This window comes from Nilaparvata lugens, chromosome 2, assembly GCF_014356525.2.
Source record: "Nilaparvata lugens isolate BPH chromosome 2, ASM1435652v1, whole genome shotgun sequence".
Taxonomy (NCBI): Eukaryota; Metazoa; Arthropoda; class Insecta; order Hemiptera; family Delphacidae; genus Nilaparvata; species Nilaparvata lugens.
Window position 1 is genome coordinate 77,784,816 of NC_052505.1, and position 288,358 is coordinate 78,073,173.

A 288,358-nucleotide genomic window follows, 5' to 3' on the forward strand; every position below is an offset into this window, starting at 1 on the left:
ATATGCTACAGTATATGTGAAGTAAGGAAGATCAACATGAACGATAGAGGAAAAATCCAGTCTTCGATCTTCTTATTTCAGACGACAACATATATATTGGATGTGACGGGAAAAGCCAGCCACTGGCAAAGCTGTCGGTAGAATAGGCAGTAAACCCAGTTATTGGTTTGCTGTCATGTTCTGCATGAACGCTGCAGTTAACTTGGTGACAATATAGGCTCTTGTGCTGAATACGTTTCAATTCATCGCTCATATATGTGGTGACGAAGAGCCTCAACCATTAGATTGACATTAGCTACGGAGCAGCAATAGAGGAGACCAGAGTATCAAGGTCTCCTTGATGCTAGTCACTCAACTTAGCTTATCAGTTTACTCTACCAGCCAATAACGGGCATGTAGCAGTTAACCCATCGCAGACTCCCGTCCCTGATCCGAGGCGGTGAAGGGGACAGGCAGACATTCCAAAATCAATAGGTAAATGGTTGAGTATGGCCATGCTCCATTATTTACTCATCATCATTATTATTGGCTCAAGCGAAAATGCCGCCGTGTAATGGAGAGAGACAGAGCACTCAAACCCAGTGTGGTCGAGCACCCAAGTTCTATTGTAGATGACGCCTGATTGAACAGGAATCTGACAATAAACATTGATATCGAAGGCCACGAGCTTGTGAGTAAAAATGAAGTCACCTTCCGTTTCTCAGATGAAACGCCAGACCTGCGCCAGTGAGTTTACAGATGTAATCAGATTATTATTGAACAGAAATGGACTGAGGGCTTCAAACTGATACCTTGAATCGGAAGGCTCTATCAACTACCACTGTGTCCTTTCTGAGAGACTAGCAGGGAGAACCCTTCCTAAAAATTTAACTTATCAACCTTTAACATTTATGTAATAATAAAATAATACAGAGTATTGGATATGAGTAAGGAGCAGATAGGCAACCCGCCACACAAGGCACAGAATTTTCCTAAATATTAAAGCTGTATTTAAAATCTTAAAGCGAACATTAATTTGAACATTGAAGTGATTGCGTTCGTGAAGCACTAATTTTTCTTCAAAATATAAAGAAGAAGAAGAAGAAGAAGAAGAAGAAGAAGAAGAAGAAGAAGAAGAAGAAGAAGAAGAAGAAGAACGTATTTCATACAACAGTGAATATTGACAGGAATGTGAGGTATATGAACGCCTTGTCTTGTGTGGTATTAAAATAAGATATCAAAACACAAAGTCAAAATGTACTGTCAATTGGATATTATTAAGTCGCATTATAGTTATAGCTGGTAAAGAGGAACCACATCCATTAAAAATTAATTGATATTGAAAACAAACATAGTATTCATTGAAATCGCTGTCGTATGGGTTTTGAAAAAAAATGTTTGTTAAGAGAACGATTTTCTAAAAAAAAAAATATTGAAATAATTTATAAATTATTGATAATCAGTATTAAGGAAACCCTATTACTAATTATTCGGTATTCTCATCTAATCGAATGAATTCAGGAAAAATTCAATCAAACACAATCGAACACAATGAATGTTTAGAAATTCATTATTAAATAAAAGGATTACCACTTCACAAAATTCCATATACATGACAATATCCTTATTCTAAATTGATGATGAGCCCATCTATTTGTTCAAGTATTTCATGAATCTCAATGCCGGAAAATATAATTTGATCGTCACATTACCTCAGTACCGAGTTACGTCACAGAGTATTTGGTAAAGATGTTCCATAATTTCTTAAAAGACTACACAGTTTGGCAATTATTTCCTATCCTCCATATCCGTTTTAACCTGTTCCTCGTATGATGCACTTGGAGTCCCTTGTCTCCTATTCATAATTGTGGATAGATTTGGCATAACAAGGATCGTTCTTTCTTAGTCAGTAGTAAATTAGTTTGCCACAAACATGGACCGCTGTGAAATAAAACAGCCAAGAATAATTTCTGAATCTTAAACATAATACTTATCTTTCTTAAAGGAACAATTCAATTATTACATTAGTGTGAATGATTATCTCTAGTACATTCGGACTTTGACCCTTTGAATTGTAACGTAGTCTAATTATACACTCTACTTTTACATTAAGTTAATAATCCAGTTATAACGTTTAAGAAAACTATTAATAATTACTTTTCCCAATGAACTATACGACATAATATTTATGAAAACAGGTTAATAATAACATTTCAATTCTACTTGAGTGAATTACTTTTGAAGTTAGTCAACTCTCAGAATGAACAACCTTAAATATAGTAAAAAGGTATAACAAATAGTTCACCTTCAATAGAGGGTTTGAGTATAGCTTATATACAAATATCTTCATAAGTCGAAAAATTAATAATCACTTAACAAAGTAGAAAGAAAGAAACTTGAAGTGAATAATCACATCGTGGAGTAGTTGTTAAACCTAGGGCTGCTTGCTGGCAACTGAATAAGGAGAAAATGATTTCTGCCCTCTACCAATGCCTCGCACTGGCTGGGTGCTCACCCACAGCTGGCTGAGTAAGCACAAATAAATAAATGCTCTCTTTGTTCTTATTCTTCTTCATAAATGTTAATACTTATTTGCCATATTATAAATGAAAAGGGAAATGAAATTTGATTCATAATCAAAATTCGATTCATCATGAATACAATAAACTCTCCGAAATATAACTGTATCGAAGGTCATATCCATAGGTACTGTCCATTGCTGAAGTAAGTTCCCTAAGTTGGATAAGTTACGATTCATGGTGAAATTCATTGATAAAAAAGACGAGAGACACCTCCACATGTGCGGAGAATAATGGAATGGTCACTCGTGATGGAATGGAATATTTATTGTAATGCGAAGCCGTAAGAGCGTTTAGACTTTTATGGCGATTTACTAGGTCGGTGGAACCTGACCGTGGACCCTTTGTCCCGTGCTCGGTATCCGGCAGCCTATGCTATGACTCGGGTCGACGCACAATACAGAATAGGATTTCAGATTAAACGGTCCAGTCATTCTTATGCAAGACATCCTAATTGGACGCCGTTCCCTTTCCGTTCCCGTCCGTTCCCTTTTCAACAATAATCATCTCAAATAGTTGTCAAAGTCCATTCTCTAAACCTTTGCCGGTCCCGGTGAAATATTCACTTCTCGTCATTCATTGAAATGGAATCTCAACAACTAATGGGGAAGTTGATTTCCATGAACATCAAATATTGTATGTCCATTTTTGAAGTTTTTGTTTGAATGAACAAACTTGGATTCCATGTTGGCATAGAGAAGTTCTACCCTCATCAAAAAAATATTTTTCAATTATTTTCCACCATTTCTTCAACAGAGTTCAATTTATTAAGGTGCGTACAGATATACGCGCCGCGAACATGAGCAATTCACTTTTAATCAGCTGATGCCAAGCTTTTCATATCTGTATCTTACCTTTTCTATAAAAATACAGATATAATCAGCTGATTAGAAGTGAATTGCTCATGTTCGCGGCGCGTATATCTGTACGCACCTTTAAAAATACCAAGACAGAGAGACACTTCTCTTCACTAATACGAAGTAAATTCTTGATTAACCTGGGTAGATCATCATCAGACCAATAGTTTAGCGAGTACTAATAGAATTTTGGTGCACACTAGATCGCTTGTTCAAGAGATTGTGAACATTTGAATTGGAGTGATTTGATATATTTTCATCATTATTTGTTATCAGTTCAATTGAAATGGATTTGAGTATTGGGTGGAATTATTAAGTGTTATCATTGTGATTTGGTATGTTTCCCTAGTGAGGATTCTGAATGGTTGTTATGAACTATTTCAAAATTTGAGGTTTTGATTTCGGAATGTTGGATTGTGAATTACAATAAATTTTTAAACGATAATTTCGTTTATCTCCAAGCCAAGCGATATTTCGTTTAATAACTTTAAAAAAGTTATGCTCGATAATTTCGCTCATAACTCGGTAGATCAAATCAAAAAAAGATTCGGGTAAAAGCAAACTGTAACGTACTAAGTTTTGATATCGATATTGTAAATTTACAAATGGAAATAGTACAGATCTTGTGCAACAAATATATTATCATTTTCATTGGAAAATTTTGTTCAACTATAATTCATTCGTAGCAGTTTAGAAATTACACCAATTTCAATCAGTTTCACGATCAGCTATGAAACCAAGCAGTAGAGATCGAGCCGATAAAAGTTTTTCTAAATCTTCGGGGTACGTTCAAAGTTTCAAAGCTCACAATATCCTAGTGTCTCAGTACTTTGATCTATAGATGAAAAATGGGAGTAATATTACTACGAACGTTTTTAGTACACCCCTTTCACAAATATGATGCCTATGTTGTAGCTGAATTTCAGCCGTTTCGCAGATAGAAACAATCAACCGCACAAAGGTGATGAGAATATTGTGTTAAGATGCAAAAGCAGTAGATTTTTAGAGTATGAATATGAGCTTGTGGGAGGATTACCGCGAGTATAACATAATAATATACAGCTCTACGGACTCAGGGCGTTTTTAGCTTTAGGAAACAATGAGCCAGCTCTGCTTTTCGCTTAGCTTGGGACGTACGCTTTCCAACTCCGAGGCCGCTCTGGAAATTTAAACCATTTTTCAAACTTTCATATGCATTTTTTATCCTGAACACTCTTTCCTTTCAGCACTGCTCGTTTTGAATGTGTTCATTTTTTCTGTTTTTGTCACAGGGGGAGTGTTCGTTGTACTTCTGTGCGGTTTAGCCCTGGCTATAGTTGTCGCCATACTCGAGTTCTGCTGGAACTCGAAAAAGAATGCGCAGACAGATCGGGTGAGTTCGAACACAATAATCTTCAAACTGAATTTTATACTGTATCATTGAAATCCCTGAATTTTACTGAAATATATTGGAAAACTACTTGAATATCCACCATTAATTCCGTGAAATCCAATATAGTAAAGGATAGTAGTAACTGAACTAAAATTTCATTTTTATTGATGAATAAGTTATCTATGAATATTGACTCGAGTTTAATTGTAGTTTTTCTCTGCAAACTTAATTTATACTGTATTCACAAAATCCTTGAATTTTTCTTATGCATATATTGGAGAAAAAATCGAATGTCCACTGGAGGATCCATGGAATCCAATACAGTACAGAATACTAGTAACTTTAGACTGAAATTTCATTTTGCCTTTGTTATAAGAAAGTTATTTCCATTATTGTTGGATTATTTTTGTCATGTGACCATTTCATCTCACCATCACTATTCATCAGTATCACATTTTATAACAATGAATTTTCCTATCAGAAGAAACTCAAGTGAATTCTCTCTAACAAATGATAGCTGTTTTCATCATTGTGTTTGTTTTGTTTGCTGATGTTTATAATATAATGTTGATGTTAATACTGATATTATGCTTCGCTTTTCCGTTGTATTAATTAATGGATGAAGCTTTAATTATAACTACTTACTACTCAGCGATCATCTGACATAACCTCTCCTATTATACTGGATAATATATTTATAGGCTATAGTTTCGATATTTTGCTATAGTGGTCATTTTTCTATTTTTATAAGGAAATGATTAGAACTGAAATAAATTAGGTACTTAAACAATTAATCTATCAGCACACTCTGATTTTACTCTATTCGGCTCACTGTCACTCCATTTCTGCATTTTGCATTAAAAAAAATCTTCCCTCTGAGAAGCTATAAATAGAAAATTGTTGCTTGTTGCAGCAATCACTCTGCTCTGAGATGGCAGAGGAGTTGCGGTTTGCAGTGAGATGCCATGGCTCAAGGCAACGGCCCGCTCTGAAGAGATCATGCACTAGGTGCTCGCCGGGTACAACGTACGTACCAGCTGCTCTCGAACTGCCACATCTCAACGGGGTGAGTTCGACAAATATTTAATTCTGGAAAAAATATAACAGATATATCGAAGTAGATTATCATTAACTTTCAACAATACAAGATTAGTGGATCAGATTCAACTTCTGAATGGAAGAGTGAGCTATAAATTATGTCCTAACTGAAATAATACCACAACCGCATACCCACATCAATTTATCGGTCAAATAGATTTCATCTCTAACATTTAATCCACATTGAATGTCTTTCATTCTCCTAATGCTTTTTCAATTTACTATAAATTTATGACATGAGAAATTCTACATGCATTCACATTCCATTGAATTTCATTAGTTTATTAACACCTGAATACATTTCAATTTGATGCATTCCATTAAATACTAGTGAATTTGGTTTGTTCTATTCAAAACGATATTATTTGAAAGAATAAGACTTCGATATTGTCAATACCACTTTAATTGACAATATCCAAGTCTTATTCTTTCAATTATGGAGAAATACCACAACATCTCATACCATACAATCAAATTATTACGATATTATTTGATTGGAATTATTATCACTCTTCATTTTCAAATGATAAGCATCAACGTTTTGAGGATTCATAATTTAGTGAGTGACTCAATCTCGGAAAAAACATGGAAAAAGTTTCTCTAGCATTAGCATTCTTGAATCTATATTGTGTCTATATTATGTATATTGCTTTCTTGATGAACTATAGAATAGAATAAATCAATATTATTGTGATTCATTCATGATGGTTCAAACTTTAACCCATGTTTTTAAGAGCTTGATTAACTCAACAAATATCAACTGATGTCAAGATTTAGATTTTAGATCAAGATACAAGATTGACAAGATTCAGGATCAAGAATACCAAGATATCAAGATTTTTACAACCTTTGGTGTGAAAAATGCAGGATAGTATTATTACTATCGTTTTCACCCTTGAAAATCATTATTATTATTATTTTTGGATGAGTATCAAGCAATAAATTCATATAATGGTCGGTTGAAAACTTCATAACTATAAAGCATCACCCACTGGTAGATCAGTGCCTACTAGTGTAGGCAAAAGTGAAAGTTTGGTGTGAAAGGTCGGATCACATTCAATGCAGGACTGCACAAATTATTAACCACAGACTGTTTAGTGTGCACTACAACATATACAGTATACACCCAGATCGGGTCATGTTTGTTTTGTTCGTTAGTGTGCTTCCGAATAAATGAAGGGGTTGCGTCAGAGTTGAGAGTTGAATGCACGGCTAAACGGCACATTTGCTCATCCCCTCACCCCCTCACTCCTTCAATGTCTCCTCATCCCTTCCCCTCCACACTCCTCTACCACAAACACTCTCTCATTCACATTCTCTTTCTGCCCTCATTCACTGCCACGAAAACTCTCTTATGGAAAGATTACAGTAATTTGGCGGCGAACTCTGCTCTCCCTCCTCCTCCTCCCCCCTACCTTCCCCTCCATCCCCCCGACCCGATCTTCCTGTCACCTTTCATCGAGCTCGCCTTTATAATTACGCTCCCAGCAACCAACAAACCGCTATTACTTTCGACAAACATGTGTGTATAATGGAGAAACATTAGTTTGGTCAGTCGCTGAAATTCAACTATGCTGCCAACAACGCTGCAGACCGGCAAAATCGATGTGTTGCAAAACTACTCTCGAATAAGAGAAGTCATGTGCGTAGCGCAAACTTTCACCACGCAAACCCTCATCAATTTCTGTGTTTTGGAGTTGATCAAATGAGTTTCATTTGTAGAAGTTCATTTGCTCGTGATTTTAATTTTTATGTTGCTATACTTTAATCATGTTATCTCCACAAAATGAGTCAAATAAATTGTTAATCAAATCAAATAAATTTTTAGATTAACCTTCCGGGACGCGCGCCTATTTTTGTAACACGAGGACGCGCGCGTTGTACTTTATACAACACTTGGTTCCTTCATTAAAATAGCTACTATGTCAATTTATATGTGCAACTTTTACCATTATTTTCATAACAAGACTATTTTTGAATGTTAGTATGATATTTTTAGTATGTTTTGGATTTTTAATAATTATTAGAGGAAACTAAAAAAATAATGGTTACGTTAGAAAACGTTTAATACACATAGTAAAAACTCCGTACAGGAACATACCTTCCATTCAATGTTTGAAGTTCTTTTTTATTTTTCAATTTTTGTTTGTTCAGGCCACTTCAGTTCTATTCGATTGTAAACAATCTCGCTCTTTTTTGAATTGAGGTGCTAAAGATACAATAATGCTGGTTAGTGCAATATAAAATCTCATCAATCATATCAAGGCTGATAACTGATAAAAATGCTTCAACTTCATCTTTTGCATTCTTAGCCACCTTCTTTGTACCAGGGAGAATTTTTTTATATTTTTATTCTTGGTCTTGCTGGTTGTTGCTACTTCAGACGGACACCAGATTGTTTCACCATCCTTCCCAAGAATAAACTCAATATCATCATGTTTGCGAGAATTTTCATCAACGAAATTACTGGTTTCTCATTCACTTCCATTGTCACCTTCTACTTCACTATCATCCGAAAATTTGTTGTATTCTATCACTTCCTCACTGTCATCAGAAGAGTCAATGTTTTGCCATCTTCTGAACTACTTTCATTGAGGAGTCGGTCTATTTCACTTGTTCTTAGAACATCTGACATCACGAAAATTGTCAAAACTGTTTATAATTAACAAAATTAATGATAACTCATCTGAAACCAACGGTAAAATCACACTCACTTTCGAAAAATGGCCCACTAGACTTCAAACTTTACACTAAGGTAGGACGCGCGCGATGTAAAAAGTACAACATTCCTGACACCGGTCTCTTCAACACTGAATAGGGTATGACTTAGTATTAATAGTGATTGATATTAATGCAACATTTTGTCTATGGGCGGAGCAAGATGTCGCGGAGGAATACTTAAAGGTTACCAACCTCACGGATGTGAATTTCTCAATTGAAACGAAAGACTTTCTGACTGTTGTACTTTTTACAACGGCGCGCGCCCCGGAAGGTTAAGGGCTAAAATTGGTTTTATCAATTCAAATAAGTAGGCCTAGTCATTGTTTTTATAATCTTTTTAGCATTATTACATGCCACACATCTCAAAGAATTCAACTGTTGCTGATACAAACATTGCCATACCCAGTTACTTGAGTAATTTCCTACAATTCGAAATCGAATTTGTATTATTCATTCATTCCTCGACTCAATGAATTTTCTAAATGAGGACTGCGTTGTATTTGGATCACTCTGTATTAAGAAAGCTTTAATTCCAATTTTCAATTTGTATGTCTCTTGAAGTATTTCATTCCCACATTAATGACTTTCTGAAGTCATATAAGATTTATATGAAACGCACTTTAGATATTTCATCAGATATACTCCACTATACGTAACAAACTGCTCTCAATCTCAATCAAGTTATATCATGGAAAATATTTCTCTCTTATAAGTTCTTGAGCTCCATAGAGGAAAATACTCTTCTTTACTGAGATTGATCTCGTAGAAAATGAACTAGAGCGTATCTAGCTCTTTTCCCGTAACAAGATCTTACTTCCTTTTTTCAATTACTTATTTTCTACTGGATTGAATGTTCTCAGTTGTATCACTGGATTCAATCTACACTTATTCAATCTATCCTTATCACTTATGACATACTATAATATGATCTAATGTGATTTCATTCATTGTTAGCTATCACGCTGTTACAGGTGCCCAATTACATCCACAAGAACTCAATTATCTGCACAGTATAATACAGTTAATTTATTCTATCTCACCTCTTTTATTCCAATAAAATTTGAACTTGAAAAAAATTCTTCATTGTAGTCCAAGTCACTACTGGATCAATAAAAGAAAATTATCATCAAATATCACTGAATACCTTTATGAGCGGAATTGAGGCATACCTCACCCTCTCTTACACTAAATCCTGCTATGCAATACTAACTTACAACCTTCAACTCTTGTTAGATAAGAGAAAATGAGAGTAATACCATGCTTCAAGTGAAAGGGATATATTATCAAATAGAAAATAATTGATTGATTATTGGTACTCATTAGTTAAAACTGGAAATCGAACAAACCGGTCTGAACAATAGACAGGGGTATCCCCAGGGAAGGGTTCAAACCCTTGAAATTATTAGGGGGGGGGGTCAAAATCTAATCTTGAAGGGGTTTCAAAAAAAGGTCAGCAGTATTCAGAGACAAATTTCTCATTTGTTGGGTTTCCGATTAGGGGTGCCATTTAGGGGGGGCAGGGGGGTCCTAGGCCCCCCCAAGGATCAGATAAGTAATGAAAATGCGGGTCTATCTACACGAATCCTCAGAATCTGATAACGATTTAATACTCTTTTTCAACACCAGTAGTATAGTAATTCCTTCAACAGTATCTACAATGTAGGAAAATTGCCTTGAAAATATGGATACGGGTACGGAGTAATAAAGAATACTGTATATTTTTCTCTGTGGTATGGTTGAAGCTTGAATATAGAATGGGTACAATTATTGATCAGGGCACAATAAGTGGGTTATTGCATAAATTTCAACGTGAGAATTAACAAGTTGCAAGATGTCACAGTGAAAGCAAAAGAAAGGGCACAATCAGACAATCAAAAATGTTTGTACAGAGTTGGTGAGAATTATGGCAACAGCTTAATGTTCCTTTAGCTTTCTAACTGAAAGTTATTTTCCAATTAGAATATGATCCCCAATGAAATTGTTGAAATTGTCATTGTAAAAGAAAAATTTATCTTTTTCCATGATTTTTAAGAAATCTATTTCAGTGTATTCCTATTTTAGGGCCTCTCTGTAGACCTATATTTCTAATAAATAATTCATGATTATAACTAATAATGTATTGATGTTTCAACCACATTTGTATAAAACTGGAAAAAATGAAGCATATTATAATATCTTCGAATGAAACATTTATGGGGAAAAACCCAGGACCTTCAATCTTTCGGTGGTATTCCTCCCCCCCCCCACCTCTTGGTTTTTGCTTTTGCTCCCCCTAGCAGTTTGGTGAAATGGCGCCACTGTTTCCAATACAAGGGGGAATACTTATTCATTTGTGAATACAATTACAATTAATAGCAGCTGAATTTGTTATAATTTTAGAGGGGTGATAGAGGCTTGGGGTGCACTGCAATAGGATGGGGATGTGCACTGCACTTCATGATTTGCATGCTTGAATTATAAACATGATAGTGAGACTATGTTGGAAGATTTTTGATTGATGTGAGATGAGAAGGTTACTCGGATTGAATAACGGATATGTAATATCCAGATAAACGGATTAAATCCCTGTGTATGTAATATCTAGCATTAGTAATTTGCTAGACATTATTTTTTTGTTGACAGGAGCGAGGAATTCTACCAATGCTGGAAATGAAGAAGCCGTCCATCAGCTACGAAACAGATACCTAGTATCGTGTTGGGGCGGCTCACGCTAGTACTGAGTTCAACGCCCCATCAGCCTCCAGCTAATATCGACTTCAACGCAGGGAATTGCAATTTTGAAATGCACCTCTGCAATAACAAATTGAAAAGACATTAGTGTAGTGATACAATTATAAAACCGATCAAACAGAACAAAATTGTCCATAGAAGCGGCCTACAACGATAATTTACAAAATATTTTAATAGTTTATTGATCAAGGTGTAGGAGACTAGTCGCTAGAAAACTAAGATGCAACTAATGGAGGTCAGCCACTCCATGATGCTTTTGACGTCTTAACATAATGTCAATTGTTGATCACAATGTGATAAATAGTTATTCCATGATTTGAAAATGTACCATTCCGGTCATATTATTCAATTTTTGCAACGAAACAAAACAGCTATTGAGTTTGAAAAATCAGTAATTATTGAAGACTTGCAGGAATTGAGTGTGTCTTGCTTGTGCAAATTAATTCCACGCAATGTAGAAGTTCTCAGTTTCAACAGCAAGTCACTACTGAAACTTACAAAGGAAGTTCTTAGTGACGTCGGAATGATTATCTCTCATCCTCTCTTCCTCTTGACTCCTCCTGATTAATTCATCTTCCAATCGAATTCAACCATTTTAATTCATGATAAAGCACTAGAGTATTGTCTAGAAATATCACGAATTTATTGAAAACATGGATAAATATCACTATTTTTCATCAATATTTCAAAGAAATCATTTTTCCCACGATTTCAAATGAGTTTTGAAGGTGAAATGATTCTCTATCTGTATAGCTGATGTAAGATTCAATTCAGAAATTAATCTTCTCAGAGGTCAAAACTTGATGAATCTCCATTTTAAAATCCATAAATATAGATACAATCTTAATTCTAGTCTGTATTCATTGATCACAAGAAAATTACCTCCGCAAAAACAGAGATAAATCGACCTGTTATGGTGTTTTGTATATTTTATAATCCACTCACTTCAACTGATGAAGTATACTCATTCCCTTCAACAGCTTTCACAGAATATTGTTTGGAATTGAAATTGAAATTGATTGTTTAGATTCTCAGATATCATTCAATCTCCTGTATACAACCTCTACACAAGCTCAATTTATGATAATTCCTGTGGGAATTTCTTACAGGCTCAGATGCATTGTCCCACTGTCCTGAATTGAATTAGGGGACAACACCAGGAATGCGTGCTTTGACTCAGAAATTAACTACCGCCGGCTATACGGAGCCGGCCTGAATCAAGTCACTGCAAAAGCGTGGGCAAATACCAGCGGTTAGGCCTTCCATCACTAATCTCACAGGACTAACTTCACTGTATTGAAATCGCCATGCCAAAGATGACAGGGATCTTGTGAAGTAGTGTCCGAATACAATGCTCAAAGCTGTGTGATGATCCTGTTCAACGTCATGTTCACATGGATAGCCAGCATGCTTCGTGAATAATCGACGCGTCCAGCTCACTGCAAACCTTGTTGGTCACTACTTGGGGTCCACTCATCCCAATCAATAAAACTACCCACGAATAAACATCTTCATATCCTGAAAAGATTATTTGTTGCAATTTCCATAACAACTTTTTTCAAACAATCATGGGAAAACATTGTTTCCTAGTCATATCTCTCCTTGTATAAATGATTTATCGTTTCTATGATTTGGTTTTTACTTATTGATATTTTTCTCTTTTTTTCGCTTAGACATAATATTTCGTTTGAATTTTCAACTTTCTTTTTTTACGGTTAAGTGCTGAAGGGGAGGGTATCCTTGATACCCTCTCTGAGAATGGACTTCTTAAGGTCCAAACTTCACCGTTTCATGTAAAAACATTACAGTAGTACCTCAACTTTTGCATTTTTCATCATTATTCTTGCTCAATATTATTGTAGAACTCATCAGTTTAATATGATTCACCATGTCATTTTACCGCTACTGGTATTTATTTTTAACGCTAGAACGTAAGTTGAATTATGTTTTGTTAAACACATGAATAAAGGAATCTGAATCTGAATCCTTGGGAAACCTTCCTTGGATAACCTCCCACTAGAAATGAGAGTTCGAAAATACCACATAGATCATGTTTGTGAATACATTGTTTGATTTATATCTACTGTAGATCTGATTTAAGAACGATCTGTAGGTTTGTAGTTTTAAAACGTGCCATTTATACTGCAGGAGCGTTGCTTCCCTGGTGCAGTTCCATATGACGAATAAGTGAAGTAAAATACATTAAAGTGAGTACGATTGAACCCAGAAAAGAATTTCCCTCTGCTAGCCTATAAGGGATATTCTTACAATGTATGAATCAATAAACAGAAATATTTTAAGAACCATATTGTTCCTGATTCTTCTGCTACGTTGATAGAGCCATTCTTGGACAGAGCTATTCTTATAGCATATCAGCATAGAGAAACAATTGCGTAAGTTTATAAGTTTTCGCCACACTGCACAGAAAGCAGCTGTTTTCTAGTCCCTACGTAGATATGAAAGACCTTGTTTGCAGACGACGTCAGAAAAGGGTTTCTTTTCCGGTCTAGGCCAGAAAGTTGTCTCTTTCCAGCCGCTCATGGAAGTAGTTAATAAGTCATCCGCTAGATCGGGCGAGTGTCCACTTTCATCATCAGCTGAAGTCGCCATGATTTCAGTTCCAGTTCGAATCAAACTAATTCGCTTCGCAACCAGTTTTATTCAATTATTTATTGTTGATTAGTGCATTCCGAATTTTCAAAAATGCTTGAAGATGACTGTGGTATTCCAAGTGAAATTTTAAAAGAATCTGAAATCCTGACTGCAAATCTTCTACCACTAAAATCAAGAGATAGGTACGATAGCTTAACGAGTATTCTTTATTTTGTATTCTTTATTTATTTTGTCAGCAATACCTGTAGTGTGGCGAAAAATATCGTTCGCACCACGGGCAAAAATGTTTTTCCAGCTCTCAATCTTTTCTAGTCCTCGGCCTACGGCCTCGGACTTGAAAACCGATTTCGAGCTGGAAAAATCTCATTTTCTGCTCTAGGTGCGAAATATACTATTATCTTATGCTATTGTTTCTCTATGGTATCAGGCTATCAGATAATATGTATACAGGTTACTCCTAACCTTTTCTTAACCAGGAAGAAAATTGCATGGAACTGTACTTGATTTGAATCGATTTCACTTTTCTCAAGCTATTTAATTGGGTGAATAGATGGTATCAATTCCTCAAATACTGTATTGAGTCCCAATTTTTTTGCACTATGATAGAACTAAATGAAAATAGTTGATAATTTATTGTTATTGAGAATGTGAAGTTCCCCAGTCTGAACATCACTAGTACTGTGTTTATAAAGTGCCTGAAAGAACTTTGTGATTTGTAAAGTTAAAATAGTATCATTTTAACAAATTATATGCTAGTGTTATCCAAATGACGAGTGTAGCTACTGAATAATATTAGAAACATCGTAAATGATGCTCAGTTTCATTTAATCGATTGGATTATTGTAAATTTGAATTGAAATCTTCAACAGATTTTTCGTTACAATGATTAAAATACTCAAAATACGAATTGAACTATTAATGAATTGTTCAAGATCCATGGTTCAATTCAATGTTTGATTTTTTAAACATCCTTTGGAAATTTAAATTAAATTATGTCTCATGATTTTAATAAATCGTGAATGTTTTGAAAATTTTAAAACAGTCATGATACTTATTTCAACTATTACTTTATCAAGTTAGAAAGGGCAATCATTGAATAAAAATTTGTTTTTCAATAAGACATCACCGATATATTTATTATGATGCGGTAGAATAATATGTAAATTATAGTGTAAGTGAATAGACAAGAAGTACTGTAGTTCAAAGTATAATGCACTTTGACAAAATTGCTTGCTAATTGGATAAGGATATGTTTCAGTTATGATCTCATGATCTATTCAATTCATATGGTGATAAAAACATTATTGGAATTTTTATACTTCAATTAGGTATTGTAATAATTAATGAATGTTACTGATTGATAGATATTGCACCACTATGTTGGCAAAAGCCATCATATTCGAGCACCAATGGATTTTGTTTAGTAACAGTTCTGTAAAGCCTAATAATTTGTGAGCAAGTCTTTTGTACAGTAATTTACTTTTGGAACGTGATATTCCACAAATACACCCACGAAGATAGTAATGGAAAGTGTGTATTTAACAAATTTCTAAATCGAATATTGTGAAACATTGGAGAATGCTTATATTTGGCGTATTTTTCTTGTTCTTTTTATATGGAATGTTATAAAAGCATGGAATAAATACGATGTGAGGAAGAAACAGAATTCATTTTTTGATCTCTCAAATTACCATACTCATTTTGTAAGGGTTTGAAATGTGTCATAATGAAGATAAAGAGAATGGTGATTGTTGGATAGCAGTCCGATAACATGAAAAAACTATGAAGTTTATTTTATAATATGAATATTCTATTAGTACGATGTGAGGAAGTAACAGAATTCATTTTTTTATCTCTCAAATTACCATACTCATTTTGTAAGGGTTTGAAATGTGTCAAATGTGTCATAATGAAGGTGAAAGAGAATAGTGATTGTTGGATAGTATCATGAAAAAACTATGAAGCTTATTTTAAAATTGTAAAATTCATTATGAATTTTTTTTGAAGATTTGGATTGGAGAAAAGCTCCAACTACGAAGAATAACGTCTACATGGAATTTTTCATCCGCAATCTCTCGTAAACATACAGAGTATGTGTAAAATATAGACTACTTGGGAGCCACAAACAACCTTTCCGAGTGCTGATAGACAAACATAATACATTGACAGAGCTGAAACAACATGAGGTGAGAGTATAGTGTGTGGGGTGAGGCGGTGGTCAGGAATAGCCACTAGCTATGAGTGTTGGTGCGCGTGCGGGTGTGTGTGTTGACCTGCGTGTGTGACAGTCGTTTTCATGGCTATTTCGCTCTCCATTTTCATTTTGTCGAGTGTGGAGGTGAAATGAATCGGCACAGAAATCAGAAAGTGGTTGGTGGTTTGGTGGCTCCGGGATTTGTGGAGGGTTTTCCGGTGGTGGGGGTTGGCAATAGCTGAATCCGTCGCTTTGAAACGCTGAAAGCACACGAATGCTGCCGCCGCCGCTGCATATGACATCACATTGTGATGATGCCATCCATTGAGTGATATAGACCACCTCCCTCCCGCCCTTCATCCATCCGGTAGCCGGTAAATGACAATGTATTCTTGTAGCTCGCATGTTGCTATTTAAAAAGCAAACTTATCCTGAAAGTAGTCTCCGTTATGATTCAATGAAGTTACACAGGTAGTAAAGCTTAGCGAAATGTAATGCAGTCTTACAAATCTGATTTCAATTTTTTTCTCATAAATGGGGAAGAGCTAAATATGTGCAATCTCTAGTAATACAGCAAGTTGTAATATAGTCTTGAAATTCTCATTCCAATATTTTGTCTCGTATGGATAAGAGGTTGAGAGCTGATTATCTTGTAACCCAGACCTGACCAGACCAATCCTCTATGAACAAGTCAAAGTACGTATTAGACGAGGAAAATCCAAAAGTCTAAACAATCACTGAACGTTGTCAATGCAACCATATTATCACAATTCGTGCTACTCTACTATGGTTTGTGTTCATATGAAAAACATATTCGGCAGACTGAAATATATATTCGGCAGGATGCCTGAAGCCTTAACTTGATTTTAGCTCTTCTATTCTGTCAGTGTTATTATTCAACATAAGGCGCATGATCATCAGATTAGCCTGATTCTATCTTTTTCATAGATCATAGGATACGCTCCAAAGATTTTTTGAAGTACTTACAGTATGTTCTTCTACTTTTTTGAGTTAAGGTTCTTTTACTTGTTGATCATTCACGTATTCAACCAACAAGTATACATTAAAAAGTAAATTCGTATGACTTTTGTTGATGGGGAGTCCCTTGCGGGAAGGTCCCACCGCCTAAATATATAATTTAAGCCGTCAATGGGCCTTATAACTGTCATACTTCAGCCGGGATCGACAACACGATAACACGGGAATTATCTGGTTATTTAGTATACATTATTTGAGTTCGTTAAATTATCTCTGTGTTCAAAATAATGATTTTCCAATATGAAAATACATGAGTACTATTCAAAATATCAACTTAATTGATTCACTCTTGCTAGGACATTGGAAAAATGAGCGCAAATTCAATGGCTCAAGTACACCGGATTTAGATTAAGACTTTTATCCCACGATTATGTGTATTCAACAGTACAATATTTGTTGAATCACCGTTATCAACCGAAGTAGGCCTATTCCACTTACTTGCAGACGATGTTTAAAGCTCATGGATTAGAGTCCCATTTTCACAGCTATTATGAGGCTATATACGTCTAAATTACTTTAGAAGTACCGTTACAGCCTATCCCCCATTTAAAGTTTGTTCTAGCTCATTATCATCATGTTGGTAGATTATAGTTATGAACCTGATCGTAGAGACTACTTAGAGGAATCCTCTTGTGTGTCATTTACTTTGTGATTTTTACGTCATTCAACCAACAAAAGTAATCGTTCAAATTACTTTTTACTTTCCTTGCCCTACTACCATAGGTAAGAAAAGTATTGGTAAAAGGTACCATAATTTCAAGTTTTCTATACGTTTCAAGGTCCCCTGAGTACAAAAACATGATTTTTGGGTGTTGGTCTGTGTGTGTGTGTGTGTGTGTGTGTGTGTGTGTGTGTGTGTGTGTGTGTGTGTGTGTGTGTGTGTGTGTGTGTGTGTGTGTGTATGTCTGTGAACACGATAACTCCATTCCTAATCAACCGATTGACTTGAAATTCTAAACTTAAGGTCCTTATACCATGAGGATCCGACAATGAGAAATTCAATAAAATTGAACTCAAAATGGCGGAAAAAATGGCGGATAATTACTAAAAAAACATGTTTTTCACGGTTTTCTCGAAAACGGCTCTAACGATTTCCTTCAAATTTATACCATGGATAGCTATTTATAAGCCCTATCAACTGACTCATTTTTGGGAAAATTGCAGGAGCTCCGTAATATTCTTGAGAAAAATGGCGGATAATCACTAAAAAACCATGTTTTTCACGATTTTCTCAAAAAAACTTGACCGATTTTTTTCAAATTCATACCCTGTATAGTTATTTATCAGCTCTATCAACTAGTATGAGTCTCCGTTCTGGGAAACTGATGGGGGGTCCACCCCATCCTTGAGAAATGGACTTAGTAACCTCCTTTTCGTGCATGAGGTAGGTAGGTAGCGCAGTTCATAAAAAGAACACATAGTCGAGATATTTCATCTGTAGAACAGCTTTTTTGACGATTTTAAAAAAAATACGACTAAAAAAATAATCGAATTTCACAATTTACACAAAAGTACTCTGAAAACAATATTATAAATACACATATACAGAAGTCTGATCGCAGTTTCAAATATGAGCAAGGAAAGTTGTGTGAGTGTACCACACCAGATTTTTTGTCAATAAGTATCAATGTTATTATCAGCAGTATCAACATCATCTTCGTCATCATCATCATCATGAATGATTAATACGCATATTGTCAGAATGTGACAGCTCTCACCCAAAATATTCAAGTTGATAGTTTGAAGGACTATTCTCAAAATTGGAATTAATTCCTGAATTTCCCATATGAATTAATTAGGTTAGGGTTCCAATCAAACATCCTCTACAATTATCCGTTCAAAATTGAATACAAAAAGGAGGAGCTTCCTCCACTGCAATAAATTGCTCTGGACTATTATTGGAAGGGGATCTCATGTGATTGAAAAATAATGAAAATTGAAATGCTCCAGAGACAACCGATGTTGTAATTTATGCATGAATTAATCAACCCGAATTCATTTTCACATGTATTCTCGTGTGGAGAGATTGTGATTACCACACAAATAGAGATTAATGCAATCTGGAAAGAGATTATTTGTTGGTGGATAGACGCGGTAATAAATTTTAAATTGCCGGATGTTTGTTTATGGAGCAGCTCAAAGAAGTTGGTCGGTCCCCAGTGGAATTGGTTGGAGCGTGTGTGTTTCACGAGAGTAAATAGCTATGTCCGCTGTTGATCCTCTCTTCACTTGCAAATAACAATCTTCATCACGGCGCAAGCAGGATGTTTGAGTGCTGGCTTGTGTCTCAGTGTTCGACATTCAATCAAGATGCTTTCTCTCGAGAGAGGTATCATACCCTTTTCCATGTAGCTGATTCCCATTTCTCGTTCATTTCTAATCTCCAATTGAAACTCCGGACGGAAGAACATCTTTCATTCCATTTTCCAATAAATGTGATGATAACTCCTGGCCGCTCTTCACCATTTGTTTCTTGCTGTAATTTCTCTCAACCCGATTCCTTCAACTCCGAATTACTTTTTCACCCCTCTCCTTCTCCGCTCCTCTCACTCTTCTCCACTCTCAATCATACTCCAACAAATCTCTTTTTCGAGCATCTCTCTCTAATCTTAATTCCATTCCTCTTTCCCTTCACTTTCAAGCCGCAGGAAGTTTGCAAATGTTCTTCGTGGAATATTCTTCTATCCCACCTCAACTTGCTTCTTATACTACACTGATTGAAATTTTCCTCTGACTAAGTCGATCTTTGCAATGGCAAATATCATTCTATCTGACTATTTTGATTTTTGAAGAACATTTTGTGAGAAACTTCAACATTGTCAAGAATCGTTGAAATAATCTTACAAATTTACGTAAACTTAGTAGGCTCAAATTGGATTAGTTTGGTGCACCAATCGTATTACTATTATAACTACCCTATATGTATGAAATGAATTACAATTTAGTTACACTATCGAAACGGAATTACTTCTTTCAAGTGTGAATGCAATTTTTGAAACTATAATTTTCCATAAAAGACAACCTCACACAAATAAAAGTGAATATTAAATGAAAACTTGATTTTTTGAGATTGATTCAACCCTGGCATCTAATAAATTTCAATTGAATTGGATTCCCTAGAGGAGAATTAAACCTTGACTTGGAATTTATTATTTTTTCATGTAAATAAAAACGTCATAGACCTCAAAGTTGAAGCCGAGAGAATTTAATTTCCTTTTTTTCATCAATAATAATTACATTCTGCTCCCCTCTCTTCGTTTCTCATTTATGTGTCGAAAACTCACTGTCAACCTCCTTCTTGAACTTAATCTCTTTCTCTCTCACACCCTGAGCTGTGGGTCACGAATAATCTAATAGACCTGCTCTCTGATTTGCCAATTAGAGAGACTCGAGTTTACTGATTTCCCGACCCTCAATTAGTGATTTCATCCTGACTTTAGTTCTCGTCTCCACTTCTCTAGGAGCAGCTTTGTAAACTCATCCAGGGTCATGGTTGAGGCTGCTAGTTATTCACACTCTAAAACTGCACAACAAACTCCTGTTCAACGAAACAAACTTTAAACAACCACAGACCATCACACGAGGTTCAACTAGGTTCATATGAACTATACTGTGCTTGGTTAATTATTTCATCAGATGAAAATAGTTTCAAACATCATCTTTATTATAGATTGGACTTTTCTATGCCTTGTCCTTTTCTATCCCTATCACTTTTTGGTAGAGAGTTAGTGGGGAGGATATTTTTAATATTCTCTCCGAAGAATGGACATTGATATGTCCAAAGCTCCGCCAATTTATGTAGATGCATAACAATATAATTATCTATAGTTATTATATTACAAATTGCTTTTTCATATCATATACAGTTCAATAATTATTTTCTTAGTCTATATTATGTAAATTCATCTATAATCTTGCTGTATTGTAAGCTATAAGTGTATAAGCCAGTATATATTGTAATCTACATAAATAAAGTACTCAATCAATCAATCAATTGTCCGGCGTCCATTTTTCTCTTTTACTTCCACCACTAGACAAAATAGACAAAGGTAAAGAAGGCTGCATTCTCTATTCATTGGTTTGATGTGGAACATTAAGAAGTGGGCGGTCTTGTAAAAGTACATATAACCTCACGAGTTATTTATGTGTTTTCTGATTATGCTCTCACCACAATGAATAGTCACCACATCAAAATTATGTTTTCATGTTGATATTGACATGTCACCACACTATGTTCATGTTGATATTGTTCAAATACGAATAATCTTTGAACATTCAGAACATGATTATTAGATTAATTTCAGAGTTGATTGATCGCTATGAAACTATAAACAGAACTGGACGAATTTCGAAAAAAATGATAATAATTTAAAATTATATAAAATACATGAATTTGAATGATATAATACAACTTCAATAATTTCTCACGTTTATTCTACGTGAATCTGTGAACGACAGGATTGGAACAGATCTTGTTACCGTACAAAATTAATAAGTTATTGTTACTATCGAGGATATGAACATGGAAAACATATATTTTTCTCATTGTGAGAAGGGAATCACAATATTGTTTGATTCATAATCATAATTTTAATTAATTATTGAAATCGAGCCAGAAAAGGAATGAGCATTCTGTTAAGTAATTAATCTAATTAACATCAACGTTCAGTAACGGCATAAATAGTTCATCAAGGTATTATCATAGAGAAACGATAGCATAAGTAGATATCCCATGGTATAGGGCGTTTATGTCCCAACTTTTACTGTTATCCCAAGCCGATAGTTCACGTAGTTCTTTCCTATGCAGCTGTGTGACGCTGGTAGATCTTTCAAATTGTGCCGTTCATACACTATCACCCCAACAAAAGAGTAAAGATTGACAATAATCGACAGTAATCAGCTCGAGATAACAGTAAAAGTTGCGACATAAATTCCCTATGGGATATCTACTTACACTATTGTTTCTCTATGGTATTATCCAGGTACATCCATAGTTCATCCAGGCATATTCATCCAGACTTTAATCTCTTTGCTGGAAGAAAGTGATTGTACGTGCATAATGAGGATTGAGAGACATGGAAAAAATGGCGTATGAATATAGACAGTGCACTTTGAGGAGAATTCAATGAAAAATTATGTTAAACATGAGACTTGGGCATACGCTGAGCTTGTTTGGTAACATGAGAATCTCGTATTTCTTGTGAACAAGAATTTAAGATAAATGCCGTTCTTTGTGGCTGCGCTAACAACTTCAGCCAGGAGGTTCAACAATGGAAGTGGTCTGCAGGCTGGTATTGATGAAACCTCTCTCTCATCTTTCCGCCTGCTCCTCTTCAGACGTGTTCCCTCTTGGTCGAGATAAGAGATTTTCTTTACGGGCTGGAAAGATGAGAGTAATCTTTATTCCAAAAAGGAAACGCATTTTCAGTCCACCCCACTTGCTCCTATTTACAGAAAGTAATGGGTAAGGGGAGAGTTATTGAACAACTTTCATACTAAGCACAATTGACGGTGGGCGAACCTCTTCAGTGGACAAACCTGGAAACTGCAGTACTCAATGTTATTTGGATGAATATTTTCCTATTTCCTATCTTTTCAAAATAGATCAGAAAAGAATCAAGTGACTATTACTAACACTCTCGAGATCTATGAAATACTTTTATACGTACTGCATTATACCATTTATATAGAAAAGATAGTATGACAAGATGTTCCGTGGTGCAGGTCGTTTATTTTCCGAATTTCAAGCCGAGTTTTCCTTCACTCAAACCAATTACTGTCGACTACAGTCTATTATGACTGTTTTGGGAGTAAGAATGGCAAATTATGAGAGACTATCAGCGATATAGCTTCATAGCTTTACATAGCTTCACGAAAAACAGCTACTAGAACTATCGGCTTGAGTTAACAGTGGAATTTAGAACATAAATGCCCTATACCATAGGATATCTTATTTTCTCTATGGCTATACTTGTTGTTGAGTTGTTGGAAAATGGAGTGAGTCGGATAATATGAGCAAGATCAACCTTACTAATTTCAATCCATATGATTTTTTATTTTTTTATAAATAAGGATTTGAAGTGGAAATAAAATACTATATAAATATTAAAATACTAATCTATTTAAATGTAAAACTTAGTGGGTTTATGATTGAAAATACTTCATTCCGACCAATGCAATCAGAAAATAGACCACGTTTCAAATTACCATACAGTGAATTAGTTATTTTCCATTTATTGTGAGTTGCATTACATTAGTTACATACATCAATTCCATCATTCGAGGGTTATTCGATTTATTTGTACAGCTCATGGCGCTACAAAATTTATTAGCAATCCCTCCCCCTCTCCCTCACAACCTCATCATGTTGACTGATCACTCGGCTCGCGGCTCGGTTGTTTGTAGTGCAGCTGTGAGAGCAGATGAGTTTGCCACCTGTTGATTGTGATCAAAGCAAATCCTTTGTAATGGCTGCTGCCTACACAGCCAATAATTCATCGATAAACTTCAATTGAGTTGGAAAAGCCTCATGTGGGAATAGGATACATACAATCATCTCCAAGCTTTGTATGTGTGTGATGAAAATGATTGAAATTCAATATTGGAGGTAGATAATAATTTTGAAAAGAACTGAGAAATTGAGTAGAGAGCTTAGTTTTTCGTGATTTGTATTTGCTACAACATACGAAATCCCGTAGGAATCCACTATGATATCCGATCAAATAATACACAAATAGGTATTGTGTATAATAATGAATCAGTTTCTCTCGTTGTTTTGAGATAACAATGAATACAATAGGAGGTTAAGCTCTTCTCTTTAAACGATTCAAAAAACTCACAGTCTATAAATATTGAAAAATCTATACTGAAGAATTTGAATCTATAGGACTGAATTTCAAAAATACTTCAACAGTATTTTTATTATCAGTTCAAATTACTGCGAATAGAGATCATAATATTTGTTTTTTTTTGTAAAATACTCATCCCGTCTTATTATTTCAAATTCCTTATATATTAACATCAGTTAGAAGTTGTGGTTGTACTTTACTCAAACTATAGTTCAGTGAACAGTTATTTTTTCTGATAGTCATCGTTTCGTCATGACCAAAAAATCTTATTGTAAGATATTAAATACTCTGAAAAGTATACTTCAATGATGGCGTCAAAATGTCTACTCACCGTGGAGTGGACTGGAACATATATCATTGAAATCTATAGCTCGTAAACTTAGTTTAAGTTCAATCCTTGCCAAACCCAGACCAGCAAATTACAAGAAAAGTGTGTATACATAAAGAACGTCACAGAAGAAGAAAACACTACACAAAAAGTATTTTTTGCACGGAACCAAGATTTTTGGCCGAAATTAATGGAGAATAGCAGTTGACAAAACTTAATGGGCCTTGAAACCTGAATGCCTCCAACTTCGTCACTGCTACAAAGACCAAGAAGACACACTCACTCTCTCTTTCTTTGAAACACTCTCTCCATTCTCTTTCTCTCTCGTTTTCTTCTTGAAAAGCCTTGCAGCCTATTGATTCCCTCAACTTGCTCGAGTCTGTAGCGAGACCGTCTTCTTCCTATCTTAGGATCTAGGATGCTTTGCTTTCTCCAAAGTTGGCTTCATCCAGACTTTTTTCGCAAATATTTTTTCCCACTAACCGGAATTACATTGAGAACACCAAATGGTTTGAAACGAGTCCAATTCACCTCCCCAAACAAAAAGCATTCCTGAGTAGGCCTACAATATAAAATAGTACATGAGTAAACAGAAGGTGGGTTTTCTAGAGAGCAGTGTATTCATGAGTCAGAAATAATTTAATGTCCCGCTTTTTGTACCAAGTATAAGTTTTAGGCCTTCTAAACATTTGATTTAGAAATGGAGTAGGATACGTATTTCCTAACAATCATGCGTGGTATAGTAAACTGTACAATGATTCATAAATATTGCTACACAAAAATTAACAAAGCGAGATCTTGGAGGCCTTTCAGTTAATATTTATTCTTTTCATCATGAAATATATGTGAAATACGCATAGAAGTTAATGATTATAAGTAACCACAAGAACAATTCATAACTTTTGGATTGTGTTTATTTGCTGGTGAATGAAGGGATAGAATAATAATATTTTGAGATATTTTGTGAAGAGGATTGATTTACTGTCTAAAAATTAAGTATCAAAATTGACTTTTCATTATCGAATAGTATATTCATTCATCATACTGTATTTTGAGTAAGCACAATGACTTGAATGTGCACCTTGGACATGTTATTATTAATTCTTCTTACTAATTTCTACTTCTTAAGTTTCGTTCACTGTTTTTATTCATTTTAATGTTCCTATATTGAAGCATATAATCATGTCACTATTACTCATGAACTTCTCCATAGTAGACACTTCTCTTTTACCTTTTTACCTTGGAACTGAACTGAATGTAAGCAATAACCTGAGTCAGGAAATTAAAAAGAGAATTGATCAGGGTAACAGAGCTTACTTTGCAAATAGAAGTTTGATGAAGTCTAGACTAATATCAAGATGCACGAAAGTAAAACTATATCAAACACTTATAAGACCGGTAGTGACATACGGCTGTGAAACTTGGGTTCTCAACTCCCAAAATATGAACGCATTGAGGATTTTCGAAAGAGAAGTAATGAGAAGAATTCATGGCCCCATATGCGAGAATGGAGAGTGGAGAATCAGAAGCAATGCGGGGATAAAAAACATTCTGCGTGTAAATGACATAGTACGATTTATGGAGTCTAGAAGAATCAGCTGGCTGGGACATGTCCAAAGAATGGAGAATAATAGGATGCAGAGGCAGATGCTTGTTGGAAGAATGGAGGGAACGAGGAAAAGAGGTCACCCGAGAACACGTTGGCTGCAGGATGTGGAAAAAGATCTAGCGGACATACTGTACGCAAACTAGCGCCCTTCCACGGCGTGAAATCGAATCGCAAATACATAACAATATACATCAATGGATTTGCAATGAGAGTGGCTACATTAATTATTTGGCTCATTTTTCTTTAAAACCACTTGCTTTGAAGTTAATCGAAGAAAACAAAAAAATCAAATCGCAAACCCCCTAAATTTTTACATATATATTTTTTTATCAAGAAAACTGTTAATTTTATTGAAAAAATGAATATGACTAATATTGTAGTCTATAATGTAATGAATCGAATGACATATAATAGAACTGTTTCCGATTAATGGGTACAGAGATAATTGATTTTCCGTGATCACCTGCATTTTTCAACTTTGAGGGTGGCTAGGGGGGAAAGCTCCAAGGGGATTTCTTGGGACTTTTGGGAGAATGACCCTTTGGGAGGGTTCTATCGATGGTAAAAGATTCAGCTTTTATTTAATTTTCGGATCGAAAAAACCTTCATTGACTGGGCTACATGGTTCTAGCCCAATCTTTCAATATCAATTGGGATGGAATTATAGGATAGAAATATTGTCACATTATTTTTTATATTTAAATAACGATTAGCCTCCTGCTTGGCATCAGTCGGTAGAGCATGAAACATTTGATATAATTATAAAAATTAGGTCGTGGTTTTTTAATAGGATACAGTCTCATAAAAATCTAAAGAGCGATAAAAATATATAATATAAAAATAGAACAATAATCGAAATCAGTAAACTATCACAGGCTAAATACTATTCTATAAATTTATAGCACGAAACGTTACCATGTGCTTTTATTTTATAATCATATGCATCCTTTTGTATGTAGCTGCGATATAAGCTTGCTAATACTTGTCGACTTGGACAATTCCATAAAAAATAGATTCCTTAAAATCAACTTGATAAATTGGCAACCAATAATCCAAATATATCTATTAAATTCTCTAGTATCTAATAGATTTCTTTGTAATGAATATATATTTTATCTCAGGGCGCAAGATTCGGCACCTGATGGAATAAGTAGAGCAATTCATCTAGTGAATCAGAGCTACAACAAACTATCGCAAATTATATTGCAAAAATTAAAGATCATATGAACATGTATTAATAGCCTAGATTTTATACTTCTTTGATTTATTAGAATTTTCTGAAATGTACTGACTCATTATTCCTCTAATAAAATACCTTTAATACTATCTTTACTTGCGCAAGTATTTTTTATTAAATTCTTAATTTATAAGAAAACCCTTTCGACGAGCTAGCTTTGATTATTAGGTAATTTCGAAGCACTGAGGGCGCCCATCACTAATTCAATATTTCTCACTCACGTGTCGAAATCTTCTTATGAGCCGCTGATGTCGATCCAACTCCTGGTGGTCCTGGACTATGGTAGCCGGAGTCGTCTCTTCCAAGGGGTTACAAAAATTATTTAAAAATGAAAATGACTTCTGCTTTATAAGAGCATCACAAAGTCTTATAAGAAATTTAATAATTCAATCTAACTTTAGCTTTTTACAAGTTATAGCAAGGTATTACGCTCTATAATATTTAGGGACCTCTCATGGTGGCATTTGGCAGGCGAGTGTTGATTCTCCTTTCTCAATTTTACAATTCTCATTTCCGACTTCCAAATTTACATAAAATTTGAATATCCTAGTCCTCTGCCATTTAAGGTTCAAATAGACCGTACTAAAATATTAAATTATTACTTATGTTGTATGTTTAATAATTTCTTTGCCTTCGGGCCATATCCATAACATAGACTATATAACAATTTTATACAAATTCTAATCATTTGTAGAAATATATATAAATATTTTTGAATTGGCATACTATTGCCGCCTATCAACTGCCATTATGTGATTGGTGCATGCAAATTGTTTCAGTATTCATGCGCTTGGTAACCTCCTATTTCCTGGATACATTTAATTATTTTTATTAGGTTTTTTAAATATGCCCTCTACATGCTAGTTAATTTTCTATATATTACTATTTGTTTCATGCATCATAATAGTTAGCCACGTGACCTTTTGTTCTTCCAAATTGCATACCGTTTTGCCGCAATAGATCTCTGCCAAGGGGTTTGGTCAGATTCTACGTTGCATGGCTCGGTCGATCGTTAGGTCGCCGATCACTAAATGTTTATGCCTAACCTCAATCTTCAATATTTTATATAATATTATATATTAGCAAAAAATTATTTCAATTCCTTTTAGGCTATTGTACCGTTTAGCCAGGACAAGCTGATGTTATCCAATCTTTATGTTATCTCTTTGGCGATATTAGCCAGTTACTTTACTCAGACCTATTAGTATTTCAGCTAGGGATTTTTATATCTACCCAAATTTCAATATGTTACAATATGTATCTCATTAACTTGGCTAATACGTATGTTGTCATAATACAGTAGTGTTTTGCTTGAAGCTTCCTTAGGATATTGTAGTGAATTTGAATCTCACTCCTTCAGTCGGAACGTAATGTCGGCTGCTAGTGAGAGCGAAATGGCATCACTGGTAATGACGTCACGGACGTTCACTTTGTTACGTTCAATCTGTGAGTGCCCAAACACATTCTGAGTGCTGGGCGCAAGTTGCAGATTCCCGATCTAGCATGCCTAGGAGTGAGGAACTAAAGGAGACTGGCTAATCAGAGAGATGAATGGAGGCCAATTGTTGAGGAGGTCAAGGTCCACGTAGCGCTTCGTAAGTTAAGTAAGACCCTTCTCTTTGATCATCCTGGAAGCGTTAGAAGAAATGATTTGAGGTATTATTTATTCATCTAATTATCATCTTTTGTCCATTAAATGTAATTTGCATTATTTCTATTATCAACTTATTATTCTAAATCAGTTTTCAAACACTATCCCTATTACGTAAAAGTATCTCATTTCGGTTACCCATGGCAAAAACACTCATTCACAGCAAATTTATTATTCAAACGTTAATATAAGAGGTTGGATCATTCTATATTCATGAAAATTATCATTTATGCATTGGATCATCAGTTCCCCCATTATTTGAACATTGCAGAGTTTGTTATTGCTTTGCCTTCAAATCGGAGTCTGAATGGAAGCCAGGGTTGGATCCAGCTGGAGCTCGTTTACTGGTAATGGGATGAGGCATGAGCTGGAGACAACGATAGACTCAACTACCGGGAAGGCAGTTATAACTTGGTTAAGGGCGGGAGGTGGGAGGCGGGCGGAGAGGCATTCAGTAGGTTGTCTTACAGTGAAGGTAATTTCAGTCTGTCATAGGAAAGTCCACGAATGTTACGTGACCAGTTTGCCAAACGGAAGTAGCAGGCTAGAAAGCACGGCAAGATGGAATTGTGGAAGAAAGCCGAGACTAGTTGAGGGGATTACAAAGGTAACAACGTTTGGCCAATCTCGTCTGCCAGCCAGCCACATGCACAACCTCCTGCTCTGCCTCTGCTCGCAAATGCCATGATTGAATGACGAGATCACGGCTTGCAAAACAATGCACAAAGAAGCTGTTCCCAACTTCAACACTGTTCATTCTAACTTTCTCAAGATGCCTTGTTCACACCACAAGGTACAACGTACATATTACACGTGACAACAAGAAAATCTTATTCAACTTCACATTGAATAAACAGGTGAGCTAGTATCATGAGTGTGTAAACATAATTAGAAGATCTTGGAGGGTGTTGACTTTGGTTGTGGTTTGTGAAATCTAGACGTGAATCCTTAGTTCTGTCATTGAGATTTATTAATTGATATGAATTTACAAACTGACTCGTCCACATTATTCGTGTGAAACTATTCATTCAATCATTAAACTCGACTATTCGTCACAAGAGAACAGCATTTCTCAAATAAAACAGTTCACCATAGGATAAAAGGATAAGACTTATAAGGATAAACGTGGACTATTACTTGAAATGTATTGCTTCATTCTGCGTTAAACATTTTATTTGCTGCTTCACAGCTCAAGATCAAATTCAATTACAATTTTGATAATTTATTTCAAATGCAATTCAAGTAAAAAACCATGATCGTACATCTTACATGAAATATTATTGAATCTCATTAATAAACATATTTTAAATTGTTTCTATATTATTAACATAATTCCTATCAGAGAGATCATTTTTATGAAGGTTACCTTGAAGCATTTTCTATTCACAGTATACTGTAGTTCTATTGTTTTTTTTTAATAACAGTTTCCGAAATTTTAATGGTATCTGTCATGAATTGGACTATGAATATGATTCTATGTTTAGCAATATTCACGACAAAAACATGAACTTGGTTGATCTTCCGTTGAGTGTGCATTTCCTTTATCACTCCTCACTTCTCACCCAAATAATAAAAAACAAGCTCATCTCCTTGAAAAGAATTCAATTTAAAAAATTCATTGCACTGGAATCTAATAAATTGTCAAATTTATTCATTCTCTGTTTCTTACTGGGATACTTAAGAAGAAGGAGGATGAATATTGATTCTCTTATTATTTTTCCTAGAGGCAGGAAAAGAGAACAGTATGAAATTCAGAATTAAGATTGGCCAAAGATATTCCATTTTTTATAGTAGAAACCAGGGAATCTTCTGCCAGTGTTGTGAATGGTGAGGAGGGAGGGTGTTGGGTGGGAAAGCCCTGATTGAATAAAGCGAGGGCGGTCGGTCGACCAAGGTTGCAAATACCTCTTATAATTGCAAATGAAGAGATCTGCCAGCATCCCTCTCCTCTGTGCTCTTGCCACAACCAAATCCGAGGCTTCACTTCGATTGCTTGCAGGCTGGAGTGGCCAACAAACTCAGTGCAACGCTGCACAACTGCTCCAATTTCATCTCAGCTGGTAATTTGCTTTCACCTCGCAGCTTTCCTTCACTCTTTCGATGATAAATAATACATGACACGATCCAAAAATACGTGCATGAAACGTGAAGTTGCAAACGCGACAATATCATGCTTCTTCAGTTCTTTCATATTACAATTGTTCGAGTTAGTATTGATCCTGGATTGAGAAATCCGCATCTAGGAATTTAGCGAATCACAGTCCAAATAATCACTCTTTCACAAATTCCATGGTTGAATAACGATAAATCACGGTTATAGAACAATGCACGGAGAATGTTTTCAACTTCTTGACTGTTCATACCTACTTTTTCGGGACTTACTTTGGAGGATCTGAATAATATTCACTGCATAGTTTTTTATAGTAGATGGTTGTAAGTGTAATAACCATATTTATCACCCACTTCATTTCGTTCATCCTTTTCATTTTTATTCACAAAATAAAATCAATCAATCAAACAATCTAGTTATTTGGAACTACTATAGGCTCATAATATTCACCTGTCCTGCTATACTTGATTCGCTTGACCCAGTTCAAGCTATTGAGAGGTAAAGCATCAATTTTCAACATGAAGATAATAAGCTTGATAAATGAAGAGTAAACATTTCAAGGACTGAAAAGATAATTTATGTGCCTGCCACAGACTTATTTCTTGAGAGAGATTCCTGGAATGAAATTATGCCCAATAATGTATTCTGTATGGATGGTTAGAATTAGCCTAATACCCTTAGAGAATGGAGACTCATCACAAATGAAAGTCGGACACAATTATTATTTTTGACACAAAAACTGAGAACTCGTCAGAACCAAAACCGAAATCTTTCTATTTCATATCAAAAACAACACACTATTATCCAATATCAGTTATAATAATTGACAACTTATTATTTATTCAGGACTACTCTTGGAGATTGAATCACTTTTGAGGTACTCTGTGTCTCTGTGGAGATCTTTCTCCCTTGATTGTGTTCAGAAACCATGACAAAGATTAAGTTTTTCAATTCCAAAAAATTAATTAATAATACAGAAATGAAATTCATTTCCTACATGTTAAAAAGTTCTCCCTAAATGCTTCTCCTATCACCACGCTACAAAAGGACAATGAAGTGCTTGCGGTGTATTTTTAAGCCTCTGAGACTCGACAATGATTCGGTTAAACTAGAAACATTTGAGGCATAGCTTACGAAAAGGGTAGAGGAAATTAAAGAGTCTGCCTTATTACGAGGAATGATATTAATGTAAGACAATGGAGACTCCCCACACGCTAAGAACCTTATTCGCATGGAACTTTATCACAATAGACGAGGAGGCTTACATAATCCACTCGCTGCTTTTGGCAACCCCTCCACCTTCTCCTCCAGCCCTCAGGCGCGTGGTTCTTCCTCCATGGTTTGGGTTTGTAGCGAGCGTGAAGCACAGACTGCCGGAGTGTTCACGGCCTCTAAAACGGGATTATCCGAGAGCGCCTGTGTCCCTACGTGTTTTATGTAACAGTAATTAACTGGGACACAAATGCACTTAGCACAAAGGGCTTGAAGGGGAAGTGGATTGTGACATCCAATTCATTATGCAGGCAACATTAAGTGATGTTTCTTCACAGACAGATTTATTGCCTCACATTGTCAAATGAGCCAATGAATTTTCGGCCCAAACTGAGATGAGTGACTGCTGGCACGACCACTAGGCTATGTTCTATCTCTCTCAGCATGTCGCTGACATTTTCAACTCCATGCAATCACTACTAGATAAAATCAAGGATAATGAGCCTTTTCTGGAACATTTGAATTCGACAATGTAGCTGGTGATTCCATTTTCTATGTTAAAGGAAGAGCTTAGTGACAATTATTGTGGAATTCCTCTAGTGAGGTCCACGTTATAATGGCAGTGAAGGAAGATAGGAGAACAGCGTTGCTGATTCTATGCCTTGTTACTGCCTTCCATAGAGGATATCAGATGTAATTAAAAACTGTTCATTCTTGTTCAAAATAATATTATTTTTCTCACCAAAATAATATTTTTTCAATGATTGAATAATAGATTTTCATAATTGAGGTTGAACATTTTGTTAAAATATTATATTTCTCCATTTTTGAAAAACTATCTGGCAACATTGCAGAGATAGAAAAGGATAGCCCTATTCTCTTTGTCAAATTAATGATAGACAAGGATAACAACAACAATGCTAATACTGCCATTATAACGAGGATATCACTATTGAAGAAACACCACTGAAATGGGAAAACTTCTTTCTCGCAACAATTCACCGGTTATAATATTATTATTATTCAACGATTATTCACCGGTATACGATGTACCTAGTTTTGCGAAATTTTATTTCTCAATATGATAGTTGATAATCTCAAGACAACCATCACAAGTTAAAATGTCACTTAGTCACATGTAGAAGGACTTTTCCAGTATCCAAATTTCAAGTACTTATCTTTCTTCAGAGATCGTTTTTTGTCAATGATTTACTACACAAATATCTCGAACAATCAGAAAAATGTGTTTTCTAAACAATCACTTCGAGTTTTTAATTGGATTTGGATTGGAGGTTTTACTGATGTACTCAACAATATACTGAACAAATATACTAGGATTCATTATTAATTCAATTTCCAATATTCGCTGATAGCTCCCTTATTCAATTCACTTAACTAGAACACGTCTCTTCTCTGGATGAAATTTTCGCCTTGAAAGGTTCCATGTGCGACACATTCCCAAACGAACTTGCCGTGGTGGAGATCATTCATTACTGCTTGAGACACGCATTTCAAAATTTATAAGTAGCGAACGTGAGAGTGTTGTTGTCGGGTGGTGGGGAGATGGGGTTGAGGAGAGAGAAGAACTGGGAGAGTAGACCTGATGAGGAGTCACTCCCGATGGAGCAGATTGGTGGCTGGGGGTAGATATACACACGTATGCGTGTCTGCAGCGCACCAGTGATACATTAGGCCAGTGAGGCAGTGAGGATGGTGCTATCGATTGTGATGGCGGCGGACGTAGGTGAGGAGCAGAGAGCCATTAGTCACTCGACGAACAGGTCGTGTACCGATAACAGCCACGGGCGCACGCAGGTTTACTCTGCACTCGCAAGATACCACCACCGCGCTACTTACGCCACCATCACCCTCCACTCCACTCCAACCCATCAACTCTGCTGATCAACATCTCCATGACTTTTGACGCGAGATTGCGAACGGCTGCAGATTCCTCGCTACACTTTCATAACATATATGAGACATTTTCAACCGATTGTCTCGGGTAGCCGGAAGTTTGAGTTTCCAGTTTGAATAGAATCAGTCCAGACCGCATTATTTATCCAAGTGCATTTGAAACTATCATGATAGGAAATTATTTGCTTCACATTACGTATTTCCATAATCATTCTCAATCTTCCGAGTAACTTTGTTGACGATGTATCAAAATATGTGGTTGGCTAGGTACCTATCCACAGCACAAAATACTGTTTTATAATATTGTCAAGCTTCCTAGTAAATTAGTTGACGATGTATCAATATTATGTCGTTTGCTACCTATCCAAAGCAAAGAATAGAGTTTTAAAATTGTCTCAAGTTTCCAAGTAAATTTGTTGACAATGCATCAAGATATGTCGTTTGCTATCCATCCAAAGCACAGAATACAGCCCAAAATCGCTGGGGGTTAGCTTTTTGTTACCACGGAGAGAGTCATAAAGATTCTCTCCAACAATGATTTCTTCCCAATGTATGAAGATTCTTCCCGTTATGTTTCTCATCTTTCTCGAAAATGTTATTCATTATCAAGATTTGGGATTAGAATAGTTCTGGGCCAAGCCTTCTGTTCTTTCCCAGTCATATACATATGATTAAATTTGTAATTGTATCCACGAATGAATAAAATGAAATATCGTTGGTTGTTCTCACTGATAAAAAACATCCCTGATAATGTATAATAATAATTGTTTATTATGTTTAATTTATATTTAGAAAACAATTCATGTATGATAACTATGTTCGAACGATATGCAATTTACTAGTGATCACACCCTTGAACTTGTACCTGTTTATTGTTGTGTTATTTGTAAACTTTCAATCCCCTTCAAAAATGAGCATAATCAATCAAATCAACTGGGTTTTCTCGTGTATGAATTATGATGACTGCATTATTTGTTACAGAATTTAACAAGTTGAATCTACTCATCAACTCTTGTATTCATGTTTGCAATCAGAAACATGTTAAAGTTTCCATTCTAAAATACTCTTCATCATTACTATCTAATATTATATGAGAGGAAAAACGTACGTGGGGTTCTGAGCATCCACTAATCCTGAATGTGACAAAAAATTGTATTGAGACGGCACTGTATTCGAGTATGCTTGACTGAAATACCTGTATATACCTGTACCACCTGAAATGATAAAGAGTACTACCTTTGATTATTATGGATACAAGAGGAAATGTATCCATATTTCTTTGATTATCCAAGATCTTCGATTATGATCACCAGATATATACAATCTTATATAAAATCAATATATACAATCTTATATATTTTCTCTATGATTGTATCCTGTATCAAATACAGTATAAAATATGTAGTATACAGTATAATACAGTATAAAATATCAAATATGTATAAATATAACCTGCATCTTGTATCCATAATCTTCTATCTTTCCTCTATGGTACTACTCCTCCACTAGTACCAGAAACGAGTGATAAATGCCTTAATATAAACAGCAAGTTAAATTCTCAAGCTTCAGACATAATGAATCCCGATAATGCACCCTTCTCCAAACAAAATAGTATTTGCAACAACTCATGATTCAGATAGCGGAAGCCGTTTTTGAGCGTGAGAGAGCTATAGAAACAAGTTTATTCACTTAAGTGATCCGGAATTGTGTGTGTTTGTGATGTGTGGTCTTGTCTGTGAGCGAGGAAGCAGACAAGATAAATCGTCTTCTACTCCATCGCAGAACGCTTTTCACAAACCAACGACCTTGGAATACTTCAATGGGTACTAATTCAGCTGATTTATAGGACTGGAAGCAGGGCGAGGGACAAACAGCCCAATTCTCATTAACTGGTTGACTGATCATTGCGAACTTATTGTTAACAACCATCAGTACGCAACCTCCCAATTAAGAGAGAAAGACTAGTGCTTTCCCATTCCAGCGCCATTTCATTTCTTCCTGAACATTTTCCAAGTTCATTTTGTCTTTCCTTCTATAATCAACCTTCATTACTTCTATACCGAACTCATGAAGTTTCTCTCGTTTGAGGAGATTCAACTTCAATTTTATTTATATTATACAACTGCTGAATCATAATTAAAATAGCCTGTCTCATTTGAGAACTACGAATAACTAGACTTTTTGTAGACCCAAGATCTACTGTTCATCTTTCATAGGAATCATTCTCATGAAAATCACATTCCCGATTATTATCTATAAAATCTAAAGATTTTTATAAATCTAGAATATACGTGGAATGTTATAAGTCTCATTTCAAGCCTTCTCTATGACTTATTTGAATAAAACAGATTCATTCAGAACAAATTTTATGAGTGAAACAGAAATAGAACTTTCATAAGATAATACTATCGTTCAAACAGAAGCGAGAACTCAAATGTTACTTAGTTGTCGGCCGTCGGCATGCCACAAGAATGTACCTGGATTTCCCTGGATAGCATGCAATACAAGGACCTTCTCATGATATGCCGGCTATAACTTCAACTGTAGGTTATAGTCCTGCAACCGGTCTGACTTTTCATATGAAAAATAACACAAGGATTGCCTTCTTATTTACCTATCAATGTATTCACATCAGTGTTGTTTGTTACATGAAAATGAATAAATAAATATACATTGAAGAATTCAAGTTGGAGTATGGAGGGAAATATGTATATGAAACATCTCGTTATCTGATCATAATTTTTCTGGATTTCACTGTTTTTCATTATCTTTTTGAACTCTTCATATTTTCCTACTGATTACAATAATATTGTGGAGGAAAGTGGGAGGAGTCATGAAAAAATTATATTAAAAATCGATGATACCTTGAAAGTTTTCTGGATTCCATTTTTCTCATTATCTTTTTGAACTCTCCATATTTTCCTACTGATTACTCACTCTCTACAATAATATTGTGGAGGAAAGTGGGAGTAGTCATGAAAAAATGATATTAAAAAATTGATGATACCTTGAAAGTTTTAATGAAATTTTTCGAAACGTTCAAACGAATTTCGATCTAGGAATATGAAATCATGAGAACTTGATTACAAGACACAGTGATGTTGAGCAGTTCAGCGCGGATCTTCACTAGGTTCCAGGGAGTCTTGGCCTCTGTTATAATCAACGGCATTTAGGACCAAAGATAGACAGATAGTCTATTTGCATATAAAGTGCTCCACAAGGTGCTCTTATAAACTTTCCATTTGCCGCATCTCCAAGAAGGCTCACTTTTTTTGTTATCATCTTCTTCTCTATTTCTTCCTTGTCTCATCTCTTACTGTTTAGTATTCACGGAGAGTTACGACAGATTCTGCAATTGGAATGATTGTGATTTCACATTGAAATCATCAACTTTCTAGTGTGAAATGACAATTGAAGTTTGAAATCAAGTGTTGTTTTTGCGGAAACATTGTTTTAGAACATATTATGAATCGCTTCTGAAGGTTCTAGTAGCATCACAATAATTGAAATTGAGATTTTCCATCTCTCTCCTAACCCGTTCAAGTGATGAAAAAGATTATCGCATTTCCTTTCCCAAGAATTCGCATTGCTATTATTTCAAACTTCGTAAAGTAAAAAGTTATATTCATTCTATTGTCATTGTCTTGAACTGGGATCTAAGGCGGCGCACATGTATTTTATATTAAAAATAATTTGAGAATAATAATAATCCAACCCAACCTGATCTTCTCTAATCACATTTTATGTTTTCTATTGTTCCAACTGATAATTTATTCAACTGTCAATCTGTTTAATCAACTAAAATTAGTTCAATCGAGGAACTTAGAATACATTGTATTCTAAGTACATTGAGTTCAATGAACTTGTTTATCGAAGGAATTTCTTTGTTCAAGAGAGAGTAATCAATTGTTCAATAACAAAGTTGGAGGAAATACTCGTAATATAGTACAAATTTGATGCTGAAAACTTTTGCGTCTTCAAATCACTAAGCTATTTCTTGAGCAGAGCAATGTTTTCCAGTTATACAGATTATTCATCCAATTTATTCACTGATCCATTGATACATGTGTGATACAATTCCATTGATGCTTATTCATCAACAACTCATTTTTCGATTTCCTTACAAATGAGAGAGTTTCAATTTTCATTTGCTCCAAATCCTATGAACTTTTTCCATAATCTCACTCTGAACTGAATATTAGACCGTATGTATCAAAGCTCTTGAACAAGACAACCCTCTGTTCTCACACCAGCATCATTTTTAACGTTTATGAATAATGATAATAATTATAGAGTCACATCAAGTAATAGGGGAGCCTGTTCGCCGGCAAGTAAATGGGGTGAGAAATTATTTTCTTGTTGCCTTTCACGGGTGACAATAATCTGCAGACAAGTCGGCGAGCGGCGAGGCGATATTTCACTCGGTGGGCCTTTATCCCCGGATCTTGGTCCGGCAGAGACAGTGCTAACGATGGCTCCTAATTGACTTCGTTGTTTTCATATTGTCACTTCTCTAATGACATTAACGAAGAAAGAGAACACGAACAACCGTCTCTGGTGGCTGTCTAGTCGGAGCGGACAATCACCAGAACCAGGTGAGTATTTTCTTCTTTTTCAACCCAACGCACTCCTTGCGCCATTTTCCACTAATTAAAACCAAGTTCTTTGTCAGCGATGACATCTTGATCGTCACTTGCATTATCAATAATGGAGTGACAAAACGTCATCTAGTCAATTCGATGTATTCCCAATCTTCTGTATGTATAATTCTAATGTCAATCAGTTTGAGAGTCTATTATGAAACTTGAAAAGCCTGTTCTGATGATGATCAATACTTGTATTTTGTTCTTATTGAAATGAAGTTATACAAGAATAATCAAAACGTATTCTGATAAACTGTGCTAAATTGTGCTTATATACCTGAGATTAAAAATCGATCTGTTATCGCTTTGAAAGCTTGATTACATCGAGAGGATGATATCAGGCATCTTCAATCAAGGAATCAACACCAAACAGTGAATACTAAAGGTTATCATGAGGTTGTGAAATAAGAGTGCTATGTTTAGCACTCAATTTATCCAATCCAAATATGATGTTGATATGATTTGAATTCAATCTTCTCCAACTTATAGAAACTTCTTGCAATCCAGTACTAATGCATGCTTTGAACAATGATTGACCGTTTTTAGGTATTATATTTCTGTTTTAATCCCTAGACACTGTACTGTTCCCAAAAACTGATGTAGTCTAGTATGACAACTTTGCAAGGGGCAAAACGAAAACCCTTGATTTATTGAAAATTGTCGGAATTCCTACAAGCAAGTTTCTATTTTTTTCATTAAGAAATGTGTAGGTTCCAGTTATTGAGTGACGAAATAAGTTATTTCAATGAACACAATGAGATTTTGCTTATGGAGAGAAAAATATCTTCAAAAAACTGTTCTGTGTTCTGGAGAAAATGTATAATAGACAAAATGTTGGACATAAATAATTGTTCAAAGTGGATGAATTATCTCCTAATTGTGAAGTGGAAACGCAAAGAAATCCCAGCGACAAAATTCCACGAGAACCAAACGGCAAAGTAGTAGACACAATCAGGAAAAGAGAGTGCAGGAAATATCGCAAAATTTCCATTAAACACCATACAATTTCATCCACGTTTTTCTGAACTCTGGCTAAATTTATTACTTCCTCTTGAAAGTTTTTCTTCATCAAGTTGTCCCATGTAAATTATTCGACTTGAGAAAGTTTTTAAAGTTAATTAAGACTCGAGCATTCGAATTTCATAATAATAAGCAGCTTTAGCACTCAAGTATTTCAACCAGCTTACAAGTAGGTAGTGTATAAATGATTGCCATTCAAACATAGATCTGAAATTTTTTTGATTTCAAGAACTGGAAATTGAAAATAACGTCAAAAACCGTGACATAATGTGTGATGTATACAACACATTATTCAATAAGGGTGTCGACCAACGACAGGACAAGTGGGAAAAGCAAATACAAGTGAAGATCACAGGCAGATGAAAATAACCTCATAATCTGAGGTCCGTCTGATCCTAAATTCATTGGATATGTCCTATAGATGATACCAGTAGCAATATTATTCGTTGGTAGTGAGTGAAGGTTAATCATGGAAAATTTCTAATGCAATTCCAACAAATATAATTTTTGAGTACCACTTACTTTATGCAGTTGAATTTCACATAAATATAAATTGAAAGAAGCTAAGCTATGGGTTATTGGTGAATTGCGAGTGGTTAGCATTGACAATAAATTTTTCATTTGTGATTCAAAAGAGCGTATATTCTTTCTGTTTACCAGTATCACAGACGAATAACATCGATATAAACAGTGGTATCTTTTCTCTATGCTATTATTCACTTGACTTGATACCAGCCATTTATCATTCGTTGTCACTTTAGGGTCTAAAAACTGATATAAATCATTTTTCAAACACTTATAATTATTATCTTGAATAATATGATCTTTTAACCCAATTGTCTTGGAAATAATATTATTACCTCACTCACAAAACATGCAAAATCAAGTCCTGTTAGATAATACATGTATATTATGTGTGATCCGATAGAAATAAGTGGGTTTCAAAAAAAGTTTGAACAATGTAGGATGAGTGGAAGAATACAGCTCAAAGCCCTGGTTTAGAACGTGTCCAAATTCATGGCATATGACAAGTTTTCCCTGTTGGGAAAAAGTTTAATGAAGAGACAAAGTTCTGATAGGAAAACCACGCTCTGCTAGGGGTTTGTTCAAAAGACCTCTTTTCTTGGAAAAACTTATGTTTGGAGGAGGATAGGCTATAACATTACCGCAATTCCATTGACACCTCAACTCAGTATATTGTCTCATGGCAAAAAAAATCGCATGCTATAGAAAAGAGCTATGTTTCCTCTATGGTTATGTTTACTCCAGAGATTAATGGATTCATTATTATCTGAAAAATTAAATACCGATTGAAAGATTATCCCAAAGATCAAAAGCCGTCCTTTTTTGTGCAGTCGCAATAAGAAGATTTCTCTATAATGTAAATTGAATTTTTAATCATCCCATTTTACTATTTGCGTGTATTTTTCTTGTTTCCTTAGTAATTAATTTTAGGATTAACAATTTTATATCCAAATGGAGCTTAACAATAGGTGGCCACTGATTTTTCAAGATGTTCCATACATAGTTAAATAGAAGTTACTTTTCATAGTTTATGTTTCAAACTAAGAAATTTCAACCCATGGAAATACAGAAACTATCTCAAGAAGGTAGAATCTTTAAATTCAAATTTACCTTTAAATTTACCTTTACCTTTAAATTTGATTTTGGTTTCTCAAAATTTCTTCCTTTTTGGCTTTTTATATCAACTTTCTACCTTTTTGTTGAAGTTTTTGTATTTTCGTGTTTACTGGATTTCAAATTGTATATTCTCCCATTCTTTCCCATATTATCCGTTTCGTTCTGTCAGTTACTAAGTTTTTCTTGATTGGTTGTTGTTTAACGGTTAACGTGACCATATTTGGAATACTGTAGCGTGCTCCGTCCACTGGCAGTAGAGCTAAACCCTCATTGGTCAACAGCTTATGGCCAATCGTGAAGCTTCATCCATACTGCTGTTCAATGTCTAAGTTTCCAGTTTATTAGAAATTGATGATAATGTAACAATCGTAACTAGTATTTCAAATAAACATTGTTCTATACAATTGGTGGTTTTGACAATATCGGCGTTTTCATTCAATATCGATATCTACCACAACATCACCTTTACAACAATACAGAAATGTATAATCAATTTTCAATAAATAAATAGTGGCTGGAACTTTTTCAAGGTACAAAATTTATTGAGTTAAGGTCATTAAGTTCGGAATCATCATCTTAGACAAGGTACAATCTAATGGGAATTGCATTTTATAAGTTCAACTGAGACAATACAAGACAGGCGAATGTGATAATAAAATTTACGATTTTCTCTTGTTTTTTTTTCAGTTAGTATTGATCTACTCGTTATAATCCATTCTCTCCACTCCAGCCTCTTCAAACACACTTGATATGGTTATTCCATATAAATACTATATAAATACTATATAAAACTATGTAGTATACTAATAGTACAGTGTAACTGTATACTATAGTGGGAAAATTTATCAGATAACACAGTATACAGGTGAAATTTTCCAAATCTCTAAAGCTTTTACAATTCGAAATGGAACGGAGGAATATAAGATTTTCAGAAGCAAGACTAATGGAAGATTCATGATAGTTAATGGGAAATAATATTCTCGTAATCTCGAACTTCATCATTTTTGATGCAGTCTCAACAACATCAGAAGGGTAATGTCGTGGAAACAAAACATAAATTCCTATTGGGAAGGCTCCTTCCTGCAATCTGTGGGATTTTTCCTGAAGGAACGTTGTGATCTAGTTTTGGTTGAGAATCTTTTAATCTTATCTTGATGCTACCACAGATTTAGAGGAATGCTCACGTTTCTCCAGTGTTGCATGCTCTACAGATTTACGAGTCGCCCTTGTGGAAAATGCAGCTGAATTACACGTATCGCATCACTGCAAAGTGCATTTTATATGGAACATTGAATCTGCTAAAGAGAAGAATGAATGTCATGTGAACGTGACACACATTTCCGGAGAGTCATCTCTCTTTCGTGCCGAGCTCTTAAGTCTGTATGAAATTCTCACTACAAACAGCTCCTTTGCAACTCAAAACTCAGAGAGAGAAAACTCTGAGCACAATAAATCGTCGTTGACACTCGAATTTATGAGCCGAGATAAGCAAGCACCAAGATTGTATTTCCCGCTCAAGTCAGTCTCACAGAGGTGTCAGCAATCTCTAAAGCCCAAATAACAACATTTTAATAATCGTTCATTTGTCATTCATGTTGAATGGCGTACGCTGAACGATCCTCAATGAAGTTGTACAGTAATTATTACGAATATCTAAAAAACTTTATAAATACATTCAAATTTTCCAAATATACTATAAACTATAGTATAACCTAACTCCGCCTAATTAAGAATTTTTTCATTTCATTTCAATCATAACTATATTTACTGTAATGGACCATATTTCATATACTGTTCTATTTCTCACATTATTTCTCTGGAAGGTGATGTAAACTTCAGTAATAAATTGTGTGTATTTTTGGCTTCAAAATTGTATTAAATAACATGATTAATTCAATGTGCAGTGATAATTGAGTGTAATATTTAACTATAGTTTGGTCTTTTAATTTTTCTAAATTCGAAATTTATAACTTATATTCCTATAAAACTTGAACGTTTTACTAATTTTTATATTATCAAAATTTGGGAATGAAATAGTTTCTAGCCAAGCCTGTTGTTCCTTCTTCTTAATCATATTCATAAATGATTTGTGATTGTATCTAAGAATAAATAAATAAATTATATACATCATAATATAATGAGAGTGAAATGGTGTATTATGTAAATACTGTACATGTAGTGTTTACCAATACTTCTCTCATGGTTTATTTCTGATTTGAGATGTTTGCTTTTCATATTTGATCTATATATTAGTCTATACCGCCAAATACTTCTACTTAATATAATATAATTTCCTACTCCACTGAATACAGAAGTGTCTTCTAGTTTAGTCTTAAGTTGCTGGAATAGAGTTTTCGCAAACCATGTGTTGAAGATTAGAAAATTGTATTGAACTTTCACATGGAATTTGAAAGTATACAATTAGTTACAAACCGCAGGTAATCCTAGCAAAACTCAGTGTCAAAGTTAGTCATTGCTCACCATAATGTGTGTGGAATAGATAGGAAGGAGAACAGATCTTTCTCTATACACTATCAGAGAACAACAGAGGTTGGGCCTCTCAAACAACATTCTAAGACGAACTCAGTTACCCTATTTAAAGAACACAATTTTAAAAAAGCATTCAAACAGCATTCCAAAGAACGTTTTTCTTCTATTAGTTCACACAGATAGACAAGTAGAGTGGAGAATACTGTTCAAACTTTGTCACATCAAGAATTGGAAATTCATTTTTAGTTTAGTCTTGTATTTCCGAAATACAATGTGATTTACAACATAAAATATGGAAATAACGAACAATGGTGAAGAGATTATCAGTAATCTCACTATAATCGTGTTGAGTTGAGGCACTATAGAGTTGAAATTGGTTCACATGAACATGAGGAGGAACTTGTATGTCTAATGCTGTAGTAAGATACGAGTGATTGGTATTAGTAATACATCGGTATTATCGTCTCATCACGTCTCATGTCATTCTCCACGTGATACTATTCACGAGTGATGAGTGATACATCAGTCACAGAATATTCAGGTCTATCCCCGTCTCTATGCGTCGATTGATGAGACATAAAATCTAAAAATCCATCAGATAACATTCACCAAGATGTTGAAAATGGCGAGTGGATCGGAATCAATCGTCACGGCAGCACGTCCACCAACATAGGCACTCTGCACGCTGTAAATAGAAAATAGGAATCGAAAGAAAATAAAAAAGACTTCCATCGGATGTGTAATGGAAGAGCTGGAAAGAAATGGGGAATATGTGCGCGAATGGGAGAGAAAGCGAGAGCCGAATAAATGAGAAGGTCGGTTTCACAGTGGCTCATAAATATCAGAGAAGCAGTGTCAGAGCCGGAGAAAAAGGAGGTCGATGAAGAGAAAGTGGAGGATCGAGAGGAGCAGAAAGAGGTTTCCTCAGAGCAAAATGTTCTTATTACTCCCTTGGAACCTTCATCACCCCTCACCCCTCCCCCCGCCACCAGGAACACCCTTAACACGATCCTTTAGGCGCCAGGATGGCCTCGACTCCACCAGAGGGAATGCTGCCAAAATAGCCATCCCACTACCTCTCAACACCCTCTCTCTCTTTCTCTCCCTTTTTCTCTGTTTCCTGTCTCTCTCATGATTTCGAATTTTGAATAAACAAACTTGCACAATTTTTGCAAAGTGCGAAGATTTATAAATAACTCAAACAGCCATAACTTAAAACGGAATACCCAACTAAAACATATAAATTGTTCCTAGACTCTCACCGAGTCATGTATTATTAGTGAAGCGTGTTTGCTTCTAGAAGAAAAAATGTAAGCTGAAAGCCAAGGGTCATGATTTCCATTTTTAAAGATATTTCATCAGCTACTAAGTTTTATGATAGCCTACCAAAAAAACTGAAGTGTTGGATAACACTAAGAACTTGATATGGATACTGATTTACAGCTGTGGAATTTCATAGAAGTGATTCAAGAAATAGGAAAATGAGAAATATTAGATGAGAATTTTGTAATTTCTTCCACTCAATTATCTCCAATGATATGGAGAATAATTATTGTAATTGATAAGGAATAATTGAGTTATCAGTAAGAGCAAGATACTTAAAATTGAGATACTCTTCAATAGAGTGATGCTTACTAGAAGAGGTAGAACATTTCATGAGAACTTTTGCAAATCATCAGAGTAACACAATTTCAAGAACATTTTACTCAAAATGTTTCCTCATCCAGATACTTCAGTTTATTCAGATTATAAATCTCGGATACAACAGTGTGATCAATTCGTAGGCTGGATCATACTCATATGATGGGAATCATTATCAGAAGAAAGTATGAAAGAAATTAGTTAAAATAATTCATATGTGTCATTTCAACTCAGCTCATTAAGAATTCACCTGGAATTGAATACGGTGGGATCAATAGCAGTTTCATATTACTTTCCTTGCCCTATTACCATAGGTAAGGAAAGTATTGCTTCCCGAAAAAAAAATTAAGGTACCCCAATTTCTAAATTTCAATACGTTTCAAGGTCCACTGAGTCCAAAAAAGTCGTAAAGTGGGTATTGGTCTGTATGTGTGTGTGTGTGGTGTGTGTGTGTGTGTGTGTGTGTGTGTGTGTGTGTGTGTGTGTGTGTGTGTGTGTGTATGAGTGTATGTGCGTCTGTGTACACGATATCTCATCTCTCAATAAACGGTATGACTTGAAATTTGGAACTTAAGGTCCTTCCCCTATAAGGATCCGACACGGACATTTTCGAACAAATCCAATTCAAGATGGCGGCTAAAATGGCGAAAATGTTGTCAAAAATAGGGCTTTTCGCGATTTTCTCAAAAACAGCTCCAATCATTTTGATCAAATTTATACCTAGAATAGTCATTGATAAGCTCTATCAACTGCCACAAGTCCCATATCTGTAAAAATTTCAGGAGCTCCGCCCCATCAATGCAAAGTGTGATTTTAGATTCCCAATTATCAGGCTTCAGATACAATTTAAAAAAAAAATTCAAATGGATGAGATTGAGCATAAAAATCTCTACAATTAATGTTCAGTGACATTTTCACCTAAAATTGAAAATAAGCTCGAAATTCGAGAAAATGTGTTTATTCAATAATGCAAACTGTTGGCAACTGTTGATTCTATTAAATCATTCACTAAGAAGAGATAGCAGACTTCGTGTGTCTCCAGCGTTATTGCCCTGTCACCAGCGGGCAGATCTTTGAATAGTAGACTTGAGATGCGCGGGAACACTTGCGTCAGGTGATAAATTTTCAAAACGGCAAGGAAAGTTGTGTGAGTGCGGCACACCAGATTTTGTGTCATTTCAACTCAGCTCATTATGAATTCACCTAGACTTGACTTCGGAGGGATCAATAGCAGTTTCAGGATTTACATCTTTATACTCAATTCAGTTTATTGCTTAATTTTTCACAGCTCATTGTAGTTTATATCTGACTCAGATGAATATTGTGATGCTTCAAACTAGACTGAACACTTGAAGGCCTACTGCAGTTGAACTGTTGATTTCCTGGCATCAAAATTTATGATGGAACGTAAAATTATATGAACAGAAAATGATTTTTCATCTTCCAACTTGTTTTGTAGGATTTGGAATGTATCCAAGACCAGAACAGAAAAACATCATCTTATCAATACGAACTCACTCAATGAGTCAAATATGGAAGGTTCTTTCTGCATTGTCGAGGAAGGCCAACATCGTAGAGTGCAAACGTCAACTTGTTACCAACAGCCAACACACCATTTGGAAAGTTGTGGGGGTTGTGGTACGAGAGAGTGCGTGGGGAACATGTAGCCGTAAATGGTGGGTGACTTCTCCTTTGCCTTGCATTGAGGCGACCTCTCCGGCCCTTTGGGAACCTTTCCGAGGCACGTTAGAACCAGACTCTACGTTATGAATATTTGAACAGAACAAATTGAGGTTCAGAGGTGATTCCAGCCATTACGAATTCGGGAAGCCATTCAAATAGATCCTACCATTCATCTTTGATTCAACAAAAGTTTAGCTGTACTTTCTCTCCACAGATGCTCTTCTAGAGAATTAATTTCGCCCAGGAACAACGTTGTTGGAATATTGCAGATCAAGCACTTGACACTTGAGAAATAATGATAAAATTAGAAAAAGATACTATTTATTTGGAGTTGGTAATTAAACCAAATGATGATATGGAGATGAAAATTTAACTTAGAGATGACATTATATAACATTATATTAACTCGAATCCTGGAATTGCTTGATCCTAATAATACAGTGGTAGATTCATTATTAAACTAACATAGAGTTCTATATGATTTATGATTTACTGTTCAGTTCTCATTATCAAATCTTCCAATCACCTCATAATTTAAATTAATTTGAATATTTTATTATTATTACGATGGCCAGTGAATAATTTTGACAATGGTATTAATTTGTTCATCAATCAAAGAATATTTAGTACACTATGCTTGTCCATGATTCTCAAACGCTCTGGATACTGAAAAATTAGTTTTCAAATTTCTTATTTCAACATAAACTTTATTATCCTTGAATCCTGTTATCAGAGAAAACTTCTATACAAGATTCTATCTATTCTACATTGTTTATCCTATGCCTGTTATGAAATGCTTTAAACCTCATTCTACCATAAAGTTGTTGAAAAACATTTCTACGCAACAAAAATTTTATAATTCGTAAAATAACTGCAGTATTTCAGAAGCGAATTTTTCCTTATAGCTCTTCGGTAGAGGTACAATTATACCTCTAGAGCAAAAAATCATTACATTTAGAACACATCATATTTGCACTCATTGACATTGAAATTTTTCCATTCTCTGTGACAGAGCAATCCTATCTCTCTAGAGGTATTCTATCTCTGTGAGAGGCTTTCTATCTCTATCATACAAAAACAATTGGGTGGTGATAATTAATTTCCAAAACACAGTGGACTAGCAAATAATTGAATAATTCATGCCCGGGAACATTGGGGTCTCCATCGATAAATATTAATAATTCAACAACTTTTTTCACCACCAACAGATGCATATGGTGGTTGATCTTTGTCTTGAATAAATTATTACTAACAAACGGGAAATTCAATTTCCCATGCTGAAGATATCAAATTGAATAATTTGGCTCCGAAAAACGTTTAGACCCTTGCAAAAACGATGTTTCATCAATCAGTTATTCATGATTCAATGAATCCGTAAGAAACTAATTATTATTCTGACAATGCCCCATTCTGGCGTAACAAGAGTTTGTCACAGGCTAACTGGCTAGTGAAACAACAAAACTCGTAATTCGTTGAGAAATTCAACATATATTTCAGCTGTTTGCTTCCATTCATCATCTTCCCCATCATTAGCATTATTCCCTTTTCAATTCTTTGCCTCCTCATTGTTGGTCACACCTCCTACCCATTCGTGCTAATCTTTCTTTTTTCTTCATCTTCAGTTTTATTTGTATTATCTGACTTATGAAGTTTCATTAAAAGTTGCATCAGCAGTATAATTATACAAAACAGCACTTATCAAACAGCACTAAACCGACAATAATATAAATAATTAGAACCAAGTGAATCATCATGAGTAACAGCAATGAAGTAAGTCATCAGTTAATTTAAATCTAAGTACCAATTGGTACTAAAGTGCTTTAAAGCACTTACGTCGGCCAAAATCCTAATCAGGGAGATTTTCGCATATTTCAAATGAATCGAATATCACAAGAAATCTTTTTGAGATTCATTTTGAAACAATTTTACATTTAGGATTCTCACTTGGGCTACCAAATTTCAATATCATCTTCATTGCAGGAGTAGTTACTATTATTTGATATCGGTAATCGAGTAAATTAACATTTAATTCATATTTTGATTCAACTGAATATTAAAAAAATCCTTTTGAGATATATTTGGAACCAATTTGGCATTAGGAATTCTTACTTGAGCTACCAACTTGCAATATCATTAAAAGGTAATCAAGTAAAATTCACAATACAAGTTGATTCATTCTCGAATATTTGATGGACAGTGATAGAAATTGTTAATATTTGTACTTTTAAATTAAACTAATTCCAATAGTTATAGTTTCATGTAGTAACATATTCCGTGGAAAATAATACAGATCAGTCGGATTCCACAGCATTTGAGAAATAATAAGCTTAATCACTTTCCATGATCATTGACGTGAGAATTATCTATTAATGCTAAGGGAGGAACTAGTAATTTGTGCGGTGAAATTTATTATTCTAGGGGTTATTGAGAGTTCGATATTGGGTTGAATGCCTGGAAGCACTTTTCGGCACTCAGCAGATAAAGAAGGAAGCTGAGCTGGTTCTCTGGAATGCATCCTCATGATCTTTCAGCACGCAGAGACCAAAAAGCAAGCGAGACCACAAATACCAACCACTCAATCTGTCTCCCTCTCCACTCACAATCTCTTTCTCACTCCCTCACCCGTGGTCGCTCACTCTCTCTCTATTTATTTTTCTCTTTCTCTAGCTAGCTTTTAAGACTCCATCCCCTTTTTCTCCTCCATTCTGTCTCTCTCTACACCATCCCTTGATGACTGGTATAGGTCAGTCCGGGGAATTCAGGCGACTTAATCATTCGTCTCCTCGTGAACATTTCCTGGTTATTAAAATTTTATGTGACCGACAAACCATTTGATGAAACTACACCGATAAATCCAATTCGTCTCACAATAGAAATTCTCCTGTGTAGAATGAATAGAGGATACCACGATATCCTGTTTTCAATCATGGAATATAGAGAGCATGGCTTGTGAATAAATTGATGTCAATCTCATTGTTATTGTCCGAAATCTCTATAATCCGATGAATGTGCAGAATGCAGTGCATTCACAACCATTGATCGATAACTATCCCTAATTTCATCTCCCATCGATAGTTGGTACGTTGGTCATAAACACTTTTTCCAATTCATTCACAACTCAAGAAAGAAACACATGGAAAAACAAATTATTATAATGAAAAAGTTGAATACAATACAAACACAAGAGAGCAATTCGCTACATGTTTTGCTGTACTGGAATAAAAAAGGAGAATGCATACATGTCTATGGATTTATATGTAAATAAGCAAGTACAGTAATACGAAACATGACATAATCGTAGAAAACGGACTCCATAGTGAGGTGTGTCCTTCAGAGAAAAAGGATGCTTCAGTCAATCATATGGATTCCCATTTAATGACCATTCATGCACAAATAAGGATATCTTTCTCAGATCAAGAAAAAGAGTTGAAAAGGAAGCCAGAAATATACCCTTTTTCAATAAGCCCTAGAAGTGCAATCAATTTATCATCTTCATTACTCGTTGAAAGAGGATATCAAGATTATCTGAATCCTCATTTCTTCAGATTACTTCTACTTTGCAGAAATACCAGATAGCAAACTTATCATGAGAATTCATTATTCGGATGAATTCAATTTAGCTACATGAATTCCATCATTGGGTTTCACGATCAAGCTTGAAATTCAATCAAGGAATTACTTCGAATTATTGTTTTCACTCGTCCTTACCAGCAGAAATAGCAGAGACGGCAGATATAAAAAAGTTCTCCTCAAAATCCATTATTAAGAAAAGATATTGCAAGAGTGGAAAGCGTCCTTTACAATGCAACGACATTTTTACCCTAACACAAGTTCTCTTCCTTTTTTCAATCAGGCAGTCAAGAGCTCCACCCGGGCCGCCATAACGACAGTTTCTATGAAAAATGAATTAAATATTAATGAAAAGAAGAAAGTGGATGACGTTTGGTTTCTACTGGAGAACAAAGATAACAAGAAGTGGGACGCGATTGCAGGATTGCTGCTGCTGCTGCCTTTGCCTTGTCGTTATAAATTGATTCACTTTTGTTTCCCTTTTTGGATCACCCAAGTAATCTGAAGCACCTGATGAATCACTTATATTCTCAATCCATGGTGCGTTTAATCGGTTACAAAATTGAATTGATCCGTGATATTTTCTTAGTGCTTTAAAATATACTTGAATCAAGTTAAGGATTTTTGAGTTCCAAAATATTCGTATGTGATTCAAATAACTTGTAATATACTCCGCAATTACAATATGCATTTAATTATTTTGGTGTTCTAATTTCTCTAAATTCAAAATGTTCAGCTTATATTCATTTTTGGACGAAAATTGAACTAGAATCTTTTACAGTAGAAACATAACCTATTTTTTGGGCATTTTATTAATTTATCAAAATTTGGGAATGGAATAGATTTGGGCCAAGCCTGTTGTTCCTTCCTAATCATATTTATATGATTTGTGACTATGTCCACGAATAAATGATAAATGATCAATAAATATCTCTCAGAACCTCACAGCTTTCGATAACAGAGAAAATGTTGTGAGACTGGAAGAGTATCACACGAGAGATGAAACTGAGAGAGATAATCTATTGTAGAAAATTTGAAACTGAATTCCCACTCCCAGTACCACTGAATAATTCTCCATATCAGTTTGTGTAATTTATACCATAGAATAAACAATCTAGTATAGAAGTTTTCTCTGTTTATACATTATGTAACTGAGGATATCATTCGTGTTACATTCATGGGCATATCTAGCTTTAGTGTACATAAACGCAAAAGAACAAAGACCTAAGTTAAGGTTCCATAAAAACGTGCCCACGTATACAATAAACGTTTTCACCCAATACAGGGTATCAATAAATTTCTCGGTTATAAGAACCACGCATTTAAATCCGCGGTTGGAAGCTTTTTATAGTTTCGTACACTGAAATGCCAAAATAAAATTATTTCATAAGCTTCCTGCTTTCAACCTGTCTTAGCAACTAGATTAACTGATACCGAGCTAGGAACATTGAATGGAAGAATTTGATTAATTTAACTGAACTTTCGTTCGTGATTGCCCACATAAGCTGATCACAGAAGCAGCTAACAGAACCAGATAATATCTACAGATAAGAAACTGATATCACTTGTGATAGTTTCTCCTATTATTCTAAATTGGAGTGGTGATACGCAAATGAATGATTGATTATGAACTCGTATTTGAACTATTTTCCTCTTCATCATGATAAGACTTTACTGTAAAATCACCTCTATCTTTGTTATGAGTGTAGGCGAGGTCAGTTTAATTTGATATTATCAAAGTATCAAATCCTTCCATGGTGGAGGTTCAATAGATTCTCACCATTCTTCGTTTTTCCAACAATTCGTTCATCAGCCTGATTCACAAATTAGCTAAATTTCCTTGAAAATAATCACTCTTACAAAATCTGAATGCACAAAGATATAGCAACTAATCTAGATCTAATTTTGAAGGGGAGCTGAAGCTGAACTGCCAAGGAAAGGATGAATGAAATCAGATTGCTTCTTTCAGCAGCAAAGGACATAAGCCGGCTGCCTCTCAGCCCAACATCGTTTATCCAATGCCAGTCTTTTCCACTTCAAATTTTAATTTGATAATCGTTGCGAACTTTTAACTGCTCGCAGCACTTTCAGCCGGCGCAGCAGGAGCATCCTGACCGTTAATTTGCTTTTGAGTTCAGACTCCCTTTGCTCGAGCATTAATTCAGGACGCCGGGCTCCGTCCGACGATTACACGGGTTTGGTGCACCAATGTGCCAGTCACTACCCCAAACATCCCTTCCCTCCACAAAGTAGAGCAGCAACGTTGATCATAGAGTTCGGTTCCAGCTGCAAAATTATAGCAACTAATGAAACTAATGGTCTTGCCTGTTACTCTACGAAAGGCAATAAGTTTCACTCTTCTGAACCTCCAAATTGACATTGGACAACTGGGTGATTTTTGTTGAACGGTATAGTTGTTTATCACAGAAAATGCTTGCTTTTGTTGGAATTATTACGTTGGAGTTTTTTGAAAATCAAAGTAACGAGATTGATTGATCAATTACCTGTTTTTATTGAGAGATGAATAAGATTTCTTCAGTCATACTATCGTGAAATGCCAAAAATATGCTCTAAATTATATAAATAATCCAAAAATTATAACAATGATTGCAGTGGAAATTATTATCTCTCGTGAACAATCATACAAACCTATCAGCTATAAAGTTAGTTATGAAAACAATATCAAATTCATGCTGAAACTCAAAAAAAAATGCTACAAATGCTGCTAAAGAATCCAATTATAACGATCAAAAATCCAAATAATTAATTCAGTGGAAATTATTATATTTACTGGTGAAAAAAAATGCTATCCGCCTATGAAGTGGCTATTTTCAAATACCAGCTACCAGCTATATTATTTCACCAGACTATAGAAAGTTTTCAGATATAAGGGTAATTTTAGATGAAGCTTGATCATTACTCTCATCTCGTAAAGGTTCATAGCCTGCATCTAACAGAAAAGACGTTTTGGTCCTTGATGAACAATGGTACAGTAGAATATCATGTAGCAACTACTATTGTAACACTGTATGTGGCTTAGTCATTATTATTTCTATTTCTGTGGAAATTATGCTCTACTCATCTAAATCATGCTCTAAATCATCTCTACTCATGTGTTCTATCATGGATCATAGAGTCGCACTCTTCTATAGAGGAATCTTCATTAGTTTTTCTATTAAATCATAAAGTGTTTTTTCTAATGTAAAATTGATCTAATTATTCATTTTGAATCATCCACTTTTTTCTATTTTTGCTATCTCGATTTTTCAACAGGCTTATAGTAAATAATATAGTCGTACTTGGATAATTTTTCCTTGAGTTTACTTGAGACCACACATCCCTAGGGTGAATTCGAACAAACCAGGAATAAATCATCATATTCTCTAATTCAAATTCCAAAACAATATATGGATAAGTGAAATCAATTAAACATTCTTCGTTGGTAATGTGAAGACTTCCCTCTGAAACTTGTTCAACTAACTCGAGGAAAATCTATGAGAACTGTCAACTATGAAAGTTTGTTATCACTTCTCAATTGTGTGGATAATACTATTCATAATGGAGAGTTTATCGGATCAAATAGAGTGAGTGATTAATTCAGATGACAAACACGGAAGTTGTTTGGAAGCTAGTGCACCTCCACCTTCAAGGTTGAACCAGAGGTTGTGTGAACCTCTCCAGTCAAAGTTGCACCATTAAAAGTTATCCGCTCTGTAAATAAGACCTAATTGTAATCCACGCTCGACTCCTGACTTCGACTCTCCTTTAGACAATTAAGACAGATTTTATGAATTGTTTAAAGCATGCAGACGTCAGCAATTTATTTATGACGCACAACTCCTCAACTCCATCAGCCGACCGCCATTCAAGGCATCGCATCTTCTTCTTCGTCCTCTTTTTCTTCTTCTTCACCCTGTCTCTTTCCTTTCTCCTTCATTCCATACTTCCTAACAGCCGACAAAGCAATCCTTCATTAACAGAGCACTCTTCTTCCTTTCTAACAGACGACTCAGAACTAAAGTATTCAAAGACGACCAGACGACTTGCCTAATCCAATTTACTTTGAATGACATTGAATTCTAGAAAATGTGTTGGAAGATCAATTTTCTTGAGCCATTCATGTCCCATGAAGGTCAACAGTTGCTACAATGAAACTGTACATCATTATTTTCAGGAGCAGTCAATATAAATAGAGTGATTTGGTGTTACAGCATGCAATACTTTCTATCTATTCCTAAACTCATGAAATAAATACCTCTTATCTATTCCTGAATTCATGGGATAAAAGGGATGACCAGAAATAGTGAAAACGAAGGCATTGATTTCACATATGAAAAAAGTATGGTAAATCTGAAAATTTTATTTGATTCAGCCTCTGCGGTATAACACCCTTCATAGTTTGGAAATGAGTTTGTTCGATGCTGGTGATAATGAGGTGGAACAACAAGTATTTGAAAGTATCTGTATGACTCCATTCAACATCAAAAAGTTCGATTGAACTGTACAATCCAATTATTCATGATTTGTCAGAGTGTTCGTTTGGTGCTGTGTTATGAGTTCCCAGTTAATTTGACGGGCGTAGCCAAAGCTGGCTTGTAACAAGTTGGTCACTCTTTGAAATAATATGGGTCTATTGAAGAATTCTCTGGATTTCCTGGAAAGAGCAAATAGGAAGTATTGAGGTTCACGACAGGCCAAGTACACTGAATAAGATTTCTCAGAAGATCAAAATCCGCAAACTTAGATAGTATACATAATAAGGAATAAGAAGCTAGTATTCCCCAGCTTGTTATGCAGGATAAAATTGAGGGGAGAAGATCAAAGGCCGCAGAAGATCGTTGTGGCTGAAGAACCTGAACGATCAACATCGAAAAAATAAGATGATTTCAACTCTCTATAAAGAATAGAGCGAACTATTTCAAGCGTTTGGCTATACGTTCAGCTTCTCGTTTCTTCGATTGTCACTCAATGTGCACTTTTTCTATAGCAGATGATGCCTACGTGAGCTTCTAGCTTGTGTGTGGGTAATGGGAAGATCGTTCATAAGATTACGAGATGACCAAACGTTCATGACATTGGCGAGATTCGAAACAACGAACCAGGTGGTGCTAGCAGACCCAAGTTTGTAACATTCCTTACCACTAGACCAACCCCACCAACGATCATTCGGTTGATGTTAGTTTTTTTATAAAGTTTTTTTTTTATCAAAAATAATGATATCAAACTTTTATAATAATCACTTTTATAATGATAATTAACCCATAATCTTCAATCAAAATCAAATTCTGTGATATTATTTACAAGGATCTATAGCTCCAGGAAATTGAGTCTCACCAATGTGGTATTGTAAATAGTGCCATAAAAAGTGTTTTCATAACCTCATTTTAGGTTTTAGGTTTATCCTGTTGATTCTCTCCCAATCATCAATTTGATATTGTGATTGTTGTATGTAATAAATGAGTAGATAGATTAAAAAATTCATGTTCTCCGAATAACGATCCATAAAAACATCCACCCATGAAAAACGAGAATGATTCAAGCGAATAATGAGTGTTCTTTGCAAAATTGAATTACTCTCGAGCAGGCTTGGCTTTCAAGATGCGTTAGTTTGAAAAAGCAAACGCGATTCTCAAAGGAATGCTTGCTTATTGTTGGAGAAACGTATACGTTGAGCGGATTGAGAGGGGGTTGGTAGGAGTAAGTGGAAGAGAGTGAGAGAGAGGAGTGGCGATGGTTTTTAATCAGCTGGCCGCCGGAAGCAGCGCAACCAGAAGCGTAAACAGGTGGAGCGGACGTAAGGATAGTATACAGTTATAGCTATATACCATCCTTGAAGCGGACGTGCAGTTAGCATCAGCAGGAGATAGGAGCAGGTAGAACCGGAGTTCGGAAGTAGAGGCTGCATCAAGTGAACTGCCCCCTTCAACTTCAAAACGAGCTCTGCCTTGCCGCTGGCGGAATTAAATCTCAACTTAGCGGCTGCTTATTTCATTAAAATCATCATACCAATATCTGCACTTCATAAGAGCCACAAACAAAGGCCTCACAATACACTGTAGAGGGATAATACATGAATAATTATTGTAATACTGGAGAAACGGTTGTGGTTGTTTGAACCTTCAACGCAAGTTGAAGACCTTCCGATTAAAATTGCTTCCTGATTGTGGAAATGAATTCAACAAACTAAGCCAAGTTCATAAGTAATAAGCTCATGAGTAAGTTAAGTTCATAGCTAAGCATAAGCTATGTAACTGAGTTCATGGTTTAAGCTACTAATTACTCATATGTGGTATATTTCACGGTATTTAGATGAAAACGGTAGTGGTCATGAAATGTGTGCGCAGTGGCCAGCCAGCTAGATTGCGTCATCGCCACCAACCGAGGTTTTTAACACCTATTGGCAATAATTTATAAATCTTATTTATAAAAACAGATGATTGGATATAAAATGACGTCAGCTACACCGGAAATTTAGCACAAACATGCGCGTGACACCTACCGTCTTCATCTATATACCGTGGTATATTTAAGGGTCGATTTGATCGTTAATCGAATTGAATTGAAAAAAAATTGAATTCAATTGATTTGAGGCGAAATTATTGAATTGCGGCATCTATTTCTTCAAACAATTAAAATTAAAATAATAAATAAATAATTGAATAAATAATTCAAATAATTTAATTGAAAAAATATAATCGAATTGAATTGAGGCGAAATTATTGAATTGCGGTACCTATTTCTTCAAACAATGAAAATGAGAGTGATAAGGTTGTGATGACAGGTGTAATGTTGTACCTTGCAATGGCAACCCATACAATATCATTGAGTAAAAATGGAAAGAAATAATTTTATGAGGCCTCTTTATATTTGAAAAAGCAAGAGGTATAGTTCTACCACGGTTAATATACTCGTAGCTGATGAGCTGAGATTCGATCGAAGTTTTAGGAATTAAGTATTTATCCATAAAGTGAAGGAGATAACTATCTCCTGTTTGTCGTCTGTCATACACCACATGTTTGCGTACGCAAACTTTATATCTTTGTGGATAGCATGGTAATAGCATCATAGAGAAAAGATAGCAATATAAGCTTATGCTATTCCACTCGTATGCTTATGGTTATACTAGTACATGATATTTTTCTATGGATAATCTTGTAGTCTACCGTCTTTTCTGTAGGTGAATAGCTGATCAATGCAACCAATGAACCAATGAGATGATAAGTAAAGATGAGAAACTATAGCTCTCCTCAAAATTAATCAGATTGATTTCTAATTAGTTTTGTTCAAAAGGCAATAAATTATCTAAAAATGAAAATAATTTATTATTATAATTTTGGTAAAGAGATGAATTGTGATTGTCCATGAAAAGATGAAGGCGTCACTACGTTTAAGTCTTCTTTTCTCAACTATTCACCATGGGATTATACTGGTTTAAGCCTTCTGTGGAATTGAACAATCGAAATCATGCCTGTAGCTTCCATGGGCCACATGGCCTCATGGATTCATGATCCACAACTCGACATACTACAACATACATTTAGGAGAAATTAAATTTCAATTTATTTGGGAAGAGATATTATATAAGAATAGAATAGAATAGAATGACTGCCTTTATTTTATACCTTTATTTTTGAGAGGATGAGTCGAAAAGTGAAGAATATTTTTCATCTTCTGAAAGGAGAGTCACGAACTTCTAAGGGCATGATATTTTTATTTGCAACATTTTATACTGAACTTGCTTACACACTGATCAAAGCGAGTAATCGGGTTACATGCACGCTTTGAAAATCTACTCCTCTCGAAATTGAGTTCAACAGAATGTGAATAATAATTTGAAATCACAACAATTCGATTGAAAAAGTGCTGCCATGGGACACGACACGGCATGGCATGGGCTGACGTGATTCAATTGGAGCGCAGCGTCAGAGTCAGCAAATTGTGTTTTCACGTCTGGAATGGTCTTATTATTTTTGACAGTCAACAGCAATGTGTTTTCGAATCATGGGCCAGTCGATTTCTAGCAATCTCATACATTACCGTCAACATTTAAAAAAGGTAAAGATAACATTATTCAGACTTGAGAGTATTGTCGAGTAACAAAATGGATAATCACTGTAATCTCTTATGATATCATGAGAAAATCTGAAAAATGTTGGTTACTTCCCACATATTAAGGTCCGTTTGCATTGTATATATTGCTGAACTACTCTTAGATTGAGTTAATCTGAAAGTTTAAACTTGAATCGGTTTTCTCAGTGATTTATGTGGAATAAGTCACCAAAATTATTTTCAAGACCTCATAATATAATCAGGAAAGGCTAGAATCAAAGATATTTCAGCAAAAACAAAACATTATCATTTCATACTGAGAAGCAATTATTTTCTTTATAAACTTTTCTGCAGTTTGAACCAATTTACCTAGAATACAATGTATTCTAGGTACCTTGGTTTGAACTATAAATTTGACACTTTCTAAAGATAGGCTAATTATTTTCTCTCAAAAGTATAATTATTCATAATATTCATGATCATGACAAATTTGACAAAATATTTTATCAGATTTGAGAAGGAAAGTTTCTCAATGATGACAAACTTAATACAACAAGGAGAAAGTTGATGCATTTATACTGGTATAAACTGGAACTATATATTTTTTCTTATCATATATTTCCTGATGTACACGATTTCATCCGTCTGCATACGAAGTATTAATTGCTCCTCAAATAATCCCTTTCCATCGAATAGGCAATGCATTGCACAATGTGTGTGAGTTTACCATCCATATTCATAAATACTGCATCTGACAGCTACACGAGGAAAAGAGTGAGAATATATTGAATTGGGAGCGATTACTTCCCTATCGAACTGGTCAGAATTGAATTGAAAAAGAAGTAATGCGAGCAAATGGAACGTTAAAACGAGTTGGTTTCGAATCAGTAACAATAAATGTCCAGCATAAAATACGAATGAGCTGTTGAATATACTTTTCTCGCATGGCAAACTTTTAATAGCACAACTTCATTTCTATATAACGAGTTGAAAGCTTCGAAAAGGATTCGGTTATAGAAATTTCTCGGCAGAATTCCACAAACTACACTTCGCCTACAAATTCAATATAGGTCCTTCATTGATTTCCTAGTCCACGCTAGCTAGGCTTTCTAGAGAATTCATTCCAGCTCCAGAAAATAGACTGAATTTCAAAACATTTGAACTAGTACGTTACAATACAAGCTAGCATAGCTTATAGAACACACTATTCAAATAACACAGTTGACGATGTTGATCACTTTCCTGAGAAAGTTGCTTTTTCAAGTTTGGAAAGATTAGAGCTTAGGATGATTAGAACTGCTCATCACGATTCTACTCATTTTATCTGAAAAATGACTACATTATTGATATCATCCAATGAAATAGTTATGTGAGTGATCTTTCTGAAATGTGTGATTGAATGAACAATAATAAATTACAATTTTGAATTGTACATTTTAACAAACATGCTATTTAGAATTAATTTCTCACAAACTGTTCTTCCTCAAGATGAAAGTACCTTCTGAATGAACGGGTTATAATGCTTAATTATGATTAATCCTCCTGGAAGAAAATTCTTTGATTGTCAGGAATACACGAATCCTTATCACTGGAGTCTATAAGTGAATGAAACGCTAACATCGTGGAGCATGACGTGATTCGTAATTCGCTTAGGTCTTGAAGAAATTTGCCGGGATTGTGTGAGTGGAAGTGAAGAGTACATCTACCACCAAGTACGGCGAGAAGAGTGGAGTCGAAAACATGACGGGCCAAGAGTAAAAGAGGCCGGAAATTCAATTTATAATTGTGTTCAGAGCGGGATTACAATTAGGCCTTATGAAGTGAACAGACAACTTTTAATGATGCAGCTCGCTGACGGTGATGAGGAGGTGGCTGTGGGGGGGAGAGGGAGGGGCTGAAGAGCGAATTTTGCGCTTGTATCTAGACGCGAGCGAGTGAGCGAACGTTTGCGTGTTTGTCAACGAATTACTCGTGACGAGTGAGAGGACCAGACTTCTGCGCCAATCTCACTTTTCATATTAACCATTAACTTTTCACTTTCTGACTTCTTTGCCACTTTTCGACTTTTCCAAGTCACCAAACAAAATTTAGAAGCTACTTTTGAATTCGCTTTGCATGAGCGTAGGCCTACCTTCATTAATACCATTCGTACAGGATCGATGTTTGCCTAATGCTGTTCCACTTCCTGTAACATTGACAAACGCAAAACTCATATCGTATGATTCCAACAACTTTCGGGACAAACTTGTTCTTCCAGGTTCATTTGATAACGTTGCACAATATATGATGAAATTCTGTACTTTCCTTCGATAGCTTCAAATTGAACCTGTTCATTTTCACTGAACAAATTGAGTGATTCCAAATGAAATATTTGGCTAAGAAAATATGGAGAGGAAATAAGAACTTCCCATCAATATCGTCACCCTAGAATATGTTTTCCTTTTTCAAAGTTGTACATATCTCCAATCATTCTAGTCTCTTATCAGAATTATGTCTCTCTCAATTAACGGCTTCAAATTCCTATCCAACAATAATTTTTAAATTATTAAACCTACATAAACTGTGTATGCTGTGGAATTTTATTCCAGCTCCTGGAATACTCATTGCCACAAAAATTGTATTAAGATATGAAGTAACCTATTTAATGTGTTTCTTCTTAGTGTGGGTATTCCTTGATAGACCCCAACTCCAGCTTCAGCAAGACAATCAACAATCATTAATTTATGAACCCCATAATAATTAAAATGATAATCTATAATATTAAGATAATGAATCTACGCAATCTCTCACATTCCGGTAGAAGTTGAGAATATAAGAATGCATAAAAGATGAGATGGAGTGGCTGAATGATTCTAACCCAGCTCCTAAAAGTCGAAAACGCTATTCGAGGACCGAATTTTGTGAGCTTTTTCGCAACCAGACCAATTAGTTCTAACTGTTCTCGAAAGCCATTCAGAATAGGACAGTTTGGAAGTTCATCTTTTTTCTTGTCGCCGGCCCACCAATCGTGCATGCATCGCGCTGCCAACACGCGTAAGGATGTGTTTGCTTTTCGCCGACATCATTTTTTGCGACGCTGACGACAAGCCAGTAGTAGAGGAAAGGAAAGTGGCTTATTTTTTGCATAGGGGACGACGTGGTTTTTTCGCGGCAAAGTTTTCCATCACTTTTTACGCGAGCATTTCGTTTTTGAGTGTGCACAAAGTTGCGCGTTCCACTAACATAGAAAAAAGAGCAAAAGCGCGAGGGAAGAAAAGCTACGGGGAGGGGGTATTTTCTGCAGGAAGGGCGACTTCCGGTTCCGGTTTCCTCCTCCTCCTCCTCTTCTTGTTCTCTTGCCACAATTTTACTCATTCCTTCGTCACAGGGCAGTAAAAACCATTGATCTACGTTCATACGCTTGAAGCTCTTCAGACTATGCACTGCTTATCTAGTTCATTCTTCATTCTCACAAAGATAATTCAGAGCTGGCGCTCACTGCTTCCTGCATCTGAGCATGATAATAACCAAGCATAGCATGACTCATATGACAATGTAAACTGGCTTTCTGGGAGCGTTATGAAATAAATAACAATCATATATTTCCCACCTACCCTACACGAGCAAGGGAAATACATACGTATATTTTATGTGCTGTTCTAAAGATGTGAAGATTCCTCAAGTTGTTTAAAATAAATAACAGAACGTAGAATATTTGGCCAGATATGAATCTTTTCCAAGTATTATTTGAGAGGGGGCTTTTTCAAAGGTAAGAATAAAATTATAGAGGAAACGTAGGTACTAATACATTAGGCTATACATAGCTCTCATGTTTTCATTTCAGGCTATACATAGGTTTCTCTATTCTTATTGTATGATAATATTCAGTGAACAATTTTATTATAGGCTACTCATTCATACTCAAATGATTATACTCATTTGGAGTTTCAAAGAAATACTTATAGTTTTTATTGTAAAATAACTGACGGCTTGAATGAGTGATGCCGTTGACAATACCAGCATCCTTATTTTCGAGGATAACTATCTAAACTCCAAAGACATTCAATCGATCCATTACTAATCAGTGATAAAGTGACTCAAGGTGTAGTTCAGCTGAATGTTCAGATTCCTAGAATATTTGACAAGAAGATCCCAGAATAAACAAGGAAACTATAATTTTATTCAATTGAAAATCCAGTTACAAATCGTGGAACTTTGAATTCATATTCGTCCTTAAGACATCAATCAAATTTTTTGGATTATTTTTCATGAAAGATAATATTATTATAACCACTTTGATTGTAATATTATTTACTGCCATACTCGTAATTATACCTCTATTATTTTGTTATCTTCATTATCTACCTGTATAATAGGTACATATACAAAAATTCATTCGATTCAATTTATTATAATCTGTTATAGTGTATTACGCTACAAGCACAGAAAGTTAGTGTTTACGGTATGAGTATAGTTTCCCGGGCGAGGCTTGCCGAGCCCGGGAATATGTTATCCGAATACCGTAAACACCTTTCTGAGAGAGTCCTGTACGATATTTTTCGCCACACTACAGGTATAGCTGACGCCAAAGAGTTCGGCGGTTTCGTGGGTCTCTTGTCTGTTCCAACAGCTGATGTTGTCATGTAGAGTTGTCATCTAGCTTGGCCTAGGTGATGATTTTTAAATCAAAAGAGACAATAAATAGATGCATTGCACCAGCTGTGAGTAGGTTACACCATGTGACCCACGAAGCCGCCTAACTTTTTGGCATCAGCTATTAATATAAGAATAATAAATTGAATAAGAATGTTTTATGAGGGGGGGGGGGGAAACTGAGCGGTCGGAAAGAAACCTGTTTCTTACGTGAGACGAGAGTCGTCTGCAAACAATGTCTTTCAGATCTACGTAGGGACTGGAAAACAGCTGCTTTCTGTGCAGTGTGGCGAAAATAATATTACAGTTGATTCTACAAACTTCCCTACCACACTATATATTCGTTCCATAGTCCATAAAGATTCGTATGACTTTTTTCATGTAAGACATCAATCTGAAATCTGTAATAATTCAAAAATCTGTAATAATTCAAAAATCACTTGTTTGAAGTGACATTTTTGGAGCATCGGTATTTCTGAGCAGATCCAGTGTAAATCAGTTTGTCACAAGCCGAGCGGCGCAGAGAAGGGCTCAGGAAGCGTTTACAAATTGGATTAAGAGATTTAACTTCTATATCAGCATAATTATTTTGAGCGTAGGAAGAACTGCTGCTGCTGCTAAAGTGATTAAATTACGGTCTCGTTCCTGCAGTGCACGGCACAGCACAGGTTGCTCCTTAGTTTTGAAAAATACAGGTTAGCAATGCTCGACCTTTCGTCTGGAGAGAATTATTGGCGGCGAAGATGAGGAAGGAAATTGGAGCGAAGGAAGAGTGAGGCAGTGAGGAATGGGGCACCGTTAGTTAGGATTAGGGCCAGAATAGGCCAGATCAACGGCCGTTCGCCGCCCGCCACCAAGCAACAAACGTCGCCTCGCCTCACCTTTGTCTCCCTTCTATTTCTTTGCGGCGACGGCGTCCTTTTTTGCGCGAATCCCGAAGTCATTTCGCCCACGGAAGGACGACACCATCTCTATCTCCACCTCTCTCTATCTCTACCTCCTCCATTTGTCTCCTTGTCTCTCCTAAATTCGGTCCGAGTCGTCGCATTTTTTATTTCGGCCGTCAGCTCATGAAAATAATGCTCACCCTGCCGACGGAATTATGATTTGTCTGGCCCCGTTTAAATGCCGCCGCACTACAACTGCCTCGTTATTGTTGCTATATGTTTCTCTGTGCCTCCTTATCGCACCAGTATCTCCATTATACAATACTCTTCCATCTACTGCAGCATACCAACTAGACTAGTATTAGCTTGAAGAAATTGAATACAGTAAACTATAGTGAGGTCCACCTTATAATGACAGTGAATAAAGATAGAAGAATAGCGATGCCGATTCTCTGCATTAATTAATCATATTTCTACACTGTCAAAAACATAATTGGCACCGTTGTGGACCTAGAAAAGGATAGTACCACCGGCTTTGTCAAATGATAGACAAGGATAGCAAAACCAAAGTTGATCAAATACTGTCATTATAACGTGGACCTCACTATAGTTTTATAATTACAACTATTCTATAAATTTTTTGCTGTTCCAATGTAATTTCTATGATGAGTAATTTTGTACTAATAAATAGGTATATAAAGAAATAAATGGATAATACTGAATTAGTATCTCTAAGACATCAGCATGTAATCTTTCTCTGAGATCAATATTGGTTTAAATTGTTATATCTAACTCTAATATGTTATATTGATATTGTATTTCGTTGCTTTCACATAAATTTTATAATATGTATAAATATCGATTTTGGTATTTGATTAGTTTGTAGATTTATAATGTGTATTAGTATTATATTTTAGTGACGATATACAACTGCATGTTATGTTTTGCTGTGTTGTATAAAGAAAATATTCTATTCTATTATGGCAGTGAAGTTAACTGATATTGGTGATCAGTTGAAATTGATCATTGTGATAATATAATATCTGGAATTACTGATGATCAGGATCATGATGGATGAAACACCTTGAACAATAAATAATAGTGATACATTGGAATATGCAGGCCTCCATGATATTTTTAGCCTAATTATAAAAGTAGAAAAAATCTCGTTAAAATTGTCTCTGAGAGACAATTTCATGATAGACATTCTCATGAAATTCAAGGAAGAAGTTTATAAAGAGAAAAAAGTTCTTATCGGTATTATAAGTAACCGTGTAACTCATGACTCCTTGAAGTCATTATGGGATGTTCCAAAACGTGAGTCGGACCGAATTTTTTGTATTTTTGAACTACCGTATCTAGAACAAAATAGCTCATATTATCCTCAATTATTAGAAACTTTTTCTACTAGAGAGACTATAAGTTGATGTTTTTTTTACATTTTTAAAGCTAATTGCTAGACATCATGGTAAAAATTTAACGCTTGAAAAATGTAACACCTAATTTTTTGAAGTAACGTTATAAAAAAATGTATAATAACTAGAACATCATACACTAGGGTACTCTCTATCATACTATTACAGAAAGTATCAACGAATATTGTACGAAGTTTTACTAATAGGTAACTGATACTTCTAATTGCTACAGAGTATTAATAATTTATAAATATACAAATATTTCATTATAAATAATGTAATATGCAATTTTTTATAGGAACATTGGTCTAATGGAATGGAAGTGAGAAATAGTGTCAGTGTAATTTTGATCATGCGCTTTATGTATAGTATTAATCTTCTGCATGCATTTCAATAAATTTCCTGATAGTGAATTCTCAGAATATCGGTGTGAAAAGTATTTCCACTTCAATTTGGAATAGGCCAGAATTGATATCTCGAAGATTATTAAATTTTCATTGATATTCAAATCGATTCGTGATCACTCATTCTACTCAAAATGAGGATCATTCTCATTATTCCATTCTTGTTCACTAGGTTTGGTGTTTGATTCATTTCAATATCGTCAACTTCTGAATGCTACTATTTTTCTTTTCAGAAGATTTTTTATAGTTTCTTGCTGAATGAATTTTCCTATTATTATAAATCAATAACCAAACCATTTATTGTTCCTTCTCTTATCATCCCTCGCTTTATGCTTTCATATAATTATATTTAAACTCAACTCTTAATTATATCTCTTTTATATATCTATCATAACTCATCAATTCACTTGAAGTGGTAATACATTATTTTTGTTCACTCCTATATTATTTATCTTATTCGAAATGAAAACGAAAAAACATGCATAGGATATCTCCCTCAAAAATGATTGTATGAAATAATAAATCAATAATTGCCTATTATTGTGATACTGTACTGTATTTATAATCAATACTTTTCATTTTCTAAAATTATATCATGATATTTTTGTATTTCCTATTCCAAGAGTAAAGCAATAAGCCTACTCGATTTTTTATTCCTAAGTTACAGAAACATTCCCTTCTCTAACTTGCATCTTATTCAAGGTAGAAGATAGAGACTGAAAGCTTAATCACGGGTTGAAAGACAAACTATGAGCTCGAGTTATATAAATATTAGAGCATCAAGTAGTAACTGATTTATTCCTGATATGAATTCGAAATTGAATCCTCTCCGAGCTTCCAGTGAGCCAACTACTACGGTACCGTAGTGGACAAGTTTGTCAATTTAATTAGAGGGAATTACATCAATCGGGGAATCTGTGTCGCTCAGTTTATGAAAGCTATCGATGAATTATTAATTCGCTCCAGCTTAGTTCCAACCAGTGTCCGATAGACCAACTGTAATTTTATTGATGGTTCAAATCGGTATGCGATAGAAATGCAATATGGTACACTGCCTGTTAGTCCACGAATTGTAATACACTGTAAACGAAGAAGATACTGTTTGATTGAAATATACCATATAGTCATATTTAGCATCCACTACTTATAGCATCATCCATTATCACTAGGTACTCAAACACAAATTTTATTATTTTTCAAAACTTTTCAATATAACTTTCACATGTTTTCTCACAAGGTCACAAGTGAATACTAGCTAAGAGAAAAGATAGCATAAACTTGACATAGCTTAATATGCTATCTCTCCTCTATCATAAAGGTATTAGTGAACATAATAGGGCGGCAATATACATACAGAGTTAGCCAGTGGAACGTAAAGTTTTAAATAAGAAAGTAATTTTAATCTTACAGCTGTGTTTACTTTTCCATGCCGTAATGAAAACACAAATTGAAATTATAAAAATGAATGCTCACCGTAGATTTGTAGAGCTTTGTTGTCTCTTCAATTTCATGTATTATTTCAGTACTTAATGTTTTCCTTCTATTGTTATAGCAGATTCAATGTGGGGGGTGAACCTTTTATTTTGTAACAATTGATCACTTGACAATGAAATTTGAGTCTGGAACATCTGGTACACGATTTTTGACTTTGTAGCTTAATGAAGACTAGTTGGAAGGTAAACATAGCCAAAATACGCATCTCTTGCCCGTCTATTGAAGTCGTGGAACTGCTAAGTTGACACTTGTTGCAGAGTTGAAAATTTCACCCCCCACATTGAGTCACCTATAACAATAGAAGGAAGACATAAAGTAGTGAAATAATACATGAAATTGAAGAGAAAACGAAGCTCTACAAATCTGCGGTGAGCATACATTTTTATGATGCATTGTTGGAGAGTTGTAGGTCCTGAAACATCAAAAAATAGGATTAAAAGCTGTTATTTTAACAATCTTACACTTTTAAGACTATTACGATTGTATGAAATAACTAGCAGGAACCCGTGCTTCGCAAGGATCTATTTTCAAACTCGATAAAATGAAAACTTGACGTAATGAAATTTTGAAGAATTGAAAATAGGCCTATAACCATCCTTGGTTAATTAAGAATCTAGCCTATATACAAAATTTCAAGTTAATAATTAGTCCAAAAGTTTGTTTCTGACCAGAAATTTCAATAGGGTGGCTAATCATGATTATTTATTAATCCATTTTACAGACCTATGTTTTCGAAATTGTTGGCCAAGCGGCTACCGAAGAACGGAAGATGATCATGATTCAAGATCATATTGAGATAATATGATTTAGCATCTAAAGTGACCAGCTGTAATAAACATGACACCCTATGATAAATTGTGTAGGCTACTGGTATTACAACTGTAGTTTTGGAGTTGAAGTGTTGTTGATTTGTACCAGCTGTAGATAATGGTTCCTTAGAAGACCTATACAAATAATTATCACTCCCCTATCATTGAGTAACCGGAAAATGTTGGAAAAAATTATTCACCTCATGGAAGAAAGTTGTTCATATTGCATTCATTAATGGCAGAATAATTTACATGTTTTTTCAATTTAGCTTAGCTTATATTCATCCTGAAATGGAAGATGGAAAAATATATGTAATTCCTGGTGATTCATCATACATTGTATATTTCCTGAACCATCTATTGACAATCAACAACTATGAAAACATTGAATTCATCTTTGAAATACTGATTTATACTATCTATTTTTTTTAATTCAACACTTTACTGTTAGATATTACTATCAATTGATTGAGAAGAATATGTTTTGGGAATAATGAATGCTGCATGACTAAGCACATAGGTGTCCGTATTCAGATGTAAATGAAAATATTGATTGTCAGATAAATTTCATGATTCATCAAATAAAGTAAAGTGTGACATGAGATACATTGACTTTTTGGCGGTACGAAGTTTGCCAGGTAAGCTAGTTGTAAATAAAGCTTTATTATTAATAGTCAATGCTGAAAAAAGACAGGCTCAATCACCAGGAATACTATAAATTCTATGAAGGACCAGTAAGCCATCAATTTTGAGTAGTTCAATCACTTCCTTCATGGACACTGGATACATTATGGACAATCAATACCTATGAAATTTATTAGGTACAAGATAAAAAAATTTGGTTGGAGTGACCCCGAATACTACAATATGAATAATCATTTAGATCAAATATAAAAAATTACTCATATCTCTCTTCAACTCGTACTTTTTGTTCACAAAATATTAACACAAAAATATAAGTTATATTGAATGAATTCACGGCTAGTACTCAAGTTTGTATTTTTCTGGCCGTGCTACAAATAAATGTAGGTTTATGTTTGACATCTTGTTTTTGTAATCTTGTTGTCTATTAAGAAATTTTTCAATGTGATTTTTGTTTGCAATAAAATTTGAATTTGAAAAAAGAATTATCAACAAACTCATAACCAAAGAAAATCTCTGTGCTCTGTTCTAATCGGAATGTATGAGACTCCATATACAGCTGATAGAAGGTGCAAACCGAACTGGCCAAGCATACAACAATGGAACAAACACGTGCAAGCTCGCGCTTTCAATACATGGAAAATTAAATTCGATCAGATGATTGATAAAATTATTTTTAGCTTTCCAATGATTATTACAACATATGTTAGAATATCATGTGTCAATAATCTCAGTTCCATATGGCATTCACCTTACCATGTCCATACTCTTACTAAATAGGATCTTTTTTCATCCTTTGAAACCCTTAGAGGCAAAATATCTCAAAATACGTTCTTAGAGCGCATCTAGCATGTTTGAATAATATTTGTGCAGAGTTTTAAGTCTGTAGGCCAATTAGTTTGAGCTGTAGTGTGATTTTACATAAAAATTTTCAAAAAATGCCCTCTCCTGGACCCCTCTCTGCTCCTGGTCAGAATTTTTCTGCATAGATCTAATTCTTTTTCGTAGCTGAACAAAAAAGTTCCTCATGACTTTGCTGTGCAATGAGCGGTTAAAAAGTTCAAAATTTTTGTGGGCCCCAGCTCCCTCAGGGAGGCAAATTTCTGAAAATCCTTTCTTATTGGATGTTTTAAGGCTATCATAAACAATTGTGCAGAATTTCAAGTTTGTAGGCTCAGTAGACTGGGCTGTGGTGTGATTTCAGTCTGTCGGGGCTTAGCCTTTCATAGATATAGATAGATAAATCAATAATATTGCATATATTATTGTAATACTGTACTGTATTTATAATCAATACTTTTTATTTTCTAAAATTATATCTTGATATTTTTGTATTTCCTATTCCAAGAGTAAAACAATAAGCCTACTCGATTTTTTATTCCTAAGTTACAGAAACATTCCCTTCTCTAACTTGCATCTTATTCAAAGTAGAAGATAAAGACTGAAAGCTTAATCACGGGTTGAAAGACAAACTATGAGCTCGAGTTATATAAATATTAGAGCATCAAGTAGTAACTGATTTATTCCTGATATGAATTCGAAATTGAATCCTCTCCGAGCTTCCAGTGAGCTAACTACTACCGTAGTGGACAAGTTTGTCAATTTAATTAGAGGGAATTACATCAATTGGGGAATCTGTGTTGCTCAGTTTATGAAAGCTATCGATGAATTATTAATTCGCTCCAGCTTAGTTCCAACCAGTGTCCGATAGACCAACTGTAATTTTATTGATGGTTCAAATCGGTATGCGATAGAAATGCAATATGGTACACTGCCTGTTAGTCCACGAATTGTAATACACTGAGAATGAAGAAGATACTGTTTGATTCAAATATACCATATAGTCATATTTAGCATCCACTATTTATAGCATCATCTATTATCACTAGGTACTCGAACCCAAATTTTATTATTTTTCAAAACTTTTCAATATAACTTTCACATGTTTTCTCACAAGGTCACAAGTGAATACTAGCTTAGAGAAAAGATAGCATAAACTTGACATAGCTTAATATGCTATCTCTCCTCTATCATAAAGGTATTAGTGAACATAATAGGGGAATACATACAGAGTTAGCCAGTGGAACGTAAAGTTTTAAATAAGAAAGTAATTTTAATCTTACAGTTGTGTTTACTTTTCCATGCCGTAATGAAAACACAAATTGAAATTATAATAATAATATAGTATTGTATGATAATAAAAGTGGTTGAAAATTTCAATTCGTGTTTTCATCACTCATCAAATGAGTAATTCTAAATACTGTTGATATTTAGTGATGTTGATATTTAATTGTTATAAATATGAGGAAAAAAGTAGCTTTTTACTGTACAATAAGTGAGAAAATTAATTTTTTAATGTAACACTTGGCAAATGAGGGAGATCTTCCTCGAACACTGTTCATTCAAGCAATATTCACTCAAAAATGCATGTTTATATAATTCATGTCGCAAGAAAGACTCGGGAAGAGAAGAGGAGTTGACACGTTGTTTTCAGCTGGCTGATAAGAAGTTTCAACAGAAGTTCTCAGCATCGCAGCCACCAATCTATCAACAGATCTTGAGTGTTTGCTACTGGGTTGCAGCGACTTTCTAAGACATTGTCGGCACTGGTGGGTTATTCACTATCGTTGCCTTGGATTCAGACACAATAATATTATGTTAAAGAGCTATAACACTACAATGAATCAATTATTAATGATCTGTACAAAACCATAATATGATACTGGGATAAGACCCTATATGAGGGTGTTCATAAATAGATATCGGGGTTTAACAATAATTATAAATATGGCTCTTGATGAATATTATACCAGGAAATACATCTGATCTCGAGGGTTTAACAATTATTATAAATATAATTCTTGAATATCCTATAATTAATCTACATTACGGTATGTCAAATGAAAAAGTTACTGAAACATTTTTATTTTTGGCAGATAAGTGCTCAAAAGCATGCACTATTTCAGCCAGAATCAACTTTAGATTGTATTTCCTGATATATATTCATTAATAGCCTGTCAATGTTTCTGAGTGCTGGATAGAACACTGGATAGGTCTGGATGACAGGGGCTTGCTATGCATGGCCCCCACGTTTTCTTGAACAACTACGATGCGATTTTCACCTTTTGGGATTCATAAAAATAACAATTTTACAAAAAAAAACCTATGAATTTCTGTGACCAAGGGTCACAATAATTATCCTCACGGCCACCAAACAGTCAAAATCACTGAATTAGAACTAGCAAAAAAATTATCAAATGCGTTTTTCTACAGTGTGTATTTTACCAGTTTATCAAGTCTCGATGCAGTAATGCAGATACAAGCATCTCATCCAAGAATGTAATGCAATCCACGTTGCAATGAGCGGTTCATTACAAATGAACCACGAGTGGCTCATCTACAATCAATGGTGGGGAGCCACTCATCTTTGTTTGTCTTATCTGACCTCATCTCGGCTTCACAAAAGTGAGCAAAAATATTGTTGGGATCAAATTTCTGCAGAACGAAGTGAAGCATATTATAATGAGGTCAACGTTATAATGACATTATTTGATGAACATTTGTTTTGCTATCCTTGTCTATCATTCGACAAAGCCGGTGGTGCTACCCTTTTTTAGGTCCACAACGGTGCCAATATTATGTTTTTGACAGTGTAGAAATATGATTGATTAATGCAGAGAATCGGCATCGCTATTCTTCTATCTTTATCCACTGCCATTATAACGTGGACCTCACTATAGCAATACACACTCGCACTCGTCGCTATTCGTACGCACTTGGCAAGAGTGTGGCGCCGGCATTACACTCTACTGCTTTCTGGCGACACACTGCTGGTGGCTTTTGTCATGTGAAGCTTTAGAAAAAGTAAAAAGTTTTACTTTGTCAGATGCGTGTAATGACAAACTGTAACATTTCCTGGAAAGATCAGAAATCATCTAATTTTTGTTGCACAATAAATTCCTGACTACGAAAGAATGCAAAAAATAGTGACTAACTTTGTTAGGTGCGGGCAATGACAAACTGAGAAAATTATATTAATGTATATCCAATAACTCTCCGAAAAATTGGATTCAGCACAGATTATTTTTATTCCTCTGTAAACTCAGACAGAGGATATAAAAGTGACCTCACTTCATAATCTGGAGCATGCAACGACAAACTGAAACGAAAAATCCTCCCAGCTTTTCGGTGTCATAGATTGTCATTGTTCCACTATACAAGATACCGATCTTTAGGTATGACATATTTTTACAAATCCAGTGACTGATTTTAATTTTTTTAATATTCATTTTAATCATTTTTTTTCTCAGTTTTATAGTTTATAGTTTTCTATCATTCGAAAACTCAAATCACAGCTGATCTTATTTTTCTTTACAGTCAACTTTTGGTCATTTTGGCATCAAGTTCCAGAAAGCTAAATTTAAAAATGGCGACCACCCCACAATCACGAGGGTGTGAATCTCCGGGTTGCGATAAAAGTGCTAGTTTACAGTGTCCAACTTGTATGAAACTAGGAATACAAGGCTCATACTTTTGCTCTCAAGTAAGATAATTCATACTTATTGTTGGTTTTTTATATGTTTATTACAGTTTTATAAACTACAACCCTAACCTAAAATTCTATTAACCTTGAGTACTTTCTCACTATTTTATTTGTTATAGTTTAGACTGTAAATCTTATTGGTGTACTCAATTAAATTATTAATAATAGTGCCATAAAATTATCAATGAAGAATTTGATCCATGGTTCTTATTCAACTTGAGCATCCAATATTTTCTTGATTCGGTAGGCTACCAAGGCCTACCTCAATGATTTGGTACATTCATAATAATCCATTACAAACATTGTGTAATTTAATACGATTGAATACCATAAAATACTTGAGTCATACTTTATTCATAAATCCTAAAAATCAATAGCTTAGTTTAGTCTATTTGATTGAAGATTTCACACGTTTCAGTCAGTTAAATAGAAGTTTGGTTTTTCACATATTATTACTTACTACTATTCAATGATGAAATGCGGGTCGTGCAGTTAATTTAATAATAAAGTAAATTTAAATTTATATTGCAACTGTAAGTAGCCTATGACGATATTGATAAACATGTAGGCTAATGGTTCTAATAAGATTTCTCAAAGAACCCAAGGGATTCATAGAATTAGAAGGGATCTTTAAAATAATCTGGTCGAAAATCTTTTAGGCTAATGACTGTTTAATAGATTAAGGCCTTGAAGATAGATAAGGGCCTCAAAGGGCCTTACGGTTTACCTTTATCTTTGCTAATTGACATTTTTGGTTATATTGGGGATTATTTTGAAATTGATTTTTGTTAATTATTTTTCATTCAAAATCAAACCCAATTTATAGCTAGATCTTTTTAGCATATTAACTGAAATTATTGTATCGTTATCCTCATCTATTCAGTTTTGCTTCTTCTTATTCAATTCTTTACATTTCAGAGCTGCTTCAAAGAAAACTGGAAATCTCATAAGGTTCTGCACAAGATAGCACGTATGTATTATTGTTATTCTGCAAATGCTTTTATTTGTAGCTCTTATAGTAATAGCTATGAGATCTATGATTCTGATTCTGAGAAATTACGTATGTTTTACAGGTTTATATAATTAAATTATAGGTTTAGGCTATAGTTAAATTAATTACTGTTTTTAAATAAAAACTAGTATAAGATGTCAAGTGAAGAAACTAATTAATATGTAATAAATGTGTAGCCTATCCACATCAATTTTATTATACCAATATTTATCAGCCTAAACTCAAGTAGGCTACAGACTTTTGTAATTCTACGAATATTGTAAATCTTATCATTTGCTACCACATTTAATATGGTATATTAATATAATGAATTGTTTACCAAGTATTATAAATAATAAATTATTCATTTATTGATAATGAGTAGGCCTATAGTTCTGGAAGAATCAACATTCTTGTGAAGAATCCCAAAACTGATTCAATCCTGCTCAATTAAAATAAACAATCCAAGTCCTTTACTGAGCATAATCTATTGATGTAGCTTATTATTTTATTCCATCCAATAATGATAATAAAGATGAAGTAAAGAAGGTAATTTTATTCCAGAGGGTGAACCAATCGATGGATCAGAAAGTAAGGATAAAGAGTACAATCCTTGGCCTCATTTTAGGTACACAGGTAAGTTAACTTTCAAATACTCTCTGATCTGGAGTTTCATTTTTTAAATCAACATAAATCTCTACATTTGGATGAGTTTGGCATGTTGAATTACATTAGTATTAACATAAAATAAGAATATACAAAAAGTTAGTAGGCTACCTACGTTTTCACTATGAGTATCCTTCAACACTCGATATGAACTTCTATCCTTATTTTACACCATGAAACACTATTATGCTGTTTAGAAACAACTATGTTCTTTATTGTCCCACCACATAATATGAAGCATTTACAAAATAATTGTATTATCCTTCAGAAACAATAAAGCCCAATGGTATATTACCTGCTTGGGAAACTCAATAAATGAATTCAATACCAAAAAATAGCTCAAAAAACTTCAAATTTCAATCGTGATTAAATGCCACGAGAACCAGATGCCTTCTCTGATTGTTTCTCTTGAAATTTGATCATGAGTTTCAAACCCAATTCAACAGTGTTTTGTGCATCCGAGCCCTAGTATTATTGGTCAAAACCATAGATGAACAAGAGCGTAAGTAGATATCCCATGGTATAGGGAGTTCATGTCGTAACTTTTACTGTTATCTCAAGCCAATAGTCCACGTAGCTCTTTCCCTTGAAGCTGTGTGACACTGGTAGTCTCTCATATTGTACCGTTCATACACTCTCACCCCAACAAAACAGTAAAAATCGACAGTAATCAGCTTGAGATAACAGTAAAAGTTGCGACATAAACTCATTATACCATGGGATATCTACATAGCTATTGCTTCTCTATGTCAAAACTAATAGCTTACCGAATTCAAAACTCTAACAAAACATTTATTTATCCTACAAGTAACTCATTATAAAGTATCTGAAACCAATACGAATTACTTGCTTTCAACTTATAAATTTTACAAATGTTTTGTGTGAACAGGTAAACTTCGTCCGTTTCCACAGAGTAAAAAGCGTGTGGTGCCAGCAAGCATACCGCGGCCTGACTATGCCGACCACCCTGGAGGTGTGCCTCGCTCAGAACTCGAAATGAAGATGCAGGCAACTCACATCAAGACGCTCTCTGATGAGGAGATCGAGGGAATGCGAGTCGCCTGCAAGGTAAGGCAATACGCCACCGACAACGGGGGACTTGGAGTAATCACATAGTGAGCAGGTAGATGTAGAGATTGAGGTCGAGATAGAGACACCTCAATGTATATGTATTATGTGTTATGGGTGGTGAGGTGGCGGGAGAGGTTTACCGCGCGTCTCACCTTGACCTCCTCACCTTGCGGGCGCTCATAATACAAAAATATCGGGGGACCGAGCTTTGCTCTGGATTGTAAAAGCATAGAAAATTTGTAACGAAAGATTGAATTTATATTTATTTATTCATTTTCTCAGTCGTACAATTATTTTTACAGTTATATGAGGAGGCACAACAGGTTTATATCCAAAACTGCCCCTTTTCAAATTTATACTAGTAGTTCTGTGAACAGTAGACCTCACGCAGTATTCTCATCCACAAGTACCTGATTGAAACTATAGACCTTATGGAAATACAGCAATAGACTGGCTTCTACACACATCTGTGTAACCACTTGTCAGCTGATTTATGATAAATAATTCTATAGTCTGATTTTTACTCTAATATAATTGGCGTATGAAGGAGGCTCCTTTTTCCTTTCATATTATCCTTGAAATGTAAAATTCCCAAAACCTTGTATATACGTCGACGCGCAATTAGAAAAGTAACATAACTGTCAAATTTCATGAAAATCTATTACCGCGTTCCGCCATAAATGCGCAACATTTACACATTTAAACGTTAAGAGAAATGCCAAACCGTCGACTTGAATCTTAGACCTCACTTCGCTCAACTACAGTCCAAATCAAAATCTAGGTTTAAGATACTATCACTCATCAAAATAACAATTTATTCACACTTCAAAAAACAAACAAACATCAATTACAACGCCAGAGCTCGTAGAGCGTTCATCGCTTATAACCATGTATTAGATGTATTAGTATGTTGAAATAAATAATTCTTTTTAAAAAGCCGGTTGGTTATTCCAGTTCCTTAACTGTGTTGGCAGTAGACTATTCATAGATATACTATGAATTCTATTTAGGATGATGTACTATGTTAGCTACAATATTAAATATAAATATTATTATCAAATTTTGTTATTATACTATGTACTATTCTACAGTAACAGCACCTAGTTACTATTTTGGACTTTCTGAAGTAAACATGTTTTCTAAAAAAAGAGAAAATAAACGAAAATAAGTTTCTCTTGCTGAATTTTTCTTCTCGTGAGATCAGCTGGATCCCACACATGCACTCGTTCACTCTCTTCCATTACGGTATCGACAGACGACAAAATTTCCATCTGTTTTTCCAAGGACGTATTTATCCTTTTAATGTCCTTCAGCGAGTTATCCCAGGGTTGAGACCTAGTGCAATCGAATTTTCATATCATAAATCTACTTTGTTTCAAATTTCGTGCGAATCGTTAAAGCCGGTTTCGAGATCCGGTCACATACAGGTATATAAACATATAAACAGAAATTGCTCGTTTAATAGTATAGGATGTGTGTGTTGCATCATGAGGTGCATGTATTTTCTCAGTAAGCGCACATTACGCAAAATGTGTTTGTTTCACATTGAGTTACCTCTGTCTCGACGTCTTCCTCTGTCTCTTCACTATGCGTTTATCCTAAGGCCTCTGACACACCAGTGATATTGCCCAGGATTAGTTTTAGTTGACAAAATTTTCACCTGCAGCTACTTTATGACCTTTTTACTTGTCTCACTAGATCGTGAAACATGTTATTTTATTTTTCACGATAAAATTTTAATTTCACAACGTATGGTATTTCACTGTTTTTCAGAAGGTAATTTTAATTTCACAACGTATGGTATTTCAATGTTTTTCAGAAGGTACCTATATACAACGGGCAAAGAATCAGTTATCTTGTCTGTTAAGGTGCAATTCCCTATCGGCGACGCGTCTCGAACGGTGCGTGTCGACAAGCCTCTAAGGAGTTGTACCTGTACTGAAACAAGTTGTTATATTGTGCGGAGTTAGTCGATTGCTCCTGCTGCTCACTAACTAAGCATCGTTTGTGTGCTAGAGGCTTTAGTCACCCATTAACAGAGTTTGGGTCTGTCGCATCCTATAATGTTTTACACCAAGTGTGGATTTCATCAAGCAATGTCAATTTGAACCAGCGATCAATTATTTCAACTAGGTATGTTATGTGGCTCAATATTAGTTGATAACTAAAACCGTTGAAACTGGTATTGTTTTGGTGAAACCCGGTATTGTATCTCTAGTTCATATCTCTGGTGTGTCAGAGGCCTTACGATAACCTTAGTGAAGAGATAGAGGAAGACGTCGAGATAGAGGTACCTCAATGTAAAACAAACACATTTTGCTCTATGTGCCCTTGGTGAGAAAATACAGGGTGTTTCAGAGAAACGGGAAATTTTGAAAGTTGAATAATTTCAAGTAAAACAAATATTTAAATAAAGTTTTTCATATTCAATAGTAAAAATAATGCCATTTTAGATTAAATAATACCTTAACATTTATTTTTTGAAGATGACATCATGCAGGTATGTTCCTTTTCTACGCAAACATTCCTGTAGTCTCTTCATCACATTGTCCATGCATAGTTTGACGTAACATTACTACTGGAATTTGAAATCGCTTCTCGAATCTTGGCTTTCAATTCTGCAACGGAAGAAGCGATTTCAAATTGTAATGTTACGTCAAACCATGCATGGACAATGTGATGAAGAAGAGACTACAGGAATGTTTGCGTAGAAAAGAAACATACCTGCAAGATGCCATCTTCAAAAAATAAATGTTACGGTGTTACATTGTAATTGAAAACACAGAATTCTACGAAATATATCGGTTTTAAGTTTAGTTTTGGAGAATCTTGGAACATTTCCATCTCTCACACAACTCATGTCCTGAACTAAACCTGTGTATCGAATGTTGAGTGTGTTTGCCAAGTTTCTCTCAAAATACCACGAAAGACGCTTTATAAACTAAATCCATTAAAGGCCTATTAATAGATAATGGCAAACCTTTCTGTAAGAGCCTCCCGTTGTTTGTAAGAATGTCTCACCTCTTTCTCTCATGCAATACTATTTTATAGTGATTTTTTTACGTTAAATAATGACAGTTCGCATTTTTTACTTTTTATCATGACTGTTGTATTTTAGTTCAAGTATGAAATATACTTTATAGACCTTCTATGACTAGATATTATAGGCCTAATTAACAAGTCACCAGGCTAACACTCAAATGTGATTCAATTTATAAATAATTTTGGAATAGAATAGAAGCTTCGGACCAATGTCAGTGAAAATAACCCCATTTGAAATTTTTAATGACTAAATTCTGGAGAGAGAAGTTTTAGGCAATACCTGGTTTTTCTTATTTATTCAACCAATCAACATGCATTGTACAAATTTTGAAGAAAACAACATAATTGGTGAAGTTGACACCTTCGCATGCATAATACATTGTGTATTATAGTCTAAATGAAACCCTTGAGGTAATGCTGTGTGGAATCCTTCTTCATATCCTTATTCACAATAGAAAAATAAAAATATGAACAAAAGAATTAAATGGAATATATAGAGTTGTCTACTATTATGATAGTCTACTTTATATTCATAACCCGTAAAATTGCGAAACATAATCACCATAGTCCATGCAAACATTAGTTTTCAGAACGGAGCTTTATGGTCAGTGCAATTTCAATAGGAGCACACAGTTGCCATTTTTATGCTGAGTCTTATCAAAAGGGCGCTCTCTTTTTCGCTGTTTCACTCATACAATTATTATTTCACAGCCCCTCTGGATTCTGTAAAATCTGGCAGCGCTGTAGTCATAAGACCAATGCTGAAAACTAAGGTTTTCACAGACTATAGAGAAAAAATTACAAGAGACTAAAAAGTTGCAAATTTTATCAAGATTTCAAGGATACCTCATTTATTAAGATTGGTCGGAGAATAACAGAGAAATTAGCTCTTTTCGTATTGCATGCATGACCACTTTTCACAATTTAAACATCAATATTTAATGTTTTATTCCAATTGTATTATTTAAGATGAAGCTTTGAGACTCGGTATGGCTCCATCCAGATAATTTTACAATGTTTTTCAGATGATCTTGTTTGTTCATGATCATGCATGCAGTACGATAGTAATTAATTTCTCTGTTATTCTCTGATCAATCTTGATAAATAAAGTATCCTTGAAATCTTGATAGAATTTGCTAACTTTTTTGTCTCTTGTAAATTTCCTGTAAAGTGAACGGTTTTCGTGAAATTTGCAATCAAAAATTGAAAATGGCCGTCATTTTGAAAATTTACATAGAAAATGTTTCATTTTATTTTTTAAAGGTAAGTTTTTATAGCATTAATATTCATGCCAAATTTCAGACCAATACAACATTTTGTTCTTGAGATAGAAATTCCTAAGTGAAAAAACAAAATGGCACCTATAAGGATAACCGCTGAGTTTTGTACACTTCAAATACGACATTGTAGTCTCCTATCATCCAGGAACAATACCCTAAAATGTTCGACACTACTTCTGAAACACCCTGTATAATATTTTATTCATTGCTGCTACTTTTGATTTGTTACTCATACCACTGAGCTATACTTGATTATGAAGTGTTTCTGTGATATAGTAAATTGTATTGTATTGTTTCAGCTGGGTAGAGAGGTGCTGGACGAGGCAGCGAAGGCGATAGGCGTGGGCGTCACGACGGACGAGATCGACAGGATAGTGCATGAGGCGTGCATCGAGCGAGAGTGCTACCCCTCGCCTCTCAACTACTATCAGTTCCCGCGCTCCTGCTGCACCAGCGTCAACGAGGTCATCTGCCACGGCATTCCCGATCTCAGGCCGCTCCAGAACGGCGACATTTGCAATGGTACAATCAACCACTATTAATTTCAACTTTTAACTAATGGTTTCATTGTATTAATTATTGTGCTTTTCAATATAAATTCTATTTTTCATTTATTGAATTTTATTTGCATAATTAAACAGAATATTAACAGTTGACTGGGTGGCCTGGAAAACCTGGAAGAGTCAGAAAATTTATTTGAAAGTCAGGAAACAGTTGGCATGTTTAAACTTTTATGAAATTTCTAAAATTTATTTCAAATTGAAAGATTCCAAAGAAGTATAATGTTTTGAAGTGGAGAGTTATTGTTCCTCATGGATCGTGGGTCAGTATTTTTCTTTAGAACATAGAAATTGTTGGAATGGGCTGAAAGATATACCAGTTCTTGTACCCTTGAAAGTGCCCATGGTCACAGGGTACCTCTAAGTGGTAGGGGTGTAACGTTACACCTTCAAGTGGTAGGGGTGTAACATTACACCTCCAAGTGGTAGGGGTGTAACGTTACACCTCTCGTGAGGTGTGACACGCGAGCTACTATCCATCGGCACTGCTAAGTCGGTTGGCGAGTATCATAGAGGAGTTTAGCCTGCATTGCAGTGGTACCAACCCAATTGACGGGGCACTGCGCAGTTCCGGCGGTACGTGAGCCTGGTCGGGGCCATGACGTATCCTCTAACTCGACTACAGGCCAGGAAAACTACTCGTTGCTCCCAATTGTATACGTCTCCAAGGTGGGCGCTTGCTCCTCCACCCCATAGGTGTCTTATGGTTCCCCTGGTTGGAGGTTTTCCCTTCACCATAAGAACCAGCACTCGCAGCTGGGGGATCCAATACTTCCTGAGACGGGGCGAGGAACGAACTCCAAAGTAGCTCTGAAAAGAGCTCCCTAGGAGCTCAAGTTCCAGTCTGATCCTCACGGACCCATGGTCATAGTCAACAATTATTTTGCAGCTCTAGATTCATTGCGATGTGTATGGGACACAAGGTCTCTGAACTTGTTGATTATCGCTAATATAGCCCCTCCCACCACAACGCCCACATCTAAGTCTAGCACTGACAGACAGTGTTGCTAGTTCAGGTGATTTTTCCGCAAAGTGGGTGATTTGGCTGGGAGCTAAGGGGTGAAATGTGGGCGACTCTTATTTTTGGGGAAAAAGTACTCAATTTGAGTTCTACAGTAAAAGCTCTGTACACAAAAGAATAGGTTAGACGCTAGAGAATATTTGTTTTAGTGTGAGAAGAAATATTGATTGTAATTTTCATTTGTGTTTGTTTACAGTTGATGTTACTGTGTATCACAGGAACTTCCATGGCGATCTTAATGAGACATTTTTGATAGGAGAAGTCAGTGAAACGGCCAGGAAGCTCACTCAAGTGACTTGGGAATGTCTGGAAAAAGCTATTAGTATAGGTAAGTTCAAGCTGAGTTTGCTGTTTCTGCAACTTGTGTGCAAAACCGGTCGAGTTTGAAAAAACGTTTGCACATCAGTTGCACACAATATTTTTCCCAACACTCAAGCTATTATCATTTTTATACTAGTAGTTCTGTAAACAGTAGACCTCACGCAGTATTCTCATCCACAAGTCCCTGATTGAAACTATAGACCTTTTGGAAATACAGCAATAGACTGGCTTCTCCACACATCTGTGTAATCACTTGTCAGCTGATTTATGATAAATAATTCTATAGTCTGATTTTTACTCTAATATTGGCGTATGAAGGAGGCTCCTTTTTCCTTTTTTCCCTTGAAATGCAAAATTTCTAAAAACCTAGTATATACGTCGACGCGAAATTGAAAAGTCTGGTGTGGCGCACTCACACAACTTTCCTTGCCGTTATGAAAAATGATCACCTGACGCTAGTGTACTCGCGCATCTCAAGTCTACTATTCAAAGTTATGAGACAGCTGGTGATAGGTCAATAACGCTGGAAACACAGGAGGTCTGCTATCTCTTCATAGTGAATGATTTAATAGAACCAACAGTTTGCAATTTAATAATCACATTTTCTCGGATTTCAAGCTTATTTTCAATTCTAGGTGGAAATGTTACAGGACATTAATTGCCGAGATTTTCATGCTCAATCTTTTCCACTTGAAATTTTTTGTTTAAATTGTATATGAAGGCTGATAATTGAGAATCTAAAGTCAAACTTTGCATAGATGGGGCAAAGCTCCTGAAATTTTTACAGATATAGGACTTGTTGCAGTTGATAGAGCTTATCAATGACGACTATTCCAGGTATAAATTTGATCAAAATCGTTGGAGCCGTTTTCGAGAAAATCGCGAAAAACCCTGTTTTTGACAACATTTTCGCCATTTTAGCCGCCATCTTGGATTGCATTTGATCGAAATTGTTCGTGTTGGATCCTTATAGTGTAGGGACCTTACGTTCCAAATTTCAAGTCATTCCGTTAACTGGGAGATGAGATATCGTGTACACAGACGCACATACACACACACACATACAGACCAATACCCAAAAACTACTTTTTCGGACTCAGGGGACCTTGAAACGTATAGAAATTTAGAAATTGGGGTACCTTAATTTTTTTCGGAAAGCAATACTTTCCTTACCTATGGTAATATGGCAAGGAAAGTAAAAAGTAACATACCTGTCAAATTTCATGAAAATCTTTTACCGCGCTTCGCCGTAAATGCGCAACATTTAAACATTAAGAGAAATGCCAAACCGTCACCTTGAATCTTAGACCTCACTTCGCTCGGTCAATAATTATTGGAAATGTTACTGACATCAATGTTATCGATTGGAACAAGCGTCCTTGTTAAGGATTAAACTACAGAGTTATACGAGCTCTGTAAAAACTAATAAAGTTAGATCGCTTTGAGATCTATTAACTTATGGTGAGGGCTACTCTTATTTATTTGGAATTTGAAATCTAAGTACCCTTTTTTCAAAAACTTTTATTCACTACATGTTTCAACATATTAATGCAATTTTCAAGTGAGTGAATCACTGAGATTCAGTATAGCTCACATAACTCGATCGTACTGGACATTGGTATGATTACAGTTTATTCAAAACCATTTTGCATATGATTATCTCTTGTGTGATTCTATCACAATTCTTCTTGATTTACCTATTGTTTGTGGTTATTGTTGCAGTTAAGCCGCATGAAAAATATAGGGACATAGGAAATGTGATTCAGAAGGTCAATTCATCGTATTAGGTATCATGTTTATGTTCTGGTGTCCTTGTAATTTGAATCACTAATATCCATTCACCTATGTATGGTTAATACTTTAATAGTATTTCTCCGTGTGCTGGATACAAATTGTTTTTCATAACAGAATTCCATGAAATCTTGTAACTTGGAATTGGTAGTCGTAACCAGTGGCGAAGCTACCTATAACTGAAAGGGAAGTCTAGGAACTCTAAAGCTTACCGCTTGTCTTTCAGAGCACATTCTTATTCAAAAAACAAGGAGAAAACGGAGTTTGAAGAAAATACTTCACCATACCATTACACTCATCCATAGCATAATTATTAAGAAATTATCCTGAAAGTTCAACAACAAATTAAAGATAAATCTGAAATTGAAAAAGGATGTAGTTTCATTATTGTTGAGTAAGACAAATCAAACCGCCAAAACCGAATTGTAGGTGAAGCAAACCAACTGATTTATTTGAAATCATCAAATTTTTAAAAGCATCGATAATCGATGTTTGAAGACGTTTGCTTCCATGTCGACCGTTCGATACATCGGAGATCAAGACATCGATACGGAACTCGAACTATGAACCCAGCTGTAGGAGCCTAGACTCCAAGTTCTACTACATGGCTATGGTACATAACGTTGTCATAGCAACCATACAATACGCCACGCCCATTATGAATGAATTGAGAGTCTCATGAGCTGAAGACTCACCATTTAGAATGAATAGATATAGCATATAGATAGCCAGTCTGCTCTCTGCTGTCGGCCAGACAGAGAGCCACAGAACAGTTTGGAAGGCGGTCTGGCTAGCTCTTACCCAAATTTGCAAAGGAATATATTATGCGTGCTAATAAAAAATAATATTCACATCTATCATAATCAATTTTGGGGAGTCCCAGACTCTTAGATTCGCCACTGGTCGTTACCCATCCAATTATGCTGATGATTTTAAAATACTGACATTTGCTGATACTGGTACTATTATTGATATTATGGACTAATAATAATAATATTCTTTAATAAAATTAGTAGAATTGATGGTGATGTTGTGAAATCTCTCCATAATTCTTATCATTCCTCAGTACAGCTGATGATGCGTTGGTTAACTACGTGAAACCATGGTTCTGTTTTAAAGTTTTTAATAAATGTTTAGTGAAATTTGAAAATATCTTTGTTTTCTTATTATAATATTCTTTGTTTAACATCTTTAGGAGGTTGAACTAAGTTATACTTATTTGATTATTTTTTTCAGAAAACAAAGTTATTGGAATTATGAAACCTGGACATTGTTTCACCATAGAACCAATGATTTCTCAAGGTAAGCTATTTCATCATTGAAATCATTAATTTTATCACATTAATAATTTAGCTACTATGCCACCGCTCGCCTTCGCTCCCAATGTATGTCGATCGGAGACGTTGGGCATTCTGCGAGCGACTCAGTGAGAGTGTAGCGAGGCATTATAGTTGCCCTACCACAACGAGCATGAATCTAGCGTATCAACCCACACTTGTTATAAGTGTCTCAACTTCTACCGAACTTATTGGCTGCAGTGACACCACAGATGGGCACAGTTTCACATGATGGACTGGTGTAACATCTCACTTGTCTTAAGTTGCGACTAGACTTATATGGGGTGCGTCTGAGAAACAATTGAAAAAAAAGTTAGGTTGTTCAATTGAAGTGATGAGAGTGGTCGCATCTGAAGGGTCTCCTAGGTTTTTGGATCGCAAACATGCATCCCTTCAGGGAATTTCTGTCACAATACCTACAAACTCTGTGTAAAGCCTCAAAGAAATTTGTACAAAACAGTACAAGGTTCAATGAATTTCCGACGACAGCATTTATTTCACAAGGTCGGCGTGCTCTCCATATATTGCTCCATTCAATTTTTTTCTAATCCCCGGTTTTTTATCTGCAATGGACATCGGCTCACTACTGGAACTGTAGTGATTGAACCAGGACTTCCTATATACCGGGCCTGCGCCTACAAAAAAAAATGGCCGCCGTATGTGGTGGCCGGCATTGATATTTTGAACAGGAACTAGACGAACTTAGATTTTGGCAAATTGTGACGCTCTCTAACAGCTGATTAGTGATTTTTTCCTGAGTATGAGTTTCTATAAGACCCCCACATACGGCGGCCATTTTTTAATACCGGCTCAGGTCCGGTAGTATGTGGGAGGTCCTGATTGAACTTTTGAACAAGATCAATATTTTAAAACTTGTTTTCACAGTATTGCCAGATGAAAAAGTAAGGCCCGGTTGCACAAAAGCCTGTTGAATTTTAATCATGGTTAAATGTCAAGAGAACCAGTCACTTATTTTGTTCAAGTGCTTATTATTTTGCTCAACTTCGTAATATGTATTATCATAGATAAGTAGATATCCCATATTATAGGGCGTTTATGTCGCACCTTTTACTGTTATCTCAAGCCGATAGTCCACGTATTTCTTTCCCAAAGAACTCTGTGACGCTGGTAGTCTCTCATTTGTGCCGTTCATATACTCCCATCCGGCCAAAACAGTAAAAATCTACAATAATCGATAGTAATCGACTTGAGATAACAGTAAAAGTTGCGACATAAACGCCCTATAGCATGGGATATCTACTTACGCTATTGTTTCTCTATGGTATTATTAATTTATTTTTGTTATGGCGAAATGAAATTTGGTTTGATTTGAGAAAGCTGTTTTGGATAGAAGACTTCTCTGATTGGTTCTTGTAGCATTTAATCACAGTTAAAATTTAACCGGCTTTTGTTCAACCGAGCCATTCTCTGACGCACCTTATATTTGCAGTTACACTGCAAGCATCAATATATTTATCTCGGGCCACTCCCGTGTTTCGGATGGACACGCTAAGCCGTTGGCTCCTTCTGCCTAAAAAGCAGTCGTTAGGTCATGTGAGAGGCCCTGAAATTGATCAGTTGCGACCTAAAAACTCTGACACCAGACCTGAGCCAAACAGGTCACTCGTTATTATTATTACTACAATCATCAATTTATAATATAGTACAGTAGCTAGTGTGGCGGCCTTTACACAGTGGTTTTGTGTGTTGGTAGGAGCGTGGCGCGACGACACGTGGCCGGACAAGTGGACAGCGGTGACCATTGATGGCCTGCTCTCGGCGCAGTTCGAGCACACGCTCCTTGTCACCGACACCGGAGTCGAAGTGCTCACAAAGCGCAACTCGAACAACGGCCAACCCTACTTCATGGACTAGTGCCTTCTTGCCTTCTTCGCCTCAGTGTCATCACGTTCCCAACAACTATATCAAACATTTTACAATCCTCTTCAAATTAATCAGTCGGACCTTATTTATATTGCTGTTCAGTTTTGTTGTTTTTTGACGATTGAAATAAAAAATTGGAACTTGATCTGTGGTTATTGATGGCTTGGAAAGGTAGGCTACAATCCTCATGTCTTTGAAATGTAGTACATGCTAGTACATTTCATTCAATGTTTGGATTAAAGCTAGTCCAAAGCATACAATAGTAACTTTTCTCCTCGATTATCATTAGAGTACTCAATCTTGCAGACTTTTTTCTCTCGATTTTTTAATTCTAACAAGGAACAAAGAAATCACATCGATTTACCGACTCTATTTTCCCCGACCAAGTTAATTTCCAAATTTAATTCAATTTAATGACTAGTAGCTTAGTACTGTATCCAGAAGTATTATACTTCCAAGCCTGTGCACTTGTGTGTACCATGAGTTACAGTGCAATATAATTATGTTGAACATATTACTATTAAGCCGGCTCCAGACATGCATCATTCGGCAAACACCGAGCAGCGACTCGCCGAATCGCTAGTAGTGTGGATGGATGTTTGTCTATTCAGCAAGCAGCGAAAATTCGTGCTCGTTGTTTCAGCCGGCTCCAGACATGCGGCATTCGGCAAACACCTAGCATACTCGCCGAATCATAAGTAGTGTGGATGGATGTTTGGTATTCGGCAAGCAGTGAACATTCGTGCTCGTTGTTTTCCCGGTCGGCGTGGGACTTTTGTGCACATCAAAGTGGACGAATGTTCATGTGAAATGTACATACCATATGTTAATCGGCAAATATCTAGACGAATAGTTCGCCGAACATTTGCTGCTTGCCGAATGACACAAGTCTGGAGCCGGCTTTAATGAGTATCATCATAGCCACCTCTAATACAAGGCCCCGGCCTACGATATTGCAACGTCGCAGTGTAGGCCTAGAATCTAATACATGATTGGTGAAAAAGATTTAAAAAAATACCAGCTGATCCTTATCACCAATCATGGATTAGATTCTAGGCCTACACTGCGGCGTTGCAATATCGTTGGCCGGGGCCTTGTATTAGAGGTGGCTATGGTATCATCCTCCAGATTAACTGGCTTTTTAGCTCCCCGACTATATTCTATTTTCGCAGGTAATGAGAGTATTTTAAAAAAGAACTATTTTTAACTAGAAAAATAGATTTCCATAATAGATTATTTACTATTTCTAGATTATATTCATGGGATTATACAAATTAGTATCTACCTTGACGATTGTACATGACGTCGCTACATTTTCGATATTATAATGAAGGAAAGAACTCCCGTACGGGAAAGGAAATACAGGAATGACGCATCATCAACTGATTAACTTGAAATTTTGCATATTCATAATTTAATGAGGATTGTTATATGCATATTTTCAGTTCATCAAGTTTCAAGTTTGTCTAAATTCAATATATTCTTCAAACAGACCCTTGTGGAGCACGGGTTACCTGCTAGTTATTAATAAAAGAAAAAACAATATGCCTATTTTACTGTTGTAGTGTTTGTGATTTTGTTGTAATCTTTCAAAATTCATGTTGAATCATACATCAACCATAATAGCAGAAACAATTAACTGTTTTCGGAGAGTCCTCATAAGACATATTTTGACTGTAATCTTCTTGGAAGCTGTTCCCATTTTGACTGTAGTTCAAGTAGTCTCCATTTTGACTGTAGTTTGATTGGCCTCCATTTTGACTGTAGTTTACTGCAGCCTCTGCCGCTGCACGTTGCTTCTGTAAAATAGTAACAAGAGCAATATAACCCGATTTTATAAAAAAAATCAACCTCACCTATCCGAAAATATATAAATCAATGTATTTACAATATCTATCTACCTTAAAACAACAAATTACTAGAATAGAATAGGCTAGAATGAGTTTTCTATTATTTGTTTGGCGTGGCGAAGTTGACAAACGCCCTGAAACTAATTTCCAGCATACTTCAGGTGTTTTACTTGATGAAGAACTACCACAAATGTTCTTTCCTTTGATTGTATCAACCTCTCCGTTAGTTGTTGAAGATGAAGGAGACTGCGTTTTGCTATTTTATACTTTTTGGTAACTCAATTTTTGTACTAAACGAAGTACAGTATTAGCAGAGAGATCTGGGGCATGCTATAAACTAGTAAAAGGCTTTTCATAAATGCAAGTATAATGTGAAGGATTTTCAGTATTTTAAACGTAATTTGTAGTGGATTCTGGAAATAATTATATTTCAGTCATTTTTTTAATGAAATTACTTCGACTTAGGTTGGAGTAATTGATTGGATTTCGTGATCATTGTCAATATCCTATCTGTTACTGTTCAAGACAAATCAGTTTATAGGCCTACCTATATTTATCCATTACCCTTTTCGGCATGCTACATTATAAACTAGTAAAAGGTTTTTCATAAATGCAAGTATAATGAGAAGGTATTTTTTAATATTTTAAACGGTAAAAGGTTTTTCATAAATGCAAGTAAAATGTGAAGGGATTTCAATATTTTAAACGGTAAAAGGTTTTTCATAAATGCAAGTAAAATGTGCAGGTATTTCAATATTTAAAGGCTGAAAATAAACTTTCTACTCGTGATATTTTTCAATTTTTTTCGATTTGTATATCATCAAGCTATCAAAATGAAAAAGTTTTCTCAGGAAATTTTTGTTTTACTGGATCAACAATATTCCTGATCATTACTTTTTGAGATATGAGCGCCTAAAGTTTCAATTTTTGGGACAGAACATTTCAGATTCGGTAAGAGATGATCCATGAGATTTAGGAGATTTAGAGGATAAATTATGAGATTTAGAGGATATTCTTATTAGTAAAACAACATTTTTTAAAAAGTTATTCAATTTACCAGAAATAACTCAACTAAAAGTTATTTTTGGTTATTTTTAGTAACTATCTTAAAAATTGATATTTTCAGAAAATTTTTGTTTCACTAGATCAACAATACCATGAAGAATCTATCCTCTAAATCTCATGGATCTATCTCTTACCGAATTTGAAATGTTCTGTCCCAAAAATTAAAACTTTGGGCGCTCATATCTCAAAAAGTAATGATCGGAAAAAAATGTTTTCCTGAGAAAACTTTTTCATTTTGATAGCTTGATTTGATAACAAATCGAAAAACTTTGAAAAATATCATGAGTAGAAAGTTTATTTTTAGGTTTTGTACAGCCTTAAACGTAATTTGTAGTGGTTTCTTGAAATAATTATATTTCAGTCATTTTTGATCAAATTACTCCAACTTAGGATTATAAAAAAATGACTTGTGAATAATACCTTCTGTTGTTGCATCTCACACAAACGAGAGAGTGCAGGCTTGCAGCATGGTCCAGGGTTCACAGCCACACACTCCTCCCTTCCTAGGCAGTCGAGAACAGGACATTGGTCCTGCAGTCCATTGGCTCGCAGACAGATACAGTCCTTGTAAACACTCTCTTCTCCTTTCTGCTCTTCTTGTCTAGGACGGAACTGTTCTTGCGCTGGACGCTGCAAACAATTTTATAAGATCTTCATTCATCACACGTGTTTGAATGAAAATGAACAAACTGTGTCATACCAATAATAATCAGAGCACAAGAGAACTTGAAAACAATGATCATAGAAGATTTATTAGATATTGCAGTTAACCAACTGCTGGAATATTATTACTGTATAATAATCATTTCTAATACCCAATAAGAGCTATATAAATAGAACTAAGGACTTCTTCCATATACTGCAAATATTGACTAACTGTTAACTAACTATTATTAACAAATATTGGCAAATATTGAAAAACTGAATAGCAGAAGGAAATTTTAAGAATGAAACTGTTCAAAAACTGTACCCACCCCGAGAATTGGAACGGTCTGGGCACAGTTTTTAGACAGTTTCATTCTTCAAATTTCCTTCTGATATTCAGTTCTTCGTTCAATATTTCAGCAGTAGCAGAAGTCCTTAGTTCTATTTATATAGCTTTAATTGTATATTTGAAATAATCATTATGCATTAGTTTTTTAGAAATAATTTTATTATTAGAAATCCCCATAGAATGATAGTTCTATTTCATGATGTGGTGAAGTAATTTATCTATTTACCTAACATCAGAATGATTGGGGAGAAATTCAGGCGAACTATTAAATGAATAATTTGATGAATATCAACATTGTTATAAATAGAACTAATGACTTCTTCCATATACTGCAAATATTGACTAACTGTTAAATAACTATTATTAACAAATATTGGCAAATATTGAAAAACTGAATAGCAGAAGGAAATTTTAAGAATGAAACTGTTCAAAAACTGTACCCACCCCGAGAATCGGAACGGTCTGGGCACAGTTTTTAGAACAGTTTCATTCTTCAAATTTCCTTCTGCTATTCAGTTCTTCGTTCAATATTTCGGCAGTAGCAGAAGTATTTAGTTCTTCTATTTATATAGCTTTCATTGGACATTTGAAACAATCATTATACAGTAACCATACTGATCGATATAAACTTAGTTTTTTAGGAATAATTTTATTATTAGAAATCCCAATAGAATGATAGTTCTATTTCATGATGTGGTGGAGTAATTTATCTATTTACCTAACATTAGAATGATTTGGGAGAAAATCAGGCGAACTATTAAATGAATACTTTGATGAATATCAACATTGTTAGAAATAGGAGTAATTTCGATTAGTTTAAAATGAATTATATTCCAATGTACTATGCCTATTTACTTGTTAGAAAGTGCTTTCATTGATAATATAAGAAACTGAAAAATAAATGGCAGTAGTTGATTTATTCTAAACTTGAAATTCAAACTCCTTGAAATTTCTGGAGTAAAAGAGTTTTTTATTGGTTTCAAAGTTTAGCTATTTTAAAATAAAGTATAACTTTTAAACATCATTGTAAGCTATGCTAGGATGAATGAATAAATATTAATAATTTTTGTTCCAATGAAATATTGATTGTTTACTCACTGCAATACATTAGTTTTATCCGGATTATACTTATTTCCTGTAAGAACCTTTAAAACTGCCGCCTCACAATAAACATGCAGTCATAGTAGAATAATAATTATAATGTTATTAGTATTACGTATTTTTCAATTTTCTATCAAAATTACTTACTTGTGTTTGATATCCTCCATTCTCCGGACATTTTTTCATCATAATTGGATTGCCTCTATCTATTGCTTTTCGCCTATTAAGAACATTCTGTCTTTCAAAAGGATCATAGCTTTTTGGTGGAGAATGTTCAACTTCTTTGTATTTAAAAATACATGGCCTGAAAAAGAAGACAAAAATAAGACTGGATAAATGGTTATATCTAATTTTTAGTCGCAGTAAATCTCAATTGGTATCAACTATAACTTATATAGATTTATCTAAAAAGCACTTTTGACAGACGCAATCCTTTATCAGTATTTTGAAATAGGTAAGTTTTATAAGTTACAAAGTTATTCTAATTAGGGTTCCAAAATTGGGGGGCGTGGCGAAAGTCTAGGGGGCGATGCGTGACACCCATATGAAATAAAAATATTACAAAAATAAAATGCTTTTCTCAGATCTTCTAGATAAAGTCGTTATAAATTTCAATAAAGAAGAAGACTTTAACCAAAGAAGGCTAGTTTCTAAAACTAAAAATCACACAAGAGTTTAAGGTTCTCAAACCGTCTCCCTCCAGAGAAGTTACTGTCAGAAACAAAGTTTTTTTGTAAATAGGTATGTCTAATTTGTTTCAACAATTCAATTCAACTTCTTTATTCAAAAAAATAATTATACAATCAAATGCATTCCAAAAATCAAATACAATATTGTTTCCTAATTTCTAATATGTGTTCCCTATAGGCTACCCTGTGTGGGGACACTTGAATATATATAATAAAATATTTATAAACAAATTTAAATATTATATCATGAAGAACATAATAATTGAATATGGTATTATATTGAAATAAATCAATATGTCAATATTTATAATCATTCTTGCACACATTCATACACACACACACACACACACAACACACACACACACACCACACACACACACACACCACACACACACACACACACACCACACACACACACACACACACACACACACACACACACACACACACACCACACACACACACACACCACACACACACACACACACACACACACACACACACACACACACACACACACACACACACACACACACACACACACACACACACACACACACACACACACACACTTACACAAAACTTAAAACTATGTACGGAGTGGTTGCTGTTTTTTTTTCATATTTAGTTCAATTTTATTCATAGTTAACGTTTCGTTTTTTTTCAAAGTGCTGATGTAATTATACCATAAATGAATGCGTTTTGAAGAAAGATACAGTGATTGAAATTTGATACTGTCTTACTGTTTACGCATACCGGACGGGATTTGTGAGTTCAATGATCTTTGATTGTTGCAGTGTTCATGTCGTGTGATGTGTAAATTATACTAAATTTAGACCTATATTAATTTAGTAAAAAAATCATTCGGGTTGTCTAGTTGTAAAATGAATTTCTTGATTTATTTTCTAAATAACTGACGTGACGCTATTTTCCTTGTTGTTACTGGAAGTGAATTGAATATTTTTATAGCTATGTATTTGAAGTGTCGTCTGGAATGTTCTAATCTTGGTTTTGGGAGGTTAATGTCCTGTGAATTCCTGAGGTTTATTCTTTCTCTCATCTGTTGAATATCGAAATTATTTTCAGCTAAATCCAGCAATGCTTTGAATAGAAAAGAATGTCTCACTGATAATATTGATAGTTCTCTGAAGAGCATCATTGAACTATATTGTTTAGGTTTATTACAATTATTTTTAATATATGTTTCTGACCAGTAATTACAGGTTTAATATGAACATTGTATGCACTCCCATAGCATATTATTCCATAATTTATTCTAGAACCAATAATTGCATGGTATAATTGTAACAATACTTCTTTTGGACATAACTGTCTGAGGTAATAGAACTTCCTTATGTATACAAATAACTCATTTTTTATCTTCTGTACATGATCTGACCAAGTGAGCCTACTATCCAATATGAGGCCCAGATATTTAACTGTACGTGCTTGTTTTATAGTTTCACAGTTACACAATATTATTCACCTGTTGCGCACAATCTAATTTATGGAAGTAAATACTAGTTAACTCCTGATCCGTGTTTTGAAGATTAAATTGTATTATATTAGATTTGTCTGTGTTGATAGTTAATTTATTTTCGCAAAACCACCACCTAAGGTGCTAAGATCCATTTCTAATTATTTTTAAGTTCTTGATTTGTTTTGGCCGAATATAATATAACTGTATCGTCTGCAAAAGATGTAATCTTTCCCTGTAAGTCACCATCCGTCAAATCGTTAATAAGACCAGGAATAAAGTACTTGATAACACTGATCCTTGAGGAATACCTATGGTAATGTCCCCGGGTTCACTCAACGTATCGTTAATTCTGACCCTTTGACTCCTATTAGATAGGTAGCATCTTAACCAATCATTGGCAATTCCTCTTACTCCTGATAAATATAAATCAAGTTTTTTTAGAAGCATGTTTTTATCAATTGCATCATATGCTTTAGATATATCAAGAAACAGAGCTGCACACTTATTATAACACTAAAACTGTCATTTATTTTTGAAATGAGATTTTTAATTGCCGCTTCTGTACTTCTTCCTTCACGGAAACCATATTGGTTATCACTAAAAAAGTTATTATTTTTATAAAAGTTTTCAAGTCTAATCTTGAATATTTTTTCTAAAATCTTGGAAAAAACCGGTAAAAGTGAAATTGGGCGGAACTGATCTATGTTTTTACAATTTGGCTTTTTAGGAATAGGTATAACTACGCTGTGTTTGAACATGCTTGGGAATTTTTCTTTGGCAATACTCAGGTTAATTAGATCGGTTAATTTGTTCAAATAATTCATGTAAGTTTTTTTAATCATGCTTGTGCTTATCCCATCTACACCTGGCGAAGATTTATTTTTCAATTTTCTTATTGTACTTGCTACTTCCTCCGGATTTGTAGGGTGGAGAAAAATTGAATTTGTTGGAGAATTGTATGGAAACCTTATTTTTGATATTCTAGCAGACTCTTCCCTGGTTTGCAATGTGGTTTGTTCTAATTCATCATTCATTTTATTCACAACATTTAGAAAATAAGAATTAAACGAATTAGAAATTTTATTACTATCATGTATGCTATTTCCCTGCTCATCAACAATCAGTTTTAGTGGTTCTTTATTTTTTTTCAATCCTATTAACGCGTCAATTGTTTTCCACGTCTTTCTAATGTTTCCCTGGCTTTCTCTAAACAGTTTTGAATAATAATATTGTTTTCTTTCTCTCAGTTCATTACGTAAGTTATTTTTGAATGTATTGTATATTTGTTTTAAGTCGTCATTATTAGGTTGTTTGATAGCATTCTTGTATAACTCATTTCTTAAGTTTATTTGCTTGATCAGATAACTATTTATCCATGGCGACCTATATTTCTGTGTCAAGTTATTTTTTAAAAGAAGATTTTCTTGTGAATCTTTGATAGCGCTTTTTAAAATGTCAATGAAATTTTCCCATCCCTCATCATCTGATACTGCTGGTATTTCTCTATCCCAATCAATCGATGATAAAATATTATTCAACTTCCGGTAATTGATTAGGCATATTTTTTTATAATTTGTATCTGCTTCTTCGTTGGATCTCTTCAATCCTTCAACTTTAAGTATGATTGTACTGTGATCAGTTATATCTAAATGTAGTATTTCTGGAATTAGATTAATTTTATTCAGTTTTGTTCTATTTTTGCCGGATTTTAAGTAAAGATGATCTATTAAAGAGTTGGAAAATCGGGACCTATGAGTGTAATCAGTAATGAGTGATTCAAATCCAAAACTATTCATTAAATATTTGTAATCGTCAATAATTCTGGTGTTCTGAAAAAGATCTATATTTATATCTCCCGTGAAAAAGAAAGGGACCTCATTGTTTTCGTTAATATTAAATATTCTTCTAAGTACAAGGTTAATTCGTTAAGAAATATTTTGGGTGAGTTTGATTGCAACCTGTAAGCAGCCAACAACTGAAATTCAAAATTATTATATAAACAAGATATATGTACACAGTCCGCTGAAATAAAAACTATTGTCTTTGTTTTGAACGTTATCTCACTGCTTATATAAACCAAAGTTCCTCCTGCTCTGTAGTTATGATTGAAATTACCATGTACGGAATAGCCCTCTATATGATATAAGTCTTTCATTCTCTAGTATCCATATTTCTGTCAAGACTATTATTAGCGGGTTGTTTTCTAATTTCCTCATTTGCACTAAGAATAAATCGAAATTACTTCGCAGACTGCGTATATTTTGATGAATAATTAGTGTTTCTCTGTTACTTATCTCTGATGACATTTTTATTTACGGTACTGACACTGTTATTTTCTTGGTTACCTGGCTGCTTAGATGCACTTATCACGCTCAACTTTTTCACTTGTTCACTGTTCTTGAGTTCAATAACTGGTGTTCCGTCTTCTTTCCTAGCTAGAATCTTCCCTTCCTTGATCCATAGGTATTCGATGTCGCCTCTTTTGAAGATCTCTCTCGCCATGGTGAAAATCCTTCTTCGCGTAGGTGCTAGACTTTCATTCACATAGACTGGATGGTCCGTTGTTTCTCCCATCTGCTTTGTAGAAAACTGCCTCGTAACTTTCCTTTTATTCAATATTACTTGTTTGTCTGTTCTACGAACGAACTTGACAACGATTGGTGGAGGTAGGTTTTCATTTCGTTGTTTAAGTCTGTGACAAATGTCGATTGCATCTGCTTTTATTTTGTGTCCTAATGCTTCGCTCATTCTACAAATGATTTCTGTTACATCTTCATCCTGTTTTTTGGGTATACCATTTATTTCCAGCATGTTCGATCTTGAGTATTGTTCCATATCCTCGACGCGTTCCTTCAGTTCTGCATTTTCTTTCCTGAGGCTAGCTACTTCTGTTGAAAGCTTATCGATGTTGATGAGGCATGTGCTAATTTGCTTGTTTTGTTCATCAAACTTCTTATTTATGTCGTTAATCGCCTGATGACATGATTCAATTGATTTCCCAAGCTCCAACTCCATTTTCTTAATATTCTCCTTCATCGACGTCTGATTTCCTGCAATTACCTCAAGAACTCCTGCGAGTTCTTGGAGAGTCACGTCCTTGTTTCCTGTTGTCGATTCACTCACCATACTTTTGCGACGTGTAGAGGAACAGCTGCTACATCTCCAAATTTCTTTGTTTCTCTTTATGTAGTCCGCATCGTCCTTGGTCATTTTCACACATCCTATATGAAAATTCGCTTCACAGTCGACACATGAAATCAGATCACCTGATTTCCGAACGGATTTAGAGCAAATAAAACAAGACATTTTTAAATCCTCAAATAAAATATTCACTACAGCACGGTTCACTAGCACGAAATATTTTGTTACGGAACGTTTAAACTTTGCACAGCTGACTCAGCAACCACTCCGATACGACCGCTCTCAAGTAGGAACACACTTGTAGGAGAACAAGTACTTGTACAAGTAGGAGTTGGTGCGTAAGACACAGTGTAAATAATAGGGTATTGGAAAACTGATATGTGTAAGGGGAGCGTGTGGTACACAGAGTTTTGGAACCCCTGTTCTAAATGATTAATAATTTTCAATAATTCATTACCAATAAAGTAATGAAAATTTCCAAAACTATTTTTTTCCAATAATAACATTGTGCCTTTGTTAGACTAGGCAACCAGCGGAGCAGTCACTCAGAAACCGGGCATTGTTTGTAGACTAGAGCAGCCACTAGCACACACTAGGATGCCGGGTTTAGCAGTTAAAATTTGGCTGTCCGATTGGTTCTCTTTCTGTGCAACAGTGCACAGTGACTTAGTCAGTGACCTGGCTGTCAAACTTGCTTTGCGTACTGGCTGTCCAGTCTAATGGACTCAATGTGATTATTGTAAAATTACTTTGGAAAACTCCCTTCTTCCATTGGTGTAAGTATTAAGTTTCAGCTACCGGTATATCTTAGTTCCCTACATTTCTCTACATTATTATGATAGAGGTTCTAGCAACGTTAAGCCGCGTTTACACCAAAGCTATTAACATTTTGTTAATAACTTAATCCTTATAGATTCTATTAGATTGAACGGAACTTGACAAACACATATGATCATCATGTGTATGATAAGTTATGTTAAATCTAATAGAATCTATAACAGTGCAGTCACTAACTGTTAAGTGTAACTTAATCCTTATAGATTCTATTAGATTTAACATAACTTATCATACACATGATGAACATATATGTGTTTGTCAAGTTCCATTCAATCTAATAGAATCTATAAGGATTAAGTTATTAACATTTTGTTAATAATTTTTGTCTAAACCCAACTTTACGGTATATAATTACCTTTCGTCGGCTTCATCAAGTAATTTTATCAGTTTGTCAATAATATTTTTGCGTTGCTGTCCTGTGGCATGGCATATTTCCTCATTGTGTGGTGTTGGAGCATGTTCATTGCAAATTGAATCACTCATCTCGACTTTCTTCTAGTATATTCAACATAAATTTAGATGGAAGTTTGTGTGTGTTGTTTAATGTTGGGTAGTTCAATGTGTAATGAATAATTATTGTTTTGTGGGAACAGATCAGAGAGAAATATTATTCATCTGTTTCACATGTGATGTCAGGAAAATTACAGTAGAAAAATTATTCTTCTCTTCTATAAAATTGACAAATCAACGACCGTTTTTACCATACCTTATATACCTTACATACCTTATATTTGGGCAATATAGTTACTGTAACTTTTTTAATATCATTTTTTATAATAATTATTTTTTTTAATCTAGATTTTTAATCAAAGTGTTGCATAACTAATTACTTAGTGACTAACTTAACTTATTAATTAATTCTTATAATATATTCCAGATATTCAATATTTAGCATAGTTTTATACAATACTATTAATAATTGTTTAGTACCTAGTTAAAAATTTATTGATTCTTTTAATAACTCAATATACTCTATTTAATAATTCAATATTTAGCATATAGTTATATACAGTACTCTTAATTAATTTTTAAAGCATATGAATAACAATGTCAGTCAAGTTTTAAATTTATTTTCAAGCATGCACATGAACCAAAGGATCATTTATTTAGTAGCATATGTTTTATGAGATTAAAATCAGTCTTATTGTTATTTCTTGTGAAGAAGGCTAATTTCATACTAGATTTTGTCTATTTCCAGTGTTAAGTTGAGTAAATGCTGTGGATGTATCGCAATGAGTTTTTCTTCAGTCGGTGATTTTGAAATTCAAGAAGATTGTAAGTAAAGCATATTAATTATATTGTAATGCCAGCGACACATTCTTACCAAGTTGCTTGCCAAGCGTGTTCCTGTATACTTATATACGGCGAAGTGAAGGCGAGTGGTGGCATAGTATTCTTAAGCTCGCCGTCATGTGTACGCACTTGGCAAGAGTGTGGAAGCAACATTACATGATTGGCTACTTAAACAATTCTCTTCAATGCTTGTATTGAATTTTTCAAAAACTGAGTCTTGGTTGCTCAACAGCCAGTTAAATTTTAACCGTGATTGGTTCTTGTGGAATTAATCACGGTTAAAATTTAAACGGCTGTTGTGCAACCGGCACTGAGATGTATTTCTCTTTTAATCTGACAATATTTTCAATATTATATTACAAATGCTCTTTTTGAATTTTTACAGATTAAACAAATATTTTTTTATTTTCTGTATAAAAATATAATTGACATATTCTTGTTCAGAGTTCTTATTCAATGACTGTGTTACTGTTATCCAAATAATTTTCTAACAGTCGGTTTAATTTAGCATTATGATGAATAAAAAAAATGACACACAAGGCTTATTTTGAAAGAGCTCATCATGTTAGCATCATCCTCGAAAAAATTAAATTTGATATTCTTAAAGAGTTTTTATGTATTCAATTGATCTGAAACTATTGCAAGCAATTAAGATTTAGTTTATGAAAATCTATCAATTCAGAGTAATCAAGTTAAGTGATAGGTTTACCAACCTAAATTATGTGAATATAATTTTTAACCCAGGTTATACCCACTTTATACAACCTACACTACAGTATATACCGGGTTTTCTTCGACCTGTATTAGCCTATTAGATCTCCACCGTTATTCTTCTTCTTCATTTGTAGGACCATTAACCAGCCAGATGAGCTGGGTTGGTCATCACGTCAAAAATACAATATCACACAGAAGTTTTTGACAACACTGTCACGTCAAAAAATTAAACATAATGGCATAGATGGCTAAACACTAGTAAACATTTAGTGATGGTCACTAAATGTCAACTGTAGACTCCTGAAAAAATTCACTCAAGGAGTAGTATGGTCTGGCACGCAGCCAGGACTTGAGTCTCCTCTTAAACTCACTATCACTCAAATGACGCACAGATGGAGGTAGCATATTAAACATTTTAATAGCGATATTGGGATAACAGTTCTGAGCCTTACTTAGCCTACATCGAGGAACATTGACTTCGAGAGCATTTCGAAGTGAGTAGGCACTCTGCAACCCCCTCAAATTCACTGTCAGATTGGTATTCCTAATACCAACCAGGGAAGCAAAGATAAAACTGGCTAAAAACTGTGAGAATCCCAAGTCTGGCGAAGAGTGGCCTACAGTGCTCCAGATGACCACTGGATGACAATATCCGAACTGCCTTCTTCTGCAGCATAAGAATACTCTCACAGTGTGAAGAGTGTCCCCACAGCAGTATTCCATAGATAATGTGACTATGGAACAGTGAATAATAGTCCATAATCAAATGTTCCTCTGTCAGCAAGCACCTCAGTCTTCTCAACAGGTAGATCACACGAGACAGTCTTCTGCATACAGCATCCACATGAGCACTCCATGTTAACTTTGGATCGATGTTAAATCCCAGAAGCTTCACCGGTTCATTCAATGAATGATTGAAGTGGTTTCTAAGAGTGCACATGATATTCTGTGTCTTGCCGACGTTGAGCAACAGCCTGTTCTCCTGAAACCAGCGTTCTGCACCAGCAAAGGACTCCTCCAACTCAAGGGTGGCAGCTGCAGGCGAGGATCCTCTCCCAACAAGGGTTGTGTCATCCGCAAACAGCAGCTCACTTCCGCCGACTCTCAAATCGTTCATATGCAGGATGAACAGGACTGGCCCCAGGACAGAGCCCTGCGGTACCCCATGTCGTACATGCAGTTCGCCAGATGATGCACCTCGAACATTCACTATCTGCCTTCTGTCAGAAAGATAGGACTTGAAAGTGTCAGCAACAATGTTCCTTATACCATACTAACTCAACTTTCCAAGGAGAAGCTCATGAGACACACAGTCAAAAGCACGTGACAGGTCACACAGCCTCACTGCCACAGAATCTCCACTCTCGAATGCATCAATGACTTCGTTGATTAGGGCCAGCAGGGCGGTTTGTGTGGACTTGGACTTTCTAAAGCCATGTTGTCTATCAGACAGCAAACTATTCCTCTCAAGATGGTCCATTAGCTGATCCTTCATGGCAACCTCTAAGATTTTTCCGAGTAAGGGGGTAACAGTAATTGGTCGGATGTTATTCTTGTCCTTCTCATCTCCCTTTTTGTATATAGGTACAGTTTTACCCAACTTCAAACAATTCGGAAAGTAGCCCAGTTTAAGACACTGACTAAAGACACTGGCAAGATGAGGTGCCATCTCATCAACCACTGATTTCAAGAAAGCCACAGTAAATCCATAGATGTCCTGAGAAGGTGAATTTTTAAAAGCAGTCACTATTTTCAATACATCATTCTTCGAGACTCTCCTCCATACAGAAAAACAGCGGGTTGCGATTCTACATCTCCAACACCATTTGGCTGAGTCACTGGAATCCGTTGAAGAATGGCCTCCACGGAGTTCAGATAGTGACTGTTCATAACATCTGGACTGAAATCACATTGAGGCTGTGTAGACGCTCTGCACTTGTTAATAAGCTTCCAGGCCGATTTACATGGGTTCTGAGAGTCAAGTATAGCATCAGCATTTTTCCTCTTAACAGCTTAAAGATACTCAAACTTTAATAAATAGTTTCTACTTCTTTCCACAGTTGTACAGTATTTATCAGCAAGATACTTCAATAATGATTACTGTACATGGCTGGATCTAGTACTTATTTCAATAAATCCTTTGAAAAAATTGCACGTTACTGAGAATATAAATAATGCTCTGAAGAAAGCACTCAAGGTTGGTGAAATTCCTTTAAATTTTCTATATTCATTCAATTAATAGTTTGCTTAAACAAAAACAGACTTTTATATTATTTATTTTATTTTGGTAGGCTATCATTTCCCAACAATGTAGGTGTTGAAATTTTTATTTTGATATACAGGGTGATTCATAATTATGGTAAAATATTTTAATACGTGATAGTAGAGGTAAAAATAAGAAAAAAAGTTCATATAAACATATATCCATAAACGCTCCATTAGCGAGCTATACAGGGTGAAAGATTTCGCCCGAAATTCAGTTCCTCTGGTGAAATACACCGATGCTGAATTGTTTGGGGACTAGTTTTTGAAAAACTTATGCTGGATTCATATGGAAAAATATCTGAAAAATTAAATAAAACTAGTCTGGAAGTTGTAGTGTGAGTAGTTTTTGAGAAAAAAGGTGAAATATGCAAAAAATTTAAGTAGAAAAACACAGACTTCTACGTTTGATGCCCAATAACTTTCTTTAATGACCAGTAAACAAATATTTTTTCGCAATAAAAATTGTAGAGAATTTAATTCTGAAAAGAATTATGTAAGCTGTGTAAACTAAATTCAAATAAAAGTTGAATAAAATGTATTCTTATGTAGTACATTACACCATAAAAAATTGCTGTTTTATGAGGAGAGAACTAATAACTCATAGGTTGTAGCTTATTGCAAATAATTCTTTTCAGAATTAAATTCTCTACAATTTTTATTGTGAAAAAATTATTGTTTACTGGTCATTAAAGAAAGTTATTGGGCATCAAACGTAGAAGTCTGTGTTTTTCTACTTAAATTTTTTGCATATTTCACCTTTTTTCTCAAAAACTACTCACACTACAGCTTTCAGACTAGTTTTATTCAATTTTTCAGATATTTTTCCATATGAATCCAGCATAGGTTTTTCAAAAACTAGTCCCCAAACAATTCAGCATCGGTGTATTTCACCAGAGGAACTGAATTACGGGCGAAATCTTTCACCCTGTATAGCTCGCTAATGAAGCGTTTATGGATATATGTTTATATGAACTTTTTTTCTTATTTTTACCTCTACTATCACGTATTAAAATATTTTACCATAATTATGAATCACTCTGTATACAGATATAGAAATATTTGTCCTTATGGGAATACTATTATATAATTGATAAGTATAGGCCTAGGCTACTGTATTACTCTACATTTCATTATTTATAAAGATCTTTCAACATATTTTCACTTTAATATCAAATATTAAATTCATTTCATTTAAAATGCTTGATGTACCTATTTTAGTAATTTACTTTCAATTTATTTCAAAGATTACTTGTTTATAACTTCTAAACAATGACAAATAATCTAAATTTACAAATGATAACTTGAAGTAATAAATAAATTGATGTTATAAGAAATATGTTAATAGGGTTACAAACAAGACTCAATCGAATTTACACTAGACTTAGAAATTTTGTGGAATTTCTCCAGAAGTTTACATGAAAATTAACAACATCCTCTCCATTTATCACAACTCTGTCTTCATTAACTGTTTTTGAAATGTTGTTTTTAGGGTGAATCATTGATTGGAACCAATGTGCCCCACATCTACAGTGTTGTTCACAGAGCATTGTGCTACCTTTCTGTCAACCGCCAAGACCAGATTATTGTATTCAGTGGAGATTCAGGCTCTGGAAAGGTGAGAAAAATCAAATTTTGTAAAAAATAAATATTAATTAACGAAAATCCTAAATAAATGCTGTGAAACACCCCGAAGACTTCTGCTACTGCAGACATTGACAACAGGGTTAACAGCCTGCATTCTCTATTTAATTCCATTTGTAAAATTTTGAAAAAAATTGATACTCTAGTTGGGTTTGAGATTATGTGTATTGTTTCATCTGTTATTTGGTTCTAAACATTTTTCTATGAAATTATAGAAATCTATAAATTGATACCGTACAGTATATAGATTGTTTTTTGAAGTTTGAAAACATCGGTAATGAAGGACGATTAAATGTTTCACTCAGTCTGTAACTTCTCCATGAACTTCAAAGTGTATGAACACATTCTTTCTATACAATTTGACGTCTTCAATTCTGATGATTTAGGCCTTTTAAATTAATCACATTAGTAAAATTTTTGACAGAAATAAGGAAAAGTTTAAATATTGTCAAAGCAACAATTAAAAAGTTGTACAATCCCAACACCTAGGCAACCAGAGTGAAGAATGCCTACACCGTACATCTAATCAGTAATCAATCACTTAAGACAATTCTTACAATTTTAAAATGTTTTTTCATGACTTATTTCTCTCTTATCTCATACGCGATAATAATTGAGCAAAGCCTATCAGTTTTGAAGATTTATAGCTTCTCAATCAAGTTTCAGTCGTCACCGTTCAAATAAGCTTTTTTGATCAGTATTTGTGAAAATAATCTTGAATGCCCAATTTGATTATTGATCAACTTGAACCAAATCCTCACCAATAGTAATTGGGTTTTAATCGAGCCAATGAGTATATCTTAGCTATTAAAGTTTTCAACATTCTCTATCAACTTTTATTCACCCCCTTAATTACACCCTTCAGTATTGACATTATTTCATTTCAAAGTGATTTTTTCTTCTCTATTCGTTCCCAATGTGAACTTCGCTCCTGTTTCTTTATTCCTTTTTCATATGTATTACCACTGAGGAGAGAACACAGAAAACCTCATTTCGATACAGCCAAAACATTCACTTGTTTCCTTCTTCTGTGGTATTACCATAGAGAAACAATAGCTTGAGTAGATATCCCATGGTATAGGGCGTTTATGTCGCAACTTTTACTGTTATCTCAAGCCGATAGTCCACGTATCACGTATTTCTTTCCCAGAAAGGTGTATGACGCTGGTAGTCTCTCATATTGTGCCGTTCATACACTCTCACCCCAACAAAACTGTAAAAAACTACAATAATCGATAGTAATCGACTTGAGATAACAGTAAAAGTTGCGACATAAACGCCCTATGCCATGGGATATCCACTCAAGCTATTGTTTCTCTATGGTATTACTTTGTCATTGAGAAATATTACCATAAGTCAAGTCTTAATATTTCATTACGGTGGACCAGTTGAATTGATGGAACCTCTATTTTCAAGCATATTCTATATTTGAATAGTAATGCCTAAATCATTTGGGATAGGCTACTGGTAATCCTAAACTTTAAACTTCTAATTATTATTTCATTTTTTGTATTTTTTCTATGTAGAAATAAAATTTGAATTTCAATCAATTTTTGTGTCGTTTCCAGTCGCACGCTGCTGAAGAGGCTCTCAACTTTATTGCTGACGTTGACACTCCGCTAAATCAAATTTGTCACGCACAGACATTGCTGTCCTGCTTCGGGAATGCAGCGACTGAATACCACGGCAACAGCTCACGATTTGGGAATCTACTACTGCTTAACTACAGCGAGCTCTCCAAGACAATTCTCAAAGCAAGATTAAGAACGTATCTTTTGGAGAAAACAAGAGTGTCTTCGCCTTCCGTTCGCAATTTTCACGTGTTCTATCAGGTGAATCCATTTTTTGTAGTTTTTCTACTAATTCTGGAGAAGTGATCTAGCCTAATACAGTTCTGTAAAAAAAATAAAGGAATATATGATAGTGTAATACAAGATACTGTACCCAATATTTTATCCATCTGGAAATAGAAATATTGAGATTTAATTTTATTGTACAAAGTAGAGAACCGCTATAGTCTTTCAAATTAATAAAATAAATATGATTAGTTACCATGTTACTTTTTATTAAAGTATTTACAGAGTTCAATGAAAATATTGTTTTTACATAATGATGATAAACTGGTATCATAAAATAAATTGTATTTTAATAACTTTATTCCTCTTAAGCCAGTTATACACACATCGATTTTGTACGTGTTTTTTGTCGTTCTTATGAATTCTACGAGATTAAACGGAACTTGACAAACATCATCTGTTTAATCTGATAGAATTTATAAAGACGGCAAAAAATTGTTCGTCCAAAAATTGATGTGTGTGTAACTAGTCATACGGTACCTACATCAGTCATTCATGATAAACTCGAATAATAATCATTTCACACTAAAAATGATCAATCTGGTAGACTATTTCTATAATGTTATTAATTTATGCATTATGCAATGTGATTATTCAAGTTGCATCTTCATCTCTTTGTTCTATAATGTAGAAGAATTTTTATTTCAATCTGCTTCTTGAGAATTTACGAATCTTATATCTATTCAATTCAATTTCAATTTATTAAAAACACACAAAATAAGACAAAAAAAAATTACAAAGATTTACGAAACAAATAAAACACAATAAAATGTTACAAATATAAAAAACCATAGGCTTAGTGTTTGGGTGTGTTGGAGAAGAGAAAAAAAGAGAGGAAGGTTCCTAGCCAACTATGGTTTCTCATGTAATAGGCAGGCAAAGAAGAGAAGTAATGAGGAAAAATAGGAAGGGAGAAATGGGGGGAAGGAAGAAAACAGAGGAATAGGTACTCAAAATAAAGGTAAGCGAGTCCACTGAAAAAAGAAAAAACTAATGAAAAAACAATGCTGGAGCAGAAATCTCGAGTCATATATTTAAATGGAAGAAGAAATTACTGTCCAGTTTTTTATATCCAGTTTAATTTTTCCGCTGATCTTATTGTCCATGAGAAAGTGATTTGGAATGAGGTTTATTATTTTAGTACCTATGTAAATTAATTGCCTCCTTATACATTCAATATTAGTGTTATAGGTTACATATTTGTTAGCAGTGGCCCTTAGATTATAATAATTAAGAGTAGAGTTTATTGTGAGAGGAAAACCGGATCTATATTTTATCAAGTACTCAATTACGGTTTTTATGTATGATTGACGTATAGTCATGACCTCAAAATCACTAAAAACCATATCCGTTGGATAGAGCCTGGGTTTGCTTAATATAGTTTTAATTATCAGTTTTTGTGCTACAAATAATTCAGCACAAGTATAATTGTGAATTATTGACAATAATTGACAAGTAGGCCTTCACAACATATACATTTGATTAATTAATGTAAATTGCTCATGCATTGCTTCATGGTTACTTTGAATAAAGTATCAATATCTCAAATAATAGACCTCATCGATGACGAGAAGTGGAAATATTTCGAGCTCATCATTCCAACAAATAAATAAGATAATATTCTTGTTCACAGTTAATCGTTGCTTGCAAATCGACTGGACAAGATGGCCTGTATTTGAATACTGATAGAAAGTTCAGAATCCTTCCCGGACAAATCACAGCCGATGATGAGAACGGCTACAAGAAAATGTTCAAAGCCTTTGCGGGTCTCGACTTCGATTGGCCGACCATCAAAAGCATTTTCGAAGTTATATCTGGTATCCTGCATCTTGGAAATATTGTGTTCAAATCTAGTGAGGAGTCTGGTTTCCATGCTGAGGTCAATTGGGAAGGTATCATACCTACTCACTTTTTTCAAATATGGACTCAACATTAGTGTTACAATAGTGCAATTTTTTTCCAAAATTAGGACTATTATAACACTAAATGTGAGAGGTGATAATAGACTAGAGAAAATAGAGTAAAAAGATCATAAAACATAGAGTAGCAGGATCCTAATATTAATGACTTCTTCATTCGATTTTGAGAGATCTACAATTTAAATTTGTTGAGAATCTTAAATTTTAGATTAATTGGGAATCTCCAATTCCATATTGAAACCTCCTTATTCATATTATTAACTAAATATATTTTTAATATGCGTTACTAAGAGTTAGTGGCTCTGGCCAATAAGCGGCCACCTGTCGTACAGGAGTATCGTAGGCGTATCAGGATAAACTACCGCTAATCCAATAACCAAAATTTTTCAAATGCTCTGTTGGAGTAATTTCAACATATAATCGAACGATTGTGCAACTTTAAACCTTTATACTTCACTTATCATGTACCGTAAATTAGACTAAATTTTTATAAACGTCATTATACAATGCTGATGATTAATTACTTGATAAAAAAACAAATGCAGTCAAAATAATCAATGTGCTTGTAAAAACTAAAAAGTAGATAGGCACCTAGTCATAATTAGGGAGAGGAACAGTTTTGTATGTTGTTCTCTCTCGATCATAGTATATTTGTATCTTACAAATAAATATTGGACAATGGCAACATAACCTACTACTTCGAAAATTGAAAATGTATAGTAAATATAGTAAAAACAAGCAAAACCTATCATGAACAAGTCCTTCAAATTTCAATAATATATTAAAAAAACTTCAAATAGCCTACTGTGAGGATCATTACACTTGAAAACATAACATTTTTCAATTATATTGTAATTTGTATAATCTATTCGAAATGATTCTAGATTATTTTCAAAAATTCATTATTCACAATAAATTTAACCATTCAACGATTCAATTATTGCAATTCAACTGTCCTCTATTATTGAAATTATATTTTTCAGAGTCATACGATGATTTGCAAAGAGCTTGTGAACTTCTCGGATTCGAGTCAGAAATGTTAGCACTGATCCTGACCAACAGTTTGATCTCATTCGACAAGCACGAGAGTCGAACCATCCAAATTCCGGTCACTTCGACCAGAGACGCCACCACCAGGAGAGATGCTCTCATGAAGCTGTTGTATTCGCTTCTCTTCAACTGGATTGTATCTTACATAAACAACAAATTCGACCGAGGGGATACCTTGACCACATTTAAACTAGGTATGTTTTATTTATTTCCCCATTGTGCTATTGAAGGCTATCTGTTTTAAAGGGTTATTCTAAACTAGCATGTAACCCATGCTTCGCAACGGTATTTCTTAAAACTTTACGTAATGAAATCTAGAAGAATTCAAAATAGGCCTATACGAATCCTCGGTTGATTAAGAATTTATATGCTGCATTTCAAGTAAATCAGTATGACCACCTTCCAATTAAAAAAGAAGTTGGATTCAAAATGGCGGAAAAAATTTGGGTGTGATGGAAAACCTGTTTTTATCATTCGAAAAGGATCCCCAATCATACCCTTTAAGAGGGTATTTTAATTTCCCTTTTAAGAGAAATCTTCTGCTGCTTCCATACAAACTGGAAGCATGACAAATATTTGAAATTTGACAAACTGAAAACTTGATGTAATCAAATCTTGAAGAATTTAAAATTGGTCTATAACCACCCTCGGTTAAGCAAGAATTTATATGCAAAATTTCAAGTTAATCAATTCAGTAGTTCTGACGTGATAATGCGTCAAACATATCATATCATATCATATCATAATTTCTTTATTCATAAGTTTGTACATTGTATACAATGAATAGTGTCAAAAATATATGTCTTTGATTAGATACAATTAAAAATAAAATACATAACAAATAAAACATCTACAGAATACAACAATACAAACATACAATACAATTCAACTCATAGGATCTGATCTCATTTATTCAAATATTCTTCGATATTATAAAGATCTCTTTCAGTTAAATATCTCTATAATTCCAATTTGAATTTATTGGGATTCAGCTCTTGTTGGATTCGCGTCGGTAGCTTGTTATAGAACTTGGCTCCTATGTATGTGGGCTTCTTCTTGTAGAACTCAAGTCTATGGCTTTGCAAATGTAAAAGTTTATCTCTGTTTCTAGTGCTGTACCTATGATTATGTCCTAACGTCAAAATATTTCCAAGATTTTCTTTCACACACATAATTGTCTCAAAGATGTAAAGACTGTAAACTGTCATTATATTCAAGTGAGCGAAATGTTCTTTAACTGATGCTATGGGGTCTAGGTGTAAAATTATTCTTATAGCTTGTTTTTGTGATTTGAGAATTGAATCCATGTTCTGATTTGAAGTAGATCCATAAAGACTTATACCAAAGGATATTATAGAGTGTATGTAGGCAAAATAAATCATTCTCCGCGTTTCTATTTTACAAAAGGGAGACATTTTTCTAAGAACATATAATCCACTCGATACCCGTGACAAAACCCTTGTGACATGTTCTGTCCAATTCAAGTTTTGATCTACTGTTAATCCCAAGAACTTGGTAGAGGTGGACATAATTTCCCTATATAACTTACTTTACATCTGTATAGGCTACGTTTATAATCCAGTTCTTTCCTTTATTATAGTATAGAAGATGGATGGATGATCATTGTTATTTTACTAATAGATAGAATAAGTTGAATAGTTTCCCTTTCAGAGGGAGTTTTGACAACCAACAAAACTCATTTTTCATTTGAAGATATAACGAAAAGGTGCATATGACCTTATTTTTTTGCTCAGCTTGCCAAAATACCCCTCATTCCAATATTAAAATTTTCGACTGACTGTAAAGTGAGTCAGTCATTCTATCAGTGCTCGAATAATTTTGAAATTTTAATTAAATAAAAATGGAATAGTATAATTATTTCTTTATGTAAATAACAACACCTTCATTCAAAGACATATTAACTGCATGCGTTTTCATATTGCCGATACAGCATTGATGAAACTGTAGACGTTTATTTAGCACTTTGTCTCAAAAATTTATTGTTCTAGCTGAAAAATTAATAATCCATGCAACGTGTATCAGGAAACGTTGCATCAGGAAAACGAAGTTTCAAAACTATGTTTTTCAGGTAGAAAGCAATATTGAAGCAGATGTTCCTTTCTTAATTTCGACCATATGATTTGGTGATTTTTTAATGAAATCGAATGTACCATTAATGAAATTTAAACATTAATTCTGAAAAATCTAGAAGGAAAATTAAAATTTGGGCTTCCAGGTGCACGAGATTGATATTTTTAGAATCTATGTGCAAAATTTGGAGATGTAAATCATTCCCGTTTTTCCGGTATGCAATCCACAAGTTGACATGTTTTGATGCGAACAAACGAACACACTACGAACACACGAACAAACACAACCCTACTCTCTCTTATTATATAGATGATGAACCAATTTTTTAATATTCATATATTACTAAATTACCAATCATAAAATAAACAATCTTTATACCAATGGAAAGGGAACGTTTCAAATTTTGTGGCGGTTAGTGATTGTTCCCTAACTGGCTAGTAGAGTTCTCGCAATAATAGGCTGCCATTCTGTGCCACTGTTTAGTTGTGAGTGAGATGGCAACTTTTGTCGCGTGTGGGACGAGTTTGGATTCTGCGTAGATGTTTGCCGTGCAGCAGCCGGAGGCCACATTTAACACTTGTAAGGTATTTAAAAAAATTGAAACTTTCTCTTTCCATTGGTATAAAGATTGTCCATTTTGAATTTTTACTTAAATAAATACAAAGTTTTGAAAATGGGTCCATCATTTAGAATAACTCTTTATATCTCTTGTACATGAAGGCTATCGGTTGTACAGAATTATGTACAATGTCGAATCAATTCAGAGAGTCAAGTTTCACAAGATGTCAAACTATCTATACCATAGATACTCTGAAAAAACGCCTATGTTTTCTGTAACTCTTGATTTGATTTGGATGACTTGATTTTGGTTCACGTGTTTTATACCAAGAACATTCAAATGTTACTTACTATAAGCCAAAACGCTTTCTATTGAGCGTTATTTCAATAAAACAAATTTGAATGAATTCAGACATAATGGGAGGTATAATAAACTTCACTTTGGTCAATGATACTCCTATACAAAGATAAGCTTGTCTTTTCATGGAGTGATAGTGACAGTAAGACTGTCTACAGCATTAATCAGTTTCTCATTCTGTAGAACGAAGCTTTTGGAAAGGAGCTATGTTTACTATTCATTATTACTATAATTGTCTGCTATTATTTATAAGTGAAACGTACTTTCTGCAAACATTATATTATTTCCATAATCATTTCACATACACCACTCATTAAATTATTCTAATTATGATTTCACATACACCACTCCTTTTTATATTTTAAGATAATAATAATATAAAATTATAATTTTAAATATAAAATATAAAATTACCCGAACTAAGTCATATAACTACATAATACCATGAATTCTCAGAAATATATCATAGTTCCAAACTATTTTGGTAGGAGAGAATCTTGAACTCTAGTAATAATGTACTTACAGTAATCACATATCATAGGCTATATTTTTTAATAATGTAAACGTTAATTGTTTTTCATGATTCTCATAATCTGATGCTTCTTTCAGGACTTCTAGATATTTATGGCTTTGAAATGTTGTCAAGAAACAGTTTGGAACAACTTTGTATAAATTATGCCAATGAACGTCTACATAACTACTTTGTACAAGATATTCTCGTTCAGAAGAAGAAGGTACTTCTAATAAATTATCTTTCTGGAATAGAAAATATCATAGCAAAAAAGGACTAATAATCAAAAACTTTTGATTCGTATCGCACTTTTTGATTTGATCTTTCTTTTTTCTGTTGAGCTAAGGAGAAATTCTCATGTCAAACCTGAAATAGCAGGTCTACTGTAGTTGTTAAATAATATGTTTAGAGTGAGGTGGAATTGAATTAGAAAATGAATTGATTAATAGCGAACTTTGATTAATAACAATCGAATTTGATCCTTTATCAAGCTACTTAAATAACAACTTGTAAATTTATTCTTTTAAGATTGAAAGTCTTACCAATCTCATTGAAATCCTGTTTATTTCTGCGACAGATATTGGAAGATGAAGGTATACTCTCTGAATTAAACACTGATATGGAAGAAGATTACAGCAAGAAGGCAATTGCAAGGATAAATTTGCTTGATGCACCAAACTCGGTTTTCAGTGTATTAAATGAAGTAGGTGGTCAATAATATTACTTCCTATATTTATGTTTTCCAATAATTGTTTCGTTATTATAATAGATGATGATGAAATCCTAAGGTTTAGAAAAATTCAATTGAATGTTATATCTCTATAATATAGAGATGTACATTCAGTATTATATTTAATTTACGTTTCTTAATCATTTCCTCATAGAACTCTTATAGGCCTATATGTTTATACTATATTTTAATCAAATTACATAGCTCGTATTATCTATACAACTTTCTTAAACGATTCAAAGGGTTGAACTCTGCAGTATAATGTTATACTTTATTGCAGTATTTTAGTACTCTTATGGTTGAAGTTGAAATCTGATATTATTCCATTAAACCTACAAAGATATTGGTTGATATGTATGATTTATTTATATTTCACATCTATATTCATAAAAACAGTAAGGCAACATTTCAAAAACTTTGCAAACATTGTCTGCGAAAAAAAATAATTCAGAAGGCACAAAAATAATCTTACAATCCAGTAAATCTCTTCAGCAATTCTTATTGCTCATTTAATAAATGATTTACCATTCAATATCCACAGCAAGTCTTGTTGATTTAATGAATATTCATTATTAACAAGAATAAATAATAATGAAACATCATTATTTAATAATAATAAATAATTTATTATAATAAATATTAATAAATAAATTATTTATTAATAGCCTGTTGTTCTATCCCGATCATATTCATAAGATTTGTAATTGTATCAAAAATAAACATGAACATGATATTATTCAATTATGAGCTTTCTACTTCAATTTACATTTTCTGGATGCTTACTAGACAGATCATTGTTCAAGTAATGATGTTAAATAGCTTATTCGGTGCCTAAATTTGCATCACTAGAATAGTCTATGCAGTGAGCAGATTGTAAAACTCTTTTTTAAATAATGTCGTACTTTTCTCTTACAGTATATTCTTTTGAAGTTTTTGACAAATGTGTTTTTATGCTTATTATGCGCTTTATTCTCTTAAAATCTCAACTGAATCCACAGGGTTCATTACTGATACACCATTGTGAAGGAGAAGAAGTTTGCCATAAGCTTGAGAATTTACCAGAGAATGACCTGATCAAAGTAGATAGGTACAATGAGAAGTTTGTCATAAAGCATTTTGCAGGAAACGTCACCTACAACTCGAATCACATGGTTGAGAAGAATAGCGATAAAGTGAGTCTAAAAGAGTATTCAAAATAAAATTATTCAAGAAATATTTCGAATCCCAAGAGATACAGTAGATGATTTCTGAAATTTTTATTTAAATTCTACAGTACTCAGTAGTATTGATGTTTGTAATATGTGTGAAATTTATCATTTCCGGATCAATCTAATTGACATGGGGCGCACATATTGATCACGTTTGTTCCAAGCTGAGCCGAGTGTTATATCTTTTACGCAGATTGAAAGAATATGTGCCTCAACATTACCTCAAAATGACCTATTTTGCCTTCTTTCAAGGTACATTTGCATATGGTATATCATTGTGGGGTTGTGCTACTGATGTACAAAAAATCTTGCTCCTTCAGAAGAAGGCTTTGAGAATTGTTGGTAATGCAGACTACTTAGAACCTTGTAGGCCAATTTTTGTTGAACAGAAAATAATGACAATTTATAGCTTATTTGTATTTCTACTAGCTATGGAAGTGAAAATGAATTTTGACTCTTTCCTACGTAGGGAGAATTTTCACCAGCATAATACAAGGTACAGACAGTGTATTGAAGTACCATATGCCAGGCTGAGGAGAACTCAGATCAGTTCAAGAGTAATTTCTATAAAAATATTCAATAAGCTTCCGTTTTTTGTAAAAGAAATATCTGTTGCTCAGTTTAAACGTCAAATGAGAACACTTTTGACAGAAAATCCGCTTTACTCATTGACTGAATTCCTCAACATGAGCAATGCAACTATTAGTAGCTACTTCTGATCAAATTTGAATTTAGAGTAAATCTTAAATAAGTGTGAACTATTATATATAAACTTTCATGACTTGTATATTTTGATTGCCTATTATGTGATTATTGTTGAATGTCTGTTAGATTTATTATCATTGTAAGATTATCATTGTAATGCTTATAAGATTATGACGTTTCCGATTGTATAGTTTTTTATACTTAAAGGAATAAAATCTATTCTATTCTATTCTATTCTATTCTATTCTAATTTCTGGTGGTTTTCAATTTTGTTCCAATTCTTTCATCTTTCAATAATCAACAATTTTCATTGTTGGATAGAGATGAAAAATAGACCCTTCTACGCCCACCATTCCTACATATTATGTAAGCTACTATGGATTACTGATAAATCATTGTAAAAGAAAAGATGTTTTACATAAACATGGAAATTCACCGGAGAATGATACAACTCAAACCACATGGTTGAGAAGAATAGCGAATGTATGGGTGTGTAATTATTGATAATTTCTGGATTTCTGGTGAATTTCCGTTTTGTTTCAACTCTCTCATCTTTGCTTGTTTGCATTATTTTGCTTGTTTTGCTGGAGTATTGGAGCGTTTGATTGACACCTACTAATACCTGTAAATAATAATATCCAATGGCATTTTATTTTCGTTTATTGTATGTATTATTATGCATCTTACATTTTTTTGTTAATTATTTTAGAGTTATATAGAACTATTATCTATGTATTATCATATCTCTTATTATTATGAGAATGTAATAAAATAATTTATTTTATGTAGCTGTGTTATCATTTAAGATGATTTGTAAAACTGTAATTTTGTAACCATGTTCCCATAGGCGACAAGCCTAGTAACGATTGTAAAATAAAATCTATCTATCTATCTTTCAATGTAGAATAAAGATGGAAAATAGACCCTTACTACTCCCATTATTCATATGTAGGCTACAATCGATTATAGATCTAATCTTGAAATTATACACGCTTTATTGTCAGAAATACTGTCGTTGTCAGCGTTCTTCATGTGATTCGTTATGATATTGAGTACTTTTTTATTGAATGACTTTGTAATTTCAGGTTCCCAATGAGCTCATCAACATTCTTCTCAACAGTTCTAAGGAGTTCGTGATAAAGCTTGTCGCTGAGGATAGCAGTCACACCTTAAAACATACTGTTCTGGGAAAGTTCAAGGTAATTATCCTCATAATTATTATAATTGACCGAGCGAAGTGAGGTCTAAGATTCAAGTCGACGGTTTGGCATTTCTCTTAATGTTTAAATGTTTATATGTTGCGCATTTATGGCGAAACTCGGTAATAGATTTTCATGAAATTTGACAGGTATGTTCCTTTTTTAATTGCGCGTCGATGTATATACAAGGTTTTTGGAAATTTTGCATTTCAAGGATAATATAAAAGGAAAAAGGAGCTTCCTTCATACGCCAATATAAGAGTAAAAAACAGGCTATAGAATTTTCATCATAAATCAGCTGACTAGTGATTACACAGATGTGTGGAGAAGCCAGTCTATTGCTGTATTTCCATAAAGCAGGGAACCCACTATGCCGTCACCGTCAGGCGCCGTCCAGCACCGACCGTCACCGTTGCGTACCGGCAACATTGCTTCCCATTGTTTTAAACGAACGGCAACCCACTATACCCGTCCGTCACCGGCCACGACCGTGTCCGTCAGTCACCATTGCTGTTTGGGGCATTCTTGCCGGATAGCCGGTCCGTTTTCTTATCATTCTTCCAGTCGACATTCAACTATCAGTGAAGTCACATCGCCAGTGTTTTGTTGTAGTGCGCCTTTGTTCTGTGAGCGATGAGTACGGACGAAATGTTGATAGAGGCTATTGGGGAGTATCCCTTCCTGTATAATACTAGTGATAATAGTTATCACGACAAACGTAAATGGAATCGCTAAAAAATCAAATGAAAAAGTAACATGACATTTATAAATTTTCAGTGTCAAGGCCAGCCGCTCCTCAGGACCAATGACCTCACGGAAGTTACTGTGTTTCACTGGGAATTTCAGTAACTCGAGCAATTCGTAGAACTTCTTTGGAGTCATGCGGAAATATAAAAAGAAATTAGCATCGTATTTTTTCAATTCGTCAAACAAATGATGAAATTCACCATATTCGTTTCTTCTTCTGAAGATTTCGTGCACCCAGTACCTATGCTTCCTCCGCTTCTGTATCTCTTCTTCTTCAGCACATGCTGCGGCTATTACTAGCAATTCCTCGTCTGATGAACTCTCCATCGCAACTGATGCATTTCTTCTGGTTAGCTCCGGTTTCTGACGGAGCTAACCAGACGGGCAAGTGGGTTATCGCCGGAAAAATGACGGTGAAGGCGGCGACTGACGGTGACGGTCGGTGCTGGACGGTGCCTGACAGTGACGGCATAGTGGGTTCCCTGCTTAAGGTCTATAGTTTCAATCAGGTACTTGTGGATGAGAATATTGCGTGAGGTCTACAATTCACAGAACTACTAGTATAATTATTTCATTAACAATAACTTTCAATAATGAATTTCCCAATGTTTTCTTGAAATTGGCTTATCAAATTGGGGAAGCGGTTGGCTCTATTCATGCGGTTGGCTTCATTCATGCGGTTGGCTTCATTCATGCGGTAGGTCGTGCTGATGAACGAAATGAATAGGCCTACAGGCTGATGAATAGGCCTATACGCTAGGATTCACGAGCTTGCTATTCCCGTTGGAAGGGTGACCACTTGAGGAGCCGACTCCTCTAAATATCTTTCATGAGTTTAAAAATCTCTTCCTGGTGTTTCGGAACCCATCTGAAGCTAAAGGTCCACTCATTTCTAATCACCATTCATCTTATTACCAGCAATGCCCAAGCCTGGAGCTCATGTGAGCATCACTCAAAAAATGAATAAATAAATAAACCAAACGGTATCGAATTATTATTGATACACATTGAAACATTATTCTATTTATTTTTTGCTCATGAGGACATAAACTCAATGAAATGTTATGTTACTAAGATCAGAACTTGTCTTGGAATGAATATTGTTGAAACAAACCATCTTAAACAACCAATCTCAATGGTTTATTTGATCCTAAAACATATGAAATCCAAAAACATATTATTCAATGATGATAAGTAAAAGATTATTCAATAGAGAAGTAGAGGATTCACACCCGTTCATCCTCATAAATTAATTTTTTTGTCATTTTACAATCATGATAAATTTTGATGAGAATAACTTTCTTAAATAAAATTCAATGCTAGAACCAACAAGTACCCATATTTGGTCCCATATCTACATTATTTCTCATTATTTGAATAGCAATCTAATGAATGCCAAGTGACCTAGCTGACTCAGGTCAGTAATATAATAATTTAATAGTTATAACTATTATTAATATAACAAATTTTGTGAATCACAGAGATCTCTTGACCTCCTGATGCTGGAATTGAAAAACGCGGAGGTGCATTATGTACGCTGTATCAAACCCAACGTACAAATGAAGCCAGGTTTAATTGATAAACAGTTTTTTGAAAAACAGTTACGATCAAGTGGAATCACAGAAGCCGTGAAGCTTTGTGGTCACTGCCTTCCTATCAGGTACCTAGGTTCTAATATTATAGAAATTTCAAGTTATTTTTTATTAGCAATGTATAGGTTTAATTAGTTGGTGAGATGACGTCACTTAATAGTCCCTTGATACTTGATTGACGTTTGACGATTATGATATATTTAACATTAAATGTAGAATGTGACTCTCAAATATGTAGTGTTTCGAAGCACTTGCCAATATAAGATAATAGTACTGTATTAATTATGAAAGCCTAAAATACTATTGTAACATTGAAAATTAATAATAATAATAAAATTAGTTCTGACGTATCAACGAGTAGCTTATTGAAAAAATATTTTTCCAGGTTGAATATTGGAAGATTCTGCTCTCATTTTGGGTGTTTGATGAATGGAGGAAAAATAATGAACGATGATATTAACAAGTTGAAGTATTTCAAGAAATGGGCAGATGATTTGGAACTGAATCATCAAATAGGTGATAGTGAGAATATATTCTTGGAAGAGATAGTTTTCAAAGACTTGGAAAATAAAGTTCAATTTCTTAAAAGGCATTCATCAAGAATCATACAAAAAGCATGGCTCAGATACAGACATAAGACTTGCAAAAGCGTTTCACCTTCATCCTCCGTCGTTCAAAAGTGTAAGTACGGTATGCAATTTTTCTCCAAACAAAGCAAAGTGTTATTCAATATGACAAATTAAGATCCAATTTTTCAAAATTATTTCCAAATAGAGATTAATTATTTCTGAGAATAATGTTTGCTATGATTCAACTATAATGAGTTATGTTATCTATTAGGCTATTATCATCTTCGTAATTTGGCCTACATCAAAAAAGCATTCTGAATTATTCTTTTTCAGATTCAAGTCCGAGGCAACTTGATATTGGAGAATTAGAAGAAACAAATAACTACAACGTGCGACTAGTTTTGAACAGCGATATTGGCAGGTTGCAGTGTTCAGAAGATTTAATAGATGAGATGAATCGATCATCAGAATTACAGAGATTATTATCCTTGCAGAGTTCTAACAATGAAAATATAGAATCTAGTACCATATTGGAATTAATTGAAGACGAATCGTTCCCCACAAATCAAAATCACTTGCCAGCACTCCCAGCACCACCAAACTCAGAGCAAGCTCAAATCCAAAATCCATTCGATTATAACGAAATCAATGCATTCTCATCGTCTGTTGTCTCTGAGTCATCTGATTCGCATAAACCACAAATACCACAGATGAATTGTGCCCAATTTGATTATGACGAAATTTATACATTCCCATCGTCTGTTGAACGTGAGCCATCTGATTCGCATAATCCACAAATGAACTCTTCAAGAAAAATTTCATCAGAGTTGAAAGAATATCGACTAACTGGAAAGTTAAAAAAGAAAGAAGTCTCATGCATCAGTTCAAATCAGTACAATTATAAACTGTTGAAAAAAATAGTCACCTCTGAAAAAAGAGTTGGAACTGAAGTGTTCTTCATGAGCAATACTGGTATTGTCAGCAGAAGAGCATTGGCTAAGGTGAATATTTACATTTTGACTATTTTTGGGGGGAATTTCACTCATTTGAAGTACATCATAATCATTCTATTATACTAGTAGTTCTGTGAACAGTAGACCTCACGCAGGTATTTAATAATACCATGACTGCAAAACAAAATATTGAAACCAAAGACCTTAAAGCTGCGATTAGACCAAATTTATTAACAAAATGTTAATAATTCAATCCTTATAGATTATATTAGATTGAACATAACTTATCATACACATGTTGAACATGTGTGTTTGTCAACTTGCGTTCAATCTAATAGAATGTATAAGGATTAAGTTATTAACATTTTGTTAATAACTTTGGTGTAAACCCAGCTTGAAGATGCATACCTTTTCAAGGTCTTTGATTGAAACTATAGACCTTATACAAATACAGTAATAGACTGGCTTCTCCACACATCTGTGTAATCACTTGTCAGCTGATTTATTATGAATAATTCTATAGTCTGATTTTTACTCTAATATTGGCGTATGAAGGAGGCTCCTTTTTCCTTTTATATTATCCTTGAAATGCAAAATTTCCAAAAACTTTGTATATACGTCGACGCGCAATTTAAAAAGGAACATACCTGTCAAATTTCATGAAAATCTATTACCGCGTTTCGCAGTAAATGCGCAACATATAAACATTTAAACTTTAAGAGAAATGCCTAACCGTCGACTTGAATCTTAGACCTCACTTCGTTCGGTCAACTAGTTACGGTATTGATTCACATATACAGAGTGAGTCATATGTATGGGAACCCTCCAATAAGTTGGAGACTGTTGTAGATATAATACTGTAACTTTCAGGATAAGTTATTTGTCAAATACTCTACCTTTTGACGTACAACTAAATGTCAAGCCCTCATAAGGGGTTGTAACTCAAATATTTCAAATGTAAACACCTAATTTTTGGTAAATCATTTTAAAGGTATTTGCAAAACAAGAAAGATGACATCAATAAAAATATTTCATGATACTTGGTATCCAAAATGGCGGCTGATTGAAGCTACAAGTGTCAACTAAAACTTCAATTAGCCGCCATTTTGGATACAAGTATCATGGAACATTTTTATTGATGCCATCTTTCTTGTTTTAAAAAGGACTTTAAAATGATGTACCACACAATGGGTGTTTACATTTGAAATATTCGAGTTACAACCCCTTATGAGGGGTTGAAATTCAGTTGTACGTCAAAAAGTGGAATATTCCAACAATAACTTATCCTGAAAGTTACAGTATTATATCTAAATCAGTCTTCAACTTATTGAAGGGTTCCCATACATATGACTCACTCTGTATGATATTCATTATACAGAGTATAGGATAGGGTGCACGACACAGTAGAAAATTTACAATACAGGTAGTAGGCCTACCAATATTAATTTGAAATTACATTTGCTCTAAAAGACTGGACACCCCTTATATAGGACAATATTATGATCAATCATCATATTGCGCAATGTGATCATAATAATTTATTATTCTGGTCATAATCAATCATCATACTGAACGATAATAATGATCATAATCACTTCAACAAAGATCGTTATACATTGAACGTGTATTTTCGCTCTTGTAACTATGAACATACAATTCATTATAGAAACAATACAATAGCTATTTGTGCAACTAGTGCGCAAAGTGACAGTTTGCTGCTCCGAAAGAAACGTTTATGCACGAGCCGTAGGCGAGGGCGGAATGGTTTCTTGAGTGCAGCAGAGGAACTTTGCTCACGTATTTCACATTAAATTTTTCCTACAGTTACCATTGAATATGAGAAGTGGTTGATTATGGGTAAAATGATGGCTGAAATCCATCAAAAGTTTGTCTCCATAATTTTGTTATTAATAACAACTTTAATTTATTTTAAACATGATAATCCAATTGAAAATTAATAATCGATACTTTATTCGAATTAAAAATTAAATTAATCCAATTAATTTGAAAATTGAATAATTTTGAGTAAATCTTAATTTCTAAATAATTTTTCAACCAATCAATTTATGAATGAAAAAATATTATTTGAAATAATCAATAATGATAATATTCAAAATGTATAGTTTAATAAGTTCTCAATTTTATTTATTTGAAAATCAAAAAAATAAATATAGAACAAATTCGCATTCAAAATTCACGCAATGTACGCAAAATACAACAATGTCAACAGCTGATTGGGATGGCTGCAAGATAATATGCAAAGTATTAAGAGTACTCAAAGTAATACTTTGCGCACTAGAGCGGGAAAGTGATTCTTTGCGTTCTGTAATCAGTGCAGGAATGGTCACTTTTCTAGGTAACTGTATGAAAAAATAATATATCAAGTACCCTTTTATTTTATAACAACAAGACTAGTTTCAACTCCTCAAGAGCCATTTTCAATTGTAAATAAAATAAATAAACAAAATATTCTCCATTGAATGAAATAAACAATTTTTATACGGTATTGTGTTTCAATAATCTCAGTAGCCCTAACAATAAAAGCATGATCAGAATAATGTATAATCAGTCTTCTTTTCACTTTACAGGTACCTATTTGGTTTCACACAAAGAAGACTTGTATCCCCTATTCACATATAGTTCATTTTCTTTAAAGGACTGGAAAAGTGAATACTGAAATACAATAAAAATACTCTGAGAATGACTGAAAATCACATAATATTATGAAACAATTACACTAAAATTACATTGGAATCTCTCTCAATGACTCTCTTCAAATTATTCACTCTCTTCAATGAATATAATAGGCTATTTATCACCAAAGCTCATCATTTTATGCAGGTGGAAATACAGGTGGTCCATAACAATGCTCTCATAGACCATGGCAATTACAGACTGTATTGTAATAGGTCTATAGTTTCTTACATCACCTCGATCTCCAGATTTGTATATAGGTACCAAGAAACTGTTTTTGAAATCTCTGGGGAAGACACCAAGCTCCAGCAAGGCAGAGCCAGTATGGCCAGGTGAATGGCCAGAACAGAAAAACCTAATTACAGGAAGGGATATTTCATCAGGCCCAGTTCCTCTGCCAACATTCAGAGCTTCCAATCTGCGTTGAATATTGATTGGAGTAATGCAGCAGGATGGAACTAACTGGTTTCAACGAAAATCAAATGTCGGGACATTAACCGTGTCCTGCACAAAAATAGATGAAAAATAATCAGCGAAGAGTTCACACTACTTATCAACAGGAGTTGCAGCACTTCTTGTGTCCAGTCTCATAAAAGTAGGTCTGGCTGAGCCTTTTCTCAAACCATCCACATGAGTCCAGAAAGATTTAGAATTTGTCTAAACAAATTCCTCTAATCCAAGTAAATAGTTATTGTATAACACCTTCTTGTCAAAACACGACATTGATCCCTCAAATTGCAAAAAACTTCATAGAGCTGAATACTACCAATTGCCTTATACTTTCTATGAGCAGTTTTCTTGGCTACAATCAATCTTCTTAATTCAATGGAACCACTTAGGGAAACAAGAGACATGAACCTTTCTCATGAGTGTGAACCTCTTGATGGTCAAGCTCATATACCTACAGAAATTACTGAAATGTTCCTCAGCTCTAATGTTATCATCAAAATTTGCAACTGGGTAATTCATATTCTGAAACTCCAAAAATATGGAAGCTAAATCGCACTTGTGAAAATCAGGTATTTGTTTTACATAGCAGGGTTGTGTCCACCTCCTGTTCCAGGAGTATGTGATGAGTGCCTTTGAGGATGCCTGCCAGGTCGATTGTCTTTATTTAGACCTCTCAAAGGCCTTCGACAGAGTTAACCACTCTCTCCTGGTTGCCAAACTGGAGGGTTATGAGGTGCATGTGTCATGCTCAAGTGGTTGAACAGCCATCTGAGGGACAGAACTCTGATTGTCAGAACTCTGAGGGTCATATGTCATCTCCTTTCCTGGCTCCCTCTGGAGTCCCTTAGGGATCCCATTTGGGCCCCCTCCTCTTCAATTTGTTTATGAACGACATTAAAAGCTTCATATCATCCATGTTTCTAATGTATGCTGATGATGTCAAGTTATTCGACAGGGTATTGCAAGACTTAGGACATGAATCTCTGCAGAATTCTCTCAACAACCTTGATTTGTGGTGCCTTGATAATGGTATGGCTCTGAATGTAACCAAGTGTGTTGTAATGTCTTTCAAGCGTGGAACAAGTATACTTGATTCTCAATACTCCTTGAGAGGCATTCCTTTGAAAAGAGTATGCAGTTTCAAGGACCTTGTAGTGACCATGACTCAGTCTCTCAGCCCACTGGATCACATAAGTGTGATCACTGGAGAGGCTAGATCTCTCCTTGGCTTTATATTTAGGTCCACCAGGGATTTCAGTTCTCCCGAGAGTGTCTTGGTTTTGTTTAGGGCTCTTGTTCTTCCAGTGTTGGAATATGGCTCTATTATCTGGGCACCATTCCATCTGTACCAGATTAACCTGCTGCAAAGTGTGGAGAGACGTTTCGTGAGGATGCTGAGCTGCAGGATGGGTTTCAAGTACTTTGAAGTTCATCTCCTCCCTTTTGGTTCTGAGGTGGGAACACAATGACCTGGTCCTTCTTTTCAAGACTGTCAATGGATATTTGGACTGCCCTGAACTTCTGGCTAGTATTAACATCTGTGTTCCAAGAGGAATGTGCTCAAGGTTCCATTTTCCGCAGATGCTCTCACACAACAGCCTATGCCTATAATAGTGGGCTTTCTAGAATACTTCGCTCTGGTTGTGAGGCTGCTGCAGCTGATGTTGATTTCTTTGGGGTGTCCTTGGGCTTTCTCAGGAGAACTATGAAGAGATACCTGCATGTGTGATTTTGGTGTTCCCTTCCTTGTTTATGCCCCTTGTGGTAAACTTCCATGGGCCTTTTCACTTATATGTAATATTGTATGTTAACTATGATTCATTCTGTATTCTAATTTTTGTCTTTCAAACTATCCACATAGATGTTTTTTTATTGTTGTATATTATTATTTATCTATATATTCTTCGCTTGTATCTCTTTTTCTATGTTATTTTCATGTGAAATTCGTGTTGTACCGTTGGAAGTTGAATGAATAAATAAGTGAATAAACTTTCTTCCAACTTACAATCATCAGCTTCCTTCAAGCATTCCTTTGCCAACTCACACGAAAAAACTCCTCTGTTTTTCGTGATCATTGATCAGAATAAAACACAAACAGGAAAAAATACAGAAGCTAGTCTGATTATCTTGTTAAATCAAGACTTATGGGCTATGAAAGTTATGTTAAAATCAAGACTTATGGGCTATGAAAGTTATGTTAGCATTGATTTTGTGAGCTTTTTCGCGCTCAAAGTTACTGTCACACTAGCGTAAGTTGACACATAAGCTATTATGTAGGTCACTAACTGAAGCGTGACTGAATATAAGTCGATTCAGATACGATTGTAGATACGATATCCACTTATCTTTCCAATGGCTAATGCAATGAGATAAGCGTGTGTGTCACAAAAAATTCAAGTGGAAAAGATTGATCATGAAAATCTCTACAATTAATGTTCAGTAACATTTTCACCTAAAATTGAAAATAAGCTCGATGTTCGTGAAAATAAGATTATTAAATTGCAAACTGTTGATTCTATTAAATCATTCACAATGAAGAGATACGGTAGCTGACTTTGTGTGTCTGCAGCGTTATTGTCCTGTCACCAGCTGGCTTAGATCTTTAAATAGTAGTCTTGAGTTGCGCGGGAACATTAGCGTCAGTAGATCAATTTTCATAACGGCAAGGAAAGTTGTGTGAGTGCGCCACACCAGATTTCTATTGCTAGGATTAGAAAGAGATTCCAAGAAAATAATTTTTTTTTTCAAAGTACCCAGATTGGTCTGTTATCAGGGTAATTATTATACATATAGTCTTAGTTTTTCTCTCTCCACTCATCAAATTTTGAAAATATATTTTAAACTATTTTATTTCAGACTCTTAAATTTTATGCATAGGATGCTCATGCATCCATGGTACAAGTGTCTTGTTTATACTCATTTTTTTATTCGTCATCATTTGAAAGTGATTCCTTATTGAATCAAGCATACCGTATCGAAAAAAACTCTTAAAGCTATTGTCGGCGACAATACTGTTTTACAGATTTGCATTACCAAAATTTATCAAGTTGAAAGGTGAAACTTGAAACAAGTTAGTGGTTGGTCGTCAGACAAAAACTATTGAGACATGAAACTCAAGTGCATGATGCAGAAACTTTCAAGTTTCATAAAACAGCTCTAGGTGTCAAAAGGATATTATATTCTATGAAAAAATGGAAGATACTTTCAACAGAAAATAAATATCTATTTATTTTACAAATTCACATGTGATGCAAAATAATTGAAAACATCTATAAATTATTATTTAGTCCTAATCTACAACCATAAAGAATACTGACAAGATTACATAAAAGTGAATAGTTAAGACATTTGGAGGATAAAATTTAAAAATAGACATTAATCTCAGTTGGTATTTGCAGACAAACTTCTATAAAGTTTTCAAGCATGGATGAAACTATTTCATTATTATAGCTAATGCTATGTTTGGTCCGTATTTTAGAGAAATTAGTACTATTTGATTGAAATTTCAAGGATCATTGTTGACTACATTTAGAATTAATAGTTGATGATCAATAATAGAATTGTAAAGGTAAATAATGTACTTAAAGATTGACGAAAACGAAATCTAGAATAACATCACATACAAATTAATAATAAAAATATCACATTACTGAATATCAAATACAATATACAGAACACAATGCGTAATAACAAATTTATCTGATAACAATAATCACTTTTACCATTTACATTTTTACGCAACACTATTCTTCCCTACAAAACTATCATTCTGTTCCAAAAATATTATTGGACGTTCACATTTTTATTAGTGCTGCCATTTGTTAAATAGGAGACGCCTACATTCACACCTCCACCGGCCGGCCTATAGCCTACTATTAACACACAACATATTCATTTCATACCATCAACCATTACCATCAAGTCACAATTTCATATTTAGAAAAATAAATACATTTCACTTTGGCATACAAGTATGATATAAACATTACTATAATTAATATCAAGAAACTGAAATTAGCAAGTTTATTATGAACTAACGTAGATTTGATAAATACTAGACATTCAAGAAGTATTAAATTTTTAAAAGAGTCACTCATGGGGTCCACAGAAAAAAATTGATAAATAATTTTGAAATCGATGAGGAGTTTCCAAAAGGATGGTAGACATTGTTAGCGGTCTAATTCACGATTTTCCATGTTGTAGATGGATCATAGATTTTATTCAAACCACGATATTATGTTCTTCCATCAAACATTAATACATACAGATAAGTTCTAAGGTGGTGACAAGAAGCACAATTTCACCTTTTTTATCAACAGAATGAAGAATTATTTTAAGTTAACAATAACTTTTCCTAAGTGAGCCGTAACAAGATAGTTCAATTTACCATATAATGCTACAAGAATGTTTAGTAATTTGTTGAAAACTAAGGACCAACACTTAGACTAGCGAATGAATTTACAATGTATAGAAAATTTTCAATTTATTTTGAGAGCCCTAAACTAGGTCTGGAAAGAGACGTGCAGCTGCCGTGAAAAAATACGATTTAACTAATAATGCTGTTGATTTTTATGATAGCAATATCTATTACATTGAAATATGGATAATATATTGAGCCTTTGAAAGGTACAATACGATTTCAGTTTTAATGATAGGCTCAGTTACCTATGAGATACAATACAAACCATTACTATCATATTTTCTTCATCTAATATACTAATTGACTATTTGTAATGCTGTTTTCTCAGAAAATATATCTCATATTGGAGCAAAGTGGAAAAAGTCTATTTCAATGGAGAACACAATGAGCAATTTAAAGATGAAATTGGAAATTTAGATCTCATTCTGATTATACCATTATTGAAATTGAGTAACTTCCTATGGACCCATTGATAGTTTCATTGTATCTAGTTTTGATTGAAAAGGTTTATTCAAAATTAAGAAAGTATTAATTATTCTAAAGAATTCTATTGGTTTTTTTTAATGTAATATAAAATCTTATTTATTGGTAAAAAGGAGTCAAGATAAGAAGCAAGTATTTTTCCATCCTTAATTATTCTAGGAGTTTTGTCAATTGATTTGCACTCAATTATTTTCTAGTTTCAGCTTTTGATCTATCAAGTTCAAAGTTAGCAAAGATTGCATTTATGCAAAAATGCATGCGTGTTATCTTTGAGTAGATAAAAATAGTTTTTAGAACTATAAAATGTTATTTATTCTTATATTCTTTTTAAAATCAGTTTTGAGTTTAACTAATAGTTAACAAATATACTTGATACTTGAATATGTGGATTGAAATCTATATTGTCTTGCTCTGCTTACGTCTTGTGTTGAGGTTTTACTAGTACAGTTCATTTGATATATTTATACTATCGATGATTGAAGCTTAAGGCTCTAACAAGGCAACCTTTTATGACAAACTACACAATCAAACTAAGATTTCAAGTGTCAGACTTTTCAATACCCTAATCTGGAAGAAGCACTAACACTTTGTTTCGAAATATATATTTACCAATATCAACAATTCCTAACTTCAGAAACCTAGAGCATGTTATCCCTTCCCCTAAACATACACTGCTTTATATTAAACAGGCTATATCATAAGTAGTGTCTTAATAGTTTCAGAATTATTACACTTCAATTACATAAATAAAAAAGAAAATATTGATTTTTTTAAATGTATCATCATACATTTTAAGTAAGAAAGTATGGAGCTACATAGACACTTAAACTAATACATTATTGTACACGATTATAGAATACAATATGAGTAACTGTTCATGTACATGGTAACAATACAATATGTGATGGAACTAAACAGATGAATACAATCAAAACATTTATGTTATTTAAGTCATGAATTTTACACCATGCTATCCTCAATATAGGTATTTTTTTCATATTCAGCGTTAGTGCAAGATTAGAGTCATATACATACACATCTTCGAAAAAGATGGATATACAAACAATCATAGAAAATTTTGTGAAATTCCAAAGATTATAATCAGAAAAGCATGATAAACTATTATGTAATTTGATAAGTATTGAAAAATACTCTAAATTTATTGCAATAATTTGTAGGATCTCATCAACAAGAGAAATAATTATTTGTATGTTAGATGGTCTATAAGAGCACCTTATTCACCCTATAATTTATAAGTGATTAATTAATTGCAATTGAGCACTAACTATGATCTTTTAACGGATAATGATCTCTTAATGTTGAACGACAATTTACACGTCCTACTCATTTTCATTCACTTGCTACTACCCATTGACTTGCAAGTTTACACGAAAATTAATAACTGATATTGTAATTGACCAGAGCTGCTTCAGCTCATTCTAACAAAAAATTGTATTCTATTATAATTTATTGAGAAACTTAGAAAAATGCAATTTACCAGAACATTATCAGCATTCACCCACGGATAAGCCTGGGATTTATGTGGGCATCATCTTCACCAGATAACCATTATCAGGAACAAGACAAACAATGAGATAATAATTGGAAAAATAATATTAAAAAATTATTTTATCAAGCCAGTGAACTTTTCCATATGAATAGATTTTATACTTCTATTATTGTTATTTTGAACCAATTATGTTCTTTCATAACACAAGTTTTATGCCAATGGAAGTTTTCCAATAATGTCCTGTTCTCTTATTAGAAGAATTCAGTTGATAATGGATGGAAATAAGGTTTTTTAAACGGAAATGAATGAGGAGGAATCATTTATCATTTTGTGGTTGGAAATAAAGAATTAACTCACTCACTAAATGCATTACGGGAAGAGTGACTTCAAAACATCACAGTGAATAGAGGAAATCATTTCATGTAATAGGTAATAAAATGTTATTGTTGAACACTATTTTTGAGAGTGGAAACTTGCAAGTGTTATTTTTGAATAAAAAATTAAATTTACAACAAATGAAAAAAAAAATAGAAAAGAGTGATACTGTACCTGGAAATGAAATATTTTAGAATGAATCTACACTGATAATAGACACTGATAACCTATGGGAATTATTATTTAGAATTGGGTACTATCGTACTATATTCTAAAATATAATCTACACTTTGACAACCCTTTATCGAGCCTATTGCTCAGGATTTTTAAAAATATAAAAATACAACCTACGTGGGAATGGAATGAAAATCAACACTTAGAAATACTGGTACAAGTTCCACACAGTAGTAGGCTACTTACTAGAGTTTGCTTCGATTTTTATGTAAGTAAAAATACTGATTTATATACGCTTATAAAATTAACGCATCTACAATAGTTATTACTTTACAATAGTTGTTTCAATAAATATTCTACAATTACTAAGAATTATAAACCTAACAACAAAAAGCAATAAATAGTAGTTAATAATGTATATACTTTGGACAACAAAAACAATTAATTTAAGCCTAATATATGGTGACTGATGATTGAATGTGTCGCGGAGTAACAGCCTTGAATGGGATACGTTCACACTTATATACACGCAAAACAAGTTTTTATAAGATACAAGTACGATCAAACAAAATATGCTGAAAAACTACCAAACTTAGTGCACCTGGATTTCCTTTTCTTCCAATTTGAACTGACAAGTTGACTAAATCTGCATGTGCGACGTTGCCATTCTCCCTTGTTTGACTTGAAAGAAAGGATTTCTGATACTTGACAATACGAGAAATATCAAATACAGACTAACACACTATGGCCCAGTTTCACGTACTACTGCATTAAACTGCCGTCAAGTGATGACATAACTAAGACAATGCCAGGATAGCCAATATGGATAGCTTGGAATAATTACATCACTTTATGGCGGTTCAATTTAATAGATCAAAGTACAACTGGACCTTACTGTATGCTGAAATGCATACAAAAATGTATAGAAATGTGACCTATTACTGTATATTAATTTTAATTTCTGAATGAGAAATTCGGAATAACTCATCTCTTCAATATGAGAAATATCGCATACTTGTATACAAGTGTGAACGTATCTTCACCTCGCCTTTCAGGCAACTAAAATAAATGCTACATTTAGTCAGCCTGCAGCGCACGATATATGCGGCGGCCACCATTTACTCAGGAAAAAGGATTGCTGCACCGTTTGAGAGAGCCGCCAAACCGCCACTCACCCGCCGACTCTGTCATTCCCACTGCCCCCGCCCCTCCCGCTGCCGCCGCTTTCTCGTCTCTCAGCACCTCGAACGGCACGAAACTGCTCGCATCCTGTCCGTTATCCGGGTCGCTCGGAAAGTCTTCGAAGCTCATATTACTGAAACCAGCTGTAGTCGTAACTTTGCCAGATTTTTTCGATGCCTTGCCAACCTTCTTAGCACTGGAGGACGTTTTCGCTGGCCGTGCCTTGCCCAGAACAACCGCCGGTCGCGAGTCACCTATCAATACGTACTTGTTCTTGTCGAGCGAGTTGTGTGTCTTGAGGAAGTGGTCCTTCTTCGGTTTGGGCGCCGCGTCGTCCGATTCGTTGGACAGAATCAACGCCTCTGGCGACGAGCAGTCGGGCTGAGCCATGTATTGTGACGCCGACGCATCCGTCAGGTGTTCGGCTGCTACATCTGCACTCAGCTCAACAGAACGATGCTTGGCAACACTCGACACCCGTTGGAAGAAGGCTGGTACAACCGGCTCAGCCTTACTCTGAGGTAGAACGTTGAAAGGCACTGCGCCAAACAAGTCTTGATTTGCAAAGTGGTTGTTATGAGTTACATTTTCGTAGTTATTCGATACAAATACGGTGTTGGTTGGTGGATCAGTAACAAAATCGGATTTTGTTTCTTTGGTAGGTTTGAAACTGGGTCCACCAATCGTAATCGTAGTCCTGTGCAGTACTTGGTCAGTGGCGTTCAAGTGATCGTCAGGACTTGTGAACGGATTCGATGCAGCAACTTTGTTGAAAGGCGACGAGCCAAACAAATCGATCGATTCATTTTTCTCTACAAAAGGCTGAAACATGTGTGCTTTATTGTCATCAAAAGGCGGGAAATCGTTGACTACATGATTCTCAAGTATGTCGGGCTGTTTAATTGGTTCTATTTGACTTAGATTGAGGAGAGAGCCTTCCTGCACAGGGGATATGGCGACTAGGAGGGGAGGTGAAGGTGTGGACATGGGCAGGAATGATTCAGAGAGCGGTCGGCTGAGTTCGGATGCCACCTGTTCGGTATTGGTGGCTCGCCTCGGTCGTTTCTTTTGATCTGTTCGGTTGAAAGGTGCCATCGCAAACACGTCTTTGGTGAGATTGGACTCGTCTTCTTCCATGTCGATGAGGAGTGGAGGGGAAGGAGGCGTTTCCTCCTCAATGTCCAACTCATCATCAGCCAGCAGCGGCTTCTCGCCATACGAGTGCCCAACGAATAGTAAGTCGTCCTTCTCGGGAAGCTCGGGTATCTTGGGCACTTTCATGAATGACTCCTCCCGGGCCATGCTTTCGGTTTCAGCGTGGTAGGCTGACGACCCGCAAGTCAGCACACTGTCATTGATTGTCTCTGTTTCTCCCTCTCTCCGTCTCTCACCGCCCTCTTCTTCTTCCTCCTCTTCTTCGTCGCGAGCTCGCAGGTCGCTTGCAGAGCCGATCGAGTCGTCCGACATCTCACCACTTACCTCCTCATTCTTGTTCTTCATCGACTTCTTCTTCGACTTCAACAGCTTGGGACGAGCAGTCTTCAAAACTTTTCGTGATCTCGACAACTTCTTGTTCTGATCGGTTTCCTTGATGTTGCTCCCTGAAACATCAATTTCAACTTCACAATACCAAACCAAAAAATAACTTTCATTACTTCAAATTCCACTCACTGCATAGAACATAATATATAGAAATTCATTTATTAATTTACATTAACCAATGCACAAATCAAATATATGATTAGAATAGGACCAACAGGCGTAGCCCAAAACTGTTCCCTTTCCGAATTTTGATAGTAGTAAGCCAATGTCTAAAAGGTAGGTTATGTTGCTTCACTTTGAATCAAATTCCGAGTCCAGGAATATACAAACCAAAATTTAGAATTCAATTAGATTGAAAACCGAAAAGAATAAAAATATTGCACCAAACTGTAAACTGTAAAGTTATTGTGAATACGATTACAATACAATAATCAACTTGTAGCACTTGAAAACACAATTTTACTACAGTGAAATCAATTCTATTCCGATTAGAAATGTATGAATGGTTTCATTGCTTGATTCAAATCTTTTTCGGTTGGTTTCAAGTAGCCTAAACTAAATTTACGTGATCAGGAAAAACATAATAGTACAAAATTATCTATTCAATTAGTTAAATTTGAATTTAACGAAAGACGTTTCAACATCCAAAAATTTGTCGACGTGATATAGTGTCATGAACCACAAGGTTTGTCATACCCCCAAACATCAGTTCCTTCTGAAGAGAAATAATTTTTTCCAACTTTAAAAACTAAAAGCTGATCAGACAGTTTTGGCTGACAGACTAAAAACGCTGAGGAGAGGTAGAAGTGGGGCTAGCATTCTAGTCTCCCCTCCAGCCAGCTAGTGGAAAAAGCTTTCCACTTTTCTTTCTGTGAAATTTCACACTTTTTGATCGCCTACCTCCTGAGACAGACCGAGCTACCCCGTGGCTGGACATCCCCATGGCAACTTAGGATGGACATCAATTACTGTATAACGGTATCGTTCCACATTCAATTTATTTTTTCTATATTGTTTTGATTTTAGAAATTCCAAATTAATTATAAATGAATAATGTTTTTTGAACTGTCAAATAACTTGTTTAAATAAAAAAACACAATAATCTGTCCAACACAATTCTGTCTAACGTTTTGAAAAATCATTGGCAACAAGTTTATTTTAATTTTTTTTTAAATTGATTAAATGCTCAAAATTTCATAACCCTCCTCAATTGTTCTATATTAGAATAGTTGTAGCATAACTAATTTTATAAAACCAAAATATGTTTAAATTCACATTTAAATCTCACAGAAATTTCTTCATTTCAATAAAATAAATCTGACTCCTAATAAAAATGTTTTCCTTTCAAATTTCAAAGAACATCTAGTTGATAATATTAAAAAAAAACCAACTGCTTTTGCTCTACCATCAAATGCTACGCAACAACAATTTACAGTGTTCCCGTCTGGGAACTGGTTGATCGCCCCTTTTATTACTCTTACCAACAGGTCACCAATCATTATTACAAATGATGGATACCATGTTCAATCAATTTAATGTTACAATAGAAATATTTCAAAAGTAAAAATGGTTCAATAAGATAAAAAATTTCGATCATGAATTGGCAATTAATTTTATGAACGGTCTAGAATACTGTAATTCAGGTGAAGTTGAAATACTTGACCCATATTATTTATGTTTTTTTTTTTAGTTTATTTGTAGATAGTTTGAAATCTTGTGATACCAGATTCCTCAATATTTCGGCTTCAAATAAAAATTGTGAGTTATATTTCGGCTTCAGGATAAATAATAGCGCCCACTTTGTTGGATAGTATTTCCACAGCAGTCAGGATGCCGTCGAATCGCTCAGATAAGATAAGCTATGCGCTCTCGAATACTCCGTTGAAGCTAGCTCTACTAACTGCAAGTTTTGAACTACAATATCATTTCCTAGTGGGTCTTTACCGACTGTAAAACTGTAAGTACATTCATTATTAATCATCATAATTTACTCATTTAAAAATTCATTGATAACTTATTCCATGGTTTTTATCCCAACTTGAACTATTGGTAGCTAATTACACTTTATGGTTCACTTCGTTCACTTTTACAATAGTACTTTAAATTTCATTGATAAAATGAAATCCCTACTATTACTCATGCACAAGCCTGTCGGTTATCACCTACGACAGTGAACGGATGATTTTGTTTTGAGCTGTTGCCTGATTTTTCTACTGTGAATTGAGTTGAATCATAATAAATAACTATTATCTGTAGTTACGATTTCTGGGCATTGGTCTCAGTAAAAAACTAGACACTGAAGAAAGTGTAGAATAAATTATTGATATTAATGTTCAAAGTGCTTACCGAAATTATTCGTATCGCTTTCATCGGAAGAAATATCTTCGAGGTTGTAGGTAAGCTTCTCGTACTTGGATCGATCTTCAAGAGGTGCCTTGACAAACGGAGGAGAGCCATTGCTGGTAGGTAACAGAGGAGCCTCAGTGGCACTCGTCTCAGACTCGTTCTCTCTCTCTCTTCTCAGTGTCCCGTTGTCGCTGCTCGAAATGTACTGTCTCCAGTCTTCGCCACGGAAGCTGTTCCTTTCAAGAGTACCTACAAAAATGAAAGTAGTAAATCAAGGTTTCAAAAATTGGAATAGGGAATAGTCCTAATAAAATGTTTATTCGTTTTTCAGTTTATTTATTTATCGCATTATAGCTTGAAATATTGTAGACCGTTTTCTATACATCAAAGTAAAATAATAATTTCATTTCCACTGAAATCAAGCTGCGATTATTCTTCCAGTAAAATATGATTTCTTCAGGTGTATTTGACACCAGTACTTGTTGCTATTCAATTTTACTATTAAACTAGTCTAGTCACGATGAAAACGCATCTTGGATCATAATATACTGTAAATAGTTTTAAAAAAATTTACTGTAGGCAGAACCTCCTATATACTGAGGCACAGACAAAAATATTCTTAAATCTGTGACTGAGGTATATAGGAGGTCCTGCTGTAGGCCTATCTACGATAAAAGAATAACCAAAACTAATGATATAAAAATTTAACGAAAATCCTAAATAAATGCTGCAAATCACCCCGAAGACTTCTGCTCCTGCATACATTGACAACAGGGTTAACAGCTGGATGGAAATTCGATGCCAACTAATTTTTGGATAGTAGCTCTCATCGAATTTCCATCCAGCTGTTAACCCTGTTGTCAATGTCTGCAGTAGCAGAAGTCTTCGGGGTGATTTGCAGCATTTATTTAGGATTTTCGTTAAATAATAATTATGTATTAATTAGCATTTGAATAAATGCATTCTCTATTTAATCCATCTGTAAAACTAATGGATAGTTGTTAATCAAGAGATACAAGGAAGTCTCATACAAAATTTATTCATATAATTTGTTAAAATTCTATGAAGCCTTACTTGATGAAATGTGAACATGTGAAAGAGCATCTTCACTTGAATGGGCTACTTTTATAAATTAATAAAACAATATTGAAACTTGAAATCCCCTTTATTATTTAAAATATTACAACTATGATATTGTAGTTGTAATATTTTAAATAATAAAGGGTTTCAATATTGTTTTATTAATATGAAACATTATATTAATATAAGGTGACCATCCGTCCCGCTTTTTAGGTAAGTGTCCCGCTGCCCCCAGATTCACTCAGAGGACGCTATTATGTCCCGCTTTGGCAGGATAAACAATTAAACGTCCCGCTTTGAATATTATTCAATATTATATGCTGAAATAAAATGTTCTTTACTGAAACTTTCACAATATAAATATAAAAGCAACAAGGACATAGCATAAACTTGAGACTTGAACTTATTGTTTATTTGGTTCCTTGTAAATTATACCTGCATCTGGGAATTTCGTACTGTACTCTTGTTTTTTTATACTGAAATGTGTTAGATTGCTTTGAGAATTAAAACTACCTATACCAATTTACCAATTAACCTTTTTACAAGTCTAGTAAAGGAAGATGTTTCACAAACTTGCCTACATAGTTCACCAATTATTTTTTCTCCTTCAAGTTGGACAGACAGTAATGAATTATCAATCTTCACAATACTACAAAATATTTAACCAGTAATGACCAACTTAAAAAAAGTTAAGAGCAACTTAAAAGAGCAAAAATCATCTTAAAATTAAAAAAATGAATGTTTCTGAACAATGTGTGAATAATAGGCCAACATGTTCACTTCAACTATCTTGAAGAGTTTAGAAAATTCTTTGAACAGTAACATGAAACAATTTATGACAGAGAAATGAAAAAATACGCACTTCAAGTATTACTAATATAAAAAAGGTTCAAGTGGTTCAAAGGTATAATTTATAAGATCTCATTTTCAACACAATTATAGATTGATGAGATGCAATAATTACAAGACACAAACAACTTTACTTAAATAATTTTGATGAAATTGTCTTGATTTGAGAGCTTTCTATCGGCACTAAGTATTTCTGTTTCTCAAAGCAAAAATGTTACATTCAAAAATTTGATTTTTAAAGAGAGCAAAAAATTAAAGATAGGAAATATACCAAAGCATTATATGTTTTGCATTACTCTTCTTTACAACTAATATTGTTTTCCTGATTCCTACGACATATATTATAAAGACTTCACTCGTAATTTTAGACTTTTTACCTTCGGCTTCTTGTCCATGTAGTAACAACAATGTGTTCACAGTTGCAACAACAACCTTTCACAGTTACGGGCTATATTATAGCCAAAGGATTATATTGACCCTAGTCAGTGCCATGTATATGGCTCTGAGCTCATACTTAAGGAGCCTAAGGCCCCAGCTATACGGGCGGAATAGACTCGACAGTTTCGGTCGTGTTTCCGTTGCGTCTTTTTCCTCGTTACATAACGCACAACCTCTTGTTCTCTAAGGGAACACTATACGAGCGGAATCCCGCTTAAAAACAATGCATCCAGTGAACGAGCGAAAAAATTATGTCACGTCTATTCCATCTGTAAAGTTCGGGCCTTAGTTTCCGTAAACTATGATTTCCCCAGAACACGCCAGCATAAACTAATACAAACCCCAGTTTCCAAGCAGTATTTGCAAATTTTTAATAAATAACAGAAGAATTTGTTATTTGAAATGAAAAAATTCATTGCTGAAATTGATGTTATTCAATTATTTCTATACGAGTATTCCATAATCTAAGGTCGATATTTACATGTTTGTATCGATTGTTATCATATGCTTGAAAACGTGAATTCCATATGTAATTTTGTGTAATTATTGTGTCATAGCACCTTTAATCACTACCTCCGTAAACGGAGGTAGTGCTTTAATTTACATGGCTTTTTCTGTTAACTGAATAATACTAAAGATCACTCAGAATGTGCTGCCCGCACAAAATCCTGTTTAATTGCTTTATGATTCTATATTTTTTATGTTCAATACTTTTTCACTAGTATTTTTTTTCAAAATTTTACAGTTTTTAAATTTATGTGTAATATCCAAGTATGACTATATTTTCATTTGATTTTCTACTTATTTCATTTCATTTTTTCTATTGTGAATAAAAGTATGAAGAAGGGCCCCACACAGGATTACCTTGGGGGTTTCATTTAGACTTTGATATACAATGTATTGTGCATGCGAGGGTGTTTGCTACACCAGTTAAGAGTGTTTTTTTCTGAAATATTTTGTACAATGTATGTTGATTGGTCAAATAAATGTTATCATTTATATTATCAAAACCTCAAAAAAAGTATTATTATTATTTTGTATTGTTCTTTCTCCATTCAAATTGACATGGTTTTTCTGGAAATGTATGCGCAAACGTGGATTTTAAATAGAGCCTCTACGCATATATGCATGCCTTGTTTAGATATTATTAAATACTGTATTCTAAATTTTCTTACATTATCATGCCTTGTTTAGATATTATTAAATACTGTATTCTAATTTTTTCGTATATTATCACATTTCCCCAAGATTTCTTTTTTGTTAATGGTGTTATAATATGTTACTCCCAACTAATACCTCAAGTGCATTTCATAAAGTTACCAATTTGAAGTTTTTTGTTAATGAGAAAGGGGAATTCGGTACTGCAGTAGCCACAAACCCGGTAAGTCAGAGATTCACTGAATTTCATTGCAAAGGGCCAGATGCATCATCTCCGTTTATCGCTAATCCACGATAGTATGTAAGCATGGTCGCATCTAGCATAATGTGTTTCATTCCGGGTTTAAACCAACAGCTGATCTATCTCCGTGTAAACCAAGATGGTGCTTACCAATACCTACAATTACCAAGTAATATTACTGTACTAAGTAATAGTAGGTATTGTGCATAAAGCCCTTAAAAGTGAAATTCACAGCGAATGATGACAGATCTATCAAACTTTATATTATACTATTTGAAAATCAAAAACAAAAACACTTCGACTATTTGGTAGAGTTTATAGACAATAATTTACTCAATAATGTTGAATAAAGTTGGAATGTCCTGGAAACATGAATGCTGCTCTATGCAATAATGTGTATACTTGTACATTATTAACATGAAATGTTAATAATAATGTATCGTTCTCCCATTCATAAAAGGTAGTCTTCACTGTATTAGGTTGCTTTATATTTCATAATTTAAAATTAGGTAGCTAAATTTCAGAAAGTGAAATCATAACAATCATCATATCTAAATTTGGGAGAGAAATTGAACAAGGAGTGTTCTTTGTTTTTCTCTCCCGGTCAGTGCTTACTTGTAAAAATAATAAATAAATCTCTTTTGAAATTACTCAACAAAAATGTTCTTTCTTTCAATCCCGAATTGTCGAATATGTTATAAATGGTTTGAAATATTCTTCAATTCTTAATATTTTGACAATTTTATTAGATAATATTCTCACTTATAACATTTTTTTGTGTAAAACAAAGAAAATGAGTAATAACCTAATAACAACCCGAGTAAGTTTTTATCCAGTTCAAAACCCATAATTTTAAAACCATGAAAGCATTCAAACGTCACAGAAAGTCTTAGTTTTGGAACTATCAAGTTTACGGAAGCAGCTTGATTATCAAAGCTATTGAAGTAATCAGAAATGAATATAATTTTCCTGCTTTTTGTTGTAAAAGAGTGAAACTTATACAGTTTTCTAGCATGTTATTTTTTAAGAATATATTTCGGTATAACTAAGTTTGAAGCATTTTTCAAATAACTATTTTCAACTATAATCTAAACTAATTTTATGTGAAAAATACAGGGTACGGTATGTATAAATGATTAATGGGGTTTCAACTCTATAAAAAGTATAAGGTTAAACTTACAGTTATAAATGATATGTCAAATGAAAGAGTAACTCAAATAGATTTGTTTGTTGGCACAAGTGCGCATGTACGTGAAAATTTTTCCGCCGCAATCCGCTGGACAGCAGTAGTAGCAAGCACTGGATAGGCTGCAAAGGCCCCAATGACAGGGCTTGCTATGCATGGCCACCTTGTTCTCCCAACCTAACGCCATTCGATTATTAGCTTTGGAGCTTCATCAAGGATCGTGTTTACGTGCCTCCACTACCAGCTAACCTCCCTGAATTAATAAGTCGGATTGAAGCTGCTGTTGCTACAATTCCTGAAGACACACTTATCAACGTTAGGGAAGAACTCGGCTATAGGCTGGATGTGTGCCATTTGACGAATGGTAGTCACATTGAACATTTATAAGGTTCTTAGAAGAATTGTTTAAGTTACTCTTCCATTTGACTTTATAACTGTAAGTTTAATGTAAGAAATTTTATAAAGAGTTGTAATCCCGATAATAATTCATGAAAAACCTATATTTTCGGTGCCATGCTTATAAAACAATTTGGTTCTACATAATCTGCTTTCAACTGTGGTAGATAGTCATGAATAAATCAGCAATGGTGAGACGAATATGGTGTCTAAAGAAGCGAAATTTGGCAATTATAAAATTAAAATATTAAATAAAAAACGAGTTACCAATCCTATGATTGACTATCCTTCACCACAACTATTAGGAGGCGTGCATGCATAGCCAAGGTGATCCCACGTTTAGGTATTAGTTGATTGAAATCTAAAAGGCAAACTAGAATTCAATTCACTTTCAAGATCTAGTTTGGATAAATTCCTTTCGTTGAGATTTCAATAAACATATATCTGATTGATGGCAGAAAATTACTGTAATGATCACCAATGTTTTCATTACAAGATTATGATAATGATTCTAATTTAATTAAGATTATGATAATGATATAAGTCTGGAACAACCAACAAGGACTCGACAAGGAGAGAGAGACAATGGAAAGTAATGATTAACTTCATTTTTCAAACTATAACAGTTCCTTTTATTACTGTATTGATTACAGAGAGCACATGTGTACCAATACATGAATAACGACAAATATCAACATAAGGTCATATATCTATCACCTATATACTTGGTAGGCTTTCATTTACATAATAGATTATTTATTCAATAGCCATATGAGGATAAATACATACAATCTGGTAGCACGGATACATAAAGCTTGAAAGAGTAATATAATTTATAGAAACATTACTTGAAAATAGTAGTATTGTCCTTAAATTACAGAACTGATGTGATTGTAGTACCCTACTGTTCTTCTATGTACTCAAAAAGTGTGAATTATGTTTTTTTAGATTCTCATCAAAAATAAAATGTTGAATCGATGGATAAGGGTAAAAATGTTCACTGCTGATTTTGGCTGAGAATTTTGATCGAACATCTTAATAATGAAAATCGGTCGGAACTGAGAACGTTAGATGTACTCTTCAAAACAATACAATCATAAAATAAATATTTGGGGCATATTTGTCTAATTCAAGTGTTAATAACGGCATGCTATAGCGTTAGGTTTCAGTCAAAGCATGATAACACGGCATAATCGGGAGATGGATAGTTTTTTAAGCAAGAGAAATGGTTAGTAGAAGGATTTCGAAATAAGCTCTCAAAATAGGGCTCATCAATGATCTCATATTAAAATAGGAATAAGGACTAAAGTGCAATACAGTGAAGAAGGTGGCTTTCAAGGGTTTCAATTGTATCAAAAACATGTTGTTATGTCACTGACGCTGACTATAATGTTCAAAACAAAGAATTATAAGCTTGATATGCCTTTTCAACAATATTTGGGAAAAAATATATATTTCTATTGAGGCTGGAGAGCTTTGTTCTTGTTTAAGCTCTTTTACTCAACTTTCGACAGTATACTACAAATCGAATTTCATAATGTCTCATTTACCAACCATTGACCAGTCTCATTACAGCACAGCAATTTGAAGAAGAAGCTTTGGACTAAAAAATGAATTGCAACAAAACAACAAAATACAGTATTCTCAACGAATGCCATCGGGAAGAGATTGAGACGTACTTGATTATTGACATCGGGGTAATTAAAAATACCATAGCAGGGATTATTCAAGAAAACTTTTTTTCAAGTGAAAAACAGAGGCAAATTGGAACTGTATAGGATGAGCAGTTTTGACCCGATACAAGCAACATATGCAGAGCAGGATACATTGAAATGATGACAAAATATCACCATCATATAAGTCAAGCTTGAAATTGGATCAGATTATTTAGATTTACTTTTATTCTTGTAATGCCTTCGCAATTTGGTGTTTCAATTGATACAATATTTGAGTAGGGCGTTTTAGCAACTCCTGAAGCGTTATCATGATTTGTAAACTAGAACTATTGAACTAGAACGGAATGATGTAAAAAAAACTCTGCTCTATTAATACTGATAACATTATGATTAGTTTCTATGTGTACAATACAATAAATGGTGACCAAGTAACACCCGTGGATATTGATAATATTCTATCATTCAACTGTAATACACGGCATCCTGAAAAATGTATGGTATTTTCGAATAGCCTTAAAGCTCCAGGATTTCCGACAATTACGTTTCGATAGAAAAATGTAAGACCTGAATCGGGGATCAAATCTGAGACGATGAACGAGGCAATGGGAATATGGTACAAATACGATGAAGCGAGAATCCAAATTATGCTGAGCTAGAAGAATGAACAGTAGCACTGCTTGAATGCCAATAACGCAGCAGACATCACAAAGCCATCATGCTTGGGAAAATTATTGACCCAGCGAGCGGTGAGTATGATATATAATTGTTCAGATTAGATATAAGAGATCCCGAGAGAACCGTTCCAAGAGTGTCTGGAGTCAGCTGTCTAAAGCTTCAGAATCACTATCCGGTGATTCGGAACTCACTCAAATATAATTTCAGGACTTACTCACGATTCTAGGACTGATTAGGACTCATTATACTCAGAGCAAAAGGCTGATCACCAAGTTTCATGACTGATTGCATTTACTTTCATAACAAGGGTGATTCTCTGTAGATATGCTGTACTAAAAAAATAATGATCTTGAAAAATCTGTAATCTTGGAAAATTAATTATTCATAGCAAAATTAAATTGAATAATTGGGAGTTAATTTGACATTAAGAGTCACTGTATAACTTTTTCATTAGATGAATGACCTCGAATATGAGTCATTGCAAGATACGGTTACTGTACATGATTAATAATTTACAACGTTTAAACGCTCACAGTGCTTTTGAATGGCAATAAGCAATATTTATACAGGCAAAATTCAAGATAGTACACAAGATTGAAGCTAAAAAGCAAAAGGTCTCTTCAAGTTTGAAGGTTGTTCCAGACTTTACAAGGGAATCATTTTGAAAGAATATTCCAATATAGTTCGGAATAACTTTTGAACAATGATTTCATAAATTGCATACAATAATAGTTGTTGCACCTTAGCCAAGCATGCCTGCAAAAAATAAATTATATACAAATAAAAACAATATTCACAAATTGTTACAAAAAGAGATTGCACTGTACAAGATTTACAAATACAAAGTTACAATTTGGAAAGATTGGATTCTTAGATTCAGGAAATACATTTTGACATAAATATTGTGAATTATTAAAAAAAAATTACAAATAATTAATGGAGTCAAATTTAGTTGGAATCTGAGACAAAGTAACAGTTCTTTGCTAAATTTGCAATACCAAGAAAACCTTCATCAGGCAAGATGCTCAGCCAAATGTTTGTAAAGAGGTACCGTTACTCGAGAATAAAAATTAATCCACATAATTATAATAACGAGTCATGAAATACAATCTCTAATGAATTGTTAACGTTCGATCAAGTCTTTTATATCAATTAACAATTTCAAGTGACAAAACATAATTCCCGTGTTTGTTGAACCGCTTTTAGGAACAAATTGGGCATTTTACTGTATTTTGATGAAAATTATAAGAATATATGATTCCCTTGAAATAATTTCAAGGTTATTGTGAGAGATTTTTAAAATTGTGATTGACATTTTCTAAAACATTTTTATCAATACTACTTTCAATTAATTTTTTGATCACAATAAAATATTAAATTACAAAGAATATGATAATTTGATAAATAATATGATAGTTTCACTTGGAAGGGTATACATACTAAAAAGACTCGAGTCATCTAAATTTCATCTGAAATGGATAATTAAAAAAATAATAATATTGTTGAATTTAAACGTCATTCCAGTAATGACCAACGAAATCATAAGCATACTTCGTTTGAAAATAAAATGTAACTAAATTTTTTTACTTTGGAAAAGGAAGATTTTAACAACGGGATTGACATAGACGTTTACATAGTTGACATACCCTATCGATGAGAATGATCTCTACCATTTTTTAAATTTGAAATGGATACTGTACGTCTGTACAAATTATTTTCCATTATGATACAGTTAAATCATCATTTATACAATTAATATAGCCTACACATACCACAATTTGCTAGTTACCGTACTACATTTATCACATCAGTAATGTTTACATTGGACACAATTTTAGTACCATACATTATAGTTTTAAATAATTTACAGAATAATTATTGTGTTGTTTTTTATGGTGACTAAGAATCTTATAAATCTACAATTTTTTCAGGTGATGTGATGTGATAAACTATCATCATAACAGAATATGAACAATGAATAAATGCAGAAATATCATGTATATTGTTGAATTGAATAAATAAAAACTTGTCAGCTTCTTCTCTATAAATTATAAAACTCATGTGATTTTATTTTATAATTTCACATCAAATGCAATTGAAAATATACATGTATTCTATAATAGAACACCTAGATTTATAGCATTACTATCATTGTTATGATAAAGAATATAAAAACTCGATTAAAAATAAGTATCACATATTGCAAGATTAAAAAAAAAATAATACATTAATTTGTGGTAACACTGACAAGAAGAAACTGAACTTTCGTGAGGTTTCAATTTATTTAAATTACTTTTTAAATGGAATTATAAAAAATTATCTTCAAAAGTTATACACAGAGTAAACTTTTCCAATCGTGATGCTGAAGCTGTCCTTCCTAATTCATGATTGTTGAATCAAGAATTTTCACTTCATTCTCTTGAATCATAAATTTTCACTTGAATTTTCTTGTCATTCAAAAGTCAAAATTCACATGTTTTTCAAATGAAAACTCGAATATTTGTTTTCAGGACTTGGTTTGTTGAATGATGAAATATAATTTGTGAGACTTCATTCTCTTGAATCATCAATTTTCACTTGAATTTTCTTGTCATTCAAAAGTCAAAATTTACATGTTTTTCAAATGAAAACTCGAATATTTGTTTTCAGGACATGGTTTGTTGAAAGATGAAAAATATAATTTGTGCCTTGAATTAACGTGACATGAAGTTTAAAAGACAGACACTCTATCACCACTTCTAGGGAGAGCGTGCAATGTATTTGTTGATTTATACACAATCCTCCTAACAATTAGAAAAATGTGAATCAACAACTTTTGTATTTAGCAAATATTCAGCAATAACTTTCGACAGTTTAAAATCTCAGAAATAGGTGATGACTTTTCTAGCAAGTGTTATATTGAATTTATTCAATCATTGAACATTATTCTAATCAATCAAATCAACAAGGAGAGAATATCAGTGAACTATAGTGTAGAAATATCAGATATGTACACAAGTCTTTCAAAAACGATACCCATGAAATTTGCATAAATAGAAAAATATTTGGTTCAAGCAAGAAAATCTGTTTTTTTTAATGACTTCTCATAATTGAAGTTAAAGATGAAATCAAGCAACAATTTCTTGCAATATCAAAACTATCTGCTCTTGCCAGTGCCATATTGTATAGACAAGATATAACATTTATGTATTATCATCATTATCATAGATTATAATAATATTGATCTCGAATACATGTTCTTCCTACAAGTTTCATCTACCTAAAACTAAGGCACTAAATTCTACGGATGTTGTCATTTCTCTCAATCACTTTGCAATTTGTCATTTTTTTAATTCTAAAATTATATAGTAACTATGATTTTGTAATTAAAATGGGGAAATTGAAGATGGCATCTATATCAAGTGAGAATTTCCAAGGATTATGGAAAACATGATTTTTTGAACTAGAATATGAACTGATAAAGAGCTAATACATATTTAAATTTTTAGTAAATAAGGAACTAAGGAAATAATGCTAAATTTATTAAAAGTTATTCATTTTATACGATGATACTTATTGCCTGATGATGCATAGAAATAGTGATTTTAGAAATGTGAATTAACAAATCAAAATTCAGAAAATTATCTTGATTGTAATCTTCCAAGTTTTATCAACTATGCATTTGAATAATAACGAACTCAAGTTCCAAAAAAGGAACATACAATTTTTTTATAACACAGAGCACAACGTTGAATTGAAAAATCAATGTTCTTTGGTCAAGGTTAGTCAAAATAAAAATTAGGCCTTATCACAATAAGCTATGAAAAATTCTAGTTAAAGATAAAATTGGGTAATAGACTGGCAAGATAAACTTCATGAAATCCAATTTTGACTAGAAATATCGTTCGCCCAATGTTTTGAATTTCCTATTCTACAGTACGAATTTTCCTCTAGGATGAAATGAACTACAATATTGTTCAGTGTCATGATGATTATTTTGGTTGGAGAGCAATTAAAACAAAAATTGATCAGCCCTTCTTTCATTAAATAATAACAGCCCAGACATGGATAAATGTTTAAAACTAACAGTGACCTTGTGTTTTCAAAAAAATTGTTGGGCTGTTTTCCCAAAAAATTTCATTGGGCTGTTTTTCACTGTTTTGAAGAGCTGTTTGGGGAAATCAGGCAGTTGATTCTCAATATAAAACTTAATCAAATATTAAAAAACGCTAAATCACAATAGAATCGTTGTAAAAAGATGGGACTGAAAATAATATATAAAATATTCTACACATAAAAATTATCAATGAGTATTTTTAAAGAAAGTATTAAATTAATTGAGTCAGAATAGGTTTTTGGCTATTTGAAAAAGAGCAATAGTTTAAATCAATTTTGAGGAGAAAACTAAAAACAAAACCAACAGAAATTAAAACAACAATCGGTGATTTATCGAGATCGAGTGAAGCTGAATTCCCACATATATCAGTATCGGTACAGTGGCAATATTATTCGCATGAGTTCTGATGGGAATATTCCCATTATAATAATATTCAAGCGAATATGAATTCTCAAACCCATAGAGATTATATTTCCACTGTACCGAAAACTGATAAATGTGGGAATCTAGACTTATAGTGGACAATTAACTATGAAATTTTTTAGCCACGTTGATTTTTTAACAATCTTTAGGTCTGAAATCTGTGATACCAACATTTTAATTGTGTGCGCATAAAATTATTATAATATTCAGTTATTCAAAGTAATGTGGAAAGTTTACGAAAGAATTAAAATTAGGTTCTGATAGAATAGTATTTTCATGAATGTTAATTATAGTAAACATCATAATATGTTGATTACTCATGATAATTAATAGTTGACCAGACTTTGAAACTTCGTTGATGATTTCTGTTCATTTGACATGCAAACAAATAATATTGAAGTTAGCTGAGAGTCAGGCTAGAATTTGGTTTACATCTATAATGATTTCTAAAATGATCAGTGGTATTTAAAATATTTTTTAGTAATGTTACTATTATCATGAACAACCACAAAATGCCAAGAATATCTTCAAAAGATCTGTACCTATTAAATGAAATGAAATAAAATGACAGTGCTGGAAAAACAATAACTATTAAATTATCACAGGTTGAGAAGTGATGGATAAAATTTGTGGCAGTAAGGATTTGATAGTTCTGTACTGAATTTACATCAACTTAAAATATAAGAACAATAGCTTGACGTGGAATTTACAAAATAACATAATTATAAATAAAAAGAGTACCTAAGCAACACTTTTCCAGTGTACTTACCAAAAGTACTGTATTATTCATAATAATTCTTTAGTAATTTTGAACGAGCAAAAATATATTTTATATTTTTAGTACATTTTTTATATTCATTAAATCACAAAGCACCATCGATTAGGACATACAAAACAAAGAATGACTGATAATCGAAATTCGAATAACTATCAAACTGTACAGTATGAAAGTTCAACGATAATGCATTTCATATGCTTTGCATGGGAAGCCCTCAAATACAAAAATATACAATAATGATACATTATTATACAAAGTATTGAAATTTACCATCGAAATTATTAGATTCGTACAGAAATATTTACAAATTATCTTACACAATGAATCTAAACAATTTCTCATCAACAATAAAAATAGGAACACTGATGACAATATGAAAGGTGATACAGATTGATAGATATATAGAATATTTTACAATAATATAAATTATATATTCATCTACAAAATCATATATAATAAAACATGTTGAACATATTTTTTAGGGCATTGATTCAATGGAAATAATACAATACAAAGGGGAGGATACAATAAGCTTATATCATCAAATTTATGATTAAGCATGGAAAACCCAAATGTAATTTGATGTAAGAAGTGATATTGATAACTATAAAATCCAAGGTACCTAGAATACATTGGTTAAATTCTAGGTACATTGATGAAATCTATAAAAGATTACAGTACAAATACTTTGTAATGCCCTTCGAATCAAATAATTTTACTACCATATGTCTTATTTATTTGATCCAATTCATGGTCGTTCTGATTAATAAATAGAACTTGTCTTGGACAAGATCTTTGGGCTGTATAGTAAATTATATAATTATAGTAATTATTATGATCTGAACGATAACAGCTCAAACATCTTTCTGTTTAGTAGCTTTTCATGGTTTTTCGAATTTTCCAAATAAATTCCGTTGACACTAGTTATGTATTATAAATTAAAAAATTACAGACGTAACACTAGTAATTTCATTGTTTGTAATAGAGGAAAGGCTTTAGAACAGGCAGATTTAAACTTTTAAGCTTTGTAACAGAGGAATATTAAATTCACATAATATAGCTTTGCTAATTGCCTTCAATTGACAAAAGAAAAATACTATCGTTGTTTTTGCTTTCTTCTTTATAACTGATTAAAATTATTTTCTCTGATTGATTTGAATTTTGTCTGTATTATTTTGAAGTACTTTCACAAAGAACGCATTGAAAGTATCATGAGAAAGATTTCGCTTATCAATTTTAACACAAAAGCATAAGTGAATTATTATAATTTTCTGAAAATAGATTTGTTTACTCCTTAAATATTTGATGAATGGATCAATCATAGACTCAATAGAATGAAGATTTTTCAAAATATCCATGTGAGATATAATTACAAATTAATGTAAAATGAGATCAAATCTTTTTGATGAAAATATAGCAGATATGGGAACAATAGCTTACTTATATAAACACATTGCTTATATTTCAAATCTTAAGTAAATCTCCTGATTTATTATTTACTATTGTTGCTTGTTACTATTATTGTTATTTAGACAATAGGTTGATTGTTTCTTTTACAATCAACAATATATAGTAAACATTAGAACTGATTGTAACAACTTAATTACATTAGTAATTATCACCATTCCCCCCACTCATGCCTTTGACAAATAAGTGTTAATTACGACCCATGGATTACAATATTTATATTTTTAATTAATACTTGATTGACAACTCTGGTTCAATAAGTTGAGATGAAATAGATGCGATTGAAAAACAATTACATTAATTATTTCGCTGGATGATACCCACAAAAGCTTCAGCTTGTACTTGGGTAATAAAGATGATCAAATAAGCATGGGCTTGGCGGAGTAGGTATCCACAACCACAAGCAGCGTTAGCAGACTGAATTTGGGTCACTGCAGACCAGCATGCTCAGCCGGGTTTCAACATTGATAATGAAGAACAAAACATGTCTTCTCATTGATTTAATATACTTTCAGTAGCCTTAATCAATGCGGCCGTCCATGTTCTCTATGACAAAGATTTGGCCCTTGAATAATATTTGGAGACCACTGGTGTAGACTATACTAATAAGAGAGCATAAAACGAGCTCAACTTATAAAGAAGGTGATTTTTCTTTCTTGGGTGTATTGAGTTAAAAAAGTACATCAAGATACTTTGAAAGAGTAAACTACAATAGCAGCATGTAAATTGAAGCCAGAGCTATCAATAGTAAGTTTCAAGATACACAGAATGTTGAGAAGGTTGAGTAAAATCACGATTTCATCAATTCTGACACAAGTGATGTTACTCTACTCAAACTGTAAACATTCTGTACAAACAGACATCAATTATAACAGTTTAGTTATGAGCTTATTAATAGAATATATTCGCATCAACTACTGCCATCTCTGAATCGAATTAAATTTTATTCTTTTCTAAATTCATGTCTTACCTCCATTTGATGACACAGTACTCTTCAAGAACGAATTTGGCTTCACACTCTTTGATTCTTGTTTTGAAGCTGAAAGGAAAATTATAATTATTATCATTCAACAAAAGACAGTAATTCAAGCTTTGTTTTTAGTACGGATGATGTTCACATAAGCTTTTTGCTTGGGCCTGGGTGAAGAAATAAGATGAGATGATTAATTGCTTTTGAAGTATTCCTTGACATTTATAAAATCCATAAATCTTGTTTAGACACATAAATTGAACAATTTATAACAATATGGTGGAGTGTCACCAAAATACAACATTACAGTGTGATGGTGGAGGAGTTATTGAGGTAGATACTCATGTTAGATGAAAGAGAAAGTCAAAGCCAATTACACACTAATAAAATGAGGAATAAGTTCCATTTGTTATACTGTTATCAACATAAAACAGCAACATTGTGCTTCAAAACGAATGCCTACTTGGTAAATGAGGTCATTATTTTTTCTAATGTCAGATTTACTCTTTAGTATGATTGTGAAATTTTCAAGTCTGCTTAATGAATTCTTGTTGAAGATTTATTGTTACCTGGATGAGTGAATGGAGCAGATATAAAAGGATCATCAGCTGCAGTTGTCATGTCCGAGAACGCCATAACAAGACTTTCCCTGCTTTTCACATTTGAAATGCCTGAAAACACAACAATTGCATAAGAAATACTACATCAAGATTTGTGTAGCATTATTTTCACAAAGTGAAAAGTGAATATAATATAAAAATCTAGAAGTTTTAGTAGATAATAATTTTCCTAAATATTGAACGGTAGGTTACCATTATTATCACAATGTGGAAAGTGAATATAATATAAGAATCTAGAAGTTTCAGAAGATAATAATTTTCCTAACTATTGTATGGTAGGTTACTGAGACTTTATTGTGGATTAAAACGATTAGAAGTGACAAAGTAATGTTCAGAATCGGACATTTTACATCTTCAACATCCCGTCAAATGATATAAATATTGCATTGAATACTGGCCAGATAAATTAACAGATAACAAATGCAGGATTTTAGGATTGAAATTTATGAATAACTATAGAGAATAAGTTTAGTAAAAGATGATATCAATCCCTTTTTACTGACAACTTGGTTCAAATGGAGAAGTAGGCTTATAAATTCTACTCAGTGTTGAGTTAGTACAGTACAAAAGATACAGCAGTCCATGTTTTCATCAAATCAAATCAGCAAAATAGGAAACAAGAAACAGACCAGTATAAGGTCTGTTAAAAATTTATAAACCTATAGACCTAGTTCAAAACTTTTCTTCTTTCTGATTTCAATAAATAGTCCGACATAAATGAATTTGAATTTAATTGGAGGTTTGGTAACAACCTCACATTTTTTTTATTATCTAACAAAAACTAAACAAATTATTAGTTTTCAATTTTTATGGCTAATATAAAGAAAAAAACATAGATCTACATGAAAGAAATAAAAAAAATAATGAAATGACTACAAACTGGCTAGAAGCTGAACTAGAAGGTGGCTGCCGAAGCTTCTTTTATCAAGAGTAGAGTGGATTACAAAAAAAAATCACTACAAACAGTGGGCGAAAAATAAAACATCTACAGTGAAATACTGTGAGAGAGTTGGCAAAACATATTTCGACATGAAGACGTACATAGCATATGAAATGGTCAATACTTACTGCTTTGACTACCACGTTGAATTTTATCGAATTCGGCGCCGAAAAAGTTGTCCTCGGTGATGTGAGTGAATGCGGTCGACGAAGGCTCTTCAAAGGGATTCCAGCCGGTCGGCCCTGCAGCCGAAATGCTCCGGCCTTCCCCCGCTGCCCCACCGCCACCGCTCACTGACAGCTCGTTCTGTCAACACAAACATTCCACTACTAAACTTCCACATCCAAATCTAATCCACTATGATAATCCATCAATTTCTCTACTAATAATAACTAACTTATAACCACGGAGATAATCCATAAATTCACAATGTCAACAAAACACAGCAAAGGGGTTTTTTAATTAACTTACTTATAAATACAAAGTGCGGCAGAAAGGATGAACGGTTTTCAAAAAAGTAATATGTCGTTACCTATGCATAAAAAAAACATTTATTTACAGAACAATATTCACATTATTTTACAATTTTAGAAAATTAATGTTTGAAACCAATATCTGACAGGTGACGGCCGTTTTCAACAATGCACTTTACAAGCCGCTCTCGGAAGTTGGATTGTACTCTTTCTAACATTGCCCTACCAATTTGTTCGACTTCCTCACAAATTGCTCCCTTTAGTTCTTGAAGTGTACGTGGTTTATGCTGGTAAACACGTGACTTCAGGAAACCCCACAAGAAGTAGTCGCACATGGACAGGTCTGGAGAACGAGGAGGCCAATCAATGTCACCAAACCGAGAAATGATGCGACCACGAAAAACAGCCCGAATTGCTTCCATTGAATTTCTTGCTGTGTGAGCTGTCGCCCCGTCCTGCTGAAACCATACTTGCCGGATAGGAATACGTTTCCTTCTTAATTCAGGAAGGAAGAATCCAGTGAACATCTGTCTATAACGTTCTGAGGTTACAGTTACAGTGTTCCCGTTGTCGTCTTCATAAAAGTATGGACCAATAACAAATATACTGCTCACAGCACACCAAACTGTCACCTTGGGACTGTGTAATGGTCTCTCATGCATTAATTTCGGATTTTCATCTGACCAATAACGATAATTCTGCTGATTAACGGTACCATTCAAATGAAAATGTGCTTCATCTGTCGTAAACAAAATGATGTTTTCATTTTGGTCAAATATGGCCTCCATTTCTCGAGCAAAATTCAGCCGCTTTACATAATCGCCAGGATTCAATTGTTGAACCATGGCCATTTTGTAGGGATGAAATCCTAGATCTTTATGTAAAATACGCCTTACTGACCGATCACTGATGTTCAGTTCAGAAGAATGTCTCCTAGCAGATCGATTAGGACTACGGAGTATGGCTTGCCAACTCTTTCCACATTTTGTGGAGTGCGTACAGTGCGATGAGCCCCTGGTGGTCGTTTATTCATTACTGTTCCTACTGAACGAAATGATTTTACCCAACGTAAAATGGTGTTACGAGTGGGTACATTTTCATTTCTCGCAAGATTGAAATGACGACGAAACTCGCGCTGAACTGTAATGATACTCTCATTATTACGCACAAAACTGTCGTAAGTAAACATACGATGTTGCACATTCCACGAATCCATGATGCCGATTAAACAATGACTAGAAAAAATGGTATGATCTACCGAACACATGTTCACTTCAGCTGGCCCAATCCGACTACCCAAATAAGAATACTATCTGTTCTAAAAGCATCCACCCTTCCTGCCGCACCCAGTACAAATCTCATTGGAAACTCATCAAAATTGAAGACTATAGGTTCGCTAAATATTATTATTGCTCAACAATCTTCAGTTTTCTATTAATTTGATATTTTTCATTTTTATTGGTCACTGAATATTGAAAATGGTCAATGCCATTTTTATTCATATTAACAACGAACTATTATTTAGCGTATAGCAGTTTTGTCAAAATTAAGAAAATTTCACACTAGAAGGGCACGTCAATGTACTGCAATACAGTACATTTCAACCCTTGACGTGCACGTATAGTGTGAAATTTTCTTAATTTTGACAAAACTGTCATACGCTAAATAATAGTTCGTTGTTGATATGAATAAAAAAATGGGCATTGACCATTTTCAATATTCAGTGACCAATAAACTAACTACGAGTGAACAAAGAACTAATCACTCGATTCAATCATCGACGCCCAATTAATTTTACATGGTTGAAAGTTAACATTATTTAAAGGATAGCATAGTCATCCGAGTTAAGTTTTTCTTATAGGTATGAAGAATAATCATACGACTAGCACTCTATTGAAAGAGCTTGTTGTACAGCACTATCAACTATCAACATGTGGTTTCAAAGCCAATTCTCATTGGTTCAGAACCACCTCAGACTTGTTCATTCATTTTTTATAACACACGATTAAGTCCATGATATTATGGACATAGTCATAAAAAATAGCTAGTATTTAAAAACAAAATGGAGTAGAAGTTCGAAGACCTTTTTACTATATTGAGATTCACGTGAAGTCAGCACCTGATTAACATTGGTTATACTATCCTTATCTGTCATTAGGCAAAGCAGATAGTTCTAATACTTTTCTAGCTCCACTTTTAATTTATTGTCAAGTAATTGGAAAATATATTTTTGTGACGAATAAAATACTAGTAGTTCTGTGAACAATAGGTCTCACGCAGTTTTCTGATCCACAAGTATCACCTGTTCTAATTCCAGCCGTGCCAGTCTTTCTCCAAAATATCTGTCATATGTTTTACAGTCTATCATAAAGTTTCTAAATTTTAAATATGGTAAAGATGATGAACGTTTTCTTCACATTATTCAGCTGTAGAAATAGACACGGCTTCTCCAGACATCTGTGTAATGCATGAATAATCCACTTGACTGCTGATTGATTATGAATAATTCTATAGTCTGATTAATCCTATCTTCAGAGTAGATTATATATATATATATATATATATATATATATATATATATATATATATATATATATATAATGATCTTACTTCGCACATATTACTTAAAATGAATAATTGACGAAAGATTTTCATTTACTTTAGAAAATCGATTTTAATGTCAATTATAATATAAATCTCAATAAATCTTAAACTGTACAAATATGAACATTCAATGATTCTCTCATCAGCTCTGCTGTTAGTTTGATAAACAACATTAGTAAATTATTAACAAGTCATATGGTTCATATGATTAGAAAGAAGAAGCGTGAATGTAGAGCAACCAGCTTCTTACATCTCCCCCCCTTGAACGAGAAACTTCCTTGAAGGTGTCAATTTGCTTGAGTGACAGATGATTGGTTCACTCCCATTGATTCCGCAGGCCACTTCATACATTGAGTTTGATATTCTTCTTATAATGGGGAACGGTCCACTTCTAACTTCATCTAATTTATTTCTATTCAACTTGTTCCCTTTTTCTATATACACTAGTTCTTTTTCCTTGAAACCATATATTCTTCTGTTCTTATCACATCTCAGTTTGTTCCGTTTGTGGTTTAAATTGGAATTTTTTATTGCTTCTTCTCTGTCTATTTGTAAGTTTCGTTTTTTCCTCAGTTGTGATGGTATTATTTCCAAATCCTCTCCCAATAGCAGATATCTTGGTGTAAATTTAGTAGTGCTATGGATTGTCTTGTTGTATTCTGATGTGCAACTTTCCGCTATTTTCGACCACGTCTGCGTTCTTCCTTCTGGACTATTCACTTTGCATCTAATACGATTCACCAATGTCTGGTTTAGCCGCTCATTAAGACCATTTGATTGTGGGCAATCTACCGATGTGAATACCATTGTAACACCTTTTTCGAGTAGGTAATCTCTAAACTTTTTTGATTTGATAGACGCATATTGATCAGCTAATAGGATCTTGACAGAATGGTTTTGTAAGATAGGATCTAGCAAACGATTCACTAGCTGGACCCAATTGTGAAAGTAATCCTATTGAGCGACCTCTTCTTGTTTTATTCTTCTTACATATATGACACAAATCACAATAGCGCTTGACCATTTCATCCATGTTGGAAAAGTAGTAATGTGGACGTATGTGTAATAGTGTGTGGTGAGTTCCGATATGTCCTAGTTGAAAATGAGTTTTCTCAATCAATTCTTTACCCTTTTCTTGAGAAAGGAAGATTCTTTTCTTTCCTTTCATACATTTGTAGAATATTTCCTCTTTATATTCAACATTCCTATTATTCAATCCTAATTTATATTTGTTGGAAGCATACCAATCTTCAGAACTCCCTTCTAAAAATAGTCTTAAACATGTTATTTTTTCTTCATCGTTGTGGATATTGTAACGGATACATTCTTTCTCAAAATCTTCCAGCCAGAATTTTGCATTTTGTCCAATTTTCCCCGAGAATTTTTCCAAAACAAATTTCCTATCAATATCAATTGAAAATTCACTCTTACCTTTTTTCGGCATGTTGAACAAAAAAATCGATTTATAATGATCTTACTTCGCACATATTACTTAAAATGAATAATTGACGAAAGATTTGCATTTACTTTAGAAAATCGATTTTAATGTCAATTATAATATAAATCTCAATAAATCTTAAACTGTACAAATATGAACATTCAATGATTCTCTCATCAGCTCTGCTGTTAGTTGATAAACAACATTAGTAAATTATTAACAAGTCATATGGTTCATATGATTAGAAAGAAGAAGCGTGAATGTAGAGCAACCAGCTTCTTACACATATATATATATATATTATATATATATATATATAATATATATATATATATATATATATATATATATATATATAGTGATATCAGAGTATAGAGGAAATTCCTTTTCCTTTCATATCCTTAGAATGCAAAATTTCAAATAACCTTGTGTATACATCGACACGCAGTTAAAAAAGGAATATTCCTGACAAATCTCATAGAATTCTATCAACGCGTTTGGCCGTAAATGCGTTAAATACATACAGACAAAAGAAGATCCGTGTTGAAACATAGACCTCACTGCGTTCGGTCAATGATTGATAATTTTTAACAATAATGATCGATTAATATCAGACAATATTTACTGGGATGACTCGAATCATGTTATCTACAATAGAAGTGCTATATTATTGAATCATGATATAGTACTACAGAACTTACGTGTGACGTGGAGACTCCTAACACCCGATCGGTTTGGTCGGCGGTGACTGCTTCCTCAACGCTGCACTCTGGTGGAGAACTCGATCCCGATCTCGACTTCACTGACGCTTCGTAAGGCGCCAGGAACTGACTAGTTTCATTGGCGAATACTCTGCAAACCCAAACATCATTTTCAAATTTCTTTCAAATGATTACAGCTATCTGGAACTAGTTACATATAATGATGAATTTCAATTAATAATACTAGTGGAATTGAATTGGAAATGGTTCTCAATAATCAATACACATGTTTCCTGACTAAATGTTTTTCAGCTTGAAAAACATTATTTTTCCAAAGAGACGGAAATACTGTATTCCTTTATTATTCTTATAAGGCGGCTTAAGCTGCTTTTGACTTACAGCAACCATTAAAAATCATTTAAAAGTAAAATAAACAATTGAATGATATAATGCATTCTCATTCTGTAATCAGTTTTCTAGTAATTTTTTCATCTTCCCCAAAGTTGGTTCACTTTTCGGTGAAAAGTGAAATCATAAGCTCATTTTTTCGAAACTTTTATTCATTAAAATTTGGGAGAAATACAGTTTTGGGCTATGTCTGTTGTCTTCTCCCAATCATATTATATTGTAATAATGATTTGTGATTGTAAATGGAATAAATAAATAAATATTCTAATTATAATACTATTAAACCCGTTTAATCAACGTATGGCTGCATTAATTGAAATGTGCATCAATTGAGTCATCTGAACGTTTTTCAATTCAATTTTCCAATTCAATTTATTTTTACACACACACCTACAAGTTTGATACAGATTAACAAAAAGAATACATGGAAACAACAACAACAATACACATTAAAACAAAATAAAAGAAAGAGGTACCAAAAAAGTGTGGTGGATTGAAGGGTTTTTCGAACTATGGATACCCATGTACTAGGAAAACCTTCAATCCTTGAGAAGGTGAAAAAGGTATCAGGAAAAATAAATAGACGGTAGATATGATGGGATGGGATGGGAAGAAAAATAAGGAAAAGGATGGAAAAAAAACCGATAGGACCAGGTGGTAAAAAAAAGATTTGAAGGACTAGATGAATTACAAAGGATTGCAGAATAAGCAAACACACAAGTCAGAAGAGTTTAAACTAGAATTTTAGTACAACTTTTTTGGGGAAAGTGACCATTATTTCTTCAGAAAGATTAAACTATGTAATTGTTAGGAATAGACTTTGATTGAATGAATGAACGCACTTGTTGAATGCAGAGGTATCGCTGACGTTGCGTCGATGATTGGCTTTGGGCGTGGCTAGCGACGAGGGAGAGGCGGGAGGGGACTCCCCTGCCGCCCCCGATGGCGGAATGTTGCAGTGTGACACTGACTGCGAAGGCGGCTTCGAACCGCCCCCCTCCACCGTCCCTGCCGCCTCTTCTCGGAACGGATCTGGGTAGCCTGCACCACCAAAAAAACAAATCAATCTAAATTGAAGAATGAATATTCCAGAGGTCGTCATTTACTCGAAATTATTTTGATTTGAAGAATGAATTATTTATAGGTGTTCGGATTTCAATATTTTTCAACAAAAAAAATCAATATTTTCTATAAAACTAGGCTAATTAATTTAAAAATTTTCAAAACTTTTGCCAGATCGGTGTTAATCAATTAAATTTTGCCATCAACCATCCAAATTTTTAAACCTTTAAAGAATTTCAAGTGAAAATTGGACTTTCAAGAGAAAAGTGAAATCATAAACTCATTCTTTTTTCGAAACTTTTATTCATCAAAATTTGGGAGAAAGACAGTTTTGGGCTATGCCTGTTGTCTTCTCCCAATCACATTATATTGTAATAATGACTTCTGATTGTTAATGGAATAAAAAATAAATTATTGGTTCAATCATTATAATGAATATATTGACCGTTGTAGTAAAATCTGCTAGATTTTTCGAATTTAAATAACAGCTTTTTCATCCAAAAATGAAAGCTGCGTTTTTATTTAATATTGTTTCAGTGGTTATAAAGTAGACTTCACTGAACTATTTGTAAGAGTCGGGAAGTCGGAAAGTTTTTAACTTGGTTGGTTTATTGTTTCCTTTAGTGGACTGATTAAAAAATGGATGAATAATAGATGGTATATAATTTCAGTTTCAATTTTGATATTAGATTAATATCAACACATTTTAATAACACACAGAATTCACTTAAATGATCTAATAATATCTACAAATAATTTGTATGATGCATGGAGAAATTCTTGGTCATTTAGAAGACTTGAAAATAACAAGCTATAGTCCATGCAAACCTTAGTTTGCAGCACGGATCTTCAAGGCCAATGGTATTAAATACAAGAATAGGAGAACACTATTGCCGTTTTCATGCTGATTCTATCAAAATGACCTACGCTCTCTTTTTGCTCTTTCTCTCACACAATTAGATCACAGGCGTTCTGCCTTCACAGATTTTCTGTGGAATCTGGCAGCACTATACTCCTTAATAATTGCAATGCAGCAATCTAAGGTTTGCAGACTATAGTTTTGTGTTTGTGTCACTGTGCACTATGACACAAAGGACCTCTCTCAACTCCCCGTAGATTTTTCATTAGATTACCAACAAATGCTTTGAGGCCGAGAAAAGAAACTTTGATATGCGTAAACTTTAGCACATACGGAGGCAGATAATGGGGACACGTGGCGAATGGGCCTGAGATTTCTATTAATAAAACTTGAGGTTAGAACGCAAATTTGTCTGATACCATTCAGATTACAACAATTTCCGAAATATCGATTTGCTTTTTTAACCCTCTGCACTTTTTTTAGTATCCAAAACATTTTCTGATGAATGTAGTTGAAAAATGATATTAAAATTCTATTTATTTAAACTTTCGGACGTCTGCTTCGAATTTATCACAAGAATTAATTTAGATTCATATGTAGGATGATATTAAGCTTTTTATTTTTGCTTTCGAATGAACCCAGCAAATATGGCCAGCGAGGCTACCAGATACTGGTGAATCCTGGATTAAATCTATATCCTAGATTGGTAATTCCAGTTCCATTGAGACATTTATAAGGACACATTTTTCCTCTTTTTTATAAATTTGATGAAATGAAGTGAAGTGAAGGGCGGGGTAGACTTCAACTGAGAAATGAAAAAGACACTCATTTTTCATCAGGAAGAGATTGACTTGTTTCTCTTAGCATTTTTGAGGGTTGGGCCGGGGTTTATTCAATCAATCATTCAGAATTATTGATTAATCATTAATTAATAATTAATTAAGCCGGGGTTGACTAATCGGCTTGGAGGATTCTTCTTACAGACTAGAAGAAGTTGTTCTCAACTTCTCAAAGAAATTCTGAATTTCTCAATTTAGGAATGAGAAAAGGCACTTTCCACCAGGAATATAGTGGATCAAGTTTTTCTCTCAACATTAATTTATTACGATTGGGATTTTACAAGCATGCATAAATCACCTCAAAGTTTTTTTAACTAGGTGCAAAAAAATGAATTTTAATAAAAATCTTGAAAAAAATACTAACCCGACGGAGGAAAGAGTGATTCCGAAGAATCGATGCTACTATTTTTAGTCACCTGCGGAGTGCGGGGAAACGGTTGGGGTGGAGGAAAGTGAGGGGTGTTGGGAGGGGGTGAGCTGGTGGCGGGAGGCGGAGGGGGTCGCTTCGGGGTGGGAGAGGCGCCGATGGGGGGCGGAATTCCCCCTGCCACCAGGGGCTTGGGTCGTTGGCGGGGAGTAACGCTCGTACCCTCCACTGCCACGGGGGGCGCTGCTACGGCTGGCTTCACCACCGCCTTCACCACTGCGTTGCGCTTCAGCGCTTCACTCTCCAACAGCGGCGCTGCCAACTGCTCCAGTGCTGGGGTTGGGCTTTTCTGCAACCCAATAGATTAAATCATTTACATTTATTCATTAAATTATTCAACAATTGCTCACATAATATTTTCTGATTGATAAGTATTTATATTTTCAATTTTTTAACAATTTTATTATTTTTAGTACCTATTTATATTTGACATAATATTTTTTGATGATGAGTATTTTAGTAATGCTACTTTATTGTCAACTATAGAAAATAACTAATTCATTTAAAAAAAATATTTCATCAGTACTAGCATAATAGAAAAGGTAGCATAACAACATATCTAGAGGTGGGCTTAATTACAGTAGCTATATTACCCACAGTATGGCCATTGGAATTTTTTTCCCCGCCGCCGCTATTATTTGCTGTCTCAGCGCCTAGTCCGATTCAGCCAAGCAACCAGCCTGCACTGCGGAGCTAGGTTAATAGCAATGCAGCAATCTAAGGTTTGCACAGACTATAGTTTTTTGTTTGAGTCACTGTGCACTATGACACAAAGCACCCCTCCCTCTCAACTCCCCTTAGATTTTTCATTAGATTGTCAAGAAATGCTTTGAGGCCGAGAACAGAAACTTCGATATGCGTAAACTTTAGCACATACGGAGGCAGATAATGGGGACACGTGGCGAATGGGCCTGAGATTTATTTTAATAAAACTTGAGGTTAAAACGCAAATTTGTCTGATACCATTCAGATTACAACAATTTCCGAAATATCGATTTGCTTTTTTAACCCTCTGCACTTTTTTTAGTATCCAAAACATTTTCTGATGAATGTAGTTGAAAAATGATATTAGAATTCTATTTATTTAAACTTTCGGACGTCTGCTTCGAATTTATCACAAGAATTAATTCAGATTCATATGTAGGATGATATTAAGCTTTTTATTTTTGCTTTCGAATGAACCCAGCAAATATGGCCAGGGAGGCTACCAGATACTGGTGAATCCTGGATTAAATCTAAATCCTAGATTGGTAATTCCAGTTCCATTGAGACATTTATAAGGACACATTTTTCCTCTTTTTTATAAATTTGATGAAATGAAGTGAAGTGAAGGGCCGGGGTAGACTTCAACTGAGAAATGAAAAAGACACTCATTTTTCATCAGGAAGAGATTGACTTGTTTCTCTTAGCATTTTTGAGGGTTGGGCCGGGGTTTATTCAATCAATCATTCAGAATTATTGATTAATCATTAATTAATAAGTAATTATTAATTAATAATTAATTAAGCCGGGGTTGACTAATCGGCTTGGAGGATTCTTCTTACAGACTAGAAGAAGTTGTTCTCAACTTCTCAAAGAAATTCTGAATTTCTCAATTTAGGAATGAGAAAAGGCACTTTCCACCAGGAATATAGTGGATCAAGTTTTTCTCTCAACATTAATTTATTACGATTGGGATTTTACAAGCATGCATAAATCACCTCAAAGTTTTTTTAACTAGGTGCAAAAAAATGAATTTTAATAAAAATCTTGAAAAAAATACTAACCCGACGGAGGAAAGAGTGATTCCGAAGAATCGATGCTACTATTTTAGTCACCTGCGGAGTGCGGGGAAACGGTTGGGGTGGAGGAAAGTGAGGGGTGTTGGGAGGGGGTGAGCTGGTGGCGGGAGGCGGAGGGGGTCGCTTGGGGGTGGGAGAGGCGCCGATGGGGGGCGGAATTCCCCCTGCCACCAGGGGCTTGGGTCGTTGGCGGGGAGTAACGCTCGTACCCTCCACTGCCACGGGGGGCGCTGCTACGGCTGGCTTCACCACCGCCTTCACCACTGCGTTGCGCTTCAGCGCTTCACTCTCCAACAGCGGCGCTGCCAACTGCTCCAGTGCTGGGGTTGGGCTTTTCTGCAACCCAATAGATTAAATCATTTACATTTATTCATTAAATTATTCAACAATTGCTCACATAATATTTTCTGATTGATAAGTATTTATATTTTCAATTTTTTAACAATTTTATTATTTTTAGTACCTATTTATATTTGACATAATATTTTTTGATGATGAGTATTTTAGTAATGCTACTTTATTGTCAACTATAGAAAATAACTAATTCATTTAAAAAAAATATTTCATCAGTACTAGCATAATAGAAAAGATAGCATAACAACATATCTAGAGGTGGGCTTAATTACAGTAGCTATATTACCCACAGTATGGCCATTGGAATTTTTTTCCCCGCCGCCGCCATGAAGATTCCAAATATTTGAATTTTACAATGGAGGTTATATGAGATTATAAGTAAAATCGCTTGCTTTTACTTATTAAAGTATATTTTTGTGATTATTAACTTCGATATAATTTCTTTCATGTTTTTTCTATATTCTCAATATAGTTTTGGAACTTGAAATAGTAAATCGTAGATAATAGCGAGTAAAAATGAAAGGTAGATAACGTAACCTGAAAGCTGAATTTCCAAAAAAATACCATAAAACTTTTGAAATGTGTCATGATATTGTAATAAATTTTGTTCCATTGACAAATAATAAAGTTCTCATATCTATTTCTAGAAGCATGATGGAATTCCCATCACAATAGATTCCGTAACATTTAAATTGTTTGTTTTATTCAGCCAATAAGTCTGACGAAAATATTGTAAAGCACAACATTGAATATAAACTCTGGAAGAGCCAATTATTCTAGCCATAGTACTACTTGATGAATTCAATAAACATGTAAGAAATTGAAAAATAGCACACATAACCATTATTGTTTATATTTAGTGATATTTCTAATCTTAACCACTGCTCGTGGTAATGCAACTCGAAAATCATATCAATAGCTATTGTACCAACATGTTATGGGTAGTGTACTCAGTACTGAAGAGAATCAATCAGAGAAGTCAAGACGTCTTTAATCAGCACTTAATCATGGTTAAATATTTCATAAAATGTTATATTCAAATGAGCCACAAAAATATTTTGAAATTGGATTATTTGAAGTTCGATCCAATAAATGGGATGAGGAAATACACAAAATTGAAATTTATCTTTCTACATATTTATATAGATCACTGGTTCCCAATAAGCTCTAGAAGTGGTCCGCGAAGAGTCCGAGGGAAGGAAAATTGATGTTTTAAGCTTTATTAGTGTTTTTTAAAGTTATATTTTTTGTCTATATTAATGTATAATCAATTTCTCTTCGAAAATGATACATCAAACTCATCTTAAGTTCATAATATGTTTCCAATCGGTAAAATAAGTGATAAGTTCCAAATGTCTAATGCTATAAGATAGGACTTGAAAGTTTGTTTGGAATCTTAATGGCGGATCTGTACCATGTGACCGAGCTAACCAATCAGAAGCGTGACAGTCAATGGCCATACTGTGGGTAATTGACCGAGCTAAGTGAGGTCTAAGATTCAAGTCGACGGTTTGGCATTTCTCTTAATGTTTAAATGTTTATATGTTGCGCATTTACGGCGAAACGCGGTAATAGATTTTCGTGAAATTTGACAGGTATATTCCTTTTTAAATTGCGCGTCGACGTATATACAAGGTTTTTGGAAATTTTGCATTTCAAGGATAATATAAAAGGAAAAAGAAGCCTCCTTCATATGCCAATATTAGAGTAAAAATCAGACTATAGAATATTATCATAGCCACCTCTAATAACAAGGCCCCGGCCTACGATATTGCAACGTCGCTGTGTAGTCCTAGAATCTAATACATGATTGGTGAAAAAGATCAGCTGGTATGTTTAATAGTATATTTCGCACCTAGGGCCGAAAATGAGATATTTCCGGCTCGAAATCGGTTTTTAAGTCCGAGGCCGTAGGCCGAGGACTAGAAAAGATTGAGAGCCGGAAATACATTTTTGCCCATGGTGCGAACGCTATTTTTCGCCACACCCAAAAAAAACTTCCCAATATATAAGAAATTAAAAAATAAATAAAATTCAAACAGCCTATTTTGATAGTTTGAATCTTGGTTATGACAACTTTTACTGTCAATTAATTTCAATATTACTAATTAATAATTTACAATAATGACCATATTTTTATACTATTAATATTAGGCGTGAGCTTTGCGCCCGGTGCAATATCATGGATAGATGGATGAATAGAATTTTCATTACTATTTTGAAATAATGTGATGAAAAAATTAATATAATTGCATATTTCACAGTTTTGTCTCAAAATATATCTAAAAAATTGATTGAAATTTAAATTACGGTAACTAATATAAAAAATAGGTAATAAAAGTCGAAATTCATCGACAAAAAAAAAGTCATTGACCGAGACTCGAACCTAGATCATGTTTGTTATTCACTGAGCTTAGAGGTCTGACTGATGTATTACGCCTTTACGCTCTCGGCCATTCCGTACTGTTGAACGTTGGGGCCTGACTGATAACCCTTAGCATACACGTAATACTGTAATACTAGACTTCTAAAAAAGTTTACTTCACTCCTAAAAAGCGTACCGTACAACAGACTTTGGCTCATGACTTATATTATTAAAATTAATATTATTATCTGTCTCACAATAAAATTTTCACTCTGAATTAAGTCAGATAACGTAGGCTATGTAGGCTACTATAATAATAATAGAGTATAGCGCAAATTTGAAGCCGGTTTGCTGGCATTTTCACAACAAAATATTGCTCTGAAAATAGTTAAATCATAGAGAAAACATTCGAAGATTCAATCTTGAGTGGGCCTAATGTTTTCTCTATATGGTTTAATATTGAAGAAAAATTATCTAAAAGTTTTAATAATGAATTACGGAAAAATTACTAGGAATTTTTCAGTCAAGGCTGAGTTTCACCAGTAGGCTTACCTTAAACTTCAGATCTGTGCTGTATTTGCTTATTATTATTGTTGATTGTATTGCATTAAGAAGTGGAATTCGATAATATAAAAGGAAAAGAAGCCTCCTTCATATGCCAATATTAGAGTAAAAATCAGACTATAGAATATTATCATAGCCACCTCTAATAACAAGGCCCCGGCCTACGATATTGCAACGTCGCTGCGTAGTCCTAGAATCTAATACATGATTGGTGAAAAAGATCAGCTGGTATGTTTAAAAAACTTTTCCACCAATCATGTATTAGATTCTAGGACTACGCTGCGACGTTGCAATATCGTAGGCCGGGGCCTTGTATTAGAGGTGGCTATGATATTATTCATCATAAATCAGCTGTCTATAAGACTATAATACTACCCGTTCAAAAACATCGAACATCTTGAGAATGTATCTTTCCATCAACGTTGTAGACAGTTGCAGCCAGACCTGATAACAGAGCTCACACTCTCATTCCAGGACGACACGTCACGGTACGATAAGACAGAAAGCTTTATGTTTATTTAGGATTTTTTCTAGACATTTTAAATTGATAAATTATTTATTAACTTTTGAGAAAATATAACAACAGGTCAATGTAACTTAATGAGCGCGAGGTCTACTGTTCACAGAACTACTAGTATAGTTACTGTAGGCTTAATCAGTACTTTCCATGTAACAGTTACAACTGTTACTGTTACTTTATTGTACTGAATCAAAATACTGATTACAAAGTAACCAGTATTTTTTGTATCATACTACCTAATGTACCGGTAACCATTACTGAGTCCCATTCCCTAATCAAAACTGGCAACTGGCTACAATAAGATAATATGATAAAATAAAAATTTGAAGCAAATACTGTTTTTTTAGGTTGGAGGTGTAGAGACAAATAACTAGTAGTTCTGTGAACAGTAGACCTCACGCAGTTTTCTCATCCATATCTGATGTCACATGTTCTAGTTGCTTCAGTTTAATCACAATTCACAGTTAAATCATAATTTACTCTTAAAAACTGTTATTTGTTTTTCTCCAAGATCAAAAACTCACTTATTGACCGAGCGAGGTGAGGTCTAAGATTCAAGTCGACGGTTTGGCATTTCTCTTAATGTTTAAATGTTTGAATGTTTATGCGGTAATAGATTTTCATGAAATTTATTTATTTATTTCTTTTATTCATACACAAATCATAATTGAAATATGATTGGGAGAAGACAACAGGCATAGCCCAAAACTGTCTTCTCCCGAATTTTTACAAATAAAAGTTTCAAAAAAGAATGAGGTTAGATTCCACTTTTCACTTTAAAAAGTCCAATTTACACTTCAAAACTAATGACTAAACTAAAAAAAAATAATGTTGATATTTTAAAACTAATTAAAAACAAAAATATTTCACTCGAATCACTACAAATTGGAAATGTTTGAGTAATTTTACAAAATTTTGAGCCAGAAAAGAAACACAACTTCACTATTAGCACAGCTGTTTATATACCTATTTGACAGGTATGTTCCTTTTTAAATTGCGCGTCGACGTATATACAAGGTTTTTGGAAATTTTGCATTTCAAGGATAATATAAAAGAAAAAAGGAGCCTCCTTCACACGCCAATATAGAATATTATTAGCCTATTAGACTATAGAATTATTCATCATAAATCAGCTGTCAAGTGGACTATAATACTACCCGTTCAAAAACATCGAACATCTTGAAATTTGTCTTTCCATCAACGTTAGTAGACAGGTGTTGTCTACTAACTTTGTTTTTCCATTAAGCTGAGGACATGATTTTAGTTTAGAGTTTGGAGTTATTGATAGAAAACTTTTTTACATTTTTTCTTTTTTAATCTGATGATCAAAATTGCAACAAATATTATTGAAAAGAAATTGATTTCTAAAATCATGAAAAGTGAGAAATGAAGATTGTAGGAAATCAGCATTATGGTAGTTTATTTTGTTAATTTCAACACAACGATTTTTTGTCAACACAACACAGAATGTTCTCTGATGGGTTGATTGGATTGGCGTATCGACAGCAGCCAGACCTGATAACAGCGCTCACACTCACGTTCCGGGACTACACGTCACGGTACGATAGGACATAAAGCTCTATGTTTTTTAGGATTTTTTCTAGACATTTTAAATTGATAAATTATTCATTAATTTTTGAGAAAACATAACAGGTCAATGTAACTTACTGAGCGCAAGGTCTACTGTTCACAGAACTACTATTTTTAATAGACTCAGTTTACGTTTGAATTTGTATCCCATATGATTGATTAGTGAATATTCCACTTGTCAGCTGATTGATTATGAATAATTCTATAGTCTGATTGATCCCATCTTAAAAGTAAATGAAATATATGTGATATCAGAGTATGGAGGAATTCCTTTTCTCTTGATATTATCCTAAAAATTTCAAAAAAACTTGTGTATACATCGACGCGCAGTTGAGAAAGGAATATTTCTGCCAAATCTCATAGAATTCTATCAACGCGTTGGCCGTAATCGCGTTACATACAGACAGACAAAAGCAAATCAAGTTGAAACATAGACCTCACTATGTTCGGTCAATAATAATATTGGTATTTCGATCTTCATTTCTTATTTTGAATATTATTAATTCTCTTGACTTGAATCTTGGAATCATTGCATATTCATACAGGTACAAAATAGAAACTTGTAGACCAGCAGGACAAACTACAATGAGATAATAGAATTTAGGATGAATAAGCACAGATTTTGAACCCGTGGGAATTTAGAATTTAGGTTGGGTATAACTGAAATAGGTAAGCTATATATGATTAAATATTATATATATCAATTTTAATAATAGATTATTATTATTATAATATATAATAAATAAATTTTGATAATATGAATATAGAAAATAAATAATATAATTTATTCAAATGATAATAATATTTTATTACATGATAATGAGATCAAAACACAAGAGTAAGAAAATAGCCTACTGGGTAAAAAAATGTGCCATTTTAAATTAAATATAAATAAGAATAATGTAAACATATTTTAGTGTTTTGGGTGGGTGCACGCAAATTAACCAACATTTTAGAATTCACATAATTCCATTTATTGAACGTTTCATTAAGCAGCAAGAAGAGAACAGACCAAGCACACAGGCAAGGCAACATACCAATTCAAAACTGTTGGTCGCACTGCCGCCAACATAACTAATAGAGAAATAATAAATTGTAAATGTATAAAATAATAAAGTAATTCAACATTGAAATAATTGTTGTTATTAATATATTACACATATTATCACAACCAACATAAATGAAAAATCACAATAGCACATTTTAATTCATTTTTCCATATTTACATTCAAAAATGTAATCTGCTGGACTTTTTTGGAAGTAAAAAAAGTAAATTCGTATGGCTATGTTGGTGGGGAGTCCCTTGCGGGAAGGTCCCACCGCCTGAATATATAATTTGAGCCGTCAATGAGCCTTACGACTGTCATACTTCAGCCGGGACCGACAGTTTAACGTGCCCATCCGATAACACGGGAGTGATATGGTTAAAAAACTTTTGGTTGTGAGTGGGTTCGAACCCGGGATCTCTATGCTGCTACGCAAGCTCTCTATCCACTAGACCACGGATCACTCCTTTTTTGGAAGTTAGCCTTGTTCTTCTGTCTGAAACAATCAACCCTGTTTTTGAAAAGATCCTTTCACAAGGCACTGATGTGGCTACCATATTACACATTTTTTTTAAATAGAACCGACAAATTTGGGTAAATATGCTGGTAGTTTTCCACCACTGGCATGGATCTTCTTTAATAGCTAATGGCATTTCATCCATGTAGCGTTGTACCTCTTGCACTGCTAATGCTGTAGAGCTGTGAGATGTAGGCTTCACTTTCATTATAGCCTCTTCATAAACGTCCCACACTGATATTTTTTTCTGTTTAGCTTCCGGCTCTTGGGTCTCAACATTTGAATTCTGATGACTTTTATCCTCCTCTTTATTTTGGTTTATGAGAGCTGTCACTAAACCAATTATTCTTTGTTTTGTTGATTCCACTGTACTGACATTTTCAAAGATGTGATGCTTGAACCTTGGGTCAAGGAAAGTTATGTTTGAGAATGTTTTGCTCTGTTCTAGTATTGGTAGTTTCTCATCAATGCCATCAAGAATTTTTTTCGCCACCAATTTTACAATGTCCTCTTGTGAGGAATTAGCCAGCCTTTTTACTGATGTTTTCAGTTCACGTGTAATTGGGATCACCTTGCTTGCATTTACCGGAGCTCATCTCTTTGGTTACCTCAGCAAGAGGTTCCAAAAGAGAACAAAGCTCTTTACAAATCTTCCATTCTTCACTAGTCAAGGAAGGTAGATCAGTGTCTAGCAGGGCTAGTGTGTTTTGCTTCTTTCAATAATATTACTCGCTCCAACATGAAGAATATTAAGTTCCAGCGAGTGACAACATCTTGGAGTAGTCGTCATCTTGGGGTAGTTTCTCATCAATGCCATCAAGAATTTTTTCGCCACCAATTTTACAATGTCCTCTTCTGAGGAATTAGCCAGTCTTTTTACTGATGTTTTCAGTCCACGTGTAATTGGGATCACCTTGCTTGCATTTATATATTTTTCGGAGCTCATCTCTTTGGTTACCTCAGCAAGAGGTTCCAAAAGAGAACAAAGCTCTTTACAAATCTTCCATTCTTCACTAGTCAAGGAAGGTAGATCAGTGTCTAGCAGGGCTAGTGTGTTTTGAATTGCTTCTTTCAATAATATTACTCGCTCCAACATGAAGAATATTGAGTTCCAGCGAGTGACAACATCTTGGAGTAGTCGTTTTGGATCTTTGATGCCAGTTTGTCTTTGATATTTTAAAGGAGTTTGTACCCCAACATTGCTTCTTTCAAAAAAGACACTATTGATTTGATCTTTTACAAGATATCATCTGCTGGTGCCAATGCAGATTGCACTATAGGATTGCTTTTATGAGCATAGCATCCAATGTTATTCCATTTGAGTACAGTTTTCACTGCTTTAACAATATTGGGTGCATTGTCTGAAACAACAATGGAAATTTTGTTTGAAATTCCCCATTCATCAGTGACTGATTTGAGTTTTTCAGCAAGATTATCAGCTGTATGCAATTCTTGCACCATAGAACAGTCTAATAAAACAATTTCCATTTTAAAATCAATATAATGAGCTGTGACAGCCATGAAACTCTCATCTATAGATGAGCTCCAACAATCGCTTGTGATGCACACTGAGTTGGCTTTGTTCTCAACTACATTGATCAGTTCAGTCCGTTTTTCTTCATATAATGCAGGTAGTAGTGTGTTAGAAAAATATTTCCTTGATGGGATTTTATATGATGGGATTATTGTCCTTATAAGATATTTAAACCCTTTGTCCTCCACAATAGTAAAAGGTTGAAAGTCCCAAACTATCATTTTCATGATGGCATTGTCAATTTTATCTTTCTCACTCAATGTCAGTTTTTTGGGAACAAAAGATGAAAGTGATGGTTGTTTCATTTTTTTAATTACTTGGTAGGGATAGCACACGAGGTCCTTTTGAAGTGGAGGGTGATTGTTCTAATTGTACATGAGCACTTATATTTATATCACTTCCACTTTCTTGTAGTCCACTATCTGTGTCCATATTGTCCATAAGAATCACTGGAGTATCCTCAGTAATGAAAATTGATTTATCAGTGTCTTTCAAATTGTTACTTGTACTTGATCTGGCACCATCTTCAGATGAAATATTTGTAAATACCACTGTAGGATGCTTTCGTTGTAGATGTTTCTTCAGATTTGATGCAGATCCTTTATATGACAAACTGGATTTCCACAAATTACAAGTTGCAATGCACTTACTCTCATCTAAAACGTTAAAAAATTTCCATATTCCACTAGATTTTCGTCTTTTTAAATCCATTTCAACTGAGTAACATAACCTAACGAGAGCAACAATCAAAATAAAAAATACTAAATTAAACTTACAATAATTATAATAATAAATAAACAATAATCTGTCACAATTTCAATCAAAATAAAAAATACTAAATTAAACTTACAATAATTATAATAATAAATAAACAATAATCTGTCACAATTTTACCACTGTCTTCCACTGTTTACGTTTAGGATAAGCTCAAGGTCTATAAATACAGGTCATGACACTCATGTTACTTATGGAGCGGCCATTTTATGGGGTCTTTATGGCGGTACATTTGAAAATCCAATCTAATTTAATTTGCTCGTAACAAAATTGTTAATTTTAAAAACAATATTCCAGTTCAGATAATATGTGAATTCAGGGTTTAAATTTTTTAATAATGAAATTTCAATAATAAATGCTTCAATTATCCATTTATTTATTATTAAAAATTGTTCTTATTCTTGTAACTCAAGGATTATGATTCAAAAGGCATTGGGACAAGACAGAAATATGCGAGGAAAAATTCAAAAAGAGTTTCAAGTTTCCGATCAATTGAATCTAAAAATCAACAATTCAGTTCCTAGTTGGAATCTAAATATTATTATATTCTGTCGGAACAATTTATTTCACAATTCAAAGCCAAGCAATATCACTTGAACAATATTACAAAATAACACATCATGTTGTTCAATCCATAATGATAACAACTGATAAATTTGAAAATTGGTGAACTAGGACCCCATAAAATGGCGATTTTGCAATGCATCAGTTGCATCAAATTGAAAACCTAAATTCACATATTATCTGAACTGGAATATTGTTTTTAAAATGCATAATTTTGTTACGAGCAAATTGAATTGGATTGGATTTTCAAATGTAACGCCATAAAGACCCCATAAAATGGCTGCTCACAACAATAGTGTCATGACCTTATTCTATAGACCTTGGTACTTTGAAAACCCTGTAACGGTTACATCTAACAAGAACATGTAACAGTTACAAAATACTGGTTACTCAGATACCAACCCACCTCTAAACATATCCCATGTTATAGCTCGTTTATGTTCCAAATTTGAAGCCAATTTTTCGTTAACTCAAGCTGTTGACTACTGTCTATTACTTTTGTTTTGGCCAGGTGAGAGTGTAAGAACAACACAGTATGAGAGACTTACAGCGTCACATAGCTTCTAGTAGGAAGATTACAAATATACGGAAAGATTCAATACATTTTCAGCTGAAGAATTCCTAATCCCAGATTTGAAATCTAGTTTCTAGCTTCTAGTAGGACAATCTGCTTGAGTTAACAATGAAATTTGGTACATAAACGCCCCATACCATGGTATATCTTCTTATGCTACATTTTCTCTATGGTACTAGTTATTTTCTATAATATTAAATTGCTGACAAATATACGGAAAGATTCAAGACATTTTCAGCTAAAGAATTCCTAATCCCAGATTTCAAATAAAGTTTTAAGGTTATGCATGATCAGGTTGAAAACAATTATGAAATTCTAGTTTGAATTTAATTTAGACTGAATATAGAATATTTTATTTATTTATTCATTTGTTGATACAGTTACAAATCATATGAATTTGATCAGGAAAGAACAACAGGCACAGCCCAAAACTATTCTGTTTCCAAATTTTGATATATAATAACATGTCCATAAAAATAGGTTATTTACTGTGGAAAGTTAAAAGTTCAATTTTTGTCCAAAAATATATATGAGCTGAAAATTTTGAGTTTAATATAAAAATTATTGAACGAAATCGAGGTGAATACTGTCAACCACCCCGAAGACTTCTGCTACTGCAAATAATGACAGTAGAAGTCGGGGTAGTTGACAGTTTCAATTTTTAATTCATTATCTTCTTTTTTCTTTTTTGAGGATGATGCCCATATGAACTCTAGGCTTGTGTGTGGGAAATAAGGCGGATGATGATGAGTGGACCTACAGCTTTAGGTGGGTTCCAAACCACCGGGAAGCGACTTTCAAACTCATAAATTTATAGGAGTTCGGCTCTCAAAGTGGTCACCCATACAAAGGAAGTAGCAGGCGAATGGCGCACGAAATCAAATCGCTTCCCATTTAATTTTGATTTTCGTTATAATCATTATACAGAGTGAGTCATATGTATGGGAACCCTTCAATAAGTTTGAGACTGTTGTATATATAAAATAATGTAACTTTCGGTCTAGCTTATTGGTCGAATACTCTACCTTATGACGTACAACTGAATTTCAACCTCACTAAGGGATTGTAACTCGAATATTTAAAATGTAAACACCCATTGTGTGGTACATCATTTTGAAGGCCTTTTCAAAACAAGAAAGATGGCATCAATAAAAATGTTTTATAATACTTGTATCCAAAATGGCGGCTGATTGAAGTTCGTTTTTACTTGAAACTTCAATCAGCCGCCATTTTGGATACAAGTATCATAGAACATTTTTATTGATGTCATCTTTCTTGTTTTGAAAAGGCCTTTAAAATGATCTACCACAAAATGAGTGTTTAAATTTTAAATATTTGAGTTTCAAACCCTCATTATTTTTTTTAACTGAAACTTCTATCAGCCACCATTTTGGATACAAGTACTATAGAATTTTTCCATTGATGCCATCTTTCTTTTTTTAAAAAGGTCTTTAAAATTATGTACCACACAGTGGATGTTTACATTTGAAATATTCGAGTTACAATCCCTAAGGCCTTATGTGAGGTTAAAATTTAGTTGTACGTCAAAAGGTAGAGTATTCGACTAATAACTTATCCTGGAAGTTACAGTTTTATACCTACAACAGTCTCTAACTTATTGAAGGGTTCCCATACATATGACTCACTCTGTATATCCATTAACAGTTGAATAAATGCGATCTCTCATTTATTTTCAACACAAAGATTCAAATTAACAATATTAGCCTTCCATTTATTCTTCAAATAAAACAACACTATATTTCAAAACTACGATAAAAATTATGTAAATCAGTACTCACATGTAAGTTCTGTACAGGACAGTCTTTTCCTAGTATGGAGAAAGCAACGTACGACACTTGAAATATATCAGGCCTCTTATCTGGATCTGGTTCCAACATGTATCCTGCAGAGGCACACACACACATTAGGTACTTTAATGATTTACCAATGAATCAGTGTATATCTGGGACAAGTTCGTCTTGATGAGACCCGATAGAATATCAGCTAAGTATTAAAACTATACGGTAATCGAACATTTGATACAAGCTGGTGCGTTGTTCAAATTGATCAAAATGTGATTAGTTGAATAATTATCAATAAACAGTCTTGAAAATATAAATTCACTAGCCGTCAGGCTCGCTTCGCTCGCCATATCCGTCTAGCCAGGGGGCTCCACCCACTGGACCCCCGACTGGATCGTCCAAGAATGAGATCAGCAGGCTCGCTACGCTCGCCTGCATTTTTCATTTGAGCATTTTTATCGTATGTTAGGACGATCCAGACTAAACTTCTGGCTAAACGGATATGGCGAGCGAAGCGAGCCTGACGGCTAGTAATATAATATTCCCAGGAATAGCTCTGATTGAAGTAGCAATGCCCAATCAATTTTCCCGCGATAAATGAATTTCAATCTTCAACTTGGTGCCAACCTAACAAAGTCAACTCAACTTAATGCCAACCTGACAAAATTATTAATTTAGTTACCAGTTAACAACTGTTTCGAAGAGGTACTCTCTCTAGATTATAGTTCTATATTAACATATGGTATGGACATTTTTCAATTATAATTAAGAGAATAAGAAGAATTTACATGCTAAAAGACGAACTTTAAACCCTTAAAAACCACCCTTAGAGTTAAAATATTGCCAAAAGATTTCTTAGTGCGCCTCTAAAGGGCCAACTGAACATACCTACCAAATTTGAACGTTTTTGGTCCGGTAGATTTTTAGTTTTTCGAGTGAGTGAGTGAGTCAGTCAGTCGGTCAGTCAGTCAGTGAGTGCCATTTCGCTTTTATATTATATAGATATCAATACCAAAAACTAGAGATTTTTCATGCTTGGCATCTTTTTTAAGTACGAGTATAACTACTAATATCTTGACGTTATTCTAATAAAAAAATTTTAGTTTCATCATAGAGTATTTATTCAAATTAAAAGGAGTTAAAACCGAGTAGCCTAGCATACACTTTCTAGAGGCGGTACCACTTAAGGATGGTAAGTTTATGAATATCACCTCACTTTATTTCAATTTCAGATCTATTATCATATTTAAACATTCTTCGACGGATAGAAAATATTTCCATACGGTACTACATTGAACGATGTATATTAAGATTTACTTTATTAGTACATCACGGTTTTATTTATAGAACGATATTTGAAAGCAAACAGTTTACAAAATATCGATTAAGTTCATCAAGTAGCCTTTGATAAATAATCTGAAGTATGTAGTAGAATTCATAAACTTACTAATCAAACAATGCATATTCTTGGAGTACTTGGAGTTGTCGGGAATCGTGAATTGTCCACTTTGTATAGCCAGTGAGCTCTCTCCGAAAGGTAACGAGAAGAAACAGAGTTTGTAAAGAAGGCACCCCAAAGCCTGTGAAAAAATAAATTTATTCATTTTTATTCCTATTTGTAAGTAGGAATGAAATATAATCAACAGAACCAGATAGTCTATCCATAAATTCTACTAAGCAGATGCAATCAATTACCTTATAAACATTTTAATTATTTTATAAAGCTAGCATCTATTTTTATAGGTGATCAAGCCAAACCTAGATTTTTCTCATAGTGATTATGTTGTTTCATGAACCACTTTTCTTCAAACATTATAAAGATCGCCTTGCTGATGATTACTTATTTCAATTACTTACACACTTATAGCGCCCAACTCATATTTAATCAAATCCCAATTTCAAGAAAGTATAAAATTAAAATACATTTTTGGAATTCTACTTCAACTGTATTCATTCGCAGGTACCGTTCTTGTCAATTACTATGTGCACTCCATTGTAAATGACACAATTATAAATATATTATTGAAAACCCCCCTCCCACATAATGATACTAATAAAAGTGGTTAATGGAACCAATATTGAATATCGGTTGAGAAAGATATGGGATTCATGACACTTAACGAATTCTTCCGAATTGAACAGTGGCTTTTCCCTCTAACACCTTAGAATAAAGCAATTCATTTATTATCGAAAAGATTAGGTTTTTAAACAACTTTTGTATTCTTCAGCATTGTATCAACCGTATTCATTTGATTTTTCAAGTTTAAATGACCGTAACTGAATACGAATAGGACGCTCTATTAAAATCAGAATCTGATCAAATTTTTGCAATACGCCAACTGATGGAAAAGTGTACGGATTTTAATGTGGACTACCACATGTTATTTGTTGACTACAAACAGGCATTCGACTCTGTGATTATTAAAAATCTGTTGGAAGCACTTGAAACTTTTGGTTTCTCTAGAAAAATTATAAGATTGGCGTCCATGATTTTGTCAAGTAACAATGCTAAAGTACTTGTCGGGGGTAGAACGAGCAGAGCATTTCAAATTGGACAAGGAGTAAGACAGGGAGACGCACTATCAGCACTGCTTTTTATCCTAGCTCTGCCTGAAGTGGTGGAAAAACTTAATTTTACAGGGAATATAATTTTCAAATCCAAGCAAGGACTTGCCTATGCTGATGACATTCTATTAGTGGCTCGTAATGTAGTGGCTCTGAAAAAATGTTTCTCACATTGGAGAAGGAAGGGCTGGAGATAGGACTTGGTATCAACACTAACAAAACCAAGTACATGAAAGTTACGTTATCTCTGACAAGGAGAACGAATGAAGGTTTTGAAGTTGGAGAATATACACATTTGAAAATGTATATAAATTTATATTTTTCTACAACTGCGCGTAAAAAAAATTTACATACTCAATTCTCCTCGTAAAACAGCTTATTTCTGAGGAGAATCTACTTTTTCGCTCGCTAACCATCTGCGCATACGCAGTAGATTTTCTTTACGCTCGCTAATCATTCGCGCATGCGCAGAAGAGTTTCTTTACGCTCGCTAATCAGCTGATGGTAAGCAGCTCGCCAAAAGTAGGTCAGATCTGAACCTAAAAAGTCGGTAATTGACTAATTGTACCGGTTCTGCACTATGCAGCCATGATGGATATCAGTGAAGACGAATTATTATTAACTCCGCCGATATAAGTAATTTAACAGGTTTGGGCAGTTGTAGAAAAAATTTTGTATGTAATTCGCGCGTAATGCTTCTTTATCGCTCTTGCAAAATTATCACGCTCCGCTTCGCGTCGCGTGATAACTGTTTTGCACGAGCGATAATGTCGCGCATTAAGCTCTTAATACATAAATAGCTAATCTCGGCACAGAGCTCAATGTGAGTAACAACCTCAGCAGTGAAATTAGAAGAGGAATTGAACAGGGCAACAGAGCATACTATGCAAACAAAAATATGATGAAATCTAGACTTATATCATAGTGGACAAAAATGAAAATTTGCTCTGATAAGACCAGTAGTAACGTATATGTATTATGGCTGTGAAGCATGGGTCATTGTTCACAAAACATGAATGCATTGAGGATCTTCGAAAGGACAATTCTGAGAAGAATACATGGTCCAATTATATGAAGAAGGAGAATGGAGAATAAGGAACAATGCAGAAGTCAACACCATCTTGCAAGGGAAAGATATAGTAAGGTATATAAAGTACATGGCTGGGCCATGTACAACGAATGGACCAAAACAGAACACAGAAACAGATGCTTGGACGAATGGAAGGAGCCAGGAGAAGAGGTCGCCCCAAAACCCGCTGGCTTCAAGATGTGGAGAAAGATCTGGCGTGCTTGGGAGTGAGAAACTGGAGGAGGCGAGCAGGTGATAGAGATGATTGGAGGTGAATTGTTGAGGAGGCCAAGGTTCACGTAGGGCTGTAGCGCTTTGTAAGAAAGAAGAAGATTAAAATCAGAAATCACCAATAATTACTATTAAAATAAGGTATCATCACCGTCAGTCCTGAGCATTCAATACTGCAGATATATAATTTTTCAACGAAGTTGAAAGAATCAATGTAACTTGAAGGTAGGTACTTACCCAAATATCTGCCTTTGTTGTTATCGGTCGCCCTGAATAAATATCGATCATTTCAGGGGCTCTATAGGAAAGCGTAGTATACTTTTGGATTTCCTCTTCAACTGCCGAGGCGCTCTGTGTGTTCACACTGAGCACTTTTGCAGTCGCTGATCCGAAATCACAGAGAACATAGCTACCTGACTCACTTTTCAGGATATTTTCCACCTGGAAGAAGAATTAAGAAATAGATTAATGTTACTGTAGTTTGGAAATGTTTTAATAGTAGTTTCGGTCCGATTGCATTGCATCCAATATATTTTCAACTGTTTAGAACTTTGGAAGTTTAAGTTTGATACAAAAATTGTATTCTTTGATATAGTACGAGTCATGTTAATGAAAAATTCCGAACACACCAAAAACCAACAAAGAGATTCACCTATAAAGATTGAAAATTATTGTAATGTTTTAAAAATATTGGGAATGAGATATAATACGAGAATGGAATATAATATACAACCTCTATAGTGGGATTCACGTTTTAAAGTCAATATCCAATTAAAATTGGTTCGCTGTCCTTTTCTGTTACTAAAGCAGATAATGTCATCTCCGCACCATTGCAAAATTGCCAGGTTATGTAAAATAAATAGAAAAAATATTTGTATACTATGCAAAGATATAATGAACTACCAGCATATACAATTACAATTATGAAAATTCATTATTAGACCATTAGAAAATATATATTTCTTGACGAAAAAAATGTATTTGAGATAGAATTGATCTTTATTTTCTAACGATTAATATAAGACTAGCCGTCAGGCTCGCTTCGCTCGCCATATCCGTCTAGCCAGGGGCTCCGCCCCCTGGACCCCCGGCTGGATCGTCCAAGATTGAGATCAGCAGGCTCGCTTCGCTCGCCTGCATTTTTCATTTGGGCATTTTTATCATATGTTAGGACAATCCAGTCGGGGGTCCAGACTAAACGGCTGGCTAAACGGATATGGCGAGCGAAGCGAGCCTGACTGCTAGTAATATAATATCCCCAGGATTGAAGTAGCAGTGCCCAATCAATTTCTCCGCGATAAATGCATTTAAATCTTCAACTTGGTGCCAACGTAACTAAGTCAACTCAACTTAATGCCAACTTGAAAAAATTATTAATTTAGTTGCCAGTTAACAACTGTTTCGAAGAGGTACTCTATCTAGATTATAGTTCTATAGTAACATATGATACTATAAATTCCAATTATGCATTTAAATCTTCAACTTGGTGCCAACGTAACTAAGTCAACTCAACTTAATGCCAACTTGAAAAAATTATTAATTTAGTTGCCAGTTAACAACTGTTTCGAAGAGGTACTCTATCTAGATTATAGTTCTATAGTAACATATGATACTATAAATTCCAATTATAAATTAAGAGATTGGGAGAAGAAGAATATACATGCTAAAAGACGAACTTTAAACCCTTAAAAACAACCCTTAGAGTTAAAATATTGCCAAAAGATTTCTTAGTGCGCCTCTAAAGGGCCAACTGAACATACCTACCAAATTTGAACGTTTTTGGTCCGGTAGATTTTTAGTTATGCGAGTGAGTGAGTGATTGAGTGAGTCAGTCAGTGAGTGAGTGCCATTTCGCTTTTATATATATAGATAAAATTCAGCGGGTTGACTTGAATGACGACTATTCTACTACAGAAGGCTGTGGAAAGGGATACGTGATAACCTAACTATTCTCTCCTATGAATTCATTGACTTTTGAACGTAAATATCACTATAGCTGCGGATCAAACCACAGAACCAAACCAAAATCAATCACAATAAATGTGATACCCACTTCAAGCAGATAAAACAAACAGTATGAAATTAAAATTTATGAATATTTATATTTCATGTTTGATGTTTGATTAATCAGTTTTAGTTCCGAATCTTCTTCTTTAGCTTCAATCATTCGATTGGTAGGCAGCTTTCCATCGTTTTCTGTCCAGAGCTATACTTTTCAGTTGGATCCCTAGATTGGATCTCTGGATCCCTAGATCTTTAACTTGCTCCATGTAGCCCTGGTGTTCCACGAACCTTTTGTTCAATTATTTATCATACCTTCCAGTATTCTTAACGTGAATGCGTTGTGTCTAATTACGTGGCCAAGCTAAAAATGCCGTCTGTCCTTTAGAATACACAAAAGAGATCGCTTTTCCACAACACTTTGAAATATTCCTCATTGGTTCTAAATAATGGATTCAATCTACTACGGAATGCTAGAAGAAATTATGTTTCAACTTACCATAAAATAGCAGTAACTTGAGCAATATTAATGTGAATTAATTATTTATTAAATTGGATTGTAGTCGAAATTTACTAATTCAATTATAAAATATTCATGAAGTTTGCCATGATTCATAGCACAAAACTGATATGAGTATACCTGCAGAGTTCCGTTATGAATCGACTCAAGTTCTTCTAGTCGAGACTGGCATAGAACAAATAGTGACGCAGACACATAATTAATATACAAAGAGAAATATCAATCTAGTTGGAAACTAATGATTCACCTTTAGATCACGATGCAGAATAGGAGTCTGACAATGGTGCAATCTTGACACAGCTTCACAAATATCACAGAATATATTTAGCACTTCTACTTCACTGAAACCCGATTGCAACCTGCAAGGAATGTCACACAATAAGATATAAGTTTTTAAATTGGAAAAAAACAATTGGAAATGGTCACTAGTGAAAATCGTTATCATCAATAATGGTGAATGTATACAATGAGTAATTGCTATTTGTTGAACAAATTAGAGATTAAGGAAACAATATCATAGAAACTATAGATAGAGTACATCTATATACATGAGGTGTGAAGAATTTGGAAGAAATACTGATAAAGCAAGAATTACTAAAGAACCTTATTTTTTATTTGCTTCAAGTTTGTAAGTGATGTCTGCACGAAAGAGTAAGTCAAAAAGAAACAGAATTGATCAGATTATTATATGTAATATGTATTATTATTAAATGTATTATACAGTCTATTGAATGTACAAGGTGCGCCAGAGAAACTATTACTCATTTGAAAAAATCCCGCGCGGTGAATTGGTCGTGTGGAGGGTAGGAGGGGGCGCATCTGGAGAAGAAACTTCTCAGATTTATCCTCCCTCAAGTAAGTAGCCATCATGTTCTGGTCTAGAGAGCAGCGGGCCTTCGCAGTTGAGAGCTTCTTTTCTAATGGTCGATCACTAGTTCTTGCTACGCAATGTGCCTTCCGCGCTCGATTAAAAATTCCTCCTTACAGACTCGTTACTGGAGTGGGTTAAATCATTTTGGCAGTGTGGAAGTGTAGCTAAACCCAGAAATGAACTTCAACGAGCCATCACAACTCCAGAAAATATCGAAAGAGTGAGGCAGTCAGTTGTGCGTTTTCCCCGGCGTTTGGCTCGCAAACACACAGCTGCTACGGCAATTTCTGACTCCACTGTTCAACGAATTTCCCATGAAGACATTCGATCACATCCATATGAATTGGCTGTTGTTCAAGAATTGACTGAACGGCCGTGAAAATACATGTGATATTCTGATTGACAAACTAACTGAAGACGCGGTCATTTTTTTCAGTGACGAGGCTTATTTCCACATGCGTTTCCTCAATGCGATTTTTTATGGGGTTATTTGAAATCCCTGGTTTATGTCGATCGACCACGGACCTCAAGAACAACATTCGTGACGCTATCGCCAAAATTCCAATTGATACCTACTGCAATGAGTGGATACAAATCTTAAAAATCGACTTCTTCAGTGGATGCGCAATGAGGGTCGCCATTGATCTGATGTCATTTCCAAGACTGCATTGAAAAAAATTTGGGATATTGTATTTTCATATAAAAAAAAAGATAGAAACAATAACTAAATTACTTTTGTTTTTATTGACCTTTCAAATAAGTAAGTTTCTCTGACGCATCTTGAAGAATACCGATTGTTTCTAATTCATTATACTTTTAAAATACAATCTCGTCAATTTAAAAAAAATGTTAAAAATGCAATAACTAGAATTAAATAGACTTAGCATACATTTTCAGCGACAGTGTAAATAGCTCAATTGAACAAGATGAAATCATAACTGACCTGGAGTTCATCATTTGAAGCACATGACATTTGCAGTAAGGCATCAAAAGTAGGACTTCATAGACTCCATTCCCTGTATGCGTTATGCTAGAATCTACATAACCTATTATGTTTTTGTGTCCACTCAAATTACTCTGGAAGAATAAACGTATTGCATGTTATATTGTAGTTTAATCATTCAACAACACTATAGTGAGTTTCATGTTATAAAGTCTGCATCTGAGTGACAATGGATTGCTACCCTTGCGTGTCATTAGACAGAGCTCTAGCTATCCTTGTTCAACTTTGCTCCAAAGACAAGTCGTTTTTAGACTATGAAGAAAAATAATGATCTACAAAGATATTTCATCTCAAATATGAAAATTCATTTGAACCATTGAAATATATAGGCCTACATTTACTTGGTGAATATAATATGCTTAGGTAAAATTAATATTATAAACAATAATCAACGATTTATACAGAGTGACACAGAATAACGGGAACTTTAAAAAACGCCATAAAACATTAGTGGGAAGGGCAAAAATGATTTTATCCAAACTAATGTAAAGTTCAAGACTTGCCATTTGAGAATTATTAATAACATCTATCACTTTTTGAAATTACTTATTTAGGATGGCTTCCTCCTGAACGAATACACTCTCGTGTATTCTGTGATATCTGTGTTACGAATTCCTCATTGATCGCTGCAACATCTGCGTTTCCTGGTCCCATGATTTGTCCACCTGCGATTTTCTGTGGAGATATCTCAAATAAAATGTTTGATCACAACTTGACCAATAACTGTGGTTGAATCATAACAGACAATTCAAAATGAAATTAACGATATCCCAGCTGAAATGTTGCAGCAATCGTTCAGGAACCTCAACACAGATTTCAAGAGTGTATTCGTGCAGGAGGAAGCCATCTTAAAGAAGTAATTGTTAAAAAGTGATAGATGATATTAATAATTCTCAAATGGCAAGTCTTGAACTTTACAATAGTTTGAATAAAAGCATTTTTGCCCTTCCCACTAATGTTTTATGGCGTTTTTAAAAGTTCCCTTTATTCTGTGTCACCCTTTATTATATATAAGATCATATTATATTGTAATGATTTATGATTGACAAGAAAATAAAATGAATAGGTCAGATATACCGGGATAGCTTGACCAACATAGAAAGAAGTGGAAAAAGGAAAGTAGCAACTATGCCGATCGATTATTTCCACTGACAGACTTTATAGCGTCAATCTTACTATAGATAACATTCAAGAAATTTATGAGAATTTACCTTGAGGATAACGGTTGTCAATGTCAACTGTCAAGCTAGAAAAAGACACGCAGCACGTTATTATATCTACTTTTAGTCCTAGATTCCCTCTTATATATCTATATCTGCAGCAGAAATATTAAAAATACTTCAAAGATATATTTTGTTTCTGCTGCGTTTAAACATCAATCGTAAAGTGTTAAGTATTTGAAAAGATAATTACAATTGCGTTTTCATTAAAATCTAATAATTTTCATTGAAATCTAATGATTTTCATTAAAATCTAATGATTTCTAATGGAATAATATTTGAAATGGTACTTACAGCTATCTGTATCTCTCTTTTGGCTATATTCAAGTCATGGTCGTTGTTGACATACATGCGCTTCAAAGCAAACTTCTTATTTTTCTCCCCCTTTACAAGAAATACAACGGCGAAACCACCTAGAAAAATAAGAGATCACAAAAATCTAAATTTTTAAAGATAAACAAACATTGAATAATTAGAACATTCGAAATAGGTAATTAGTGATAAGTAGAAATTGATTTGGGAAGAGCAAATGAATTTATCTATTTACAAGGTAGGCTAGACAATTTCCATTTTAATGCATGGAAGAAAGAATAATTATTCACAATTCTATATTTTAAGGTACTACGTATTATTTTGAATGAAGTGCGCTAATGAGTCATACTCTCATGGCCTAAGCACAGAAAATGGAAAAATTATTGTTTCTTACTCTGTGGTCTTAAAACCATAAGTAATTGGCTACTACAGAGGACAGAGCATAAGTATACCTTGATAGCTCTCCAAGTTTATCAAAACGTTTTCAAATAATATCAATTAATTATTATTAATATTAATTTATTGAATCATAATATTTTCTGAAAAATCAATGAACATTTCATAGTGTTCAACTAACTTAAGTATGATCAACTTTTCATTATAGCAGCAAGCTACTCGGGCTGAAATCATCTAATTTCAGGAAATTGATAACTAATTTATAGCAATTAGCCTATTTTGAAATTTTTTCCTTATTATCAGATTTGACATACAAATTAAAGTACTGATTGATAAAATACTATAATAGACTCTTTGTTACCGTATTCTGTTGTATGGAGTACAACATTCTAACTGTCAAAATGAAGGATATGTACCTAATTATTTTTTGAATGATCCTTTTTCAGTGCAATTTGCATCGAGAAATCACTCAATTTTCGTGATTAAGTTGAAAATTGAGTACCATAAATCAGAAAATTTAGACGTATGGTCCTTTTTTATATTTTTCTGCAAAAATATAAATACATAAAGTATTTTGAGAAAGAGACACACCCCACAAATTATATAAAGGAGATGAGAAGACATTATATATAAGACTTAAGATCAATGAATTGATACATTTTCAGTAGAAGTATTTAAATTGTTTATAGCTAAGACTTACCTGCCCATTGCATTACTGTATCCTTTAAACTCAGACCAATTAATTTTTTGTAGGCATATTTTCTTAAAAAACTAAATGAATAATAATTAATTACTCACCCTCAGCCAAGACTTCTTCAACTGTTACAGTCATTCTTCCAACAGTGAATGCTTTTCCAACATAACTGTTAGGTTCTTTTGCTGTATTATCTATTTTAGTCTCAATCTTTGAAAGTAGTTTCTTCATTTTGGGAGTGTTATGTCGAGCAAATAACATCAGATATAAATCACAGATATTATGTTCTTTGTCTCACTACTCAACTAATTGATGACAAATATTTAGGCCAATAAATATTGTAAATTTACAACGGTCTACATTATTAACCATACTACTTTCAATAAGTGGAGTAGGCCTATGTCAACCTATCCCTTCCTCCTTTTTGTGACACGTCTTCCAGCTGCATTTTACAAGTAATGCCCGAATAAATTAGAACCATACACTTTTTAAATAAATAACAAAGCCCTAAACTGTTTCTAGGAATGAAATCTTGATTCTTAAATGAGTAATCACTGTATTAATCCCAATTACTACATTCACTATAGATAAACAGCCTCCATTTTGATAGCTCACATACTTCAGAAATCAGACGTCTGTCTGTCTGTCTTCTGTGGTTGTGTCTGTGTCTGTGGTCAAGTACCAACCTGACACAATTAGTTCAAGGTGGATGAGAAAAAATGTATAGTTAAAAACTATGAATAATAAATAAATAAGAGAATCCAATAAAAACCATTAATAAATGGAGAACTATTTATATATTACATATATCTTGTAATAAAACTGTCATTGCAGCAAAACTCCAAGAGAAATGAGAAATCTCGATTGAAAAGTCTTTCTAAGCGTAGTATTTGACTACAATGTTCACTTTTTTGATAATAGATTCTATGTTGAAAAAAGTTGACCAAATATCAATGCTCTTGAAATTATTAGCCAATACAGAGCTACTGGTGATGAAGCTCGATATATCTGTATTACCCATATCTCGATATTACCCATGAATAGTAATATTCACAATCATTTTACAAGACAAGGCAAAGATTTTTGAGGTGTGCATGAAGAAGCAGCTGGTTCTCTACTTTGAAAGAAGAGACCTATTTACAAACGCCCAGCATGGATTCAGGCAGGGAAAGTCAACGGTCACTGCGGTATCACAGCTAGTTGCTGAGATCCTCAACTCTTTTGAGGCGGGTGACTCTGTGTCTCTGGCTCTGGCGGACTTGAGCAAGGCTTTTGAGTGTGTTTCACACGATATTCTCCTCAAGAAACTGGCTGCTTATGGAGTGCGCGGTCCAGTCCTTGCCACCTTCAGAGCCTACCTTTCCGATAGGAGGCAGGTTCTTACCCTTGATGGAGCGAACTCAGGTCCACTACAGGTTCGTCACGGAGTGCCACAAGGTTCAGTGATTGGTCCTGTTTTGTTCCTGGTAATGATAAATGACCTTGGATTTATGGGCAACATCCTCATGTTTGCTGACGATGCCACTATTTTCGCAAGGGGTAGAGCACCAGATTTGTCCAAGAGGTTGGCAGCAGATATTTTTGAACAGGCGAAGCAGTGGTTCACCAGCAATGAGCTGATGCTTAATGAAAGCAAAACCCAGGAGACAACATGCACTCTTGTTCGGGAGCAGCTTGACGATCTCACAGAAGTGAAGCTACTGGGTTTTACACTGGATGCTAAACTTGGCTGGAGTAGCCACATTGATAACATCTGTAGGAAACTAGCCAGAGTGATGTACCTACTGAGACGTCTGAAGCCATTAATCTCCAGGAAGCATCTGGTGGAGGTGTATTTTGCTATGTTTCATAGCCATATCAACTATGGACTTCAGTTATGGGGGCACGCTCCAGGCTGTAAAGATGTACTGCTCCAGCAGAAGAAGGCTCTAAGAATCCTAGATTCGGCGGGATACTTGGACCACTGCCGACCCATCTTTATCAAGCTGAGAATATTCACGGTATACAATCAATATATCTGGCTCTCCCTGTTGCACGCAAGGGATAATTTCCACTTGCTCACAAGAAGAGAAGACAGACACTCCTACAACACCAGAGGGAAAGCGAAAATAGACATCCCTTTCTGCAGGCTGAGTAAGAAGAAGGATTGTTTCCCAATACTAGCCCTGAGGATTTACAACGCCTTACCTGACAGTGTGAAGAACTTGGACGACAGGAGCTTCAGAACAAAAATCAAAAACTGGTTAATAGAGTCTCCATTCTATTCAGTGGAGGAATACTTCGAGGCCACCAGAAACATCAGCTAACATCGAGAGATAATTAATGTAATGCATACAGGCAAGGCCATCTTGAAAAGTTCAAATATTACTATTCTTAAATGTTTTTTATATGTTTGACTAAGTTTATAAACGTAAATAAGTGTTTATTACAGACATGGTTTTATGTCAACTCTACGACAAGGACCAAGTCAGGTCCATTTTCTGACACAGTCAATCCAGTTATCTGGTCATGACTAAGGAGAGAAGTATGAAGTATGAAGTAAGAAGCACTTAGATTATCACAGTGCAATTACCATTAAACTTTGAAAAGTTTTGTTGAATTTGAAAAGAGGTAATTTAATAAACTGCCTGCTCATATTAAAGAATGTGAAATTGAATAGTTTCAAGGTTCTGTTAAAAAAATCTAATTGACTGCTGTCCATATGGTTATGAGGATTTGTAGTAATGTCTTTGTATTATCTTAACTGTGATATACCTGTTTTAAAAATGTTTCTTATATTATATAGAATTTGCTGATCTTTATCTTATTGTTGTATATATTACGATGTGACTGAGATATCTATTAACTTTTATTATTATATTTTAGAATTTGTTATTAAATTGTTGACTATGTCTTGCATTTTTTTAAAGTGTTTCTGACAATAAATGAATCTTGGATCTATCTTATCTGAAGTTTGGTGTGTTTCCATTTGTGAGTAAATGCCGTCATCTTCCACGACAGAGTGAGGATCTCAGATTGGGTAGATTTCAATTTGTCTAAGTAACGTGAGAGACAATGTTCAATTATGTTTTTATGGGAAAGGTTGAGTTTATAATTTGAATGGCAATATGTTGATATTATTCAAAATGTTTTGGTTCTTTTATAATAAACACAAATGATTAAAAGATCAGCTGTTCAGGCATACTTGGAATCTCGACAACATGGATGTCTTCACACAACAATGCCTGTCATCATCGACTGCAAAGGTTTATGCATGAACATCTGAGAGCATCATATTCTTGGATTGTGTAAAAAGCTGTCAAGAGTCATATAATTATCTTTTTAAGTAGTTGAGAGCACTGCTGCGAGTCGAGAGGTTGCTGATGTTGTATCATGCTGTTTTTGGTAGCATGAATATGAATGGTACCATAATGAATGGTATCTCGATCATGGGACATTCGCCACATCCCAGAGACATTCTACTGCTCCAAAAGAAAGCTCTACGAATCATCAGATATAGCTAGTATGATGCACTTGCACATTGCCAGCCAATCTTCTACAGACTGGTCATCCACACAGTCTGTGGACACTACCTTTGCTTCACTGCTATATTTTATCACAATGCTACATTGGAGAGAACAAGAGTGCACTCCTACAACACTTGGAGGAGAACAAATTCGGATGTGCCGCACTATCCTTTGTCAAAGGTGAAGTACTGGTGATTAGGATGTTTAACCACTTGCCAGAGCCGGTGAGCGCTCGTCTGTTAAACATCTTCAGGTCCTCCTTGTCTAAGTGGCTGATTGAAAAGAGTCTATATAATATCAATGAATTTTTAATTAAGATAATTGTGATCTGTAATGCTGCCATCATGATCAAGTGAAGTGTGGTCTGTTTAACCAGTTTTTTTCTCATGTTACTGACTGATGCGATCCATCCAGGAATAGCCTGGTCTTTGATGGAGGGATTGGATATTGAGTGTCAATCATGTCCAATCAGATTGAATATCATCTGATAATTAATCATGCAATATTGAATATTGCATGAACAATCATAAGATTCTGAGTTGACTGATTAGGATCATACTTGGAACTACATTTACAGCTGTATGTTGAATTATTGATTGTATGTATCATTGAAGCCTTTGAGGTGAGGAATGTTTTGCACCTGATCCTTTCCGATCTGAGGATGGCTTTTTATCACATAGGTACCTCGAGGAATCCTTCTTGACAAGCTTGCCAGTTATGGATGTGGTGAGCTGCTCCTCACCCTCAGCTCCTACTTGATGAGAAGAAAGCAGATTATATTCATTAGATGTGCTTTCTCACAGCCTATATGCCCGTTGATCACAAGGTTTTGTGAATAATCACCCCTTGGACCGGTGCTAATGTTCGCAGATGACATCACTATATGGTCTAGAAAGCAGATGTTTGAACAGGCTAGTTTGCGGTCTTAACAAGTTCTTGATGATGCAAATCAGTAGTTTGAGAGAAATGCACAATGCTTGAATGAGAAGATCCGGTGAATAGTCTGTGGACTTTACAGCCTTGCAGACTCTTCTCATTAATAAGTGGTAAAACTCCTGGGATTTGTCATTGATTCTAATTCAAAATTAGCTGGTCATAGTGATGGAGATTGCGCCAGGCTGACATGGGAAGGCTAATCTACTTGATAGGTAGACTCATAGCTCTTTTTAGATGAAAAAATTGGTGATGGTGTACTTTGCCCTTTTCAATTGGAATTATCCGCTATGGGGGCATGAAGTCATTGGGGGAAGGGTGCTGCAGAAGAAAGCAATAAAATTCGAGTGATCACCTCAGCAGAGGTAAGCACTATAAACCAAGCTTAAATCCTTGTTCAATCCTTATGGTATTCAACTAGTACATACTGTCTATTCTGCTGCATGTTAAGGACACCAATGGCAGGCATAATAAAGAACTGATTCTGATTTCCATGCACATGTCACAAGGGGAAGACTTGAAAACATTTGACATATGAAATGAAAAATATATCGCGCTGCGGAACCATCAATAGGAAGGAATCCTTCGCTCTATATTGGTACTGCACCAGTACAGTGGCCTGCCTGTTAGTGTGGGTAAAGTATCCAGTTTTGAAGTCACTTTGTCTTAATTATTTAACAAGCTGGTAGTCAAATTTAATAGAAATTTCGTTGTTGGTTATCCATCTTGTTTTCACTATTATTATAACTATCGTATTTAATAAAACTTTTAAGTGAAAAAACACTCACATTCTTTGATGTGGCAAATCTTAATAGAAATATTTATCTTGAAAAACTGTTTTATTCGCCGTATCTGTCGAGCAACGCAAAAAAGTACACAATTATCAAAGAAAAGATGAGTCGGTCAATCGGCAAAATATAATTTATAAATTCTATGGTTGTTATATTTCAGCGTTCTCAAAACAGCTGCAGTTTTGTCATGATTACCAATAATCTCTCTGACCTCTCTTCTGTTGTACTCCTGTCGTAGCTCTTTACCCTTCGATTTCAAGGCTTCGTCCATTTTCCCATCACCTTACTCACATTTTGTGAGGTTATTTCAAAATCTACACATTTTTATTCGAATGAATTTAAACTGAAACGTTTAGCATAATGAATTCGTTCACAGACGACTCTAGATCAAAATCTTCAGGTAAATTTATTGCTTTCATATAGATTTCTTCACAATAACTTAATATTTTACTGTCCAGGTTTGTACATTTTTTTAGTTTCGTTGCAGTTGTCAATTCTTTAATAATTGTTACATAACTTGATGTCAATTTTTTCTATAATAGTAATATCATCTGTTTTTTTTAATAATATTCATATTTATTGCACAAATAGGCTTACAAGGTAGGATTGATGTTTTAAGTTAATGCAACTTCTTATTCTCCCAGTGTCAGTTCTGTGGCGATTTTGGATAGTAGTGAGGAGATAATGAAAGTTGGATTGATAAGGTGATTTATTAGTTTATGCCTTTGGTTGATGGAATACTCAGTTGTTTCTCAAAGACTCGATTAACTTCAAAACATTAATTTGACCATCTTGTACTTGTCACAATTGGCTACCATACATAAGTAGCCTAAGTCAAACAATCCTAATTCTACCATACCTTATTGGGGCACCGTCACACATAGTATTTCAGCGATCTGCGATTATTTAGGTTTTCATATTTAGAATCTAGATTGCATAATATTAGATATTGCTTAGAAACCTATAGGATCGCAGATAGCTATATCTGTGTGACCGAACCCTTAATGCCATTATGAAGCCCATTACATCCACATCAATGGTATCTTAGGCAAGTATTAAATTCGAAAACCAATGTGTCTGTAAGTTTCTGAGTGTGCCCGAAGACATTTCTTTTTTAACTCATTATACTAGGGTCGTCAGATTCTGGCATTCGACCACTAGATTTTGGTGACCTGACTGTTGTCTCACCAGTTTCCTGGTATGCTTCACATTCGACCGCCAATTCAGCAAATTTTTGCAGCAAGACTTAAACTTAGTTGTGAAACTGTAATAAAAATTTGAAATTACAACTTTTTCAGGACTTTCTTCTAGTAGCCTTGCTCCGCTCTCGCCGTATCTCAATTTAGACCCTTCCTATCTACCCGTCCAGCCAGAATATATTTTCCCAGAAGGAAACTCCAGGGAAAGAGGAAGGTTTGAATTGGCATTTTCACAAATCGGAGGATCGTATATGATTGGAGCTGTTATTGGAGGAACAACCGGGTTCTATAATGGATTGAGGGGAACTACAATGGCTGGACAAACGGGAAAACTCATGAGGACGCAGTAAGTAACTCACTCATTTTCAAAATGGCAACAACTCTTGATTGTTTGAAGTTTATTGTTGAAGAACGAATTTCATAGTGGTTGTGACGGCAATAGCAGGCTTCATCGCGGATCGCTGCTATTTTATTTATTTTAACATAGGCACAAATCACAATATTATAGGTTTATACAATATACCTATAACACCAGCACTGAGCGTCGCAGCGATCGCTACCAGTGGTTGGAAAGGTGGAAAGAAACTAGTCATCAAGTAGGTATTGCCACATTTCACCTAGGTACTTGCTCGGTGAGTGTAACACATTCAAAACGGTAAAAGAATGGAAAACAATCAATTAATAATACACAAAAAACAATTGGATACATAGTAAGATGTGATGGAAAAAAGAAAGAAAAATACGTTGCCTATCCAATTTCAAAAAAGTGAAAAAAGTCAAGAAGCAAAAATCTGGTGTGGCGCAATCACACAACTTTCCTTGCCCTTACGAAAATTGATCACCTGACGCTAGTGTTGTCGTGCATCTCAAGTCTACTTATAAACAAAGATCTGAGCCAGCTGGTGACAGGACAATAACGCTGGAGACATACGAGGTCTGCTATTTCTTCATAGTGAATCATCTAATAGAATCAACAGCTGCCCATAGTTTGCAATTGGATAATCACATTTTCTCAAATTTCGAGCTTATTTTCAATTTTAGGTGAAAATGTTACTGAACATCAATTGTAGAGATTTTAATGGTCAATCTTTTTCACTCAAAATTTTTCGTTTAAATTGTATCTGAAGCCTGATAATTGGGAATCTAAAATCAAACTTTGCATAGATGGGGTGGAGCTCATGAAATTTTTACAGATTTGGGACTTGTGGCAGTTGATAGAGCTTATTTAGTTGATAGATTTAGAGCTTAGATTTTAGGTATGAATTTAATGAAAATCGTTGGAGCCGTTTTTGAGAAAATCGCGAAAAACCCTGTTTTTGACAACATTTACTCCATTTTAGCCGCCATCTTGAATTGCATTTGATCTAAATTTTTCGTGTCGGATCCTTATATTGTAAGGACTTTAAGTTCCAAATTTCAAGTCATTCCGTTAATTGGGAGATGAGATATCGTGTACACATGTACAAATGATGTGAAAACGGGGAGGAAAAAGAATTGGTTTGCTTCTCAGATTGATTTCTACAATATTATCATGCAGGATTGATGCCTAGTGAGATCGGATTCCCCAAGAGAAGAGATGGTAGAGAAAAAAGTTGATGTTACAATAGACCTCTATCAACTCAAAGCTCATAGCTTCTGATAAACCTGAGATTCAAAGTTGGAACACAAATCTTGAGGTGCAACTACTTAGAGGCGTCTTGAGAGACGCATGGTTAGAGCCGCCACGTTTAGAGCAAATAACCTATAAATACGTATGATTTGGATGACCCATTGGATATTCATGTTGTATGAACATTATGGTGGCTGATGAATTAGAAGTGTTGTCTATTATAGCCTATTAGTCCAGTCAAGGAAAGGTTATAGAATGAAAAGTTGGGAAGACAATTTTTGACCCCACAGTTCTGTTTAGGGTGGTAAGGAGGTAAACATATCAAAAGTCCCCACCCCTACCCCCTGTGCTAAGGGGGTGGGGATGGTTTAAATGTACCATTTTTTGGTTTCTCGCATAAAACTCAAAAACAATGCATCCTAAGGACTTGACTGTCATATTGCAAATTAAAACTTACATAATTTCCTACAATATTCATTCTACAACTTTTTTATATCTCCTCTACTTTTCGAGATATCCGCAGTTGAAGGTACGACACTTTTGAAAAAAAAACACGTTTGCCACCAATTTTTTTCTATTTTCGCACTTATAACTCTTTTAAAATCGATCGGAAAAATCCATGCTGATTATGAGCTTATAAGGTAATGAATTCTCTTCAATTTTATGTATAATTTCACACATTTACGAATTTCATTTTGGACCAGTTAGTAGGTGAACATAGCAAAAGTACGCATCTTTATCCCCTCTGTTGAAGGTGTGGAACCGCTAATTTGACACTTGTTGCAGCAATTAAATTTCACCCCCTACATTGTAGCTGTTTTAACAATGAAAGGAAAACTCAGAATAGTAAAATAATACATCATTTCAAAGAGAATTCAATGCTCTTCAAACCTACGATAAGCATAAGTTTTTATGATGCATTGTTGGAGAGTTATAAGCCCTGAAAGAGCAAAACATTGGATAAAAACCTGTCATTTCAACAATTACACACCTTCATGAGCGAATATCTCGGGAACTGTTGGGAATATCACAAAATTGCACTAAACAAAAAGTGTGGATACTTAATCAAGCTTCATTTTGAATGGTTAGTAATGTCGGTTGAACGCATTGTACTCAAGATATGAGCGTGGAAGCAAAACTCTGAAAAATTCAACTTTTAAACTACCCTCATCCCCTTAGCACATCAGTTAGGAATGGGGACTTTCGATATGTTCTTCTCCTAACAAGTCTCAACAAAGCTGCAAAGTCAAAAATTGTGTTTAAAACATTCCCTCCACATTCCTTTGTCAATTGGTCTATTGTTGCAAAAATGGAGATTTACCACTCAAACTAAAGCTGTTGCAAAAGTTGTAGGGAAATTCGTAAATGTGTGAAATTTTACAAAAAATTGAAGAGAATTTATTACCTTATAAGCTCATAATTAGCATGGATTTTTTCGATCGATTTTAAATAAGTTATAAGAACAAATATAGAAAAAAAAAATTGGTGGCAAACGTGTTTTTTTTCAAAAGTGTTATACCTTCAAGAGCGGATATCTCGAAAACTAGAGGAAATATAAAACATGTTGTTGAATGAATATTGTAGGAAATAATTATGATATCTTTTATTTGTTATATGACAGTCAAGTCCTTAGGATACATAGTTTTTGAGTTTATGCGAGAAACCAAAATATGTTACATTTAAACCACCCCCACCCCATTAGCACAGGGGGTAGGGGTGGGGACTTTTGATAATATGTTTACCTCCCCACTACTCTTAACAGAACTGTGGGTTCAAAAATTGTCTTCCAAACATTTTCCTCTATACCCTTTTTTGAGCATTCATTCATTGCCTGGACTATATTGCTTACACGATTCATATCTGATGAATCATCGAATCTAATAGATTTTTAGGTTATGTGCTCTAGCCGCGGTGGTTCTAACCACGCGTCTCGAAACGCCGCTAAGGAATTGCACCTTTACATCTCGCTTATCAATATCATATAAATTAAATTACTGTAGTGATATTCCACACAATAAGTAAATGATTCTGGGACTTACATCACCAGCAATGGCAAGGTCTTAGCACTTAGCAAAAGGCTGCTAGCAGACACAAGCTCTCACTTCGCCATCTTGCTGGTGAGGTTGGGTAGAGGTCAGATCAAACAGTTGATTGCCCTGATAAGTGGACACGGTCACTTCAGGAAACATCTCCACACAATTGGACTCAGAAATGAAAGTCAGATGTGTAGGCTTTGTAATAAGTCTGAAGAGACTGCCAAGCATATCATACTGTATTGCGTGATACTAGTGGCAAAGAGAAGGGCTCTGTTTGGCTGCAAGCAACCAGGTGAGGAATTGGATGTTAGTATAGGAAAAAACTCCTGGATCTTGTAAAGGACACAGTTATTGGTTTGTCTAACTAACATACTTTTTCCTCCACTTACTGTCAAAAGTACTTACTTTACTCCCTGAAACATGATACTAAAGTGTCACTTTTTCGCTCTCGGTACTAAAAAACAGAAAAACTCCCTAGGGAGTAAAAGTGACTCCATTTAAATAACATGGGAAGCATCTCTATTTTAAAAACGTACATTTGGAATAGGTCAGAAGGTCTAAGCTCAGATGAGGAAGCATATAGAGTAGTCATTAAACCAACTAAATTCAATTCCTCAACCAGACATTTGATCGATATATAAAATTTATGTTTGTATGCTGAAATTATTATTACAAACTTGATATCACTATACTAAAAAAATGTATATATTTTTTTCTTTTATTCCATGTTATTCAAAATATCACCCAACGAATATTACTTATTAACTAATCAAATTTGAAACGGGAACTTCATCATAGCCTCTGTAGTTTTGGCTGTCATTGTTGTTACAACTTTGGCCGACAGATAGTGCTGTCGGAGGAGAACTGTGATTACAAGCCAGCTGTTTCTGTTTACTTTTTAGATTATGTTGTAACACATTGTTTGGTCACATACGTTTTTAAAAATTATTTTATTAGCAGTTTTTATAAAAATGTAGGTGGAGGAAAAATGTTGTGTATATCACGAGTGAAAAATGTTTTTTCTCCCTCAGGAAAATTGTTGCCCTCGGCTTCGCCTCGGGCTTCAAACTTTTCCCTCAGGGAGAAAAAACAGCACTTTTCACTCTAGATATACAAATAACTATTGGGACACACAATAAGTTTCGGTTGACGTGTGAGGTTCTTTGAACCTTTGGATCATTGAATCCGTCAAAAACATATCATATGGATGATGTTTCAAAACACAACATAATGAGATCCACTTCAGCATTCTATTTAAATAACGTCAATTCTTCCCATTCATCCAATGCTGACAGTTTTAAATGGATCTCACTGTACAAGTTTGATTCCTTAATGCGCCTAAGTCTTTAAAGGTTAGGCTAATATAAAGGTTCATCTATTCCATGGCATTTTAATGTTACATACCTGGCTAGGCTGAAAAAGAACAAGTTGGCCTGGTTAGGCTTTAAATTGATTCATCTATACCATGACATTTTAATGTTATATTTACATACCGCTATTTTATACTGTTAATGTACTATAGAAAGTTGTTGAATCTCATTTGATTAACGTGATGTGATGACGAATTCTTATATAGTGAGGTCCACGTTATAATGGCAGTGGATAAAGATAGAAGAATAGCGATACCGATTCTCTGCATTAATTAATTATATTTCTACACTGTCAAAAACATAATTGGCATCGTTGTGGACCTAGTAAAGGATAGTACCACCGGCTTTGTCGAATGATAAACTAGGATAGCAAAACCAATGTTGATCAAATACTGTCATTATAACGTGGACCGCACTCACTATAGCTATTAGTGCTTCAATGTCTGACCTATGTGAAGGAAAACTTCAATAATTTTGTTGAACAGGGAATATCCCATGAACATCAAACAAAGAAGCAGGAACAACTTGATTACCAACCGCTACGAGTAAGCTAGCACGCGAAAAACATTTCTATTTATTGGTGTGAAGCTTTTTAATTCGCTCGCTGAACAATTTAGAGGTTTGCAAAATCAAGTTTCCAGAGGTTAAAACTATTCCCATCAACTCAACAATTGGTTTGGTCATAATGCATTGAAGTTGAATATGACTAAATCCAACTATATCAGGTTTGCCGTGACGGGACATCATGCTGAACCTTCAAACCTGAATGCTTCAAATGGGAGGGAGTGCTTGTCTGTTGAAGTGACTAGTTTTCTTGGAGTGGAATTGCAAAAAAATATGAAATGGGATAAACACTTGGAAAAACTTATAAAACAGCTCTATCATGCACTTTTTGCACTGAGAACTGTGAGGACTGCATTCACTATAAAGACAGCTCAGAAGGTGTATCATGGATATTTTTTAGCCCTAATACGCTACAGCATCTTCTTTTGGGGGAATAGTAAAAATAATTTATATAAAATATTTAAGATGCAAAAGAAAGCTGTTCGTGTTTTGGAGGGCTTGCGGCCATCCAATTCATGTAGGCCCATTTTTAGAAAATACAGGTTTCTCACGGTCCCAGCATTGCACTTCCTTGAGACTGTAAATTTTGTCTTCAGAAATTCAGAGAGATTTGAGGGAAATGTAGTTTGCCATGGCCTTGTGCCATGGCACAAGAGCAAAGAGTTCAGCTGTATATCAGTACCCCGCTCACAGACAGACACTTTTGGAAAAAGGACCATATTATTCGGGACTGAAGCTCTTCAATTGTCTACCTGAAAGAATACGGTTATGTGGTAGTCATAGGCTTTTCTTGTCTTCAATTACTAATGTACTTGTGGAAGCGTGTCCCTATACAATGGAGGAATGTTGTGGTGCCTTCATACTTTGAGTTTATACAGATGGATACACTTTGCATAGAAAAAATGTTCATGACATGTTACATGCCACTTGAGCTCTGCTCAGATTTGTGGCTTCACGTAACAAATGACAATAATAATAATCAGTAACCCCATTCACACTTTTCAGGAGTTCTATGTACTGGCTAGGACTTTGTAATTAATAGTATTTTAAGTCACAAGGACCCTTTTGCAGGCGAGAATGATGTTTCTAGTCGAGGCGTTAGCCGAGACTAGAATTTCATTCAAGCACTGCAAAAGACATCCACATCCAAGTAACTTACATTATTTTTTGTCATTATAATCTAGAAAATAATAATTGAGAAACAGAAAACATTACCTGCTTGTGCTGATATTACTTCATGCATTCTATAAACACATATGTAACCTAGTTTACAAGTTTCGAATCTGGGATTTCTTGATTGTAGTTGACAAAACTTCCACCTGGAGCGCTAAAAGACGGTTTTCGTACCAGTTTTGCTGTTCCAAATTCGGAACTAGGAAACATACTCGAATGTAAAGAAAACATATCATTTATTACAGTATAGTATGCTGTAATGAGAATCATATGTTTATTTGTTCTACAATCAGCTGTTTACCGGCTTGATTTCATGGATGTAAAACAGCTGAAATTGAATGACTATGACGAAAAATTATTAATAATTATAGTTGCGGTACATTAAGTACACACTGTATCAAATACTGCTACTTTTTATTTTTGTTTGTTTATTTTTATTTGTGTGACTGCATTGTATCTCAAGACCAGAATAACTTGTATTTGAATATTTTTGTTTTATATCTCTCTTTGTTATTCATTTAGACATACCCATAATTGGATATTAATATTTCATGATATAGTAGTTCTTTTAGAATAGTATTTTTTCAATTATTGTATTGTAGGTGTGACATTTATTGTGTATTGTGACGAAGGTAATGCTTCTGAAGACCTCAGAAGCGGTTACAATAAAACTTATTCTATTCTATGATGGTAATATCGTTCAACAGTGATTTTGTTTGTTACTAGAATGCTGAACCACATCACGAAGCAAGGCAGTGCGACGTCAGGTGTGCTGGGCGTGGTGACGGTGATGTACCGCTGATTTGACACTTGTTGCAGCAATGGAAATTTCACCCCCTACATTGTAGATGTTTTAACAATGAGAGGAAAACTCAGAATAGTAAAATAATACATCATTTCAAAGAGAATTCAATGCTCTTCAAACCTATGATAAGCATCAGTTTTTATGATGCATTGTTGGAGAGTTATAAGCCCTGAAAGAGCAAAACATTGGATAAAAACCTGTTATTTCAACAATTACACACATTCAAGAGCGAATATCTCGGGAACTGTTGGGAATATCACAAAATTGCACTAAACAAAAAGTGTGGATACTTAATCAAGCTTCATTTTTGAATGGATAGTTATGTCGGTTGAACGCATTGTTCTCAAGATATGAGCGTGGAAGCAAAACGCTGAAAAATTCAACTTTTAAACTAACCTCATCCCCTTAGCAGGGTACTCAAATCAATTAGGAATGGGGACTTTTGATATGTTCTTCTCCTAACAAGTCTCAACAAAGCTGCAAAGTAAAAAAATGTGTTTAAAACATTCCCTCTAAATTCCTTTGTCAATTATTGGTCTATTGTTGCAAGAATGAAATTTAACACTCAACACTAAAGCTGTTGCAAAAGGTGTAGGGAAATTCGTAAATGTGTGAAATTATACATAAAATTGAAGAGAATTCAATGCCTTATAAGCTCATAATCAGCATGGATTTTTCCGATCGATTTTAAAAGAGTTATAAGTGCAAAAATAGAAAAAAATTCGTGGCAAAAGTGTTTTTTTTTCAAAAGTGTAGTACCTTCAAGAGCGGATATCTCGAAAACTAGAGGAGATATAAAAAAAGTTGTAGAATGAATATTGTAGGAAATTATGTGAGCTTTTATTTGCTATATGACAGTCAAGTCCTTAGGATACATAGTTTTTGAGTTTTATGCGAGTAACTAAAATATGGTACATTTAAACCACCCCCACCCACTTTTCACAGGTGGAAGGGGTGGGGACTTTTGATATGTTTACCTCCCCACTACTCTCAACAGAACTGTGGGGTCAAAAATTGTCTTCCAAACATTTCCCTCTATACCTTTTTTGAGCATTCATTGCCTGGACTATATTGCTTTCACGATTCATATCTGATGAATCATCGAATCTAATAGATTTTTAGGTTATGTGCGTTAGCCGCGGTGGTTCTAACCACGCGTCTTGAAACGCCGCTAAGGAATTGCACCTTTATATCTCGCTTATCAATATCATATGAATTTAATTACTGTAGTGAGATTCCACACAATAAGTAAATGATTACATCACCAGCAATGGCAAGGTCTTAGCACTTAGCAAGAGGCTACTAGCAGACACAAGCTCTCACTTCGCCTGCTTGCTAGTGAGGTTGGGTAGAGGTCAGATCAAGCAGTTGATTGCTCTGATAAGTGGACATGGCCACTTCAGGAAACATCTCCACTTGAACTCAGAAATGAAAGTCAGATGTGTAGGCTTTGTAATAAGTCTGAAGAGACTGCCAAGCATATCATACTGGATTGCGTGATACTAGCGGCAAAGAGAAGGGTTCTGTTTGGCTGCAAGCAACCAGGTGAGGAATTGGATGTTGGTATAGGAAAAAATTCCTGGATCTTGTAAAGGACACAGTTATTGGTTTGCCCAACTAACATACTTGGGACACACAATAAGCTTCGGCTGACGTGTGAGGTTCTTTGAACCTTTGGATCCTTGAATCCGTCAAAAACATAACATATGGATGATGTTTCAAAACATAACATTGTGAGATCCACTTCAGCATTCTATTTAAATAACGTTAATTCTTCCCATTCATCCAATGCTGACAGTTTTAAATGGATCTCACTGTACAAGTTTGATTCCATAATGCGCCTGAGTCTTTAAAGGTTAGGCTAATATAAAGGTTCATCTATTCCATGACATTTTAATGTTACATACCAGGCTAGGCTGAAAAAGAACAGGTTGGCCTGGTTAGGCTTTAAATTGATTCATCTATACCATGACATTTTAATGTTACATACCAGGCTAGGCTGAAAAAGACCAGGTTGGCTTGGTTAGGCTTTAAATTGATTCATCTATACCATGACATTTTAATGTTACATACCAGGCTAGGCTGAAAAAGAACAGGTTGGCCTGGTTAGGCTTTAAATTGATTCATCTATACCATGACATTTTAATGTTACATACCAGGCTTGGCTGAAAAAGAACAAGTTGGCCTGGTTAGGCTTTAAATTGATTCATCTATACCATGACATTTTAATGTTACATTTACATACCGCTATTTATAATGTTAATGTACTATAGAAAGTTGTTGAATCTCATTTAATTAACGTGATGTGATGACGAATTCTTATAGCTATTAGTATTGACATTACCCTCTATTTTTGTGCTTCAATGTCTGACCTTTGTGAAGGAAAACTGCAATAATTTTGTTGAACAGGGAATGAACATCAAACTAGAGGCAGGAAGAACTTGATCACCAATCGCTACGAGTATGCTAGCACGCAAAAAACATTTCTTTTTATTGGTGTGAAGCTTTTTAATTCGCTCTCTGAACAATTTAGAGGTTTGCAAAATCAAGTTTTCAAGCGGAGGTTAAAAATATTCCTAATCAGTAACCCCATTCACACTTTTTAGGAGTTCTATGTACTGGCTAGGACTTTGTAATTGATAGTATTTTAAGTCACAAGGACGGGAAGGGCCGTTTTTCAGGCGAGAATGATGTTTCTAGTCGAGGCGTTAGCCGAGACTAGAATTTCATTCGAGCACTGCAAAAGACATCCACGTCCAAGTAACTTACATTATTTTTTTGTCATTATAATCTAAAAAATAATAATTGAGAAACAGAAAACATTACCTGCTTGTGCTGACATTCTATAAACACATATGTAACCTATTTACAAGTTTCGAATCTGGGATTTCTTGATTGTAGTTGACAAAACTTCCACCTGGAGCGCTAAAAGACGGTTTTCGTACCAGTTTTGCTGTTCCAAATTCGGAACTAGGAAACATACTCGAATGTAAAGAAAACATATCATTTATTACAGTATAGTATGCTGTAATGAGAATCATATGTTTATTTGTTCTACAATCAGCTGTTTACCGGCTTGATTTCATGGATGTAAAACAGCTGAAATTGAATGACTATGACGAAAAATTATTAATAATTATAGTTGCGGTACATTAAGTACTGTATCAACTACTGCTACTTTTTATTTTTGTTTGTTTATTTTTATTTGTGTGACTGCATTGTATCTCAAGACCAGAATAACTTGTATTTGAATATTTTTGTTTTATCTCTCTCTTTGTTATTTATTTAGACATACCCATAATTGGATATTAATATTTCACGATATAGTAGTTCTTTTAGAATAGTATATTTTCAATTATTGTATTGTAGGTGTGACATTTATTGTATATTGTGACGAAGGTAATGCTTCTGAAGACCTCAGAAGCGGTTACAATAAAACTTATTCTATTCTATGATGTTAATATCGTTCAACAGTGATTTTGTTTGTGACTAGAATGCTGAACCACATCACGAAGCAAGGCAGTGCGACGTCAGGTGTGCTGGGCGTGGTGACGGTGATGTACAGCGGATTCGGCATCCTGTTGTCGTGGGCGCGGGGCGTCGATGACGAGCTCAACACAATGGCGGCTGCCACCGCCACCGGAATGCTTTACAAATCATCACGTATGTATCCTGAATATTGCTCAAAATGAGTCGACTATCTCACCAAACGCTGTGTCAGAAGTCTTAGGCTCAACTCACTCTTACGCGACTCAGGTCGAGAAGAGACTCGACTCTAGTCGAGAGCATGTGTTTCCAAATGGTGACACTCAGACCAGTCGATTCTAGTCCTTCGCGACGTCACCATTTGAAAACACATGCTCTCGATTTAGAGTCGAGTCTCTTCTCGACCTGAATCGCGTTAGTATGAGTTGAGCATAAACGTCCTATCTCCCAATGTTAAATCCAAGCTACGAATCCGTCCCTTTCACATCAGTTTAGTTTGGATTTATCATTGGGAGATTGAACGTATCTCAGCATAGCGTAGCTATGTGGGAAGAGACCCTAAGCGTAATTGTTTAAAACGCTATTAGTATTTGTTTTCAAACGGCGAAAAGCGAAATCACACAGCAGCAGACAGACTGAGGAAAAATCAAACGTCTCTATGCAGACATTTGCAGATTGATTGTTTTTATTTTGTGCTAGGTCTAGATAGACCCATAAATATTTGCACGTCAAAATAATAATAGCATACAAAGATAATAATAATAATACAGAATATAATGATATTCTGTATAATAATACAGAAAATAATGATATTCTGTATAATAATACAGAAATTATAATGGACGGCCGTGGGACGTCTGTATTCAATTCAACACTTGAACACCTGAGGAGGGATATTCCCTTCTGTCTGCTGATTTGTGCGTTCGCCTTTGGGCCCCGTTTCTATGAAACTTATCAAATTGAATTGACCATTAAATCTATAGGTCCATTAGATTTAATAAGTGTTCTATCCTAGAAACCGGTCGTTAATGTTACAGAATATATCTGTGAAGTAAAAGGTTTGCTCTTCGAACTTACTCGAAGTTAATTTTATTAACTGTCATGTAATATAATCAAAATCTATAAAGTATCAAGTTTGCTCTTCATGGAGATTAATTCTATGCTTTTATGAATTGACTCCTGAATACGGATTTCAGTTCATTACTAAATTTAATCAGCACACTTCTGAATGACCGTTAGTTGTCTAAGAACAACGATTCTATAATTCTGTTAGATTCATCTCACATGCAGCTATACAATGTATGCTGCTATATATTTTAGCTGAATGTAGGAATATATGCAACTATATTCCAATCTGATCTACTTCTTCAGACAAAACTAGATACCTCAATGCTATTCAGGCATTAGATACTGTTGATACCGTTGATACATTAGACCTGATACCTTTTACTGATTGAAGTAACCATTTGCGTTTGCAATTATTCTTTTGCTGTTTATTTCTTGAACCATTCCCTGAGATACATTTTTGCGGTACAAGAGAATGAAAATGTCAGCTTTTCTGGTCACTCATCATTATTTCAATACAATCCTGAACATTTATATATCGGATCAATAAATGTATTTAAAGCAATTTACGCATTTCTAACTTGAGAATTTATGACTTATATCACTTGTTACGTGTTTCGGAATACATAGATACTTTCTTACTTTTCAATACATACTAGAGCATGGCTAGCTAACCTATAGTGTAAAAAAGAACTGTAGATTGGCCATGCTCTAGTATGTACTGTCGACTTACATTTGAAGTATTTATATCCACTATATCGTACTATCGACTATCGTATATCGACTTCTATTTGTGTTAGAATATAATTATTATTTTGTATTTTTGTAGGATGTCAGATGATACATAACAATTAAAACATAAGATCAATAAACTGAAATAAAATAAATTAGCTAACTTCTTTACATAAAAAAATAAATACATTTTAAAAGGGTACTTTGATTTTGTATTTTTATGTACTTACAAGTAGCTCTAAATTATCTAACTCTAAATAATAATCCATACAGTATTATCAACTACCATGACTCCTCGTTTCTTATGAATGCACAGTAGCAGTCTGACGTGTTCAATTGATGTCTCATACGATCGTGTATTCAAATCACGTTTAAAGTTATTTTAGAGAAAAATTAATTTGATAAAGTATTTCATGTAGAAGTGCAAGGGCTATCGTCCACTCTTAATCGTCACTTTTAAGAAATTTGTTCATATGATGTTCATTTTTTATCTCAATTAAAATGTATACTTCCCATTAACCTATGTGCTATTCGCTATTGAATAATAACCAGATACATTTTTGCTTGTTTCTCAATAATGAAAATTAATTTTTCAGATGGGCTACGAAAATGTGGATTAGGAGGCGCTGTAGGTCTGGGTATTGCATCGCTCTACTGCCTTTGGACATCGCGGGATAAATTACAAACATTTCAGCAACAATATGCTACAGCGTAAGATCTAAGTTCTTTAATTCCAAAGTGTTAATTAGTTATTAGTATTTCCTCTATAGCTTGTTCATATACAAATCTCTTCTTTTGTAAATCAGCGTGTTTGGCATCTTTATCTTGAAAACTACTATGTAAAAACTAGCACCAGTTGACTTGTTGAGTTTAATTTATTTGTGATCTATAAGTTGTATGTTTTTTATAGAAGTTGTTCATTGAATAAAATACAATGAATCGAGTTTGACTGAACATTTTATAACATCCTAGTTCACCTTCTCATTCTATAATTTTATTGTTTGGAGTGGTTTTCCGTTTTCATAAGGTAGCATGTAAATATTCAGATAGCTTGCCGTTAAATTGATGAGTTTGACTGACCCCATTTATATATCAATAATACTGATAAGATTCCATTTTGTTAATTGTTTTGTCGATTGTCTTCCAGTAGCAATCTTGACTAAGCTGCCATTTCAAAGCTCAAAATAGATTAAGTATATGTGGGGCTGGAAGTATAAAAATCATGCTACATTCTATTAGTATTTGTTCGAACATGGTTAATAATGTTTCTTAATTATTAAAATTCACTTAGAAGAAAGGAATATGAAGAAAACTATGAGAAAAGTCAAGAGCACAATAATTATTGTCGGATTGTAGACTCTGAATCGAATGGGTTTCCAAGAAAATTGAACTTGAATTTTTCATTCAGGAAATTATTTCCTCCTATCGAGCAAGAAACTAGATTGAATAGAAAGAAATTCTAATTCAATTAATATAATAATATTTATAATATACATAGTATTAAAGTTTTATTTTTTTTTATTTTTCTGTAGAAGATTCTAATCACATTAATCCATATTGGACATAATTTCATGAAACTCACTAATTGTGTTCATCAGGTTGAAGACCAGATTCCTAGCCAACGAAGATCCCAAAATCGCCAAGACAGAAGTATTTCTCGATAATTGGAAAGGTTTTGATAATTACTTCACTACTTAATGTTCATGTAGACGTTTCTCGTTAATTATGCTAGTATACCTGGATTAGAGATGCCATAGTGAATCATTATATTAATTGTCTTAATTCAATATTTTCTAAATTTGGCTTAGAGGTTTTGTGTTTTGTTTCGGTTTTGTATATGTTTGGACTTTTTAACATCAAAATGAACTTTATTTCGAAGTGAAAAGTGTAAATTTAAAGTATAGTGCTCACTATAACCTTAGTGTCCGGTTTCCCATTAGGGAACTTTGGACTATATACGGCGAGGTGGAACTACCCTTGGGTCTACCCACAATTGAAAGCCATACGCTAATAATAATAATATTAATAAATGGTTTTCTAAAAAAATCCAATAAACCATAGTAAGGATTACATTACTATGTATTGAGTTGAGACAGTAGGTTCAATTAGATGATGAAGCTTTTATGTTAGTGGGATTTCTAATAGAACAAATGAGGCTCAATTTAGTCCTGTTGAAGAGGCTCACTTAGGAAATAAATTTCATTACTTTTGAATAGACTTTCAGTAAACTTCTAGTAGGATTTTTACCAGTTAATTTCTCCCACAACAAATATTTCACCATAAAGATTCATTGAATGTATCGTTATCAAATTATTCAATAAGTTCGATTACATTTCACAATCAGGTCTGTACCTGGTGCTCCAGAAAAATTTATCCATATTTCAAAATACTATTTTCGGTAATTGGTTTCAATTTCAAAAAAATGTTTGTTGATTCTGTAGGGGAGGGTGGGCCACAATGAGACGAAAATCACTTTTTCAATTTTCATAATTGTTTGATTTGACAGAAAGCATAGTTCTATAGTCAGATAGTAACTTAATCATTTTCTGCACCTTTTGCTCTTATTGTGATGATCTATTGTAATTTTTAATGCCAATAAAATATGTTTCTATTTACCCTTGCAAGTGTCCCATTGTGGCCCAACACTGGGCCACATTGGGACACATTATGGGCCACATTGGGACATGGTAAAAAAAACAAAAAATAATGATTATTTCAAATTTATTGAGCCTCAGGTAGATATAAAATACTTATTGTGATATTGGTCTTTTTTAGTTTAATGATAATAAAATGAAAAACACATGATTTTGTCCATGGAACTACCATATGTCATTTTAAGGACTATGGTTTCTAAAAAGGAATTAGACAAAAAACAAGACTTTGAAATCTCTAATTTGCATTTATTAACTTGAACTTCAAATTAAATTTATAAAAGGAACGGAGCCTGAAAAAAACTGAATTTCAACATTGCTATACACGTAAAATCTGTCTCATTGTGGCCCAAACCAAAGTGTCTTATTGTGGCACAGTGTGAATGCCTACATTGAATCGTCTCTGGAACCAGTTTGGAGCCTAAAAAATCGAGTACAAATATATTAAAATGTCACATATGAAACAGGGTTTCATAGCTTAGTACCTAAAATATAGAGACACCATCTTATCTGAGTAGTAGCTCTCAATTAGAACAAGTGTTATAAGAACTTTTGCTCTTCAAAAATAGATGAAGTACAACAGAACCCAGTAGAGAGATGGCAGCCATTTTCAAAGTGAATCTATGGATGAATATGAGTTCGAAGCTATCCCCAACAGAGTGCAGCTACTTTCGAGCAGCTCTATGATTAAATATTTCCAATGTCTCACAGTGGCCCATGTCTCATTGTGTCCCACCCTCCCCTACCCTAGCTAATGTTGACTATTAGTTTCAAAAAAAGCGGTACCATGCATTAATGTCTCAGGAACATAGGAGAAAACGTTACAATTAAACTATTAAAATTTACTGTTCAATTTACTACTATTACTAATAAACTACAATTTACTATTTAAATTTACCAGAATAGTAGATAGGAAGAAGAAAGCGAATTAGGCTCACCTATACCTTATCCAGCCAGGTTCCTTTTTGCGAACATAATAAAAAATGCATTTGATTAAATATAAGATACAGATTGATTTTCATTAAAAAAATATATTTTGACAAAAGAAAATTGGATCCTACTTTATACTTCATTAAATACTAGCAGGTAACCCGTGCTCCGCAAATGTGATTTGCTAATTAAAACCTTGACCAACTGAAAACTTGACCTAATGAAATCTTGAAGAATTTGAAATAGCCCTATAACCATACTCGGTAAATAAAGAATCTATATGCAAAATTGCAAGTTAATTAGTTCAGACGTGGTGATGCGTCATTCGTGAATTTCCTAGCACAATGAGTTTGTAGATAAATCTTACTACATTCTCGATACATATAACCCTTAGTGCCGGTTGCACAACAGTCGGTTAAATTTTAACCGTGATTAATTCCACGAGAGCCAATCAGAAAAGCCATCTTTTCAATAACGCCTTCTCTGATTGGTTCTCGCGAAATTAATCACGGTTAAAATTTGACCGGCTGTTGTGCAACTGGGCCTTAGTCTTTGAAATAGTAAAGGTGCCACTTCGAACATTATTGGCATTAGGCTACGATGTATTCTAACACACCGTATTATGTACTACGGTGTATTGAACATCAACTTAATAATTTCAAAACGTTTTTATTTTCTTCCAATTATCTAGAAATTTTCCAGTTTAATGAAGTCACATTAATCTTGGGTGAACGTTTTGCGAATAAAGTTGAATTTATGTATACATTGTTTTGAAGTCCCTAGTATGTTAGGTTAGGTTAGGTTAGGTTGAATATTATAAAAATTAGTTTATATTAAATTAGTTTTTTTAAATAATTAGGTGTAAAATAATAGTGGTGAGTGCCACTTCATAAAGTCCATTCAATAACTTATTTTGTCTCGAAGATATCAAGCTAGTGGTTGTATGTGGACCATGGAATGCGTCCAAATATCGTGTGTTTCATGGTCAAAGTACATACTCTTGTATGATAACATATAGATTATAAGATTCAAGATTCACGTCTAGACTGGGTGAATAGTTATATTCAGCTTAGTGCAGGATGTGAGTTATAACCAGTTTTGTCCTCTCTCGAATTCATATTTATCCACAATACGATTGAAGCATCATTTAAAACCAATGATATCAAAAAGACTTGTACAGCAATAGCTATGCAAGCAATCTTTTTCTGTATATTCACTTCAATTCCTTCAAACAATTCCAGGTAGGTTTAAAAGAATGGTCAAAGACTTGGTGGTTTTAAACTATTTGTGAAGTGCTTGATATAGATTTATTATTATTTATTCGTTGATATAATTACAAATCATATGAATATGATCGGGATAGAACAATAGGCATAGCCCAAAACTATTCTGTTCCCAAAATTTGATAAATAATGAAATATCCGAAAAAACTGGTTATGTTCTTACTGAGGAAATTTAAAGTTCAAAGTTCTGTCCAAGAATATATATTAGCTAGACATTTTGAATTTAGAATGATTAAAATACCAAATCAGATGATATATATGATTGACTTCTATCTATGCATTTCAAGGTTCATGAAAACAACTAATCTGAGTGATCTTGAATATGGTGAAATTATGATTGATAATACTTCAGTATTTTAGTATTTCTAGGAGAGGTTATAATACTTCTACTATGTGAACACAATGAATAATTTCATATAAAACTCTCATGAGCAACAAGCTTGAAGATTTCTTGAAAGCATGTATAAACTAAGAAATATTTCACGTACTATTGAATGTTCAAGGTCGAGACTAGTCCATCAAATAATACTTGACACCTTTTGAGGTTGAGTAGAAATAAATTCTCAGAACTTTTATCTATATATTTAAATATTAGGCCTAATACATGATGCCTTCGTAAAATGCTTGAAATTATATTATTTTTTTCTTTTTCTCAAACCATTTTTTGATCATCTCAAGATTTTCGGTTAGTTTTCTTCATGTGAAACATTAGACTACATGTTAGGCTATTACAAGTCTGATTCAAAATACTGAATAGCATAGAGGAAATAGGCATAGTCTATTCTGATACTAAACAAATCAAATAAATACCTGGAAAGTTATCCAAAAAAGAAAAATACGGGAATTCAGATGAAAAATTGTAAATAAAAAAAATAGTAATTATTTATAATAAAAATAGTAATGAAAAAACAGTCTTTTTGTTAAAAATCATATTAAGCCTTGTCTATCATAAGCCTGGTCAATTTTGAATTTTCTGTAAATAATTCGTACAGAATATTAATTTCTGAAAAAAAAGTATTATGATACTAGATTACCAAAAGAGATGTTTATATGTAAATATTTCCTATTTTAGTTATAATAATAAAAATCTAAATTTGAAAATCTATGTTGTAAGAATAATTAATTGAGGAATGAAAATTTTGTGAAGTGAACAACTACAAGAATATACCTATTTCGGACTATGTGTAACCTTGGAAATTTTGGGAATAACCTCTAAATTTGGGAGAGAAATAGCACAAGCTTATCTTATTTTTTCTCTCCCTATCTTTTTTGATGATGTACTTATTGTATGAATCAATAAAAAATAATTAAGATGGCCTGGAATATTTTTTGTGTTTGGTGGGACTAAACCTTCTTTATTTTGTGTATTTTTCTCACATTTTTTTTTTCCTTTTTTATTTTAGACGATGAATAGTGGCGATTCTATTCATTCGATAAAAGTAGGACAAAGACGTCTGGAAGGAAAAGCGGTGTAGGCAAGTGGGAGGTATTTGGCTGCTCACAAGTGGACGACATTACATCCGATGACATCACATCGATCCAAAACTCACAACTATCGACACAATCTCGAATAATAACACACGATTAAAACTAGTCTCTCATTGATAATCTAATAAATACTGTAGGTAACGCTAATCATTTCCTATTTTGAACTACTTATTATATCTACAATCAACCTTACTTTTTCACTTTCTCAGGCTAACCATAATAAAAAATGTTTGAAACCTTTCAGCTCCAGTCAAAACTTCACGATATTTTTAATATTCATTAAAAAAATATCTGTATATTTATCGTATTCCGTATACAAGCACTTTATTATGATACAATATAGATCACTGTGATTATTAATAATCATATGTATTTTTCTATTGATCATTGAATGAGTTCACTTGGAATACTTGGGAAAGGAACAGTTTTGGGCTTGAAGCCTGTTGTTTCTTTCCCAATCATTCATAGTTGAGAATGATATTGCATTCATCAATGTATAAATAAATGAATAAATACCGTACAATTTAAATAATGAGCACAAAGCTAAAATAATATCTGAAGTCAAATTTCTAGATCAAATTGATAGATTCTTCAAGACCTTGAGAGTGTTTTTGTTGATGTTCATTCTGATCATACTTAATTCTCAATTTCAATAGCGTAAGTTACTACATACAATTGCAATCATTGTAATCTCATCTGAATTAGTAGACATATTGTCAACGTAACACAACAGTTTTATCTATATAGGCCTCTGTATTAGTTTAATTCAGAGCATATCGGATATGAACTTGAGACTTTTGAAGCTCACGAAATTTTTACTAATTGTCATTAGAATATCCATTTGGAGTGGAAAATCATATTTAAAATAATCGCCAGCCATTTTTCAATATCTCGCAAATCAATTTATTGATTCTGTGAGATTAGTGAATTAGTAATCAAAATAATATGAATATACTGTAGAAATATTATTTTTTTACTCCTTTGATAGGTACAGTCTCTCTACCTATACTTAAATACTCTATTTCGCCTTCATCTTTTGGTTGACAGGTAGAACGTTAAATTGATATTCTAAGTGGATTCCGAACCACCTTTTTTCCAAGATACGGAAAGCGAGATATTGAAATTATATAACATTTTATATATTCAATGATATTTGAAAATATTTTTAGCACCGTTTGAAGATAATTTTGAATGAATATAGGTATATTTATATTGTAAATATGTTAATAATAGAAAATCGAAGGAGCAATAAAGTTTATGATAATCGTTGTTTTCAAGCTATGTTTTTATTCCTAAATTCACCCAACTAATCTCATCTTACTAGCCTAATTTCTAAATTGTTTTTTCGTGAAAGAACACTTCTATAATAAGAAAATTCGTTTACAAAAAATTCTATCATAGAAGAAAGATAGCACAATAAATTATCTTTATTTTAGACCTCTGATATCATGTAGTCTTTTGTAGACTTGAAAATTTAATTTGAGAAACAACATAATTCTCATAAGCAGGATTGAAATGTGATTGATTGCCAGCTTGAGATGGCTTGTTAATGTGTCCATCGCTGTCCAAAATTCGTGAGTCCCTTGACCCATATTTCTCAAGTAGGATAATATTTATTTCTGCTTGAAGTTTAGTCAATTGCCCATAGTTGAAACGCTTTGCCTGAAATGCCTTTCCGATAGATATAGTGAGATTCATTTCAAACTGTCAGTATTGTTTGCATAGGAAACATTAATATTATTGATAAGGAATGCTGACAGTTGAAAGTGAATCTCACTATAGATAGACACTAATTACAGTCTCGTCTATCTCATGATCCAACTAGAATAGGAGGGTAATTAAATAGCCTGCCTCATGTCAGCTTATCAAAAAGTAGACAGATCTATGCGTTAACGCTTCCAGAAACCTGCTTCTGAAACTTGGAAATAATAGTAATTTGCCCAATGCTTTGCAATATAATATACCACCTTCATAATAATACCTGTCAATGGTGATGATGATGATAACAAGCTGTAGAAAACTCATATGCATTGATTAGAATACGCGGGAACTTTCAATAAACAGAACTCATTCTTACAAAGATTCAAGCTGTGCATATTAGTTGATTCTAGTGCAAAAACTTGGTTGATGATTGCACAAGAATGTAGCCCACTGATCAGCGAGTATAGAATGTAATTTACATTCTATACTCACAAGAATTGTGAATGTAAATTGCATTCTATACTCGCTGCTACTGATAGGCTACATAATTATTGAACCTCCATAACAATAATATTATAGCAGATAAAACAATTATTGTAAAAAATGGAAATTATTTCCAATTTTATGCACAGTACACAAAATCAACTATTTTCATGTTGTATTGAATGTTGCTTTCAACCATTTTTATTTGAGATTAATCTTAATAATCATTTATTACTAGTGACCCCCTGGTTTGAAGAATTCGCATTATTTCAACTGAGGACACTCCCTATATTATACCTGTGTGCTAAGCTATACAGTACCTATGTTAGCAGCTTTTTTTCAGAATTGCAAGATTACTAAATTTCATGAAGCGGGCTCCATATTATACTAATTCAGCAGTTTCAGTTGTTTATAAAATGTTTAGAGAAATGTAGAACTGTGATACCTGACTGTCTTGATAATTCTGTATTGAGATACAGAATCACATATGGATCTTGAAAATATTTTCTACTATTTTTACTTTCCTTGCCCTATTACCATAGGTAAGGAAAGTATTGCTTTCCGAAAAAAATTAAGGCAGCCCAATTTCTAAATTTCTATACGTTTCAAGGTCCCCTAAGTCCAAAAAAGTGGTTTTTGGGTATTGGTCTGTATGTGCGTGTATGTGCGTATGTGTGTGTGTGTGTGTGTGTGTATGAGTGTATGTGCGTCTGTGTACACGATATCTCATCTCCCAATTAACGGAATGACTTGAAATTTGGAACTTAAGGTCCTTACAATATAAGGATCCAACACGAACAATTTCGATCTAATGCAATTCAAGATGGCGGATAAAATGGTGAAAATGTTGTCAAAAACAGGGTTTTTCGCAATTTCCTCGAAAACGGCTTCAACGATTTTGATCAAATTTATACCCAAAATAGTCATAGATAAGCTCTATCCACTGCCACAAGTCCCATATCTGTAAAAAATTCAGGAGCTCCGCCCCATCTATGCAAAGTTTGATTTTAGATTCCCAATTATCAGGCTTTAGATACAATTTAAACGAAAAATTTTGACCATTAAAATCTCTACAATTGATGTTCAGTAACATTTTCACCTAAAATTGAAAATAAGCTCGAAATTTGAGAAAATGTGATTATCCAATTGCAAACTATGGGCAACTGTTGATTCTATCAGATGATTCACTATGAAGAAATATAGCAGACCTCGTATGTCTCCAGCGTTATTGTCCTGTCACCAGCTGGCTTGGATCTTTGAATGGTAGACTTGAGATGCGCGAGAACACTAGCGTCAGGTGATAAATTTTCATAACGGCAAGGAAAGTTGGGTGAGTACGCCACACCAGATTTTTAAAGCTTTTCATTAGATTTATTACGAGATTTTTAGTTTTAGGTTCTGAATATTTCACAGATTAATTCTATTTTGCATCATAATAAAATTTATTATTTAGAAAAAAAATTTAATAATTCGACAGTAGGTTATTTTTTATCTAAATCAAAACTTATAAGTTACCGTAACTGCTAAGTTAACTGATATGTCATAGATAGCCCATATAAAGGTCAACTATATAGAACTGCGAACACTCAATTAGACTATTGTCTTCTTCTGTCTCCTCTGAAACGCTGAAATTCTCAATAGTCTGTAGGCCGGAGACTATTATAAGCCTAATTCAATAAGCTTGTTTACTAGAAAGAGCACACTAGCTTGTTCCAAGTCATGTAAAAGAACTCCTATTTTTAAAATACTGTTTTCTTGTATGAAATCAATAACTTAGCAATGTAGGCCTTGCTTGAAATCTGAACGGGACAAATCACAACGTTTTCCCAAGCTGAATAAACCGAAGCCCAAAAAGTGCAAGACGTCTTTAAGACTATTAGCTCATGTAACACTGCAAATGGACTAAACAAAGAGCTATAGAGAAATAAGCAACAGAAAAACGCAACGATCGATGTAAGCCTATTTATAACATCTTCCTAGTAGCAAAAACTGAACCAAATATTCAGGAATGACTTCCGTAAGTTTATTTAATCTAAAAACGTCAAAGGAGACGAGGTAATAGGAAATTTTAATATTCCATTTGCTAAGGGATAAAAATCTGATGGGAAATTATAGAAGAAGCAAAAAATTGAATTATTTTATGAAATAAGATGCTTGAAAGCAATAACTGAAACAAGAATATAGAATGTTACAAAGCATTGATCTATTCCAATGTATATTCACACCAGCACTTTTTATTTATAAAATAATATTATAGTACCCTTTTTTGAAATTAATATAAAATTATAGATTAAAAACTACTAGCTTCGATGTTCCACATCATCTTTGGCAGGTTTTGAAAATAAATTTTATTTAATGTCATATTATAATTTCAAAAAAGGGTACTATAATACTATTTAAAAAAAAGTAGCCCTGAATATAGGCCTACATTTTAAGAATATTATACCAGCACTTTCAAATTCTATAAAAAAAAGTTGAAAAGATATAGGCCTACTTATAATATCAAATGATCTGGCTCAAATCAGGTCTAGTATCAAATTTCTTAGGTTGCACCTGATTAATTTCAGGGCGTCTGTCTCTACGACTTTTTTTAGACAGCCGGGATGGACGGCCCAACGCGTTCATCCGATACATTGGAATGATCCGAGAAAAAAGACCGTAGCTCGATCCCGGGACATTTCAGTCACAAATATCAGCGTCGGGCAACTCTAATCTTAGTTGCCGTAGGCAATACAAAAGTTAGACTACATAGGCTACTGAGTAACTGGACATGAATGATGAGAAGGAATGAATGAGCTATGTTACCTAAGTCCGGCTTTAAAAAATCTATTAGGTCTCACAATACAATATACAATACTAGATTCTCACAATATACAATACTAATATACTTATAACGTAATAAGTAATAACTAATAACTAATACCGTATACTTATAGCCTAGGTGCCTACACACTGTAGGCTTCATGCATTTTTTACGTGCTTAGTAAGCCATGACAAGCTCTGCTATAATTATTAAATTAGTATGCTGACTGTTCACTCCTGTATCTGTATGTTATTACAGACTATAAGGACTTGTCCTTTGTTCAGGCTGCCTTCTGTGACCTGAGCAAGGCATTTGACTGCGTGAATCATGATATTTTGCTTGAAAAATTAGCTTATTATGGAGTCAGTGGAAGGAGCCTTAGTCTTTTTAGATCGTACCTTGGCGATCGCCAGCAAGTTGTTTGTGTAGGAAATAAGAGATCCGACCTTGCTAAAGTAAAGTACGGCGTCCCCCAAGGATCAATATTGGGACCACTCCTCTTTGTATTGATGATAAACGATCTTCCTCTCACAATCAACAGCAAGACTGTGTTGTATGCTGATGACACTACTTTTCTTAATTCTCATTCAGATGCACACACTTTACATAATATGACAGCTGATACCTTGGCGGAAGCTTCCAAGTGGTTCAGAGCTAATGGCTTTAAATTGAACGAGGATAAAACTCAGCTTATGACATTTGGTCTCAGGGATTACACACACAACAATAACAATAGTTTAAAGTTTTTAGGCTTAATGTTTGATCACAGGTTGACCTGGGAACCCCACATAAATTTCGTTTCTGCTAGGTTATCTAGGGTTATCTATTTGTTAAGGCAGTTGAAGAATCTTGTACCGGAAAAATACCTCAGAAGCTCATATTTGCTTTTTTTCAAAGCATAATTGCATACGGAATTTTAGTATATGGAAACAGCTGCCACATCAATAAGGTCTTGCTTTTGCAGAAAAAGGCTATCAGAATATTGACAGGTGCAGGGTATCTGGATCACTGTCGACCTCTTTTCAAAAAAACAAAAATATTGACTGTCATAAATCTCTATATATTTCAAGTAATCATGTACACTAGAAAGAATCTCCATAGCTTGAATAAAAGATCCAATATTCATGCTTATGACACCAGGAAAAAAGACCACATTGATATTCCATATCAACGTCTTGTCATAAGCATGAAACACTATGACAGCATAGGCTTGAGAATGTACAATAAGTTGCCATTGGATATCAAATGTTGTGAAAATATTGTTATTTTTAAAAAATTACTTTTTGAGTGGCTGGTTTTGAGACCTTTCTATTGTTTGACAGAGTTTTTCGATTCTACTTGATGTAATTCTACTTTGTGACTTTAAACTATTGTTTTGACTTTATTATTTCGTAATTGTATTACCATGACTTTGTCAATTACCTATATTGGTCTACGACAATAAAATTTATTTATTTATTTATTTATTTGTCACAGGTCTACTTGAATTATCACTTTTGTGGAAATTTCAATTCAATTACAGCACTAATTATCAAATCCATCTGGTTGATCCTTCCTCAGTATCAAGAGGGATATGTAGGCCTATGTTTGAGAGAAAAATTGTGGATGTATTAGATATATCTACAAAGGACTCTGATGAGCCCGCAATCATAAGATGTTGCTACAGTGTTTTTGGAAGTTGAAGAACGATGTGTCAATATTATGAGAGATGTTTAACACCCACATTATACACGACATGGGTGTAGTTGACGACAGCTGATCAAGCAGTGTCGAATCAGCAGCTTCCCTCCACCCTCCGCCATCGAAGCAAATGTGGACTTGGTCGAGACTCCAGACCCAAATGTTTCTCTTTGCTCGCTGCTTTTCTATACTCTACTCGGAGAACTCCTCCAGAACAGAGAACAGCTTCATGCAAGATGCGGGCTCCGTTCTGTCAACAGTATTTCAACTATCTCCTCCAGTCGACCAAGAACCAACTACTCTCTCTCACTCTCCCTCTCATGTTTGCTCTCAGCTCAACCCGAATTCTCTCTCTCTCACTTTCAAAGTACACTGTTTTCACTTGAGTTTCAGATTGAGTAAATTATCCACCGATTCTATCAAAGAATAAAGTTGTGGAAACACAATGAATCAGAGACTGAGGGTAACTAAGTTTTCAGTTGGCAAATTTGTGTAGGGCTGAACTAATTAGCAAACTTGGGTGTTGAAATTATCAGGAGTAGTCTGTAGAAACATCAACTAGACGTGAGTTATAAGAGACCTGGAGTTGAGTTCGTTTGAATGTCATTCACAGATACCATAAATATATACAGTACTAGAATAGTTCATTTCTTTATTGTAAATCCCAATCTATAAAATATTTTTCATTTGAAGAGTGGATTGTAAGGATATATGGAACACCATTGTTGACTGTCAGTAGACCGGGTTGTAAGGCCGATCTGCAAAGTAGTGGACTGTGTGGAGGAGTATAGATGAGATCTATATCTGATCTAGGCACTGACAGCTTTTCATTATTTGCTATGAGCGGATTTACAAACCTTGAATGTGTAGATCCGAAAAAATACCTCTGGTTTACTGTGCGTCTGAGCACAAGTAGAATGCACAAAGGAAGTGCAATAATGATGACTAATAATTGAAGAATGATAGATAATAAGTTTCTTATTATCCGTATGTAATGCTGATATTTGAATGTAACTATTGGAATGCTTAAAATTAATGTAGTTGTAATTAAAATAAAAAGAATTAGGAATGCACTCAAGTTGTTTATTGTACCTAGACTTTTTGCTAGTACGTTTAAGAATACTGATACAATGTTTCAAAATGATGTTACCTCTGTGAGCGCAAAAGATTGAGTAATACAAAGATAAAGTTGGGATATCAATGTTAATATTGAAATACACAAAGAGTATATTGATGCTGAAACTAATAATAGAACAATAATGACAATGAGTAAAGATTGAATTGAACGTACAAAATTTAGCAATGTTTAAAATGAATAAAATTTAGAATACTTGAAAAATGATAGTAAATATGAGAATCTTAACCTGACTAATAAAATCAGTCGAGAGACAAAAATCCTAGATAAAAGTCCTGCAAAATTCTTAGTAATCTTAAAGGTATGAAAATACAGAAATTATATGAATATGAACAATTACCTAATTTCACAAAAAATGAAAACTAGGAATTCAGTTTAGGTAGAATCCAATCGTACCTGAAGCTTTCAAGCTGTTGACTATGTAACACTGAAAGAGGACAAATATAGCAACTTGGCTATAATGTAAGCAGAAGGAGCAGAAAGTCTGTCCAGAACTGAAGGTTCGATTAATAATTAAAAATAGAAAAGGTTGAAAAATACCAAATACAATATTGAAAGGAGACGAAGCTCAGCATATTGTATTACATAAGCGGGCTGGGAAATGACAGCTTAACGCATGTCAAGTTACATGGGGAATATTACTATATGTAGAACACATAAGTAATAATAATAGAAGATAAAAAATTGAATGATTGATAGTATTTAAATAGTTATTATTTAGGAATAAAAGTTAATCAGGAACAAAATTGATGGGATGAAGACTACCAGTAAACACAGTGCCTCTGAGAGGGTAAGTACAAAAATGTGAATAATAGAATAAGACTTCCCTGAATAATTAATGATGTGTTGCCAAAGTGATAGGCCTACGGTGACTCAAATTCCGAGGATGAAACTTGACTCCTGTCAAGTACATTGTAGTTGCAGACAGCTGCTGGGCTAATAGAAGTTGAACGATGAAGATATCTTGATTATATCCTGATAAACGATGACCGATGCGGAAGAGAACTTGACTTGAATACGTTGAGATATTGAAAGTTGAGACTGTTCCAATATTAAATTGATAATGAATATAACGACGAATGGGCACTTCACAAATTGAATGAGTTTCACTGGTTGAATGTTAATTGGAAAAAGTTCCACCATGAGTTAAGTAGAATAATGTTTGAGGTTATGTCCTAAAGTTGATGTAATTGCAGTGAATAAATATTTGAAAAAAGAGATAAAATGTTCTTGACGACTGAAATCACTGGCATCAGTAAGAATTGAGATTGACAAAGTTCGACTAAATAACTGATGAGTAGCTAAGACTGAGTAGCTAAAAATGAGTAGCGGTTGACAATGAAAGGCAAACTGCACTTGCGCAAATTTCCTGAGTTGAAATGTTGAATAAGGTAAGCTGCACTTGCACAAGACTTCCCAAGTTGAAAAATGTATCTCCTATGAGCATACAAGATGAATGAATGTAACCGCTAAAAAATGTGTACTGATGCTCAGTAAAATTGAAGTGATAAATAATAAATCAAAAGTTCATATTGAGGATTGTTGAAAGTTCATGTGGAATTCATGTTGAAATTACTTACAGTTCATAATAATAATGTGATGAATAATTGAAAAACGTTGTACGCAGAAAGCATGGCGTGATTTGCAAAAAGGACGCTTAGTAGAAAAGTCCCGAAAGGTAAGTTAAATTCATAGAAAATATGGTTGAAAAACGTTCACTGATGAAAAATGCGTTGAATGGTTCTCGAATAAGCACACAAACTAGGACATAATGAATGATGAAAATGGATAAAGTTTTCCAAAGATGGACGCGTTAAACTAAGATGTTACATCGTATGACTGTACAAAGAGAGTGAGTCTTCTTGCCAAAAACTGGTTGAAGAGACAGGAACTGCCCAATAGCGGAAACATGACGTCAACGGCAGTCATGAGCACAAACTCAACGAATGAAGTGAAAATATAAAATCGATATTAAGCGAACTGAAGGTGTTGAGGTTGAAGTGACTGTTGAAGTATACCAAAGGAGGTTCAAAAACAATGAAAATACAATTCAAAATACTTATAGACGAATATTAAACTAGAAAACATTGAAAGAAGCAGACGACAACTAGCGCTACTATCGATCAAGCGATCAATGAAACCGTGACGTCAGAGATCGCATGACACGTGAGAAAGTTGTCTGCGGACTGTAGCAGCGGTAGATTCAAATGCTACAAAAACAAGATGGACGACCATAAGACTGGCTAAAATATGAGACGAAATCTAACATAAAGCTCCCCCCTCGATGCAGGAACAAGTCTTGTCAACCAAGACGTAGCGAGTGCAAAAAAATGATGAGTACGAAAAAATACATATATGTTAGATGAGTCGAATAGAAATATACGAGCAATACGAATAATAGGTGGATAACATGATGAATAAATGCTAATACAAAAAGGACAAGTAGTGAAAGACTACCAAATTAATCATCTTCAAATGCTGGAAGCGGAGCGAGACTAGAGATGGCTCTCTTGAACCTACCATGTGCAGTCTGCACTGTAACAACACGAACTTTTCCATCAGCACCTGGATGGGTTTCAATGATGCGAGCTAACTTCCATGTGGAAGGAGCAGAATTGAGATCTTTCAGAAGAACCATGGTGTCAACTGTGAGATTGTCCGATTCAGTAAGCCATTTGTGCTTGCGTTGAAGTGTGACTAAGTACTCCTTAGACCATCTGTCCCAAAGTTCTTGAGTGATTTTTTGAAGAAGTTTCCAACGACACCTGTTATCGACATGGGTGGTGGGTGGGCAATGGAAAGGCAACGCAGTCAATGGGCGACCAACTAAGAAGTGACCTGGCGAGAGATACTGAAGATCTTGAGGGTCCTCTGTAAGAGGTACGAGTGGACGAGAGTTAAGGATAGCTTCAATTTGAGCTGCGAATGTAGTCATATCTTCAAAATTAAGAATATGATTGAATGTGACGACTTTGAAAATTTTCTTGAAATTCTTGACAGCATTCTCCCATAGACCTCCAAAAGATGGGGCGCGAGGTGGAATGAAGTGCCACTTGATATTGAGAACCGACGTGTAGTTATGAATATCTTGTTGAGTTTTAGATGACTCAAAAAACTGATGTAGATCTTGTAGTTCATTGTTTGCACCTACAAACGTGGTTGCATTGTCCGAAAATATGGAGTGTGGAATACCACGACGTGATGAGAAGCGAATGAGTGCCGCAATAAAGGCTTTCGTTGTCAACTCTGAGACGACTTCTACGTGTACTGCTTTCGTGACCATGCAGACGAAGATAGCTAAATAAGCTTTCGAATATGTGCGTGATTTCTTGGAACCAACAAGTAATGAAAACGGTCCAGCATAATCTATGCCAGAGTTATAGAATGGAAAATCAGACTGTATTCTGACAGGAGGAAGTTGTCCCATGATTTGTTCCGAACGAAATTTGGCGAAGCGAAAACATAAATGGCAGGATTTCAAAACTGATTTGACTGTACGACGAGTAGATAGTATCCAATAACGCTGACGTAATGAAGTCATGGTGCTCTGAACTCCATCATGAGAAAGACGTCGATGATATGACATGATGAGCGCACGAGTGAAACGATGCTTAGAAGGCAAGATGATTTGATGTTTGTAGTCGTACGGCAAGTCCGATTGACTCAATCTGCCGCCAACTCTCAATAATGAGTCATTGTCAATGAATGGCGATAGCGCTTTCAAGGAACTAGACGGAAGCAATTCTCTGCCTTGATGGAGAAGACGAATCTCTTCTGTGAATGCTTCTGCTTGAACCGTGCGGATGATCGCAATTTCTGCCTCTTGAATTTCTTCTACTGTGAGTAGACCACATCTGCGCTGATCAGGATGATGACGTCGAGTGATGTTATGGATGAAACGACGAACGTATGCTGTTGAACGGGTGATGCGATGATAATCAGACAATTTATGAATGATATTGTTCAACACTGAAGTTGTGACTCTAGTGGCATGTGATGAGATAGGACGGATGATTGCAACATTACAGGAGATGTCATTCCATGTAGCTTCTTGCTTGGACAACCAAGACGGGCCGTTCCACCAAAGTGAACTGTTGATGAGTGTTGTTGGAGTGCAGCCTCTCGAAATTAGGTCAGCAGGATTATGTTTCGTAGTGACATGTTTCCATGTAAAATCTGCTGTAAGATTCTGAATCGTAGAGACGCGAACCGAAACAAAGATATCTGCTCTGTTTGGCAAAGCCTTGAGCCAATCGCACACAACCTTGGAATCAGTCCACAAGATTACCCTGGAAAATTTGAGCTTGGAAGCACGAATTGTTTTCACAACTAATTTCGATGACAAATATGCTGCTTGGAGTTCCAAACGAGGAATTGTGAGCAATGGTTTTATGGACGCTACCTTGGACTTTGACGTAAGCAATCTAACTTGAACCCCGTCCGATGATGAGCTGCGAACATAAAGACAAGCACCAAATGCTGTTGCGCTGGCATCAGAAAATGCATGCAGTTCCAAATCGACCTCTGAAGAGGGTGGCAAAACACAACGTGGAATAGAAACATTCGCAATGTTTGGTAAATCATGAAGTATGGATAACCATTCTGTGAGAAGCTCAGATGGTAGCTTTTGGTCCCAATCAAGTTTATGGAGCCAAAGCTTTTGAAATAACAATTTGGGACGAATGACAATGGGTGAGATGAGTCCAAGCGGATCAAATATGCTAGAAATGCATGACAATAATTGACGTTTAGTGAAAGATGTTTGATGAACAACTTTTGAAATGTTGGATGAAATAGTGAGTTGATCAGCCGTAGAATTCCAAATGAGACCAAGTGCCTTAACAACACTGTCGTTTGAATCAGATAATGGTCGTGATGTAGCTGTCTCGATGAGATGAGCTGGGATCGTTGAAAGTAATTCTGACGAATTAGACAACCACTTCCTGAGTTCAAAATTTCCTTTATTAAGTGTAGTAAGCAATTGATGAGCCAACTCTATGGCTGATGAGAGTGAAGATGAACCACTGATAAGATCATCCACGTAAAAATCTTCCTTAATGGCTTGATGAACTGCTGATTGCAGTGAACATTCAACATCTGCTAAGTGATTGAGCGTGCGTGTAGCAAGGTATGGAGCTGAGGATGTGCCGTAAGTGACAGTATTCAAGTGATACTCTTGAATAGGTTGATTCTGATCAGATCTCCAAAAGATGCGTTGAAAATTTCTGTCATTTGGATGAACAAGAATCTGGCGGTACATTTTCGCTATATCAGCAATGAATGCGATACGATGCATACGAAATCTGAGCACTGTGTCAAACAACTCAGGCTGCACTGTTGGACCAATGTGAAGAACATCATTGAGTGATAATCCTGAAGTGGACTTCGCTGAAGCATCAAACACAACTCGAAGTTTGGTAGTCGTGGAATCTGGCTTGAAAACTGGATGATGAGGAATGTGATAATATGGATCATATGGAGATGAAGGTGGTGCAAGAGACATGTGACCTAAATCAATATATTCATCCATGAATTGTATATATTGTTTCTTGAGTTCAGGATGAGTATCAAGACGTTTCTCCAGCGAGTGAAAGCGAGTCAATGCTTGTCTGAAGGATTGACCTAACGAATGAAATGAATCCTTTTTCGGCAAGGCTACAGAAAATCTGCCATCATCTTGACGTTGAACATTCTCAATGTAGTGCTGCTCAATTTGTGCGTGTTCTGCTGGCGTGCTGGATTCAGTATCAATTTCTTCAATTCGCCAAAATTTTTCCAATTGCTTAGAGATGTCTGCGTTGGACACATGTTCAATGCTAGAAACGAAATTGGAAATGTGTTGATGGGTGACAGATGATTTATAAGCAGGAATGGAGCCCCAGACTATCCAACCTAACTTGGTATTCTGAAGAATACAGCTTTCGGACAGGCGAATTTGACCAGGTAAATGAAGCATGGCGTAGACATCAACGTTTAAGAGTATATCCACTCCTGAAATTCTGAAGAAGGTAGGATCGGCTAAAACAACATTGGGGGGAATATTGAAATCTGAAAAATTGAGTCCAGATGGTGGAACACTAGGAACAATTTTCTCTGTGACAATGCAATCAATGTGAGTTGACCAAGTTCGGTCAGGTGAGTGAATACTCAAAGATGACAAATTCAATAAGGTAGCATTACTGCCAGACACAGTGTGAACTGTGCTGCCAGTACAAATAGTGGGTAATTGAAGTTGAGTAGCTAATTGACGTGAAATAAAACAGCTGTCAGAGCCACTGTCGAGGAGTGCGCGGCAAATAACAGCTTGACCACTCTTGTCAAAGACGATCAACTGGGCTGTAGGCATGATGCAAGTGCGTCTGCTATCAATGGATTTGATTTGTGGTGCGCTGTGGGCATAGCTGACTGTCTGATTGTGAGATTCAACAACATTTGTGGCAGGCTGCAAACTGGATTGAGATGAATCAAATTGACGACTTCCCTCAGAATTTGATGACTGAGGTCTAGAGGGAATTGAATTGACAACAACACTAGAAGTCGGCAACTGCTGGACAAGGCTAGTTGATATTTGCGGCGCAGGTGAAACCATGTGTGTCATTGGCACTGCTGAATTGGAGTTCATTGATGCTGGATGCACTGATGACATTTGCGATGGCTGGTTGTATTGATTATCATACCTTAATTGTTGTTGTGACTGATGAGGTATGTTATACTCACAGTACGGCATGCTCTGCGACAGATTTTTCACTGGATTGCGCGCATGGTTCGATGTTGTGACATAGTTGGACCTCTTAGGGACAGGACTTGACCCATGAAGTAGCGTGTGATGTCGTAAATTGCACGTCTTGCAGGAACCTTGACATTGGTGAGCTCGATCCCATGGCCGAATACAGTTGACACACAAGGATTTTTTCAATACAGCAGAGGTTCGCTCTGAAGTTGGAATTTTGAGAAGTTGATTACAATTGAAAATGTTGTGAGAGCCATTGCGACAAAAATAACACTCAGAAGTTGATGCTCTGTTGAAAACATTTGGTGAATTTGAAGTGTTGAAATTCATGATATTGGCTTTGGGCTGTGATGGTTGTCGACTGGTGCTAGGCTGGTTATTAGCCGGCGTATTGCGTTGCACTGATGTGTTGTTGAATGAGCTCGACATTGCTTGTGCGATTTTATGTTGCGACTCTAAAAAGTCCCAAAGGCAATCAATGGTAAGTTGAGATTTGGTAGAACAAAATCTCTCCCAATCTCTAATAGTAGCATTGTCAAATCGTGACACAGTGAGAAAAATAAAAATGAGATCTTTCACACTGATATTGAGCGCAAGGGCTTCAAGAGCAGAGATATTTGTCTTTTGATTGTCAATAAATAATCTCCACGATTGGGATGATCTACAGTCAAGTTTAGGAGGGTTGAGTATGGCTGAAATATGAGTTTCGGCAATCAATAATGAATTATCGTAACGTTGAGTCAAGAGTTCCCAAGCTAACTCAAAATCTCCAGAAGGAGAATTAGAAATTCTATTAAGTGCTTCTCCAGAAAGGACTTGACGCAGGTAATGAAATTTCAATGTATTATCAAGGTTACGGTTATTGATAACAAGACTTGTAAAGGTCGATTTGAAATTGAGCCAAGCGCTGAGACTACCGTCAAATTTTGGCAATGGAATGTCCGGTAGACGAGCGCTCACCATGTGAGGAGAATCAACGTGATTTGAGTGAGATGGGGAGCTGACTTCACTTACTCTTTTAGTTTTCAATTCATATTCATATATGGCATTGGAGAGTACAGAATTAACAGTACCAAAATTCTGGCGAATTTGGTGACACAATTCAATGTCAACAGGCAAACCTTTGTTGGAAAAATTTTCAGTAGTACTATGAAAATTTTTCTTAAGCATTAACATCTCTTGTTTGAGATCTTCAGCAAAAAAATAGTCATTACGATTTTGAATTTCTTTGATAACACCATCTTGAATTAATCGAATCAATTGCTGATTGATAGTGTCAAGATTGTTAGGAATGGTGGGAGACGGACATTGTCTGACCTCACCTTGAGAAACTTCACCTTCAAGGGTGACGAGCGAGTCGTTTGGATTCTCCATACTGAATTGTACAAAATATATAGACTTGAAAAAAATTAATTAATATTTGAGTAATATAAGAATAGATATATGAATATAATGTTGAATGGACGTAATAAAACGATGTAACACAATAACTAGCGCAATAAGTACACAATGGTTGATTATAGAAATTGTCAATGAAACTAATCGGTTGATTGTTTGAAATAAATGAATGTCGTCAATGGTTTGTTGACTAATTGCGTAAAAATTAATGATAATTGCACAATGAAAATTGCTTGTCAAGATAGCACCAAATGCGTGGTAAGTATTAATATTTGCATGAATTCAATGCATTTAAAAATATTAAGTAAATTGATGAATAGATAAGTCTCTTGAAATAGCAAGAATTGATTAGTAATCCTAAAAAATTTATGACGCTCACAGAGAAAAGATATTACAAAAGGTATGTCGGTAAAATGAATTTACAGAATTGATAAATGGTTCGGTCTTACAAATTGAATAGCCAGCGACTGATTCGGTCCCCAGATGAGTTGCCTTTAGACTTGGCAAGATGCGAGGTGCAGCAGTGTTCTGAATGCTTCTGTGCTTGGAATCGGCTCTCGCTCAGGTCTGGGTCCACGAACAGTTTACAGGTTGGCTGGTTCACTGCGCCGATACAACGTAGTGTACCTTTCTGGCCACAGTGCTGGTTCACCCTTCGATAACTGAAATATATACGAGTATTATTAGAATGATGTAAGACTAATGTATGCTAGAATGCAGTTGATAAACATGGACGCTGACTGCTCTACCTGTATTGGGTATATTCAACTAACTACAGAGGACTTGAAAAAAATTAAGGTACCCAAAGAGAAACTTGAAAATTAGCAATCCAATAAATAGTTACGAATCACCACAGGATGCCAGACGATCCGTGCCCGTACGAGGACCAAGAAATAATGTTGACTGTCAGTAGATCGGGTTGTAAGGCCGATCTGCAAAGTAGTGGACTGTGTGGAAGTGTGTAGATGAGATCTATATCTGATCTAGGCACTGACAGCTTTTCATTATTTGCTATGAGCGGATTTACAAACCTTGAATGTGTAGATCCGAAAAAATACCTCTGGTTTACTGTGCGTCTGAGCACAAGTAGAATGCACAAAGGTAGTGCAATAATGATGACTAATAATTGAAGAATGATAGATAATAAGTTTCTTATTATCCGTATGTAATGCTGATATTTGAATGTAACTATTGGAATGCTTAAAATTAATGTAGTTGTAATTAAAATAAAAAGAATTAGGAATGCACTCAAGTTGTTTATTGTACCTAGACTTTTGCTAGTACGTTTAAGAATACTGATACAATGTTTCAAAATGATGTTACCTCTGTGAGCGCAAAAGATTGAGTAATACAAAGATAAAGTTGGGATAACAATGTTAATGTTGAAATACACAAAAGAGTATATTGATGCTGAAACTAATAATAGAACAATAATGACAATGAGTAAAGATTGAATTGAACGTACAAAATTTAGCAATGTTTAAAATGAATAAAATTTAGAATACTTGAAAAATGATAGTAAATATGAGAATCTTAACCTGACTAATAAAATCAGTCGAGAGACAAAAATCCTAGATAAAAGTCCTGCAAAATTCTTAGTAATCTTAAAGGTATGAAAATACAGAAATTATATGAATATGAACAATTACCTAATTTCACAAAAAATGAAAACTAGGAATTCAGTTTAGGTAGAATCCAATCGTACCTGAAGCTTTCAAGCTGTTGACTATGTAACACTGAAAGAGGACAAATATAGCAACTTGGCTATAATGTAAGCAGAAGGAGCAGAAAGTCTGTCCAGAACTGAAGGTTCGATTAATAATTAAAAATAGAAAAGGTTGAAAAATACCAAATACAATATTGAAAGGAGACGAAGCTCAGCATATTGTATTACATAAGCGGGCTGGGAAATGACAGCTTAACGCATGTCAAGTTACATGGGGAATATTACTATATGTAGAACACATAAGTAATAATAATAGAAGATAAAAAATTGAATGATTGATAGTATTCAAATAGTTATTATTTAGGAATAAAAGTTAATCAGGAACAAAATTGATGGGATGAAGACTACCAGTAAACACAGTGCCTCTGAGAGGGTAAGTACAAAAATGTGAATAATAGAATAAGACTTCCCTGAATAATTAATGATGTGTTGCCAAAGTGATAGGCCTACGGTGACTCAAAATCCGAGGATGAAACTTGACTCCTGTCAAGTACATTGTAGTTGCAGACAGCTGCTGGGCTAATAGAAGTTGAACGATGAAGATATCTTGATTATATCCTGATAAACGATGACCGATGCGGAAGAGAACTTGACTTGAATACGTTGAGATATTGAAAGTTGAGACTGTTCCAATATTAAATTGATAATGAATATAACGACGAATGGGCACTTCACAAATTGAATGAGTTTCACTGGTTGAATGTTAATTGGAAAAAAGGTTCCACCATGAGTTAAGTAGAATAAATGTTTGAGGTTATGTCCTAAAGTTGATGTAATTGCAGTGAATAAATATTTGAAAAAAGAGATAAAATGTTCTTGACGAATGAAATCACTGGCATCAGTAAGAATTGAGATTGACAAAGTTCGACTAAATAACTGATGAGTAGCTAAGACTGAGTAGCTAAAAATGAGTAGCGGTTGACAATGAAAGGCAAACTGCACTTGCGCAAATTTCCTGAGTTGAAATGTTGAATAAGGTAAGCTGCACTTGCACAAGACTTCCCAAGTTGAAAAATGTATCTCCTATGAGCATACAAGATGAATGAATGTAACCGCTAAAAAATGTGTACTGATGCTCAGTAAAATTGAAGTGATAAATAATAAATCAAAAGTTCATATTGAGGATTGTTGAAAGCTCATGTGGAATTCATGTTGAAATTACTTACAGTTCATAATAATAATATGATGAATAATTGAAAAACGTTGTACGCAGAAAGCATGGCGTGATTTGCAAAAAGGACGCTTAGTAGAAAAGTCCCGAAAGGTAAGTTAAATTCATAGAAAATATGGTTGAAAAACGTTCACTGATGAAAAATGCGTTGAATGGTTCTTGAATAAGCACACAAACTAGGACATAATGAATGATGAAAATGGATAAAGTTTTCCAAAGATGGACGCGTTAAACTGAGATGTTACATCGTATGACTGTACAAAGAGAGTGAGTCTTCTTGCCAAACTGGTTGAAGAAACAGGAACTGCCCGTAGCGGAAACATGACGTCCACGGCAGTCATGAGCACAAACTCAACGAATGAAGTGAAAATATAAAATCGATATTAAGCGAACTGAAGGTGTTGAGGTTGAAGTGACTGTTGAAGTATACCAAAGGAGGTTCAAAAACAATGAAAATACAATTCAAAATACTTATAGACGAATATTAAACTAGAAAACATTGAAAGAAGCAGACGACAACTAGCGCTACTATCGATCAAGCGATCAATGAAACTGTGACGTCAGAGATCGCATGACACGTGAGAAAGTTGTCTGCGGACTGTAGCAGCGGTAGATTCAAATGCTACAAAAACAAGATGGACGACCATAAGACTGGCTAAAATATGAGACGAAATCTAAAACAGTAGGGTAAAACTAGACCACGTTGGGACTCTAAAATTCAAAAGTATAACTTGGACAATTCAATATCTCAATGTAACTTGGTAAAAAATTAACAGCTGTGTAGACTATAAATTGCATGCCTCATTGAATGCAATTTTTATGCACTATTAAATAGGATGCAAAAAACTTATAATAGCTCGTTTGGGCGCCTAGATGTCTTCTGGTTTTCTTGCGCTAAATTCCGGAAAGCGTTATATGATAATTAAATCTTGTGTAAGCATGATCTGATCAAATAAATAATTAGTGTTTCAGTGTGGATGTGCTTATGGTTTGGGACGTCATTATAATTGCGCGAGGTCTACTGTTCACAGAACTACTAGTAATAATAAATCTGATTGGACGAACAAGAGTTTTCATGATATTCTACTGTTAGACCTACAGTAAAACTAACTTTGTTTTAACGCAAAATAAGAGGAATCATATTCTTTTTCATAGTCTTATAATTTTATCTAGTTATCATTATATTCGTTCACGGTATATTCCTCAAAACAATAGGCCTCTCATCTCCACTAACTTCATTTAGTAGGCAATTCTAATCTTCAAAAAGAGCGTTTTATGTTCCAATTAATGAAGGGAGTTCATTCGCATTCATTCTAAGGTTGCAAATAAGTTAATGTATGCGACTGAAAACAGGTTTCTGAGCAGCCTCTTCTTGATGAATTTACTGTCGTTTTGCATGGAATTCGAATTGAATTTGTAATTTGTTCTGAAAAAGCTGTAGGCCTACCTGCTCAGTCTGAATCCTGGTTGTATGATTGTACAAAATCTAGAGTAGGTATACATAATTCTATTCTACTTGATTGGACATTAATTAATCTCATAATGAGACATTTCATAATACATGTAATGTAATGAAATTTCGTATTTACTGATTAATATCAGTTTTGATGAGATTCAACTGATGAGCATTTTAGTCAATTCATTTGTCAGCTTCTAACTGAGGGCTAATCATCTCTGTACAAGTTGACTAGCATTAGTGCTCCAGATCATTCATCAAAAACAATCGAAATTAAATAATTCTGATAATTCTTTGCCAGTAGCTTCTTAAAATGAAGCTGAATTTCGTATCATCATATTTATGTAGTTCCAACAATTTTGAGTTATAATATGGTTATCAAATGGTTCTGGTCTGCAATACAAACATAACACAAGTGTATATTAGTATTTTCAGTACCGGTATTCCAGTGTTGAAAAATCGTTTAATCAAGTGAGGACCTCGGAATGAGTGGTTCACACATATTGATAGTGACTTTGTCACATAGAAGCATATTTCGAATGATATGATGTTGACTATTTGGGAACTCAGACTCTCAGCAGGATTAGTGTGGAAAATGGGAGGTGTCTGAGGAATTTAAATAGGGCTGACACTTTGGGAGAGTGTAGCTGATTAATGCGCCTACAGCTTATCCAAATGTTAATGTTGCGGGCCAGCTTTTTTCGTTACGAAGCCGCGAGGAGGATTTGTGTAAGACACGGCAGCGTACATGTGTTGAACACACGGTTTGTGTGACACACCAATTAGTCGCGTCAACTCGACTGTGTCGTCGTTCACACATACGTCGTCCACACATACGTCGTTCGACTCACGACTCCAGCAGTTCCGACTGGCTACTCGCTGTCAACTTCATTTCCAAACTCCACTAAATGGCAACAAATGACTGTTACAAATCGAGATGAACTGCGATCAGTTCTAAAACTATTCGTTTCATTTCGAAATCCATTCAGGCTTCACACATGAGTTTCTGAAGTATATTTTCCCTGTAAAACTTTTTCTAGAGTAGCTGATGAATAGGCAAACGTACCGCTTGAAAATCTGAAATGTATTTCTCCCTGTAAAACTCTTCCTAGAGTACCTGATGAATATGAACGTATCGTATAAAAATAAAACCTATATATCTCAACGTTTCCTCTGGTATAGTCTCCGTAGTGAATGCTCAAATTTTATATAGCCTACAATCCAATGAATAAATACTGTATCATTTCCAGATAATGCAAATTTCCCGACCGAGTAAGTAAATGCAAATAAAATAAAACGCTCACATTTTTACCTAGAATTGTGTCAAATTTTCCGAGGTGCACGTGGATAGCAAATACGCCGTTTACCAGGAAACAGGAAAGGAGGACATAAATACACATTTTTCCCTGGGTCCTTTGAAAAAGTATTGAACAATAATTTGATATGCAACCGATAAGATCTATGAACATTATCTCTCTAATGATTCGATTCACTCCGTGACTATTCAAATACGGTACTGATACGGCGATAAGTGGTCCTATAAGATATGTAGTATCTAATAGTAGATACCATTCAGATATGTTTTAGGCTGACACTGTTCATTCATTCAATCCACTGTTGAATTGTAGCTGTACATATGTTTCTCTTCCCATTATTTTCGAACTTTTTATTGAAGATATGAAGATTAATTACGCTCTATAAATTGTTTTCAACCATGCATGGTGGGAATAAATCAATCATTATTATTTATACTCAAGTAATTAATATTATTGTTATATGATAGTACTATCAGAGAATCTGATACTCTACGTAGGTTGATAATTGAATCAAGAAAACGTATCCGTGAGAATTTGTGGAGTAACAATATTCTCATTAAATAAATATGAGAAATCATTGCCGTATCTGAAATCAATCACGGTGATGAGCTGATGATATAAGACCATTGCAGCGAAATTGAATATATTATCTTCAATTTTAGTATTTTATTATTTAGTATTTTTTGTGAAATGTGCAATGAGCCTGGGAACCAGCCTGAACCTTCAGTCGGGAGGTAATTATTCGATTATTCCGGGGGGGGGGGGGGGGCGCTGGAAAGTGAGGTAGAGGGAGGGGGGTGATTTCATATCGGATGGTGGTCCTTCAAATTGAAATCAATTTTGACATTCCTAAAATTAAACTGTGTAGGTCTATCCAACAAGTGAGTTTGAGCTATTAATTAGACTTTAGAAGTCAATTTGTAAATTCGCATAATTTAATAAGAAATCCGCATTACCGTACATGAAAGGAGTCTGATTATTTATCATAGCTCGGCTCGAAACTGTGCATTTCCTTCATAGCAAATACATTAAACATAAGCAAATGTGATAGTATTTAATATTAAAGGGTAGTTAGCTGATCCTTGACAACGTTTACTATTTTCAAAGGGGCTCCTCTCACCCCCGGCTTCGTTGTCAATGCTGAGAACTATGATCAAAAAATGTCAGCATATTTTCAAACTCTTATTCCTGGAAGTTATCATAGTGCATGGGATAAATCCAAAATAATGAAGATTACATCAATAATAGAAATAAGCTCTTTGTCTATTTCAGTGTATATACTGTGAATCACGTAATCATTCTGCTTCAAACCTATTAATTTAAAGAAAATAGCACGTATCAAATCCTTTAACTTTGTTCATGAACGACAAACTGAGTTCAAAAACGTGCATGAAGTAACGTAGGCCTCTGTATCTAACTTGAAAAAATTCATTCTTATTCAATGGATGTAGTAGAACGGTTTGCAAGCCCTAATTCAGATTCGCCTTGAGGCGAGTAAGGTAATGATGAATGATTCGGACCTATTAAAAGTTGTCTTGCAATTTCAAAAATATAATCTTCATGTTGAAGCTGGTGCTAATCGTTTTCAAATTTACTGAGGTAATCCTCGATAATATTGATATAAGAACAACATAAAGCGAGTTCCGTTCAAGTCGTCTGCATTGAATAAATTTTGAATCATGATTAGAAGTCTTTCTTTTTACTCTCATGGTTAGACTTATTAGGTTAGTTCAATTATTTATCAGCAATTTTGAACACTATGTTCTAATGCCTTTCCTAAATGGACAATAATTTGCAATAAACGATAATTCACTTGAAAACTGACCAGTACATTTTTTCAACATAATCTCGAGGTGAGCTTCTGGTATCTGTTATTTCCAAATTAACGTTTTATGGTAATTGAGTAAAAAAGCCAAATATTATCTCGGAGGGAAGAACAAGTGATTTACTTTATAGACAGGAAAATGTTCCTTTAGTTTTTGTTTTTTCTCTTAATAAATTTGTATAATGAATGCTGTCCGGTTGTTTGCATAAATTTCAAATTCAACACGTTCATCACAATTTTGGAACTATTGTTGAAACCTGATTCAGTTAGCCTTCTACTGTACAAGTGCTTACCAAACTTCCTGCTTCCGTCCTGAGTAAAGGTGATCTGAATATCCATTCTCCTTTCGATTTACATCAATTTTGAGTATAAAAAAAGACAGCCAGCACTCCAAACCTCTAAAGCTAATCTATTTGGAGATTAATTACTCTTCTAACTTCTCATGTATCTTGGCCTATCTCTCATGCATTCAGGGTCGCCCACAGGGCAAGTTGCACCATCGGCTCGAAATTTTGGGGAGAACGAAAATTTTGGGGGAAAACGATGAATTTCATCTGCTTACACAAAATGATTACTACATATTTTTTAATACGTGGATGATGCCCACATGAGCCTTTTGCTTGTGCGTAGGTAATAGGAAGTGCGAGGGTGAATTATGAGATGATTATCAATTTGATAAGTACTGTATCTCATGTACTAATTTAAGATTTAAATGAAAAGATTTTGACTGCTGGCTGAATAGGTTTTTAAATAGCACTGACACTTACCCAAAAATTTAAGATCTTGAAGGGGTTTGATTGAAATTGTTAAATTTAATAAAATTCTGGAAGATTTGAAATAAAAATCGTTGAATTTGATACCCGGGCATTTTGTGAATAAACATCCACTACAAAGCAACATGTGTTTTCCATTGGATAGGTCCATGTCCTTCCTATTTCAACAATCAATTATTTATTATTTCTGAATTAATTTCGGATACTGTTCGATACCAAGCGAAAGACTTCTTGTTTTCACTCATTAATAACTTTGTAATCCTGAGCCATGTATCTGGTTGGGCCTGGCTTACTTTCAAGTTTCGCAGTTAGAAGAACGATCATCACTCTTCCCCAACAGCTCTTTCTAAACAAAAGGAACTGATTAAGCGAGACTTATCCCTGTCAGAATGGATGTGCTGTAGCTCTAAACAGCATTTGTCTCTTTCCCGAAATCCGGTACAATACAGAATAGGAGCAATCGAGTATAATGTTTTGGAAATAGAACGATCACCCAGTGTGTATCTATTATTAATTTAGGAGGACCAGCTCTTAAAATTGTTATTCTAGGCAATCTTCCATCCAACACTGAATAAATTGATTTTCTGTAGCTTATATGTAAGATAAAGTAATGTAGTAAGATGCTTTCACATTTGAAATAATGAGCTTTTCGATGAGACATGATATAATTATCAGCAACCCAAATTATTATTACAATGTGCGAGCGCATGCGAAGTAGATGTTATGCTTCGTAATAGTTTTTTTCCATGTGAATAGAACAATTGAAATTATTAACTGAATCTTTGGGAATTTTCTTTTGAATTCTCTCTACGTTAAATTTTGAATTTGAATGGACAAAAAATATCAAATCTAGGACAAATAGGTATTTGAAAATGTATTGTATTTGAAGTAATAAATTACAATATATGAGGTAATGAATGTTCATCAATTCTGAAATTTTTAAAAGGCACAATTGCGAGAGCGTCGTGAAATATTGGGAAAAGAGAATATTGAGCTGAGACCTATCATTACTGTTCAAATACGAACATTTTTATAATTATAGTAGTGAACCAGTTATCAAAAATGTTTCTAAACAAAAAATCTTTTGACTTGATTAGTTATCTAAAAAAAGGAAAATATAATTCAACAAAATGATAATGATAAAATATAATTTATAATTTATCTTTAAATTTATATTTAATTTTATATTTAATTTTATTTAAATATAAAATATATGGGCCATAAAATATAATTTAACCTAATCTTTATTCTTATTTTTAGCCAGAGGGTGGTGATAATATTCTTTCTTTCAGTAGAGAGAAAGAGAGAATCATATTCGAAGTCAAAAAATCCTATTTCGTTTCTCTCCGTTTTGATCGTTTTCGGTCATTAATGAAGAAAAAATATGAAAATTTAATTGAGAAATTCAGGGTAAAAAGTTAAATTTCTGAACTCAAAAGCTGAAATGACTGTTTTGGGCATAAAATTATTCTAATAAATAGTCATGGTGTTCATTTTTTACGAAAAATCTTTGATTCGAACACAAAAATAATAAAAATTGGATGATCCCAAAAACACCAGTTCTTGCATTTTTTGTGATACTGCCATGAGTAGAGCTTTTATGCTAATAATGATTCCCTATGAGTGAGCTATAATAAAACTTCTTCAAGACTGAACCAGAATTCATTACTTGATATCAACAGTGTAAATGGAGATTTCGAAGTTAATAACCTGCTTTACCTATGAAATTTGTTACTGTTTAGTAAATTTAGTAAATGAATCGAACCAAGTGGCTACTCTGTAGCTTGTTTTTCACACTTTTCATGTGAATAAGATTTATTATCAATGAATTACGACTCTACGCTGGTGTTGTCAGTCTACCTCTACTAGAATAGCAGAATATTTTGTTAGTTGTATAATAAATTACCCTCGAATGATAACTTAAAAGCAAAGAATGTCCATTAGCGTTTTAATGAGCATCGCAATGAAATTGATCATTCTAAATTGTTCAAGTCCCCAACACACACCCATTGAAGTGTGTTGCAAGCAATTAGCATGAAAGTAACATTCCGGTGTGTTTCAACTTCTAAAGGCAACTTTGATAGAATTATCTCCTTGTGAAGGAGTTGCGAAGACTCTCTTAGCCCAAGTTCAATGCCAGTAATCTTGAATCTGTCGAATGAGACGGCATTTTTCAAATAAAATCAACTTGTCATGGTTCACTGAACTCGCATTTTTACCTTCCTAGCTGGCTGCAACCATTACCTCTTCCGTTTTGAAAATCATCCTGCGAATTCTTCAACATGATTACCACATCAATCACTACAATATTGATAGGCTAACGTACCTTAGCAAACTTAAAATCTCTAATCGCTGACTTAAGACAGTGTATACTATGTTATCTTATTTTCAACCTAGTGATCAAGTTATGAAATTTATTCGTTATTATTCATAGTGTTGATTTCATAATATTGATGATATATACTCATTAAACTTCAGTAGTGCTGATAAGAGTTTTCCTGTAATCAGTGGATAATCAGTAATCTGTAATCAGTCGTAAGACCCATTGACGGGCTGTAAATGATAAATTTATGCAGGTGAGGTGGGACCTTCCCGCAAGGGACTCAGTACAGTAGTTCCTTTGAATGGACATCACAAATGCAGTATATGTGAACAAATTTTATCAGAAGATCTCTCAAACTATAAACTTTAAGACAATCATATGTGAATTCGGACAAAGTGACTGACAATGTGAATTATACACTCTCCTTTTCTTCTATGGAAGGCAACTGTTTGTCCTAACAACTGTAGGCTATCACGTATTGGAGTATGGGAAGTATATAGTTTCCAATTTAAGTTTTGATATTTTCTATACTGTACATATTGGTGAATTCAAACATCCTTTCAATTACTTTTCTTATTGTGTATGATTTTGAGATTTGCTGTATATAGGCAATACAAGGGACTGTTATCTAATAGAACTACAGTTACTGTATAACCATTTATGGTTATATAGATACTGTAAGTAGAACTAGCCTCACACACAAACGACCTACCGAAGTACCGAAAGCCGTGTTTCAATAAGTTTTAGAATCTTCCATCTGCACTGAATGTACATTTATTCTTCATTTTTACAAGAATGAACACACCATTAAAATGATCGGGAGGGAAAAATAAGGTAGCCTATAAACCCAATGTACCTAGATTCCCAATGTATTCTAGGTACATTGCCTAAACCTATTCATCTGTTCTGAGCTCTCCCATAGCTCAAAGTTATGATCTTGAATTCACACTATGAACAGATATATTGTGGAATTTCTCCATATTAAGGAGAAATAGGAGCGATATTGTGAGTTCCACTTAATTTATTTGAGCCAAACTAGTTTCAATGCACTTGAGGCATCATCATCAGTGGGATTTTTTTGGTTAGACTGAAACTAGTTTGGCTTAAATAAATTAAGTTGAACTGACAATATAGCTTTTATTTCACCCTGTTATGATTGATCATTGTAGATCTTCTCTTTAATCCATTTTGATAATCAATCGCAGAGATTATCTTGTAAATTAAGTAGATTATTTTGTACTAGATTTAGAATATTATTATTGTGTTTGTAGATTATCAAATAAATTAAGTGGAACTGATAATATCGCTTCAAATTCACCCTGTTATGACTGTAATTCACCCTGTTATGAAAGGATCATTGTAGATCCTTTCTTCAATTCATTTTGATAATCAATCGCAGAGATTATCTTGTAAATTAAGTAGATTATTTTGTACTAGATTTAGAATATTATTATTGTGTTTGTAGATTATCAAATAAATTAAGTGGAACTGATAATATCGCTTCAAATTCACCCTGTTATGACTGATATTGTTGATCCTCTCTTCAATCCATTTTGATAATCAATCGCAGAGATTATCTTGTAGAATTATTGAATTGAATGAAACGTTTCAAGTGTTTACTAGAGCACACTTCAATTCAGAAGATAACCTGCAGGAATCAGACATTTACATGTCGCCGACATTGGTTGCTAGAGATAGGTTCAGCTGACAATAGAGAGCAGCCTGATTGAAGTTTTTGATCTGGATCAAACACACGCGCACCCACGAGCGCGGAGACCACTAATTAGAGAAGCTGGCGGATAAATACAGCGGGAAGCCTTCCTCCCCATCCAGGTGCGGTTCGTGATTACAACCGCAGCCCGAACAAAACAGAGTCCGATTTTCTCGGCGAGATCAGCAAAGCGAGAAAGAAGCCGATGCTGAAGAGTAGTATATACTGAGTGTGTGAGAGAGGATGCCCTGCCCTGAATGGTGATGATCTGGATCAGGTGAAAAGTGGGAACGGGTGGAGTTGCCAGCCCAGTGAGGCACCAGGTGCACTCAACCCTCGTAAATATTGACATCAATTACCCCATTGTCGTTGTCGTAGTCATCTCTGTCGCGAGGGCCCCCCTACCTCCCTCCCCACCACACAATTACACGCCGGACTACCTCTCACCGGTTTTTGTCTACCACCCCTCCGCGCATCATTTCTTTCTCCTCAACCTACACTATCGTTTTCTCTTACTCACTCTCTCATTCTGTCTCTTTTCCACCCTGTATCTCCACCACGCACTCACTCACTCACTTCCTCTCTTACACTTTCATTTTATCTCTCACTCTATCTATCTCTCTGGAATCCTCTGTCTTTTAATCCCTGCTTGTTTTTCACGGTTATCTTTCCTTCTGGTCTCTCAATACTACTTCCATGCAAAAAAGCACAAGATTGATTTTCCACTTTCCTCTCCAACATTGTCCCTGTCTCTTTCTCTATCACTCTCTCTCTTTTTCTATTTTTCTCTATCATTGTCTCCTCCTTCCTACCTCTCTTAGAGTTTTCTCTTTCTCTTATCACTGTACTACCAAAAAACCTCACAAAAAACTCAAAACTCAATCACTCTCTCTGAAACCTTCTCTATCTCTCTGGCCCTCACTTAATTTTTCTCTCTATCTTCCACTTATCCCCTTCTCTCACTCTTCCTATCTCTTTATGTATCACTCTCTATCATTGTCTCTGTGTTTTTCTCTCTAACTCTCTTGGTATTTTCTCTTTCTCTCCTCACTGTACTACCTCAAAAAACCCAGAATAATTGTTTTCCATTCACTCTCTCAGAATTCATCTCTTCTCTACAATCCACACTTTTTTCTCTCTATCTCTCTTTTACTCAATCATTTTTCCTCACTTCCCCTCTTTCGATCAGTCTTTCTTTTCTTTCTCCCTCTGTCCTCTCATCGCTACTGGTATTTATTTTTAACGCTAGAACGTAAGTTGAATTATGTTTTGTTAAACACATGAATAAAGGAATCTGAATCTGAATCCTCCACTCTCTATCAATCTCTCATTTCTCTCTTTCTCTCAGTATATATATTTACTCTCTCTCTCTCAATCTTTATCAGTATCTATAGCATGTTTTCTCTCTTTTCCACATTTTTCACTACCTTTCGGCACAAAAAAGCGGCCAAAATCGATAGACGTGGCAAAAGCAGAATCAGAAGCAGAAGCAAAAGCGTCTTCATCTGGAAGATGTAGCTGCAGCCGCCGCCGCAAAGAACCCAAAACCCAACTCACTGCTCAATCCTCTTTATGAAAAAATCAAATATTTACGTGAGAGCTTCCAGGACACTAATTCCATATACTTTAAGGCTGAGCGACGAGAAAATGCTTTCACAACCTTTCTTCGTCAAGAATTGGCTTGTCGGATAGCGAGAGTGCGGATGGGTGGAGAGCAGTGCAATAAGACCCGTGCCTTAAACGAGTATAATAGGAATAAAATACAGTAGAATGATTTGAAAATGAAAAATGGCGATGCTCTCCACCCTTTTTACTTTCCTTGCCCTATTACCATAGGTAAGGAAAGTATTGCTTTCCGAAAAAAATTGAGGTACCCCAATTTCTAAATTTCTATACGTTTCAAGGTCCCCTGAGTCCAAAAAAGTGGTTTTTGGGTATTGGTCTGTATGTGTGTGTGTATGTGTGTGTGTGTGTGTGTGTGTGTGTGTGTGTGTGTGTGTGTGTGTGTGTGTGTGTGTGTGTGTGTGTGTGTGTGTGTGTGTGTGTGTGTGTGTGTGTGTGTGTGTGTTGTGTGTGTGTGTGTGTGTGTGTGTGTGTGTGTGTGTGTGTGTGTGTGTGTGTGTGTGTGTGCGACTTGAAATTTGGTACGTAAGCTCCTTACAATATAAGGATCCGACGAACAATTTCGATCAAATGCGATTCAAGATGGCGGCTAAAATGGCAAAAATGTTGTCAAAAACAGGGTTTTTCGCGATTTTCTCGAAAACGGCTCCAACGATTTTGATTGAAGTTATACCTGAAATAGTCATTGATAAGCTCTATCAACTACCACAAGTCTCATATGTGTAAAAATTTCAGGAGCTCCGCCTCATCTATGCAAATTTTGATTTTAGATTCTCAATTATCAGGCTTCAGATACAATTTAAACAAAAAAAATTGAGTGGAAAAGATTGAGCATGAAAATCTCTACAATTGATGATTAGTAACAGTTTCACCTAAAGTTAAAAATAAGCTCAAAATTAGCGAAAATGTGATTATCCAATTATTGCAAACTGTTGGCAACTGTTGATTCTATTGAATGATTCACTATGAAGAGATAGCAGACCTCGTGTGTCTCCAGCGTTATTGCCCTGTCACCAGCTGGCTCAAATCTTTGAATAGTAGACTTGAGATGCGCGGGAACACTAGCGTCAGGTGATCATTTTCATAAAGGCAAGGAAAGTTGTGTGAGTGCCCCACACCAGATTTTTACATTTTGCTTTATTTCTTCAATATCATGGAAGGATACAACTTTTTCAAAACCGGACTATGATTATACATTTTTTTGTAAATTAACTTCTTCAAGAAAGCGTGAAATATACCTCTAATTATCAATCATAATGTGATATCACAGCATACTATAGTGAATAGAATGTAATAAGACGTTCCGGCCAGATATTTTTCTCAGGTGACTCCAGTGTTTCGGATGTACACGTTCAGCCGTGGGTCCCGACTGCCTATAAGTTGTCGTTAAGTCATGTCAGAGGCCCTGAAATCAAACACGTGTGACCTGAGAACCCTGTCATACCTGAGCCAAACAGGTCACTCGGCATTGATTTAATAGGACGTTTATGCTACAATATAATATGATTAATGTTAAAATCATGTTAAATAATATAGTGAGGAATGTTTGAACACGTGGCTAGAGCACAAGATTTATTTTTCTAGCCACGCCAAATATTTAACAAAAAATTATTCATTTATTTCCTTGTAATACTGTTGTTAATTGGTGAATAAATTTGATTTGATTTAAAAATTAATGCTCATTTTGGGATTTGATATTCATTCTAGATCACATCTTCTATAATTATTGGTTATTTGATTCACGGAAGATTCCTTGCATTCGGCAATTCCTAACTTTTTATTTGATATTTTATCCTATTTTCAACTTTACAATTTCCACGGAAAATGAGACAGTGATGAATGAACAATCCAATATCTGGTTGATAATATTGATAATTCTCACAAATGAATCAAGTAGTGGATATAATCAAACTTCAAAGAACAGTAGAGAATTCAAATTTTTTCGAACTCGCAATTTTCAAATAATCAACATTTGTATCTCTTTCCATAAAATTCAGAGAATGTGATTTCCTCTAATTTATAAAGCTTCAAATTTTCCTCAAGCAATTTTCATGATAGATTCGCAGGATGTATGAATTCAATCATATTTCCAAGAACCGAGTGAGAATGTTGTTAAAAGTTTGTGCAAAAATAGATCTTCCCAAGACCTTGAACGAGGTGATATTCAGAAGGTAATTGAGGAAAAAGAGGAGCATGAAATTAGGATCTTCTGAACGGTTTCATGAGGACATTGAGTTCATCCGTACAGCAAAATTGTCATCTGGAAGATTCCCACCTCCTATTGAAAGTTCTCAGAGGTGACAAAGTATTGTATGGCCACTCAAATACTCGTGTGAATTGCCTTAACCCTGTTAACAATATGTATTATTGTTGAGGAGAGAAATCCCGCAGATTATTAGGTGATCTCCAATCTTCAACACACACTCAATCAAGAAATTATGTCAGGATAGAACTAATAAAAGGTAGCACCGGGCCGTGAAGTGGTTCGCAGCATGATATCGCGGCAGCTCCTTGATAGACTTCAATGAAAGGACCCCTCACCTGCTACACTCAACGACTTTATCGACTGGAAAGCATTCAGGTTGATTTCGTTAATCTTTCTCATTTTTCTCTATAGATACTGAGGGAATTGTTGTGGTTGCTTCCTTGCAGAAATATTGCGTGATCCTCAACAAGTACTCAACGCACAAAATGCTCATCCATCCCAGAACTTCTAGGAGTTCGGATTGTGAAGAAACTCCTTCAAGCTACGATAAATTTATCGAATTATAGTTCCGAGACTGATTCTTTGAAACGAAATATCTGAATTCAAACTTCAAACTAATTTAACGTATCTCATCCAGAATAATTCTAGTGAATCGGTATTTATTCATAATTTATTGTATTATAATATTCTTTCTAGACTCAAAATTATTGCCACTCAATTATCGGCAAATATTATTGGCAAAGAGAACTCATTAAATCTAAAACGTAATCGAAGAACTCTCTAGCTTGGGAAAATATTCAAACCTTGGTGATATAAGACTCTCATGATAATTTACTATCAATACCAAAAACATGGTCACAGGTTCGGCATCAAAAGTATCTGTTCTGCTGAGAGTACATGCAATCTCTTGAATCTTGGTCTCATTCAACTTTAGCTTATTATTGAAGAACCATTTCTTGGCCTCAGAAAAGAGCTTCTAAGTTTGAATTTTGCGTTATATGTCTCTATGACTGTATCATAAGCTACCAATCTTACTTATAAAATTTAAATTTGGGAAAGGAACAGTTTTGGGCTTTAAGCCTGTTGTTCCTTTCCCAATCATTCATAGTTGAAAATGATATTGTATCTATCAATGAATAGATAGATAAATAAATAGTGAGAATATAGTAGAATTCAAGTGTGATATTCTTCTCACATTTTCCTGAAAAATTATCGAAAAAAATCACTGCTTTTTAGCATGATACAATGATTGCTTACAATCATTTTCTTGAAGAACACTTTTTACTTGAAAAAATTATCAATATTTCTTAATTTTGGTACATTATTGAGAATTTCCTATAGAACACTACTTGTTTTCATGTACTACTTGAGAAAACCAAATAGTTGATATATTTCAATCGGATAATGAGTTGGAGTCACTTAATTTTTGAATATTTTTTTGTGAGAGACGATGCCTTTAGGGGCATCAACCGCAGGGGATGAGGTCTCACATTGGGATTGATTAATACTAATTGTCTAATTAGATTTGACGTTAATCACCATTACACCTAACGATAATGTGTTAAAAGAAGAAGGTACGCTAAGGATAGTGAGAAGGAAGGTGAAGGCCATCATGCCTGGGACCTGTTCTTAGCTATATAAAAGCTAGCGCTCACTTCAGCAGCTCTGAATTTGACGCCGGGTAGGGACACAATTCACTCACCATGTATCGCACCTTAATTTTTAGTTGTTTAGTTACTCTTTGCCTCATCAATGGCTCATCATCACTCAAACTACGTAAGTTGAACATCTTATAATATTTTTGAAGTTATCTTGTTATTGACGCTGATAATGATATTACTCAATATATTTATGTTATAGAATTTTCATGTGTACGGATATTTACTACTCTTTCAAATTTTGATAGGATATTCAGTCTAGAACCGTTAAAAGCTACTTTTAATTACTCTGTTCAGGAATCTCAACTATTGGATTAATGGTCGAGCCTCCCCAAATTGAAACATGATACAGACCAAATAATGATTTAGAACAGTTTTTTTTCAAATATCATAGAAATTGAATTTCTGTGATGTATTTTCAATAGGTACTATCAAATAATGTAGTCCGGGTAATAATCTTGATTTGGGATTAATTGGATGAATGTTATTCCTAATATTGTTCTATTTTTTCTCCTGTCAGTTAGTCTAGATCAATAAATGATTCGCAAGTTGTTTGTTATGGTTTACCAACTTGTAAACTATGTTCACAAGTACATGTGTACACACTCGAAATCCTTAAAATTTGAAAATACATAAATTCATCCTCTAAAGTCTAAACTTTCAGAATCATTTTTTTTTTTTTTGCTGATGGTGATGCCCACATGAGCTCTAGGCTTGTGCGTCGGTGATGAGGCGGGTGACAATGAGAGATGAATTGGCCTAACATTTGACATGATATAGATATCCTTTCATCCAAGTAATAGTAATCAATAATTTTTATAATAACTGTAATTAATTCAATGATATTTTCTCTTCTATCAGTAATTATAATCTTAATAGGCTTCCTCCACCTGTCAGAATATTTTTTGAAGATTTACAACCTTCTGGGTCTGTCTAGATACTCTTATGGGGCTGGAGTGAGTTCATATAAAAAAATATATCACTGCTCAAAAGTCTGAATTGAGTCGCATTAGCTTCAAATTTTTGTTGTGTTGTTTTGATAAAGATCTTGGGCTATATAGCTGGAAATGTTTATTCATGCATGTTTATTTGTACACTATAAGGAAAACTGTCTTATTTATCTATCTATCTATCATATTTGCCAACACTAGAATTTCCCACATAGTGGTAAACAAGTTGATGTTGATTCCACATAAAGTTGATATTTAGTTGCAGATTTCATTTACTACAGTTTTTTTATACCGGCACAGATTAAAAAGAATGTCAGTATCAACACCCATGTAATATATTCCAGTTAGAATCCTCGAGTATAATATTGAATGAAAAAGACTAAGAAATTGTCAAAAACCACAGATTTATTGATACTTAGAAAGACCGGTTTCGGTTATTACACCATTGTCAATCTCTGATAAACTGTCAATCTCTACTTCAATAACGCAGCTGACTTTAATTGCTTGGTAATCATATTTATAAGAATCCTATGAGATAATCCCATGAATAACCATAGAGAAATATTCCATTGATACTCAATCTGCGTCTACCTCAGTAGTAGAGTAGTGAGTCTACCTCACTATTCAACAAATTTTAAAGATTTGTATAAGAACATGATTCAATGAAGCTTTTTCTCTAATAATTTCTCATTCAAAAGGAACTAACAATAACAGAACTATTATAGTTGGACTGATACTGGGAGAATACGATAGACACATCTCTCAATGTGAAAGAAATATTTATTGGAACTTAAATTTTATGAGAACTATTTCAAAGCTTGTCAATACGGAGGATTGGTATATGAGAATATTAGTCTTTGATACTCTTTGAATCTCTCTCATCCTAAAATCTATTTTATTCACTAAAGTTTCTATACAGATCTTGTTGCATTCAAAAAGTATTTGATAATATGTCACTTGGACCCCTTGTATTCTAACCCCTTAATATGTTCTAACTATTTATTATCCCATTCTAAATTGATAAGGTGAAATTTAAAATTAGCTTAAAAACAAATTTGTTATGTCTTCATTTGCTCTCTATCGAGTAACACACTCAATAATTTCATTAACCGCCGCATTGATTTAACCTGATGAGCGTCTTCATAAACATACAGATGTTGAATTTGTCCAGTTTGGGAGTCCGATCTCACTAGGTGGCAAATCTGCAAAAATCGTAGGAATCAATCTTAAAATTAGAATAATTATCCAAATCAAACATAATAAAAACGTCCATGAGAATGTGGTCAAAGAATCAAGATATAGTTTAAAGTCAATTATCAACCTAGAATTTGGAATGTAACATAATAAAGAAACATAATAAAAACGTCTATGAGAATGTGGTCAAAGAATCAAGATATAGGTTAGTCAACTGTAGTTGATACGGATACAGAAGATGTCTAGAGCAATAGTAGGCCTACGGTATGAGTCGCTTCTTCCCTCAACATTCAACAGGTTGCTGATGAGGTTTTGCGGTCAGGGGCGAAGCTTGGTCAGCTCCTCCGTCCAATGGATAGCTACCCTTCGTCTAAATTCGGTTTACTTCACTTAATGACTTCTTTAAAAAGCTCTAACATTTTTAAACGCATTCAAACTCGAATTTCTTAATGACATCTTGACACATTACTATTTTAATCGGAATTTTTATATTCCATGAAGAATTAAAAAATAACTTGAGCCTTTTTTATTTCAATGGAATTGTTACCTCTTCTCAAATCAGTTTTCATCAGCGTTGAATAACTCAAATGGGAGGATCTACTACTTCAAAATATTCTAATTCTCAACTACATGATGTATAGAGTGAAACCACTGATTTTTTGAATGTGAAAGCTAGAAAATATCGCAATGATCATCATTTCATAAGTATCTAAACTCATAAGATCATAAGTCTTCACACTAATCACATTATGAGCCAAAATCTTGTCATTAAAAATTAAGCTCTTCAGATTATGAATCTCTAAACTCAAAAAGCTGAACATCGTAGTCGTCCGTTAACAAAGTGAACAAAATCATATTGCTCTATTTTCCTCCTTTAATTCAGTATTTTTTTCATTCCGAATAGTTGAGGAGAAGAAAAAAGTATGATTGGCCATTAGAATGCTTCTTGTACGGTCATTACACTCATCTTATTTCTCCAGCCTTGAAGTTGCTTACTCATTATAGTTTATATCTATATGTGACTGTGCACCCTAGCATAAACTCATAATACTGGATGCTTCAATTTACATTGAATCAGAGTTTCTCTCAGTCTTCTTCGCTTTTCCTCCGTGCAAATTCACCAACTGCCTAATCATTGCGATTCAGTGATTTTTTTGCATCACTGATTCCTGTCAAACCAGTTGAAGGTCAAGAACCAAACACCACCCAATAAAATTTGAATGAGCAAACCAGTTTCTAAATAATACTTAATCGAAAGTGCCATACGTTTTTTCTGTAAAACGCTAGGAGATAATAACAAGTATTACTCAAAGTGGGAATTAATCCGTCAATGAGGAACTCGGAAATTCATGTCCCAATTCTCAAGTTCCTCTACTCTTGTAAATCATTTTGCTTCATTTACCCAATTACTTCTCTAAATTTCTCAGCCTTGACATTTCTTAAATTTTTGATTCGTTTGTTTTTAATTTAATCCAGAAAGAGTACTAGCTGATAGCCTACTATAAGAAACATTGTATGGTACCCTACATCATTTATAATGATTCTCAGTGATAAAAAACAAGCATGAACATCTTCCAAACCTTGTAATTTGTTTCAGTTTGTTTTGATTTTTATTCTTGATACAGAAGTCGACACCAAGAAACAATCTATGATAGCCGTCATTTGTTTACTACAATAACACGAGTAATTTTATAGTTTACAGTATAATAAAAAACATGAACATTTATGATTGGCTTAGGATATTTAGTTATTCGTGTTAGAAATCTAGGAAGAATATTCTAACACGAATAACTAAATATCCTAAGCCAATCATAAATGTTCATGTTTTTTATTATACTGTAAACTATAAAATTACTCGTGTTATTGTAGTAAACAAATGACGGCTATCATAGATTGTTTCTTGGTGTCGACTTCTGTATCAAGAATAAAAATCAAACAAACTGAACAATTACAAGGTTTGGAAGATGTTCTTGCTTGTTTTTTATCACTGAGAATCATTATAAATGATGTAGGGTACCATACAACGTTTATTATAGTAGGCTATCAGCTAGTACTCTTTCTGGATTAAATTAAAAACAAACGATACAAAAATTAAGAAATGTCAAGGCTGAGAAATTTAGAGAAGTAATTGGGTAAATGAAGACAAAATGATTTACAAGAGTAGAGGAACTTGAGAATTGGGACATGAATTTCCGAGTTCCTCATTGACGGATTAATTCCCACTTTGAGTAATACTTGTTATTATCTCCTAGCGTTTTACAGAAAAAACGTATGGCACTTTCGATTAAGTATTATTTAGAAACTGGTTTGCTCATTCAAATTTTATTGGGTGGTGTTTGGTTCTTGACCTTCAACTGGTTTGACAGGAATCAGTGATGCAAAAAAATCACTGAATCGCAATGATTAGGCAGTTGGTGAATTTGCACGGAGGAAAAGCGAAGAAGACTGAAAGAAACTCTGATTCAATGTAATTGAAGCATCCAGTATTATGAGTTGATGCTAGGGTGCACAGACACATATAGATATAAACTATAATGAGTAAGCAACTTCAAGGCTGGAGAAATAAGATGAGTTTAATGACCGTACAAGAAGCATTCTAATGGCCAATCATCCTTTTTTCTTCTCCTCAACTATTCGGAATGAGAAAAAAATACAGAATTAAAGGAGGAAAATAGAGCAATATGATTTTGTTCACTTTGTTAACGGACGACTACGATGTTCAGCTTTTTGAGTTCAGAGATTCATAATCTGAGGAGCTTGATTGACCGAGCGAAGTGAGCTCTAAGATTCAAGTCGACGGTTTGGCATTTCTCTTATGTTTGAATGTTTAAATGTTTATATGTTTATATGTTTTTATGTTGCGCATTTACGGCGAAACGCGGTAATAGATTTTCATAAAATTGACAGGTATGTTCCTTTTTAAATTGCGCGTCGACGGATATACAAGGTTTTTGGAAAATCCGCATCAAGGATGGTTTTTATCTACTTTTTACAATTTTCAGGGGCGCTACGCTCGCCCGAAAATTTGTAACTTTTTTGTTTATGGATTTTTCCGATTTTTGACTTCACATTCGGGTCAGCTCGCGAAAATAAGTCGATTAAAAAAAAAAAATTGACCGGGCTCGCAGGGTGGCCCGGGGGGGGGTGAAAATTTGGCCATTTTTGGCCAGATTTGAGCTGAGCGCTGCTGCATCAAAGTGCAAAATCTGACCGCTAGATAGCGCGCATGTTTCAAAACGCAGCTTCAACAGGTTCGTGAGATATAGAGTACCGTAAACTACACTCTTGATTACCGTATGTTTCCGGTACAATTATTGGATTCAATTACTTTCGCAATTCAGAACAAAGAAAGCATACCGATGCTTTTTTTTCGATAATAATTCGTGTTTCAGTGCAAATAATCGTGTACTTGTGTTATTGTAGTAATTTCAATCAGTGAATGGATCGATACCGGTACCGTGCTACAATCAATTGGCGATTCAGTCGATAGTGTGAGTATAATCTTATCGATGTAAATCAATCTTGTAATGAATAATAATTATTGAGGCTTTTATTCTTGCATTTGTGTATTCATAATTTCTCATTGTCAATGTTTCATAATCTCCAAACCTTAGTTCATAAGTGATCGGCTATCTTTAGTTTCAATATCTTATTTCTATTTCATATTCATGCTGTTTCCTTCTATCATAAAACAACGAGAAATAAAAAAAAATTCTTATCTCTTTTCTACTAACATACCGCATTTGACAACGGTGTTGTTGATAAACGATCTGGGCTGTGTTGCATGCTAAATACAAAGTAGGCTAATATTTTAGTAGTCAGCTGTTATTTGATCATAAAACAAAATGAAGGATAGATTATAATAATATATTAGTCTATTAAATACCTAATTGATATAGTTGATTGTTGGAAAGGATTTATGTACAGTAGTTTCATACGCAATGCGAGATGATCACTCAATGTGACCAGAGTTTAATGCTCAGCGGTCAGTTTTCATTCCCGTTGCATCAGAGGCTCAGCATCAAAGATCCTCGCGTCGGTACCACTGGAAAGTTACCGAGTAGAGAGCGCATCAAAAACTGTTTTTGTCTTTAAAACGCTCTATCTCCGGAACCACTGGTCGGAAAATTTTCGTTGACCACCCGTTTTGTAGGGAATTTATTGTCTTTATTTCTGATATAGTGAGATTTTCATTAAATTGAGTATAAATATATAAAATTTTTTATTCGATAAAAAATATAATATATTTTTTGGTGGTATTAATTTTTTGGTAGGCCTATAATCTCAAAAAGGTTATTCAATATCGAGAATATATCGATTGTTTCCCTCATAACTATGCAATTATTTCTAATATCTATTATAAGTTATATTTGAATAATGAATCGCTGACAACCGTGATTTATTTTTTTGTAATTATTATTTATTTAATATAAATAGTAATATATTACGAAATAAATACGTAATATTAGTTACTAATTAAACAATAACAAAACTTCTTACGTGTGTAAAGTAATACACAACCATATTTCCTTTCTTCTCTTTCAGTAAAAACAAAATAATGCCTCACAGAAAGTCAAATGGGCCGTCACCCACAATGCAGAAGGATTAAGGAGATGGCGTTCGAATATCACTGAGGAAGAGCAAACATCTTTACGAGAGAGGAACAGCTAAACACCATCCAGACACGTACGTGGACCCAGCAGAAAGACGAGCAGCCAGGCTTGAGGATGCACGATTGCGGCACGTCAGTCGCGTTCTGCAGCAACAGATTTGGTTCGTTTTGAAACGCAATGAACGCTAAAGGGTGAGGATAGCTGAAACACGAACAGAAAGAACAGCTGATCTGCATCTGGAATACAATCGTCTTGCGTTCCGGTACAATCCAGCTATTGATTATAGTTCAAGTCAGCATGTTGTCATTGGTAAGATGAGTCATGTATGTAGCTACTGCCAGGCTCTAAAGTTTAATAATGAAACGAAAGGGATGCGGAAATCGTGACTGCTCAATTCATGCCAATTTTAAAATCAAAGGCAAATATATCACAAAGCTGGCTCCCTGCTCCCATTCTCAGATAGTGACCATAAATTTCTACAATGTACTTCATGGTGATGATGACATGAAGTAGATGCACGTTGTGGAATACATAACTCGCTAAGAAGATCCATTATTTGCAGCTGCAGGAGCTTCTTCACGAAAGGAACAGTTTGGTGCGTTTGTTCAAAACAGCATTGATATGATGCCATCAGATACCCACAAAATTGTTATTCACGCAGACAAAACTCTGCTGGAGAAAATGTCCGGAGATATAATGCTCCAACTATAGACGAAGTAGCAATTGTCATAGTTGGTGATCAGTTCCAACCTAGAGATATTGTTCTCCTCGAAGAAATAATCAATTAATAAATGTAGCAGAAACTCACCGTTGTTACGAGCTTTACAATATCCATTGATCTTTGGGATAGTTCTGAAGTGAAAAAATATTGGATCATCAAAACTATTATCGGTATGGTAATTTATAAAGGCAGGGATCCCATTCAATGAAGACACATACCGTATCTCAAAGATATTTTAAAGACATCTATGAATATTTATGATACTTATATGAGGATATCATATAAATAAATGTTTTTGAAGATAAGAAAACATGTTAACTGACATTAACTCCATTCATTCGGTAGGTAATTGTGGATAATTAGATAGGCTTCACAAAACCAGGATGTGAGTGGATTAGAATATATATCAAGGCAGTAAATCTGAAATTAAATTCCAATAGATGGGATTACACGTGATGTAATGACCAGTCTTTAGTCTGAAATAGATTGATCAATGAAAGCTCAATATAGAGTTACAAGAAATTGACTCTGGTTACATAGTTTTCAGCTCTTTTTACGGGCATTATTTAGATTTAAATTTCCGTGTCCTAGTGTATTCGTAATATTATCGTAGAAAACACATTGTAGAATCTAAGTTGGTGTTTGTCTGAAGGTCATCTGGTATTTAGATTGATCAAACCGTAGTAACTACTAGTTATAATTATTTAATTCATGAAGGTCAGATCCAGGCTCAACTACTTTTTACTTCGCTCAATTTAGACAAGCAGGATGAAATAAATAGATAAAAACACATCTTTGAATGGAGCGCATGTGAAATTACATGGTTCCACTAGTTAACTAAATCTTGGAAATAGTTATGAGTTTAATTAATGACTAGAGGTGCGTGAGATAATGAATAATTTAATTGTTCAAGTAGGAACTATTCGTATGGAACTTAATTATTCCTCCATAGCCTGGTAAGCCTCAATGATAGTATATAGCTATATACTATTCTTGGGTAAACCTGGCATGTTCATCGGTGTTACAATTTTTTTACTTTATTAATGCTAGATAACCTATATAATTCATATTCACTCCGCAAAACAATTGTTCAAGTGCTTTTGTTTGCTCCCAGCAAAATATTCTATATTATTGAGGATGAGAACATCCTTGATAAATATTCCATTACTACTATACTTCATGTGGCTCTACAGTCCATGATGAGCTTTGGCCTCCTCAACATTACGCCTCCACGTCTCTCTATCCTGTGCTCTCCGACACCAGTTTGTCACTCCCAGCACACGTAGATCACCCATCACGTCAATCCAATTTTCTTAATAGTATTTTATTGGCATTTCCGAAAATATTCTGTTATTGCGATCAATAAATACTTTAATTCATTACTCCTCATGTGATGCAGCTCAAGAAAAATTGGCAAATACGCAGATGCGTTACAATAGATAATAAATATTATTTGACCATGCCAAGGTTAATAGAACCTCGAATGTTATTTTTTTATAGAAAAGACAATGCTAAAAATTATATTGAAATACTGAAAATTGATTGCGAGTATACTTGTTTGTGCCATAATCATTTGAATCATTGAAAAGCTCCAATACTGCTGATTTATTAATATCAAATCCATCTGTGAATCATCTTATCAAACTCCGCTACCTTCATGGAACAATTTGATTAATCATGTACCTCTTTCTTTTTCAGCTCAATATATAAAGCCCTGCAAAATCGATGCAACTCTTGACGATTGTGCATTGAAAAATGGAAGAATAGCCATTCCCAAGTTACTGAATGGTGAGTGGGCTTTTCATTATCATTAGTCAATAGTTAAATTATGTAATTTCAATGTATAAGCACCTTGACAATTAGAAAATTTTATTCCTCACTCCGGTGATTTGTGATATCAATAGTAGCTCAAGTAGTTCACAAATGAATTATGGGGTAGACTCCTTATAAACTTGGCTTCTGAACACATAAAATATAAACACATAGCTTGGCACCAGAACATAGCACCAGAGAGAAGTCGGTACTTAGATCTTCCCTTAGTTGAAGTCCCTAGTTAAAGTTACCTTACATCGTTCCTTAGTTCATTTACATCTAACAATGCACAAATAAAATACATGATTGGAAAAGGACCAACAGGCCTAGCCCAAAGCTGTTCCCTTTCCGAATGTTGATAGTAGTAAGCTAATGTCTAAAAGGTAGGTTGTGTTGCTTCACTTTGAATAAAATTCCAAATTCAGAAACATACAAACAAACATTTAGAATTTAATTAGATAAAGTCCCTACTTTAGATCTTCCTTTATCTTCGATAGCACATAAGGTACGTAAAACTACAGAGCTACGGCTAACATAGGTCACTAACAGGAACACAAACAAAACTTTTCAATTGGAGAATGTATATTTGTTGTTTTCTCTATCTGCATTTAATTTTTTGAGAAATTTGCCGGTAATCCTACAAATCACAGTTGCATCTTGCTGAAATATCTACTTCTCAAATAGAACTTTACCTTGTAGTAAGATGCGTACAGACATATGCGCCACGAACATGCGCATTTCAATTTTTCATCAGCTATGCTTATTGTATCTTACTGTTTCTGTGAAATGTGAGATGCGTGTGTTCGTGGCGCATAAGTCTTCACGCACCTTAACCTCCACAGTTTTCATGTGATCAAGTAGAGTTCAAGCTAAATCTCTCAAGCTCTGACTCTAGCTCAATCTCTCAAGCCTGTCCTCTCAGTTTCAAAAATACATATTTTCACGCTTCTCTAGCTGTTGTACAGACAATAAAAACAGGTACTGCAAATATGCAATGTAAATGATGATTTTAAATTGTAAATACTATATTTTATAGAATCTAATTCAATACTTTCATACTAATTATTATTAGAAAAACGTGTATTCATAAATCCACTTTATTTTCCTGTAATTTTTCATAGGTGACAGCAAATACAAGATCCCAAAATTGGATCCTTTCCAAATCAAAAGCTTGACTGTCGATCATGGCTCAAAACAAATCGGTCTGAAACTGGAAATGATCGACTCGCTGCTGACGGGATTGAAACATATCAAATTTACTGCCTCCCGGTAAGTTTTTTGTGAGCTACAACTTCTCCATCTTGTTTATTAATGAATAGTTGCTTATTTTGAATAATCAGCTTGTTGTATGGTAATGCGTGTTGCTCATACTCATATAAAATGGAAAAGAGCAAAATATGAGAAAACTGACTCTTTATTTATTTATTCATTTATTGTACAAAATACTACAATCATAATATAATTATGACATCGAAGGAAAAACTAGGCTGAGCCTGTACTGTTTCTCTTCAAAAATTTTGATAAAAAGGCAATGTTGTCCAAAGGTTGAGGCTATGATATCACACACTGCTTCGTCACTTGATTTTTGGTCCAGTAATAACGATTTGGAGATTTTGAATTTCGAATTTCTTCATAAACCATATTTTGAATTTCATAGTTTAGTTGAATACATCACCTATAGTTACCTAATTTTATTTTTTTATATAATTTCATGAATATTGTGTTGTCAGGAAAATCAGAAAATAAGCAATGGCAAAATGTGAGAATAATCTCACATCTTGTAGTCAGGTTTTTAATTCAGGGAGCAATTAAAAAATCTATGATTGTATAGATAGTCGTCATGTATGTGAAATTGTTCAATGTTATTCATTACACAACAGAAATAGTGCATATTGTACTTTATACATGATTTAATCACGCATGATTCATGATAGATAGATTAATATGTATTGCAATCGTTAATTTTCCAGAATGGACATGAAGAAGAGGCACATTGAATGGGATGTTCTTGTGCCAAAGTTGGAGCTGTTCGGAAAGTACAAGGCTGATGGCAAAATTTTGGTTCTACCAATTGTTGGAAACGGAAACGGAAATATAACACTGGGTGAGTACAAATTTAAAAATAAAATAGTAGATATGTGAAAATAATCATCAACCAATCCAATTCAAAAATAACTATCTCAACTAAACATAGGTTTGGAATGTAATTCATACACTTAAAATTCTGCTGGTGTATTTGATTTGTAAACGTAATTGATGAACTTAATGATGCTGAATAGAAGGACTAGGACATTTCCAACTATAAATTTTTTAGAGAATCGAGATACCGGTCTTGGTTATTACACCATTATCAATCTCTGGTAAACAAAAAAGAATTCCAAGAAGAAATTACCAAAGATTAAAAATAGTGTAAAACCGAACCCGGTATCTCGATTTTTTAATAAATCTGTGGTTGGAAAATATTCAGCCTTTTATCTAGAATATATGATAACTACCATAATTTTACCTTCACAACTACTCAGAAGGTGAAAATTTGATAACTTCTTTAGTCTTATTTTTGAAAACTGATGATTCGGAAATGGAATAGTTCGGACTAAGCCTTTTTTCGTTCCCAATCATTCTATGATTATGATTTTTCATCACTGACGAATACATTAATAGCTCTGTAAAAGCAACAAAAGATAATTCTGTACTTTTTTACTGTCATAATTAAGATTTTAGAAATAGATCAAATCAATAAATTTGATAATAAAGTTCATTTAGTAGCTCAATTAGAAAAAACAACTTTCAAGCTCACCCTAATACGAAATTTTCAATCTTTTTCAGTTAACCTGAATGCAACTTACTCGTTCGATTTCAATAAAGAGAAGAGGAATGGCAAGGACTACATCAAAGTTATGTCAAGCAAAATCAAGTTCGACTGTTCAAGATTGTACTTCAAGCTCGATAATCTGTTCAACGGAGATAAACTTCTTGGTAAGTTTCCTAATTCTCTACTCATTGCTATAAAAAGAGGATCAAAAGTCACTAGGCACCCACATCATAAATTTTTAATTACAGAGGTGCATAGATACTTACATTACCTCTTTTCTGTATAGGGCTACTTTTTATAGAAATAGATAGAAAAATAAAAATCTCAGTACCTTTTTTGAATAATTATTTAATCACAACATGTTTCGGACATTGATGCCATTTTCAAGTGATCACTTGATCAATATCCGAAACATGTTGTGATTAAATAATTATTCAAAAAGGGTACTTAGATTTTAATTTTTCTTTCTATACGTACATTAATATGACTCAAGAAAGCTATATCATGAATCATCAATTAAGCATCATAAATCAATTTGAATAAACTAATGTCCGGTTTCACCAGCAAGCTCGGTCAAGACATTTCAACGTGGTAAAATCAGGTACGGTGCTAGTACATGGTTCTTTTGGCGATTGTTCTCTATCAATAATTCTATTGCACACTTTGTAAAGCGTACCCGGCTTGACCATGTTCAAATGTCTCGACCGAGTTTGGTGAAGCTGGACACTAACATTACAATGAACCACTGTACCTGTCGATCTAAAATCTATAGTAATGTTCTATAAATTGATTCCCAGTTTTGCTCATTGTTAACTGTTCCATAATTAAATTATTAAAGCCTATATTACTGCAGATCATGAAATATTGCTCGAAACATCAACACAATTGCCTCTCAATAACAAGTCTGTGACCAACTGTAGTGGAGCACTTCTTCCAGAATAAGTTTAAGTTACAATGGTCAATAATGGAGATGCATTCACAATGTTGTAATTACAGTATTGTTTCCTCTTTCAAGGAAGTGAGATCACGGTTTGTGATTTCATATTATGATTCTGGATGAAATAGATGTTCTATCCAATTGGTATATAGTATAATTATATTCTCATTCTAAATTTTGAACATTTATTTCTTTAGAAGTGATTTTAATAATTTTGTTGTCTGTATAGGTGACAACATGAACCAGTTCTTGGACGAGAATTGGCGTGAAGTTTTGAACGAGCTTGGAGATCCCATTGCAGCTCCCATTGCCGAAATATTCACTGTGATACTCAAAGGAGTTGTCAACGAGATTCCTTTCGATGAAGTCTTTTTGAAATGATTAATGCAACCTGCAAACAATTCATTTCAACAAATATTTCACTCACAAATGTACTGATATTCAAAGTTCTCCACTTTGATAAATAATCATTATTTATTTCAAGATTCACAACGAAAATATATTCACAATCTACATACGATTTTGATCAATTCTCTATTTTAATACTCAAATGTATATCTCGATCCATGAAAATTGAATCAGTATATATATTTGATATTGACATAAGACTTGAAACATAAGAACTGCTTTAGATTGTTGATACATTTGAATTTAAGACTCAGATTCTTGAATGAATCAACACACTGGAAATTTCTGAAAAGTTTCATGAGGAAATCTAAAAAAAAGTATTATGTTCAAATAAATTAGATGGGATAACTCAAAGATAATAGAGGACCAAACCCAATTAAAAGATTATGGACTTTTCACTTTTCTTTCACATAAGTTATGTTCAATTAATTATTTTTTACGGCTTCTAGCAATCTATCAATTCATGGAATAGAGATCTTGACCTTTAAATATGGCTAAGTTTGATCTCTGATTATGGATACTTTAACTTATCCATAATTAAGGGTTGGATATAGTGAGCACAAAATAGCATACGATAATAAAATATAGGACACATTCATTTAGTTGACGGATTTTAGTTCTATGATTAGTATTTCGCAATTATTAGTGAATAAGGTTCTGTTTTAAGGATCTGAGAATGATTCTAGGTATAAAATTATCATTATTACTGTAAGGTGAAAAGTATTGCCTTTCTAATAAATTGATATTTTTCAAAATCAATGTATCATTATTTTTTTCGTGCTTACCTCCTAGTTAATCATTAAAATAAAAATGTAATTAAAATTTCATACAAAAGACTTGCATTACGATAAAAAAGCCGTTCACACAGTAAGTTAGTATAGTTCATAGTAGGGTATGTCATGTAATGAATCTATTGGTATAGTCATGTAGTATGTGAAAATAATTTTTCTGATATAAATGCTATTCATGGTACTACTGTTCGAGTACAGGGACGTCAATGAAATGTATAGCATTTAAACATTTGAAGCCGGTTTTTAGAAATTGAGAAATGTTTCAATGAAGGAAGAAGGCTATCTACAGACATATACTTCTATCCCATAAACGTATCTATTTCTTATCTGTACGGCTGTGTGATAGCCGTCCTTAAGATGTAATGTGTAAAAAATGTTCCTTACTCCTTGAACATTTCTGAATGTTTATGAGTTGTGCTCTTTGTTTTTACTTGATCATTCATCAAGATCATAATTTATCCTCTCTTTTATATCACATATTGAATAAATTACATCTTCTCATTTAATACTTGTTTGCTTTACTACACAGAATATGAGAATATGGTATACACAAAAACCATATAAAAATTCCAATACTCTCGAATAAAATACTAAGCTATATTTTCCAGTAATTTGGTATATACATATTCAAATGATTCATCTCAAAGCAATCCAGGCTATTGTGGTTCCAGGTCAAAAAAGCAAAAATAACAACTACTGAGGACGTCTAGCCTATATATGCTTGTTCATTGTACTCCTAAATAATATTAATCTTCAAAGGTTCAACCAACATTCAAAAGAAATGTTAATTATGACTTTCGATACATTTTTGTCTAATTTGATTATTGTGGATGATCATTGAATAAGTTAATCAACGAATCCAGGAGAATATACTAATTATGAAGCTATATAGAATATTAAAAATGCTAAATTGTTCTCCACCACACTGGAATCATTTTCTCTCAGTCTTTCTTTCTGTCTCTTTCTCTCTCGCTCTATCTCTTTCTCTCTATTATTTTTGAACCTCGTTCTTTCGTTTGATGTAACGCCAGCACCACCTCTTCCCTCATCACAAGATATTATTTTTAAAGGAACAAAATAGGTGCCATTAATTAGAACAAATTTACTAGCACTGAGTCGTTTCCACTCATTCAAAAATGTTTTTGAAGCCCACCTTGCGATATGTCCCCTTTCTGACGTTCGCTCATCCTAAATAGCGGCTTATTAATGTCCCAATATGTTTAAGACAAGATTAAACGAGCTAATATGATTTCAAGCGTTAAGAGAGACGTTTCCTCTTGCTTATATTAATTAAATTCTCGCGCACTCAAACATACGGTGATTTCAAGCGGTTCCTTCCGTATGATATATTTGTCTCTTTTCTCTCTTCAAGAAAGCCATTACACTCCTACGGTTTGCTTTGTCACTTCTCCTCTAACTTCACTTTTTCCCCAGTGTTTTTAAAAATCCATCACTCCACTAATTCTCCTTTGAAATTTCTATTTTCTCTAGTTATTCTTCTCTCAATTGCTGTTTCTCCTCATCCCAAACAACATAACCGATCCCACACATGTCAAATCAACCTCAATTTTCAATCATGGATTTCTAAAAAATCTTTTATTATCCACTCAGCACTCTCGCACTATTTCTGATATTCGACTTTTCAAACTTCTCCTCTTAATTTATTCGTCTGTCCACTTGCATTTACAACATTCAACAAGACTGTCATAAACGAAACCAAGCTAAATGTTCTGTGAAACTGTAACTGTCCAATATACAACTCATATCTCATACATCACATTATTTATTTAGCATTAAATCAGATCATTTAAGGTCACTCAGACGTCAAAGAGGGTCACTTCATACATATTGTTCAAATATACTTTAAATACACTATTAATACTCGTATATTATTAAATCACAATGATAACAGATCACAGAAACAGATAAATTCAGATTCTCGTGCGATTGGATTTTTATATCAGTTGGATAATAATATCTTCAATTCATTTCATAATACATGCTGCCAAACAATTGATGTTCAGTGAATTAGAGAAGTCTTATTCATGAGAAGAATTATCAAGAAATCTATCAGTAAAAAATATTCGTACTCAGCCACTACCTCCTTAAACAGAGCCGTAGTGCATTCGTGTGACGTCAGCACAGGTAGGGCTCCCACACCAATAAAAACACTAGCTGATATAGATCAGCTGAAATCAATGAATTTTATTGGTGTAGGAGCACTACCTGTGCTGACATCACACGAATGCACTACAGTTTTGTTTACGGAGGTAGTGACTTTGCGTAGGGAAATTGTGTTCTAAACCAGGCAATCTTGTTAAGTTTTGGAAGCACTCGCAATCATTTAGAGAATATAGAATATTATCAGAAGAAACTTTTAGAATTAATATAGCTTTAGAAGTCTGCCAGAGTGCTTACAAATTTGAAACAATATCATTATTAAACTTGACTTATTCTGTAATTTCTTCCATAAGTAATATCGAATTCTATACCTTATTGCTAATGATGAGAGTATACACTTTGCAAATTTTATTACAGAAAAACCGAACCCAACCTTTTTTAGATAGAGGTTGACAAAAGAAAAACTTCAATTTTGGTTTCATAGATATGGAAAGCAGAAACGGGATCACTACAGACTTGGTATAGGGTCCAGAGCAGTCTAAATAAGATTATAAATACATCATTTGTAGGATACCGATACACAAGTCATGAACATAACGGCTAGAAATGTAAACCATAATCAAAGTTTGAAAACGATTGATTTTGCTGGAGTAATATATCTCATGTAAAAATATTGTGAGAGTTCAAGAGGGGGAGAAATATGGGGCCTATACCCCCAAAGTACATATTGAGGGAATAGAAGCGGGTCACCCCCCACGAGGTTTCCTCCCTTACATAGTGTACTTGTACATACTTTCAAAGGAAGTTGAGCAGAAATGGTGGAACACGGCTCACTGATGTGCTAAAAAATACAACAAAAGTTTTTTATCGTTTGGTTGAGATAAGATATGAATGTTCTGTTATGAATAGGAGGCTGATACTGATCTGTTAGTTATCATTAGGTTGCGTTTGCGTCTGTGAAAAAGTCCGACTGAACCAAAACATATATACAACACACAAGTTGAAGAGCACTTGATTGTGAAATAAGTCTGGCTGAAGACAGGTAGCTGTCTTGAAGACGTTGTCTGTTTGAGAGATGAGAAAAGGATGATCCTTGAAAGAAGGGCGATGTTTGTGCGCTTGACGGATTCTGCACAGTTTGCTGTTTCGCCGGTGGTCGCAGGGACCTCCAGCAGGGCTGGCGAACGCCCACAACCGGCTCAATAGCCGCTCCTTTGTGCCGGCTTAATTCTTATAAACAGTTTGGATACGGGTGCTGAGCGTTGAAAGAAAGCAGCTTCTTTTTGTCAAACTCTTCTTTGTTTATAAGCTCGTCGAAGCAGAAGTTTCGCTTGCTACTGAGCTACACTCTCGACTCTCCGTCTGCTTCTTGCTCCTTGCGGCTCTCTTCTCATGTCTTGCCGATGATGATGCCACCCCGACAGATACCCACGATTTTCTTTTCTTCTCTCTGCAATCCTTGTCTTCATCTCATTCATCTTCTTTCCACTAGTTTTCGGAAATCATCTGTGCTATGATCATATTGGAGTTGAAAACTATTGGAGATTATCTCATTCAGCTGCTTTTTCTTCGCAAATGGGATGGGAACTATGTGGATTATGATTCTATTGGAATGTGAAATTATTGGAAAATGGTATCAGAGCAGAATATTGGAAGATATCCTATTATATTAAGCGAGCAATTTATGTATATATTTATATATATGGTTATTTATATGGTCATTTATGTCCAACGGCTCTAACGATTTTCACGAAATTTGGAACATAGTAGGTTTATGATATAAAAATTCGATTGGACTAGGTCTCATCCCTGGGAAAACACGCTGAAGGACATGAAAAGGATAATTCATCCTTGGATATCAGCTGTAGTTATTTGTAGTGTATAAATCAAAATTCGGGGAAGAAACAGTTTTGGTCAATAATTTAAAGAATTGTGTTTTGTTTATCAATAAATAAATAACGAGCAAAGCTCGGTTCCCTGATATTATGTTTTATGGACCCATAAAAACATTCTTTAGAAGAGTTTACTATCGAGTCAGCTAGTCTGACATAATAATCTGTTCATATAGGTATGTGAAAATTGAAAGACAAAAGTACCTTTTTCAACCGTATTTTATTTCTTACAACATTATTACAGATTGTGATTGAATGAAGTTTGCATGTTTCAACCTCCAAATAATTTTTTCACATAATTTCTTAAACCTTGTCTTCAACTGAGAACTAATCGGTTTAGATAATTTGAAATCATCAAACTATACCGATGTTTGAATCAAAATATTTTCCTGGAAAGTACTCAATTAAAACCTTTTCCCTCAGTTTTCCAATTATTATTGAAACACAATATATTATAAATTCAACACAATTTCAATGAAAATACCTAGAATGAGCTACTGATACACAAAAATTGTAATGAAAATCAATAATCTCGACTACACGAATTTGGCAGATGTCTGGAATAAAATAGTACTTGTCAGATCATTTGAAATAAAAAACGATCTCGTCAGACGCAAAATGGTACTGTAATAGCTTCTAATATTCTATATATTAATTGAATGTTCATGTAGCTACTCGATTGAATCTGCAAATTTTCTCACCACTGCAAAGTTTCAAGGCAGCAGCTGTAATGTTGTTGACTGGGTGGCGGCTGAAGGCTTACAGAAAAGTGTGACACTGATAAGTTGCGGCCCGCGGACTTAAATGCGGGACTTACGAAAACTCAATTAGCGACGTCAGACGGTGACCACTAATTGCTGGCCACTTTCAAATCAACCGACATAGTGAAACGAGACATAGCGTCATATAGAGGCATAATCAAACGACACTAGAGATAGTTGCTAGCGAGATAGATATAGATAGCTAAGTAGACACATAGAGATAGTTGCAGCGGCGTGTAGCGGGAGCGGTTGTGCGGTTGCGTTTCGACGGTCGAAAAACGCGGCGTTAGCGAGCGATGTCGCCGCTAGCGGTCGCTGCTCAACGTTATTCGTGTTTGTGTACACAAACATCTGCACACAGAAAGATAGGGTCCGACCGCCGACAGCGTATAAAGCGTTCAACAGGTCCGACGCGCTTTAATCCTTCAATTTTCATGGTCTAGGATTAAATGTTGCGGTACGACTACTGTCCCCGTCACCCCACCCAATCACATAACTAACAAGCGCTCGTCATTAGTGTCCTTGCTCATTCAACTCAATTTATTGCTCTATCTTTGTGCAGTTGACAAAGTAGTTCCCTGACAGTGAGCTACACGTGTAGAACATCAAAAAATGATTAATAATTGGAATGTGTTTTTCTCAAATGCTGTTATAATAACATCAATAACATAATAACATCAATATAGTTGATACATGTTGATACCTTCAAGGAGGGGAAGAGCTACTATGCAACGAAGCGACTGGCAGAGAATAGAAGAGAGTGGAGGGCTGCTGCCATATAGAAGGACCTGCTTACGAGCAGAAAACTACAGACAGACCTATTGAAATTGAAATTGAAATTATCTTTATTGATGAAATAAAACAATAATATCATGGAACGTTTCTACAACATCGACCACAACTCAGTTGAAGTTTTATTATCTTTATTCTTCTTCTTAGAAAGTACAAACAATAATACAATAAACTTAAACACAAATTAAAGAAGGTTCCTCACATGGGCAAAGCCTGTGTGCGAGGAACGAGTTCTCTACAATTCCATATACTTAAATATACAATGATAGATACGACAGTGATACAATACAATTGAAAAACAAAACAATTTCAACCAATAATAAGCACTAACCCATAACATATTACCAAAACATACATGTCTTTGGAATAAAAATTGTGTGTAAATCAAATCATGGACTCTACATAAACTCGACTGTTTTATTTTAAATTGAGGTAGAAAGCAGTTTTGGACGAATGCCTGTTGTTTACACTTGGATTGTTCACTATTGTCCATGAATAAGTAAAATAAAATATAGGCCTACAATGAAAATTGACAAAGTTTTTCCTACTGCCTGAATCAAAGACCTTAAAGAGATATAGACCCACAATGCCTATGCCTTCCCAATGATAGCTCTCACTTGAAATTGAAGGCCGCCATTGGGGTATTTTAGCACGAGATATTATATCTATATATTTGTAATACTATATATTACATAGACATTGGTATGTAATAATCTTATAGGTTGCCCCCTCAATGGCCGATTTCAATTCCAAGTACGACACTAGCGCTGCATGTGAGTCTATGCATCTTAAAGGTCTTTGGCCTGAATTGATATGAATGACAGTAGAAAGATGTTGATAAACCAGGTGGATTATGTTATTGATCTACTGAATCTTACCCAAGGAATCTTGAATACTTTATTCAACAAAGTGGTCTAGATTTGTTGTACTAAAATATTATAAGCCATGTATCTGAAGATCTCTAAACTATCAAAAAATTCTGCTCGCAGTACTATTTTAAAAGAAATACACTGGTATATTACTGATGTGCCTGTGACTGATTACTGCGATGATTTTCATCTGAGATGAATTTATTTACAATTCGTTTGGAGCGTGATCATCCATTGGCCTCTCTTCCACTGTTGTACGTCGGGAATAAATAAATATTTCCCCATTGTGGTATTCACTGTTTCCTGTTTCTATTATCTTGTTGAAAGAGCTATGGATATATCGAATTTAATAGCTCCGTCCTGTTTATCCAATTTTCGCAAAGTTCACCACCAGGATGAGAAAACATTAGTTCAGATGTCTTGCTGTTTCCGTTGTTAATATATTATCATGATAGTGTTTGAAACATCAAATTGCTACTGTGAAATAATCGGAAAATGGTATTATTTACATTCCCTTCTTTGGAGGATAGACATTGATTTCGTACGTAGTTTACAACTCGGTATGTTCCATTTTTGAACAATTGTATAAGATTAGTTTTCAGATCTGTACCTATTCTGTACAATAAGCATCAACATACCTTTTATCATAAACTCAAAAATTGGTGAGGAAAAAGAGGCATATGTGATATATCTTTATTTATCAATTTAAGCCATCTAAATTCAAAATGTATAGTTTCATTTATAGTTTATTTTGGACTAAAATTTTATAAAAATTGTACAAGTGAAATTCTAACCTTATCTTGGACTTTGTCACCTATAAATCTGGAAGAAAAATTAATAGCACAAGGACTACCTTATTATTTTATCTTTCAATGTTATTACATTAGTGTCATTGGCATTGTGAATAAATAAATGAATAAATTAATAAATAAATATGTAAAATTCACACAGAAAAGTCCAACTCAAAAAAGTAGTTTATTCAGGAGAGCAGTTTTAAAGTTTTCATAGGTATTCAAACTTGATTTTCTGCTCTTAGAATCACTCAATTTCTCTGATTCCAACTGTTTTAGTTTACTTATTACTTCTTTAAAGTGGCCTGTATTTATGTTTGTATTCATAATATGTTTGTATTCATAAAGACCGTTCTAATCGAAATGGCACAGTCTTCCTGTGAATGATTGCATCGGTTTTCAAAATAGGAACACTGAACATTCACATTTAGGAATACGTGTTATTTTATATAGAATAACTGGAACGAGTTTTGACTTGGAACAGTCTTTCACCGAATAAAGTGCAAAGAAACCAAACTAAAATACACCCTTCGAGTTGGAACAGTCTTCCTCACACTCTGCAAACGAGTTCTCTCCGATATCCCAAAACTCAATCAATTCCTCCAGTCTGTGCCTTGTGCCTTGAGTCTCTGTAATCTGTAATATGTGTAGTCTTACTTCCTGTGGACAAATAAAACTTCACTGATTGTGACGGCTTACTCGCACTCATTTGACTTGAGGATGTCGATTTTGTACTTGTTATCAAGAAATGCCTATTAATGAAGGAATTCTATAATATTGGAATGGGTTAATGAAGCTAGGAATTCCACAATACTGAAAGATTTTATTCGCAGGACATGGTTTCCTGTTTCCAATTCCAAGGTTCGAGCCAAAGATTTAGTTCCAGCACCAAACCATGGCCCATCATAATGATTAAATTAAAGATATTCAACTATCATAACATTATACTACTATACACGATACAAAATATGCATGAACAAGCCTTACAAAAACGAGAAAAATATTAATAAATATATAAATAGATTGCACTGCAGGCGCACAGTCCTTATCAATTGATACCTATTACTTTGAATACTTTATATCAATAATATGAGTATGATTGAATGAGTTTGACGAATTCTGATAAGACTTGAAAGTGTCATAGATTGTAGATTGTAGATTGTCATAGATTTGTAGTAATATTCAAGAAACAATTATCAGAGCACTAATGAGCATTCATAAACTTGACATGGCAATAAATACTGAATAATAATACTGAATAGCAATTCATAATAAATCAATTTATCAAACATTCCCGGGCTGACAAATAATTTTTGTAAAGTAGCGCTCATCGAATTTTCATCTAGCTGTTTACCCTGTTGTCCATATTTGCAGTAGCAGAAGTCTTCGGGGGTGATCTGCAGCATTTAATTAGGATTTTCGTTCAATAATAATCAATATCAAATAATTCAGGACTTGAAGAGTTCGACGTATAATCAACAACGTTCACAGTGTATTTTTGCGATGCTTTATTTTTCTAGTTTCTCGATCCAAATCGGAATAATATTGATTGCAACAATATTCAAAACAACCATTCAACAGCCACAATAATAGCCGTAAACTATTATTGGACAGCAAGTTGTAGCAGGCCATTGGACGGTCCACACTCCCAGCTTTTAGTTGGCAAAATACTGTTCCATTTCCTTCCATGTTCCGTCCATTGATGTGATAAGTGAGTCTCATAATGAGACCATGGATAAAGGATTTGGTCCCAGTGTAAGCATTTTCATATTATTTGGGGGGCATCATTAGTCAAAACTGTGTTGGGTACAGTCCATGTGAGAACCCCTGAGGGAGTTCATTGTCGAAAAAAGGGGTAGTCGGGTCTCTTTTATTCGCGATGTATTGACAGGGGTAGCGCTGAATACAATCGCCAGCTCCCGGCTCGTCGATATGAATGCTCTTCACGAGTTTCTACAAATACACACACACATGTGCACTATGAGGCCCATCTTTCTCTATCGTATTTGAGTGCAGTGTTTGTGTGCGTGTGTGTGCATTGTTCGATAAACATTGATCCAGAGAAACTATGCAGCCAGTTCTCTCGCTCACAACAATCAACTACGAGCTGAAATCGAAATTGTGGATGAAAAGGACGCCGAGTGAGAGGGAGAGGGAGCGATTGCCGAACCAGAAAAGTATTAAGTGTTTAATAACTGAGCCTGCTTCACTATTATTGTGATTGAACGTTGTTTGGAGGGGAGCAGCTATTGGCTGCGGTCTTTTGTACTGCTCTGTTCACCTGCATCTGAACGTCGGCGGCCGCGCCCTACTTCAACGCAATAAACATTGTCGCTTCCTTTTGTACTAGCTTCCCTGCTGCCATGTGTTTATCATAACAATCATATCAACTTCATCAATCAATCTTAATTAATAATATTCTAATCAAAATAATTTATTGAACTGTATGATTTGATTTGAGCTGGTAAAATCAGTTGAGCAACAATCAGTTCAGTGGTTCAATCACTGATGGATATCATGATTATCTTTAACTATCAATCATTTCTCGGTATAGGCAGAAATACATTCTTTCTTGGTATTATCGTTTCAAGTCCTTCGACTCAGATTCAACCTATCTAATATTTATTGATACTAGTAACAAGTAGATGAAATACAGTGAAACCTTGATATAGTACTCCCCTTTATGGTACATGTTTTCTGCAGTACGTACATAATACGATCATATATAGTTTTCAACCTTGGTATGGTACACCCCGATTTGGTACATGTTTTCTGCAGTCCCTTCTTGATACGTTCATATATAGTTTCCAACCTTGATATGGTACACCCCGATTCGGTACAGACCTCGTGATAGTACATTTTTTGAGCGGTGCTTTGAGATGAACTAAATCAAGGACCCACTGTAATGGGAGATATTTGTCCAAGTGAGAATCCTTTTCATCTTTGAAATGTTTCTTGAGGAAATTTGGGTTTTTGATTGCATTTTACTTTAAAAGCATTTTTGTAACACAATTTATCTCCAAGGTTTGATTGGTGAGAGGAATAAACTTGTTCTCTCCTGGAACACTCTCATGAATTCTCAAATGATATTGATCTTTAAACTACTTTCTCCATGAATAGTATTCACCAATCTCCACAAAATTATCAGAAGAAGACAACTCGGAGAACAATTACAAAGCACGATGCAAATGTTTCTACTTGATCAGTAGTTTCGACAAAAGAATGTGGAGAGTGATTACAGATCGCTTCTGAAAAACTCTCAAGAGTTGGTAGGAAGAAAAGAAGAAAAGCTGTGTCTTGAAGCCGGATAATAGAGCATCATTATCTGAAAAGAAAGCAACTCATTAGAGAATGAAATCTGCCGTCCAAACGTTTTCCATGCAGAAAAGAACTCGGATAGATCCGTGCAAGGGAGGAGAGGACTTTGTATTTTCACTGTTCGCCCTCTAGAACTTCTTTTTCCCTCCTGGTTTGTTCTCAAACAAAAGTAATGATAATTTGAGCCATTCAGAACCGCAATCAGAAGTTAAATGGGAAGGAAGGGGAACAATGGCGTCTTTGTTGCAACATCTCAACCTCCTTCAGTAATCGTTTCCTGGCGAAAAAACATAATCACACTCTCCATACTGCGAGCGGCTTTGACATCGCCTTCAACCGACCGCGACGCAACTTTTCTGACGGCTTTGCCCCTTCCGACTGGTCCTACATGTCTTGCACATTGCATAACTATAAACCTGCAGGCTCCGTTGAGCAAGAGATCAAATATTACTTTTGTAGAATTCTTCCCTCAATGGACGAAGCTTGTAAGGTACTCAATGTAATACTTATCAAGACTAGATGAAAAATTGTTTAGTACTTTAAATACTATGAATTAAATCCTTGCTCACCCTAACTTTCATCCTTTTCATACTTATAACATCATCCGCAATTAAAAAATAGCAGTCTACTCAATAGTAAAGCCAGTTACAAAAAACTTCGATTTTTTGCCGTCATTATGAATTCTATTGTATTGAACACAATTCGACTATAGTAAACGCAAATTGGTGTGGCGGGTGGTGGTGGCGGCACCATCTCTGAGTGAAATAGGTAAATTTCAAGCTTTAAATTACATTATTGTGTTATTCCAAAAGTTGGAGATGTATCAATCATTTATGACAGTTTTAAAATCAGGTTTTATTTTTATGTTTTGGAAAAAAAAACAAATACTCGTCACTTGTCCAATTATAATGGTTCAGTGAAGGCTTGAATTGGTGCTAAGGCTTGATTTCTTATTTTAGGTATATTTTTTACTTGAATGTGAAAATGTAGAACTGAATTTGAAAAATCTTGAATAAAAATATTTTTAATGAGAAGTCAGGTTATGATGACATGTCAAAAGTAAACAAACACAAAGCAGACGAACTTTTGTTACTGCTTGAAATTTATCAATTTCACTCAGAGATGGTGCCACCATCACCCGCCTCAGCAATTTGCGTTTACTATAACACATGATGTGTATAGAAAACATCATGCACACATCATGTGTTACAAGCACATCCACCTGGCAGAATTTATGAGTTGGCAAATAATCGAACGTCCAGTGTTCAGTTTTTGTCTACTACAATCTGAATTTAGTTTTGATTGAGCTAGTTAATAACAAAGTAAACTATTTCTTCATCTTCTCTTCAAGTTCTCTTCATCTGATTGAATTGATCAATCTATTTGATTTGATTCTTCAAATTTCCAATAAAACATATCTGCAAGAATGTGAGTGAAAAAGTGCAAAATTAAGAATATCTCAATTCTGATATACACTTTTCTCTTCCTTTATTTATATAAATCACAACTCTCACAGAGTTACATTGAAGACTTTGCATCAAAACAGTCATGATTTGCAACTTTAGAATCGTCAACCAAACATTCATTGATTACGATTTCAGTAATAAATCAATATATATTCAACATTTAATTCTGATTACATTTGAATACATTGGTCAATTTCAATATGCTGTGTTGAAACTGCAATAAAATGACAGTGGTTGTCCGTTGTATAAACCTATCGATAAGTCACCGAAATCGAGCGCAAACACACACAAACACTCGAGCGCTAACGAATCGAGCAGGACTCGAACCAGCGAGTGAGTAAATGAAAACAAAGAGAGAAATAGAGAATAGAGCAGTATGGAGATCTATTTCGACAGCAAATGGAAGTGAGCGTGTGAAAATTACCGGCCAGAAATAATGTTGTTCAACGTGGAGAAGAGCAGTGCAATTAGGCAGGGTGCAAAATGTGCACAGTCGACGCTTTCAATTAGAATTTGTTTAGATGAGCAGCAGTTTTGCGCGCCTCTCCACCGCCGCGAGACCGAAGCGCGCGAATTAAATCACGCGGTACAAGTGGCGCACACAAAGGAGGATGTGTGCGCACACACGGGCACACACGCACAATTGTTTCGGACAATATTTGTGACGGCCGAATGCCACCGCGGCTGCTCGCACATGCGAGTGCGCTGGTCGAGTGTACAATAGTAACGAGCAACAGGGCTTTTGCCAGCTCTAGTTTATTGCTACTTCTCCATCAAATGTATTTGCTCAAGTTTGTTCCCTATTGGTCATTCCAAACGTGGAGTCCTGTTGAAAAGGAGAAGGGCTGGTCAATTAAGAAAAGAATTAAAAAACTTCCAGATGTGAAATGTTATTAGATGGATATGGATAATGTAATTGAATGAGCAAAAGGACACAGGTATGAATAAGTAGAGAAGAAAAGGTCTCTCAAAGTTGGGCCTAAGATAAGTGAGAGAGGAAGAGTTCAGAGAGAACAAGGTTAACTAGAATATGAAAAGTTGAAGAAATTTCAGGTGTGAAATCTTATGGAATAGATATAAATAATATTATCGGATGATCGAAAGCATTTACGCATGAAGAAATAGAGAAGAATAGAACTTTTTAGGCTAGAATGTGGCTTGAAGGGTTTGGTGAGTGGGAAGTATAAGGAAGAGAGAACAAGGATATGAGAAGATAAAGGAAAAAAGGATGTTATTGGTAGTGTGGAAATGGAAAACTAAGAAATCAGAGGGAAGAAAATGTGAGTAAGAGAAAGAGGTTGAGAGCGTGAAAATGGGAAATTAAAGTTGAAAGCACGAGACTGGAAGTGGGTTGATTATAGAGATGTCGCATATTTATGGTGGAGAAAATGTTATGATTGAAATTCACACAAACAAAAAACGTTGAGAATCAATACTCAAAATTGTGATTCGCTTAGGAGGTGTTGAAAATTTATGATGAAGAGTCCGCTAAAAAGATTTTTTTGGAAAATTACTATCAGAGACAAGAAATATAGAAACTTATGCTTATCCTTTATCTATGGTACTATCGATATCATTTAACTTTAGTCTGACTTGAAATTCGCTCATCAAAAAGAAAACTGAATACGAAATTAATTGTATTAAGAGCAAAAGCGAAGAATTAGTTCGAATCAAAAACGTACCTATTTCAATACCTTCCTTACTCCGTAGTATGTTAGTCTAAAGGTGCGTACAGATATACGCGCCGCGAACATGAGCAATTCACTTTTAATTAGCTGACTATATCTGTATTTTTACAGAAACGGTAAGATACAGATATAAAAAGCTTGGCATCAGCTGATTAAAAGTGAATTGCTCATGTTCGCGGTGCGTAAATCTGTACGCACCTTTAAATTCAATCCTCATTCAATTTGTTTCCCATCTAAGCTCGTCTCCAAAATGATGGCATCCAAAACTCTTCTCATGGATCCAGCAGTAGCTGAATATGGACTGGAATAAAAACTGGACAGTGTGAGGATCTGGTTATCCTTCAAATTGTAGTTAGATCCTCCTGGATAAAACTAATTCATTTGATAACTTTTTATTATAATTTAGAAGCGAATCACATAGTCTAGAATTTAGAATCGAATGTAGTCCAGTTGAGGGGACTTGCGTATGTTTTCAATTGACTACATGATAATGATGTTGACGATGATTGTACACATGTTATTTCCATCGGCAAAAACAATGAACACCGCGAATCTGTGACTCGTATCAGCCCGCATTCTGTTTAGCAGCGTGTGAAAATCCACGTTTTTAGTACAGAATGAAAACGAACAAATTGTCGGGAAAAAAGTTTTTGTTGACCACGTCCATATTCGGATTCAAAAAGACTGCGGGATCGCGAACAATTATTGGCTGTGTGTTTCAACAAGCAGAAAAAAATTTCCACTGCATAGAACAATATTTTTCAATTTTATTCCATCAGCGCGAAATACAGTTCTGCAAATTGTTACATTAGTATGTTTGCTGTTCAACGGAGCGAATTTGTATCCTTTCTGCGGTGGGTGTGCATCAAGACATGGAAATAACTATAATTACTTTTTCGAAATTCTCCAAATATAAACTGCCACATTCACATTCCCACCCAATTCAGCAAGAGCATTCGGTTGGGCATTCACTTTGTTACAGAAACCTGAATTTATCAAATCATTTTTTATTTATTCATTAATTTATATTCATGATACAAATGAAACTAATGTAATAACATTGGAAGATGAAATAATAATAATAATTTGAATAATTCCTCTCAGGAATATAATTAAATGAGAATTGACCACAGTTTTAAAGTAGAGTATTTTCGCGATAGAAGAGAACCAAGAAATTTAATATTATTCTTATCCACACTCAATACAACACATAACAGCGCATATGCAACTTGTTACAATACGACACAATATAGTGCAATGCAGCTTCAAGATTACAGGAGCTTTACTCATTCGAAGTAGAACCATAGACTTACATAATTTATAAGTTTTATATATTGTTTGATTCAGTCATAATTTACAAATGGTAAAATTTAGATATTCTAGAATGGCAATGATGCAGTATCTCAATGCAGGAAACTCTTGATTCTTAATGCCGCTAACAATTCAATTCAATTCAATTCAATTTATTAATGTCAACAAAAAATTAATATACAATTCATACTTACAAACATAAAATACAAATTCTTTATAAAATAATGAATATTTACATAAAATATCATATTCTAAATAATATTGTTGCATCCCTCTTTAAGCAAAGCTTGTGATGAGGGATGGTGTATCTCTAGAATGTTGGATAGCATAAGATACTAATATACATCGTAATATTAATAACATAATTAGATTTTATAATTTACATTACAATATCAAGAAAAAAAGAAAATTCCATTCTCTTATGCTATTTTCATACAAATGTTGCTCTTGTAATCAGTATAGGCCTAATTGAGATTCAACTATATGTTCTACATCAAAGATAAAGATCACCAATATTTGAAAATAAAACAACAAATTCTCTTCTGCTCTGTTATACTAAGTAAGATATGCATTCTAAGAATAGAATTGAGATTTACAAACAGATTTGAGAAATAAATCAAAATTAGTCTTCACTTTGTCTCCCTAATAAGTAGTGTCGAAGATACTGTCTAAAAGTTTTGAAAGTGAAAGAATAATAACAAATTGGTATACATTGGGATGCTCCAGAAACTTCAAGCAACAGACGGTTTAAAAGTCTAGGACCATAATACGCTGCATGAGCACTGGCAGCCGCTGTTCTACAAGGTGGTTCTAGCAAAAATCTCTCAGATTGTCTACGAGTAACATAGCCGCCATGAGGGGCTATAGGGAATCTATTGGGCCACGAATAGACAAAACTAGCTAGGTCAAGATCATACAAGTGCTCAATACTGAGAACATTAAATTCTTTATAGAGCAAATTTGTTGGATATCTAACCGGTTCTTTCAAGCATATTTTAATAATTTTCTTATACAATACTATAAGAGGCTTAAGAACGGTAACACCACAACCACCCCAGCCAATTATACCATATCGCACAACTGACTGCACAAGCGCAAAGAAAACCATTTTAATTTGCTCAACTGTAAAAATATTTCTCAGTTGAATAAACTTATACAGCGTCTTCCTCAACTAGAACATAAATATGAAATATGGTCTCTCCATTTCAAATGCTTATCAATGATTATTCCCAAGTATTTGGTGCTGTTCTTAAATATTATTATAGGACATAGACAACTATTATCATCGCATCCAGTTTCATGAAAAGCCAAACTCCCCTGGTTATCTGGCTGACCTGCTGAGGTCAAAGAAAATGACACTGCAGTAGTTTTTGCTATATTTAAACTAACTAAGTTGAAATCTAACCAGTTTTTTATAACTTTCAAACCCTCATTAGCTCTACAAAAAACATCTTCCCATTTTGATGCACAGAAAATAGCAACAGTGTCATCAGCAAAAGAAAACAAAGAACAGCTCTCAAGCTCTATCTTGAGTAAGTCATTAATGTAAATCAAAAATAATATTGGACCCAGAACAGTTCCCTGTGGCACACCCATCGTAATTTCTAATTCTGAGCTCATTATACCATTAACACCAACCACCTGTGATCTACAACTGAGATAGCTTTTGAAGAAACCCAAAGCAACACCTCTAATTCCAATACCTTCTAACTTTCTAAATAAAATATTGTGGTCCACTGTATCAAAAGCCTTCTGGAGATCTAAAAACACAGCTATACATTTTTCTTCCCTGTCCAGTGTTTCAATAATTCTCTTAGTAACATTATATACAGCATCAGAAGTACTTACACCCTTACGAAAACCAAATTGGCAATTAGATAAAATTTCATATTTTTCCAAGAATTCGACCAAACGAGTCTTAACACATTCTCAATCACCTTTGACAAACATGAAAGCAGAGAAATTGGGCGATAGTTCCCTGGATCACTTTTGTTACCATTCTTATGCAAAGGAATAACAGTGGCCTTTTTCAACTCGTCGGGGAAAACACCATTCAAAAAGCATAAATTATTACATGAGCCAGAGGAACTGAAATTATGCGAGAATTTGAACTCAGACATTTAGAAAAAATTCCATCAAATCCTGGTGCTACCCCTTTCTTCAAGTTTTTAATACACATATCAATTTCCTCTGCTATGACAGGAAAAAAGAAAAACGAATTACAAAACAATCTATTAGTTTTTTCCCTAAAAATCTTGTCCTTTACCTTAGTAATTTTTTCAGAAATTCTTCTACCAACACTCACAAAATGTTCATTAAGCTCCTCTGCTATTTCATTTACTTGATAAGATCTCAAAATGCGATTATCCTTGGTAATCAACTCTTTAATAGAACAATTAGTTTTACAAGGGGTATCTGTTGCTTCATTCACAACCTTCCATACAGCCCTTAGATTATTTCCACATTCAACTAATTTATTCTTGAAATACTGTTCCTTTAGAGTTCGCAATGCCGACTTCAGTGTTCGATTATATGATTTAAAACAATCCATCAGCTGTACATTAAATGGTTGTTTACGAACCTTAAGAGACATTTGTCTCTTCGCCTCATACATCGAAGAATACCATTAGTCACCCAAGGTTTGATTTTCTTTGTATTATTACTAATCCTTCTCCTAACAGTTTTTGCAGAGTCAAATAATGAACGAAGTCTATCATAAAACGAAACTAGACTTTTGAATTGAGATTGACTTTTGAAAGGACTTTGGAATTGATTTTCCGGTTTTATGAGTTTAAATAGATGGTCTAGTAACAATATAATCAATATGTTTAGGATTTTCAAAATACTCTTTGTATGTTTATCAAGGAGTCAGCCTTCAGAGACATCTTTATTCCTTCGTTGACCATACAAATCATGGGATAGTTACAAGATTCTACTAAGAAATACAAGACAAAAATATCGATAGAATTACATAGAAATTACGAGCTACACATTATTAATGAGCCATCCATTAATCATGTAGAAGAGCCATCCTCTTAATTATCAATGAACCATCCATTAATCATGTGTAGCTCGTAATTTCTATGTAATTCTATCAACTTTGACCTCTCAATTATTAATGAGCCATCCATTAATCACACATTATGGATGAGCCATCCATTGATATCATGTAGAAGAAAAATCAAAAAGTTACGGTAAAGCAACATTCATTATTTTTTGAATCTAGTCGCAATATTCGAATTGAAAGAAGCATCGAATTGTCCCGATTGACGAGGAGTTACCAATAGACGCTGTAAAAGTAAGGAAAGATTGGAACACAATCAGTCTCTGTGCATTATTTACTCAGAGCAAGCATTATACCTTGGCTCAATTCAAGTGTTCGCTTCCAGTTTTGAATGTATGGGGGGTGGAGGAGAGGGACTAGTTTGTTGTGTGCATTGTACGAGAGCTCCAAGTCCTTTGGATAGATTATTGCTTTAATGCTTTTAAAACCTTTTCCCGGGAAAATCTCAGTGCAGATTCGTCCTCCGCTTGAGATATTAACGATTGGAGGGGTGGAGTGGAGGAAAATGTTGTCTTCTGTTTTGTTTTCAGCTCTAGACCCCTCGATGGCAGCGCTGCTTTTTCCGTCGACGACCTATCGACAATGACTGTGACGACGATTCTAAGCGCACTTGGGCCGGGTTTGTTCTTTGTGACGGAGGGGTTGGGAGATGTAAGTGTAGTTTTATGTAGGGCTTGATGTGTCGATTATTAGTTGCCACTAATACCTTGATGTGGCCGGGGGCGATTACTCGGTGCTCAGTGCTGCTCTGCACGTTTCTTCTGCTTTTTGCAGCAGCGAGCCTAACTGAGCAGAGCCGTAATCTGGCGTACAAACAGTCGTCGACGTCCTTTGTTCTATTGCGCGCGGCGTTTGATGGCGTTATTTACCCCCACACTCACACACACTGACATGGGCGTTTTCGAGGGTCTGCCTGCTTTATTCGTCGTGCAACCAACCAACCTCGACGACGCGACGCGAAGAGTTGCATACTGACGCACCAACGCGTCAACACACCACACTCATCGCATTCTACGTTCCCCCTCCCTCCCTCCCTCACCCAACCTATTCCACCAAAACACTTTGACGATGGTTTATTATTTGAATTGCTCTATTGTTATGCCCTCCTATTCACCGCTGCTCGTGTCTCTCCTTCATAAAGCTGACAACAAATTCACGCTTTGCTGCTACGTACAACTGCTGGAGGTAGACGACTGCTACGTTCAACGCCCAAACCAACCTCCCTACTTGCACAACTCGTTACGCACTCAACGTCCAATTCAACCACTTCCACTGTTGATTTGCTGTGTATTGTCACATTCGCCAGCAAACTGTGTTTGCAATAAACAGTTCTTATATTATCAGGCTCTTGTTCAGTCTAGACAAAAGTTTTGATGTTTCAAAATGATTATTAGAATTCACACTCAATCATATACTAACCGTAAGTATACTTCAAACTTGGGATAATATTATAATAATGAGACTATAGATTCCAATTGAATTTCTCCTTCTTCCAGACCATCTTTCAAACTAAGATTGGCGATCATTATAGCCACCCTAATCAAAAATAAATCAAAATCATTATACTATATGAATAGATAATAATTAGTATAATATATGGATAGATCTGGTCATTATAACTCTGAGGAACAATCTTTTTTTTGCAATCTCCAATGCAGTCCTTTCCCATCGACTTATAGATCTCCTTAACAGCGTCGACCGTGATATAGCTCATCTGTCTCTAAGAGTGACTTCTCATCTCAAGCATAGAAGAATGGCTTTACTGGGTTTGAAATTTTCCTGATGCATCTGAACTGCAAAAATTTCCAAGATTGAATATCAATTATTATAACTATGTTCAATTCTTAAACTGGTTTGAAAAATCGAAATCTATAAGATAAACTACCCTACAATGATATATTAGACAGAATGTTTTTCAGCTCTCAAACTGACATGAAAGCTAAGGTAAGACTTCTCACAAATTCAATATGCATTTGAAAGAACAAAGCTGGTGTGATTGCACCGACAGAGTTTCTACGACGTGCAATGAAGACTTTGTCCAACTTGTGGGGATGAAATAAATGAGTTTAAGAGAGAGATAGTGGGAGTCTGAGTCAGAGGGCATAGAGTTGTTTGAAGTCTCCCGCAATTACTCACAGAATATTTCAAGACTTAATTAAAGCTGCCGAACGACGACGGCTAGAAAGAGCCGGGATCCGGGATGTCGGTCGACGGAAAGAATGATAAAGTTTTCCAATCTAAATACCGGAGAAAATTCCGCCTCCCCATTTAATGATCAACTCTTTTCTTCTGTTGTCCTTTAATCGGATAACGGTCTCATCCCGTCGAGGGTGGGTCCATGCTGCCGACAACGGCAAGAGGACTTCTTCCGCTTTATCGTTTTCAATTATCCGCTGCCGTTCGCACCTCTTTCAATTACTACCATCATTAACATCATCCTCATCATCAACATCATTGTTCTTGATCACTAACAAAACGTTCCTGAAGAGTATGTTCTATGAGAATGAAATCGAGAATTGACCATGAATATACATGGATCGAATATACTTCTCGAAATCATTATCAAAAATAGTTTAATACATACTTTGATAGAATGGTTTACAGATTACCAAGATTGAACCAAGTGGCGATAGTTAAGAGCAAAGGATGTATTTTTTCCTCTTTCTGTTTTCTTATCATCCCTGTATCATCTGTATTGTATTTGTATTTTTTGCTAACGACGTGGTTGAGTGGTAGAGTGAACATTACTGTCCAAACTTCGCCAAGTCAACAAATAAAAAGGTTATTCTATATATGTTATGTAATTTCTAGTGGAAAGTATTCAAATATTTATTCAGGTTGCCATTTGGAATGTTGATTGGATCAATTATAGCAATATTGTATCAGAATAATCTATCTCAACAGGTGAGACGAGAATCTATATGAGATGATTTCCTCTTTCTTCTTCTTAGGATGCCTATCCGGTAGGGATGTTGGCGACCATCAGTGCAATTTTGACTTTGTTGGTTGCGATGCGAAACAGCTCTGCGGATGATTTGCCCACTGCCTCAGGTATGCCAGCCATCATGTTCTTCTTCTTCCTCGTCCTTGTTTGCTATTAATTTTGCCCTGAACTATTTGCTGCAGCAGTGTGTATCTCTTCTCATTCCGCATAATGTGACCCAAGTACTGTAACTTGCAGCTTTTTACCGCTTGGGTTGTTTAAATCATGAGCTTGTGTTTGTTTGTTATTTCCTCTATGGTGAGACACTTATTTCTCTAGTTTATATTTATAGTTTATACACTCTATTCTGAAAAACCATAATTTTTGAAACTCCAACGCAACTTGCATCTTGGTACATAATAAATTTCACCATTTTGTTTTACAATGAACAAAAAACACACTGTATGACGTGGATGTGTGTGTGTGTCTGGGGATGTGAGTGAGGGTGTGAGAGTGTCGGTTTTGGGGAAGCGCTCGCGACAACGAAACCCACTCTGCCTTTCCCCGGCGGAAAAAGTTATTTTCCCATCGTCATACATTATTCGTGGCACGGAAAACTTTGCTGAACGCTGGGTGGTGACACATGTGATCTGACAGTCGGCTCCCATCAACCCAGTACATCCACTCTGCACAAAAGAAGGAGCTCCTCCTATGACTAGTCTGTGAATAGATAACATAGCCTACACTTCTTTTCGTCCCTAATTATTTTGAAAATATTTATTTGTGTTGGGGAAGAATGATTTTTGAGAGTTTTCATGGAAACATAGCCTAATGATAATGCACTAATTTAAAGAGCAGGTTCAACCAGTTTCGAGGATTCCCAGAGCAACGGATTACAATAATAAATTGGAAATTGTGATGATTTACTTTGAAGAGCAAGGTAGATGTGTGGGAAGATTGAACGAATTATTGTCAGGGATTTTCCGAATACTTACTATTCCTAGACTTGATGCATTTGAGAAGTTTGGGTTATTGATGCTGAGCTAAAACAACCAGAATCAACTTCATCTTGGATTAATGATGAATTTTTATGATAAATTGTTCACCCATTGGAGATGGGTGAGATAGGTGAAAAATAGGAGATCAACACCTATTACGTCTATAGACGGTAGCTGATACAGGTTTTATAATGTAATATTAACTGTTCATTCTCGTTTAAAATAATCAGTTATATTCCATTAAGCAATAAATTATATTTCTCAATGATTTCATAGTGAATTTACATAATCAAGATGAAATATTTTGTTAATTCATTATCAATTCTACATTGTTAAAGACGATCTGGCAACAGAGCAAAACGAGAAAGAGATAGCGCTATCCGCTTTGTTGAATGATAGACAAGGATAGCAATACCATTGGTAATCAAACAATGCGACTATAACGTGGACCTCACTATAGTTTGGTTCATCATTGTGAGGAGATCTTTAGCATATTTCTGAATAATTGCTACAATGCAATGTGTATGTGAGAAGCTAGAATAATAGATTGGTTTATTTTTCGAATCTCTAATTTTAAATATATTTTGACAAATTCTAGTTGTACTGGTAATTCCTGAGAACTGAACTGTGCCACATTCTTGTATTCTAGATACTTGTAAGTAGATAGGAAACTTAGTAGGATTAAAAGTATTACAGTATCTTAGCATCTAAACCCATCCTAATCAGGATGTTCAAATTACTGGAACTAATACAAGTTGAAACTTTGCTCCCACACCGCAAATAGATCAAATCAGAACAGAAGCATTGATGTGTGGGAGAGATGAGGGGTAGACTCAAGACACTAGTTTATTTAGAGTCTCTTTAGCAAAGTTTATTGGCCGAGTATATTTTAGTACAGTCTATGGCTGTGTCACTGGCTTCATAATTCAAAATACTTTCAAACATTTAGCTAGAACACATTAAAAATATGGCGCAGACAAATGAATGGAAACATGTATCACTTTTATGTCAACATTTGAGTCGATTTGAGCCTCTTTGATACGAGCAGCGCTGTGCTCTCTTCGCCAGTAAGCAGCGCTTTTAGCTTAATAATATTTTCGAAACGACCTCATCTTCTCACAAACTACCTTTGACAACTGTCTTATGATTTACGGCTAACGTCTCATAAATTTCTCAACTGAGATTTTAAAACTTCCAATATTTTCAACTAGTATAAAATATGTTTTGGTAGATTAAGATAACAAAACTAGACGAGTTTTCCATTAATAAATGTGTATATTCAATCTTTGTAATTATTTCGGACATCTCGAGCAATAAATAATAAAGTTGTGAGTTTGTTTTCGATCAAACTAGAAAATATTCCATGCGTTCCTGGAATTCCTGACTATCGTATTTTAAGTTCTTGAAGTCATTTGCCACTCCACGAGTACTACTACCTTATCAGTGTTGGTAATCAAGAGATTTAAAAAGAGAATTTGTAAATTTTAATTTTCTTTGACGTGACTCGGAGAATAATTCCAAGCTAGTAGATAAGCTTACGAACTACAGTATCAAATGATCAAATCCCACCAGAATATTTAAATTAATCAATTTTGTTCCTTTCTAATCTCACCATCTCGCAGATGGTAAAAGAAATAAAAGAAATTATAAATCCTGAATTACAATGGTATTTCTAAAACATGCGAAATGTAATGATATTATCTCTAGGATTTAAATTTTACTTTTTCCGAGATACACTATATTCATTAAAGAAATTCTCCCAAAGGAATATGTATGTTCCTGTATTCGAGGATTCAGTTGTCCTAGTAATAAGAAGTTATTGATACATTCATTTATTCAGTCTCAAAATTAATTTCTTTAGAGTAATTCTAAGAGAATCAAGTTCAACTTTAAAAGTAAACTCTAAAGACAGATATAAAAAATACTCTTTTTCTCTCTCAAAATTAATTAATTTCATGCTAGAAGTATTTATCAATTTCCTTATTTTCTCATTTTGCTTGTAAGGTTTGTAGCCATATTGCTCTTTTTTGCTTCTTCGATCCTATCCGTCCATCCTATCCATATCCGTCGATCTCACTCCTATCCATATATATTCCGTCATAAATGTTGTATTTATTTCCCAACAGATCTTCGTTATTTTACATTCTAAGAATGCTCTACTTTTAAGTTTATTCAACTATTCCACTTATTATCATTATAATTTTTTTTTTACTTTTTTCATTTAAATATAGTTTGTTCTATTTTATTTTACTGAGTATTGCTTGTTAAATTATAATTTAGTATTGTATTGGAGGGTTAAGTGTAAGAGAGGGCCGACTGCGCCCTAACTTCGCCCTCCCAGGTATAAAATAAAGGCAGTCATTCTATTCTAATCTATTCTATTCTATTCTATTCATTATTTTTAAGTTTTAGCTCACAATTTCATTCCACCTGCGACTGAAAAGTCAGGGTTTTCCTTACAATTTTGTTTCCCATATGTCGAACCAACTTCTAAGTCTTTTTTCATGATGCAAAAAAAAACTCTGTGGAGGGTTGATCCTGCTTCAGGGTAATTAGATTCCACTAGTAGATCCCTTATCACTTATCATCATTGTTATCATTTTTGTTTACATGAGCCCGCGGCTGAAGAGAATACTTTCAAAGTCCCTCTCTCACTCCCACAGCATATATTCCAGTTAGTCTTACCTGTAGTTTTTTCTCATGCTGAATCTTGGTCGTGGGAAAGGTAAAGATATTTTCAAGGCCTCATATACACAGAAGCCTTACTATTCGGAGAGATCTGATAAGACGATTACTTTTGAAAAAACGGGTCGGTTTATCAAATAGTTCAGTGACAATGCGCCTACCGTTGACCCAACTATTCACATCAAAACCCTTTGAAGAATTCAGTCAAGCAGGCGAATGCCAAATGCCCACAAGCAGAACTGTGCCAGGTGTATTTGATGTTTTCAAAGCTTGTGGTTTCTGGCTCTTGAAAAGCAAATAGCTAATACCCTGGAGAAAGAATTTACTTTAAAGGGACTATTACATTTAGTCCACTGATGTAGATTCTTCCTCTAGGGCCTGTAGTGATGTTCATCAGGAGTTCAAATATTAATTTATATCGCTAAAAATCAGGAATATCTTAGAGGAGGTAATTAACTAATAATATGAAAGTTACTTTAATGGACCAATATTTGAAAGCATGTTATGAAGCAATATTGTAGCATCGTAATTTATAACATAACATTCTTTAGACTTCGATAACATTCACTATTCGATGTAACATTCATTAGAAACATTCATTCATAACATTCATTAGAATTCGATGTTGCATAAGAAGAAGTAGTTTTTACTAAGGTTGATATTAGATTATTCGATTATTATTAGATGATTATGTACGGTGGAACATCTTTCATAATTATTAAAAACCTTCTTGAAGAAGGAATATTGTACATGATGCTCATGGTGTTGAACTTGCAATTTTTATAGACGTAAACCTCTATCAATTAATCTGTACTCTGAACAAAACAGTTCTGATTTCAGCTCGCAGATGAGCAAATTAATATCGACCTTGCCAAATTATATGAAATCGCGAACTTCTCATGCAAGCCCATACGACTTTATTCGATGATATTCTACTGATAATCGTCTTTATTAAACAGCACTGCATCGACTGTGTTATCAAATTGGAACATACATTTTCCATTACTAATGACGATAGTTGACCTAATTAGCAAGTCAAGCATCAAGGGTCAATACATCTTGAACAGCTGGTTTCAATCTTTGATAAAATAAATTGTGTCCATTGTTTGACGGTAAGGTATCTAATATGTGATACAAGTAGTAATTGGCTACCTGCTTGTGTTGTTCGTACATGTTGATCGTACATAAGTTGGTAAAATGAATTCTTATATAAGAGAAACTTGTACCTATAGAAAATTCTAAACTGCATGACATATATGACCATGCTCTTCAGTATCTACTACAAAACAAATATTGTTTGAAAATATAGTATTATTTGAGAGAAAATATTTTTGATGGTGTTAGTTATCAGAAGGATAACTTATTATTTGTTTTGTAGTAGATACTGAAGAGCATCAAGTTTATGCTCTCTGTGCTGCTCGATCGCTAGCGATCGATCAATTGAGATGAGTGAACAAGAGTCTTGTCTAGATGCGAGATACAAAGTGTTTGATTATTCTTTTCGGACAAAAGCGTTTGTCAACATGTCATCAAGGATATACAGGATAGGATGGCCGCAAGCTTTTTTGCCAGCAGGCATTTGTGAGTAGGAGGGCATTTGTGAAGATAGGCCAGCACAAAGGCTTAATTTGAATTCGGACATGGAGTGGATAGTCGAGTGCCGGCCAGGAATCTTTCACACCCTCCCGCACTTTATCATTTACGTTCTCTCTCTCTCCCACTTCATTTATTATCGCTCTTACTCTGTCTCTCTCTCTCTCGCCTGAAAAAGGTCCGCGTCGAGAGCGGCGTGCACTATTTACTTGGCGGAAGTACGCGTGCGTGCGTGATGCGCGTGAGGGTGGAAAAGTAGTCAGGGAGAGCAGATTAGAGGAGTGGATGACAGGATCATTTCGTGTTGACAAATTAGTTGAGAGCTTCTCTCACGTTCTCTCACTCTCTCTCTCACACACACACAGCTACCACTTGTCATCCGAGTGTCGACTCATACTGACGACCAACTTCTTATTTCTCTAAATTCTCTCCGCCTTCCTTCTCTTCTTCATCTCCCTTCTTTTCTACATCAAATTCTTTTCCTCACCTTCCACTTTTCCTCGTCCACTTATTTTTCTTTCTCCACTCAACTCTCAGCAGACAGAACTAGAAATAAAAGCGTTAAAATTGGATTCTGGAAACGTTTAAAAACATTCACGAGCATCGGCCAATGTTTTCGGTTGGGTTTTTTCAAACTGTCTAAACCTATTAACTACTGTTTTCAGAATTAGGAGAGCTAGTAAAAAATTAAGACAGTTGTTAACGTTTGTGACTACACGTATCGGTTTCATTCAGGCTCAACTAGGGAGAAGTGTAATAAAATTTATATAAATCATCGGAAAATAGTCAAGTTCTAGTTCATATTATTTTTTCCATGAGTCTATAAATAGAAGACTTATTCATACTCTGAGAACTATTTTTACCGCCAAGGAGTTAGTTTCATCACGTCCATCAACTTCACTTCTACACGATAATAGTACCCAAACTAGTACTGGACTGGAAGCTACAGCCTATAAATGTTACTTGAAGTGTAGTCTTATTGCTTCAAGATACACAATGAGACTAGACTGGAGATTACAACTAATGAGACTAACCGAAGTCGTTCACACAACATAGTCATAGTATAGTATAGTAGTCTCTTTTATTGCGGATGATGCTCACATGAGCAGTTTACTTGTGCGTAAGTAATGTAAAGTGCGTTGCTGAATTGATGAAATGATCAAACCTCCATGCCTTTAGCGGGATTTGAACCCCCGAATGTGCTAGCAGACCGAAGTTTGTAACTCTCCTTACCATTAGACCAGCTCGACCAACGAAAATTCGGTAGATGATCGTATTTTTTGTAGATGTTTAGTAGATTTTTGATGATAGGGAAAGTTGACTGACATAAAAACTCTTCTCATTCTAATGAACTAAGACCAAGGTCGGGCTAACTTCCGTTAGAAGAATCCTTTTTAAGAGGAAAATCCACCAATTGGGTATAGGAAATAATCAAAACTGTACTACACATAACTATGTTATATCGTAGTGTCAATTTGACTAGCCTAGCTATACCACCTCACTGTCAAATAATAATATTAGTGCTTACAAGATACTAGTAGCTGATGTTAGTTTCCTAGACTATCCATGAACTCTGTAATCGCGTTTCCATGACGGAAAATAGCTATTCAAAAGAATAAAGAACAGTAGGGTAGTCTCCTCTCCAGATATTTTTTTATGTAATTTGACTTCAATATAAGACTTTGGTTAATGAACATTTCAATAACTCTAGCTTGAATTGATAGTAAGTTTCTCACTAAAGGGGTTTATCACTCCCTCATAGCTCTAATTGAGCAATGCCCATGTCTCCAGATAAATGAGATGGAACAAGAGATATTGAGTAGCCTTCATAGACTAGCAACGTTCAAGTCCAATGAGAAAATTATTTATTCAAAAGTAACCTACAACATTAATAAAATTAATCTGTTAAAATTATTATTCATTTATTTA

General features: G+C 34.5%; 8 protein-coding genes across 10 annotated transcripts in view; 5 read left to right on the top strand and 3 right to left on the bottom strand.

Moving 5' to 3' along the window:
* The window catches only part of LOC111054330 (glutamate receptor ionotropic, kainate 2), a 188,173-nt gene extending 176,161 nt beyond the window's left edge, over positions 1–12,012 (top strand). The window contains exons 14-16 of the mRNA XM_039420206.1: positions 4,642–4,787; positions 5,701–5,853; positions 11,229–12,012. Of these exons, the coding sequence (XP_039276140.1) occupies positions 4,642–4,787; positions 5,701–5,853; positions 11,229–11,294 (365 nt within the window). The 3' untranslated portion in view covers positions 11,295–12,012. The remainder of the gene's footprint in view (positions 1–4,641; positions 4,788–5,700; positions 5,854–11,228) is intronic.
* Positions 12,013–73,305: 61,293 nt separating this feature from the next.
* LOC111054328 (methionine aminopeptidase 1) lies at positions 73,306–87,762 on the top strand. The gene is given in 10 exon segments (XM_039421799.1): positions 73,306–73,653; positions 74,572–74,623; positions 75,209–75,280; positions 76,200–76,378; positions 81,003–81,225; positions 82,481–82,612; positions 84,328–84,456; positions 85,125–85,127; positions 85,633–85,698; positions 87,448–87,762. Coding segments are annotated over 10 exon segments (1,134 nt in total). The 5' UTR covers positions 73,306–73,536; the 3' UTR covers positions 87,609–87,762.
* Positions 87,763–88,817: 1,055 nt separating this feature from the next.
* Positions 88,818–99,464, bottom strand: LOC111054331. Its single transcript, XM_022341339.2, has 4 exons — positions 99,130–99,464; positions 92,775–92,931; positions 90,953–91,162; positions 88,818–89,416 (listed from the first exon to the last, which is right to left on the bottom strand). The coding sequence occupies exons 1-4, from the start codon at positions 99,255–99,257 to the stop codon at positions 89,231–89,233; spliced, it is 681 nt and encodes a 226-aa protein (XP_022197031.2). The 5' UTR covers positions 99,258–99,464; the 3' UTR covers positions 88,818–89,230.
* A 369-nt stretch (positions 99,465–99,833) lies between these two features.
* Positions 99,834–123,399, top strand: LOC111054332 (unconventional myosin-XIX). The gene is made up of 14 exons (XM_039421800.1): positions 99,834–100,049; positions 102,842–102,978; positions 104,536–104,661; positions 106,256–106,519; positions 108,177–108,435; positions 109,446–109,706; positions 113,129–113,253; positions 113,608–113,733; positions 114,759–114,932; positions 116,759–116,872; positions 119,101–119,279; positions 119,597–119,892; positions 120,114–120,781; positions 123,322–123,399. The coding sequence occupies exons 1-14, from the start codon at positions 100,007–100,009 to the stop codon at positions 123,385–123,387; spliced, it is 2,838 nt and encodes a 945-aa protein (XP_039277734.1). The 5' UTR covers positions 99,834–100,006; the 3' UTR covers positions 123,388–123,399.
* A 6,776-nt stretch (positions 123,400–130,175) lies between these two features.
* On the bottom strand, positions 130,176–187,239 carry LOC111054326 (serine/threonine-protein kinase ppk29). The gene is made up of 15 exons (XM_039421801.1): positions 186,685–187,239; positions 185,473–185,591; positions 183,899–184,032; positions 182,332–182,443; positions 179,801–180,004; positions 177,146–177,278; positions 175,696–175,799; positions 161,651–162,002; positions 159,369–159,567; positions 158,119–158,269; positions 153,031–153,208; positions 151,912–152,013; positions 151,343–151,411; positions 135,910–136,158; positions 130,176–133,622 (listed from the first exon to the last, which is right to left on the bottom strand). The coding sequence occupies exons 1-15, from the start codon at positions 186,839–186,841 to the stop codon at positions 131,962–131,964; spliced, it is 3,924 nt and encodes a 1,307-aa protein (XP_039277735.1). The 5' UTR covers positions 186,842–187,239; the 3' UTR covers positions 130,176–131,961.
* A 4,787-nt stretch (positions 187,240–192,026) lies between these two features.
* On the top strand, positions 192,027–213,126 carry LOC111045962 (mitochondrial import inner membrane translocase subunit Tim23). Of its 3 annotated transcripts, XM_022331440.2 has the most exons (6): positions 192,027–192,210; positions 193,109–193,355; positions 204,060–204,229; positions 206,446–206,560; positions 207,448–207,521; positions 212,117–213,126. In XM_022331440.2, the coding sequence occupies exons 1-6, from the start codon at positions 192,171–192,173 to the stop codon at positions 212,125–212,127; spliced, it is 657 nt and encodes a 218-aa protein (XP_022187132.1). In that variant the 5' UTR covers positions 192,027–192,170; the 3' UTR covers positions 212,128–213,126. The 3 variants fall into 3 exon arrangements, with proteins under 3 accessions (XP_022187132.1, XP_039277736.1, XP_022187133.1); XM_039421802.1 differs by lacking the exon at positions 212,117–213,126 and having other exon boundaries at positions 192,036–192,210; positions 207,448–207,562; XM_022331441.2 differs by lacking the exon at positions 207,448–207,521 and having other exon boundaries at positions 192,055–192,210.
* A 9,338-nt stretch (positions 213,127–222,464) lies between these two features.
* On the bottom strand, positions 222,465–223,286 carry LOC120349693. Its single transcript, XM_039420207.1, has one exon. It carries the CDS (start codon positions 223,284–223,286, stop codon positions 222,465–222,467), a length of 822 nt encoding a protein of 273 aa, XP_039276141.1.
* Positions 223,287–245,895: 22,609 nt separating this feature from the next.
* Positions 245,896–260,121, top strand: LOC111059771 (protein takeout-like). Its single transcript, XM_039421804.1, has 6 exons — positions 245,896–246,037; positions 255,096–255,185; positions 256,331–256,478; positions 257,180–257,313; positions 258,036–258,185; positions 259,188–260,121. Exons 1-6 carry the CDS (start codon positions 245,965–245,967, stop codon positions 259,337–259,339), a joined length of 747 nt encoding a protein of 248 aa, XP_039277738.1. The 5' UTR covers positions 245,896–245,964; the 3' UTR covers positions 259,340–260,121.
* Positions 260,122–288,358: the final 28,237 nt, after the last annotated feature.

What these genes read in the sequence shown, in the direction of transcription:
- LOC111054331 (XM_022341339.2), bottom strand. Translation starts at nt 99,257, where the DNA reads ATGAGTGATTCAATTTGCAATGAACATGCTCCAACACCACACAATGAG. An exon ending in CTTGATGAAGCCGACGAAAG is followed by an intron (nt 92,932 to 99,129) that starts GTAATTATATAC and finishes CTTCTTTTTCAG; the next exon opens with GCCATGTATTTTTAAATACA. An exon ending in ATGGAGGATATCAAACACAA is followed by an intron (nt 91,163 to 92,774) that starts GTAAGTAATTTT and finishes AATTGTTTGCAG; the next exon opens with CGTCCAGCGCAAGAACAGTT.
- LOC111054326 (XM_039421801.1), bottom strand. Translation starts at nt 186,841, where the DNA reads ATGTTATTTGCTCGACATAACACTCCCAAAATGAAGAAACTACTTTCA. An exon ending in TGAAGAAGTCTTGGCTGAGG is followed by an intron (nt 185,592 to 186,684) that starts GTGAGTAATTAA and finishes TTATTTTTCTAG; the next exon opens with GTGGTTTCGCCGTTGTATTT. An exon ending in TACTGTGTCATCAAATGGAG is followed by an intron (nt 136,159 to 151,342) that starts GTAAGACATGAA and finishes TCATTTTTGTAG; the next exon opens with GTACTCTTGAAAGGAACAGC.
- LOC111059771 (XM_039421804.1), top strand. Translation starts at nt 245,965, where the DNA reads ATGTATCGCACCTTAATTTTTAGTTGTTTAGTTACTCTTTGCCTCATC. An exon ending in ATCAAATTTACTGCCTCCCG is followed by an intron (nt 256,479 to 257,179) that starts GTAAGTTTTTTG and finishes TTAATTTTCCAG; the next exon opens with AATGGACATGAAGAAGAGGC. An exon ending in CAACGGAGATAAACTTCTTG is followed by an intron (nt 258,186 to 259,187) that starts GTAAGTTTCCTA and finishes TTGTCTGTATAG; the next exon opens with GTGACAACATGAACCAGTTC.
- LOC111054332 (XM_039421800.1), top strand. Translation starts at nt 100,007, where the DNA reads ATGAGTTTTTCTTCAGTCGGTGATTTTGAAATTCAAGAAGATT. An exon ending in TTTTGAAATTCAAGAAGATT is followed by an intron (nt 100,050 to 102,841) that starts GTAAGTAAAGCA and finishes TTCTTTCCACAG; the next exon opens with TTGTACAGTATTTATCAGCA. An exon ending in ATCCTCCGTCGTTCAAAAGT is followed by an intron (nt 119,893 to 120,113) that starts GTAAGTACGGTA and finishes ATTCTTTTTCAG; the next exon opens with ATTCAAGTCCGAGGCAACTT.
- LOC111045962 (XM_039421802.1), top strand. Translation starts at nt 192,171, where the DNA reads ATGAATTCGTTCACAGACGACTCTAGATCAAAATCTTCAG. An exon ending in GGAAAACTCATGAGGACGCA is followed by an intron (nt 193,356 to 204,059) that starts GTAAGTAACTCA and finishes GTTTGTGACTAG; the next exon opens with AATGCTGAACCACATCACGA. An exon ending in CAGCAACAATATGCTACAGC is followed by an intron (nt 206,561 to 207,447) that starts GTAAGATCTAAG and finishes TGTGTTCATCAG; the next exon opens with GTTGAAGACCAGATTCCTAG.
- LOC120349693 (XM_039420207.1), bottom strand. Translation starts at nt 223,286, where the DNA reads ATGGTCACGAAAGCAGTACACGTAGAAGTCGTCTCAGAGTTGACAACG.